At 46.2% G+C, this 288358-nt stretch overlaps 1 protein-coding gene and 1 long non-coding RNA gene across 2 annotated transcripts; both read left to right on the plus strand.

Moving 5' to 3' along the window:
• The first annotated feature begins 35800 nt into the window (after positions 1-35800).
• On the plus strand, positions 35801-224006 carry LOC112547737 (uncharacterized). Its single transcript, XR_003091548.3, has 3 exons — positions 35801-36368; positions 156666-156819; positions 222339-224006. It is a non-coding gene; the product is annotated as an uncharacterized LOC112547737 (long non-coding RNA).
• LOC149520691 (uncharacterized) lies at positions 204979-209022 on the plus strand. The gene is made up of 2 exons (XM_089775228.1): positions 204979-207792; positions 208044-209022. The coding sequence occupies exons 1-2, from the start codon at positions 207322-207324 to the stop codon at positions 208353-208355; spliced, it is 783 nt and encodes a 260-aa protein (XP_089631354.1). The 5' UTR covers positions 204979-207321; the 3' UTR covers positions 208356-209022.
• Positions 224007-288358: the final 64352 nt, after the last annotated feature.

Consider the following 288358-nt stretch of genomic DNA (forward strand, 5'->3'; position numbering starts at 1 on the left):
GATATGGGAGCATGAGCAAGGAGGAGCCCATCCAGCTGCCCTGTTTAATGCCCATTCACTTTGTCTTCATAAGGATTGCAGGACTGGGCCTCAAGAATGAGGCAGATTTCATTAGTTGCAAGCAATGCTCCACCTCTGGCACCCCAGCAGTCGGAGCCTGTACTTTGCTCCACTTCTAAAGGGTGGGGTTTTAATAACTGCACAAGGATCTTTGTTCCAGGTCGAGAGGTGAAACATGCCTGAGTGGGGCAGACCAAGCTGCCCAGAGGCCTGTGCTGTGTCTGGGAAGAGGAGCACAGGTTGCAGTAAATATGTCCTGTGCATCACAAGTCTCACGTCGGGGGTTAGTGTGTGTGTGCGCTCTGGGTCAATGTCTGCATCTGCTTCTGCCCCTAGAGTACGGGTTGCTGGTCTGTTCTCGGGAATGGGGCACACTGTATCCCTCCCCCTCTGGTACACTCATTGATGACTTTTCTTAATGACGCCAGAAAAACTGACCTGAGAGACCATTTCAATGTGCCCAGCCTGTCTAACGCTTAGGCTGGTTTGCTGAGACTACCAGCTATGTCCAGGTTTGTGAGGGTTGCTTTTTTTAATCTGTCTTCATCCATCACAGACTGAACTGAGATCACTGAATTCATTCCACCTGACAGCCATAATCTCTAGTCAAACTTTCTGGATGCTACCAACATGGGCTTTCATTGACGGAGAATCCACCACATCCATGTGAATAATATCTTCCCTGTGAAAAGATACCTTGTACTTTGTTTCTAGTTCAAATGTGTGTCGCTTCAATGGCCAGCAATTAAGTCTCATTATGCTTTGGTATGCTACATTAAAGAACTATCTAGTATCAGAAATCTTCTGTGGCCCAATGTGTGAGGAGCAGTACACTCATACCAGGAGAGAGGAGCCGCAAATGGTTTTCCAATCTCATGAGAGTTTTCAAGATTATGAACATGTTTTCTGGGCTGAATCTAAGTAGAACTCTTGAATATTTCCACAAACCGAAAATCCAAACTTTTTGGAAGGATCATCAGATCAATTGCAATTTTTTTGGATCATTTACATTTTTTTCATTTGGATCTTATTTTTAACACTTTAGATTTAGAACAATGAATTAACTTACATTTTGAAACACAATTTGCATCAACCAGAAAAATGAAGCATTTTAGTTTGGAAAATGTCAAAGCAGGACTCCCCTCCTCCCTCCCCAAATTTTTTTTCAAAATGGGAAATTTGTCAACACTGACCTCTTCCCACAGACAGATTTGGTTCTGATGAACTGCCATTTTCTGAAAATAAATGCTTTGTTGAAAAACTTCCAGTTGGCCATACATGTCATATAATAAAAAGTCCTCATTCCAAAGAGCAGGGAACAGTCTATGCATAAGATGAGACACCAGCAGGTGGCTGGAACAACTTCGGGAAGGAGAAGTCAATAGTGAAATAACCCTGATTAGATGAGTAAACAGAAGTACCAGCACCCCATTGCTGGCCATGTGTAGGCATCATAGCACAGGCGAGTGACAGTACCACATTGGAGTTATGTCCCTGCCACATTTAGATCCCCCAGAGGAGCTCTGTCTGGCCTAAGTCAGGGGCATTTTGTGGTTGTTCCCTTCTCCTTAGTAAGGGCGTCATTTAAGTGCCATAGCAGGAACAGTGACAACCTGGGCTGCTGCCCTGGAAAGCAAAGGCCTCTTGTCACTCAGCCACTGGGGACTTGTTTACTGTAGGGGTATCCAGGAGTCTCCTGGAAGCACTCCCAGTGCTCCGGGAGGTGTTGAGTTCCACATGTCGACACCTCGAGTGTCCACGGCCCAGCTGCATCTCTCTCGTTTCAAAGGAAACGTCAGCTGGGGAGGGAGCATCTCCCCAGCCAGGAAGCAGCTTGAATGCACATCAAACAGGCACGTCCCTCTGGGATGGGAGAATGGGGCAGATCAGAGAGTGACAAGAATCCACTCATACCTCCTCACCCAATGCTGGGGCAGACAGTCTGGGACAGGGGGAGCCAAACCGAGTCTATGAAGAGGAGAGCCATGTCTGGCCCCAGGGCTGAATGCCCAGTTCTCCCAGCCCCAGGGGAATCTTGTGGGGTGAGCCTGTCTGGGGTGGGAAGGTGAAGTCTCACTGAACTGAGCTGACTTGGGATAACAGTCTCTCTCTTGTGGTGGAACAATGCCTGGGGACGTTTGTAACCGATACTGAATGAGAATCAGCTCCAAGTGGAGACGTCACTGCTCAGACTAACAAGAACATCAAGTGGAATGGTCACTGTAGATCAGGCTCACTCTTGCTGCTATAGGGGTGAAGGCCTGGGCTGCTTTTGAGAAGAGCTACCAGGAAATTGCCTGAGCTAAAAGCCATGCAGTGGGTGCCATTAAAAGCTGGGCCCTGCCCACCCATATTGGGTCCCTCACCCAGGGCATATGCGCTATTTCCTCATCTTAGCAAGTACTCAGGGGAACAGGGAATCGTATGATCTTTGCTGTCTACTCTTGCCAGCTGCTTCCCCTTGCTGCTGCCTTTGTGCTGAATCCCTTAGTGCCAGATTTCATTCACCTGGTTGATCAGTACACAATTATCTACCTTGGTTTGTGCTGTTGCAGAGTTTAGGCTGTGGCTGTAGCACAACAGTCATACCTGGCCGATGAAAGGGTGCGAGGGCAGGGAACACCGAGTTAGTTAAACCCATAGGCTATCCTAAAGTGGGGAATGGTTCAGTCATTCTTTTCCCTTTTCTGGTGGGTAGGAAGGGTTTGTCTACAGTCAGAACCAGCAGAATGGTACAAACACAACAGACCCTGACATTGGATCAAATTCTGCATGCTGGCTGGGTTTGATCCTGTTTGGATCTGCTGTTAGTTACTCTTGCACAGGAGATTTTATTTGGCAAGAATGTTTGCTGAGCGACAATGCACAGAGACCCAGAGTCAGGTAATTCTGGAACAAGAGCATTCACTGGTTGCTGTTCAGCAACTATTAGTTGTTCTGCTGTTTGGAAAAGGTTCTATCACCCAATTAAAGAGCAGAAACAGTACCACATGACCGGTGTGTCCAATCCCACACCTCCAACAGTCAACACACACAGACATTTCTTCACAGGCTTTTGAGGAGTGGCCTTCCTGATAAGGGTAAAAGCTGTTAGCTTGACTTGAAGGGGAAGATCAGGATGCTCCTATCTCCACTGATCCTCATTCACCTCTCTGGATAAAACTAAACCAGGGCTGATAACCCAGGGAGGTAACCTATGTCCACACTGCAATTGCGTTCTTTCAACAGACAGCTGTGTGGGCCCTGACTGCGTGGAGCTGCGGGGCCCTGAATGTGTGGGTCCCAAAGTGACCACCTTGCTCGCCTTGCTCAAAGGCCGGCCCCGTGGAGAGAGGCTGTTCATTGGTGACAGATGGCAGAACAAGGAACAATGGTCTTAAGTTGCAGTGGGGGAAGTCTAGGTTGGATATTAGGAAAAACTATTTCCCTAGGAGGGTGGTGAAGCACTGGAATGGGTTACCTACGGAGGTGATGGATTCTCCATCCCTAGAGGTTTTTAAGTCCTGGCTTGACAAAGCCCTGGCTGGGATGATTGAGTTGGGGTTGGTCCTGCCTTGGGCAGGGGGCTGGACTCGATGACCTCCAGTGGTCTCTTTCAACTCTGGGATTCTATGATTCTTGGCCTTGTGGGACAGGTTGGGAACTTTGCACAGCAATGCAAGGCACCTCTGTCGAGTCACACTCAACTTAGATGCTGGAAGCCCATGTAAAGATGTGGAGTAATTTCTATTGGCAGGTGGATCTTGTTAGCCCCAGTCAGAACCAAAACCCAGTCAGAACCAAAACAGGGCTCCTTGTCATTGGCAACAAACTGGACCAAATTCTACAGCAAGGGCCCTGGATTCTGGAGCAGCAGGCTGGAGATTCACAGACAACTTCATTTCAATTTTAAAAAGATGGTTTTCAGTTAAATAGGAAAACAGGTAATGAAATCAGATCACAAACCCCATGTTGTAACAGATTATTATAAATCCCATTTCCTTTACATCGTTACCAGATTATGGAGTTTTGGTATCCCAAGGAGTTTTGTTTTGACCACACATAAGGGTTGTCTGTGGCTCAGTTGAAAATTTAGGAAATTAGATGTAGACACCTGGGCTGTGTCTAGATGGCATGATTTTGCGGAAATACTTTTAACGGAAAAATTTTTCCGTTAAAAGTATTTCCACAAAAGTGCATCTAGATTGGCATGGATGCTTTTGCGCAAAAAGTGCTTTTGTGCAAAAGCATCCGTGGCCAGTCTAGACGCGATTTTATCCAAGAAAGCCCTGATCGCCATGTTAGCCATCAGGGCTTTTTTCTGCAAAACAGTTCTTCCCTGTCTACACTGGCCCTCTTGCGCAAGTATTCTTGCATAAGAGAGCTTTTTCCCGAGTGGGAGTGTGAAAGTATTTGCGCAAGAAGCACTGATTTTGTACATTACAAAGTCAGTGCTCTTGAGCAAATTCAGGTGGCCAGTGTAGAGAGCTAGCAAGTTTTTACGCAAAAGCAGGTGCTTTTGCGCAAAATCTCGCGAGTCTAGATGCACCCCTACTGAAGTAAGGATGGTTGCTTAGAATTGTGAGAGAGCGCATCAGCTAAGATGTTTCTGTTTAAAAGATCAGTTATGAAACAGTGAACTGTGTTGATCTTTACACTGTCATCATTAAGTTTTAGTGTTAACAGACCAATTGTTGGGAAGCATGGAGGCAATTCAGATTTATCAGAACTGTTACTTTAGGCAGTTTGCAGACTTGAGAAAGCAACACTTTTGATTTACACTTGTGTCACATTTTCCAGGTTATTTTCACAACCACAAGGGCCAGAACTAGATGTGTAAGCTTTTAAAATGAAAATTTTGTTCCTGGAGCAAAATTTGCAGCAAGGAAAGAGGAGGAGAGAAAGAGACAAATTCTATGGCAATTGGTTTCTAACAGCCTTGGTTCTAAGAGACATCAGAGTTTCTAGAGGCAGAGGGAATTCTAGACAGGGACAGAGCAGATCCTGCACAGAAGCCCTGGGATTTACTGAATTTGAGGGGAAAGCTGAGGTGAAATTTGTTTTATTGTTATCTGAATTACCAGCCAAGCCAGCTTCAGGAATGAACTTAAGTTTGGACTCGGTGTTTTGAGATCCATGGCTGAAATGCACCGTGGAAGAACTCAGTGTGTGGACAATTGTGTATAGACTGTTCAAAGCCGGAGATAGAAGGGGAAGGCCACCTGCTCATATGAAGATACTTGAAGATACTTCTGAAGCATGATTTCTTGGCTTTAAATGGCAGGCTAGTCTCAAAGTGTGTTCCTGGGGCTAGCTGCAGATGTCTGGCCTTTATTTCTTCTCCCTTGCTCTCCCTACTATTCAACTGTAACCCTGCATATGGTGCTTAAATTGTTTTACTCTAGTATCTCCTCAGACTGATATTTATCTTACTCTATGAGGCAAGGAATCATTGACAAGTTTTATTCTCTACCACCTCTCCCTTTCATTACACACAGGGTTCCCATATTAGAGTTGCACACATTCATTAGCCTGCTTTTCTTTACAGCTTGCTACAGGGATGTGGGAATCTGTATGAGGAAGGTGCTGGGCTGGCTGAGCTGCTACTATCTGCGTGCATTACCTACCTAGCATAGGATAACCCTGCTGTTTAAGAGAACCAGGCAGGGTTTACAAAGAACAAGATCATTATCCCTACTTTACAAGTGGAGAAACTGAGGTACAGAGAAGGGAAGTGGCTTGTCCCAGATCAGCCAGGAATAGCACTCAGGTGGTCTCCTGAGTCACGTTGCAGTGCTCTACCCATTAGTCCACCATTCCTTCAATACGAGGCATTGGCTGGAAGTGTGCCTTGATAAGTCACTGAGCTGTTGCAGTAAGTAGGGGAGCATGGACTCTGAGATTAGGGCCTGAACATTGTGCCTGCTCCCAAAGCAGCACTGGAGCAAGGACCAGGAGGCTGGCACTCCCAGCAGACAACAGAACTAGCATGGGAGAAAATCTGTCACAAGTTCTCCAAGAGGAGGTGGGCTGCATTCAAGCTATCAGAGAACAAAGAGCCCATCCTCGTGCTCTGCCACTGGACCCCAGTGCAGTGTAACCCAATGGTCTCCATTACTTCTCCGCAACCTGCTTGACACTGTGGAGGAGAGCAACTGCTAGGAGGATCCGGCTTCAGGGCTCCATTCGAGATCTCTCAGGCATTTTTCATTCCCTGGATCCAGGGCTGGTCCTAACCAATTGGCAGCCCTGGGCAACCACCCAGCTCACCTATAGGGTTGCTAGATGATTTAAAAAAAATACAGAACAAAAATTTGTCTAAAAAAAAAAAAAAAAAAAGCCGGGGACTTACCGGGGAACATGGGGATAGGATGGGTGCAGTCACGGCCCACTCCTAAGACCGGCTCTGTTGGTGCCCGCTTGAAAATGGTGGCCCCGGGTGAACACCCGGCTTGTCCACCCCTAAGACTGGCTCTGCGTGGATCCTTTCTGCTCTCACTGTCTCCCTTCTTTTCTCTTATCCTCTGCCCTCCTCTGCTTGGCTGTTGGCCATGGGGTTCTTTGTGCCTCACTCCCCTGGCCTTCTCTGTTCCCCACCCTGGAGGTTGGACAGGCAAGGTATTTCCAGCGTAGCAGGAGAGCAGGTTTGTCAGGGCATCTTTTTGCCTAGCGACACCATTCTGCACTTACTCTTGGGCTGCAGCTGCATTTTTCTCTCTCGTCTGTGCCGTTCTCTCTCGGAAGGATGCTGCGCCGCCTCTCATGAGCTGCTGACTTGTTCTCACGATCCTCGCAGAGGGCCGTGACACAAGCCTAGCCAAATTTTTCACATGTGTTTGCAAGAAGGACCTTTGCTCCTGTGGTTTGCCTACCCCTCTCCCCAAGCACAGCGGCTGAAGCTGAGATTTTTCCTGCCCTCAGCTGCCAGACTTAATTAGCCTCCTGCTAGTGCCTGGCCATTCTTTATGGGAGACTAGATCCATTCCACAGGACACATTGTTTTTCTGGTGCCTCGTGTCTGTACAGGACAAACCCAGCTCTTCCTCTATGTCTCTGTATGGTGGCATTGGAAGCTGCAGGGAGAAGATGGGGAGAATTGAGTTCCACCAGTGCCCTCACCCCTGCATGGCCACAGGGGCCTTAGAGCTGGAGGACAGGCTAACTGGACACTGCAGAGAAAAGAGAGCCTCCCAGCATGAACTTGTACGATCTGTTCTGCAGGAGTATTTCTTCTGGCCTCACTCCTGATGGCTGCTGGGAGCCAGACTCACCATAATTATCTCAGCACAATGATCATTTTGAGGGTCATATTCCAACAAGGTGGAGGCCCTGATGAACTTTGTGGAGGCATTTGGGGCCTGCAAGGTATGTGCTACCAGCTGACGTGCTTTGTCCTTTCTGATTCCCTCTCCTGCTCCTATCTTGCAAACTTGACTCACTGAGCTTGGTTTGCATTGTAAGGGCCAGGAGCTCCTCGCATTCGGGCTCTTTTGGCACAAATACAGACACTGCCTCAATATGACTCCTGGCAGCAGGGGTGGAAGGCACTACCCTGTGTCTTCATGAAAGGCAGCAGTCCTCTCCCACCCATAGCTGCTTAGGGAACAGTTGTGTGTAACCTATCAGAGCACTGACCAGAGATGTTGGCCTTCAGTGGGAGACTGAGGAGTAGGTTTTCCTCTTGGCTCAGTTAGGTTATCACAGCATTGCTGGCCAGAAGCTCAGAGAGAATATTTTCCATGGGATTCCTCTTCTTTAAGAGCAGAGTCCTATCTCCTTTCATGTTCTTGCAGGTGTCAGAGGTCTCACAAGGCTCACCTGGACTCCCTGCCTGGGGAACAGCTGAGGACTATCATGTTTATTCACACAATATCTCATACATCTGAACTATCAGCCTGGCCCAAATATCTCCTCCCATGGAGAGAGAACTGATTCCTCCCATCACCCTTTCTAATCTAGTTTTTAAAACGTGATTTCTTAAATTGCTCCCAGCCTGGTGCATTCTCATACTCACAGGTTAGTGAAAGTGGATCCCTCATGCTAGGGCTATGCTACTAGCTTTTGCTGACTCTTTGGGGCTGGAGCACTGAATTCTGGAGGGACACAAGTGCTGGATTGTTCCAGTCCAGACATGTACATCCCCAATTCCTCTCAAGGGATGCAGATCTCTTTGTATATGCAGGGCCATGCATCTCATCTACTGGGGGAGGTCACTCCTTTCCAAAAGACCCTTGCGAGGCAGAAGCGGTACCATTAACTGAGCACCTCTCTTCATGCAAAGAAAAATCCAGTTGTTCTGGTTACTCAAACTAATGATTAAAAAACATGGGCCTGCATGAAAACGCAAAACACTCTGGAGAAATAGACAGGGACCTTTTTGATTACAGCCTTCCACCTCCCTGCTCCAGTGTTTGCTTGACATGAGAAAAGCCAGAGTTTACCTGGATGGCCAAAGCTGCGGGGAGAGAGAGAATTCAGCAGCCTCAATCCATCCAGGGCTGTGACTGAGTTGCAATAAATCAGGACAAGTTCAGCTTTTTTTCCTTAAAAAAAGGCCTTGGTTGTCCAGCCGTTTTTTTCCCCTGGTGCCGCTTCACGCTACTTCTGACTTTGATTAATAGGCCTCTGAATAAAATGTTAATCTAAATGGAGCTCGTTGGCCCAGCTGCCCCTACCCTCCTTGCCTTGCTCCAGGAATATTCGAGAAAACACACCAAGGTTTTGTCTCCCTGCAGAGTGCTTGTAGGTTTTGATTAATAGGTGGAAGGGCCCAGCTCCAGCTTCGTGGCATCTCTCCCGACTGCAGAAAAATAAGCAAAAAGGTCACCAAACAGGACACAGAGAAGGAAAGTCACAGGAGCTGTAATGAGAAAAATGAAGAGAGAGCCATTTATAACTTGAGATGGGCCCCAAAGAAAGTGTTGGATCCAAATTTCCCGGAGATTAGGGGGATCCACAAATCTGAATTTGAAACTGAATTCCTTCTCTGCACAGGGCCCCTTCTTTTATAATGAGCTTAAGCAAGAAACTTCAGCTCCAGCCAGTCCCAACATGACAGAGCATCAAAAATCCTGATCCAAAATTCTGCATGTTGAGCCCCATCTCCATATAATCTAATACATACAGCTTTTTTTCACACAGGGATGGTGAGAGGGAGAGTCGGCTCTTGTTTTACATGAGCCAGACTTCAAACAGGGCATGTCCCTCTGAACTGCCACTCTTCCTCACAATGGAAAGATTTTGAAATGCTCAGCTTTGTGGGTTTTCATGTCTGCTTTCTGGCCAGTATTTGATCAGAAAGATGCTTCCTGCAGCATTTTCATCCAGAAACCAAACCCACTGGAAAGGCTCATGCTCCCGCAAGATTGACTTGAATGGGGCTCCACCTCAGAATAAAGAATACTCATGCAAGTAAGGGTTTGTAAGTTGATCTCATCACTGCAGTTAAGGAGGTATTGACTTAGGTGTCTGACCCCATTTCCAATTGCTCCCCCTTAGAATGGTTTTGTGGAAGGAAATACCCCCTTGCTCACATGTATGACTTGGAACATCGTGCAATAAGTGGCTAGTGCACTTCTTCCAGGTGTCATAGTCAGAGGGTATGTCTAGGCTACAGGTTTTTTTAGAAAAAAGTCGCCTTTTTTCAAAAAAACTTCACTTGCATCTAGACTGCTGTTGCGTTCTTTCCAAATTAAATCAAAAGAACATGGCGGTTTTTTCGAAATCGGTAAACCTACTTTTGCCAGGAAGAAAGCCTTTTTTGAAAGAGCTCTTTCTAAAAAAGGCATTCTTGATTGCAAACAGGGCTTTTTCAAAAGAGAGCAACCACATTGCCTAGGTGCTCTCTTTGAAAAAGCGGACCACTTTTTTTAAAAAAGTTGTAGCTGTCTAGATGATCTCTTTCGAAAAATCTTCTTTTGAAAGAAGCATGTAGCCTAGACATACCCAGAGTGTGGAAAATGAAGCTGTGCACAGGCTGGGAATACAAAGGTGGGTTGCCTATGGCTGGTTGTCTGAACATGCACAGCAGCAATGGGCAACCTGGGCTAGTGAGTGGCCTGCATGAGTGGCCCTTCTTTATCTCTGTGGGCTGCAAGATTGTTGAGGCCAAGATGGTCTCGTGCGTTACGGTAATTTTGCTGACTGCACTAATGTGTGCCTAGAATTTTCAGGGTGTGCTTAATAAACAAGCAGTGCTTTGAGTAAATGCAGAGTGAGTGCATGGCTCTCACAGTCAGTGTTGTATGCAACCAGCATGTATCTCATGTCATGTGCCCTTGTTTTACATGAAACATTAGTAACCAGTTGGAAAAAACACAACATGGGTAGAAACCAATAGACTCTGGCAACCCTGTGTGAGGACAATGGTAATCACAATGTCTTGTGGGCCACACATAGGACCCCGATGAGTTGCAGATTGCCCCCCACTGGTGCAGACTAATCAAGCTACAGCTCTGAGAAAGGATCACTTCTTATAAAAAGAAGAGGAAAAATCCAGCTCTGTTCTTCCTCATATTTTCTGATCCTGACCTTTTAGTCCAACTCTGCCAATTCACTTAGCAGTGGCACACTCTTGGGCTAATCCAAACTCTTGCCTACATGCAAGGCCAAGGCAGAAAGTCATATTAACACCCCCCTCCCCCATTAAAAGGCATTTAAGTTTCCATTACCCAAAACCTGAGGAGCAGGTTGGCCCTTCTGTGGGTGGATTTGCAGCACTCCGTCAGCTGTGGCTTTTCCTTCTTCTCTCGAGAGTGCGTCTTCCTTGAGGCTTCCTCAGCCCTCTACTGGCTTGTCATCAAACTCACTCCCCAGCTGACATGCCTGGAGGATGCAGCCGTCCCAGCTGACAACTGCTTTGTTCCCACATGATGAATGGCTTTCTGGCCTGAGCCCTGCCATTGTCCACTTGGCCTGTGGCCCTCACTTTGGACGATCCTTATCTCCATGCTGGAGATGCCCTCCCTTTAGCAAAGGTGACCACGGGCTGAGAATCCATTACCTGCAGCCTATTGTGGTTGTTCCAGAGAAGAACTCCCAGCCCAGAGGGGGTTGGGGGAAGGAGGGCTGGCATCCACTCAAGACAAGTGAGGCTGAGCTGCCTTGTTTACCCAGGACTGTGTGGCATTCTGCTCTTATCTAGTAGAGGAAGGCAGATGGGAAGGCTTCTTTTCCTTTGCCAAACACTTGGCTGTATAGGCAGCGTGGAAGCACTCATGTAATTACTATTCTTTGGCTATCACAGGCCTATCTTGTAAATCAACAATCCATCACAGTCAGTTGGGCCTTGCATTGTTCTGTAATTAACTGGGCAAACAGAAGAGCATTGTGATAGTGCCCCTTCTATGCAGGGCAGACAAAGACTTAGAGGAAGATCATTTCTCCCTTTCCTTTCCACCAACCTTTTTCTATGTGTTTCAATGCCTCCAGTGAGCCTTAGCTTCTGAAATGAGCATTCATTTGCAAACCTGCAATGGGGAGGTGGGGAGAGAGCATTCAAAGAGGGTTTTAACCCCTCACAAACCCCCGCTCACCCACCCCTGCTGGAAGACAGAGGCTTACAATGTCCTAAGTGTCAGCTCTTTGGCTGATGTAAATGGATGGAACTCCGGTACTGTGAAGCTTATTTACACCAGCTGAGGATCTCAGGGAGAGTAGGGAGGCAACATTCTTCTCTTCTAAGATTTTGATCCCCTTGGTCCGTGGCCTTTCTGTAACCACTCTGTCTCCCTCTACTAGTGGCTGGGCCACGAGCCTTGGTTAGCCCCTCCGCACCCTTTAGCTTGGAATAGAAGTTCACAGTGTGAGACCTAAAGGTTGTATGTGTGGTGCCTGCTGCTGACAGCCTAGCCAGGAACACAGTATTATACTTCCAGAGTCTGCCCCAGGCTTCAGGGGGAAATACTTCATTTCCTCAGAACCTCCAGGGTATTTAGTAACCAGCAGATCTGAGACAGCATTATGTATTTTCTTTAACTTTGTCTTTTGTTATCACAAAGTGACTCCCAGGCCTCCAGTGGTCTGGAGGTGACCACATATGGCATCATATGTACAATGTCTGGAGTTATGGTAGGAGTTAGGAGAAAAAAAAGGCAGGGATATTGTATCACCTAGTTGGCAGAACCAGGAGGAAATATCTGTTCTCCAGTGAGGAGAGACAGGGAGAGGGAAAAATGCATCTGCCATTCCAGGAATCTAGGGAGTAGTGGGAAGTGTCCAAAGCTAACAGAGACCTCAAAAACTTCAAGGGAAGTTTTGTATTGTTTTCAGGGAGCCAGCAATGATTTCTGAGAATGAAGATGGTGTCTCCCTGTCTCTGAGTGTGCTGAGAGAAGTTTAGCTATCACAATCTAAAGAGTGGAGACTTAGATTTAAGGAGAACACAGAGGGAAAATAATAGGTTCCATAATTAGTGGAAATAGAAGTGAACAAAGGACTTGCAGATTTGAATATAATCTGCACTGAAATGAAATACCGTTGTGTTCACAAATGTGACAGAAGAGAAAAGAAAAGAAAAGAAAAGAAAAGAAAAGAAAAGAAAAGAAAAGAAAAGAAAAGAAAAGAAAAGAAAAGGGGTCAACATATGGTACCTTGGGAGTCACCAGAAGATGATGGGGGAAGGGGTTTAGTCTAGGGAGTCATGATTTCTAGTCAACAAAAATGAGGCATTTCGCCATTCCATTTTCACTGTATCTAACTTGAGATTCATCAGAGCTGTGCCGGGAAACTAAGAGGACTGACAAGGGGGATAGTCACAAATAAGTAGTACTGAGGTCAAAGTTGAAGAGAACCTAAAGGAGTCGTGATCAGATGAAAGGAGATCTGTGACCACAAGTAGATGGGCTGTTGTAGTGTTGTGAAAGGGGACCAAAGATACACTAGAAATGGTCACAGAGGTGATTCTGAAGGGAGATAAGAGACCTGTGTTTTTTAGGAGATGGAAAATTGGAGATGAGGTGTTGAGACGGTGCTCTTGGGAAGAATGGAAAGCAACTTGAGACTAGGCAAGATGGGAGTAGGACTGAGGCCTAAAATGTTGTCTTTTGTGGGAAGGATGATCTCAGTGAGGATGCCAGAAGTGAGTGGAGGAAGGGAATAAGAATAACCCAGTCATAATGACAGGAGGTGGTAGATTGGCATGACGTATACTACTGGAGTTTCGGACAAATGGAGACTAGACTAGGCGACAGGCTGAGAAGCAGCATCTGCCTAGGCTGGGTTAAGATCTGACTCAGAATGTTGTTGACTATGCAGTCAGTTGCATTGACATTCCATGTCAATGGAGCCACAGTTCCACCACACTGATGAGGCAGCGAGAAGATAAGTGTCCACCTCCCAGTGCTGCAGCTGAGTTCCAGTGGGGGTATTTCACTCTTGGGGCCCTTTCAGTGTATCCCTGGAGTCTCATGAAGTTTGATTATCCTCTTGCTTACCCCAGTGTCAGTTAGGCATAAGCTAGTACATGAAAAGCCAATAGCAGATAGAGGGTACTCTGGCCCAGGTCTGTTTGACACATCTTCACTTAAATGAAGCAGCAGTTTCATTTAGGGATACCATGCCAGAGGTACCAAGTAGTTCAAATGTCCCTTCTCTGAGCCTATCTCACATTTTATCACTTGTCCGACAATATGCTACCAAGGGATCAATTTTTGCTTGTCTAAACACCCAGACAGAAAACAAGCAAAAATTTGTCCTCTGGTAAGAAAGAGCTTCAGCAGTGCAGTTTGGGATTACTGTTAATTGGAGAGGTTGTTAATACAGGGGTGCCTGTGGAAGGCATGGAAATACTGTGTACATGTCGCTGTATGTGACTTCCTTTTAGGGAAGATGAAGCTGGATAGATAGTGCCTGCCATGTAGGTGGGTACAACTGGCCACCCTGTCACCTGCTGCATGGCCAACTGGATTGGGCTCTGGTCTGGGAGACTTTGAACACTAACCTTGGATAGATCACTTCCTTGCTCTTGCCTCTGTTTTCCCTTCCAACCTTTGTCTCACCTGTGTAAATCAGGGGATTTTCAATCTTTTTTCATTTGCAAACTCCTAAAAATTTTGCATGGAAGTGTGGGTCCATTTAGGAACCTTAGACATAATCTGTGACACCCCCCACCAGGAACCCAGGTTGAAAACCTCTGATGTAGACTGTAAATGACTCACCCACTAAGATGACTTGCTCACTGGGTGTCTGTACAGCACTTGGCACAATGGAGCCCTGTATTACACTCCTGTCTAGCCACTCCTGTATTACAAAGAACAATGCTTGGTGCACACCTGCCATCTTCTTCCCCAGCTCTGGAAAAAAAACACAACTCTCATAGCTTCATTTAATTTTAAGGGCAAAACACCAGACTGAGCTGCCAGGGACACCCCAGAGCAGAATTTGTCTTGGAAGCCACAGAGTTGCTGTCCCCACTCTGTTAAAATGAGAAACTTGGCTAATTCAGATGCAATTTATGCCTTTTACTTTGGTAGGCCAAACCACACAGTAAAAAATGACATTGCTTAGCTAACTCCTGGCTCTTAAACCCGCTTTGTGGCTCAGTCTTGGAGTTTCATCTCATGAGCTGTAAACTACACCTGCTTGCTTCAAGCAAATGGCAGGAGTGACCTTGCAATGACCTCGGAGCCACAGCATGCTCTCGACCTGGTCACCAGTATTAATATCCGAGCACCGTGGATCCCCTCTCCGGAGGTCAGTGAAGCAGGAGGTCTCTATGCTGTGCAGAGAAGGGACTTTACCACTTCACTACATCTGAATGGAAAGGGGAAGGCCCGTTAGTGTTTATTTTACAGACTCTTTTATTGACTTGATTTATAGCCTGAGGCCAGGAGTTAATTGAGGTCTAGTCAAGAAGAGGGCACCTGGGGAGAGAAGGCGCTGATAATGCCACCAAAGAGAAAGCACATCTCTGGAGCGTGCTTTTAGGGAGGGCTATTAGTTACAAACACCAGCCGCTGCTTAGCAGTCTCAGCTGGGTGACCCTGGGCATGGACACCTTGAGTTAGCTATTCTTCCTTAAGGACTGGCTGCAGCTTGCTAGGTATGGGGGAATGACTGGAGGTCAGAGTTTAATAAAGAAAAGCTTATTTTCCTGGACATATCCTACATTAAATCATCTCTTCACCCGCCCCTGCCTTTACAGGGAAACCTAGTCACCAGTATGTCTGCTACTGTCATCACCCTCTCTAATGCAGGCCTGCTAAAGTCATTCCCAGAGCCTAAAAACATCTCACCTGTCAGCACAGGTATTGGCCTGCCCTCCAAAGCAAGAACTCACACTCTTCTCATCTCCAGTGCCTGAGAGTCCTGGGAAACATCCATGTTCATCTCCATCCAAGGGAGTTTGTTTGGCAGCAGAGCAGGTGTTTTTTCCCAGCCTGGCCCTACAGCAGTGAGGGCCTCTCTGGGCATGGGGAAGAACTGACTTAATGCTGGGTGTCCAGGATGCTCACTCCCCCATAGTGCCTCCCTGGGAGTTACGGGGTAGGGTGCAGGATCCCATGGCTTGATCCAGCTCATGGGCTAGGCAGAGCTACTTTAGTTCACTGTTGCAGGGGCTGCTCTTGTCCAGGTGCCAGTGCCCGGGAGAAAGAAGAGTCAGCCCTCTCCTTGTCCCCTTGGCCGCTCCTGCCTTGCTGGCAGTCGAAGGCCTACACCTCATGTCCCCAGAGCACACAGCAGACCCGAGCCAGGGCCACAGCCACTCCTCTTCCTGCAGTGCCAGGCTTCTGGGGAGCACACGTTGCTCCCAGTCACGAGGTTTCACAGCACCCCTTGTACACAAGGTCCTCAGCACCCAGCTGCTGGGGAAGATCAGTAACTCATGCATACACTTGGCTTCAGGTTCCTGTGGCTCCGGCAGGGAAATGTGACGTCTGTGGCTTCCCGCCATGCTCTGGCAGGCTTTTGCCTTCTCCTCGTCCTGCACAGATCTTCAGGGAAAGCACTGTGCATTGGGAAAGAACACCATGTGGTCAGTGCTCCCTTCCTCCAGTCTTCCGGTGACCTCCACACATTCAGTATGACCCTCCGGGGGTGCCCTGGACCAGTACAATTAAAAATAAATTGGAGGGAGTACATAAGAATGGCCATACCGGATCAGACCAAAGGTCCTTCTAGCCCAGCAGTCTGTCTTCCAACATTGGCCAGCGCAAGGTGCCCCTGGGGAAGTGAACAGAACAGGTAATCATCAAGTGATCCTTCTCTTGTCATTCATATCCAGCCTCTGAGAGACAGAGGCTAGGGACACCATTCCTACACATCCTGGTTAACCCTGTTAAAGTCCTGGTCTTCACACCATCACCTGGTATGGAGTTCCACAGGCTGACTATGTGCTCCATGAAGAAATACTTAATTTTGTTTGTTTTAAACATGCTACCTGTTAATTTAATTTGGTTATCCCTAGTTCTTATGTTATGGGAACAAGTAAATAACTTTTCCTTATTCACTTTCCTCATATCTGTCATGATTTTACAGATCGCTATCATATCCCCTATTAGTTTCCTTTCATATTAGCTGAAAAGTTTTTTTAATTTCTCTACCTATGGGACCCTAATATTTTTTTGTTGCCCTTTTGTTATCTTGTAGATAAAAGACAAAGATTTATGAGGTGCTTGAAGGGGCTTAACAAAGTGGGGAGTGAGAAGAGTTAAATCAGGCTAAATTCCCTGCTGGTGTCAATTGGCTCAACACTATGCGAGCTGCGCCAGCTATGCCAGGAGAGAATTTGGTCTAGTATGTGTAGCTTGAGCTAATGAGAGATGTGGTAGCCACCTCCAAAGAAGGCGACATAGAGTGGCATTCTGCATGGCTTCCAAAAAACAGGGCAGCAGCCGCCATAAAAATGCTGTGTTCACTGCAGATGGGGGCAGCAGTGAGAAAGGGGAGTTGGTTACAGGGGCGCAAGGTTTGTATAATTTTTGGTGGTGCCCAGAATGAGTCCAAGCAGAGCTGTCCCATCTGTAGGGTGAACTGGGACTACTGCCCTAGGCCTCACACTTTGGAGGGTCCCCAAGCCTCAGGGGAGATGTGGGGTCCAGGGCAACCTGGAGAGCTAGCAGGGGCCTGGCACTGGATGCAGCCAGCAACTTGGCCCCAGCTTGCTTCACCACACTGGCTCCCTGTGTTGCTTGGGGGAGGAGGTGGAAGCCAGAAAGGGGTGCAAGGCTGGACTAAGACATCCTGGGGCCCTAAAATATGTCAAGTTTAAGAAGCCCCATAGCATTACCAAAAATGTGTATTATTCTATCAGAAAGGACAATGAAAATAGAAATAATAAAGTTTTATATTTGCAAATATACCAGTACATAAGTGAGGATGCAACTAAAAACCAGTAATTGTTTTGTATTTAGAGGTCCCTCATACTCTGAGACCCTAAATTGTAACTTACTTAGCTTGTGCATAAATCCAGCACTGAAGAAGTAGGTCATGAGCTTGGGGAAAGAGGTGGAATGGGGAGGGTCAGACCAAGTGTGGGAAGAAGCGGGGTGAAGCAGGGGTGGGAAGTAGGGGGGTTTGGGGGAGGAACAGAGTGGGGATGGAATGGGACAAGTTGGAGTCAGGTTGCTCACTGCTGCTGGTGCCAAGCCCCCCGCTAAGCCCTCAGGCCATCCTGGCCCCTATGTTGCCCTGAAGTTCAGGGCTCCCCAAAGTGATGGGCCTGGGACATTGTTCCATTGTGTCCTATGGATGGGACAGCTCTGAAAACATTAGCCCAAGTATTTATGGAGCCCGGTGCACATTCCTGAATATTGCTGCATCATGGCTGCCATGAGCCAATATAACTTGTTAGGGGGCGATCGGCAGCTGGCATGGCTTTCACTGTGGCACCACTCTCTGTAAGTCCCAGACATGGCAGCCAGAGGAGGGAGAAGAATTGTTTAAGGGGGACCAGAACCAGCTTGTTTTCAGCAAGGTGAACATGAGGAAGTAGGGTTGCCAGATGGTTGAAATAAAAATACCGAACACCTCCCTCCAAAAAAAAAAAACCACCTGGAAAAAATTATGTTGAAGGAAAAAAGGAGGGGGGAGACCAAAGTTGTTGTTGAGCAAATCAAAAAACCAACCAAACAAAGAAAGGACTCCAAGACTTATTAAGCAAAAAATAAAAAAATAAAAATAAAACAGCATTAAAACAGCATGTCCCTTTTAAGAGTGCGTGCAGGGATAGGAACAGGGGTGGGGGCGGCTCAGCACTAAGACCCAGGGGAAGCATTGCTTCCCCTTGGTCGGCAGACATTTTGTGCCAGCAGCCTTGCGGAACTAGGTAAGCATGGAGTCTGGGGGTGTTGAGGGTTTGGGGGGAAAGGCCGGGCGCTGATTGTTTGTAGGGTTGCCAGGTGCTCGGCTTTTTCACCTCCTGGCTGGGGAAAATTTCAGAAAATACCAGACATTTTAGGTGTCCGGTATTCTCTGAATTTTTTTTTACTGGAGAGGAGGCGAAAATACTGGACTGCCCAGATGAATACTGGACACCTGGCAATCCTATGAGGAAGAGAAGACTAGACATAACAACCAATTTACTAGCACTCAGTTCAGTTAGTCTGCCAAAGGGAGTCACGACTGTTGCTGGAGTTGTTCTGACTTGGCTAGATGAAGTGCTAGACATGTGCTGTAGGGAGCAAGCGGAGGCTCTAACAATTATCTTTCTCCTCAGCTCTGCATAGTTTGAAGAAAGAAAGATCCTTCACCATAAGCCAAGGAAAATACAGAAAACATGGGAGCAGGGCTGGCTTGTTTCCTAGTGTAACTGTGTCCCAGCAGGTGTAGATGAGTGCAATGATGAGTATCCTTCCTGCCCACTGAATATGACGTGGACTGAGGATGTTAAGAACCTTACAGAGTCTGGCAACAGCACCAACACCTTGGAGGCAGGGATGGGCAGAAGGGGGTAAGTAAACCCACCCTTTTGCAATGAACAAAGCTGAGACAAAGCTGTGCATTCCAGCTTTTTTCTGAGTTCTGAGATTTGCCCTCCCAGTGGACTAGGTATCCCCGTCCTTCTGTGTACTGCTTCTCAGAGATGAGTAGCCTGGAGGTTATTTAGCCAGCCAGATGTGTTGCAGGTAGAGGATCCTCATAAGGAATGATTGCTGCGTTACTTTCCTTGTCCCACATGGGCTCTGTATTGAACTGTTCACACTGAATCCCTTTTGGCTTCTGTAGACTTGGTCCTGATTTCAGGCAGACTTTTGTATGCCAAGTGCCTTGTTCTTATTTACACTCATGGGCTCTGGCCGCGCGCGAGGGTGTTCTAACGTATCTTCCCACCCACTGCAGCCAGAGTTGTGGAAAGGGGCCTCGGTACAAAGGAGAATTAGGCTCTTGCAGGAAGCGCAAAGCGCTGGGCATGGCAGTAGGCTCCCACAGCTCTTTCCCCTGTAGAAAGGCCAGTTGGTGGCAAGCAGAATTATCTTTTGTAAAGTGTTTTCTTCCTCTTCCTCCCCATTCAGTTTGTCAATGGGCAGGGAAACAACCCTGCCAGTTCGGGTGACATTTCCCACCCTGTCTGACAGCTGATGGCACCAGTCCCGCCTTGCTTCCTCTTCCCCCCAGGGCTAAAAATATAGCACGGTCAGAAAGGGTGGTGAACTGCTGCTGTTGTATGACGGTTCCCAATGGATCTGAGTCCTCTCAAATTCTCACCTCACTGACGGATTCATTGGAGAGACTTGATTATTTATTGATTCTTTATATTACCATTCCCTCGTGCCCTGAGAGGCTTTTTAGCTGTAGCCCTTTGGCTGTGAGATGTATTCCTTGCTGGGGCAGCCCTAATTCATCATCAGCTGACACAAGCAGGAAATAAAAGTGTGATTTGCCCTTCGTTTCTCTTTGTGCAATGAGCTTTTTACTCTAACCAGCCCAGGTCCTTTATTTCACTCCATCAAGGTGGCCTCAGTACTGCTTGTTTTCACCTGGGCCTGAACATTGCTTGAACTTTTGGGACATTTACTTTGGCCTCCTAATCAGATAATCCCTTTTCTTCTCTGTCCGAACAAATCAAAGGTTGTGCTGCTTTGCCCTCAGGCTCCTAGTCCATTGTAGAGCATGAATAAAAGGGGACGGATACACTGCAGCATGTGCTGACCCCACTAGCAACAGACCCACAGATGCTGGTTGCTGGCTCAGAGCCTCAGGCTGTGCTGCCTGCCTTATGCCTTCCTTGTCTCTAAAGGGGCGTATGGTGGCAAAGCTGGAGCTACAATAGGAAGTATAAAGGGCTTCCTGGTATTTTCAGTCTGCTGCTGGGAACACATGCTGTATATTTGGTACAGGGGTTGCATGTGGTGATGCTGAGTGTGGCCCTGTGGAGCACAATCGGGGCAGTTGATGAAGAGATACAAAGGGAGCTGCCAGTCACGTGACATCCTCCACCTGGGGAAGGACCCTTTCTGCCTTAGGCACTACCCTTGCTCTGCCCTCTCCCCACCTGTGTTCTCCCATCTCCCTTCCTCTTTCCCACCCTTGCTCCATCCCTGGCCCGTTTCCCCATCCTTCTACCCCAAACTGCATGGCTCAGGGGACTAGTGGGGCCAAGGCTCCAGCCTCCCAGCACTCATGGGCAGCATCTGGGGAAGTGGAGCTCACTCTCCTCTCCCAGCTGCATTGTTCCACTTCCTGCCAGTGACTGAGGGGACAGTCCTGCCCATGCCCCAAGCAACATGGCAGGAGGAGCAGAGTGAGCTGGGGATGAATTGCTTTGCTGACTGACTGTGGAGGGTGAGTGAACTCTTGCTATGGGTGCCAAGTCCCCCTACTAGTCACCCTGACTGCTAGTCAGCCTCTTGCCCCTGCCTCCCTGGTTTTTGAGGGGCGCATGCCCCTTCATGCCCTCCATGCATCGCCCCTGAACACAAGGCACTAGACAAGTGGCTCTGAACATTTCCAGACTGCAGTACCCCTTTCAGGAGTCAGCCCTCTCCTTGTCCCCATGGCCGCTCCTGCCTTGCTGGCAGTCGAAGGCCTACACCTCATGTCCCCAGAGCACACAGCAGACCCGAGCCAGGGCCACAGCCACTCCTCTTCCTGCAGTGCCAGGCTTCTGGGGAGCACACGTTGCTCCCAGTCACGAGGTTTCACAGCACCCCTTGACTCATGTACCCCATGTTTCACCTCATTTAAAAACGACTGGCTTACAAAACCAGGCATAAATATATCTCTGCAGCTGGGACTGAGCCATAAGTCTGGATCTGAACCCCCTGAGAACTCCCAAGCAGCTTGGACTCCAATTCTGACTATATTGAATAAACTGCTGGGGGCCCAAATACCCTCAAGCTTTGGGAAGACTAGCTTGGACCCTCCCATCTCTGTCAGAGAGCCTAGTAATTTTCACTGCTGGGAATTTCACTTGGTCACGCATCCTTCCACTGTCCAGCAGAGGGCACCATTATCCCTAAAATGAATTAATTTGAAAAATATTTCTTTTTGCTATTGTCTGGGAGGGAACTGTTCTGCTCTCAGGGTACCTTCAGCACCTGAAACCAGATCCTTCTCCATGCTGAATCTTTCCCTTCATCCACCTGAGTCATATCAAAGTTTTGGTGGCTTAGTCCAGCAGCTGTTTAATAACCCCAGTGTGAATTAAATTCGTGCATCTCAATCAGGCGTGGCCTTTGGGCAAGGAGAGCCAGACAGTCACCTTGGGCCCCGTGCATTCAGGGCCCCGCAGCTCTGAGCATTCATGGCCCCAGAGTGCCCAGTCCTCGGCCCCGGCCCCCCCGGTTGGAAGCTGCATGACTGTGCGGCTCAATGTGCTTCTTTGGGCCCTGCACACTCTTTGGCCAGGCTTGATCTCAGTTTGCCTGAAGTGTATTCAAACTCCTACATTCCAGATACTTGTTGGGACACTGCACAGGCCACAGAAAGTGCGTGCAAAGACACTGAATGATCCATTTCAGTGGGTGATCCTGTTGGCTCCTGGTAAAGTTGCATGGGAAGAGCATTACTTGGAAAGATTACATAGTTACTGATTGTAGATAAAGAGAGAATTTTACGTTGTCTAATTTTAAATATCAGATCTTCACATAAATACTTACCTGCCTAACACTGCATGCATTGTCACTCACCTCCTCCAAATTCCAACCAGGAAACTCACCTACTGCAACTGGTTTCCTGCCACTCTTCTCTGCCTCAGCATCTGCTGTTGCTTTATGCCCACGCTGACAGCTAAACAACTAGTATGATTCTCTTTCTCTGAATGCTTGTGCTATCTAACAGGAATCTTTCCTTTCTCCTTGTTTTCTGCTTCCATGCTCAGCCCTACGTTTCCCTAGGGTTGCCAGGTGTCCGGTATTGACCCGGATAGTCCAGTATTTATTTTCACCTCCTGTCTGGTTAAAAAAACATCAGAAAATACTGGACACCTAAGATGTCTGGTATTTTCTGATTTTTTTTCCTGGCCAGGAGGCGAAAATCCTGGGTGCTTACCTGGCTCCACAGGGGAGCTGTCTGGCCTGGAGCAGGAAGACAAGATGGCGGACGGTCGCTGGCAGCCTGTTAGGGCTAAAAAGCCTCAAAATAATTTCTTAAAGGGGCCAGACTGTTTTTTTTTATTTTTAATTTTTTTTGGCTTAATAACTCATGCGGTCTTTTTTTTCCCTCAACAACTTCGGTATCCCTCTTTTTTTTTCACAACAGAATTTTTTCCTTGGTGGGGGGGAGAGGGGATGTTCGGTATTTTTGGTTAAACCATCTGGCAACCCTACTCTTCCCTGTCTTGTGACAGGTCAGTCCTATTTTCTGTCTATCATTGATATAAAAACTTCCTGATGGAATGGAACTTGCTTTCTTTTTTATCTGTGAAGCTCCAAGCATGCCAATGAAGTGTTAGAAATAACTTGGTTCTGCAGCATTACAGATGGGTCCAAAATAGCCCAACATTTGTGGTTCAGGATAGGGATGTTAAATATTGGTTAATTGAAAAGTTGAGTAATCTCAAGAATTCTTATTAGTTAGTTGACTATTCTATAATCCCCGGGAATGGGACTGGCAGCACTTTGCACAGGCCAGGATGGTAGCAGTGTAGCAGAGGCAGCAGGCAGAGTGTCAGGCAAGTACTGGTCTGCAAGGGGAACCAGTCCACCTGTCACCCTGTGCTGCTACCTCTGATACAGAAGCAGCAGCGCGGGGGGGGGGGGAACAGGTGGGGCAGCAGCCCCTGTCTAGGGGGGAACTGAGGTCCCAGACTTGGCACAAGTCAGAACTGAATCAGGCTACCTGCTCACCCAGCTTCTAATACAGTTTAAATGCAGAACCACAGCAGGAGCAGGTCCCAGCCCCATTGCAAACCAGGAATGAGCTGGGCTGCTGGCTAGTCTGCTAAACAATTTACTGGCAAGGGGAGAGGGGAAATGTGTATAGTCTATAGCATTAACCTATAAGCTTTTGCATATCAGTTAATCGGTAATTGACTATACTATTACATCCCTAGTTCAGGAGCCTTTTATCACTTGGGCCCATTCCTGATGAGGCTTATACCAGCTTGGATACAACTAGTGAGCTTGGATACAACAAGTATCTGTGTGACTCTGGAACAACTCTACTGATTCCAGTAATTATTCCAGGTGACACTGAGTACCTGAACTCAGGATCAGAGCCTAGTGGGTGTCTTATCTTTTGTTCTTTCGAGCTTTAGCTCTCACTTTTCACTCCACCTATTGTTTTTCTAATCCCAATTGGTCAGGGATGAGCAATCACTCAGTGTTTCCCAATTTTATTTGGCCACGGAACCCCTAGAGTTGCCTTAAAAAAAAAGGCCCTGCCGCGTTTAATTGAGCAAAAACAAAAAACCCCAAAACAAACAAAAGAACCCCAAAAAACCCCTCACCATGGCTCTGTCTCTTTAACAGGGGGCAGGGGAGTGCCAGCTCTTCGCGGAACCCTTGCTTTCGCTTCGCGGATCCCCAGGGTTCTCCGGAGCACCAATTGGGAAACACTGACTCAGACATAAGAATATCTTCCTTGCTAGCACTGGCTCACATGGACCCTTCACCCACAATCTGCACCTAAGCTGCTGTGTTCATTTTGAGCTGCTTTGTTGTTGTTGTTGTTTTTGTTCGTTGTTGTTATTGTTCAGTGCATAATGGCATTTCCTAATCACAATCAGCAAAAACAAGAATGGTGGGAAGGCATGAAAGAGGCATGTCATGTGTCTTTGTGGTCCAAGCTGGAAATGCAGAGAAGTGAGTTCTGTTTAGGTGATAAATTTTGCCATCTCTCTTCAGTCCTTGACACCATCCATATGCCTGGAACCTCCCAAAGTGGTACTTATGCTATATAATTGGCTTTATTTGAGACCAGTAGGCTGAGTTCAATAAGCAGGATGTAGCTTGTTACTGGAAAGAACACACACATTTGATACTATATTTAAGATGTTACAGTATTGGTCAGTTTTCAGATGTAAATTAGTTGTGTGTGACAATCTTTCATCAATATATGATCTCTCAGTATTGTCGCGAGAATCACAGGTTCAATGATGCATACCCGGGAGGGGGGGTTGGACAGAACCAGGTGGACCGTTTTAGCAAATAAAAGATATTTATTTATGACAGTGATGAATTAATAGTATTTATTCTAAGATTTTTAATAGACCGTGTTAATAATGAATTTACAGTATTTATTATATTTATTCTACGATTTCTAGTTAAACGTGTCAGAGATATAAGGATGGGAACGGCAAGGGGAATAGACTCTACTCTAAAAATATCCAGCTACACTAATTAAATAACAGTGATAACTACAAACTCTATGTACTATCCAAAACAACTACAACACTAAGCTTATACGACAAGAAAAAATCAAATCATACATACCAACTTACACAGCACACGGAACATTTCAAAGATATCAGTTCAGTTGCGAAGGCCTTGGTTACGCCCGAGAATCGGGGGAGGTGGCTGGTAGGTTGATCAGGCCGGCAGTGCTTTGAAGTATACGGGAAGGCACACGTGTGTTGCAAAGACCTCCTCGAGCAAACGGTGCGACGGGTATTTATCCCCAAATCTGAACATCGCTTTCCCAGGCTTGCATATTACCATATATGGCCCAACGGTCACCAAGTGGGGGGTCTGTGTCCCAAGGGTTGGGCCAAAACTGTGCAGGTTTCAGGCAACCAGGTAAGCCCTGCAGTTCTCACGCCAAGGTGACTGGTGGGAGAGTCTGAGGCTATTTTCCCCTTTTCACACCTTCCCTTTTTCTAAAGGCAATGGTATGCAGGAAGGGTGCGGCCGGTTTCTCCCAAGGAGTACTGCAGCCCACCATAACAAAAGCGGCCTGACCAAACTTTTTACTGGGGGGGGGCAGTTTTTTCTCTAACAAGTATCTGTGGAGCACTTTGCACAGGCTAGGATGGTAGCACTGTTTTGAATTCATAGTTTTCCAGATATACTTGACTTAAAATGTCCAACATTTATATTTAATTTCTGGATAAATCACCTCCTGGTGGTGGTTCTATCTCAGGAAAGCAGCAGTGTTTCTGGATATAAGAAAGAGCCAGTGAGTTGGAATTTGTAGTTTTGTAATGCCATTATTAATAGTTCCAAGAAGCCAATCAAACCGGGTGTGAGGTTAGGAATCAGCTGTGCATGATTTAGGTTCTGGCAAGGTGTACCCAACCTTCAGGGTATGTTACTAAAAATACTTTTTTTTGGGGGGGGGAAGGAGGGAGAGGTCAGAAGATGCTGGTAGAGATGCTCAGATCTTCAAGAAGGCACCTGAGTCAAATCTTTGTACACCTCTCTTTATCTATCAGGTTGTCCTTTTCTTCTTTGGAGGACCCGCTCTTCCAGACAAACCTTGATCCTTGGTTGTTTCTTTGTTGATTACACAGTTACTCCACAGAAGTGTCTTTAAAAGCATCCTATGAGTGGTGGAAAAGTAACAAATGACGTGGCATAAAGTTCCGTGCCTTGGATTTGGCTCAGAGAACAGCAGGTAAGCTAAGAGCAGATTTCTTCTCTTGTCATCTGCTATTCATAACCACTTGGTCTATTGCTAGAACTGTTACAGACAGAAATGTTTTTCCTTTCCTGTGCAGGAATCAATACTTATATCAGGGTATTGCTTCTTTAAGAAATATCTTTGCATAGGAAAAGAGTGCTAAGAAACTGCATCTTCTCAAGTGGATCCCATTCCTCAGAGAAGCCAATGACATGAACATCAATGAGCCATCTCAATGGTGTTCCTGAATTATTTAAATGATATTAATGTGGATCTCTACCATAGTAGGGATATCTCCTGGGGTAGAAATATCCCCCTAAAGACATAAGCTCTGAACCTTTCTGTACGTCAGGATCAAGCCAAATGATCTTTACCTTCTGTGGAAACACAGTTTGACTCAAGGTCATATGGAAAGGCCAAAGGGCACTCTGATTTGACCTCTGTCATTTTAAATGCCAAAAGGTTATCTTGCTCTCATTACAGTTCCAAAAATTTGGTGCGTGGTTACCACTTTAACTTAGGGAGCTCAGAGGAATGCCAAGGGAATGCAGCTGGAATGCTCTTGTTGGTGTCCCAATATTGTACAGTTTTGACAATAGAATATATTACTAGGCAAAAATTTCTGCGAGGGAGTGAAGGCAAGAATTTGGCTGTTGAGAGGCTTGCAGAATTCAGGACTCAAGAAGGCCACATTCCAAGTCACTATGTACTCAATGGGTTTTCTTTCGAGAGCTCCAAAGTTTCATGGAGAGCTCAATCTTACAATGGATGTAGAAATTTTTATGAGTTGACCCTCTGATGTAAATGAGAACTTTTCTCAGGACTACCTTTTTCTCCTTGTTGTCTATGAGTGAATTCCCTGCCTGGTACTATCTTCTTCCAAGTTTTGCAGACCATAGGCACCAAGCAGGTTCTAAACACCTCCATTATAAGGCAGGATGGCAGCTTTCCTGGTCACACTCACTGGGCTCTTGGGGGATCTTTATGGCTACCATCCCCCTCCCCACTCCATGTTATTACTGGAATCTCCAGTTCAGGTGATGCTATGGGCCCATAAGTTTGTATGTCTGTAAAGGCTTTCTCAGCTCTATGCCCCTACTCAGGGGGCTGTGTGCCCAGCCTCACATCACTGAATGTGTGCCACATTTGCTATTAATGGCACTACTAATATATCAACAGCTACGGACTCTGTGTTGCCTGGATGAGACTTCGGATCTAGCGTGTCACTGGCTGCAGGCTCAGTGGGAGGAGCAAGAGTCAGAGGGACAGATGTGGCCAGGATAAAGAGACAGGGAGATCCGGCTGCTAATTGAAAGAGTATCCTCCTGTCAGTCCTGGGCTTGCCTATCAGTCGTTGTGGCACCACCAGGATCTGGCCTCCGTAGGGAGTTGAATAAACTCCCTCTCTTTAGGGATCTGCTGATGGAAGCTGGTGGGGGGCAGGAAGAAGGAAAACAAGCTGAGTGGCCCTTTGTGCTCAGTCTGTGTCCTTCCCTTTTCTCACACAGTGGTGCCGGATGCCAGCAATCCATGTCCAAGGGCTTTCTGTTTCAATCAGAACCCCAGTCTCTGTGCTCAGTCCTAAGAAAAGCCACTTCAAGGTTGGCTGGACACATTTGACAACAACCTCCTCCAGGAGCAGCTCCTTGTGCTCCAGTGATGCTCAGCCAGGTCTATGGCCCTCATGTCCCAGGGTCACACTGAGGAAACAGAGGGGAATTTGGCTTGTTGTCTTTTGGGCTGCTACAGCAGAGTACTGGGAAGGGGGTATCTTCTAGGGAGTAGAGCGGGATTCCTGGGTTCTAGTCCAGTTCAAGCCTCTCTCTAAAATAAATGAGAAAGCGCCATTACAAAGAATGGAGCCTGCTCAGCTAAACTAGGGGAAATCAGATGGCAAACTAGACCCCCATCTCTCCCTAGCAGTATTAGCACCACAAGTGCTTGGAGCTGAAGCAGTGACCAGCTGGCATCTTTTCTGAGCTTTGACAAGCCCCCAGATGGAGTGGCTTTGGTATCAGGAAGCCCAAGGGAGCCTGTTGCTAATTAGACACACAACTAATGAAGGAGAAGGAAACAAAGAGACGGAGCTTGTGTTTTGAGAAAGCTCAGCTTTGGTAGCCCGGGATGGCTGCTCCTCCCTCTCGAACCTTTTAGAAAACAAACAAAAGGGGGAGCCTTGCATTTCAAAGCAATCCAAACTCTACCAACCCCAGAAAGACACCCAGGAGAGCTCCTGCAGTGGGATTTAGTTGTGAAAGGAAAAAGGGAGCTCCAGGTTTAATGAGACCTTCCCCGCTCATGCCAGGATCCCTCTCAATCCCCAGTGTGTGTCTGCTTATCCATTAGCTTTTCATTTTTTCTTTCTCCAAATAAACATTCTTGTTAAACTTTTCTGTCGGGGGCAGCAGGTGCAGAAATATGAGCTGCCATCTTCTGCTCCCATACTCCCTGGGACTTACAAAGATGTTTATTTCACTTTAAAGGACATGGTAAAGGGAATCTTCATCTTTTGAAACATCTTTCTTTTTTGGGTAGGGAGGGATTAAAAACTGGATGTTTGTAACTAAAATCTCTTTTTTCTTTCTATGTCATTTTGTTTTGTGCTCTGTCATGCTTTGTATTGCTCACAGGGATTGGGCAGGAAAATAAATAAAGAAATAAACGCACAAAACCAAAATTACATGAACTTTGCAATCAGATAGTCTAGTGGACATGTCGATTTTGGGAACTGTCCCTTTAATGATAAATGGGTGGTCTGAAGACAGGACTGGGAATAGGAACTCATGTGTATTAATTCCAGCTCTGACTCTCTTTGTGACCTTGAACCATTTCACTCAGTCCCTGATCCTGCAATGACTCTGCATATGCAGAGTTCTCTCTGGACAGGGCTTATTGCGAGACACAGGCCTTAATTGCTTTCCTTATCTGTAAAGTAAAGCATATTCTTGCTTGTCTTACTGGAGTGCTTAGAGGAAAGAAAGAACTTAGAGAAGAGACGGCTAGCCCAGGACATAACAGTCTTAAAATATGTAAAAAGGGTGCTATTAAGAGACTAGTGATCACCTGGTTCATGTCCATGGAGGGCAGGGTTGACTAAAGGTATGTATACACTGCATGCTTGTTTTGAAATAAGGTATTTCAGAATAGCTTATTCCAAAATAGCTTATTTCAAAATAGCACTTCTACATTGCAGGGAAACACAAAATTTGTCTGAGGCAGGCTTCCCTAATGCAGACATGTTATCTTGATTTAGAGCCTCAGGAGGCACTGGGGAGGAATTACTTAGAATGGCTCTGTTGAGGAGCTATTTTGAAATAGCAGCAGTGGAGTGTCTACACATGCCTTATTTCAAAATAGCTGTTTTGGAATAGGTCTTATACCTCATATAATGAGGTTTGCAGATTTCAGAATAAGCCGTCCGTTATTTCAAAATTATTTTGAAATAACGGAATGACTGTGTAGACGCTCACCTTGTTATTTTGAAATAATGCTACTTAGCTTGAAACAACAGTGCAGTGTAGACACACCCTCATAGACTTAATCTGCAGCAGCAAAAGGTTTAGGTATTAGAAAAACTGGTTATCTAGGGAGGTAGAGAAACTCCTGTTATTGGAGGTTTTTAGTACAGGTTAGCCAAACGTCTGTCAGGGATGGTCTTGTTTATTTACTCCTGCCTCAGCCCTGGTCTATACTAGGGAGTTATTTAGAAATAACCACCCTTATTTTGAAATAATAACTGGAGTGCCCGCACTACCAAGGCCATTATTTTGAAATAAGGGGCTGGTTATTTCAAAATCTGTACTCTTGCTTTCTCCCGGAATAATGCTTATTTCAAAATAGTTATATCGAAATGGTATTAGTGTGGATGCCCCACTGCTGCTATTTTGAAATAACTACTCCTCAGAATAATTCAAAGTAATTACTCCTCAGTGCTTCCAGGGGCTCTAAGTCGAGGTAGCACATCCACAGTAATGGAGCCTGCCTCAGACTACAGGCAGTCCCCGGGTTACGTACAAGATAGGGAGTGTAGGTTTGTTCTTAAGTTGAATCTGTATGTAAGTCGGAACTGGCATCCAGATTCAGCCGCTGCTGAAACTGACCAGCGCTGACTACAGGAAGCCGGAGGCAGAGTTGCTCTGCCCCGGGCTTCCTGGAATCAGCCGCTGATCAGTTTCAACAGGCTGAATCTGGACGCCAGTTCTTACATACAGATTCAACTTAAGAACCCCAGGCGTCCCCAAGTCAGCTGCTGCTGAAACTGATCAGCGGCTGATTCCAGGAAGCCCGGGGCAGAGCAACTCTGCCTCCGGCTTCCTGTAGTCAGCGCTGGTCAGTTTCAGCAGCGGCTGACTTGGGGACGCCTGGGGCAGAGGCTTCCTGTAGTCAGCGCTGGTCAGTTTCAGCAGCGGCTGACTTGGGGACGCCTAGGGCAGAGGCTTCCTGTAGTCAGCGCTGGTCAGTTTCAGCAGTGGCTGACTTGGGGACGCCTGGGGCAGAGCAGCTGGGGTGCTGCTGGGTTGCTCCAGTAGCACGGCTCCTCGCTCCTTGGCGCTACTGGACCAACCCAGCAGCACCCCAGCTGCTCTGCCCCAGGCGTCCTGATTCAGCCACTGCTGAAAGTGATCAGCAGCGGCTGAATCAGGACCTGGGGCAGAGCAGCTGGGGTGCTGCCGGGTTGGTCCAGTAGTGCCCAGAGCGGCGCTGCAGGACCAATCGGCAGCGCCCCAGCTGCTCTGCCCCAGGGTCCACAACAAAAGCCTGGTCTGCTGGGGGGGGGGCACACTAGCTGCGCCCCTCCCCCAGCAGACCAGGGACACGGGGAGCAGAGCCGCAGCGGCAGCGGGGTGCCGCGCCTCTGAGGCTTTGCTCTGGCAAAGCCTCAGAAGCGTGGGAACCCGCCGCTGCTGCGGCTTCAGTCCCGGTGCCCCTGGTCTGCTGGAGACGGTCTCCAGCAGACCAGGGGCACCGGGAGCAGCTTTTGAACGGGGCTTTCTCGCCCCGGAGCTCGCAGGCAGCAATCCGCCACCTCGACCTCCGGGGCGAGAAAGGCCCGTTTGTAAGTGCGGATCCAACATAAGTCGGATCCGCGTAAGTCGGGGACTGCCCGTAATTTCAAAGCTCCCCTATAGTAGGGACACACTATTTCAATTTTGTTATTTCAGGAGTTATTATTCTGAATTTAATTACTTTGAATCATTTCCTAGTGCAGGACCATAGACTAGATGAGTTCTCAGAATTCCATCCAATCTGACCTTTCTAGGACTGTATGATTAGCTAAGGTTTGCAAAGTGCAAGATGGTGATGATGCCAAGTCTTGCAATAGTTGGTTGTTTTTTTTCTTTTTTGTAGTGCGCCAACTCCAATAATCATGTATAAAGAGATTAGACTCCCAACTTTTATTTAAAAAAGGAACATTTCTGACCCTCATGACTGCAAAGAAAAGCTGGAAAACCAAGACCCTCTAGGAGCTTAAAACACCAACAGGCAATAATGTGCCTATGCAGGAAACATTATTTTTGTCAGTGAACCCTGCTGCCTGATGGGAAACTTTGCAATCTAATTTGGTTTATTTTTGAAATCTGCTGGTGGTGTCTATTTTCTGCCTTCCTTTTGGAGTGCAGATGGTCTGGAGCTGGGACTTGACTTCTGTTATTGCTCTGCCAACGACTTCCTGAAAAAACCTCCTTGTCACCCTTATTGGAGTCTGTAGCAAAATTGTCTCTGAATTTCCAGGGGGCAGAAACTGCTGTGTGCCAGCTAGGGTTGCCAGGTGTCCAGTTTTGAACCGGACAGTCCAGTATTTGAGCTTCCTGTTCGGGAAACAAACTGAGAAAATATAAATGTCCGATATTTTCTAAATAAGACAATGTAAATTGTGATGTAATGTGAAGTGTGTCCAGTTTTTTGTTGAAACCATCTGGCAACCCTAGTGCCAGCTAAAAATAAAATGGTTACTTCTCTGTTTCCCTGGCCTGAGACTTTTTATTTTGCTAATAGTTGCTCCTCTCCCTTAACTCTCCCCATGTGAGTGTGCGGGGGAGGGGGAGGGAGGAGGAGGGGAGGAGAAAGACCTGAGGAGAAAGAGGGTGAGCAGTGGGTGGGACTTTGGGGGGAAGAGGATGAACATGGGTGGGGCTTTGGAGGGAAGAGAATTAGCAGGGCAAAAGTCTCAAGGCAGAGTGCTGAAAGAGCAGGGGATGGACCACAGTTCAGGCACCAGGCCCACAAAAGATTAATCTGGCCTAGGGTTGCCAGATGGTTGAAACAAAAATACCGAACACCCCCGCCCCCGCAAACAAACAAACAAACAAACAAACAAACAAACAAACAAACAAAACCACCGGGAAAAAATTCTGTTGAAATAAAAAAAGGGGGGGGGGGGGGGAAGAGAGGACTCCAAGACTTATTAAGCAATAGATATATATATACTAGCCAATTAGCCCATCATAAAACGGGATTTTTAGGCCTTCTCTTCTGAGCTCTTTTGCGCTGTCTTTCTCTCTTCCTACGGCCTCCCCCCCCCTCAGCTCTCCTCCGCCTCCTGCCTCTCTCTCCGTCTCTTTCTTTCTCTTCTCCCCCTCCTGCCTCTCACTCTCCCTTTCTCTTCTCCTCCTCCTCCTCCTGCCTCTCTCTCCCCTCCGTCTCTCCCCGCCCCTCTTCCTCTTCCCCTTCCCCTCTGCCGTGGCACTTGGCAGAGTGCTGCCTGCTCAGCCGGGCTGCTGCGAGGGAGGGAGCCGTGTACATCATCACCCTGCCCCCCTTCCTGTCCCACTGGGCCCACCTGAGCGGCGCTCAGCTGGGCCCCGGCAGGGGAGCAAGCGGCGGCAAGCAGCCTGTGGCTGTACGGGCCCCCCCCCTTGCCAGGTCTGTTTCCCACCCCCTCCTCCCATCCAGCCCCATAGCCCCCGATCCCCCCCAGCTCTGCTTCCCACCCCCTCTTCCTGCCGGCCAGCCCCACGGCCCCCCACACACTCCTCCGCTGGCTCTGCTTCCCACCCCCCTTCCAGCCAGCCCCGCCCCCTTTCCCTCCCTGCGTGGCGCCCCGCCCCACCCCGCTTCCCCTCAGTGACACACTGCGCCGCTCCCAGCTGAGCAGCGCTCCTGCCGGGCCCTGGCGGGGAAGCAAGCGGTGGCAAGCGGCCCTTTGGGGTCCGCGTTTCCCGCACGTGGGGAGCGTGGACCCCAAATGGCTGCTTGCCACCCCGGGCCCAGCTGAGCGGCTATCAATCATCCACCATAGTGGTTGTTGAAGTGTTACTGTGGCAAAGTAGTGGCAGGGTGTGGGGGAGGAGGGGTCAGAGCAGGCATTGCTAGGGAAGCTACTTTGAGTGGGGGTTATTTTTAGGAAGCTGGGGAGCTTCAGGTGCCATTGTGTTTGGGGGACCTTACTGTGAGGTAAGGCAGTGGGATGTCACAAGAGTGTACATGTGTGCACTGTGGAGCCGGCCTCTGAGCTGGCCGGGGTGCTGTGTGGGCAAGGCTTATGTGGTCGTTCGTGGGCTGGAGCTGCCTTGCGGGCCCAGGGCCCTGGTTCAGAGAGCGAGGGGGGCAGTGACTCACCAGGATCCTCAACTCTTTCTCTGCTACGGGCAGTGTGCTGGTGTGGTCCCTCCCATGGCTTTATTTTTCCACTGCAAGCTCCCACGCGGCACTTGCCCCCCTTCCTCCGGGCCCTCCCATCCTCTGCTCCAGCCCCACAGCCCCCGATCTCCCCCCAGCTCTGCTTCCCGCCCCTCTTCCGGCCAGTCCCGTCCCCCTTCCCCTCCCTCCCTGGTGCGCTCAGCTGGGAGCACTCAGCTGGGTCCCGGCAGGGGAGCAAGCGGCGGCAAGCGGCCCTTTGGCCCCCGGTGAGAGCGCCGCTCAGCGGGACCCGGGGCGGCATGTGGCCCTTTGGGGTCTGCACTCCCCACATGTGGGAAGTGCGGACCCCAAAGGGCTGCTTGCCGCTGCTTGCTCCCCTGCCGGGACCCAGCTGAGCGTAGCCGTGTACATCTGCATCAGCGTCAGCATTACAGACGCACAGACACTGGGCTACTATAGATCTATAGCTATACACACACACACCCACACACCCACCCACACACACACACACATATATTAAAATAAAACAGCATTAAAACAGCATGTCCCCTTTAAGAGTGAGTGCAGGGATAGGAACAGGGGAGTGGTTGAGCACTAAGACTCAGGGGAGTCATTGCTTTCCCTTGGTCTTTTTGCTGGCAGCCATTTTATGCTGGCAGCCTTGCAGAACCAGGTAAGCATGGGGTTTGGGGTGAGGGGTTGGGGATGTTGGGAGACTGGGGGGGGGGTCTCGGCGAGGGGGGAAGCCAGGCGCTGAGTGTTTGTAGGGTTGCCAGGTGCCTGGCATTTTCGCCTCCTGGACGGGGAAAAAAAATCAGAAAATACCGGACATCTTAGGTGAATTTTTTTACCAGACAGGAGGCAAAAATACCGGACTATCCAGGTGAATACTGGACACTTGGCAACCCTAATCTGGCCCTGTGTGTGTTTTTTTCAGTGGGAACTTGAGCTCTGGTGGACCCACGGAGTTGGCTTCTATGCTGGGAGCATTGTAAGGCTTAGTTCATGCAGGTTTTGAAAGTACTTAGAACTTCTTGGCTAGAAGGACCAATCAAAGGGCAGGGTATTCATGCCACACTCATTTGCCCCACACAGGATCTTAGTTTCTCAAGAGTTCATCTGGTTTGGCTTCTTTCATCCCTGTTTGAAACTCCCTAATGCCCTGCTTTTGTCACTGGAATTTGTTGTTGTCAAAGAACTAGTTCCTGGGGTGATTGAAACCAAAGAAAGATTCCCACCAATTTCCTTGGGCTTTGAGTCAGGTCTCAAGTATGTGCAACTTATGAGGATGTAAAAACTAAATGAAACAAGGTTGCAGTGGCTGCAAGCAAGGGACAAGTAGTGGAAGCAGATACATTCTTTAAGAAGCTAATACCATGAGTGCCTTTGAAAAAAATTAGGAGAGACAAATACGTGGTCCATGGCAAAAACAGCATATCTTCCATGAAGCTTCAGTTCCTCCTTATGAGACCCTGGTAATCAAATTGCAGCAAGGGAAGTTTAGGTTGGACATTAGGAAAAAACTTCCCAGCTGCCGGGGTGGTGAAACACTGGAATAAATTGCCTTGGGAGGTTGTGGAATCTCCATCACTGGAGATATTTAGGAGCAGGTTAGACAGACATCAATCAATCAGGAACAATCTAGATGGTGGTTGGTCCTGCCATGAGGGCAGGGGACTGGACTTGATGACCTCTTGAGGTCCTTTCCAGTTCTAGTGTTCTATGATTTTGCTGATGAGTTATTGCAGAAAACCCAGCATCCCACAAAGCTGTATTTAAGGCTGATAGCTAATGAAAATATACTGTCCAGTTGGCCCGCTTGGGCTGAGGGCCATTGCTGATGGCATCAGTTTTCTTTATCCTACTCAGAGATTGAAAATATGTCCTTGATTTCAGTCCCCAAGAACGTGGGCCTGTACTGCTTTGCTCTCTAATGGATCTTTTATTTGATCTGCTCATCCAAACATGCTGGGCATGTGCTTGGGTCACTTAGAGAAAGCTGAACCCCACTCATGTTCTTACAGGGTAATCCCTTCATATTGATGTCTATATTGCAGCAGGTAACAGAATCCATGCAGATTCATGCCAGCAGCTGATCACCCTGCATAAGCACAGTTCAGCTGGTGAGCTCTTTCCAGCATTAGGACTGCTTTGCCTAATCGCTTACTGCTGAAGTATGAAATGCATAAATATGTCAGAATATAAATACTCCCTTGCAGCAGTTGTTCGCACACGGTGAACAGATGCAGCCGGAGATAGCAGTGTGGTTGTATCTCTGTAGGTTTGACTCATGAATCAAAATCCTCAGGGACAACTTTGCTGGCATGGGTCAAACAGGGTGCAGGTTACTTTTCAAGCCAGTCGCTGAGCAACGGTGTTTAGGAAAATGCAGGTAGGTAAATCATTGCACATTTAGATTATGGTTGGATGGTTCCAAACCAATGCTTGCTTGCAAAGTATAAAGACCCTGATCAGACTTCTATTGAAATTAATGGGGAGTCTTTCCACTGGTTGAAATGAGTCTTGGAATTGGGCCCTGAATGCAATTAAGTTTATTTCACAGGTTGACTTGTCTTTGCCAAAACTTTCTGGGACAAAGGCTGTCTCGTTAGCCATGTTTGTACAACACCCACATGATGGAGAACCAGTCCTTATGGGAGCTGTTGGACATAAACATCTGTGCATATTGAATAGTGGCTTTGGATAATGGCAACTTGTGTTCCAGGCTTCACCCTAAAAGGAACAAGGAGATGTTAATCCCAGGAAAAAAGGATTTTCTAGTGGAAACCCTCGTGGATCCTTCAATCAAGGTGAGTGCCTGGGAGGTGATATGTTCTAGTAAATGGCGCTTGCCAGACTGTAAACAACTGCAGTTTCTAGGGAGGCATTTGCGATTGACTTGCTAAACCATGCCCACAATTTTAGCAAGTGCAGATGTTTGCCCTTCCAAAATGGTTACAGTTTCCCCTGAACTCTGCACACATGACAGATGTGCAACGAAGTATGATGAGATAACTGACCACAGTACAGTTGTGAAAATGTGTCTTCTAAGGTCCCTGAATCTTGCTACTCTTGATTAAGAATGTGGCGAGACATCGTCAGGTTCTTTTTACTTGAATCCCAAATCAAGCAGTTCTTCTAATTATGCTCAGCATGGGTCTGATAATAATGGGACATGTTTGATGGGGCATCTCTGATGCAAGGCCTCCTTATGCCAAGGCCTGAGATTTATAAAGATCGAGCTCCCACCTAATTGCATGCCAGAGGATTTTGGTAACAACCAAAATGCTGAAAGCCATTGAACAAAACTGTAAACCCTGCATATGATGGAAACTGCTTTAAGCCAAGGGACACTACAGCACCTTCCAGATGGGATTTTTTATGGGGTTTTAGTCCAGGGTTGCTGTGACCTAAACTGCAAACCTGAAATACATCTCAGGATATTTCAGACATCTGACCCCAGAGGCATCTTCATACCGCCTCCAAAATGACCAGAGAATACCCGTGCTGTTTGCTCAGTTATAATGCAGAGGTTGGGGTGTGCTTGTAGGAGTAGATCACAAAAAATCCCTTAGCAAAACACTGACTGAGCTGTGTGTAATGTCAGCTGTTGTCCAGAACTGGGACAGGCTGGACTGGGGGGGCGAGTTATGAGTCTAGCCAAAAGGATCAAAATCTAGTATGTGCTAGAAAAGCCTCCATCAGCAGCACTCTCTTTTAAGATTTTAAAATTTAGTTATTAGCAGGTTAATGTGCCACATCTTTCTCATAATATTATGGGGGCCTTTTGCAAAGGTTGGATCTTGGTTCCAATTTTACATCTTTCCAAAGTTTTGGGGGATGGTTTTAAAATCTGCGTTTAGGTGGTTTTAAAATCTGCATTTAAAATCCGCATCTCTGGGGATTATTAACCTCTAAAAGTATTCCTTCTTTTCAAAGAGTCTGGGAACAGGAATCATGATTTTTAAGGTCTGATGATCATGTAGTCTGATTTTCTGTATACACCAGCTTTCAAATTTCACTGAATGATTCTTCCATTGAGCCCCGTCTTGATTTGCTGACTCCGGGTGAGAGAGAATCCACCACATCCCTTGGCAAATGGAGATTATTATTCCAGCTTTATAGATGCCACTTCTTACTTCTCCTGGAAAACACTAAAGCAGCAATCAGTTTCTTTTATCTATTTAGACCAGTGTCTAAATTTGCATCAGTTACTTTGCTGTGCAGATTTTGCATACGATCCTCTCCCACTGAAGTCTGGGGGAAGCTAGAGATCTAACATTCTAAGACATGACTGGTTTACATGTGTACAGCCACATCTTAGAGACTTCAAATCTCATACTCATAAAATCACAGGCATAATTTAGACGCTGCTTTTCAACATTTGTCTGGCCTGCCCTCAGCTGTTTTTTCCTAATGTATTCTAGCATCAATAATAGATACTACACAGATCACTGTGTTTTAAACTTCCAATGTATAAAGTGTCCTGATTTTTTTTAATGAGATGCTTCTAACAGGAATGTGTCAGAGTTGACTAGAAACAAAATTCACTTGGTGGATTTTATCCCTAATAAAGGTCAAAACCAAGTACAGTTGGGTTGGTTTTGGCTGCCACATTCCTTTGCCCTAGAAATCTCCACTGGAAACAGTTGTAAGCTTAAACTTCAGAAGGCTTTTGCTTTGGTTGGGAGGAGAGTGCATTTCACATCTTGTTTGCACTCTTGAGAATTAATTATGACTGAAGCTTCTCGGCATGACATGCCACCTGGGCACAGAGGGTATTGAAATGTGCCACTGTGTGAAAGACTTGGCTTGGAATCCCAGACTTGGTTTCTTAGCTCCCCCAGGCAGATATAGGTCAGAAATTGCAGGGAGAAGATGGCTCATTCCAGGGGAGCTTTGGGAGTGGCTCTCAGAAGCTCTGCAACACCACACTGTGAATGACCCTGGCTACGTCTGGATGACATGTAAAATAGTTTATTCGGCATAGTCAAAGAAGTGGGGATTTAAATAACGAGGCATACTGGAGTGATCGACAAAGGCTTCCCTTGTCGACTGTGCCGAGTCTAGACTGCCACGCTGTGCCGGATCAGCTGATTGTCAGCACTGCGCGGCGGCCATGTTTATTTTAATGAAGTGGGGATTATTTAAATCCCTGCTTCTTTGACTATGCCGAATGAACTATTTTACATAGCTCAGATGATGGAGCCATGTAGTCTAGACGTAGCTGCTCTTGCGTGATGGTATAATGTCTCCTGCAGCAAGCCAAGCATCTTCTGAAGATGATCACCATTCATATATCCTTTTATGGGACCAGTGAGGCAGCAACCAAGCAAAGTTCATGTTACCAGGACAATCTGGGTAGAAAGAATAGCAAAGACTCCAAAGCCCAGTGCTCACTGGTTGGGTGACCAAAAACCAGGAACAGCTTTGAGGTGTTTTTGAGGGGGCAAAAGGAAGGTGGCGGCATGCAAGAATTTTATGTCTATAGGATATAGACTACCGGTAATTCTGCTCATTTATCTCTGCAATCCCTTTTTTGTATAATGCGTTCCTTTTTGCTGCAGGAAAAGCTCAACAGGTTTCTAGATGGTTACTCTTTGCATCCTTGTTCTGCTGGGTGGAGCTTCAAAGATGCCCTGCAGCTAACCCTCAGTGTGCAGCAGGCCTTGCGCTGGCACGAGCTCTCTTCACACTCCCTGCCTGCTAAAAGAGATGAGAATAGGACATGAACATTGATTGCCTGCAGGCTTGTGCTTTTGCCCTGCCAGGGATCATGGTCATTGGCCACAGCCAAAGAGCAGTTCTCTATCAGCAGTACCTGTGGGACAAGCCAACTGGACATCCTCTGTTGGTGAGTCAAAGGCCTGCTCCGGTCATATCTTCTTTAGCAATTGAAAATTATCTAAAGAGAGAGCAATCACTGAGACACACCAACCAAAAAGGGGCCGCACAGAAAGGTAGGCTCTTTCACTGCTGCCAGCGCGGTGTGAGTCAATACCATCAGGTTCCACTGTATTGATGCATTGACCCTAGTTTAGTCAATGAAACAGGACGGGAAGTCTTAGGTACCATGAGCTAGCGAAGGAGCTGGTGTCCGCGTGTCAGGGAGTTAAGGCTTTCCTGCCAGTGGCTGGTGCTGACATGTAGTTAACTAGGCTCTCAGAAGTGCTTAAGATAAATGCAGTAATTTAGATAAAGGGAGTAGGTTTGGTATAAATTTCAGGGATCACATGTTTGGAGCTCAGTGTCTCCTAAGGAGCACTGGGGGCATTGGGGAGACACAAACTGTTTTCCTAATGGAGACTAGCAATTGCAAGATGCTTCTCAGTGTCTTTTTAACAATCCCTGTGATAGTTTTTGGAGTCAGTATGGAGGGACATGGGAAATGTGTTACTGTAGGAGCAAGAAAGGAAATTGACTGACTGACTTCTTACATGAAAGTTCCTTTTATAAATTAACAGAATACCCTGCATCAGCCTGGTGTTTACCCTGCCGATTTTATTTTGCTAATTGCACCCGGGACATTTTTTTTACATTAGAGTCTCGGAGAACAAGGGATGAAGGAAGATGGCTAGGATAGAGAATCAGGCAGTGGCAGACCTTGATGATTATCTTGCTTTTCCCACTAACCTTGTATGTGACAGTGAAGTCAATGGGAGATGCGGGAAGCTCAGCTCCTCTGAAAGTCAGGCCTGAGCTGTTTCAAACTCAGCACCCAAAAGGAGATGCAAAATCAGAGGCACTTTTGAAAAATGAGTGCCTCATCTTCCAGTCTACAACGTTTTACTCCTGGGGCTGGTGGACAGGACATGAATGGAGCATCCCTCCATCCTCCCTGCCTGTGTAGTCCTAGCAGTCAGGACATAGCTAATGGAACTGGGGCTATGTCTAGCCCCCAGACATGGCCTTACCCTGAACAAGGGGATGGGGGTGGGATGCACCAGACATGAGGGCTCCTTGACTCTTTCAAGCTGCTGCCAGCACTATGGGAGGAAGAACTCCTTTCCATTCCCATATGCCCAGGGTCAGCCCTGTATCTTGGCAAAGAGAATAGAAGTTTGATAAATGGCTATCATGGCCTGCCCCAAAGCCCACTGGAATCAGTGGGAACCTTGTCTATACAACTGTCCACTCCTATTCAGCACTGCACTTGTACACTGACTTCAGTGGGTGGGACATAGTCATGTATTTAGGTACTTTGCTGAAATGTGACCTAAACATGGAAGCTCTTATGATACTGTGTGTGATTACACATCCTATAAACCCACTTGGTTGTGGGGGACAAAGAAGCATGTGCTTTGAATCAAATCCATCGTAAAGAGGGAAAAGGGATTTAAAATGTCATTTTTACTTACTAGCAACACTGGCTAACAACTCAAATGGCATCCCACCCTAGTGGGCTCTCTGCTGGGTCTCTCACATCTGCCCACGCTGCCTGTCCGGTGGCACTTGCTATCACAAAAAGGAAGTCAGGTTTGACTTAATATTCCTGGAATAAAGTAGACTTTGGTACTGAGCATTTATTAAATAAATATTCCTGGCAAACAACACTGATGTGCAGGGGAGACCAAAGCGCCTGGGATTTACAATGCTCTGGGGACTTTCTTATGAAGAGAAGACAAGAATGAGGACATCTGGTATCTTCTTGCTATCAAATTGCTTCCTACTGTGTATAAAACGTGAATAACTCTCCCAGTTGTAACTCATTTATCTTCCTACCCAGGGCAAAGTCTTTTCTCACAAAGCAAGTAACCCAGGCTCTCTGAAGGGGAAAAAATGCCCTCCCATGAGCATGCAAAGATGGGAGGGCAAAGGAGTCATTCTTGCATATCCATGTGTCTTTGTGGCCCTGTGATGGATAGGAGGCGAACTAGTGCACTTGGTGATTAAAGGGTTAAAACTCAGGTAGCTAGCAGGTGTTGGCTGGGAGCTACAAGAACCAATGGAACTCTTGTGGTAAAAGAGCTTGAGGGTACCCTTTGGGAAGAAGTTCAAGTGCTTCTTCCTGATTTTCAGGGTTTTAATTCATTTGATGGTGGTAGTCTACCTCTCAGTGCCAGTGAATCTGCAACTCTGGGGAGTTTTTGTATGCAGAGCCTATAAAGGCAAGGTATTTAAGGTCTCTTGCAGGCCACCACCTTCTACAATAAGAGTGGGGAACAGCCCTGACGCCCCATCTAAGGACAGGCACAATTGCAGTCTCTTCTCTCACCTGAGTGCAGACACTGCTTCCAGCCATCTGCCTCGCTCTTCACAAATGCCCTTGTTCCCCATAACACTGCCCCCCCCAGGGCAATATGTGCTGTACAGACCCAACAAGTGGTGTAGCGCCTACATTTGCAGTGCAAGCTGGGCATATCTTGGAAGCTCTGTCCTCCCGTTAGGACACCACTATATCACTGCACTTCCTGGATCTTGTACTCAGTTCTGCTGCTCACCTGGTGAGTCATTTCAAATGTCTATGACTCTGCTCCCATGTCAATCCTTTGAGGCCTCTAGGTGCTACTGTCATACAAGGCCTAGATGATTATCATATAAAAGTCCTTACTGTGGCCCCAGCAACATTCTGTTTAAAACACTCCACTTCTTCCCTGCCTGTTACTTATGCTAGAGCAGGGTCCCCAACCTTTTGGGGCTGCGGGGCACCTGGGAGCGGGGCTGCACATGTGCCATGCACCCGGGGGCAGGAGCTGCCCATGCACCGCACACCTGGGGCCGGCAGCGCGCATGTGCCATGTGCCCAGGGGTGGGGCCGCCCTTGCGCCATGTGCCTGGGGCCAGTACCGCGCATGTGCCACGCTCCCGGGGCAGGGCCGGCCCAGATTGTTTGGTGGGCGTTATGGCGCCCGTGGGCACCACATTGGGGACCACTATGCTAGAGATTTTACAGGCCATTTCTAGGTCCATTGAACATTAGAAGGAATCCTTCATATCTGGTCCTAAACCTTTGCAAAATATTCCTGTGCATTGTTAAAGAGCTGCCACATTCCACCCCAAAGTGGCTGTGCAGTAATGGTGAAAAGCATCCCAGAAGCTGTCGCTGCTTTCCTCAGTCCTATAATTTGTAAATGACAGAAAAACACTCTTCCAATTAAAAAACCACAACAAATTAATCTTACAAAACCCCACTGAGAAGTGGAGTGCCAGTCAATTCATGGCCAGTACAAGCTATGAGAGGCAATGACTGAACAGTAGAGTGTCATTGTTAAAGACAGCCCTTCAGAATGGTACGTGGTTGTTTGTATTTATTTTACCTAGAAGTCCTACACCTGGACTAGGAGTTCATTGTGCTAGCTGCTTTACAAACAAAGAACAAAAAGACAGTCCCTGCCTCAAACAGCTCCATTCTTCCTCCACCTGATGCAACCCAACTAGGGTGGCCTGCAGATTTCATCAGGCCCTCTGCAAGATTTGGGGAGCACTCCAGGCCCCAAATAGGGGCAGGATCTTGGGTGGAAGGGGGGGATGGGAACTAGCCTCCCCCAGCCAGAGCTTCAGTGCTGCCTATTACTGTGTTACTGGCAGTGGTGGCCTGGAGCGCCAGGCCCTTTTAAATCACCAGACCCAGGGCAGCTGCCCATTTTACCCCCCTCCATTGGTGGGTCTGAATCCAGCTGTCTAATCAATGGCATTTCTAAGGCACCTGTTACCTTGCTATGTACTAGCTAGCTACTTAGGGACCCTTTTGAGAAGTCATCTTTTCTAAGGTCTTAAGCCTGTCCCTAATGGGAGATTTGCCTTTCCTCAGGGGAAGATGAAGCTCCGAGGAAAGTTCTTTCAACACAGTCTGTGGCAGTGAGCCTTCCAGCTCCGGCTGACTGACTTGGGCCAGTGTTCTCAGAAGTAGCTGTGTAGATAGCCCTTTGAAGGTGTGACCAGGAGCTGAACCCAGCTCCCTGCCTCTACTTCAGAGGCATATCCCAAAGCATGTGCTACACAGCTTTTCTTTAAAGCCCTTAAGAATTTTTTTTTTGCAGCGGTTTGGTGACAAAAGGCCCTTGATTGTTTCAGTATTTCCCAGGACCAAGAGCAATGGGTCCAAGGCAAATCAGATTTATTCTCATCATTATAGCATTCCAAGATGGGCGTTGGTGATACCACGCTTGCCTGAGTGTAGCGACAGGCTCTGTGTCTCCTGTCATAATGGGCATTGCATTATTCAGCTGATCGAGAGTGCAATTAGCTGAATTTTTGCTTACCTGTGTTCTCTGCAGTCATGGTCTTAGACAGAATCCACAAGCCAACTATATTGTTTATTCTGCTGAGTATTTTTTAGAAGCTTGGATTCTGGTCACCTTCCATGCCCCTGTGGTCAGGAGTCAGCCCAGCATCCAGGCAAATGAATGAGGTCAGCTGGGTTGGATTGGACCACTGGATTGACCAGCCTGCCTGCTTGGATGTGGGGAGTTGCCAGGCCTGCTTTTAAGCTCAGTCTCCTCAATGCTTTAGCTCAAGGCCCAAGGCCCAAAGCTGCAATTTCTTTTGCTCCTGTCCTGCCCAGCCCCCTTCCTGATTCCAGCTCTGCCCCTTGGCTCTGGTCCCTGTCTCTGTCCCTGACCACTGGCTTCAGTTTCCAGCTCCCTAGGCAAGGCAAACAGGAAGGAATGTTGTTCCTATTAACAGAGACTGAGCCACTGAGGCTCAGACAGATTAGGTGACATTGCACAGAAAGCTGGTGACCATGCTGAGAACTGAATCCAGTAGGTGCCTTCACCCCCAGACCATGCTGCCTCAAACACTTTATGTAGATGGGGACAGGGAAGGTAAAATGACCTGCCCAAAGTCACATGGTAGTTCAGTGGCAGAGCCTAGAATCCAATGCAAGTTTCCCGAGTCCATCTAGTCTTCTATGCACTGAGCACTATAGACTTTCAATAAACAGCATTGGCTGCCATGGTGAAGCAGCCAAAGTGTTCCCCTTGCAGGCCTCAAATCCTGGGTAAATATTTGGCCATGTGCATGTGAACCTGGTAATCTTCTGACAGCACAAAACAATTGGGCAGCCTTGGCTCTTATGGGGAAATAGACATTGCTTGGGATAGGGATCTGGGGATGTAAAGACTCTATCCCAGTGGAGCAGGCAAGCTAGTGCTGAGTGCTGGAACATGGTCTGGGAACTTGCCAGGAGACAGCTTGAGACTTGCTAACATCTTAAAATTTTCCTGGCATGCCAAGTATCCGTGTAGCAGGATGTACCCATTGAAGGCACTGCTAACAGATATGGCTCATGGCGCTATGCACCTGTAATTCACGTCTGTGAGCAGGACGTGTTGTCATAATCTGGATCACAGGGTCAGGAAGTTTTGTTCCTTCTCCAGTGCCAAGGCCCTGCCTTTTCCTCTCTTGCCTAGGGGAGGAAAGCTGCTCAGTGGGGACACAGCAAGATGGAACTGGAAGTGTGGCAGACCCAGCAGTGGGGGCTGAATTGGAAGAACATAGAAGCAGCGGAAGGGAGATGAGGGTGCATTGCCTCCAGGTAGATGTAATGAAGATAATGTGCAAATCCCCAACCCTTCCAGCCCAGCCCAGAGTAGGCTAGACAGGTGTATTGATTAGCTGGCATTTGTCCCATGGATGCTGACAAAGAAGGCATGCTGGGCCAGATTCTGTGCTGAACTAGAACTTGTGCACTGACGCCAGCTTGGCACGTGGCCCCATGAGAACTCCCCAGCCTCTCCCTTGTTATCGTCCTGTCTTCTAAGCACCCGTGCCAATGGGATCTGGTTCCCTCACCTGTTCAGGCAGAGCATTCTGGGCCCAGATCATCAGAGGCAGTTTGGCACCTAAATACCGCTGAGACTTGGACCCCAGCCACCTCCTCTCCAGTCATTGCACAGGGCATGCCTGCCTGCCTCATCACAATTCTACCTGCTGTCACAGCACAGCCCCCTGTCAGTCTTTCCCCACCTCAGTAACTGAGCACCACAGCTCTGGGTGTCAGCCACCAGTACGCTTTCCCTATCGCTTTAGCAAGCCACGGCCCAGAATGTTAGTTATGTGCTATTTACAGTCACGAGCTAGTTTCCCTACCTGTAACACAGCCAAGGCACAGAATTAGCAATGGCTACTGCTACCTTCTTTCAGACTGCCTACTCTTTTCCCTACCACTTCCTTTCAGTCTGTGTTGGTATAGCCAGTTGCTGAGTGTGTGCGCGTGTGTGTGTGAGGAATGGGGAGGGAGAGATTGCTTTTGCATAAGTGGTCCCTCAGCTTTCTCTCTCTTCAGTTAAGTGGCACACTCAGCCCAACTGCTTTTCAGTCAGCTCCCAGTTGAAGTACCTGGGTGGGAATGGGAGTGACTGGGTGCTGAGCCAGCCCCTGACTGAGCACACTTCATTCCAACTACTAATCAGCCTTCTGAAAGAAGCTACCCTCACTCCCTTCTCTGCTGTGCTTGCGAATAATTGTCTGTCCTTCAGAGCTGCACCTGCCTCAGCTGCTACTCCCATTGACACTCAAAACAAGGGTGATAAAACAACAGGAAGGCTCCAACATGATCAGATACATTACCCATCAGTACGGATAGCAAATTGCTTAGTCAATAAAAACCCTTTCTGCATTGCTCACCTCTTTGGCAGGTGGAAAATGGATTGGCTGCTGTGGGTGAGGGTTTAAACCAGTTGCATTCTGCTGGGTGAGAAGTGCCCCATGGACATTTTCTGTTTGCTGACTGCCTCCCTGATTTTTCTTTAAAGATTTATCTATTGCCGTCTCATCCATGAATAGTTCATCAAGTGCATGATGGCCTCCAAGGTATAATTCTCAGGTTGTGGAGATACACCCATGCTAGCTCGGCTTCAGCTTACATGCTAGCCATAGGGTGTCTAGACTACAGGGATTTTTTTTTTAAAAGTGGTCTTTTTTCAAAAAAACTTCACCTGCATCTAGACTGCAGCCACATTCTTTTGAAAGTAAATTGAAAGAACGTGGCAGTTTTTTCGATCGCGATAAACCTCCATTCTATTTGACTTGAGTACTCTTTCGAAAAAAGGCTCTATTGAATGCAAACTGTGCTTTTTCAAAAGAGAGTGTCTAGACTCTCTTTTGAAAAAGCGGCTTCCTTTTTTGAAAAATCTACTTGTAGTCTAAACACTGTCTTTCGAAAGAGGCTTGTAGTCCAGACGTAGCCATAGAATGGCATCTGCAGTAGTACTTGTGGCAAGTGGGACTCAGGCCTGTTGATGGAGGGCAAAAGGGGCAGTTGCTCCAGGGTCCGGTGATTCAAAGCAGCCCAGAGCTCCCAGCCAGACAGCGGTGGCAGCTGAAGCCCTCAGCCCTTTGGGTGTGTGTGTTGGGGTGGGGGAGGGAGGGAATAGCATGCTCCCACTGGCACAGAGGGCTAGCTGCCCTTGCCCCAGCCTCTGCTCCTTCAAATTGAGGCCCCACTACTTCCAGGAGTGTTGCCCTCCCCTTCTTGCCCAGGGGCCCACGAAGGCTGTCACACCCCAGAAGGGGCTAACTGCCCTAGAGCTATCTGAGATGCTGGGCACCTCCTCTGCTCATGTTGCTGTGGCTGAGTGAGCTCTATGTGTAGCTAGTGCCTCAGTTTGGGAATTCCTCCCCCCAGCTCAAAATGTAGATGTGCCCTGTGATAGAAGACAGAGAAGCCCATTAGAGGGCTCCCAAGCTACTGAGAGGGACAACATCCAGTTGTATTTGCTTCAGGCATCTTCTGCAATCCTGATTGAACCAAATTCCCATGGACGTCAGAGGGCGGTTTGGTACGTTAAGGCTATCATCTAAGTGGCTAGCACAGCCCTGACTTGAGGCAGACTGTCTTCCTGTTTACCACTTTAGCGAATCATAGAATCCTAGGGTTGGAAGAGACCTCAGGAGATCATCTAGTCCTACTCCCCACCCAAAACAGGACCAACCGCAACTAAATCATCCCAGGGCTGTGTCAGACCAGGCCTTAAAAACATCTAGGGATGGAGATTCCACCACCTCCCTAGGCAACCCAGCCCAGTGCTTCACCACCCTCTTAGTGAAATAGTTTTTCCTAATATCCAGCCTAGACCATAGGTGGTGGGTGAACTGGCAGTTAGGAGAGGCTAGACCCCTTCCTCTCCCTCCCCCTTCCTCCCAGGGCCCCATCCCTCCAACTCCCCTTCTTCCCCCTGCTGGAGCCCAGAGGACCTCCTGCTGCTGCTAGCTTCTGCTCCAAGCTGGTACTACCCCCGTGCAACCTCAGCCCCAGATCCCAAGGTGGGCTTCACCTCTGAAATGACTCAGTCCTGGAGCACCAGGCTGGTGGTGCTGCCCCAGCACTGCTGACTGGAGTGCCAGGCAGGGCACCAGCCTTAGGCTCCCCAAGTGCTTCCTTCAGGCTGTCCAGCCCCAGCTTACACCTGCCCTGCTGAGGCACAAAAGAGTGAGAAGGGAACTCAACTCAGGGAACTTCTGAGAGTGGAGCATGGGCAAGGCCAGCCTAGGCTGTTTGTGGAGACTCAGCCACTTTCTACCTAAAATAACTGCTGCCCATAACTTAGACTTTCCCCACTGCAACTTGAGACCAGGGCTCCTTGTTCTGCCACCACTGAGAACAGCTTCGCTCTATCCTATTTGAAACCCCTGTTCAGGTAGTTGAAGGCTGCTATCAAATCCTCCTCACTGTTCTGTTCTGCAACTAAATAAGCTCCCTCAGCCTTTCCTCATAAGTCATATGTCCCAGCACCCAGAAGATTGAGGGGGGACATGACAGCCATTTTCAGGTATCTATAAGGGTGTTGTAAGGAGGAGGGAGGAAACGTGTTCATCTTGGCCTCTGAGGATAGAACAAGAAGCAATGGGCTTAAACTGCAGCAAGGAAGGTTTAGGTTGGACATTAGGAAAAAGTTCCTAACTGTCAGGGTAGTCAAACACTGGAATAAATTGCCTAGGGAGGTTGTGGAATCCCCATCTCTGGAGATATTTAAGAGTAGGTTAGATAAATGTCTATCAGGGACAGTCTAGACAGTATTTGGTCCTGCCATGAGGGCAGGGACTGGACTCGATGACCTCTCGAGGTCCCTTCCAGTCCGAGTATTCTATGATTCTATGATTCCATTGGACTATCTCCAATCTGTTCTCACCTTTTCTGTAGTGGGGGCTCAAAACCGACACAATACTCCATATGTGGCCTCATTAGCATAGAATACAGGGAAATAATCACTTCCCTTGATCTTCTAGCAGTGCTCCTACTAATGCACCCTAATATGCCATTAGCCTTCTTGACTCCCAGGGCAAACTGTTGACTCATATCCAGCTTCTCATCCATTGTAATCCTTTTTCTGCTGAACTGTTGCTTAGCCAGTTAGTCCCCTCCCTATAACAATGCTTGGGATTCTCCTGTTCTAAGTGAAGGACTCTGCACTTGTCCTTATTGAACCGCATCAGATTTCTTTTGGCCCAATCCTCCAATTTGTCTAGGTCACTCTGGACCCTATCCCTACTCTCCAGTGTATCTCCCCACCCCTCACTGAGCTTAATGTCATCGACCAGAGTATTAATGAAGATGTTGAACAAAACGGGCCCCAAGGCCAACTCCTGGGGAACTCTGCTTGATTCTGGCTGCCAACTAGTTTTCAAGCCATTGATCACTACTTATGGAGCCCAATGATCTATCCAGCTTTTTATCCACTTTATAGTCCATTCATCTAAGTCCTACTATTTTAACTTGTTGGCAAGTATAATATGGGAGAACATATCAAGAACTTTGCTACCGTCAAGGTATATCACATCCACCACTTTCCCTGTATCCAGAGAACCAGTTAAGGCATTGTAGAAGGCAATCAATCAGGTTGGTCAAGCATGATTTGCCCTTGGTAAACTCATGTTAACTGTTCCTGATCACCTTCCTCTACTCCACATGCTTGAAAATGGATTCCTTGTGGACCTGTTCCATGATTTTTCTGGGGAATCATGTCTGGGGAAACTGACTGATCTGTATTTTCTGGATTCTCTTTCTTTCCCCTTTTAAAACACGGGAGTTACATTTGCCTTTTTCTCATTGTCCAGGGACACTCTCCAGACTGCAACATATTTTTAAAGATAGTGGCCAATTGCCCTGCAATCATTAAGCCCTCTCACCCTGATGTGTTGCATCTGACCCTGTGTGCCTGTGCATGTCCACTTTTTCTAAATAGTTCTTAACCTGTTCTTTCACCACTGAGGCCACTCACCTTCCCATACTGTGCTGCCCAGTGTAGTTGTCTATGTTCTGTCCTTGTCTATGAAAACCGAGTAAAAAAAAAAGGATTGAGTACTTCAGCTTTTCCCACATCATCTGTCACTAGGTTGCCTCCCCTATTCAGTAAGAGTCCCAGACTTCTCCTGACCTTCTTGTTCCTAACATACCTGTAGAAACCCTTCTTGTTACCATTCACATCCTTTGCATGTTGCAATTCCAATTGCACTTTGGCTTTCCTGACTATACTCCTGCACACTCAAGCTGTATTTTTATACTTCTTCATATTTTGTTGTAGGATCTGATCTCAATCCCATTGAAGTCAATGCATGTCTTTCAGCAATGTTTGGCTCAGACCTGCGTCCTTATTAGAAGCTTTGCTGACTTTGCTCATCTTCTCCCTTTCTCTCTTGTGATATTGTATAGACCTGGTTGTGATGACAATTGCATAGAAAAAAAAGTTTCTCATGTGAAGTGCAGAAGAATTAGCTGGGGCTGGGCACTGGTTTCTGGAATTTTTTAAAGGCAAAATACGTGTTAATTAACAAAGAAAAAAGCCCAGCTAAACCTGGGCATGGATTATAGCCAGTGTCAGATTTCAGTGTGTAGCATTTTGCATTCAGTCTGGACAACCTGTGGCTTTCTTTAAATGGCATTTGAACAAGAGTAAATACAAAAAGAAAGAAACCAGGAGAACAAGAGCCTGCAGGAAATTCCTCTACTGTAAACAAAATCACCTTATGATTGATGCTAATGTACAGCCCCTTGTAAACACGTCTGTTTACTTGCAGGAAGCCAGAAAGAAACAACACTGGGCCCTGCAGATTTTATCTAGCTTTGCTTAAACGCTTCTGGCTTCCAGTAGTCACTCTAGATAGAGCACAGGACTGATGACGGTTCATTGGAAAACTCCCATTTACTATACTTAATATCTGTGCCAAATACTGCAGACGGGCAAAGTTGCATGGGAATAATTGATAATAGTATTTTGTGGCAAGCCTGAACCTCAGTGGTAACAGCTTATTAATGATGGCTGTGAGGCATTAATGCTTTGCAAAGGGGCTCTAGTTCTCAACACATCTAATGAGGGAATGTTATGCCTATAAAAAATGCAGTAATAACAGTGATCCAACACTGTTAAGTTCCAATAGGCTTCCACTGAGAATTCGCTGCTGTACCAAACGCGACGGCTGCTGCTGATGTTGATGGATATTGCGTTGATGGAAAATTGTATAATCGCTTTGGCGCTCTCAAAGAAAAATCAATCCAAATCTGGGAGCTTGAGGGTGAAATCCTAGCCCTGGTAAAGTCCAGAGGAGTTTTGCCATTGACTTTAGCAAGGCCAGAATTTCACCCTGAGAGGGGATCTGAATAAAACTGAGATGTCTGGATATTTTAAATTAAATATTAAAGAGAAACTATAATGGATGCTTCATCTCTCTCCGGTAGATGTTTACACAGTGATGGGAGGGCTAAATACTAAGCTAGTAACGAATAAGGTAATATTAGAGATGCGCCCAACTTGGGGATGTTTTTGTTTTAGATGTACACAGTCTTGTGAATTTGCATTTGTTTTACTGGTTGTTTATTACCCTTCTTCCAGGAGGTAAAGGAATTCAGTGCTTGACTATATGTGTTTAGGGCCATTCCTATGGAGTTTATTCTGACCCTACAGGACAGTCAGACAGAGTGAGCCGGACAATTTGATAATCTGAGTTCATTCAAATAAAAGGTGTTTTAATGAAGCCAAATGCAAAATATCTACCTCCAGGAACATGGAATACAGGCCATAGGTACATAATGGGGGATTGTATTCTGGCAAGCAGTGACTTTGAAAAGGGATTAGGGACCAAGGAATTGAAATGAGCTCCCAATGTGGTGATATGACAAAAAGAGCTAATAGAATCCTTGGCTGTATTAACAAGGGAATAGCAAGTAGCAAAAGAGTGGTGATTTTACCTCTGTTTGTGGCATTGGTGGTACTGATACTAGGACACTGTATGTAGTTCTGGTATCCATATTTTATAAAGAATGGTGGAAAATCAGAGAGGATGCAGAAAAGAGCTATGGAAATGATTCAAGGACTGCAGGAAATACTGTTTTTCAGTGAGAGACTAAAAGAGCTCAAGCAGGTTAGCTTATCAAAAAGAAAGAGAGGTGACTTAAGTATGGTATCTAAGAACCTTCATGGGGAAAAAGTATTGAGAATCAAGGTACTCTTTAAACTGATAAGGAGAGGGTTGATGAAACTGAAAGACAGTCAAATTCAAATTGGAAACAGGGCAAAACATTTTTTAACAGGAAAGGTTAAAAATCGCTGGAACAAACGAGCTAAGGAAGAGGTGGATTGTCTTCAGATCAGATTGGATGTCTTTCTGGAAAATAAGCTTCAGGCAAACACAAGTTATTGGGCGCAATACAGAAATAATGGTGGAATGTAATGGTCTGTGATATACAGGAGGTCAGACAAGATGATCTAATGGTCCCTTCTGGCTTTGAACTCTATGAATCTATTAAAAGTATCATTGACGACAAAGGAGTTTTGCCTGAATAAGAGTTGCAGGGCTGGTCCCTCTGGGACCAGTCCTGCAAATAATTAGTACTGGACAGAGTGGGTCTGCTAATAATGGAAAGGGTTATGCCAGGTATGGTTTGCAGGATCAGGCCCATAGTTTGTAAACTGCTTTGGCATGAAATGAATAATATAAATATGAATATAGCATGAGTGGGTTTTGTCTGTGTGCACACACATATTCTGGGTTTTAAAGGGATGTTGTTAGGTAGTTACGGTAAAAAACTGAGTTTTAAAATAGGCGGTTTTACAAAATATTAGAATATAAATGTTTGCTTTCAATTAAAACTGTTTATATAGATGGAAACACTCTCAGGCAGTGTTGGCAGCACGGTGCTAGAACACACGAACCAGAAAACGCAACCGTCATTGGTTTCACTTGCCCAAGCTGAGTGAAATGAGGGAAGGGAGGAAGAGGATGGGCTCAATCCTGCCATGTGCTGAACACTCTGACACCAGTCAACCGAGGCACTCAAGCACATGTGTAACTTTCAGCATATGAGTAATCTGATTGGCTTCAGTGGGATCACTCACATGCATAAAGTTAAGCACGCATATCAGAGTTTGCAGATTCAGAATCTGGGATATTTATATTCCACTGACAGCTCATGTGGTACCATAATCCTGATAGAATCATGTCTGCTTGAGAGAGAGAGGTCATTACCCTGGCTTGATTCTTTTCCCACTCACTTTAGTGCTCTGTAAGACACCCTGATATTCTACACAAATAAAAGGCACTGGAAATATTAGTGAGAGAGGTCACTTCATCCCTTCTGTGCTGTTATGGTAGCTATGAATTGCACTTATTATTGCAGCTAGTCAGAATGGATTCAAATTTGGAAAAAATGGATGAAAAGCAGTGTCTAGAGCTGGCGGATTTATTTCAAAATTGCAGGAGTTCAGTATCAAATGGTCAGCAGCTTTTATCCAGCTTTTTTTTTATAGGACTACATTGTCTAGCTACCTCAATCAGGCATCAAGGCCCCATTGCGCTAGGAGCTGCACACACGTCATAAAAGGATTGTCCCCCCAAAAACATTTCTGTCTACAGGATTGATTGTGTAAAGCTGGAGTGTTGAGCAGTCTAGCCCTGATCCAGCAAAGCTTCTAAGCACATGTTTAATGTTAAATGCCTAAGCGGTCCCCATGGACTCCAGTAGCTCTAATCATGTGCTTAAAGTGAAGTTAAGCGCATGTTTAATTTATTTGCCGGGTTGAGGCCAGAGTGCTTCGCACCTTGCAGGATAAAGCTATATGCAGTTTCTTGCTAACAGACACAAGTGAATGGTCTGGGTGCTGAGTGTGATGCTTTTTCCTCAAGCAAAGTAGGATAAGGAGGTGGTAGGACATAGCTCTGGTTTAACCACACTAGGAATAGCATGTTCATTTCTGGACACATTTATAATCTACTATAAAATTTGAGAGAGTTTATCTATTTGTTTGTTTGCCTGTTTATTCAAGAACTCCTAAGCAGTAAGAGCTAGGACCCCACCAAATTCAGTATACAGCTTCCTCCCATCACAACTTAAAACAAGGAAAGGGTTTGGTTGTGCCAGGAAAATGGGCTGTGCCTAGAATGGGATTGCTTCTCATAACACCATACAGAAAAGAGACCATCTGGGTGCACACCCCTACATCCAGGACTGACCCAGGCCTGAGCCTTCCATTCCCTAGGCACCCTTTGGAGAGGATGTGGGAGATGAAGTTTCCAATTCGTATGGGGACATTGCTTCCCCCCCTTCAGCAAGGGTCAGACAAACCTGGATCTGCCCCAGCCAGGGACATGCATGATGCCTCAGCTGTGCTCACCACCCCTGCAGCAGCCTTGGAAAGGCACTTTTCACTTGGCCCCAAGCTGTGGTGGTGAGAGAGGGCTAAGGCTGTCCTTTCTCCCTAAGGCAGCCTGCATACTGAGCCTCTCATCCCCAACCGCACCCCAGAGCCATGATTTAAATGAAGCATGTACCTTTTAATTGTATTTTCCAAAAAGCCAAAAATTAATTGAATTAAGGACCTGAGCAACACTGGGTACATCTTCTAGTGTTTTATAAAGAATAACCTACCTGCAGCCTGAAGGGAGTTCAGAGAAGAAGGGCAAAACTGGTTGGAAGCATTGGCTGATAAAAAAGGAGTGAGGGCAAACTGTGACGGGCCTGTAATAGTCCTCTCCAGTTATCCACAGGGTAATAGCATGGATGGAAGTCTGACCCAGCTGAAATCAATGGGAGTTTTGATAAAGGCTACAGTGTTGTCTGGGGGTATCTGGCATTGGCCACTGTTGGCAGACAGGACACTGGGCTGTATGGACCTTTGGTCTGACACAGAATGGCTGTTCTTGTGTATGATTTTATTTGAAGGGAGAGGACTTCAGAACAATTAAGAGGGATAGTGTGATGAAATGGGACAATTTAGTATGACTATTAGGGAAAACATTGGGTTTCACACCCTTACTAGAGTGATGGACATATTTTAAAAGTACCTACAAAGATAGCTCTGTTAGCTGGTGGGGTAATTATCCACAAGGCAGAGGAGAAGGCCCATTGCTTCCCATAGTTCAACTTAGACTGAAGGAAACATTGATAAAGGCATTGAAGGGAAGCATCCTGCCAGCAGGGGGTACACTAGAGTTACTAACAATAACATTTAACTCCAAGGCAGTGCTTTTCCTCTAAGCACAGTGCTTTTTGATCTCAAAGCACTTGAGAAAGAAGGTATCACACATTTTTTAGATTCAAAGTCAGCTACATCCTTCCCAGTGCAAAATGGAGAGTTTTCTGTCTCTAGTATCAAAGTAACCTTCTTTCTCATTTGATCCTTCATTCTTATGGTGTGTCAGGATGCAGAGGTGGGAACAGGCACATAATTTATACCAGACTGAGAACAAACATTGCCTCCTGTGGGTGGTTTTATGCCTGGGGGCCAATACCTCAACTTAGTAACTTGCTTGCCATCCTCTTTTTTTTATGGGAAAACAAGCAAGGGGCTATAAATCATGCCAGTAGTCTCTCTACCCCTTATAGGAGCTAGAAGCCTGGGCATATGCATGCAGGGAGAGAGAGGAAGACAACAGAATTATTTGCTCAATACATTTGACATAGAGTCTGGGAGTGTATTTAGAAAGCCCTAACAAAGTAGAGGATAATTTGTATCTTTGTTTTTTTAAAGTGCAAAATCAGGACTGGTTTATTGGACCCACGGGATTGAATGCTGTGTAGAAGGCCACCCATCTGGAAACCAGCTGATCATTTCTGAAACTTTCTTCCCAGGCTCCAGCCCTTTTTTGACAGGGTGCTGGGGTTTTATGAGAGGCTGACAGCAGGCCTTTTACAGACCATAACTCCTTGTCTCAACAAATGTTGCTATAAATTAGCAGGAGAAAGGACCAGAGGGGATTGTCCCAAACTGTCTTGTGGACCCAAGCACAAAGTCAGCAATTTTAACAGAATGATCCACAGTTTCTCAAACCATTTCTATTTGTGCCTGCAAACAGGTTTTTTGGGAGTATGAGAGGGTGGGAGGATGAATGGGGAGAAAGGTAAAGGGTGGGGATTAATTTTAGGTGGTGAACATGTAGTATCTGCATGTCTCTTGTTCCTACGAAATGTGCAGGGTTTATGAAGAAAAGGTAATACGCTCATGGTTCTTCCAGTTTTCTCCTTTACCATACTGCCAAAATTTTAGATGGACCTGCAATCAAACCCTGGATCTAAGCATCTACAACCCTTGGGAGTATCCAAAATCTGGATCTGGATCTTCATTTTGCAAATAGCCTGTTTGTTTATCATTCAAAAATCAAATGAACCAAAATCAATGAATATTCTAGAGTTCAAATCCAGTCAAAAATGTATGACTTGAGTCTATCTAATTAGCCAGTGTCTCAGAGGGATACAGAAAATAAGTGGGTGAAAATTGTCTGGGAGAAAAGAGGTTGTTCCCAATGAACTGTAACCAACATTTTAGAGAATTTGGGTCTTACTCAGCTCTTGTTTACACAGGGGAAAGTCAGGGGTAAATCTACTGAAGTCAATGGAGTCACAAGACTGTAAGCTTGAAGACCTTTTGGTCCCAGGAAGCTATACCGTACGTTAAGCATTTTGTTTGTTTATAGAATTTCCTTTTAACACATACCATTAAACAAAGCTGGATGAAAAAGTGAAGGAACTATTCATGTGGATTTTCCCTATTGCTTTGTGTTGCTGAAATATTAACAAAAAATGCCACTGGGATTTTTTCTCTCTTTCAGTGTAGGCTCTGGTCTCGGGCAGAGTATTGGGTTGCAGGAAGGGATGCAGGCTCTTGGACAATGTTTGGGGATGTCGGGAGGTGGGGGGAGAGGATGTAGGCTCTGGGGGTATGTCTAAATTACAGAGCTTTTTTGAATAAATGGCTGTTTTTCTGAAAAAAACCTCAATTACATCCACACTGCAATCGTGTTCTTTTGAAAGAAAATTGAAAGAACAGAGGGGGTTTTCCGACATTGGTAAACCTCTTTCTACGAAGAAGAAGCCTTTTTGTGAAAGAGTCCTTTTGGAAAAAGGAGTGTGTGGACTCACAAGAAGAGGAAAGAGGAAAAAGGAAAGGTGCCCTGTGGCCACTCCGTCCATAGTAATCACAACTTACATGTGAGATAGTGTCCGTTCAGTGCGGACGCTCTCTTCTGAAAAAGCAGATCGCTTTTTTGATGTGCTTTTGTGTGTGGACACTCTCTTTCGGAAGAAGTTTTTTTTGGAAGATCTTTTCTGGAAAAGCTTCTTTCTAAAGAAGCCTGCAGTTTAGACATAGCCTGGAAGGGAGTGATGTGTGTGAAGGAGTGCGGGGAGCTGCAGTTAACCATGGCATCCACCTCTGGTAGTGGCTCTGGGAGGCAGGGGTTTCTATATGTTCCCCGTACCATAGTTCAACTGGCCCATACATGCTCCCTTCCCATGTCCCCTGGCCCCACCTGCCACTTCTGGGTGATTTAAAATGCCTTGGGAACAGAGCTCCCTGTAAGCTGAGTGTTTGGGATGTCACCCAGGAGAAATTCCGGTGCCATCCAGCTGATTAGCAGAGTGCCCATAGCTGCCCACAGCCAGTAGCATGTGCGTCTATTAGTGCTGCACATCTGCACATGCCTCAGTGCACATCATAACATTTATTCCACACACAGATGGAAAATCAGCAAAATCAGCAGCACAGAAGGGCTAGGGCAACTTCTGGTTGCCAGCTCCATGCTTTTGCCCGCACATCCCTGTGGCCAGGAAGAGGTGTGTGTCTCCATATGTTGCTCCCAGCAGCTAGAGTGGTGCATAGTCACCTTCCTCTCTGGGCCAGAGGGATTCATGTGCCAGCAGCCGCACAGGCCTGATTAAATAACTTTTTAAAAATATTTCATGGGCCACAATGTGGAACTGTTTGGGCCATAGATTGCCCATTGGCAGTGAGTTTGAGATCCCTGAGGTAGGTGAATGTCACAATTCCCAAACTACCGAGGCACATATTACAGGGATATTGGCACTTTTGGCTCACCACAAATTTTGTGTTTATACAAATAGTTATTTTTTTCAGAATAAATATCTCAGAGCATGCCTTTTTACTGGGAGAAGGGTGCAAATTCAAATATACAATCAATAGTTCAGCACTAATAAAACTTGTGCATGTGTATATTCATGATGGATGGTTAAAAACATAGGGAAGAAAGAGACTTAAGTTTCAGACTTCTGAGGAGTTACTGTAGCTGGTAGAAGGGTATGAATGGATTTTAAATACCCTTTAAACTGACCTTTAATAGTAAATGGACCTTTGGTAACTGCAAGTTATTGGATTTTGTTTGTTTGCTTTTTGTTTTTTTGTTTAGCTTTGATTAAGAGCAGGCCTACATTTTATAGAAATAATATAGATGTGACCTGCAAAGGTAGTCAGTATTATTCCTCTATTTTGTAGGCAAGAGTTGCAACCCCACGGAATAGTCAAGCAGTGTTTTGAGGAGAGCAGGGTGATCAACTTTCAGTGAAATTATTTTTGTCCAACTTTGCTTATTTTGCAATCCTTCAAAATAATCATGAAACAGAAATGATTTTAGTCATATCTTTAGCCTTTTCTCTGCAAAGGGGGATGTAAAATGTGTTTGAGGTGACTATGAAAACTGGTTATACTCAATTTTAATGGTTAGCTTTCACATTTGCTAAGAGGTTCACTGTTTGTGACATGTCACTATCACTGAATGGCTGGGGCTACTTCATGGAGTCAGGAGGGTTAACAGAGCCATTATGACTTCTTCTCATGATGGCTTTGTCTACACTGCAGGTTTTTTGTGCAAGAAGCTTTTTGCAGAAAAGATCTTCCGCAAAAACTTCTTGAACAAAAGCATGTCCACACTTCAAAAGTCCATCGCAAAAGTGATGTGCTTTTGTGCAAGAGAGCATTCACACTGCATGGACGCTCTTTTACAAGAAAGTTCTGATGATTTTTCTGATAGGCTCTTCTTGTGCAAGAAACCCCTGCAAAGCATCCATGCAAGGCCTATAGCACAAAAAGGAGTTATTCCTCTTGGGCAGAGGAATAACTCTACCGCAAAAAGCCCTCTGTTCTGCTGTTTTACTGTAAAATTTCTTGTGCAGAAATGTACTTGAGGTGTGGATGCTCCACTGTTGTTTGTGCAAAATGGCCAGTTTTGTGCAAAAACCTTATAGTGTAGACATACCCTTGGAGGTAATGGTCACATTTTAGGTGTGGTCTCTGAATCAGCTGGATAAACCACCAGTGGCAGCCTCAGGAAACAGATAGCTATATGGGTCTGTGTGGGGGAGGGCTTTGCACCTTTTGCACCTGACCACATACTAGAGTTTAGAGAATATTGGCTCTACTTGGAAACTCCCTATGAGGATACTAGAAGAAAGAAAAAAAACAGCCTTCAAAGATGTCAGAAGTGGATAAGAGTCCTTCCGTGCTAGCAGGTAACACCAGGTAGGGCTGGGCAAGGGATTCCTTGTGATGAGCAAAGAACATAAGCATGGCCATACTGTGACAGACCAATAGTCCATCTAGCTCAGTATCCTGACTGCCGACAGTGGCTAATACCAGATGCGCCAAAGGGAGGGAACACAACAGGTAATTCTCATGTGATCCCTCTCCTGTCATCCATTTCCAGACAAACAAAGACTTGGGACACCATTCCTACCCACTCCTTTTTGAACCCTGTTAAAGTCCTAGCCTTCACCACATCCTTTGGCAAGGAGTTCCAAAGGTTGACTGTGCACTGAATGAAGAAAAACTTCCTTTTGTTTGTTTTAAACTGGCGGCCTATTAATTTCATTCGGTGACCCCTAGTTCTTATGTTATGGGAACAAGTAAATAACTTTTTTTATTCACTTTTTCCGTACCAGTCATGATTTTATAGACCTTGGTCATATTCACCCTGCCCGCCTTAGTCTCCTCTTTTTTGCTTATTTCGGCTTTAGTCCTGCGGTATAGATGTACCCTAACTGTGTTGCACCACAGCTCTCGTTCTCTCCTCTTCACAGGTGCAGTCAGCAAAAGGGTCAAGCAAAGTAGCTTGGTGCAAATGCAGAATTCATGGAAAAAGGCAGGATTTTGGATTAAAAGTAAATAGCTCGTGTTATGCCTGGGAATTTTTTGGCCTCTCAGTATGTCACAGAAAATGGAAAAAGTGAGCAGGTGAAAAACTTAGCACAAAATTCCAGAAAAAAAAATCTTTCCTCGACTTCCCCCAGCCTTTGTATTTACAGTAGCTGCCAATCCCCTGAGAGCAGAAGTTGCCTACTTCTCTTTGCCCTACAGGACTGGAAAGGAAAGTAAAAAGAAGGGGAACTGTTTGAGATCCCAGATCGCACTGTATGGAAACATTTAAAAATGTAAAACAAAATAGCCAAGAGAATAATTTTCTCCACTATTTACCTTATGTGCCAAGACTCTGGTTTTCTCCCCTGTAATCATTAATCACACCTCAAATATGACTGAGGCTGCTCCATCTCCTATTACAATCAGAGGAAAGTTTGCCTATTATCATCTATGAAAAAACTGCCAATGGGAGTTGGACTATGCTCATTGAAATCAGTGATGAACCTTCCATTGGGCACAACTTGCAGGATCAGGGCTGTAAACTGTAAACTCCTTGGGGCAGGGACTGTCTATTTATATACAGTGGAGAGCATTGACTGCATTTGTCAACACCTCACAAATAATGAATAAGACCAGTGTAAGGGGAAATCTCTCCACTCAGCCTTACGTGTTTCTGATCTCAAGTGCTGAAAGAAACACAGAGCCCTGAGCTCTCAGGACTTGGCAGGTGAGTGGAAGGAAAAATCATTTTATTTCTCCTTTTAATTCAGGCATAATCTGCATTTTTTTGGGCTGGATGAAGTATGTGAGCTCTTTATTTCACTTTATTATTTTTGGGAAACCTTCTTGGAATGTGTGGTGTGAAAACACTTTAGATATGTGCTAAGGGTTTGACTGAATTTCTCCTTTCAATCAGTCTAATTGCAATGAGATTCTGTATGGCCAAAGTCATAATAGTAATTAATACTGCAGGGGAAGAATAATACCTTGGAAAGTCAGAGTTTGGAAGGTTTCTCTCTTTGTAGTAACTGTAAAAGCAGGCAGTGAACAGTTTTTTATAATTATATATTATAGGAGGTAGTCAAGCTTAGAAATTGTCCTGGTAACAGGATTAACTAATACTATCCAGTATTTTAAGCTCCCAAATTTGATCTGATTTTTGGGGCCTGATTCTCATTGACATAAAGGTTCCTTTAAACCATAGACACTTACTTTATGGCTCTGTGATGTGGCCCCGCAACCCCGCACTAAAACCCCCACGGCAAAAGCCCTATTCGGGCGGCAGGGGAGCACGCACCGGCATTGTGCCGGGTGTACTCGCGCCGCGGACCAGCTGACTGCCTCAGGGGCGGTGGCGGCGCAGACGCTGCAGGAGAGGCAGAGCCAGCTGGTGACGTCAGGAGGATGTCACCCTCCGGCGCCGGGCGCGGCGGGAGCTTTAAACGCCGCCCCGGGCTGAGGGACGGGGGGAAGAGTGTGGAGGAAGGCAAACAGCGGGGGAATTGGAGCCTTCATCCCGAAGAGGATGGGCAAGGGTAAGCCCCCCCTTTGCTGTGGAAAGCAGGACTTCGTGGACCTCCGCGGAGCAACGGGGTCCGGAAGGTCATCCTGAGTGAAGAGCGGCTGACCCATGGAGGGCCGAGTAAACCAACAGCAGGGAAGGGGGGACTGCACGGAGAGGAAGTAGCCCAGGGGAGGGCCATATAAAAGCCCCTCACTTGGACAGGTTTCGGGAAGACACCCCTGTCAACCGGACCCGGACCGAAGTCGGTCCGTGTCCTTTAGGGCCCTCTACCCTGCACCCCCTCTTGGAATAACTGAGAAAGAACGCAATTCCCGGAAGGGGTAAAGCCTGAATCGAATAGTAGCGCCGTCAGCGGAGCCAATTCCCCAGAGTTGATGACGGGCGATGCTGTGGGGGCCATCGGAACCCCTACAGGCTCCTTTTTACTTCCAGGGTAGTGCAAAGTTACTCTTCTGTTCTGAGAGCCCCATGCAAAGGTCTTAGTATGATTTTTTTTTTAATTATTGAAACAAACTCCCCCTATTTTTTTAAAGAAAAATGACTGATTGCTGTACTACTGGAACAGGCCTGCTGACCATGCAGACAGAGGGGATAGTTGTCCTGGGTCCTAGCATTTCAAAGGAGCCCGGGGCTCACAGCCACCAGAGTTGCTGCTGCTATTGTGATAGCCACAGCCCTGGACCTGTTAAATTGCTGCTGCATCATCACTCTGCATGCTCCCAGCTCTGGAGGCTGGGAGTGGGGGGTAGTGCTATAGTCCAAGCCAGCTGGCTACTTGGCCCTGCCTCTTCCACCAGAGGCTCTGCCCCTTCTGGGCATGGTGCTGAGTTCCCCCCATGCACCTTGCCCAGGAGTTAGCACTGTGCTTATAGCAGTATTTGGGGCTGGAGGAAGCTATACCTGTGTAGTTCCAGATCAACCAAAGCCCTTATACATATTCTTAATTTAAGGAAGGGAGCAGTCCCACAGAAGCACATCAACAGCTAAAAGTTTGACATATGCAGGGCTGGCTCGAGCCATTCCCGCACCCCGGGCAGCTGGTGTGCGATGCATGCGCAGCTCCATCCCAAGGCGCACGGTGCATGCGCGCTCCTACGCCTTGGCGCGCTGCGCTCCTTACAGCTGCAATCAGGCGCACGGCACCTAATGGCAGCTCTAAGGGGTACCACGTGGCTCCCGGCCCCGGGTACATGGCACCTGATGGCAGCTCTAAGGGGCACCCCAGGCAGCTGCCCGACTAGTTCACCCCATCCCTTAATCCAGCCCTGGACATATGTGTAAGGTTTTGCAGCTCTGGAACCTTAGGAAACAATCCCCTAGGTATGATTTTTAGTCTGTATGCCCAATAAGGGGTTTCTTCTTTTTGCCACCCTTGCTCATCTCTCCCTTTCTGTAATTGTCAGGACAGGGTTGGTGGAGTTAAGTTTCCCTGTGCATGATTATCATGAGTGAGGCCCAGTGAAGTCCTTTCCCATACACAGAATATGCAACTAAGTAGGATATCCAAAAATGTGGGGCACCACTGGGTCTTAATGCCCACTCATCTACCTTATCTTATCCCTGTTCTCTGGCTCTGCTTCCTCTAGAGAGGAGCTAGTTAACGTAAAAGTGAAAAAGCTTGGAGACCAGCAGACACTGAATCTATGAAAGAGCCATTCAAGTGGTAATGAAACCATTTAGCAGGCATTTGCGAACCCCAAGCATATACTGTTACTTTCTGAATTTACTGTGTGAGCCTACGGGACTTTAGTTTAAAATTTACTTTAAAATATTTCATTAGGGTGTTGCTGAAGGTTATAAAATCACATCCCTAAAAAATCATCATCCCTCCCCTTCCCCCAGCTACATTGGGCATAGGGGCAACAGTTTAATAATACTGCATAGGGCCCCTTAAATCTTAAGGACATCCCTGTGAGCCCAATGTCTGTCATGTACAGCTGTATCACTGCAGAGCATCTGGTGAAGATGGGAGAGAGCTCTACCATCAGCTTAAAATAATCATCTCCACAAGTGGCATAAGTTATGTTGGTGGGAGAAATTCTCCTGCCAACATAGTGTTGCACACACAATTGTTTATGGCTACGTAACTTAAAGTCATGTAGGAAAATGGAATATTTACATGAGCAACGTAAGTTTTGCTGATATAGGCTGTAGTGTCGACATATGTTTGCTAGGATAAATAAAAATAAGACTATTATCTTACTCCTACAACTTTGATTTAAGTACTCAATCAACCAAAACAGAAAAGAAACACATTGTGTCTCTCCCAGCTTTTGCACCCACAACAACAGAAAAAGGGACTTGGGTTTAAAAAAATAATTTTGATTAGATCTGAGGGTTTCCTTTTCTATGTCTACAGAGATAAAGGTGAAGGAAATAAAAACCCAACATGATAGTTTGGATATTTTGATTCTAGGAACATGATATTTTGCTATGATCTATCCCATGATTAATGAGTTGGAAAATGCTTGTAACATAGAGATAAGCTATCATAATGCACAGCTTGTGTAGTATATGCATGTGTGAAACTTGTGCATGGAATGTAAACACCACATTCTGTATATGTTTGTATCAATGACATGAAACAGGCATTGATCCTTCTGCCACTCACAGAGCTCCTGCTTCACACTGAAGTCTAAAACTCCTATTGACTTCAAGGGGGCCAGAGTAGGCCCAGAGATTTGTATTTGCTTATTTTTCCAGAGAGACCGAAGCAACTTATTAGAGTTTCTTTGTTATAAGATTTAGCTGAGCTGTTTCTAAGCCTTCCAGCACAGAAGTCGCTAAGAAATGTATAGCAATTATTGTTGACCATGACCCAAATGGCAATATTCTAACTGTCTCCCTTGTTCCCAGTGTAAATATGTGAGTATTTATGGTTTTGTTTCCTCCTCTTTTTAAAAGTTGCCTGTGGATGTAGATTCTTTAGTGTTTTGTGCTCATCTGTTATTGACACAACTGTTCTCATACATGTGTTGACATCAGTGTGTAGCTATTGAGTGAAGCAGGAAGGAAATTGAAAGGGCATGTTAATTTCAAAGTCCTTTATCAGCATGCAGGAAGGGGATCAAGTATGCCAAATGAAAAGGGATAGAATTAGCAGGGACAGATCTCCTAATTTAGAACTTATAAGATACCAAATAAGAAACAAACAAGCAATTTTTCAAAAGTGTAAGAAGTTCTTAAATAGCATCTCTTTAATACAAATGTCTGTACTGTATTTTCTGTTTTTTGAGAAATGTAATGTTATCACTGCTCTCCTTAGACTAAATTAAAATAAATGTCTCATTCTTTCCCATATGAGGAGTAGTTGTATTTTTTATCCTTTTCATGTTGTATCTACCAAACATGCCTCTTCTCTGACTGGTAGATGGGCCTGAACTACAGTGTTTGTATTTAGATAGGAATGCTTCCAATGTTCAGGATTCTTTGGATCTGTGTTTTTTGTTTGGACCTGCCTCTGACTTTATCAGAAACAAAAACTCCCTACTATAAAATTCCATTCCAACTTTTCCACACAAGATGCCAAGAGCATGAAAGCTCTACAAGTGGACCTATAACAAGAGCATCATAGCAAGCGGAACCCTAAACATTATGACATCAGTGTTCACAGGTGTTTTTATGTTTGGACTCCACTCCTCTTTGTATAGATTTCTACCAGGTTCTGTGTCCAAATAGGTGGGTCATCTCCTGCCTGACAGTTGCACTTTTCCTTTTAATAAAAGTACTAATCAGTGAATGATATGAAATCATTTTTCATTGGCAGGAACCTGGGCTAGATGATCTAACTTGTCCTTCTTGTATCTCGTTGCTCTGAATCTGTGATGCTGCTAGATTGGAATGTATGGAAAAAGCCCAGAACCAGTTATGGGAGAATAAAATTGCTTTGTTTGTTCTGGAGAAATGCTGAAGTATGAAACATTTACAAAGTCATCAATGATCTATGTAGTGTAAAACGAATTCATTTAGTGACTTGATACATTTGACTACATTCAGAATCCTTTCTGACCTGTTCCATTTGTGTTCCCTTTTCCACCCTCATTGTTGACCTTGGCTGCTTTTTTAGCTCAGCAGATTAGGATAAATTTAGGAATGGGTTGTTTGGTTTTCATCCCTTTCTCAGAAAAGAGCTGATTAATTGACAGTCTTTTGCACAGCTCTCTGAAGACAGCAGATAGTGTCTTCTTGGGCATGTGTGAAGTCACAGGAATTCCAGAGATGCACCAGTGCCACATGAGGTGCAGGTGCACAAATCCATCTGTGCGCTGGGAAAGGGAACTTCTGCTGAGCAGCAGGGTTTCCATTTTCTGGAAGAGAGATGATCGTGGGTATGTCTACACTACCCCGCTAGTTCGAACTAGCGGGGTAATGTATGCATACCGCACTTGCTAATGAAGCCCGGGATTTGAATTTCCCGGGCTTCATTAGCATAAGCGGGGAGCCGCCATTTTTAAATCCCCGCTGCTTCGAACCCCGTGCAGCGCGGCTACACGGGGCTCGAACTAGGTAGTTCGGACTAGGGTCCTATTCCGAACTACCGTTACTCCTCGTGAAACGAGGAGTACCGGTAGTTCGGAATAGGCACCCTAGTCCGAACTACCTAGTTCGAGCCCCGTGTAGCCGCGCTGCACGGGGTTCGAAGCAGCGGGGATTTAAAAATGGCGGCTCCCCGCTTATGCTAATGAAGCCCGGGAAATTCAAATCCCGGGCTTCATTAGCAAGTGCGGTATGCATACATTACCCTCCTAGTTCGAACTAGGAGGGTAGTGTAGACATACCCCAAGAAATGTAACCGCACTCTGCACAAATAGCTGTGGGAAGGATGTTTAGTGCAAGTGAACTTCCCCATCCACTGTTTGTGGATTTTTGCCTTGATTTCAAACTCTGGATGGCAAATTTATTAGCCTGAAAATATGGCAAGTGCTCTCCCCCTCAACCCCTTCCCGCCCCAGACATGCAGGTTTTGCAGTCTATCTAGCTATCTAGATGTAGGTGAATGACGGCAGCATATGTGGTAATGACAGGGGAGCTGACAGCCTGGCCAGGCTTCTGGGCAAGATGTGTGTATGGGTGTGTGTGTGGGGAGGGGGGTGCCAGTGCTCCATGCTTCTGGAAGGGGTGAGGTCTTAGGCAGAAGAGGTGGGACCAGAGGCAGACAGCCCTTAGTGCTGCCCAGAGCTCACTGCCATGGCACTCCAGGGGCGATTTAAAGGGCCCAGTGCTCTGGGCGCCACCACTGTTGCAGTAGCATCAGTTGCTTTGTCACCCTCTGCCCCTCCTCACCATTGCTGCTCATATGCATCTGTGTCATGACAACCTGACAAACTGCAGCACATGCCAATAAAAATCTAATGGCCAGGGACCTCTGGCAGGCTGAGCTTCTGAAACAGATCGCTGCATTGTACGCTGTATGACATCAGACATTCAAATAAAAGCAGAAAGTCACTGACTGGCCCAGTGTCAATTCCCCTTTTTTTATTCTGACGAGTCTCCACTTCAGCTGCCGCAAATACCAAACGGTGATCATGAGAATCTTCATTATGAGAAACATTAGCTCTCAGGTGATGTGCCGGAAAAGGCCAGAGAAAACAGCCCGAGGCTTGGTGCAAACTGGGATATCAGTTACTGGATTGTCTGTGCTAGAGGAGAACCTGGGGGCAGACCCAGAATAGTTTGTACTGGTGCAATTTGCCTGGGTTTCAAGCAGGGCAAAGTGGCCTGATGCAGATTACACTCTCCTGGGATCAGTTGTGTATGTACCAGTGCAGGCTCCCATCATGTTTGATAGCCCGGCAGCCGGCAGGCCTGGATTCTAAAAGGAACCTCCGTGTGAGATGGCAGGGTGCCACTCCTGTCGGAAATGCAATGGAGAAGCCAGACTGACTTAACACTCTCCTTGTTTATCTTCATGGCTGTCTGGTAGGTGAAGTGCAATTACAGAGGGTACTTCTCTCTGCAGGGCTTTCCTTCGGGGCTGAAAGAACATCAGTCTTCAGCAGCAGAGCCTGACTCCTTCCCCTCCTGCTGGCAGCTTGATAAGAAGGGAATTTCTTCCTATGCAGCTAAGTGCTGCCCTGATTTACTGCAGCTCCTTCTTAAGCACTTCCGGAGGTCAAAGGGCTTCAGACATTAGTCCATAATGGCAGACCCGAGGTCATTTATAAGCAATATGAATAAGTATAAGGCCCTGCTGTAAAGCCACAAGCAAATAAACCTCTCCCTCTCCCTGCTCGCTTTGTAAAAACCTTCAAGTGTGATGCAGAGCTGAGCAGAAGATGGAAGAATGACTGATGGGTCCCATTGAATAAACTATATCACCAGCTTGTGAGATAAATGTGTTATCTCACATTGTTCTTATTGTATAGGACCACGTAATTCAAGGCCAGAATTCTTTGAGGTCATGACTATGATGAGCATGGAGAGGGACCTTTGCAATGTCATAGTAGCCAGATGGATTTCCTGGGCTCTCATTGTTAAGGTTTGGCTACTATTTACAATAGAAGATTAGAATTTTACTAGCTACATACTTTGGTTTCAAGGATGGATTTACAAAGGCAGCATGTTGTGATTGCACTCATGTGGCTGTATAGTGTCACCGTAGTTGTGACTACACTTTTTTGTGTTGGCTCTGGTCACTTTCAGAAACAGTAAATTATGCCAGCTTCATAGTGATCACGCTTAGGTCCCACTACGCCTGCAGTTCTTGGACAGGAGGATTGAACCCCATCAGCAGTGAAGGAAACGTACATCTTACATTGCCATGTGTGTATGAAGGGGTTCACTGTGGCTCTAATGAAATCAATAGCAGAACTCCCAAGTGAAAGAGGTAACTCTTAGGGGCAGCAGCTGCACAGTAGCAATCAAACATGGCACAAAGACCCCAAAATGAGGGCTGTGCAAACTAACAGACTTTATAGAAATGACACTAAACTCTTCAAAAGTGTCAGAAGGAATAACAGCCTTTGTTTGTTTATTGATATTATCTCTATGCTACATGAAACACCCAAGGGCGTGTGTAGGGGCAGATGTCCCTGGCAACCACCTGGGATGCTGGATTTGGGGGTGCTGGGCTCAGAGTGTTGTAGGTATTCAAAAGTTTAACAAATGGAGGGGTGGACACCAAAGACATGCTTCACCTGGGGCACAATTTGGTTTAGTGCCAGCCCTGAATTCTATAGCATTCTGTAGATGGTATATGTGTGCATGTAATGTTCTATTAAATTCAGCATTACGGTCCAAACAGCCTATATAAGTGTATCTTCTATTCAATTCAATAGGACTTTTCTATCCAGGGAGCTAGGGGGACAGTCTTGTTGCGACCTATGTTTGAAAACTGTATCTGTGGGTAGGATCTGTATTTGCCTGACAATCCTACAACAGGAGCTGTCATCAGACAATACACAGGACCCAGATGATTTTTCTTGCAGCTTAATTATTGGAAATTTGGTCTATTTGTCCTGTTCTGAATGCTCAATGCAATTACAGTCCTGTAGAGACAGGCAAGGTCAATAGCACGAATAGTGTTTGTTTGCCTGGTTTTTCACTATCAAAAGTGGAAACAATTTCAACAAACAGCAGGGGAAATAAAGCCCCGTCCACTCAGGTTTTTCATAGGGTGCCATGGCTCAAGCTGCAACATCCCATTGGCTGCTTTGCACCTGAAACCTGCCTGAGAAGTGCTGAGGTGATGACAACAGGTCTTTAAGATAAATAAAATAACTGAATAAAAAGTGCTGAAAGACAGCAGCAGGTGACCTGTTGTTAATAAAACCTGCCATCCCTGGTTATACAGCCAGGGCTGAACAGCGGCTGGGGTAAGCTTATCATTGAGTTGGGTGAATACACATAGGTTTTCCCCCAACTTTTCAACAATTGTTTGATTTTTCCTGTGATGTAGCTAGAGAGGTAAAAATGATTCCCCTTCTCCCTGAAAAAGAAAGAAAAAAAGAAGCAACTCTGCATAGCCTTTGTAAAGCTGCTGCCGCATGGCCAGGTGCTGTAGGGATGATAGCCACCCGTTGTTTAAGGAAAGTAAATATTGGGCTAGAAATGATTACAGTTTCTAGACAGAGGAGCACCCTATGAAGTGTGGCTTTTCATCAAGGATTGTTTGCCAAAGAAACTCAACGCTTCAGCGTGTGTGTTTTGTGTGTGTCAGAGCCTGCGCTTGTTGAGTTGATGGAAAGGCTCCAGTTGACATTGGTGAGAATTGTATCAAGCCCAGAGTGTGTGTCTGGCTTCCCTGGGTAGAGGTGGTGCATTTCTGCAACTCTTGATGGAATGACAGTGTGAGGAATGGAGGATATCTAACTGAGATGGTGGGTCTGATCCAGTGTCCATTGTAGTCAATAGGAATCTCTCCATCGACATCAACTGCTTTTGGATCAGGTCTTTTGTCAGAAGATTTCTTGGCTCCTCTTAGGGTGTGTCTAGACTACAGGGTTTTTTCGAAAAAATGTCCCCTGCATCTAGACAGCTGCCATGTTCTTTCAAAAGTAAATCGAAAAGACATGACAGTTTTTTCGACTGCGGAAAACCTCATTTTACAAGGAAGAATGCCATTTTTCGAAAGTGCTCTTTTGAAAAAAGGCGCTATGTAATGCAAACTGTGCTTTTTGGAAAGAGAGCATCCAGACTGCCTGGGGGCTCTCTTTTGAAAAAGCAGCTTACTTTTTTGAAAGTACAGATTGTAGTCTAGAGGCTCTTTTTTGAAAGAGGCTTTTTCGAAAGTATCTTTCAAAAAAGCCTCTTTCAGAAGAGGTTTGCAGTTTAGATGTAGCCTTAGAAACTCCAAGAAGGGAAGTAGAAGCAGAGCAATATTAGTGACACATAAACTAAACAAAACTTCACCTTCCACTCAACTGTGCTGCTTTGCCAGACTAGCAAGACTGAATCTGTCAGAACTCAGTTTAGCTATAACGTCAGCATATTGGACCATGACATACACAAGGGGCAGATCTGCGACTGCCTGACCCCTTTCCCTTTTCAGAGCAAAACTGTATTTTAAAGTGTGAGATGAATCAATTATAGTTGAAGGCTGCTGCTCATCTGTACCCCCGATCTCCTGAAGAGGAATAAGATATTAGAGGCAGCACCCCACTGCTGATATAGGGCAAGCCCAAGAAGAGGAAAAAGGCTTTTATGGGACTGCTCTGTAAAGCCCACAGAGCCAGGCGGATTCTCCCCCGTCTTTCCTCTACCCCTTTGGGCAGCTAACACGTGTCAGAGCACCTTACAAACAATTCTAACCTGGGGACTCTGCAGCTTCCTGCCTCTCTCCCATCCCAGGCCTGCCACAGTCTCCCTGTTGGTTCCCCAAAGCCAGCCAGCAATCCCCCTCCCACCTGCAGTACTCCCTAGGCCCGTACATACCCAAAAGGAGGAACAGCTCGCCCACCCTCTCTCTCCTTCTCTGCCCTGATAACCCAAGAAATGAACCCCATGTTGCCTCCTGCAGGGTTCCAACTGCAGTGCAGGAAATGCCTGGAGGTGGCTGGGGCTAGCATGGTGGTGATGCAAGACAGGGCTGGCCCGAGCCATTCTGGTGCCCCAGGTGTGCGGTGCCACCACCTCGGCACGCGGTGCATGCATGGCCCCGCTCCCGCCCAACCTGGCAGCTCCGTATGGCGCCCATCACAATCGGGCGCCCCAGGCTGTCGCCCGGTCAGACCGTAGCTTGCTCCAGCTCTGATGCCTGGGGATGGTGAGACCTGGCCCCTTACCCACTCCAAAGCAAAGGTGGAGGAGTCCCCACTAGTAACTCAGCTGTGTCTTGTTGAGGAGCCTGTTCCATCTGGCAGGTTTCTGCAGCTTTAGGACAAGATCTGAAATGCTTCCCTTGCCCTTGAAGTGAAAGACCTGTATCTTGAACAGGGATCAAATGACTCATTGGTAGGACCGGTCTGCAATGCATTGTCTATTTCACAGGGGCGGCCCATGAGCCTAGGTGCTCTAGGCAGCTGCCTAGGGCGCTGCTGGCCCGGGCACCCGATGATGACATAACGGGACGCCGGGGTGCCCCGTGATAACATCATGGTCATTGACGGCCGTTCAGGCAGGGGCGCCGATTGCACCGCCCTGCCTAGGGCGCCAGCTGCTGCAGCTGGCCTCAGGCCGCTCCTGTATGTTCACATGGAGCTCACTGAATATGTCTAGACTGCATTCCTCTGTCAGCAGAGGGATGCAGATTAGGCAGGTTGACATTGTAAATGAGGCAGGGATTTAAATATCCCGTGCCTAATTTGCATAAAAATGGCCACCGCGTTTTGCCAACTCAGCACTTTGTCGGCAAAAAGTGGCAGTCTAGAGGGGGATCTGTTGGGAAAGAAAGCCTTTTTTGACAGATCTTATAAACCTCCTTGCAGGGGACATGGGTGTGAGGTACTCTGAGACACGGCGAGGGCTCCACTGGACTATGTGACACTCTGTTTCACAGGCACTATGGCTATACCACTTCTGAATCATTAACACCCCATTAGGTAGGACAGTGCTGTTACCTCCATTTTATGGACAAAGCGACTAAGGGCCAGATTTTAAAGTTATTTAGGCTTTGCTGCACTCTGCCTTGCACTGCCTACTGATTTAGGAACCTAAATCTTATTTTCAGAAGGCATTCACGTATTTAGAAGCCAAAATCCCAGAGACAGTCAGTACCCAATCCATGAGGCTAACCAGAATTTTGCCTAAATTGTATAAAGTTCTTTGGGATGAAAGTTGCCCCACACAATTAAAAAAAAAAACCCAACAACAACAACAACAAAAAATCCCTATCACTAGCCAAAAAAAGAAAAAGAAAAAGAAAAAGGACAGTTCTGCTCCCCTGTAAAATGGTATAAATAGGGAATAGTTGCACTGATGTCAGTGGAGTTATTTCATAATTACACCAATTTAGTTGAGAATAGAATCTGTCTTCTCCATGAATATAGGAGTGGGTATGTATATAATCAGACTCCCTGAAGACAAGTCACTGAAACAATTTTTGAGCAGGAAAAAAAAACCCAAAAATCTAACATGGCAAGAAAGACATCACAGGACTCTTCAGAACTCCCAACCTCAAAAGGATCCAGAAAGATAAGAGAAAAATGTCACCTGGAAAAGAGGCAGCAAGTTTTGTTCATATTAATATAATCCAGATAAACAAGTGGTTGAGTTGCTCTGTGCCAGCCAGTCCTAGTTGGAAAGACTGAATTTGCTGCAAAAAGTGGTTGTTAGTATACTAGGGTGCTGGTTAGTATACTTAGCGAACTAAGCAAATTCGAATTAGCGCATCTAGACTTAAAAACTAGTTTGAATTAGCGTTTTGCTAACTCAAACTAGCATGTCCACATTGAGTGGACCCTGAACCGGGGCTAAGGATTGCCGGAAGCAGTGCCGGCAAGGCATCAGATTAGGACTTAGAGCGTGGAGCTGCTGTCTCAGGCTAGCCGAGGGCTGTGCTTAAAGGGACCCGACCACCACCCTGGACAGACAGTTCTCAGGGGTTCCCCGCTTGCAAAGCAGTCCTGGCTTGGAGTGCCCTGAGTGCCCACACTCGGCACATCACAGCACTTGGCCATCAGACCGGCTGCACTTGCCGTAGGCTGCCATCCGGGGGGGGGGGGTCAATCAAGGGGCTTCAGGAGAGCTTCCACCCCGAGGAGCCGGCAGAGCCAGCCCAGTCCTCCCCATCGGGGGCTCATACCCCATTCCTCCCTCACCTCCTTCCACTTACCCCTCCCTAGCCCCCCTTCCTGATGTGCAAAATAAAGGACACGTGTGTTCAAAAATAGAATCTCTCTTTATTGAACAAAACTCGGGGAGACTGGGAAAGGGAGGTGGGAGAGGGGAAGAGAGACGGTGGGAGAGGGGAGGGCAACTAAAATGATCAGGGGTTTGGAACAAGTCCCATATGAAGAGAGGCTAAAGAGACTGGGACTTTTCAGCTTAGAAAAGAGGAGACTGAGGGGGGATATGATAGAGGTCCATAAAAGCATGAGTGGTGTGGAGAGGGTGCATAAAGAACAGTTCTTCATTAGTTCCCATAATAGAAGGTCTAGAGGACACCAAATGAAATGAATGGGTAGCAGGCTTCAAACTAACAAAAGAAAGTTGTTCTTCACAAAGCAAATAGTCAACCTGTGGAACTCCTTGCTGCAGGAGGCTGTGAAGGCTAGAACTAGAGCAGAGTTTAAAGAAAAGTGAGATAAAGTCATGGAGGGTGGGTCCATGGAGTGCTATTAGCCAGGGGGTAGAAATGGTGTCCCTGGCCTCTGTTTGTGGAAGGCTGGAGATGGATGGCACAAGACAAATGGCTTGGTCATTGTCTTCGGTCCATCCCCTCCAGGGTACCTACTGTTGGCCGCTATTGACAGACAGGCTACTGAGCTAGATGGACCTTTGGTCTGACCCAGTGCGGCCATTCTAAGCTCAGGGCTCAGGGTCGGGGGTCTCAGTGGGCCACTTTGATTTTCATGCAAACCTGCTCCTGGGTGGCCAGGCTGGCAGCTCTCCTGCTCTAGATGGCCACTTTCCTGTGCCTAGTGCGGAGGTTGTGGGTGAGGTCCACTATGTCTGCACTAGACCAGGCAGGCGCCCGCCTCTTGCGGACCTGGGCAGGCTCCCGGGAGCCACCAGCCTGGTCCCAGGAAGAGGCAGAGGGCTGGGTGGCAGCGGGTGGCTGGCTCGAGCTGTGCCAGGTGCACAGTCTGCTGGCTGGGTGCTGGCAGGCTTGCACCTGGCACGGGCACCGTAGCCAGCCTGTGCCCCTTTAAGGGCTCCAGGGCCGGGAGGGGGGCAGACGAGTTTCCCTGGTGGTGCCCAGAGTGGCCACCAGGGAAACCTGGGGAGGGCTAGCCTCCCACTAGTTCTAATTAAGTGGCTACACAGCCCTTAATTCGAACTAGTTAATTCGAACTAGGCGTTAGTCCTTGTGGAATGAGGTTTACCTAGTTCGAATTAAGCGCTCCGCTAGTTCGAATTAAGTTTGAACTAGCGGTTCGCGTGTGCAGCGCCTATTAAAGTTCATTCTAACTAACGTCTGTTAGTTCGAATTAACTTTGTCGTGTAGACATACCCCCACAACTGGAAGCCCTAACCCACATACTGTATGCATAGTAACCTAGTCCCTGTTTTGAAGAGTGTGCAGTCTAAATACCCAAGATGAGCAATGTAGCGGAAGGGGAAACAGAGAAAAGGGAAGTGAGCTTCTCAAGGCATAGAGCAGGTAGGAGCTGAGACCAGAACTCACCTCTTTGGAGTGCTAGGCCACCACTTGATCCTCTGGGCCACACAAAATCCTGTCTAGAGCAAATGCTTGAACCATCTGTACCAACAGCTGTAGACTTTGCAGCGGATGGATTCAAATTCTGCAATCACCACTTTTCTCCAGCTTCTCCATGGGAAAAATGAGGTAAGTAGAAATATAGAATATCCTGGAGCAGTTTGGGCTGGGGATACAGGACCATCTTTACTTTCAGTGACTCTGCTCATGCAGGATAGACTTCCCCAAAGGCCCAGCAGTACCACAGCATTCCAGATTGTAACTTCAGCAGCAGGCAAGTAGACATCGGAGCTATAGTTCCTTTAAGTGGACTAATCATTTTAAAAGGATTTCCAAGGCTGGGAAAACTTTTCATACTCCCTCCCAAGTGGACCTCTGATGTAGATGTAGAAAACAGCATGGGAATCTATTATCAACTTTTCTGTTTTTTCTTTGATTTATTCTTCTTCTAAAAACACTTAAAAATTAATTTAGCACCAGGGAAAGTGACAGATTAACAGCCCTTGAGACCTCTGTTTATCTGCTGAACAGAGAGTTGTTGTGCAAAATTCTCCACCCTGCCCTCTTAATGTGCCCCCACCCTGACCTAGAGGTCTACCACCTGCAGGGCTGAGGAGATATTCAGTCACCACAGCCCATCATGACTCTTCCGAGAATTACCAGTTAGTGTCACTTTCAGCTTCGGTTTCATGACCTGGAAACAGAGATCTGGATGAAGATCCACCCATTCATTTCACATGGGCCATTCAGCAGCCATAGGTAATAACTTGTCTCTCCGGAGATATTGAGAGAGTCTGGGGTTTGTCCCAACAGCAAAAGTAAAGTTCTGCATAGCTTGATCCCAGGGGCTATTCTAAGTCCACCTTCCTTTCCTATGTATTTTAATTAATGTCATGAGTCCTGATCCACTTCTCACTGTTCCCTTTCCCACCTTCCTCCCCCAGAGATAAAAAATGTTAAATATAATGAGATCAGAATGCAAGAGGCAATAATATCTATGGGTACGTCTACACTACAACGTTAATTCGAACTAACTTAGTTCGAATTAGTTAATTCGAACTAAGCTAATTCGAACTAACAGATCCAGACTAAAAAATTAGTTCGAATTAGCGTTTTGCTAATTCGAACTAGCATGTCCACATTAAGTGGACCCTGAACCGGGGTTAAGGATGGCCGGAAGCAGTGCCGGCAGGGCATCAGAGGAGGACTTAGAGCGTGGAGATGCTGTCTCAGGCTAGCTGAGGGCTGTGCTTAAAGGGTCCCGACCCCCACCCCGGACAGACAGTTTTCAGGGGTGCCCTGCTTGTAAAGCAGTCCTGTCTTGGAGTGCCCTGAGTGCCCACACTGGGCACATCACAGCACTCGGCTGCACTTGCCGCAGGCTGCCATCTGGGGAGAGGGGGCAATTGGGGGGCTGCAGGAGAGCTTCCACCCCCAGAAGCCCGCAGAGCCAGCCCAGTCCTCCCCATCGGGGGCTCGTGCCCCATTCCTTCCTCACCTTCTTCCACTTACCCTTCCTTAGCCCCTCTTCTTGATGTACAAAATAAAGATAACGTGTCTTCCAAAATGGAATCTGTCTTTATTGAACAAAACTGGGGGAGACTGGGAAAAGGAGGTGGGAGAGGGGAAGAGAGAGGCTGGGAGAGGGGAGGGCAACTAAAATGATCAGGGGTTGGGAACAGGTCCCATATGAAGAGAGGCTAAAGAGACTGGGACTTTTCAGCTTAGAAAAGAGGAGACGGAGGGGGGACAGGATAGAGGTCTCTAAAAGCAGGAGTTGGGTGGAGAGGGTGCATACAGAAAAGTTCTTCATTAGTTCCCATAAAGAAGGACTAGAGGACACCAAAGGAAAGGAATGGGTAGCAGGCTTCAAACTAGTAACAGAAAGTTGTTCTTCACAAAGCAAAGAGTCAAGCTGTGGAACTCCTTGCTGCAGGAGGCTTTGAAGGCTAGAACTAGAACAGAGTTTAAAAGGGAAGTGAGATCAAGTCATGGAGGCTGGGTCCATGGAGTGCTATTAGCCAGGGGGTAGGAGTGGTGTCCCTGCCCAAGGTTTGTGGAAGGCTGGAGAGGGATGGCACGAGACAAATGGCTTGGTCACTGTCTTCGGTCCATCCCCTCCAGGATCCCTAGGGTTGGCCACTGTCAGCAGACAGGCTACTGGACTAGATGGACCTTTGGTCTGACCCAGGACGGCCATTGTAAACTCAGGGCTCAGGATCGGGGGTCTCAGTGGACCCCCTTGATTCTCTTGCACACCTACTCCTGGGTGGCCAGGATGGCAGCTCTCCTGCCCTAGCCGGCCACTTTTCTGTGCCTAGTGCGGAGATCGTGCATGAGGTCCACGATGTCCGCACTAGCCAAGGTGGGTGCCCGCCTGTTGCGGTCCCAGGCAAGCTCCCGGGAGCCGCCAGCCTGGTCCCGGGAAGAGGGGAAGGGCTGGGGGGCATCGGGTGGGTGTCTCGAGCCATGCCAGGTGTAGAGTCTGCTGGCTGGGTGCTGGCAGGCTTGCACCTGGCACGGGCACCGTTGCCAGCCCATGCCCCTTTAAGAGGTCTGGGGCCGGGAGGGGGTCAGACAAGTTTCCCTGGTGTTGGCCAGAGTGGCCACCAGGGAAACCTGGGGAGGGCTAGCCTCCTACTAGTTTGAACTAGCTAGTTCGAATTAGGCTTAATCCTCGTGGAATGAGGATTACCTAGTTCGAACTAAGCGCTCCGTTAGTTCGAATTAAATTCGAACTAACGGAGCGCTAGTGTAGCGCCTATGAAAGTTAGTTCGAACTAACGTCCGTTAGTTTGAACTAACTTTGTAGTGTAGACATACCCTGAGAGGTTATCTTCAGTGCAAGAGGCCCGTGTCCACATGCTTGGCTACCTACAGTTAGGCAGTTAAATCTGTGTAATTGTAGTCTGGTTGTCAAAGATGCTGAACAGCTGGAGCTCCCATTGACTTGTGCAGATTTGTGAATTCTCAGAGCCTCTGCAGATCAGGACACTTTTATTTATGGGCCTTAAACACAAATTGAGTAGCCTAAATTTAGGCATCCAGGTTTGCAAAACTTGATCTCTGGTAGAGAAATTAGCCTTCTGTCCTCCGAGAGTTCTAGAATTCCCCACACCGCTTCCCCACTAATTACTTTTCGGATCCCACATTTTAAAAAGCTTATGTTTTGCCTTCATCCTGGACACATTGTTAGAATCATCCATACACGTTCTAGGTCTCTAGCCTTGTGGCAGGACAAACATTTTAAAGAGGGTCATAGTGTTGGGTTTTTTTTGGCAGGGTGTATGTGGAACTCTCAGACTTCCAACCCCTTTTTGCTCAATATTTTGTGTCAGGTTGCCAGAAACAAACTAATAAGACCAGATTTCAATTATTAATGCTACCACAGATTCTCTCTGCTAACTTAGGATGTGACTTTCCTAGACATTTATTTTGTTTTTGAACTACCTCCTCTCTGAGACCGTGGGGACAGGAGCTGGGATAACTAGCTGGGAGGCCATGGTGTTGAATCCATTTGGCTGGTGTGCCCAAGGGGCCTTCCATCATCATGGGCTTCACGTGGAGTAAAGGCATCTCCATTCATTACACCTGGTGGCACTGAGGAATTTTACCAGGCATGAGTTACTTGGAACGCCCCATCTCTCGTCTCTGTCTGAGACAGCGTAGGGTATGATCTTCCCTCTCCCCTTTGCTCCAGAAGGGCCTCTGGGCCAGAAATTCAAGTACGTCCATAATTATGTTTGAAAGGTAAAGAACTCGAGAGAAGTGTCACATCTGCCTCCAACATTCCCTTAATTACCTGCAATGGACACTACAGCTTCAAAGGCCACCCAGATATTGTGTGTGTTTACTATAAACACAGCAGTTGTTATGGGTTATAGGGGTGGCCATTTAGCTGGATGTTGATGAACCCTGACATCCTTGCCTGAGAGCAGATCACTCACTTTGTGGGAAAATTTGTTCAAGGGCTTGTGCAGAAAACTCAATGAAGGAATATCATGGCATCTTCCCCAGATCCCTGCCCCTCCATTCCCAGAGGCTGCAGATTCCTTAAGCTGTGCATGAATCCTGAGGGATCTGCAGGAAGCCTGCAGAACGAATTAAGCTAATTCGAAATAACGCATCTATACACAAAAATTATTTCAAAATAGCGTTTTGCTATTTCGAAATAGCACATCCACACTGAGTGGACCCTGAACCGAAGTTAAGGCTGGTCGGAACTAGTGCCGGCAGGGCATCAGGTTAGGACTTAGTGTGTGGGGCTGCTGCCTGAGGCTAACTGAGCTCCGTGCTTTAAGGGACCCTACCCCCACCCCAGACAGACAGTTCTCAGGGTTCCCTGCTTGACTGTCTACCTCAATGAGGGACAGCAAAGCAGTTCTGTCTTGTAGTGCCCTGAGTTCCCGCACTCAGGACACCACAGCACTCAGCCACATGGAGCCAGAGCTGTCCCTGGGCACACCGGTGCCTCTCGTGGGGTTGTTACCATCAGTCTGGCTGTACTTGCTGCAGGCTGCCATCTGTGGGGGTCCATCGGGGGGCTGTCAGGAGGCCCTGCGGGAGAGCGTCCACCCTGAGGAGCCCTCAGAGCCTACCCGGTCCTCCCCACCGGGAGCTTGTAACCAATTTTTCCCTCATGTCCTTCCACTTACCCCTCCCTAGCCTCCCTTCCTGATGTCAAATAAAAGACATGTATGTTCAAAAATAGAAACTGGCTTTATTGAACAAAACTGGGGGGAGGGATGAACTTCTGGGGAGACTGGGAAAAGGAGGTGGGAGAGGGGTAGAGAGAGGGTAGGATAGAGGAGGAGGACCCTGGGAGGAGGGAGCTGGAAGGGGGAAGCAAGGGGAAGAAGGGGGAGGGAAAGCTCAGGTCTCGGGGTTGGGGGGGTCTTGCCGGACAACTTGACTTTCATGCAAACCTGCTCCTGGGTTTGCATGTGGCCTTTGGTGGCCAGGCTGGCAGCTATCCTGCCATAGACGGTTGCGTTCCTCCATCTAGTGCAGAGATCATGGACGTTGGGGGCATCCCCCCAAACCTGAATAAGGTCCATGATCTCAACCCTGGACCAGAAAGGCCCCCACCTTCTCCAGCTCCAGGAAGACTCCTGGGAGCTGGCAGACTGCTACTGGGGAGCAGTGGAGGGCTGGCTGCCAGTGGCTTGCTGGCTAATGTTTTGGGGCCACTGGGTTAGGGGCCCTGGTGGCCACTGCTGGCTCTGGGCTGGTAGGCTTGGAACTGGCACAGGCACAGTGGGCAGGGTCTACCCCTTTAATAGCTCTGGTGCTGGGGGAGAGGAGAGGAAGTTTTCCTGGTTGTGCCCAGAGTGGCCACCAGGGCTCCCTGGCAAGGGCTGGAGAACCCCTATTTCGAATTAAGTGTCTATACGGCACTTAATTCGAAATAGCTATTTTGAATTTGGTGTTACTCCTCGTAGAATGAGGTTTACCAAATTTGAAATAAGGGCTCCACTATTTCGAATTTATTTCGAAATAGCGGTTTGCCTGTGTAGACGCTATTAACGTTAATTCGAAATAACTGCTGTTATTTCAGATTAACTTTGTAGTGTAGACATACCCTAAGAGCTAATCTTTGAAAAGCCTGCCAACCAAACATCTACAGTACTTGCTAGATTGTTTTTCTCAAAGACTTGCTAATACTTCTGGAAACACTAACTGACATTGTCTCAACACAAGATGTACTATTTCTATACAATGTAAATGTTCATATACTGCCAGTATCTGTGAGCATAGTTATAACATGTCTTGATATAATAATATTGCACAAACGTAACACAGGATCTGTTCTTCTGCTCTGTAGGATATGTCTACACTTCAAGCTAGCTATATGCCCATTGAAAGCATACTCAGGACAATAGTTGCTCACTCCACTGTGACTACACTTCTGTTTTTAGTTTGCTAGCACAATCAGATCTAGTGCAGGTATGTCTCTCAGAGCTCAAAACTATACCTTCCAGCCTGAAGTGTAGACAGCCTTTATTACACATTAGAGCCAAGAACAATAATTCTGAAAAGAGACCTGGACATGGTTCTGTAGGAGAAAAAGGAGGAGGTGTTGTAATAATTTTCATAGAAGATAAAATACTAAATTGTCTGTGTAATAATTAAGGGTCTGGACAGACTGATTTGCTGGAGGGGCAAGAGATATTTGAAAACCTAGGCCTAGCAACAATGAAAATCTAAAGAAACAAATAATTAGATTTCAAATACCAAGGAGGAAAATAATTGTTTAGGGTGATACTGTGGACTATGATGAGGAATAATTTGATAAAATGAAGGCAATGAAAATGTAGGCTGAACAGAGGGAGAATCTCAAAACAGTATGCTTTATCAGACTGTTGATTGCTTCCCAAAGAAAGTGACATTAGAAGAAATTAGAAGTAATCGAGTGGATGCTAGCAAAGACGTGGCCGGGAGAGGGGAGTAGAAATTGTCCTTGGCACTAGGAGATAGCCGATGTGAGCTTGTTCTTTTCATTTTCCAGATTCTCCAGCAACCACAGAAAAGTTCGGATCAGAACAGTTAAATGCTTCTGCTCCCTTGTAATCTAACCCATTTCCTGCATGGCCAATAGTTCTGCTGCCCTGTCAAGTTGCAATGGGCCAGCTGGAGCAGGTGTCAGCTGTGATGTATCAGTGCAGATTTCTGTGAGCAAGCACGAGAGCCTCTTTAATCACACTGAGCCTTCTCTTGTCAGTTTCCTACTCTGGAGACCTCCGATCTGCTTCTGTGTGTCCAACGAAGTCTGGAAGCCATGTTACTGTCTTTGTTAAGGCCAGAAGGGAGCACTGTATCATCTAGTCTGGCTTCCTGAAGCACACAGGGCATTATATTTCACCCAGTTACCCCTGCTCTGCTAAGCCCAATAACTGGCGTTTGACTAAAGCAGATCTTCTAGAAAAGTGTCTCATTTTGATATGAAGACATCAACAGATGGAGAATCCACTGTCCTGTTGTTCATGTATTTCAATTGCTAATTATTCTCACTATCAAAAATGTGCACCTAATTTCTCATTTGAATTTGTCTGGCGTCAGTATCCAGACACTGGTTCTTGTTATGACTTTTTCCACTAGAGATGAAAGAGGTCTTTAGTAACTGGTACTTTCTCCCTGTATTTATACATGGGAATCAAGCCATCTCTCAGTCTTGTTGTGCATACTCTAAACAGGCTGAGCTCTTTGTTTCTCACTGTAAGGCATTTTCTAAAGCCCCTGAGTCATTTGTGTGGTTCTTTTCCTGCACCCTCTCCAAGTGTTCAACATCTGTAAGTTTGCAGATGATACCAAACTGGGTGGGGTTGCAACTTCTTTGGAGGATAGGGACATAATTCAAAATGACCTTAGCAAGTTAGAGAAATGGTCAGAGGAAAACAGGATGAGGTTTAATAAAGAGAAATGCAAAGTGCTCCACTTAGGAAGGATTAATCAGTTCCATACATACAAGATGGGAAGCGACTGTCTAGGAAGGAGCATGGCGGAAAGGGATCTAGGGGTCATAGTGGACCACAAGTTGAATATGAGTCAACAGTGTGATGCTGTTGCAAAAAAAGCAAATATGATTCTAGGTTGTATCAACAGGTGTGTTGTAAGCAAAACTCGTGAAGTCATTCTGCCGCTCTACTCTGCACTAGTTAGGCCTCAGCTGGAGTACTGTGTCCAGTTCTGGGCGCCACATTTCAAGAAAGATGTGGAGAAATTGGAAAGGGTACAGAGAAGAGTGACAAGAATGATTAAAGGCCTAGAGAACATGACCTATGAAGCCAGGCTTCATGAACTGGGCTTGTTTAGTTTGGAAAAAAGAAGATTAAGGGGGGACATGATAGCGGTTTTCAAATATCTAAAAGGGTGTCACAAGGAGGAAGGAGAAAATTTGTTCCTCTTGGTTTCTGAGGACAGGACAAGGAGTAATGGGCTTAAAGTGCAGCAGGGGAGGTTTAGATTGGACATTAGGGAAAAATTCCTAACTGTCAGGGTGGTCAAATATTGGAATAAATTGCCAAGGGAGGTGGTGGAATCTCCCTCTCTGGAGATATTTAAGAACAGGTTAGATAGACATCTGTCAGGGATGGTGTAGTCGGAGCTTGGTCCTGCCTTGAGGGCGGGGGGCTGGACTCGATGACCTCTCGAGGTCCCTTCCAGTCCTATTATTCTATGATTCTATGATCCTTTTAAAAATGTGGATGCCAGAACTGGACACAATATTCTAATATCAGTCTCACCAGTGCCACATATAGAGAATCACTCCGCGGCTCCTATTCATGATGAGTCCTCTAATACTTAGTTCTGCCATGAGTGCAGGGGATGAGATTAGATGATCTCTCAAGGTCCTCTCCAGTCCTACAATTCTATGATTCCCCTGTTACACATCCCAGGATCACATTAGCTGTTTTGCCACAGCATCATGCCAGGAGCTCATGCTCAGTTGCTTGTCCTAAATTCTTTTTTGTGTTACTGCTTTCCAATATACAGTCCTCCAATCAGTGTATTCCTTGTTTCTTGAGGTAAAACTTTGCTTTTGGTTGTTTAAAAATGCCCTTTGTTTGTATGGGCCCAGCTTACAAAGTGATGCATGTCACTCTATATCACTGCCTTGGCATTGTCATTAACACCTTCTCTGCCAATCCTTGTTTCAGCCACAAATTTTATCAGCTGTGCTGTTAAATTTCCATTCAGATCATTCACAAAAATGTTGAATAGCATCGAGACTAATACCTATCCTTGTGGAACACCATTAGAAATGTCCCCATTCAATGATGATTCTCCATTGACAACTACTCTTTGAGATCTGTCAGTTAGCTAGTTCTTAATCCATTTAATGTATGCTACACTGATATTTTATATTGTTTGGATTTTGAATCAGAATGCTGTGAGAATGTTACTATGAGAAATGCTGGACAAAAAGTCTAAGTACATTACAGTTATCTTTATCAACCAAAGTGATCATCTCATCAAAAAGTGAAATCAGGTTTCTTTGCCAAGACCTATTTTTCAATAAAACCAGACTGACTGACATTACAGCTGGTTCCCGGGTTGTGAATGGTTGACTTATGACCGTTCGCATTTACGACCAAAGCTGTTGTAAATGGTGGACCCCGAGTTACGAACAGCACAGTCATGTGTAACTCTATGGGGACCAACTTACAAACAAACTGAGTTATGACCAATTTCTTGGTCTGTAACTGGTTTGTAAGTTGGGGAGAGGATGTAATATATATTTTCTATCCTTTAATTCTTTATCACTTGAAATCCGTGTAAGTTTTTCCAGAATTCTGCCCAGAAAGATATCAGGCTAACTAGCCAATCATTAAATGGGTCATCCTGTTCACCACTTATAAAAACTGGCACAACATATCTTCTGGAACTTCACTGGTATTCCAAAATTTATAAAACATCTAAACCCCTCAGCCTAATCTTTTAGGACTCTTGAGTGCAAATTATCTAGGCCTGGTGATTTTAAAGTGCTTATTCCTACTAGATATTGTAGTTACTGATGGATGGGAAAATGTTTCATCTTCCTTCTGTGATATGAGTACTTCATCCTACATCTTTCCAAATACTAGACAAAAATGGATTTTGGACAAGTCTGCATTTCCTGCATCATTATTACCAATGTTAGTTACATTTGAGAAAGTGAGGGAAGGGAATGGGAAGCAAACTGCACTATGAAATAAGTTGCAATGGTGCATTGGTCTGAGAATGTTTATTAGCCTGTATAATGAGGGGAGGGATAGCTCAGTGGTTTGAGCATTGACCTGCTAAACTCAGGCTTGTGAATTCAGTCCTTGAGGGGATCCATTTAGGGATCTAGGGCAAATCTGTCAGGGATTGTATTTGGTCCTGCCCTGAGGACAGGGGACTGGACTCAATGATCTCTCAAGGTCCCTTTCAGCTCTATGGGTGTGTCTAGACTACATGCCTCCATTGACGGAGGCATGTAGATTAGCCAGATCGGCAGAGGGAAATGAAGCCGTGATTAAAATAATCGCGGCTTCATTTAAATTTAAATGGCTGCCGCGCTCTGCCGATCAGCTGTTTGTCGTCAGATCGGGGCAGTCTGGACGCGACGCGCCAACAAAGAAGCCTTTCTTGATCGGCACAGGTATGCCTCGTGAAACCAGGTTTACCTGTGCCGATCAAGAAAGGCTTCTTTGTTGGCGCGGCGCGTCCAGACTGCCCCGATCTGCCGACAAACAGCTGATCGGCAGAGCGGGGCAGCCATTTAAATTTAAATGAAGCCGCGATTATTTTAATCGCGGCTTCATTTCCCTCTGCCGATCTGGCTAATCTACATGCCTCCGTCGACGGAGGCATGTAGTTTAGACGTACCCTATGAGATTGGTATATCTCCATATATTATTATACAAATCCAGTTGTGATTGACATCAGTGAGCACGTTCATGGGTGCTATCGAACTTATGTTTCTGTTCATTTGGGATTAGGTGAATTGTCTGGCTGCTGGCTGAAAGATCATTATTTTGGATGTTCTGTCCTGCGGGTGGGTTTTGTTTTTTTTCTGACAAAGAGCAGTTGGGTTATGTTTTGTCTTCCCCTTCTCCCAAGCCCTTTTTTTTGGGAAGAAATAGCATTCTCTCTGGTTGTTAAGCAATTCTCTCTAGCCCCATTTTTTTCATTTCCTAAGGGGGAATGATGTATTTGGTCATGTCTAAAGAGCTTTCCAGCTGTTTTTAACATGAAGACAAAAAGAGTTTGGAGACAGAGTCATTGATAATGTGGGAGATGAGACTGAGGCTTTGGGGACTTTTAAAACAAACAAATAAAATTGGCTCTTTATTGGCGTGCATTGCTGAAACATTCATAATATGGAGCCAACTGGTCATCCATTGGCATGGAATCAATGAAAGCACTGAGAGGGCAGGTTCTCAGTGTGTATAAATCAGCATCACCCATTAACTACAGTTGGAGCTGTGCTGATTTACACTTGCGTAGAATCTGGCCCAGCTTCTTACTATTAAATATATTGAGATCTATTTATCTGTATCAAATACACAAAAAATTCTCGTCTAATAAATTCTAAAAAAGTTACATGGACGATTTAGTATCTTACATTTAATTTCTGTAAAGAGCTGAGATTCGGTAACAAAGTCCACAAGTGGCCTCCTTTCCACCCTTTGCTCTTTGAGAGTTGAGCTCCCAGCTTGGCAGCTAATTGGTTGCATTTGTTTTGCTTTCCTTTATTTCTCCCCTTCCTTCTGAATTCCCCCCAAGCAAACCAGCTCAAACTCTCCCAGCAGCACTCAGTCTATGGTTTTAGGGCATAGCTGTCATTCCATTAGGCTTGGCTGGGCCTGCGTTAAAGCGTGTCATACAAATTGAGGGGATCCAGTCTATTGACAGACAGATATTTAGCATGTAATTGCACTGAAAGTGCAATACAAAAGCTCTGGGAGGTAAAGGAATGGGGGATTTAGATTGCATGAGACCTAATTGGAGTGAGGTTTGGACTCTTTTTCTAAAGCTCATTTGAGCTCCATAACAACAGGTGTCATGGAAAGGCACAAATACATCATACTGGAGCTACTGGCCTCGTCCATTATTCCTCCTCCATACTCTGCTTGTGCCCCTGCAGAAACATTGTTTGGTGTGATATCTATTACAGAGCAAGAGAAAGTGCTCTATAGGCTGATGTATGGTTCTCAGCCATTCTGTCACACACTGCTTCTATTGGAGACAGTTCTCAGAGGAAGCAAAACTACAAGTATTCTGCTTGTCCAAACATGGCCTCTTGCCCCGTAAGTAGCCTTGCCCAGGCAGAGATGCATCCCAGTTTTGCCATGTGGGCTATACACATTTTTGCTTATAAGGGATGGAATGTAAATGTACAGGCGAATTAATTGGCAGTAAAGAAAATAATGGGCCTGATCAATTACTGCTCTGTCTGCCAGCAGTCAGTCACTAAGGAGGAATTCCATCTCTGTGGGGAAACTCCAGCCACTTCCTTCAAGGGCAAAGGAGCCATTTGATACTGAAGCCAGTCTCCCCCTCTCTTGAGCCATGCCAGAGTTTGCAGCTGCCTCATTTACTCTGAGTCATTCTCCCAGTGTCTCTAGGAAGCAGGGGAAGAAGACTGAGCCCCATTTAGAGAGGGGGAGAGAGAGGAAACAAAAAGTTATGGCTGAAATTTCTTCCCAGTGACCTCTGCTGATGGGAGTGTCTATTTTTTGTGCCAACGTGAGGCACCTAGTGCTTTGAAAAGTGTTAAGCTCTGGCAGCTCCCCTGGATTTCAAATGGCCTTGAACCCATTGGAAGTGAGGCACCTAGGTGCTTCTGAAGGTCCCACCTGGTACCGAGGTACATCTTGAGATGTAAACATTTCTGAAAATCTGCTTTAGAGCCTAAGAACTTGTCCACAAGGGAAGCTAGGGTGCAGTAACTATTGCACTTGTACCTATTCTGCACTAGATACTCCAGGCCTTTCCTCTATGTAGACCATCCTGAAGTCTAACTGAAAGTCAATGGGACTTAGATTCCTGAGACCCAGATCCTCTAAGGCAGTGTTTCTCAATAATGATCACCCTATGGATCAGTGCCAGTTCCTGAGATCTCTCTGACATGGTTTAGGAAGGCAACAAGCCAGTCCTCGTCATCAGAAAGGTCCAGAAACCCTGTTCTAAGGTATAGAAATGCCTAACTTCCATTGGTTTCAGTGGAAGTTTGGCCTGGATCCTCAAAGGGAGTTATGTGCCTAAAGCACTTTTTTAAATAATGGGGCTTAGGCTCCTAAGTCAGGGCAGCACCATGAGTTAGTGGCAGAGATGCAAAACAGAATTCCATATTCCTAATAGCCCATGCCTTGCTATAACCCACTACATGGTATTCCCTAAAGGAATGTTACTGAATATCTATGTCTGAGGCCCCTTAATTATCTTAGGGTGTAATGGTTAGTTGTGTGAAAAAGCACAGAGGGGCTTAGAAAAACAATCTGTACTGGAACCAACCAAGTGATCTCCTAAAACAGGGATGGCCAGCCGGTTAGAGATGAAGAGCCAAAATAGTGGTGGATAGAGTGCGAAGAGCCACATATTATATATTTATTTTTAGATAGATAGATAGATAGATAGATAGATAGATAGATAGATAGATAGATAGATAGATAGATAGATAGATAGATAGATAGATAGATAGATTACACAAAATATAGTGATAAAAATTACATTACAGGACATTCCAGACAAGAGCCCTTCCTCAGCTGTGTTAACTAAGTTGACAAACAAGTTGTTATTTCAAATTTATTCCAGAAGATTCCAAAGGGTTCCGAAGTTCCAAGGCTGGGGTACAATGGAGAGAATGACAAACTAAATTTGTTGAGATCTATGTGAGAGCAAGTTACAACTCCAAAAATGTTGTCAATATACCTCTGGAAGAGATTGGGTTTGCTTCCAGAAAACTGTTGAAAAAACATCTTCTCAACAAATCCCACAAATAGACAGGTATAAAAAAGTTCCATTTTAGTGCCCATACTAACACCTCTTACTTGAGAACAGAAGTTTGAATTAAAAGTGAAGCAATTCAATGTAAGCACAAGTGCAGCCAGTCTTAAAAGAATGTCAGTAGATGGGTTCTTAACAGTTTGATCAGTGAGGAAAGATAAACCACAATGTTATTTCTTGCCTTGCATGTTACAGTTTTTGACTCAGTGGGACTTTTGGCAATCCTTGTTTTCAACAATCCTCTTCGAGTCGGGCTTGTATTTGGTTGAGGCCACTCAAAGTAATTCCCTCACGTGTGTGTCAGTTAGAATAGATCAATGCTTCAATTTCACTTGTTTCAATGTAGAAAAAGCATACTCAAAACAGTGGTGGCCCATCAATACAGGTGAACTAGGCAGTTGCCTTGGGTGCCAAGATAAACGGCCGTTGAGGGCTTTGGAGTTGGGGATGCCGATTGCGCATTTCGGCTAGGGCACCAGTTGCCAGCAGCTCGTCTAGGGCCACTCCTGCTCACAAAGATACAAACATTGACAATAGTCTGAGCACAATCCATTTAATATTGGGGTATTTTTCCATCGGTACAATTTTCCAGAACTCAAGAGTGCTTTCCTTTAGAAAAGACTTCAATCTATTGTCCCCTGACAGTTCAGCTGCTTCAGCTGTGACTAACGGGGCTTTCAGACAGTCAGCCTCCGCAGTGAAAGGGTCAACCAGGAATGTAATCTGTGGCCTTTTCAATTGTAGATCATAGAATCTTTCCACAAAACTATCCTGAAGTGTTGCATACTGTGCTGTGCTTTTTTTTTTTCTCTCTCCAAGGCTTCAGCTGCTTGTAGACCTGCATTTAACAATGAGGAAAAGTGTGTTATTTCTCACCTTTGAAGTTGTGCCTTGAACAGCTTGAGTTTGTTAACAAATAAATGCAAATACACTTTGCACCAGGTCAGGCAGCATCTTCAGTTTTCCAGGATAAGTCTGTCCAGATGACACAGCATGTCCACCAGAAAGGCCAAATTTAAAACCCAATGTGAAGCTGAGAGCTTGGTATATTCCTTATGCTTCTCTTCCATGAACAGTTTCACAAAGTCCAAAAGTTTTAAAAAAAGAAGCAGCGCTTTGCCTTTTGAAAGTCACTTTATAGTACAGTACAGTGGCAAGTATCCTGGAAGATCTTGGTCAAGCTCAGCAATGATATTCTTAAATTGTTTGTGGTAAAGAGCATATGTGCAAATATAATTGACAATTTCTAGCACAGGTTTCATTACGTGGTCTAAATTCAGGTTTTTAGACACCAGTTGCTCCTGATGGATGATGTAGTGAAATGTCCAGAACTCAGGGAACTTGTTGTCAGCTCTACATAGACCCATAAGTTTATTCACAGATCCCATCATAGACGGCACCCCGTCAGTTGCTATTGCTGCAAGTTTCAATAAGGGAAGATTTTTTTTTTGCAAACACCTCCATCACTGTTTCTTTCACGTCAATGCCAATGGTTCTGACTTTTAATGGTATGATATCCAGGAGTTCTTCACTGATTACAGAATCCTCTGACACAGTCTGTACAAATATTGCCAATTGAGGTTCGTCCTGTACATCACAAGACTCGTCCAGTGAGATACTGAGGTACTTGCATTTCTGAAGATCTGAATACAAATGTGATTCAAGTGCATCAATTATGTCAGATATTCTGTGTTCAATTGGATGGCGTAAGAGTTGAAGGTCTGAAACCATTCTTTTCAGATTGTATTTTTTGGAGACAAGGGAGAAACAACATCTAAAAGGCATTTTTTAACAAACTCGCCTTCATTGTAAGGTTTTTTAGCGCGGGCAATATTCCAAGCAACTTGACATGAGGCAAGTGTAACTGGCTGAGAGTGCTTGGAAAATTTACAGAACATTCCAGTCTGTTTTTCTGTTTGACTTTTCAAAGTTTTTAGTTTGTGAGTGTGTAGTTCAGTACCTTTTGGAAATTCCCGATCGATGTTAGCATGGTGTGTTATGAAATGGCGCTGGAGATTTGAACACTTGAAATGTGCTAATGAAGTCTGGCATATCACACAGAGTGGTTTGCCATTATGTTCAATGAAAAAAATATGAACTTTACCACTCCGTTAAGAATGTTCTGTGTTCTTCATATTTGCGCTTATTTTTACATTTTACTTCCATATTGAAAGAGGATTACCACAAGCTGCAAATTAAAAAGAAAATATCGGACACTGCTAAACATCTCACCAACAAAATGTGTTCCCCTCTCTATTCCCCTCCTCTCCATCATTTGCTGTCCCCAGCCCTTACTCACTCTCACTGGGTTGAGATAGGAGGTGCAAGCTCTGGGGTGGGAATGAGGGATTTGGTTGTGGGAAGGGGTGAGAGGTGCAAATTCTAAGAGATGATTTGGGTGCAGGAGGAGGTGGAGAAGGGGATGCTGGCTCAGGGTATGTCTACACTATCCTCCTAGTTCGAACTAGGAGGGTAATGTATGCATACCGCACTTGCAAATGAAGCCTGGGATTTGAATTTCCCGGGCTTCATTTGCATAAGCAGGGAGCCACCATTTTTAAAACCCCGCTGGTTCGAACCCCGTGCAGCGCAGCTACACGGGGCTCGAACTAGGTAGTTCGGACTAGGATTCCTATTCTGAACTACCGGTACACCTAGTTCGTGCCCTGTGTAGCCGCGCTGCACGGGGTTCGAACCAGTGGGGTTTTAAAAATGGCGGCTCCCCGCTTATGCAAATGAAGCCCGGGAAATTCAAATCCCAGGCTTCATTTGCAAGTGCGGTATGCCTACATTACCCTCCTAGTTCGAACTAGCGGGGTAGTGTAGACATACCCTCAGGGAGGGGACTTCAGGCTGGAGAGCACTGGGCTCAGATGGATGGTTGGGATACTGTGGATAGGGGGAAGCAGGAGTTTGGGTTGGGGCGTGTGAGGGGCTCAGGGCAGGGTGGTTGGGAGTATGATGGGCTCAGGACTAAGATTTGCAGCGTGTGGATGGTGCAGGAGTGTTGTGGCAGAAGACTGGGGATGTGGGGGTGCAGGAGTTTGGAGATGTGAGAAGCTCAGAACAGGGTGTTCCAGTGTATGACAGGCTCAGGTTTGGAGCCTGGGGTGGTGCAGGAGTGTTATGATGCTGCAGACAGATGGGGGCTTGGCCCCAACTGGGGGCTTGTTGGCCAGGCTTCATTTTTAAATAAAATATATCAAACACAAAATGTTTCAGCTTTGTCTTTATTTATAAGAAGGGCAGAGAACCTGTTTTGAGTCAAGGGTCACTGACCCACAGAAAAGTCAGTTGGGTCCACACAAGTGAGATGCAAAAAAAACAACCCCTCCAAAACCCTTCAAGCCTCACTAATGTGGCCCCAGCTGAAACACCTCACTCCCATGGCATTCAAGTCCCAGGCCAGATTAACTCTGAGGTGGGGCCAAAAATGAGGGATCCAGTGTGTGGGACAGGGCTGACAGTGAGTGGGATAGGGATGGGGGTGCAGAATCTGGATGGAAGATAGGGTACAGGAGCAAGCTGGGAGTAGATGTCTGGCCAGGAGGGAGGGGGAAGGAGCAGGGTGCTGGTGGGAGTCTGGCCAGGGGGAGGGGACAGGGATAGCTTAGCTGGTACCTGGGGATCCTGGGTCTCAGGAAGCGTGTGGGCTGCTCTTCGCCTCTCCTCTCCTTCCCTCAATAGCCAGCACACTTCCTGAAAATGCTGGGTCTGCTGTCTGGTCTGCCTGCGCAGTGTGTGTGTGTGTGTGTGTGTGTAAAGAGCCAATTTGTTCTACCCTGGATAGCCAGTGTGGTCTTATGGTTAGAGCAAGGACTGGATGTCAGGAGGTCTACGTTTCATCCCTAGCTCCTTAATGTCTTTTATTGGGGAAGTCACTTTGGGTATGTCAACACTACAGCGCTATTTCGAATGAACTTATTTCGAATTACCGTATATTCCGGCGTACAAGACGACCTCTGAAGTTAAAAAACATCCCCCAAAAATCGGGGGTCGTCTTGTACGCCGGATGCCCCGCCGCCGGAGCCCCTCCGCGGCTTTGAAAGCCTCGGGGGAAGCCGGCGGGGGGGCATCCCATGCGCGCCTGGGATGCCCCCCCCACCGGCTTCCCCCGAGGCTTTCAAAGCCGCGCAGGAGCTCCGGTGGGGGGGGGTGGCAGCCCAGGCGCTCCTGGCGGCTTTGCTCCCGGTGCCTCTAGTCTGCTGGGGACCATCTCCAGCAGACCAGGGACACCGGGAGCAAAGGAGGCGGGGGGGCGCTGGGGTATAAGATGAAACCCTATCTTTTAATTAAAAAGATAGGGGGTCGTCTTATACGCCCAGTCGCCCTATACGCCAGAAAATACGGTAGTTAATTTGTAATAAACTAAATCGAAATAATGCATCTAGACACAAAAACTAATTCAAAATAGCATTTTTCTAATTTGAAATAGCTCATCCACATTGAGTGGACCCTGAATTGAAGGTAAGGCTGGCCAGAACCAGTGCCAAAAGGGCATCAGGGTCGGACTTAGTGTGTGGGGCTGCTGCCTCAGGCTAGCCGAGGTCTGTGTTTAAAGGGACCCGACCCCCCATCCCGGACAGACAGTTCTCAGGTTTCTCTGCTTGCTGGTCTACCTTGCTGAGGGACAGCAAAGCATTTGTGTCTCGGAGTGCTCTGCTTGCCCTCACTCGGGACACCACGGCACTCTGCAACATGGAACCAAACCTGCCCCTGGGGACTCTGCTGCGTCTCGTGGACATGTTGCCGGCAGCCTGGCTGCACTGTCTGCAGGCTGCCATCCGGGAGCACCATCGAGGGGCTGTCAGGATCCAGGGGGCCCTGCGGGAGAGCTTCCACCCTGAGGAGCGCTAACAGTCTCCCCGGTCTGCCCCACTGGGGGCTTGTGCCCCATTCCTCCCTCTCGTCTTTCTACTTACCCTTCCCTCGCCCCCCCTTCCTGATGTCAAATAAAAGACACACATTTTCAAAAATATAAACTTTCTTTATTTAACACACCTGGGGAGGGGGAATGAAACTCTGGGGAGACGGGGGAAAGGAGGCGGGAGAGGGCAGGAGAGAGGGTCGGAGAGGGGAGGGGGAACACTGGGAGGAAGTAGCTGGAAGTGGGAAGCAAGGGGAAGAAGGAGGAGGGGAAGCTCAGCTCTCAGGGCTGGGGGTCTTGCCAGGTCAACCGCCTCCCAGCATGGTGTGGGAGGGGGCCTCGGTGTCCCCGAGGGCATGGGAAGGAGGGTGCGGAGGTTGAGGTGGGGGCTGTGGAGGTTGAGGAGGAAGAGGTGGGAGGGGGGCAGGAGTGGGAGGAGGAACAGTAGTTGAAGGGCAGCAGGCGCAGGACCGGCATGGGGCAGCATGCTCTGCAGCAGGGCCTGCAGGTTTGTGTTCATGGCTCAGTCCTGAGCAAGCTGCTCCCGGCGGAGCTGCAGGTCCTCCTGCAGCCAGGCCTGGATGGTGCGGTGCAGGGCTCGCAGGGCCCCCAGTTGCTAGTCCTGGTACCCCTGCCGCGTGGTGATGGTCCTGCTGAGGCCACAGGTGCAGGAGCATGTCCCAGGTGGGGTGGTGCACCCTGCTTGAGCAGCTAGTGCAGCTGTAGAGAAAGAAGAGAAGTGGTCAGTTCTCCCTGGGGACACAGTGAATGATGCCCAGCCTCTCCGTGATGTGAGGACAACCATGCCCTGCACTGTCAGAGCCAATGTGCTTGCACAGAGGCAATGGTCAGGATGTCTGGCTCTCCCCGGGATCAGGAGCTGCCCCAAGACCGCACCCATGCCCCTGTGCCATGTATAGTGAGGCCAGGGCGAGGTGTGTGTGTGGGGGAGATATCCCCTGCCTTTGTGTAGAGGAGGCATGTGAAGGGAGAGCATCCTGATGGATCCCGCCCTGGGGTCGGGAGCATGTCAGGTCTCTTCACACACGCATGTGCCTACGGGGCCATGGCCCCTGAGTGTCACGCAGCTGGAGCCACCTGCCCAAGGGTGTCATGGCACGTGCTCACACATGCACAGGTGGCTGCGTGACCCATGGGAGGCATGGCCCACGCGTGGGGTCCCTGGTCTCCCTCTTCACCTCCCCCCTGGGAACGGGACAGTGCTGGCACTTACCTGGTATGGCCTCCCTGGACGACCCTGCTGACTCCAGTGCCAGCTGATGGTGGCTCCTCTGGTGCGCCCGGATCAGGGCCTTTCAGTCCCGGCTTGCTGCCTCCTGGGCTGGCGTGGACTGCCCTGCCCCACAGGAGTCGGTCAAGGGCGGGGAAGTAGGGGCAGGTGTCAGCCCCTGCTGTGGCACCGCCCCTGGTGGCCCTGGCGTATGCCTGCTGCAGCTCCCTCACTTTCAGGTGCACCTGCTCTTGGGTGCGCCTGTGGCCTTTCCTGGCTATGGTGGCTGCTATGCGGCTGTAGACAACCACGTTCCTCCTCCTAGTGTGGAGATCATGGCTGTTGGGGGCCTCCCCCCAAACCTCAATGAGGTCCATGATCGCCGCACTAGTCCATGAGGGTGTGCGCCGTCTACAGCCCCTGACTGGCCCTTGGGTGCTGGGGGACTGGGTGGGGGACAGCTGGCTGCCACTGGCTGCCATCGTGTGGCCACTGGCTAAGGGTCTGCGGCTGCTGGCAGGTCTGGCTCTTGCACATGCCCAGTGTCTGCCCCTTTAAGGGCTCCGGGGCTCGGGGGGGGGGCGAGGGAGGAGGGAGCAGACACGTTTTCCTGGTTGTGCCCAGAGTGGCCACCAGGAGGAACTGGGAAGGGCTGGAGGCCCCCTATTTCGAATTAAGTGTCTACACAGTGCTTATATCGAATTAGCTATTTTGAATTTGGTGTTATTCCTCGTAGAATGAGGTTTACCAAATTTGAAATAAGGGCTCCACTATTTCAAATTTATTTATAATGGCTGTTATTTCAAATTAACTTTGTAGTGTAGACATACCCTGTGCTGCAGCTTCCTGCATTGTCAAATGCGCTGCCATATAGAAATACCAGCACTGCATCAGCTGTTTGGGAAGAGGTGTTTGCATTTTACAATCTCAGTAAAGATTAATGTAAGGAAGCAGGTGGGAGTGCGACAAAAAGCAGCTCGATTGACAAGAGCTTATTACCACTGGTCACGTTCCTTCAAGGATTGGAATTGTTTCAAAGGTTTAGTTCCCCTGTTCCCCCAGCTCTGGTGGCAGCAGGGACTTGATGCCATGCCCACAGTTTTGCAATGTGCTCAGTAATTCGGGTTGCCTCAGTTTGTGGGTGTCTAACTTGAAAAGCCTCCAAAGAATCTGATTTCCAGAGCTCTTTTGAACAACTTGGCCCATGCCCCTCCCAGAGGTAGAGTGTGGCCTAAGCAGGAGAGGGTGCAAGGGAAGGAGGGAGTATCAGGTCGAGGTGATCAGCCTGGCATCTCACAATAAGTGCAGGAAGCTTTGTCACTGGGGAGCTGGGAACAACACATCCTAATCTCTGTTTAAAGCATGTGAAATCAGAGCAGGAGGGGTGACAAGATTGCTGGGCCCTTAGGCAATATGTGTGTGTGGAGCTGGCTCTGTACTTGTGGAAGGGGTAGGGCTGGGGCAGCCAGTCCTCAGGACCACCCAAACTCTGCAGCGCCTCTCCCAGCCCACTGGCACTCAGAGCTGCCTGGAGTGCACAGTGTGGGGCTCTGGAGCGAGCCAGCGAGCACTCAGGCGTGGATTCTAAAGGGCTCTGGTTGCCAATGCTGCCACTACTGCGACAGCCAAAGCCCCGGGCCAACTGTCTCCTTTGCCCTCTGATCAGCGGGCTTGAGTCAGAGTCATTTCATTAGCTGAGTTGGGGTGACTCTGGACTGATGCCAGTTCCACTACGCATCTGCAACTAGGATTCCATCTCCCTATGCCACATCTCTCTCTGGTTTTGTTTTCTCTGCTCTGCAGCTCAGGGCAGCTCATAAATCTTGAAGCTGACTGTGCTTTTTTTTCTTTCCCCTCTCCTGTGATTGAGGGTGTCAATTCATATGTGGTACTTTCCTCCTCTTCCTTACTGTGAGGCAGAAGGCAGGCAAATTTCTATAGGAGGTGGTACACGGCTGTGAATATTTCCCACTGTACACCCAGTCCCAGGGACGGCTGTTTGTAGAAGATAATGTCACTGAGTCTTAAGTTGGGAGCTCCAGATATGTGTACATATTGTTACTTGCTAAGTTTTGCTGTGTCAACCACTATTCAGGCTATGTCTACACCGCAATCTTTTTCTGGAAAAAGATATGCAAACCGCAAACTGCAATTGGTGTACCTTTTTCCGCTTTTTTTCAGAAGAGGCTTTTCTGACATTTGGTCCATCGACATGGGGCCAAATGTGGGGAAAACCATCTCTTTTGGAAGAGCCTTAATCCCTCGTAAAATGAGGACTGCCGAGCTTCCAAAAGAATGTGTCTGCCTTTTTGGAAACTGTTCCGAAAAAGTGGACGCATTCCTTGGACACAGCAGAGTTTTTCTGGGATACCTCTGGTATCCCAGAGAAACTCTGTAGTGTAGACATAGCCTCGGTGACTTTGCTTTGTGCCCTCCCCGCCCATTGTGAGCTCCAGCATCTGTGGCCCAGATGCCAGCAGAGCCTGCTAAATATTGAGTGAAAGGACATCTTCCCTCCAGGATGGTATCCTGGCCCAGAAAAGGGGAGAATCTTGAGGTGGTGGATTAAAATGAGAGAAGGTCTTGAATGAGAACCTTGGGTCTAGCAGTCCCTTTCACTGAACTTTGGGAAAGTTCTGTTTCAGATCCCAATTGCACAATCAAAATTTGACCCAATTTTTTAAAAAGGATTCAGCAGCAATCCTGGGAATTACAGGCCAGTAAATCTAACTTCAGTAACAGGCATATTGTTGAAAACTATAGTAAAGAACTGAATTGTCAGATAAATAGATCAACAAGATTTGTTGGGAAAGAGTCACCATGGCTTTTGTAAAACCTCTAAGGAGTATTCTCTGAGGAAGTCAACGGATATGTGGACAAGGATGATACAATGGATATAGTGTTCTTTGCCTTTCAGAAATCATTTGACAAGGGCCCTCACCAAAGGCTCTTAAGCAAAATAAGCAGTCATGGTATAAGTGGGCAGGTCCTCTCTGTAACTGGTTAGAAGACAGAAAACACAGGGAGGGAATAAATGGTCAGTTTTCAGGATGGGGAGAGATAAATAGCAGTCTCTCCCAAGGATATGTACTGGGGCTAGTTCTGTTCAGCTTATGCATAAATGATCTGGAAAAAGAGATAAATAGTGAGGTGCCAAAGTTTGTGGATGATACAAAATTACTCAAGATAGTTAATCAAAAGCCGACTGCAAAGAATTAAAAGTATCTCACAAAACTGGGTGACTGGGTGACACAATGGCAAATGAAGTTCAGTATTGATAGATTTAACGTAATGAAAAACATAATTGCAACTACTGTACAAAATGAGATTTAGATTAGCTGTTAATTCTCAAGAAAGATCTTGGGGTCACTGTGTGCACCGTGCAGCAGCAGTCAAAAAAGCTAACAGAATGTTAGGCACCAATAGGAAAGGGGCAGATAATGAGACAGTCAATATAATCATGTCACTACATAAATCCAAGGTATATCCATTTCTTGAACACTGCATGCAGTTATTTTGCCCCATTTAAAAAAAAGATTTATTAGAAATGAAAAAGATACACAAAATGGAAACAAAAATGATCAGGGGTATAGAAGAGCTTCCACAGAAAGAGAGAGATAGCAGGCATGAGCTATGGGTTAAAGTCGACAACTTCTGTTATGCAAATAATGACTACCTGCAGTGCCCACACCATGCTGGATTGATGGGAGAAACTCCTCCACTGATTTACCTTACATGTCTCATTCCAGGGGAGTACCAGAATTGATGGGAGCATATATGGTGCTTGATTTAGTAGGTCTTCCCTAAACTTGCTAAATTGCCCCACAGGGAATTGATCACTGCAGTGCCTATCCTGGTAGTGGAGAAAAGCCCTGAGACTTTTCTGTTTGAAAAAGAGATGACTAAGGGGGATATGATAGAGGTCAATACAATTAAGACAGGTGTGGAGATGGTAGATAAATAAGTGTTATTTGCACCATCTCATAACACAAGAGCTAGAGGTCACCAAATGTAATTAATAGACAGTAGATTTAAAACAAACAAAAGGGAATCATTTCTTCACACCATGTAAGCTCATTACCAGCAGATGTTGTGAGGGCCAAGACTAAAACAGGGCCAAGACTAAAAGAGCATCCAGGCTAAAAAACTAGTTTGAATTAGCGTTTTGCTAATTCGAACTAGCATGTCCACACAGAGTGGACCCTGAACCGGGGCTAAGGATTGCTGGAAGCAGTGCCGGCAGGGCATCAGATGAGGACTTAGAGCGTGGAGCTGCTGTCTCAGGCTAGCCGAGGGCTGTGCTTAAAGGGACCCGACCCCCACCCCGGACAAACAGTTCTCAGGGGTGCCCCGTTTGAAAAGCAGTCCTGGCTTGGATTGCCCGGAGTACCTACACTGGGCACATCACAGCACTCGGCCATCAGACCGGCTACACTTGCCACAGGCTGCCATCTGGGGAGAGGGGGCAATTGGGGGGCTGCAGGAGAGGTTCCACCCCCAGAAGCCCGCAGAGCCAGCCCAGTCCTCCCCATCGGGGGCTCGTACCCCATTCCACCCTCACCTCCTTCCACTTACCCCTCCCTAGGCCCCCTTCCTGATGTACAAAATAAAGGACACGTTTCTACAAAATAGAAACTCTCTTTATTGAACAAAACTGGGGGAGACTGGGAAAAGGAGGTGGGAAAGGGGAAGAGAGAGGGTGCGAGAGGGGAGGGCAACTACAATGATGAGGGTTTTGGAACAGGTCCCATATGAAGAGAGGCTAAAGAGACTGGGACTTTTCAGCTTAGAAAAGAGGAGATGGAGGGGGGGATATGATAGAGGTCTATAAAAGCATGAGTGGGGTGGAGAGGGTGCATACAGAAAAGTTCTTCATTAGTTCCCATAATAGAAGGACTAGAGGACACCAAAGGAAATGAATGGGTAGCAGGCTTCAAACTAATAACAGAAAGTTGTTCTTCACAAAGCAAATAGTGAACCTGTGGAACTCCTTGCTGCAGGAGTCTGTGAAGGCTAGAACTAGAACAGAGTTTAAAGAGAAGTGAGATAAAGTGATGGAGGTTGGGTCCATGGAGTGGTATTAGCCAGGGGGTAGGAGTGGTGTCCCTGCCTGAAGTTTGTGGAAGGCTGGAGAGGGATGGCACGAGACAAATGGCTTGGTCTTTGATCCATCCCCTCCAGGATACAGACAGACAGGCTACTGGGCTAGATGGACCTTTGGTCTGACCCAGTACGGCCATTGTAAGGTCAGGGCTCAGGGTCGGGGGTCTCAGTGGACCATCTTGATTTTCATGCAAACCTGCTCCTGGGTGGCCAGGCTGGCAGCTATCCTGCCCTAGACGGCCACTTTCCTGTGCCTAGTGCAGAGGTCGTGGATGAGGTCCACGATGTCTGCACTGGACCAGGCAGGTGCCCGCCTCTTGCGGTCCCGGGCAAGCTCCCGGGAGTTGCCAGCCTGGTCCCGGGAAGAGGGGGAGGGCTGGGGGGCATCGGGTGGGTGGCTCGATCCGTGCCAGGTGCAGGGTCTGCTGGCTGGGTGCTGGCAGGCTTGCACCTGGCACGGGCATCGTAGCCAGCCTGTGCCCCTTTAAGGAGTCCGGGGCCGAGAGGGGTGCAGACGAGTTTCCCTGGTGTTGGCCAGAGTGTCCACCAGGGAAACCTGGGGAGGGCTAGCCTCCCACTAGTTCGAATTAAGGGGCTACACAGCCCTTAATTCGAACTAGTAAGTTCGAACTAGGCTTAATCCTCGTGGAATGAGGTTTACCTAGTTCGAACTAAGTGCTCCGCTAGTTCGAATTAAGTTCGAACTAGCGGAGCGCTAGTGTAGCGCCTATCAAAGTTAATTCGAACTAACGTCCATTAGTTCGAATTAACTTTGTAGTGTAGACATACCCTAAGATACTCAGGGGTAGAACCCCATGGTCTGGGTATTTCTAAGCCTTTGACTACCAGAAGCTGGCCTTAAAAGACAAGGGATGGATGACTTGATAATTGCCTTGTTCTGTTTAGTCCTTTTGAAGCACCTGCCTTTGGCCACTGTTTGGATATAGGATACTGGGATAATTGAACCACTGGTCTGACCCAGCCTGGCTGTTCTTCTGTTCTTATATTCAAGATGCATCACGTGTCCTTTGCATTTTCCCATCTGTAAAATGGGGATATTGATTCTGTCCTCTTTTGGTAAACACTTTGAGATCTCTGTCTGGAAGTGCGGTTCAGAGAGATATTATGGTTATTATTTTTTACCTCCTGTAACTAATCAAGTGAAAAGCGTTTCACTGATAAATTAGAGCAGGGGTCAGCAACCTTTTCAAACCAAAGAGCCAAACTACACCGAAATTCAGAACAAGAGGTCAAAGAGCCGTATAAGAATGCTCATTTGCATGACTGAAAATATATAACTTAACATTATTGATAATTGACATAATGATTAATAAGAGTATAAATGAAACATTGTACTCACAGGCTATGTCTACACTGGTGGCTTCTTGCGCAAGAACATCTTGCACAAGGGTTCTTGTGCAAGAAGTCTTGCACAAAAAAAGTCCACACTGCCATGTGCAAGCTATGCTTTTGCACAGGAGCACCCATGGCAGTGTGGATGCTCTCTTGTTCAAGAAAGCTCCGATGGCCATTTTAGCGATAGGTTTTTCTTGCGCAAGAAACCCCTGCAGAGCATCCACACTGCCCTCTTGTGCAAGAGCTCCTGCGCAAGAGGGCTTACATCTGTTGAAAAAGGAAGCCCTCTCTTACCATGCCATACTGTAAATCTTATTCCGCAAGAGAGGATGTGGGAATTTGGATGCTCTGCATATTCTTGTGCAAGAACGCAAAATGTGGGGGTGCAGAAGGCTGGGTTGGAATGTATTAGGGGCTCAGGGAAGGGGATTTGGGTGTATGAAGGACTCAGCACAAGGCTCAGATGTCGGGGTGCAGAAGTGTTATGACTGGAGATGTGGGGGTGCAGGAGTTTGGGGATGTGAAAGTATGAGGGGCTCAGGGCAGGGGGCTCAGGTGTATGATGGGCTCAGAGTTGGGATTTGTGTGGGTATGCAAGAATGCTATGATGCTGTGGACAGATGGAGGTTGGACTCCAACTGGGGCTTGTTGGGCCAGGCTTCATTTTTAAATCAAGTAAAATATGTCCAACTCAAAAGGTTTCAATGTTGTCTTTATTTATGACAGGGGTAGGGAACACTTTTTGTGTCAGGGGCCATTGACCCACCTTAAAATCAGTCAGGGACCACACAAGAGGGAAGTAAAAAAGAAATCCTCCAGAAAACCCAACCCTCAATTATGTGCCCCCCAAATGAAACACCTCACTCCCCTGGTGCTCCAAAGTTAGTAGATTTTGTGGGCCTACTCCTCCTATGAAGCTTAATTCTTTCTAAACTTCTTCATGATCCTCCAATGAAATATGTTGTACAAAATCAGTGGGTGGCCTTCTTTCCGTTACATTGCCCAGCCTCTTAGAATTTTGCAGTGACCATGGTGATAAAATGTTCATCCTCCTGCTATTAAAGAAAAACACTAATCACTTGAGCTAAATGAGAGTCTGCAGGATCTGTTAGAGTTTAAGAAATATAGTGGATTCCACATGCAGTTGTAATTCCATCTAGTAGGGGACAGTCCTACACGTACAAACCAGCTAGTTCATTCCAGTATTATTTTAAGGATAAGGCCTAAATGTCAATGGAAAAAAAACAGCCTGGCTGTTCTGTATGGGAGACAGAGGTGTCCACTTCATATGTGCAAATAGCTCTCTCATATTTTGGAAAGGGCATATGAGTGTCACACTGTACTTGGCCAAAGAAATAAAGGGAGGGGGAGGGAAGGGGAATGCTGATTGAAATTAAACAAGTCAAGTGATCAACACAATTCTGGAGGCCTGTCAGACATCACTTAGAAAACAGCTCGTGTTTGACCATTAAGAAAAAAAATCTTAAGTGAGACTGGCATCAAAGAGAATCGCATTACAGTGTGGTTTGGGGCTCACTTTACTCTCACCCCACTGCAGCATTTGAGCGGCTGACCTCAGCCACTTATTTCTTACACGATCCACTTCATGCCAATAACGCAAGCACTTTTCCACACATGGTCTTGTTGCTGGCTGTTTTGTACCTCTCTGACTGCCCAGCATTTGCCTCTCCCTCCCCCTGAGCAGCCATCAATTCCAACAGCCTTTGCTGGGCAGAGGGATTTCTGTTTCAGCCTCAGAATTTTAGATGAACTCTTTAAATTAAGTTGCCCAAACATGCCTTTAATTTAGATTTAATAATGCAAAAATTAAATGCATTCCAGCAGATTATCTAAACCAGATTTAGATTATAAGATTTAGATGATTAAAGGCATAATTTCTGACTCTGTAATACGTCAGGACCTATCTGTGACTGACCTGCTAAACCTGAAAATATGTTTTTAACAATCAATTTGTATTTTATTAATATACAATAAATATGTTATTAAATCTAAATTGAAAGCATGTTTTGGAGCCTGAATTTACAAGGTTACCGCATTTCATTTTTAGTGCTTTCAATAAGCATACAGATGTATTGTTACAGCATGACTCACAATTCAGGTTTAATATGCATGCTATAATTTGGAGAAAACCATATATAAGTTTCGTGCAACTCCAGTTCATAAGACATGCCATAAATAAAGGATCTGTTCTGTGACTTTAACAGGGACAGAGAGCAGGTGTTTTGTAAGAAACAATATATTACCACTGTAGTGAACAAAAGGACTCTACTTGGCCCCATCTTGCCCTCTTCTGGATGCATGGGGTTGGTAAAGGGCCTGCTGCAGTACTGAATTTGCTTAGGATGTCCATAAACACAGGACTCCTATTCTGGCTACTGAGCAGGCCTACTCCATCATTAGCTCACAAGTGAACCCAAAACTGACTGCCAGAATTGCAGGCCACAGGGCAGAGGTTAATGTAGTTTGCATGTACAGTGTTCTTCATGGGGAATGCACAGCTAAGTGTGGAAGGCTCTGCCCAGATGTCTGTGCCCCTCATTCACACAGAGCTCCAAAGGCAGATAATTCCCTTGAACCTTCTGGAGCCTCTGCACTGAGGGACTTTGTGTGTTGCATAGCTGTTCTCTTGCCATACCCATGTGGACCTCTTCTCGGTGTGCTTATTGTATATTCACTCCCCGTGTGTTGTGGACAGGAGCATCACGTTCTATGACTAAATTCAACTTTTCCTTCACTTCACCTGATCCAGAATTGGCAATGGAACAACGAGTGCGAAATCTGTCTACCTACCAAAGCGGCTGGCACTTAGATGTAGGGATGGAAAGGCTTGATTCATTTCACCCCAGAAGTGGCTGCTGTTAGGTGGTGGAGAACGTGTTCTTTCTACAGTATGTGACGTGTTCTGGGAGCCATAAAGGCTATGAGATCCCATATAAATGCAATGGGTATTATTATGGTTATTATAAAAACAGGTGGAACCCACCCCATGGTAAGACCAGACCCTCTAGGTGTGGAGTTAGACCAGGACTTGGCAAAATATTGTCCATAGGCCAAGTCTAGCCTGCTAAGCTGCCTGATACAGCTTGCAAATGCCTCTGCTAGCTCCCAGCCTGCCCCGCCCCCACTCAGCACTCAGGGCCATGTATGCATCTCTGAATGTTGAGAGCCCACGGGAGGAGAGAGGCTTCTCACACTGCTTCCACCCTCAGTAACTCCCTTTGGCTGGTTTCCAGCCAATAGCAGCTGCTTGTTTGCAGGACAGGCAACATGTGAAGTGCCCCTCCCCTCTCATCCCCTGGGTTCACAGCATTCAGTTCACAGCAGCAAATATGACCCCTGAAGCTGCTCTGAGCAGGTACTGGGGCATAGAAGGCAGGGACCCTGGCTAAGGAACCTGCTGGACTGCTGGCTGGGAGCCACCCAGGTAAAGTCTCCCAGCCAGAGCTTGCTTCTGGCACTCCAGTCCCTCTCTCCCCCAGCCGTCTGCCCCCCTCCTGTGCCTCTACCCCATGTAACCCAAACTTTCTGCACCCCTGGTCCAGTCCCCATACACCTTTCCAGATACTGCATCCCATCCTACACTTCTACTGCATTTTGTCCCTGGTCACAACCCAATTTCCTGCACTCCCTCCTGCACTCCTGCCCCAGGTTACAACCCCCTCCCACACTCTGCACCTCCTCCTGCATTCCTGCTCCAGGTCACAACTCCCTCCCAATCCCTGAATCCCAGTCCTCTGCCCCAGGTCACAATCCCCTACTTCACTCAAACTCCCTCCCAGATCCCACACCTCAATCCCTTACCCCAAGCTCCCTTCTGCATCCAGCCTTCATCCCAGACCCCTGCACCTTCTCCATTAATATAATAGAAAAGTGTGGCCCACCTCCATGAAAAATTATTGCCCATTCCTGAGTTAGGTTCTTGCTTCGGATGGAGTGGTGGAGCTTCTCTGTATGGGGAGTGACTTGTAAAGAACTACTGAAACTTGGCAGGCATGGGCACCTTTTCAGATTTTAGGTGGGGGCGGCAACTTTAACCATGATTCCAGGAGCTACTTAGGCATTTGACAACTGTTTTTGGCAGCTAATTTAGCAGTTAGCTGACAGGCACCCAGTATCTAATTCTTATATAAAAGAAAGACAAATAAATATTAGACTCACTCAGCTCTAATAATAACAAGTTCTGACATTTTGTGGCAAATCACTTAAGGGACACAGACTTTAGTAAATTCCCTGGTAGATAAGGTCCCATGGGAAGCAGGACTAAGAGGAAAAACAACTGACGACAGCTGGCAGTTTTTCAAAGGGACATTATGAAGGACCCAAGAGCAAACTATTCCGCTGCGTAGGAAAGATAGGAAGTATGGCAGGAGACTACCTTAGCTTAACCAGGAGATCTTAAACAATCTAAAAATAAAAAATAGAAACTTTAGGTCATATTACAAAGGATGAATATGAGCAAATAACACAAGTATGGAGGGGCAAGATTAGAAAGGCGAAGGCACAGAACAAGCTCAATCTAATTAGAGACCTAAAAGATAATAAGAAATATAAGAAATAAGAAATATATTAGAAGCAAGAAGACAACCAAGCAAAGGGTGGACCCATTGTTCAAGGAAGAGGGAGAAACAATAACAGAAAACTGGAAATGGCAAAGGTGTTTAAGGACTCTGTTTCTATTGTTTCTTTGGTTTGGTTTTCACCAAGAAAGGTTGGTGGTGAGTGGATGCTTAACATAGTGAATGCTAGTGGCAATGGGGTAGGTTTAGAAGTCAAAATAGAAAAAGAACAAGTTAAAAATTACTTTAGAGAAATTAGATGTCTTTAAGTCACCAGGACCTGATTAAATGCTTCCTAGAATATTTGAAGAGCTGATAGAGGAGGTATCTGAGCCATTAGTCATCATGTTTGAAAAATCATGGAAGTTGTGAGAGAAGCCAAAAGACTGGAAAAGGTAAAATATAGTGCCCATCTATAAAATGGAAAATAGGAACAACTTAGGAAACTACACTAGAGTCAGCTTAACTTCTGTGCCAGGAAAGATAATGGAGGAAATAATTAAGGAATTCATCTGGTAGATAATAAGGTGATAGATATCAGTCAGCATGGATTTGTAAAGAACAAATCGTGTCAGACAAATCTGATATAATTCTTTAATAGGCTAACTAGCATTGTGGATAAGGGAGAAGTGGTGGATGTGGTATGCTTAAACTTTAGTAAAACATTTGATATGGTCTCATACGACCTGCTTATTAATAAACTAGGGAAATGCAACCTAGATGGGCTACTATAAGGTAGATGCAAAACTGGCTGGATAACCGTTCTCATAGAATAGTTATTAATAGTTCAGAGTTACGCTGGAAGGGCATAACAAGTGGAGTTCCACGGTGGTCAATTTTGGGACCAGTTCTGTTCAATATCTTCATCAATGATTTAGTCATTGGCATAGAGAGCACTATTATTAAGTTTGGAGATTATACAAGCTGGGAGGGGTTGTGAGTGCTCTGGAGGATAGGGTCATAATTCAAAATGATCTGGACAAACTAAAGAAATGGTCTGAGGTAAATAGAATGAAGTTTAATAAGGACAAATACAAAGTACCCCACTTAGGAAGGAACAATCAGTTTCACACATACAGAAAGGGAAGTGACTGTCTAGGAAGGAGCTCTGCAAAAAGGGATCTAGGGTTCATAGTGGACCACAAGCTAAATATGAGTCAACAGTGTGACATTGCTGGAAAATAAACAAATATGATTCTGGAATGCATTAACAGGAGTGTTGTAAGCAATACATGAGAAATCATTCTTCTGCTCTACTCTACACTGATTAGGCCTCAACTGGATTATTGTGTCCAGTTCTGGGCACCACATTTAAAAAAAGACGTGGAGAAATTATAAAGGGTCTAGAGAAGAGCAACGACATGATTAAAGGTCTAGAAAACATGAGCTATGAGGGAAGACTGAAAGATCTGGGTTTGTTTACTATGGAAAAGAGAAGACTGAGAGGGGACATATTAGCGGTTTTCAAGTACTTAAAGGGGTGCTACAAGGAAGACGGGGAAAAATTGTTTTGCTTGGCTTCTGATGATGGGACAAGAAGCAATGGGCTTAAATTGCATCAAGGGAGATTTAGGTTGGACATTAGGAAAAACGTCTGAATTGTCAAGGTGGTTAAACACTGGAATAAATTGCTCAGGGAGGTTATGTAATCTCCGTCATTGGAGATATTTAAGAGCAAGTTAGACATATGTCAGGGATGGTTCTTGGTCCTGCCATGAGGGCAGGAGACTGGACTTGATGACCTTTTGAGGTCCCTTCCAGTTCGAGTATTCTATGTCAATGATGGGCTTACATTTTAAATATATATTCTTACTTTGTTACTAAGGTGCATCTAGACTGCAATCTTCTTTCAAAAGAAGCCTTTTCTAAAGAGGCCTTTCAAAAAAGCTTCTTTTGAAAGAGAGCACCCACACCTCAAAACTGGGTCGAAAAAGCAATCTGCAGGGAGCATCAAAACTGCATGGATGCTCTCTCGAAAGAAAGCCCTGATTGCTATTCACCGAATGGCCACCAGGGCACCTCTGAGTTTTCGATTGCCTCTTGTTTAAAAAAATGTCCCTGTTCTGCATCCACACATGCCATTTTTCCAAAAGAGCTCTTTTGAGAAAGGCGTTCTTCCTCGTAATTTGGGGTACGTCTAGACTACAAGCTGCTTTCGAAAAAGATAGTCTAGACTGCCACAAGACTTTCAAAAAAGCAGTCTGCTGTTTCGAAAGAGAGCACCCAGGCAATCTGGATGCGTTCAAGAATGTCTTTTTTCGAAAGAGCACTTTTGAAAAAAGGTGTTCTTCCTCATAAAACCAGATTTACCGCTGTCGAAAAAACTGCCACGTTCTTTCGATTTAATTTTAAAAGAACGCAATTGCAGTGTGGACTCAGGTGAAGTTTTTTCGAAAATAGGGCAGGTTTTTTTTGAAAAAACAATGTAATCTAGACATACTGTGCAGTGAAAGAAAGAGACCCCATCAGAATATTTGGGCACAAGGGTGGAACCTGGAGGGATGTCCTGGCTGCCACGATGCCCAGGTAGAAGCTAGTCTCTCCTGCCAACAGGAGCACCATTTAGAAGGGGAGGCTCTAGATGCCCCCCAAAAAATTGCACCAGGAGTCTACTCACCTAGCTCTCATACAGAGTTCTTAATTGCAACACAGCCTGAGTGTAATATGTGATGATTCAGAAGCTGGGAGCAACACAGCCTTATTAACAGGAGCAGAATGACTGAGATAACAGAAGGCTTGTCATTAAAGTAAGCTGAGTATCATTAGATGATCTGGAAAGTATTGTCAGCCACTCCAGTTAAGATAGGAAACAAAGGTGGGAATAAATGCTGAGAATGGAGAGAAATAAACAGTGGTGTCTCCCTCTGGCCTGAAGGGGGACTAGTGCTGTTCAACATATTTATACATTGTTTGGAAAAAGGGTAAAGAGTGAGGTGGCCATATTTATAGATGACAGAAAATTACTCCAGATATTTAAGTCCAAAGCAGACTGCAAAGAGTTACAAAGAGATTTCACAAAACTGGGTGACTGGTCAACACAATGCCAGGGGAAATTCTATGCTGATCAATGCAGAGTAACGCACATATAATCCCAACTATACATACAAAGTGATGAGGTTTAAATTAGCTGAACCCATCAATAAAGAGATCTTGGAGTCATTGTGGATACTTGTCTGTAAATATATGCTCCATGTCTAAAAGGCAAGCACAAAAGCCAACTGATTATTGGGACTCATTAGGAAAGGCACAGATGAGAAGATAGAAAATATTATATTGCCTCTATATAAAGCCATGATACACCCACACACTGAATCCTGTGCATGGATTTAGTCCTCCCATCTCAAAAGAGGGTTTGGAAAAGACACAGAGAAGGCCAACAGAAATTATTAGGAGTATTGAGCACATTTTATATGAGAAAAAGACGGGACTTTTCAGTTTGGAAAAGAGACGAGTAAGGGGGAATACGACAAAGGTCTATAAAATCATGAATGGTGAGCAGAAATTGAAGAAGGAAGAATTATTTACTTCTTCAGATAACACAAGAACTAGGAGTCAGTCCATGGAATTAACAGAGAGTGGATTTAAAATAAACTAAAGAAATTATGTTTCTTTTCTTCCCCACTGCCCGGTGCACGTGCACTTTTTAGGGAGAATGACATAAAGGGGTGGAAATTTAGCAGCCATTGTGGGTGCTAGCCCCTCCCACAACTCAGTTGTGAGGCTAGTTATGGATTACTTGTATGTGATCCCCGCAACTTCATCCTGAGGGACCCTAGGGTTATTCCAGGACAGCCTCTCCCTGGGGGCTCCCAATGCTGTTCAAGGAGCCTCGGCCTAAGCCCATGTCTCCACTCTGGACCCCCATTTACACCTTGCTTCCCACTCCTGCCCCTTGTCGCCAACACTTGGTCCCATTGTGCCATACTATAATCATCCTGCATGTGATCGTGCAGATGTTCAGAACAGACTACCCATGCATGGCCTTTGCTCCCAGACCTCACAGACAAGTGCTCTAGTCAAAGTCACACGTCTCTGCCTGTGGTAGTTAGGGAAGGGACTTACCACCTGCCCAGGCAGTGTGGGACACAGCTGAGCCACTCCTCAGAACTCAACACCAGCCTTATCATTTTGTTTTCTGTTGCTGCTTGGCAACCCAGCATGTTTAGATTTTTTTTTCTGTTGCGGTTCAGAGCACTGCATCATCAATGGATTTTAAATGTACCCTCCAAAAATTGGTTCTGAGATGGATGGTGATTCAGCCAAAAAAGCCCCCATACACAGGTGGGCTGCAATAAATATACACATGTAGGGTAGTGGCAGGCAAGGAAATGAATGGATGGATGTAAGCAGTCCTGGGGTGGCATGGAGAACAATGGTTCTGCATGCTGGCTCCATTGGTTCTTTCCTTCCTCTGACTTTATCCAGGTTTGGATTGTAGATTCGAGTCCAAGTGCTCAGCGCAAATAGTTGTTGAAGTCCTTACATTGTAGGCAGGACTGGGGTACTGAGAGCTTCAGCTCTGTGTTTTCTAATTGGTTAAATACTTTGGTGATATGGCTCACAGTACACATGTCTTTGCAAGCAGAGTAACTCTTTCTCTTCTGAAGCAAAATGCAGGACAATGTAGCACTTTAAAGACTAACAAGATAGTTTATTAGATGATGAGCTTTCGTGGGCCAGACCCACTTCCTCAGATCATCTCTTTCTCTTCTGGAATCTCTTTCTCTTCTGGAATTCGCTCTGAGTAGAGGAGGCCAAAAAGGAACAGATATCCCAGTGAAGGAATAAAATATATATTTAATTTGCAACATGTGATGTCCCATGATCTGGTTGTTCAAACATTACAGAAAAGGTTTTGCCAATTGGTTTACAATGTATTAGAACTGACTGGGCTGTAGCTAAAGCTATGTCTTCATTCAGAGTATTATACAATTTTTTTACTACTCTAGACAGATGTGCAGACAAGCATAAAAACACACACCATGTTCCCCATCAGTACCATGTACATCTAGTGTGCACATATGTAAATATACTGGAACCTCCAAGATCTGGGTGTCCCTGATCTGGGAACACCAGGCGCACTGCTGTGGGGAGAGGGGAAAGGGAGCAACTGCTCTGGGGGCCAGCAATGCAAAAGGGCCCAGAGTCCCAGGCCCTTTAAATCATTGCTGGAGTGCTGGGCAGTGCACGCTGGGCAGCCCTGAAGATTGCCTGGGAGAGGTGTGCTGCTTTCTGTGTGGCACTGAGGGCTCTCTAGCCCCAGCCCTGCTCCTTCTGCCTGAGGCCCAGTACCTTCCAGGGCATGGAGCAGGTGCCCCCCTCCCAACCTTGCCCAAGGGCGTGGCGAGGCTGTTGGCTCCACTGGGAGGCACCCATGGTTAGGACCCTGCTGGAGAAGGAAGAAGTAGCTCTGTGCATTGCTGTGCTCCCTGCCCCCCAGCTGGGGGAATGGCAGTGCAGAAAAGCTTTAGTCCAGAGGCTTTTCTCCTGTTGCTTCCATAGTGGGGATGTGGAGCCGCATGTGCCCCCGTGAGCCGGGGGCCAGGTAAGACCCATCTCTTCATGCCCAGACCCCACAGCACACTCCATGGCCTGGAAAAGTCCATTATCCGGCATACCCTGTTTCCTAGGGTTGCTGGATTAAAGAGGTTCAAATGTATATGTGTTTGACTAACATCATGTATTTTTCCTATTCGTGCCTTAAATTCCATAAAGGTTTGGGATTGTCCACTGTTAGTGGTATTCATCAAAAACAACATGCTCCCCTGCATGCAAGTTGTTTGTGCTGATTTGGAAGTGGCACTGATTCAGGGCCAGATTCTACCACTTCTATGCCCATTGGCTAGTGCCTTGCTTGGCAAATCGTCTTGCCATGTTAGGGCAAGCAAGGCGACAGGATAGTGCTGTGAAATCACGAGCACTTTATTGTAATGATGATGCGTTCACATGCTGGATTGTGCCCCAGGCTCGAGGAGTGTGCTCACTGAAAGACAAAAGCATCATTCTTACAGTTAAAAATCAAGAACTGACATGAGAGAAAATACTGACAGAGTTCAAGTTTGCAAAGAGAAGATATTTTTAAGGTGACTGAGCATGGCAGGGGCTGTGTAAGTAACTTGAGCAGATTGAATTCATGCACATGTAAGGCATTGCTGATGTAATAAATAACTTTCAGAATAATTGATGAGCCCCTGAAATGGCTCCCAAGGGAAGTTCTCTAAATAAGTGTGGGGTTAAGATCAAACCATAAAGATCTTGGTCCCCAAGTTCCTGGAGGATGGGAGAGTGCTGGATGGGAGATTTAATAAAAGCCTAACCCAGAAAAGTGCTTAAGCATGAGTGTGAATTTAACCAAGTGAGGAACTGGATTACACATGGACCTGATCCAGAGAGTAATTGGCAATCTTTCCATGAACTTCAGTGGACTTTGGATCAGGCTCCATGTGCTTCAAGCAGGCCTGCTGAAGGAACAAAGGGAACAACTGCCCCAGGGCCCTGGAATTAAAAAAGGCTTGGACTCCAAGCAGCAGTGCCTTGTGCCCCAGCCCCTTTAAATCACCACTGGAGCGCCACATTTCCCCAACCTTTGATATTCACATTTTCATATCAATAGCTATGAATGGGACACATCCAGCCTACTTAATTAGCTTCATCAATGTGGGGGCTACAATTGACAGGTAACTGCTTTTGCTGTTATATATACGGTGGACTCTGTATTTTCCACTCCAGCTCATCTGATAAACTGGGTTTTACCCATGAAAGCTTAGAATCTAATATATATTTGTTAGTTTCTAAGGTGCCACAGGACCACACATTGTTTTTAAAGATACAGACTAACATGGCTACCCTCTGAGACATTGTATCACTTCCTGGGAGGAGTGAGAGAAGGAGAATCAAGATTTGTTACAAAACCTTCACCTTTTCCGCAGCATGGAACAGAATGCTTTCTGGGTGTATCTGGGATGCCTTTTGCTTTGTTCTGGAGAGACAGCAGTGCAATGGAGTTCCTTCCTGGTCATTGAAGTCAGTGGGGAGTTTTGCAGCTGACCTACAGTAGGAACTTCCCACTAGAGCCTAAAAATTCACCATGATCTGGGCAGGAGTTGATACCATCCTGCATTCTACAGTCTTAGCAGAATTAAAACAGCCAAATGGACTGGAAGGATGTGTAGGTTAGCTGTCGGGGGAGGTGTTTGTGTACAAGACTCACAGGCATTCTGAGGATGACACTGAAGGAGTCATGGTTCTGTCTCTTATCTCAAAGAAACCTTGATAGTTAAAATTTTAACTTCTGAATGAGCATCTGGAGAAGCAAATGTAAGGTATCCTGGATGCTGAACTGCCCCCACCTCCTTTGAATAAGGAAAGCCCAGTCTGCACTTAGCAAGCAGACCGGCATTAAGCCAGTTAAAGACAGCTTTTACTCTTAATGCCTGAGCACAGCTTTTCAGGGCATGTATGTACTACACAGCTTTTAGTGACAAAGCTGTGTTGACACAGCACTGTTGCAAAAAGTCAGTGTGTGTGAATTTTGTTGGCTCTTTTTTTCAAACAAATATTTCAAACAAGGGGATTTTGCTTTGTCTGCCACAGAGTACTCCTGATGACAAAGCAGCATTCACACTATCACTTGCTGTGACAAAAATTATCTGCTTCATGTGCAGACTACTGGAGTGGGGATGGAGAAACCAGTGGCATGGAAGATCTTCCTGTTCAAGAGGCTCTGAAAACATATAGACACGGGAGTCCTAGCCACAGCCATGCTGCTGTCATCACAGCCCTACTGGCATTTGGATTATTTAACTAATTCCCATCCAGAAGCAGCCTTCTCTTGTGTAATTCAGGACCTCCTCATGCTACTACAGGAATGAGCCAGTCACACTTTGGTTTTTCAATGACTTCCCCCAGCCCCAAGGATCCCATGACAAGGGCTAGTAAAATGTGATAGGTCTGCTGACTCTGGTCATGGCCTGTATTGTGTATGAAACCCAGGTTCACAGACCCTACCGAGCAAACACACCACTCAACACCCAGTCCGTGTATGTCTCCTTGAGAAACATGAAGCCTGTCAAGCTTCATCAAATGCTTTCGATCTAGCCACAGCACACAAGGGATCCCATTACCACACATCTCCTTCCATTAGTAAATCTCACATCTCATCTGAAAAGCGCAGAAAATGCTAATGAATTCTCTTCTGTCCATTCCTGAGCATGTGCTCCCATCCTATGCCTTGTACTTCTCTGTCAGCACTAGGACATGCATTGAAATTGATTTAAACAAACATTACATTTTATAACAACATCCCAGTGGGCAAATCAGAATTATGACTACTGAAGTCTCTGACTGATATGCCAGTATATGTAGGTCCAGCAGGATATTATGGCCCACTATGGACAATGTGGCTTCTAGTCCTGGCTCTGCCCATAGGCTATCTGATCTTGGTCAGAGCAATTAAGTCTTCTGGCTGAGATTTTTAAAGCCACCTAGGATTTTGAAAATTGCTATTAATTTGGATGCCTGGTTCCCATTAAAAACATTGGGGATCAGGCCTCCAAGTCCCCTAGGCAATCCCAGACCTGCTTCTAATACTTCAAGCTCCCTCTGCATTAGCTGGTTAAAGTTCAGGGGATCTGTGAGCTTTTCCTTTTGAAAAGATGGGTAAAGCAAGAGAGAGAGTGTTGCCTCCTGAACAATCAGGGAAGCAAGTCTCATAACAAAAAGTAAATTGAATTTCTCTCCAGAAATATGAGAGATTTAAAACAATACAGTTAATACTTAGTGGAATAGTTGCCTGACATGCAGCTAGTCTGGTGTGATGTTCCATCACTATATAAAAATACATTATCAGGCGTCTTCATCCAAGCAGGCCTGCTCTTGGCTTTGGGACTGTTCAGATTCAGCAGTGGTTTGCTTTAAACCTGCCCTCACTGACAGTTGTCCAGAGACAAGCCAGATGGGGGTCTCCAAAAGGACCTGGCTCGGTGGGTCACGAGGCATCCAGCCATACACAATAGCTGGCTGGATAGACATAGGCTACATCTAAACTGCAGGCTTATTTCAGAAGAAGCTTCTCCTAGAAGAGATTTTCAAGAAAAACTTTTTTCGAAAGAGAGCGTCTACACAGCAAAAGCACAACGAAAAAGTGATCTGCTTTTTCTAAAGGTAGTGTCCACATTCATTGGATGCTATCTCACATTTCAGCTGTGATTACTATGGATGGAGTGGCCACCAGAGTACCAATGCTTTTTCCTGGGGGTATGTCTACACTAGCTCATTAATTCAAGCGAGGTAGACAAATCAGGCAACCGGAGTTGCAAATGAAGCCCAGGATTTAAATATCCTGGGCTTTATTTGCATGTTCCCATCCGGCCACCATTTTTAAAGCCCCTTAGTTCAAACAAAATGCCCGCGGCTACACGCGGCAGTTTAAAGTTAATCCTAACTAAATCCTTAGTTCAGATTAACTGTTACACCTCATTCCACGAGGAGTAACAGTTAATCCAAACGAAGGACTTAGTTCGGATTAACTTTAAACTGCTGTGTGTAGCCGCGGGCAGTTCATTCGAACTAAGGGGCTTTAAAAATGGAGGCCGGACAGGAACATGCAAATGAAGCCCGGGATATTTAAATCCCGGGCTTCATTTGCAAGTTTGAATGCCTACATTAGCCACCCTAGTTCGAACTAGGGGGCTAGTGTAGACATACCCAGGGAAAGCAAAGAAAATATTGAGAGGTCTCTTTGCTTGACAGCTTAAATCCCACAATACATTAACCAGATAGAATTAGGATCAAACATGTAATTGTAGCCATTGGAATCGATGGCTAATGACCCCTGCCATGTGACACAGGTAGACCCTTTTGTAACAGTGACCTATGTTATGTGATGGGCCATAAAATAAAGAGCTGTCTCTTGCCAGCATGCCTATGTGTGTCTCTCCTTTATTACACGGTATTGGGAGACAACTGGATTTTTGGCAAACATGGAGTAAATGAATCCACCTGGAAGGGAGCCTGGTGTAAAAGAAGGAGGGCTGGTTGTAGCATTCCTACTTTTTTCAGAAAGAGCAGGTGGCATTACAGAGAAATCAGAGAGGGTAAAATCTGCCACACTGCTACCTGTGGCAGGGCCAGACACTAGAAAGCTACAATATATCCTGGGAGCATGAGGTGGGACTGGGAACTGCTAAACCTTTCAAAACTTGTAAGAATGTTTTGTTACAGATTGTGATAGAATGTCTACTCACACAACGCCTGAAGAAGTAAAATAGGCCAATTATCCTTAGGCTCATGTGTTAGGGCATAATTGCAGATGAAGTCCATCTTGAGGGGAGAAGGGGAGGGGGGTTCGTTGGGCAGAAGCTGCAAAGAGAAGAAGTTGGCAGAGTGAGGAAAACCTTCATTTGCACTCTCTGATGCAAGCTATAAAGGAAAAGTAGGAAGCAGTCCAGGAAAGGAGCAGAAAGGGCTGGGAGAGTAAAAGCCCAGAGCTGCTGGGTTGTGGGTCCCTAGACCAGAACTTGATGTAGTGCGTGGGCGTGTATTGCTTTACAGGAGGCAAGTGGCAGAGATCAAGTAGTGGGGAGGAAACTGTCTCAGTCTCGGGGATTCAGCCCCACAGGATACATCTGCTGAGGCACAGCTCTTGAATTTTTGGAGATTGTCTTATGTGTCTCAGAGGGTCAGTAAGTTTCAGTTTACTGCTCTAGAGCATGGTCATGTAAAGATAAACAGTTAACAGACAAATGACAGCCTGAATTATTGGAGGTGTAACTGATAGCCATGTCAATACACATTTATTGAGAGAAAATTATTTGATATTGTAAAGAACAGTGCAGGCTGATGTTTTGCAGCTGCCAGTCATTTTAGGCTTTATGAGGGCTGGCTGCCTATGTCCCAACTGCCTACTTGTTCAGTGGGAATTATCCACTGGGTTAAAACTGAAAGGCAAGTGTAATCTGGTGCCGGGAGCATTCTCTGGCACTCTAGGACAAACGTCGTTTTGGAAGTGAGTGATGCTATTCTGCAGTTCCCATTGTTCCTAGAAAAATGTTTTTGATGGAGCTTAAGCCAAATGAGATTGTCAGACCCTTAGTGCCAGGACTGTCTCTTGCTAGGTAGCTGCACAGCCCCTAGCACAATGAGGTCAGAGTCTCATTATAACTGAATTGTTTATTAATTTGATGGTGCACATCCATACTGTTTCAGGACAAAACTTTAATTGGAAAAGTTTAAAATATCTCATTATCTATTCCAAGGTGCTTTGATACTAGATCTTTTTCTGAGGGCTCTCCCCTTTGTTTACATCCTACTGGACATCAGTTCCATGCTCTGCTGTGCCATGTAGTATTTAACGTGTTTCTTCCTCTGATTGGAACATTGTAGGCTGTCAGGTTTGTGAAGGCAAGAATGAAAACCTCTCTGTCTGGCTGGTGAACAGCACTGATTTGAAAGCAGCACCTGTGTGCTGGCTGCTACTGTGGTAGAGCCAAAAATGTAGCAATGTCAGAAAAGACGTGATTTCAAGCTTCCTTGCCCCTTGCAGCAATGCTAGTGTTGCCTTCTGTAGATGGAATGCATATGCAGTCAGTGATCAGGTTCTTAAGGACAATGGTGAAAGACATACCAGTCAAGGAGGATTAAGGGAAATGTTCTCACTGAATGAACAGAGTTCTCCAATAACTAGCACTGTTTAGCATTGTTTTCACTTTGCAATTGAGTCTTTGTCTACTCCATAGTCCTGTAATTCGGAGGCTCATGTCTCTCCAGCACTATAGTGAACATGGAACAATAATGAAAGCTTAGCTAGGATTCAGGAAAGTGCTTAAGCACATGCTTAACTCTTTAAACAAACATTTAACCTTCCTTCTGGAGTGGGGATGTTTTATTGAATTAGAACCTTAAAATGTGCTTGTTTTTATTAGAACCAGCCATCCCTTCCAAGTGGTTCCTTTTTCTGGAGTCTCTCTCTAAAAAAGGGTGAGTTCTAACATGAATCTAAGAAAGAGTCATGCATTTTTGGTCATTAACCTTTTCTTTTCTTCCAGCCCTGTCTAGACTCACTTGATGTGATCTTTCTTTTATAGCTTATTTGACATTCAGTTATTTTTTTCTTTCAGGAGCAATGATACTTTGAACTTCTTCCATCCAAGTGACTTTCAGGTATTCTTTAAATAAGATTCTCATCACCCCAGATGTAAGCGATATTATCTCTTTAATAAAAAATTGGGGTAGAAGGAGGTTAAATAACTTGCCCAAAGTCACTGTGGAGGCAGGAAAAGGGAATAAGGGAATTTGTGTGCAGCCATCTTGGTCTTGTTAACAAGAGAGCAAGAGTCAGGCTAAGTCTGTGGCCTGACAACGCGAGAGCTGTAATTAGACGCTGCCTTTGCCTCTCTCCTCCATACAGAGATAAGGATAGAATGCTGACTCTGGCAGGGACCTTGAGATAAGGAGCATCTGGGTGGAACTAAATAACTGTTAGCCACTGGTGTTTGTAATGGGAAGGAGACTAATTGTTATTGTTATTATATCTAATAGACAGTATATAAACTGCTTCATAATTGCTTGTATTCGAAGATCTGCCTCGGAGGGGGGGCTCCTCCCCTGTCCGAACCAGTTTTTCCCTTGCTGCAGCTCGTAATAAAACTGCTTCTGGCTACTTGTTGCTTACACACAACGCAGAGTGAAGGCTTGTTTTCTTCCACATCACTAAGCAAGTCAGCAAGAGAGCCAGAAACAGAGGCCATAAATCATAGAATCAAAGAATACTAGAAATGGAAGGGACCTTGAAAGGTCATTGAGTCTAGTCCCCTGCCGTCCCAGCAGAAACAAGTACCATCTACATCAACCCTGATAGATGTCTGTTTAAACTGCTCTTAAATATCTCCAGTGATGAAGACTCCACAACCACCTTAGGCAATTTATTTCAGTGTTTAACCACCCTGATAGTTAGGAACTTTTTCCTAATGTCCAACTGAAACCTCCCTTGCTGCAGTTTAAATCCATTGCTTCTTGTCCTGTCCTAAGAGGTTAAGGAGATTAATTTTTCTCCTGACTTCCCAGATTATCCTTTAATTGTCATCCCATAATGCTTTCCTGCAATGTAGTCATTCATACATGTGTTGATTTGGTTGCCCACCCCTGGTAACTTAGTTACAATACTTAATGCAAAGTACGTGTATGGGACCACATTACCCAGAAGCCTGAACTAGAGGCTGGGTGTGACAAGTTTGAGAAAAATGGAAGGGTTGGAGAGAGGCAGGGTGTTGTTTGCAGCACATCTCATTTATCCTTACCAAAGAAAGAAAACATAAAGAAGGGAGCCCCCTCCCATCTATTGTGTTATGCCTTTTCTTTCTTCTCTGACTCTGCTTCAGTTTGGGAGATGACTCACACATCGAGGAGCTGTTTTGTGGTTTGGCACAGTCCACCAAACCACATTTGCAGCCCTTGGCCTTAAATCAAAAAGCAGATCCGGATTCTAAAGGAGTGAAACCTACTTTATGGGTGTGTTCCGCCCATAATGACTCAGTGCTTTCAGCTTCGCCATCTAGGATCAAGTCTGAAAGATCAGCACTTGTCATATAATCCCAGCAGCATCTCCCCCCCAGGAGCACTAACTGTGCTGAAAAGGGTTAAAGGGTAATCACCGAAGGTTGAAAACAGAAATACAATAAGGAGCTGATCATACTGATTGTAAACAGTCTAATGTTTTTAATCATCTTTTTTTTTAAAGCCAGTCCAGTGAAGTGTATCTGATACTAACACCTTTGCTAATGTGCATGATTTGATTGTAAGTCCTGTAATATTTGAGGTTTTATTTAAAGTCTCAACCATTGGTCTCTGGGAGTTATGGGCTAATTTCAGCTTGCTTGCTTCCTTGAGCTTCTAGCCCACAGTGTTGCTTGCAGAAGAAAGCCGGACAATGTGATCAAGTATACCAAAAGGCAAATAAAGGGAACATAGCTTTTATTTATTTGTTTGCCAAATTATTTCTGAATGTGTATTTATTTGCTAGGGGATACAGAGATCATGCCACATAGAGCAGATGCAGCCCAGCTCTTCCTCCCTCGGGCAATTATGACCCCATTCTCCCAAACCTGCTGGGCAATAAACATGTGGTGACACTGTGGATTGGATCCTGGGCACTCTGTTCTGTTTCTTTAGCAAGTTTAACCCTTGTTTGCTTCCCTCCATTCAGCAATGGGCAGGATCCAGTGCTAGGTAATGAACTTGGGTCACTGCTGTAGTTACAGCCTAGACCAAGCTGCAATAGCCACAGCCCCTCTGTAACCCTAATGCCCATCTCCTCGTTGTTTCCCCTGCTTTGCCAGTCTCTCTCCTCTGCAGAGCACATGAAATGGAATATAGCAATGGAGGTTTGCAATTGAAAACAAACAAGGATCTGTGGGAATAGCAGCAGCTTCCCTTTCCCGGCAGCCTCATGAAGGGAACTGACCATGCACATGCTGGAAGTTAACACTGTGATCAGGCACGTCCTTGTCCAGCCACTCCCAGGTGCTGCATTTCCATCTGAAAAAGATCAGGAAGTTGGGGCAGGAGCAGCATTACCGGATGACCTTTAATTCTATGAAGAATGGAACTTGCAACCCGGCCCTAGAGATTAACATCCACCCAGTTTCTGATGGGGAATTTCTTCATGGCCAGATTTTTTATTTTATTTTTCAAGTAGATTAAAAGGTTAAATACAGATACTGTGACAGAACCACCAACGAGCAAATTTGGAGCTGGGCTGCCAGGAGAGTGTTAATGCAAAATGTTGTTTTGTTATGCTATGAGCTTTGCAAGCAGTTCCTGCATGCAAAGGCCGTAAGCTTTCCAAAATAAAAAATCCAACAGCCTTACAAAAACACAAAGTCCAGCTTTCCTCTCACTGTCGGTAGCATGGCCCCAGCAACATTATTGATACTTCACACCAGTGAAAAGGAAGGTAGTATCAGGCCCCAGACTAGCAAGGGCTCCTGCTACACATTTGTCACTCTATTGTGTCTTGCCCCATTGGGTTGCCTTCTCTGCCGTTGGAATAGCAGGGATTTTGGAGAGAAGGCATTTTCATTACTCTGTGTTCTTGGTTACTGTGGCCTTGCTCTGTTAATTCCTAGATCTTTATCCTTGAAGTAAAATATCTTTATCTCCTTTTTACATTTGGGGAAACTGAGGCATGCCACCATTAAAGTGACTTGCCTGTGGTTACTCAAGAGGTCAGAACGAGAAATAAAACCCGGGTTTCTTTCATACCATGCCTGTTCCCCAGCTACTGGACCACAGCTTTACTATGGCTGTTAGAAGATAAAATCTGTTCTCCTCTGCGTTGGAACCTGCCCCCAATTGGGACACCGAGTGGGAGGACGGTTCTGAGGATAACGCTTGTTTCCCTCAAGGAACTACTGGAAGTTCTGGCAGAAGTTGTATTCTGTGTTCAAGCAATCCTCTGCCACTCTCCTCCTGTGTCATATTCATTTGACCCCTGTGTAGCTACATAAAGAAAAGGACCTGCATCTGGTCCCATGCAGCTCTGCAGACAAAGTCTTCCCTTGGTGTTAGATGATCTCTGACAGATTATCCTGGTGCAGAGGAACAAGGTCAGACTTGTCTACCCAAACTCTTCATAAATGTCAACCTGTCTGAAAGTTCTTAGCTAAAATATCTATTGCCAGCAGGCTATTGAACTGAGTCAGATGAAAATCTGCTGCTGAGGAAACCTGCTGGTGAGGAAACAAAGATGACAGGGTTCCTATTTATGGGATGAATATATCACTGGTATAACTCTAAAGACTTTGTAACCTCCTTGTAGTGCATTGAGGATTGTAGGGAAGTGTGCAATCAAGGTCAGCTTTTCTAGGAGTCAGCCCACAGGAGGATAGATTGAGTTGTGTTTCACTGCCTTAGGAAGCAGCCTGCTTTGTCTCGCTCTCTGTTAGGGAATTCTTGTGTTAGGGTTCTGAATTCTAGGACAGAACCTTGTTACATTGCAGTCTTCCAGCAAGATTTCTTTTAAAAAAACTTTTTAAAATCTCTTCTCTGTGTATGTGTGCTTGGAATATATCACTCCTGTTTAATGGACTTCTAAATCAACCCAGCCTCATAGACTAAACTCTTTCTATATCATATTGGTATTAACTGTCCCCCAATCACTTTTGGCCTGTTCTCTCATAGGTAGGAAAAATTACAAGACTCAGCCATATTCTTCCCTCACTTATACCCATGTAAATCAAGAGTGCATCCATCAGCTTTTGTGAAAATACTTTGGATTGACACCTGTCTAGATGCGGGCAAAATTTAGCCCTTGGTCTAATTTCATAGGTTCATAGATGAAGGCCCGATGAGACCATTATCATCATCTGAGATATATAACACAGGTCAAAGAGCTTGGCCCAGTAATTTCTGCTTTAAGACCATAACTTCTGTTTGAGCTCTAGCATATCTTTTAGAAAGATCTCTAGTCTTGCTTTAGGGACTACAAATGATGGAGGAGTCACCATGTGATTCAAGGATGTCAGTAACTCAACCAGAGATTAGGGGGTTGTTACAGAAGCAGGTAGGTGTGGTGCTGTGACTGATAGGGTTGTCCCTAGGGCTCTGCCCTTGCTACTACTCCACCCTACTCCATCTCCTGCACCCAAGTCCTGCCCCTACTCTGCCCCTTCTTGCCCCCATTGCACTCCCTGTCTGAAACCACCTTCCCGAGCTATGTGACCTGAAGGATTATCAGGGGGCCTGGTGAGGGATGACAGCAGGGGTCCCCCCATGCACTCACTGGTGGTGGGAGCTAGAACAATGTAGCAGACCTCTCTACTCTGCTGTCCTCTTCCAGCCCGGTTGCTTTGCTTTACCACAACAATGGGAAGTGGAGTCTGGCCCCAACCTGTTCCCTTTTCTTCCCCCAAGCCCAGCATCACTCAGAGGAGTGGAGAAGGCTGTCTGCTGCAATGAAACTGAATGTCCCACTTGATTCAGGCTGAATGGTATTCATTATGCTACTATTATTTCATTGTTTACTGATTCCACCCCAGGTCAGATAATTAGCTGTTGTGCATAAAACATGAAAAATACGTTAATTTTTATTTACAAATAAAAATTTGCCATGTGTTTGCCAAAACTGGGTGAAAAACTGAATACAGTTTGGACAGAAAATATTTGCAACAAAAAGCTAAGCAAATTGGAGCTGAGTCAAATGAAAAAGAAGTCTACCATTTAGAAAAAGCCACCAACTAAACATTATGTGCCAGCCTACTGCACAGCTATGTGATTTGTCAATAATGCCTTTGCCTTTTAAATAACAAAAATGTGTGCAAGAATCAGAATGTATAAATGGGCTGGGACAGGTGCCATAGGAAATTATTAGGAGCAAATATTACTTTGAATGAACTACAGTGTCCTGGTATATCAAGGGTAGTAATGGGAATATTAAACAGCCTCAATGCACTTCATTGAGCTTTGGCAGTAAATCTGCATAGATAATGGATACTGTGCTTTAATTGTCTTATACATAGTGTTTGTGCTAGAGGAGACAACGTATATAGCATTGAGCCTTGAAGATTCTTCTCTCAATATAATCTAATCCACAGTTTTGTACTGGCACTCTTCACTTTACTACTGAATATCTCACAGGTTGATAGATTGAGATAGTAAAGTCCGATGTGACTTTCTCTCACTCTGGATTTTGTGAAGTTCTGGTGGCGCTCTGGCTGGGTAAAATGAATGAGCTGAGTGAGAAACAGTTGTAGTTAACTGTAGTCCTCAGTATGGCTGGGGTTTTGGAGAGAGCTGAAAAAATTCTTCCCATTATGATGAAGGGGGAAGAAAGGAGTCATTGTCAGAGGAGTGGACAGCATTCTGGGCCTCTGGGCAAGGTCTGGAGGGGCCCAGCTCTGTGCTCCTGGAAAGGGCGTGGCCTCAGGCAGAAGGGGCGGGACCAGTCCTCGGTGCCACCTGAATCGTGCCATGCCTCCTCCAACCCTAAGTGCCATCCTGAGTGTGCTGCCTGGAACTCTGGTGCATGGAACTCAGGTAGTGATTTAAAGTGCCTGGGGCTCTGGGTGTCACCGCAGTGAATTGCTGGACCCTGCGGACTCCTCCCCATTAATGGGCCTGGTCATTGTTGGTGTCTGGGTGGCTGAGTTCCTGTTGAAATTATTAGTTTAGTGCTGCTGGGGCCTCATTGTATTTATTGGAGGAGTCGCCATGTGTTTGGGCACCTAGAGCCAGGGTTAGGAATCTTTATGATTTTAAATCTAAACAAATTAAAATAATTACAAAAGCGCACCAGTGTCAATCGCCACTCCAGGGTAGCAAGTGCAATAGGCACTTATCACTGGCCCAGCAGTTCCATCTAGTACTTTGGAGTAGTCACCATTTGTACAGACTGATTTCTCAAGATTTTTGCTTCAGGTTTCTTTTCTGCCTGCAGCAGCTGTGTCAACATTTTATTTCCTTCTTATAGTGTGTAAATCATCCATCGCTTTGAATAGCAAGGGGGCCAAGCCCAACCCCTGTTTCCCAAAACCCCCAAAAGATGAGGTTGTTCATCTGTAGATGTGAACTTTGTCCCTTGCTCTATTTGTTGTTTTTAGCTTAGGGCTTTTGGGAACTGCAGCAATTGGGGATCACCATAGTGCTGTGTGAGCATGTAGGACAGTACCTGCCCCAAAGAGCTTACACACCTGGGTAAAGTTTAGAAACCACTTTGCTAGATTGAGCCAGAACAGCCCTAAACATGGGTATGGTTCAGATCTGAACTTGGCAGCTTAAGCCAAGCAATCTTGTCAAGATGTGCTGCATTATAAAGAGTTTCTGCAGTACCGGCAGTGCCGAAAGGGGGTTGGGATGTGATGCACTTTCTGAATGAGATGACAATGATTAATTATTACTATTACAGAATGAGGGATTATAACAGGATTTGCGGCTAAATACTACAGCACTTAGCACTTACACACCACAGCACTTTGCATGTTCAAAGTGCTGTACAAACGTTTTAACTAAATTACCAATATGAAGGGATTATTCAACAGCTTCTGACCTTGCATTTCTCAGGAAAGGGTGGGGAACATTTAGAAGCTTAACCTTACACTCCACAGCTTAATTAGCTTCCAAGACTGTGTCGCATGGTGCCAGGAATTTTGGTGTGTGTTTTTGGTTTGGTTTTTAAATTTGGAAGAATTTAGTAGTTATGAAAATAAAATTTAGAGGCCTGGTTTAGCTAACAAGAGCAGGTGCTATGCAAGTTTCTCCCATTCAGCTCCCCCATGCATGGGCTTGATATATAAATTACTGGACTAAATGATCCCAGAGATCCTTTTTGGCCAAGGGAGTTGATAGCTTTGGGTCTTTGGGCAAAGTGTGTGTGGGGGTGGAATTGGCTTCTCACTCATGAAAGCGACAGAGCCTTGGCAGAAGAGGCAGGGCCAGAGAAAGCAAGCCCTCTACACCCCCCAGACTGCGGTATGCTTCCCCCCAGCCCTCAGAGCGTCTCTGAGTGTGCCACATGGTGCTCTGGCAGGGAGTTAAAGGTCCTGGAGCTCCGGGCACTACTGCTGTTGCAATAGCGGCAGCAATGGTGCAATTGGGAGCCCTACTCCCCTCTGGAATCACTGGGCTCTGAAGCAATTGCTCTCCTTGTCTCCCATTTTGGTGGGCCTGCTTCTCGTCTTACAATTCACGAATCTATGAATGTACTTCAATCTTAATCTGCCACTCACCCTATTTGTTCCAGGTTTATGTCTTGAAGAAACTCCTAACACTATCATTGCATCAAATTATCTTCAATGATAAATGGATTGATCATGAATTCCCTGCCCTTCCACCTCTGGGCATTCCTGAAACAGGCTATTCCACAACACAGGGTGCCTTCATTTTTATAACTTGTAATATTTAGTGCTGTTCACTTTGTCCTGTGGTGCCTGGCTCATTCGGCAACTCTTTTGACAAAATGCCTTGTTGGTATTTAACAGCTCCCATGCTGTGAGGCCAATCAGCCATTGAAAATTCACCATAGGATCATGGTAGATTCTTTATCAATGGCAATTTTAAATTAAGACTGGATTATTTTTATTAAAAGAACTTCTCTAGTTCAAAAGGAATTATTTGGGGGAAGTTCTCTGGTATCTGTGATACAGGAGGTCAGACTAGATGATCACAATGGTCTCTTCTGGTTTGCAATCTATGAATTTACAGGATCTTCCAAGATCCTTTGCTTACATATTCCTCAATAGGGAAGAGAAACTTTAAGGGCCTCTATAACATAACACTCTATGCAGGCAGTAGATAAAATCGTCAAAGTAGCTAGTGCAGGTGCTAATATTTCTGCTGCTTAAGTGAACTGGGCAATGAATGCTTCATACCCTCAGAATAGGCTTCTAGGATGCTCTCCATAATGCTAGACAGTGGCGCAGAAGTAGTTATGCTGGGGATTTGGCCATTGGCTGTGCTAATATGATGTTTTCTCTATTCCTTAATGTAGTTGGCTCATGGCCAGATACATGCATTTAGGTAGAAATTTCTTCCCACAGCCCTTCTGGTCTTCAGAGAATTTAAATCATTTATATTTTGGATGGAAGAGAGACTTGCTTATCTATCGTGTAGAGTTGACCAGATGTCCCAGTTTATAAGGACAGTCCTGATATTTGTGGCTTTGTCTTATATAGGCACTGTTACGGGGTCCACAGGCTCACCCCGCCCTGGGCAGCCCCGCTACCCCGGTTGCCGTCCCAGATGCTCCCGGTCTTCATAAAGGGGTGCCCGGTCAACCCTCCCTTCGGTCGCCCAGACAATCCCTCGAGCGAGGAGGTGAGGGGGGGTCTAGGCCCTCCCTCTCCCCAGACCCCAGCCCAGGGCCCTAAGGCGAGGGAGACGCTCCTCTCTCCCCCAACCTGCCTGATGGGGCATGGAGCCTCAACACATCAGCCCATGGGCTCCAGTACACCCTCCCTGGGCTGCTTCCTCACGCCCTCACTCGTCCGCTCATCAGCTGGCTTGTCCCGCTGCCTCCTCGTGCCTCTCAGTCCCTTCCTCCGACGTCCTCCTCCTCGCCTCCCCCTCTTCTTCTGACTCTGCTGGTTTTATACCTGGGGAGGGTGCCGTCCCCGCCCCTCCAGAACACCTGCCCCTGCGTTCACCCGCGGCTCCACCTTCTCCTCCCCAGTTGTCTCTACTCACCCCCGGCAGCAGTGGGGAATAGGGCTGACTGGGGGCGTCTGCGGGGCCGCCCGCCCTGAGGCTGGTGGGGTGGCGTACCTCCCCCATTGCCCCTGCTGACCCCAGCGCGGGGGGTCCTTCCCCCGTGGTGCTCGGGACCGCGTTCGTGAAGCCGCCTGCCGGGCGGCGCGTCCTGGTTGCCCCGCCGACCGCCTCCTCAGCGGTGGCGGGAAAAGCCGCGGCACTTCTTTCTGCCCTGCTGGGGGGGGCACCCTTGGTGCGGGGTTGCCTCACTCCGTCACCCCCCACGTTGCTCGGGGCCGTGCCGGCTAAGCCGCCTGCCGAGCGGTGCATCTCGGCTACCCCGCCGACTGCGTCCTCGGCAGCGGCGAGAAAAGCCGCGCCACTTCTACCTGCCTCGCTGCGGGGGGCCCCTTTAGTGCGGGGTTGCCTCACCCCATCACAGGCACCTATTACCTTCCATCCCTTGTCCTGATTTTTCACTCTTGCTGTCTGGTCACCCTAATAGTTTTAGAGTCCATGGTGCTCCACAATTACCAGAGAGGAACAGGATGTGTTGCTGTAGGGAGCTGAATAAGTGTAGGAACTTCCTGTTTAGGGACTTCTCTGTTTGCTGCTTAAAGGATGGCTCTGTACCTATATGTCCTCAAACTACATGGTGGAAGGAGTGATGAAACCCCTCTCTTTAAACAAGGAGTAACAGAGGTGAAGGGGAAAAGAGGCCTCCTCCCCATCCTCTCTGCTGGAGTGGTAAATGAATGGGAGCAATGGACAATCGGGCAGGAAACCTATGAAAATGCAGCAGGAAGGAGGAAGAGCCCTGTGTCAGTGCAGCAATGGAAGTCATACCCCAAACAGCTCTGTTAGAGGAATTTGATATCTCAAGCAGCTAACCTTGCTGGATCTGTAAATTGGCGTGATTCCTGGTTTAATAGAGAAAGGAGAGGAGTACTAGGTAAATGACCTTGTATTTGCCACGGGTGATGCTTCTATTGCTGATATCCTATGTGCTCTACCCTTTACTATGAAGAAAAAAAGGATATTTCAAAGTGGAAAAGCTTTTGATGAAATATGGAATGCTAAAAGAAGAGCTAATAAGTGACAAGATGGTTGCTGGTAATCGAAACACCAGTTTATTTTTGCAGCTTCACTTAGACCCATATCTCATACCAGGCAAAGCTATAGCAGAAATTAGAATGCAAGAAACCATTACAAAAATGCACCCAACAACATGACCTACATGCAAGCAGCATAGGGGAAACTGCATCAGACAATAGTGACACAGTAAAAAGAAAAGATCCAAATGTGAAAGGAGCACAGACAACATAATTTACAATGTAAGAAGAGTGCATAGTTAGAGAGTGGGAGATCAAAGAACCTTGAAAAAAGGGAATCTTGGAAAATGAAGTAAAACACCAATCCACAGCTGATAGAAATGTCCAGCTAAGGAGGCACAATGTAGGAGATGCCATAAAAGGGGGCATTTTTCACTAGCATGCTGCTCACTAAAAACAGTGGAAACAATCCAAGAGGGGATATGTTACCTGATGACAATGAGTCCATACTTCTAGGGACTATATCCTCAGCAGAACAGTTAACACCTTGGTACACAAGTATGAATCTAAAAGATCAATACCTTAAATTGAAGTTTAAAGCTGGGGCAACAGTTAAGTGTAGTTCCAAAAAAAGATCACACATAGGCCCAGTAACACTACATTGGATGCTTGCAGTCAGTTCCTTGAGAAATTGGAGAGAGGATGGAAAGTTCTTCAAAACAATATATGTAATCCAGGGACTAACAACTCCCCTACTAGGCTTGGCAGCAATACAAAGACGACACTTAGAAAAATAACTGGAATGCATTAATGACAAAATGCAAACTGTACAGGAGATGTAGCTGCATGTCTTCACAGAGCTATGAAAGCTGTCAGAAGAATATACAATAAAACTGGTGTCCTCAGGGACTTTATTTGCTCTTACATCCCCATGCCATATCCCTATACCTTTTCTAAGGGAAGTAAAAGGAGGATTAAAGAAAGACATTTTGAGAGTTATTTCCCAGATAGAAGAACCTTCTGACTGGCATGGGAGTGTTGGTTGTAGTACCAAAGCCCAGTGGCAAAATTTCGATTTGTGTGGACTTTTTATACAACTAAATAAAAACATATGCAGAGAAAGACAAGTTTCCTGCAATTGATCAAACATTAGCTCAGTTATCAAAAGCCAAAGTCTTTTCAAAATCAGATGCTACAGCAGGCTTCTGGCAAGTCCCCTCAGTAAAGAAACTATACTATTGACTACATTTATCACCCCCTTTGGAATATACTGTTTAAAGCATTTCCATTTGCATATCTCCAGCGCGAGAACACTCTAAAAGTGAGGCTATGTCTACACCTTAGGGCTTTATCGGAAAAAGGAATGCAATCTGATAGTTTTTTCGGAAGAGACTTTTCCAAATTTTGGCCCATTTATACTGGGCCAAATTTTGGAAAGGCCTTTTCTTTCAGAAGAGCCATTCTTCCTTATGGGAGGAGGAAGACAGTGCTTCTGAAAGTGTCTGCTCTTCCACAAAAAAAAGCAGAAGAGCATTCCCTGGATGAGGCGGAGTTTTTCCAGGAAACCCTGTAGTCTAGACATAGTCTCTTGGATCATGGCAGATTTACAAGACATCCTTTGCCATGCATACAATGTGTTGGTGTAGGGTAGAGATAGAAGTGAACGTGATGAGTGACTGCATGCAGTTTTGAGATACTTAAAATAAGCCAGCCTTACTCCAAATGAGAAATTTAAATTTGGAAAGGCAAAGATAAAATTTATAGCAAACAGGGAATTCAAATGGAGTCAAAGAAACTGAAAGTATTTTTCCTTGAACACAAAGATGTTTCTACTATAAGATTTCTGGGCATGACAAATCATTTTGAAAATTCTTAACTAATTTAGCTCAACCAACAAAATTCTGAATTAATGGCCTGAGTATGTGGATCTGGGGAGCACACAAGAAAATATATTTAATAAAATAAAAACTATTGATATCTCCTCCTGCTGTGGCACAATATCTAGTAACTATCCAATGGTGAGCACAGTGGATATGTCGTTGTCATCATCATGGTTTAGGAGTAGTACTCAGGCATTGACCTTGTTCTGGCAGCAGATGCAGAACCTGCCAGCCAACTTCAGCAAATTAGAGATGAACAACTAAATGAGGAGACTTGCCAGAGACTGACTCAACTTTGCCAAAGAGATGGGAGTGAAAAAGTCAACTTCCAACAGACTAGCTGCCCTATTGCAGGACTGAAGTTGCCCTTCCCATGGCCAAAACTGGCTTTCGAGACAGAAACTGCACATTCCTATACCTCCATGTACTTCAGAGACAAATGCTCTCCAAAATCCATGGGTGACACCAAGAAATAAATAAGGGCAGTTCATGAGCATAAAAATCAGTACATTGCCCTAATCTGAGTAGGCAAATTCTAAATGTAATAGAGGGCAGACTCATTATTCTCTACAAAGCTACCTGACAGACTTTGGCAGTGGGTAGCCACAGCTTTGCTTTTTCTGGAAAGGCCATCCTTTCATTAGTGTAGTTGATTACTTCTCCAGATATATTGACGTGGCTATACTTACACAGACTTCATTGGCACAGGTCATCCAGAAACTAAAGTCAATATCTGCAAGACCTGGAGTTCCTGAAGTTCTTACATATGATAATGGGCCTCAATTTACTTTGGAAACATTCACAGTATTTGTACAGGACTTTAATTTTGACCTTTGTATTCATAGCCCACATTCATTTCAGAACAACGGAGAGGTGAACTGAGTGGTGCCGACTATAAAAAAGGGCTTCAGCTAAAATAGTGGACCCATATAAAGCACTCTTGGCATACTGGTCTACACTGCTTGCATCTGGGCTATCACAAGCAGAACTTCTGATGGGAAGATGACTAAGGATTCCTTCTTCTGTTGCTTAAATCTAACTGGCCTGATCTGAAGCAATTTCAAAAACAGAATTCTGAACTAAAAATGTGGCAGAAACAAAACTTTTGTGTTTGTCACAGAGCAAAAGCACCCCCTGAACTAAGATCAGGGAACAGAGTTTGACTTAAGAACTCCGACCTAGACCCTTAGAACTGTAACTTTGCAGAACCTCCCAGCTCCTACCTAGTGGAAGCTCAAAAAGGACTTCTCTAGAGGAATTGGATTCATTGATCAATATTTCCCTCATTAACAACAACAACAACAACAACAAATTGAGACCTGCTGGTACTCTGTCAAAAAGTGAGCTCCATCCACAAGGAACTCCATGTGGATATTCAGCAGAAATGAACATAGTCAGAAGGATTAATCTGACCCCCTCAAGTCTTGATCTTTAGATACCTCTTGGGATTATTTAAATACAATTGTAAGGGAATATAGCAGTGTAAATAGTTGTAAGGAATTTGAAGTTTATTTTAAACTAGTGTACGTGTGTGTAAATAGAAAGAGAGAGAGAATTTTTTTAACTTAAAGTTGGAATCCTTTTAGAGAGATGAAATGTGTAATTATTCAGAGTTACCAGAGAGAACTGGTCTGCATTGCAGCAGAACGCTTAATAAATTTAGGAAATATTCTAGTTGCTATGTAAATCTGACCTCATAATGAATATAGTTCTTTATTTCTAACTCTATAGGTAAACAAACTAGAAAGCTTCTACCATCTCATCTCCCTTGCTCTAAATATTTAAGGCCAATTCATCCATCTCTTATTCTTGGCCAGATCATGTAAAAGAGGCTTGTGTTGGGCCAGGAAACTTCCAGAGTCTGGATTCATAAAGTTTCCTCTGAGTCATTTACATAGGGATTAAAGTTCAATCTACAGAGTGAGAGGCAGGAGATGAGGTTTCAGAAGTCCTTTGTGGAGATAACTAGAGAATAAGGCTAAGGAAGAAGAGGAAAGACAGGACTGTATCTGAATTTATTCAAAACTCACCTTCAGAGGAGGCACATCCTGGATGGGGACTCCATACCATATAATGCTGACATGTCAATCTCCATTCCCTCCCCTCTTGACCAAACCTCTTCTAAAATCAAGTTGTCTTTAATCAATGAGCTCCCATAGAGTTAAACGGCATATTGCCATATTGGCTCAACCCCTTATTTTACACCAGTTTGCCCCATTTGTGTGGTTTCCCACACTTTTCCCGTGGTCCATTGTCTGCTTTGAGAGGTCTTGTTCTGCTCATTAGTCCTTAGGCAAAATGCCTGCTGAGGAGAAATAAGAATGTATTGATTAGGATTCTGACCAGGGATTGTACTTGTCTAATTTGGATTGAGGGTGAAATTCAGCCCTGTGCAGCTAACCCACATGAGGCCTATGCCTTATAAACTAGGTCCAGATTCTCAAATGCATTTAGGTGCCTCACTCCCATTGGTTTCAATGGAAGACAAGCACCTTTGTGGATCGGGTCTATTACCCTTGCTACCTGATGTACAATCATTTTGCTGGCCCTGTGCACAGTGGTGAATTTCAGACTTTTCCATCTTCCTAGGACTCCTAAATAGATCACATGTTAATAAGTCTTCTTTATCCAAACTGCATCAGTCTATAGATTATATTTCTTGACATTGGGGATCTTCAGCTAAAGAAATAAAATCAAATGATTGAGCTTTCTTAATAAAATTGTCATGTTTAAAAACAGCAAGGATTCATCAGAAACTGGTTAATGTAGTGTCCCTTTCCACTGGAGTTTAATAGCAATTTTGAGCAGTATTTTTCTCTTGCAAGAAATGATGCAGTTAAGTGCCTGTCATATTACTCATCAGACTTAATACTGTCAGGTTCATGAGAATTTTTCCAATGGGGAATTTATCTTAAAACGAACCCTAAGGATTAACTGAACTTGGCAGATAAATAAAGGACTTAATTGCCTACTAATAAACCTAATTGCTCTTAGGAGAATGCAAAAAGCCACAGCTCCTGTCAGAATATTAGATGATACTACCTGCCCCAGAAAGCTGTGAGAAGTTATGCTAGCCTTTCAAGAAAAGGCCTGTCTGTGTATTGCTTGGTAGAGTCCCCTAAATTAATTTCAGTTGGTTTGAATGCAGCTAAAGAATACATCTTTGGCCAAGATCTGCACCCCGCTCAGGGACCAAAAGAGCTAGCTTACATCTCTTTGATTCTGTTGGGTTTCTGAGTGCTGGCTAAAATAGCTCTGAGTTGTGTTCCAAACTATTGTGGACTTGGAATTGTAAGTCCCAGCCATGCCTTCTCATCTCACCTGAATGCTTTCTGTGCATGATACTTCTACAAGGACAATAATGAGGTAGTGGAGCTACCTTTTATATGTGTTAGCTTGCACAAGGGTAGAGGGCAAGGATGAATCAGGCTCATCTGCACACAGGTCCACCAATAGGGCCTATTTTACCCTGATTTATTCCTCATGACTTTCTGTGAAAATCAATGGAAATCAGGGCACAGTATGGCCCCTATTATCCCAACTGTTCCCTGCCTTCTTCTCTCATACTCACTTTCTTCATTTAAAGGCTGGAAGAGAAATTCTCATGTAGCCAGTGGTGCTCTGTGAACCACTGAGGACTAATTGAGAAGAGCCCTGGACATGTAAATCAAAGCCAAGCAGGAGGAAATTGTGAAAGGAAATAATCTTGATTTCATGTCACTTGTTGATTGGGGCTTGCCAGGACTGTTCCCCACTCTGACACTATTTTTTGGGGGGAAGAGGGGGAGGGATGGAGCTAGCTACCACCACCAAGTGAAATAAAAGAAAACCCCCTTTCTTCTTGAATCCAGGAAGGAAGCACTTGGACTTCTTCCAGAGGAGTACCCCCAAGCTCCTTTACCACAACAGAGCTTGAAAAACAAAGTGCAGTCTCTGGTAGCTGACCTTTTAGTCTGAAGCATGCATACACACACACACACACACACACACACACACACACACACACACACACACACACACACACACACACACACACACACACACACACAGACCTTCTGTTTCTTTCCAGGACACCACACTCAAATCATTGTCTTAAAAAGATGATTTTATTAACAAAACAAAAAAATATACTTGATAAAGCATACTTGGTTGCTAGGTGTTACAGAGCAACTGAGTAAAACAAAACATAGACAACATTTGTGGGTACATTCTTAGGGTACATCTAGACTACAGGTTTTTGTCGACAGAAGTTTTGTCAACAGATACTGTCGACAAAGCTTCTGTCGACAAAGAGCATCTAGACTACATCCAGTTCTGTCGACAAAGCAAGCCGCTTTGTTGACATGACAGTGTAGACGCAAAGGACAGTGTAGATGCAATAATGTCTTCTGTTAACAGAACTCTGTCAACAGAAGGCATTATTCCTTGTAGAATGAGGTTTACAGCCGTCGACAAAACTGCTGAGTTATGTCAACATTATGTCAACAGAACTCAGCCGCAGTGTAGACGCAGGTATAGTTTTGTTGACAAAAGTCCACTTTTGTCAACAAAACGCTGTAGTCTAGACATACCCTTAGATAGTGAATGGGAGAGGGAAGGCATAGAGTCACACAGAGAAGTTTAACAATAACCAAAACAGAGAAAAATACCCTGATTGTGACTGAATACACCTTTCCCTTTTACTCACGATACGTGCTAATCCATACTCCAAAGCCCCATTTACTCCCATATCCAATATTTCTTATTGGGATGGTAATTCTGAGTACTGCATTTGCTCTCTCCAGTCCTTAACTTAGAATTATTCTTTTGCAAAGAGAGCAGGCAAGGTATCTAAATACAATTCAAATTTCAGCACTATATCCCCATTGATTCTTCTGGCCCCTTGCCAGTACCCTTGCCAGCTACCTGAATTTAACCCCTTAGTCACCAGGTCCTGGCCAGCATTCCTCCTGTCCATCACACACACCGCCAAAATTACAGGTGGTGCTGGACAGGCTGAACCACACTGGCTGTGATTTCTTCTTGGAGGTCTAGAGTAAAACATAGTTAATAATGTACATGCACGTTCTATATTTACTACTGAATACACCAAGAATTAAACATAATTCCCCACATGCATGGAATACAATGACTTGGATACAGAGAGAGTTTAACTGGCTTAATCTAGGAAACCTTCATAGGAGAGTGCATCCACCACTATGTTAGAAGCTCCTGGGATGTGTTGTTATGTCAAAGTCTTGGAGACCCAAACATTACCGAAGGAATTTCGTTAGTCTCTTTGACTGTGTGAAGTCACTGCAGAGTAGAATGGTCAGTCTGCAGATGAAAGGGTCGTCCCCAAATGTAGCTCTAGAGCGTATACAATGGCATAGCATTCCTCCTCAGAGACAGAGCAATGGCTTTCCCTCTCAGAGAGGTTTTTACTGAGGAACACGACAGGGTGGAATTGTTGACCTGGCCCTGTTTGCGTCAAAACTGCCCCCACACCACACTCTGATGCATCCGTAGTGACAAAGAAAGGTTTGTCATAGTCTGGGGCCCTTAACACAGGGTCAGACATAACAGCAGTCTTACGCTGCTTAAAAGCTTCCTGACACTGCTCAGTCCACTTACCTGCGTTCAGCTGCTTTTTTCTGGTCAGGTCTATCAGTGGTACAGCGATCTGACTGTAGAGTGGTATAAATCACCTGTAATATCCTGCCAAGCCTAAGAAGGATTGAACCTGCTTTTTTTTTTTTTTTTTTACTTAGGGACAGGCCAGTTTTGGATAGCCTTGACTTTAACCAGTAGGGGGTTAATAGTCCCTTGACCCCCCTGATGGCTCAGGTAAGTTAACCTGTTTAGGACTATTTGGCACTTCCCAACCTGATCAGTCAGCCTTGCCTTTCTTATACGCTGGAAGACAGAGAAGCTTGGAGGTCTTCTATGAGTTCTGCCCATGAATCAGAGAATACAGCCACATTGTCCAGATAGGCTACTGCAAATTCGCCAAAACCCACTATCCGATTATCTATAAGTCTCTGGAAAGTTGCAGGTGCATTGCACAGCCCGAAAGGGAGAACATTAAATTCATAAAGCCTCAAATGTGTAATGAAGGCTGATATTGCATTGGCTGACTCGTCCAGAGGTACTTTCCAACCTGGACTCAAGGGATTCTGGCGAGGAACTGGGCTCTCAGTTTCTCCAATAGCTCATCTGTGCGGGGCATTGGATAGTTGTCTGAGCGAGTTACAGCATTTAACATATGATATATCCTTGCAAAAGCAGATTTCTCCATCCACCGGAGAAGCCCATGAACTTTCAGAGGGGCAAATTACACCCATCTCTAGCATGTGTCTGATCTCCTCTATAGCAGCTTTGGCTTAAGAAACCATTTGGTAGGACTGGGCTTTGATTGGGGAAGCTTCACCTGTGTTAATGGAGTGGGAAGACCATTCAGTTCATCCAGGGGTGGCTGAAAACATTGGTATGAAGCTGTTGCAGTTCCTGGATCTGCTGTTGCTGCTCACGGTCAAGGTTCATGGAAAGGATTACCTCTTTGATGCCACCCTTACCTTTCCCGTCATAATAGGCTCCTTCAAGCCACTCAGCATTGTCTTTCTCGTGGGCTGTGAACTGAAGAACCTTGAATCCTCAGGAATAAAGGGGCCTCACATATGTTTTTCTATATTCCCCCTCTCCATTTTTTGTTGAGGACTTTAGCCCTGGATGCCAGGGGTTTGAGATTGGGGATCTCAAATTTTACTGCATGGTGACCTCTTTCTGACAACAAAAATTACTACATGACTTGGAAGGAGTCAAACCTTGAGTCCTCCTGAACTAGGGATGTAAAATTCCATTTAATAGGTTAACTGATTAAACATTAAGTTTAACCTGTAAACTGACTAAGCAGGATCCCAGGCAGAGGATGGCTCCAGCCAGGCTAGCACGGCCCCCAGCCTGTGGGGCTGCCACCTCTTCTGGCCCCACAGGGCTCTTGGCCTGGTAGGGCTCCCCGGTACTTAATCGTTAGCTGGTAAGCATTACCAGGTAGGGGTGATGCTTCCTGGGAAACCAGTTACCCTGTTATCCATTCACATCCCAAACCTGAACCCTGCTGACCTGGGTGGGGAAGCCAAAGCCTGAACTCCACTGCCACAAGTGTGGGGTGTGGGCTTGTAACTCCTGCCATCAAGGGTTAAAGTCCATGGTTTCAGCTTTGGCCCAGAACAGTGAAGACTTGAGCTTTAGCCCCAATCCCTAGCAAGTCTACAAAAGCCCGACACCTCCCTTAAAATGGCATTGTGATCCACTTTGGGGGCCCGACCTAAAGAACTGTTTCAGAACTGCTGCTCTAGCTGAACTAGCCCCAAATCCAAATGACATTTTTTAACCCATCAAAGAGCTATTGAGAGGTGGTGTGGCCTAATGGTTAGCACAAACCTATGTGTAGGGTTAAAGACTATTTCTGGTTTTGCCACTAATTGACTGTGTGAGCCTTGGGGAAGTCATTTAACCATCTGTGCCGCAATTTCTCTACTGATGGGGATTATGGTAGTTCACACAGATTTATCAATCACTTTGAGATCCTAAGAAGAAAAACGCTTTATACATGCTTATTATTTGTGCAATGAAACCAGAATAGGGCCCAAAGAGCCTTTTGTTTCTAGAATTGCACCATGGTTAGCTGCAAGCAAATTTTGGAGTGCTCTGGCATTGCTGTGGTGAAGCCCCAAGTAGACATGGTGAGCTTGGACTTCCCAAAGTGTTTCAGAGTTTGGGATTACCAGTTTATCAATACCTTTTTGAGAACCTGGGATTTCTGCTCTTGGGTTGGCTTGATAAGCTAGGAGAAAGTAGGAAAAAAATTCTGAAGTGTAGGTGTGCTCCTTTGGCTGGTGGTGATTATTATTTCGATTTAATTTATTGTTCATAGGAATTTTGTTATGAGATCCTTGCAGGCATAATGCTGTCATTTTTGTGCATATTTTATTTCCCACCAAAACTGCAAGGAGATGGGCTATTTTGCAGAATAACTTTGATGGATGGGTGGGGAGCAGATAAGATTTGATCTTGGGCCAAATGAAGGGAATACAAAGGAATGAAAAGAATCCAGTTTATTGCCACACTATATTACTTTTTATGTTTGAGAAAGCACTTTGCCTGAAGTGAGGTAGTAGAGCCAGCCCTGGACTTGATATAGAAGGCTCCCCAAAAGGCTGTGTGGTTACTACACAATTTGATTTACATTATGAAACAAAACTAGATTTTCAAAACTACTCAGCTCCTATCTGCAGCATTGGAAACCCCGAGTGTTTAAAAATAATTAACTGAGCCAAAAATTGTGATGGGCTTAAAACATAATACATTTGGAGCTCTTTTTTGTTTCTTGTTTTCAAGTTTTTTCCTAGCAACCAAGAGTGCTAAAAATGGACCTTTTTCTTCTTAATGAAAGCTGCAAGCAGGGCTGGCTCACAACATTTTGGCACCTGAGGCGGGGAGCTCAAATGACGCCCCCATGTCCCCTCGCTTGGGCCAAAACTTTGAAAGGTCTCAATTCTGTCTTCTTCCTGTTCTTTGTGCCCTCCTTCCTCCAGCACAGCACTCCACCATCTCTGTGCATCTAGAGCAGAGAGAATACATGTGCACCAGCAGCAAACACAATTTTCTACACTCCGGGTCCTAGTGGAGCCCCCCCATAGTCTGGCACCTGAAGTAGCCACCTCAGTTCACCTCATGGTAAGGCCAGCCCTGGCTGCGAGTCTCATGCAGTGTCTTCATTCCAGCAGGTGGGGCTTTAAGAAAAACAGCAAATGTCATGATGCTCATAATAAAATTGTAAGTCATGAATTGAGAGCACTGCATTTAGGCACAACAAATGACCACAGTTTCAAAAAGTTTAAAAAGAAGGAAATTAAAATAGAGAAACAAAAAAGCCATTAAAATGACTTCTGTGCAGTTCTGCTTATTTATTTGTTTGGTGTGAAGACTTTAATTCACCTAACTTTGATATGTAGCCAACAAAAACATTGGGCAGGGGGGAGCATAGAAAAGGTGATCTATGCTAAAAGTGATACAGGAATAGCATTAGGGTGGTGCTTTTATTCCTGACAAATTATGCTGGCAAAACCTAACTCACCTACATAAGACCTAATTTCTGGTGGTGATTTATGTAATCTAAAGAAGCTTCAGGAAGCTTTCTTCCCACAGTTAGGTAGCTGTAACTGCAATGGCGATGTTGCATGGAGGGTTTTCTTTAACTCTATGGTGCATCTACACTGCACCCGTAGCTCAAAATAAGCTGTGCAATTTGAGCTATGCAAATTGCATAGATTATTTTAAGTGTATTTTGAAATAGTGCACTATTCCAAAATGTCTCTTAATCCTTGTGGAACAAGGTTTACTGGGACGTCAGAATAGCACATCCATTATTTTGAAAGATATTTTGAAATAACAGGCATGCTGTCAAGACACGGAAAACTCTATTTCGGGATACTGGAGGTATCCCAAATAGTGCTGCTGTCTAGATCAGCGATGCGCAACTAAGGGGTCCTGACCCTCTTGGGGGTCGTGGCTGTCTTTCTGGGGGTCACAGTGCCGGGCCAGATATCATTTTGTTTTCCTGGCTTGGCGCCTGACATACTCACGGCAGGGGTGGGGGGAGTGGCAGGAGAGTGGAACGGCACTTTAAATTAAAGGGGCTGCAACAAAATGTTCCTGGTACCTTTTTTTCTTTTCTCAACCAAAATTTTCCTGGCCCCAGGGTTCACACCACTCAGAGCACACCATGCATCCCCCCCCCCTTCTCAGTCACTCTTAGCACTGCATGGAACATGCCGTACAGCATTATGTTGGCGATTTAAGGACCTGGAGCTCCAGCCGCTGCCCCTGCTGCAGTAGCAGCAGCCAGGAGGCTCCGACTCCTTTGAATCAGTGAGTCTCCAGGCAATTGCTCTCTTTGCCCCACTTCAGTGGGCCTGGCCACCCTGTTGGTCTTCTACAAAGACTTCTCACTTGCTAATGTTATTCTCCACATGGGAACACTTTCCCCTGTCTCACAGGCCAATATTGCTCACAGTGGCTCTAATCCCACTGGCATTATCACCTGTCTTGCCTCCTTGGTCATCAGCATGTGATGTCTATAGGCTGTGGGCCAGACTTCCATTAGTGCTCATCATCCATAGGTGGGTCCAGAGTTCCCAAGGTGTTCAACTCCCACCAAGACCCCTACAACTCAAGTGTGGGAAGTGGGGGTGGGAGGACTGCATCCTGGAAAGCAGTGAGTCTACAAAGGATTTAGTGGTCACAGTGGACAAGCCACTGAACACAGCTTCCCGGTGTGATGCTGTAACAAAAAGGACCTACACAGTCCTTGGCTCTTTAAACAGCAGTAGTGCATAGGAGTAAGGTGATTTTTACTCTGTATATGATATTGGTGAGACTGACACTGGAATATTGCATCCAGTTCTGGTATTAAAATTTTAAAAAGATGGTTTGAGAGAGGAGAAAATGCCTTGCAGTGAGAGACTTCAAGCTCTCAATGTGTTTTAGTTTATCAAAAGCAGATTGAGAGGTGACTTGCTTACAGTGGATAAGAGCATTTTATGGCAGTGGTGAGCAATCTACAGTCCATGGCTCATCACATTAAGCAGCTGGTGGACTGCGAGACAGGTTGCTTACCTTCCATCTACAGGTGTGGTTAACCGCAGCTCCCGTTGGCTGCAGTTTGCCATTCCTGGCCAATGGGAGCTATGGGAAATGGCAAGGGCTGCAGGGACTTGCTGGCCACCATTTCCTGTAGCTCCCATTAAGCGGGAACAGCAAACTGTGGCCAATGAGATTGGCGGGCAGCTATATCTGCAAACGCAAGGTAAACAATCTGTCTGGCTGCTCACCCATGACTTACCCTGATGAGCCACATGTGGCCTGTGGGCCTCAGGTGGCCCACCACTGCTTTACGGGGAGAAAATACTGGGTACTAAAGAACTCTTTAATCTAGCAGAGAAAGACATAACAAGAAACAAAGGCTGGCAGCTGAAGCCAGACAAATTCAAATTAGAAACTGGACAAACCTATTTTTAACGGTGAGGGTCATTAATCACTGGAACAAAGTACCAAGGGAAGCAGTGGATTTTTCATCTCTCTCTGTCTTTATATACAGACAGGATGCCTTTCTGGTAGATCTACTTTAACCAAACACGAATTATTGGGCTTGATGCAGGGGTAACTAGGCAAAATGTAATGGCCTATGCTATACAGGAGCTCAGAGCAGTTGATCTAATGCTCCCTTTGGCCTTCTGAAACTATGAATCACAAACAGCTCAGTACCCACCAACTCCTACTTGTATCAGAAATTTTATTTCCAAGTACCAGGCATAGATTTCAGGTGGCAAAAAATGTTGCTCAGCACCATGTGCAAGTTCATAGCAGTGGCACAGCTCTGCCGGGATGAGCCATCAGGGCATTTGCACAGCTGTATGACTTCAGACATTCTCGGTGATTCTGGAAAGGTCAGTCCTTCACTCAGAAATGTGTTTCTGATTACATTCTGCCCCTTGTAGATAACAATGCAGTCAGTGACAAATTTAGGGGAAGATAGGCTTTCAGAGCAGCTCCCATGCATTTGCCTTCCACTGCCTGACACAGCTCATCTGGTTTAACTTCTGCATGGCAACTGAATGCCAATCAACCCTGTCGCTACTTCCCTCAGTGAGTGCAATTCCCTTTAAAAACAGGATGACCACTCAGCCCGTGGAAGAGTTGGCTCCTTTCTCAGTAACACAACAATTAGTTACAGGGACGGATGTCGAGGTTGGACACATGGGAAAACTCTAGAAATAAGCAACCCTTTTCTTTCCAGCCAAATCATGCACTGTGCAGGGAATTGCAGGATGGCACTGCCCTGTGAGAAGACAAAGCACGGCTTTAGCTTGGAGATCTGAGCCTCACATAAAGTGTAATTCACACATCTGCTGTACTGTCCTACCTAGTGGCACAGAGACCATTTGTGGAGAGAATAATGAGTTGGCTGTACAGCCTCAACTACTATGCAGTTGCCTTTTAGTTCCTGTTGTAGATCTCATGTACTAAGCTCCAGATGATCCAGGTTCGATTTCACCCACAGACAACCAGGATCTGTTGCTGTTACAAAAGGGGCCATCACAAATAGGAAAGGAAGCCCTGGCAATCTTATAAAGTCTTACATTGTTTTTTCTGAAACAGAAGTGAACACAGATACAGAATTGTAGAATCTTAGAACTGGAAGGGACCTCTAGAGGTCATCAAGTCCAGTCCCCTGCTCTCATGGCAGGACCAAGCACTGTCTAGATCATCCCTGACAGGTGTCTGTCTAACCTGCTCTTAAAAATCTCCAGTGATGGAGATTCCACAACCTCCCTAGGCAATTTATCCCAGGCTGCGTCTAGATTGGCATGATTTTCCGGAAATGCTTTTAATGGAAAAGTTTTTCCGTTAAAAGCATTTTCGGAACAAAGCGTCTAGATTGGCATGGATACTTTTCCACAAAAGCACTTTTTGCGGAAAAGCAACCGTGCCAATCTAGACGTGCTTTTCCACAAAAAAGCCCCGATCGCCATTTTTGCAATCGGGGCTTTTTTGCGGAAAACAAATCTGAGCTGTCTACACTGGCCCTTTTGCACAAAAGCTTTGCACAAATGGGACTTTCGCCTGAACGGGAGCAGAATAGTATTTCTGCAAGAAGCACTGATTTCTTACAGTAGGAAGTCAGTGCTTTTGTGGAAATTCAAGTAGCCAGTGTAGACAGCTTGCAAGTTTTTCCGGAAAAGCAGCTGATTTTCCGGAAAAGCTGGCCAGTCTAGACACAGCCCCAGTGTTTAACTACCCAGACAGGATGTTCTTCCTAATGTCCAACCTAAACCTCCCTTGCTGCAGTTTAAGCCCATTGCTTCTTGTCCTATCATCAGAGACCAAGGAGAACAACTTTCTCCTTCCTCTTTATAACACCCTTTTAGATACTTGAAAACTGTTATCATGTCCCCACGTAGTCTTCGCCTTCTAAACAAAACAAGCCCAATTCTTCAGTCTTACCTCATAGATCATGTTTTCTAGACCTTGAATCATTTTTGTTGCTCTTCTCTGGACCGTCCCCAATTTCTCCACATCTTTCTTGAAATATGGTGCCCAGAACTGGACACAATACTTCAGCTGAGGCCTAATCAGTGCAGAGTAGAATGGAAGAATGATTTCTTGTGCCTAATCATAGAAGATTAGGGTTGGATGGTCATCTAGTCCGATCCCTGCTCAAAGAATGACCAATCCCAACTAAATCTGATACCTTTCTGTTTTAAACAGCCATCTACAGAAGGATGGATAGTCCAGTTCTATCATAGGTTTCCTATATGAGCTCAGACAGTTATTTGGTTTTTGTGTGCCTTGGATCCCCATCTGTAAAAGAAGGATCATAGCAGCAAGCCAACCTCACAGTGGTTTTAGGAGAAGTGTATTAATTGTGAGAAGCTCAAAACTGTGCTAATGGGGACTGTGCAAATACCTTAAACAGACACAGGGGAGTTTGGGAAAGGCCCTGAAAGTTGCCTTCCAGGTGGGCTGAGAGGAAGCAGAAAGCTTTCACTCAGGATCGTTTGCCTCAGAATGAGGGCTCCATTTCTCACACAATTTCTACATTTGTGGGTTTCAGTCCAAATGGGAATGGAGCCAAATTTTGAAATATCAAACTTCTCCACAAAACGGAATGGCCCCTCTTTGCACAACTCTCCTGCTCTTTATGAGGGTCTCACACACGTCATTTCCTGGCTTTTGATAGTGGTTTGTTTCAGTGCATAATCGTTTTCTGTTTGCAGCTTTAACCTTGGAAAGCTGCTAATTTCCTGTTAATTCCAGATGGGCCTGAACGGAAAGCCCAGATATAGATGTGTATGGGGAGAAGGGGGGAGGAGGATCAGCATCCTGAATGGCATGCACATTTTGTTGGTTCAGTCTGTCTCCAAAGGATAGGGCAATGGGGCAGGGATCAGGAGACCGGATTTGCTGGCTTGATTCTGCCACTGACCTGCTTCGGTAACGCTTTGGGTCAGAAACTCCACCTTATTTTTGAAGCCTCAGTTTGGATGCCTTCACATGCTTAGATTCTTTCTGTTATAGGCCCTGGACAGGTCAATGGGAAACAAGGGTATTCTGCACTTAATCATGCCATATTGCCATGAGAGGTGCTTAATTGTGCACTCAGAAGTTAGTGGACCCCAAATTAATAGGTCTTTTGGTCATAACCTGTCTTGTGCCACATTTTCTCATCTCTAACCTGGAGACCGTGATACTTGCCTGGGACTTCCATCCTGACCAACCTGGCTCCCAAGTGCTTATTAAGTATTACATGACTAGTGAGATGAATTGGTGACATTATTTTCCACAAAGCATAACCCATATGTCAATTCCAGATGAGCCTGAACCCTGGATCCAAACACCTTCTCACTTGGATACTGATGGAGTTGAACATCCCAGTTGGGGCTCGTCTTTTGTTCCAATGGTCACTTTCCCCTGTACAATCATCATCTGGTTGCTCTTTTTTGATTAGCTGGACAGTATAATGTGGGCTCTAGCCTGCCAGTTACCCAGCAGCCATTGCTGCTATTCTCTTGCTCAGTCCCTGAGCAAGAGTAAGTCTCTGGTTAATATGAGGGAGTGGGGTCTGTATCTCAAGTATTTTTTCCCCTTGAAGATCATTTTTTATCCCCTTCCGCCAGGGATGCTGACCAAGCTCTCTGAGCCGTGAGCTCCCCTCTCGCCTCCCGGCAAGATGACAAAAGAAGCTGTCTAAGAGCGCCAGGATGGCTGACACAGCCCTGGTCAGGAAGAAAGAAAGAAAAAGAAATCCCAGAAATGCATGCAGCGTGTCTGCGAGGGTGACTAATGGCTATTAGCCCTTATTGCTGTCAGGTGAACTGGTAGCCAAGCCTCAGACATGTGGTCATTGTCAAGAGGAATTTTTGACTCGCCTCTGAGGAGCGCCTCCTCCACCCCTTCCCAATCATTAATTACTTCCACCATCCTTCCAAACTGCCAAGGAGTGAGGAGCAGCAGAACTGGAGATGAAAGGAAGCAGCGGCTGCCCCGGTTTCCAGGTCTTTCAAATAACCAGTCTGTAATAACTTCCACAGCCAAGGGAAATGGCCACGCAGTGGGAGGAAGGTCAGCTCTGAGGGGAGGAAGGCTCTTGCGCAGCAATGATGTAGTGGCTCCTAATGGAAGAAACCTGTGGAATTAATCAAGCCCCGTGCCTCATTTGTTAATGACAGCAGGTTTGAAAAAACAGCAGCCGTTTGTCTTGGTCAGGAGATGGGATCCCAGAACTCCAGCCAAGGGCTGTCGGGCCAGTAGAGTTAGGGATCAAGACATGTATTCCCTGCATCTACAGAGCAGATGCACAGGTTCCATGGAGGTGGATAGCAAAGGTGATTGGGTTTGTGGGGTTAGCTCACACAGTCCATGTGTCTCCTTTCTCTAAGCTGCTGGGAAGCTATAGACTAGGCCAATGCTGACCTCCCATGCTTGGCTTCCTGGCTGTCATGCATGAAGTCCGTCATGCTCAGTTTCACCCAGATGAGCCTGTGGTATTGAAATGACATTGTTCTGGCATGCTTGCTTCAGAAAGCAACAGCTCCGTGGAACCTGTTACGGCAGTCTGGGCCTAGCTCCCGGCCCTGCAGATGGGAGCCTTCTCCCTCCTCTTTTCTTCCTCTGTGAAGTGTGACCTTGATTTCATGGGCCAGGGAAGAGCAAGAATCAAAGTGGAATAATTACTGCTAAGGGTCTGATGCAACCCTCCTCCTCCACTCCCTACCAGCCATCACTGCTGAAGCCTGCAATCAGTTATAGAACCATGCAAGTCTGACCAGTGAATAAGTGGGGAATACTGGCACCAGTATTTGATGTTCCAAGGAGTGGTGTAAGCCCAAGGAACCTTGGCTTTCTGAGGCAGGGAAGAAACTCCACACATAGATCAAAATTCTGTGCGACATATAAACGTTGAGGCTAAGGCTAACCCTAACCCTGTCTGTTTACTGCGCTGCGACTTTCTGACTCAGTGCTCCCTGTAAGCTGTGTGCTTGTGCAGCCATTCAGAAAATATTCCAATGCCGCCCCGCTGATTATTAGTGTCCACAGATAGGTTTTTGGTTCCTACTGGTAGTGCACAGTTACACATGCCTCAGTGTGCATAAAAATATATTCTGCACATGGATGGAGAAGATTAGAGTGAATGATGCTTAGGGATGTCAAAAAACACACCCATGAGTACAGCAAGTTACAGCACCAATGTAAAGCACCACCGTAAACCAGGCTACTAGCTACACCCCTCTTGACAGTGGTTTACCTAGAGCACTAGGAGACCTCTCTCTCAGCACTCCTGCCATGGCCACATTGTTGTGTTAAAGAACTGCCAGAGCAGAGCTTTAAACTGGCTGGTCTTTCTCTATTCCCTTCTTATTCCTGACTGTTGTTTTAGCCTTAAGGAACTATTAGCTAAAACTCTGTGTTAGGGCATTGCTGAAAATGCTCTAATTAATGAAAAGAGACTGCCTTTGTCAATAGCAATCTCAGGCTCTGAAAAATGGAGAGATGAGCTTTATAGTGCCTTTGCATGCATTTAGCTTGTGGTGTCTGCTCCTTGAAAATACATGAGGTTCTGGTCCTATTTAACTGTAATTCATTTTACATATTAGGCTTGTAGGAGTCTATGTAGGATCACAGAGACGAACTGATATGTATGGGATAGGAAGGAGGTCTTTTCATATAACACAGTCCACATACAGATAAAAAATGAATTACAGTCTCATTATAAGAAACATATGTGTCCTTTCTGCATAGGTTGGGCAGATTTCTATTTGAAGAGATGATAATCTAACAAAATTGCCAAGCTGTAAATAGTATCAGGTTACACCCAAGAGAATGACAATATTTTCTAAATCGAAGACTCTTTTTAAGTTCCAATCCCTTTTGCAGGAGAGCAGCTGGACTCTGCCTTTTCGGGCACGATGGTAAAAAATTGTGCAAGGTCACTATATGACCCTTAACATGTTAACTTCACCATGCCTCAGTTTCTCCCATGGCAAAATTGTCATACTACTTATCCACCATTTGTAGAGATTTTTGGTGCCAACAGGTGAAAGTGCTTTATAATGTAAATGTAAAGAACAATTGTACTTTATTATAAAATGATAAATTAAATTAACTTCTATTGATAAACAGCTCCCAACTCTTTAAGTCTAGACTAAAGACTGGCAAAATCTACAGTTTGCCTTTCTAACAAATGGAAAGACTAGTGTATTGGGGTTATTTGTTTGTTTAGCAAAACTGTGGATAGGACTCTGTAGCTTCTATATATTTGTGACTCACCCTTATACAGCATCAGAAACAGACAGTGAAATTGCTTATCCTGTTTCTGGAGTTGCTACAGTGCAATGCAAAAAACTAGGAAAACATCTTGCCTGTTAAAAATGGGATGTGCTGGGCCATGAGCTCTTTTGAAAAACTGGCCCTAAATACAGAGGAAACTATTTGTAACAGTTTTCAGTTGTAATAAACGAGGGGATGGTAGAAATACAGAGGACTGGTTTTTTAGAAAGGGATTATTGTAGCAGGGGAGTTTTTCTTTTGAATCTGAAGATTTCAAGTTACCAGGCAGGTGCCATCCAAACAACCTTCCCTTCCCTCTTGAATATGGGATGGTTTGGGTTTAGAACCTGATACTTTCAGATTTTTTTATAATTGGCTCTCATGTTCTCTGTGTTAAACACAGCACAAATGTGCTCGTTTTTGCAGTCCAATGATTAATTAAAGTCTTTAGTCCCATTAAAGTATTAAATTTTCACTAAACCCTTAACTAACCCTTCTTGCTTTAATTAAGGCATTAAGCTTTAATTAAAGTTAACACATTGACAAAGTCTCATTTCTGCTCTGCCTTAACCGGACCACGCTAGTTTGTAGCCCCAGCTGTCAGTGGATACTATAAAATCAGGAAGCACATTTTTTTGAAGCTCTTCCCCTCCCCCATGTGTGAAAGAGCAGATGGAGCCACAAGTCAGAACTTGTGAGCTGAGCACTGAGCCCTACCCGTGTGTTTGAAATCACCTAAAAAAATGCACTAAGACAAACACTGATGTAGGACCTGTCATCCTGGTTCCTTTCCCTTGGTACAGATGGCAAGACCTCCATCACAACAGGAGCCTGGGTTGGCTACCTCAGCAGCAGAGAGGGATGTTCATGGAGAATTACTATGCATGGTCTGTCAGGAAGAGGCTCATTAGAAAGGCCATGTGAGGCTGGTTTTATTGCCTGTGCTGGACATGGTCTTTGCCCTAGCCAGTATCCTCTGTCCCCAACGCTGTCAGCCAGGTGTGCTCTACAAGCATTTGAGGCTCTGTTAAAGTTGATGGGAGTTTTGAAATTTTATTTCTTTGGGGCCAGGGTTCCATTCTAGAATCTCAACAGAGCTCTCATTCAGGCTTCAGAATTAGTGGCCCAATTTTTCAGAAAAGCTCAGCATTTAAGGGCCTGATGATGCTTTGTGATACAAACCTGCATACTCATTGCCTTCTGGCTGCATCTGGAGTTTTGAAAAGCTGGCTCTTTCCTACGGGCAGAATTGGGAGCCTCGCTCGTCTGAAAATCCAAACCTGGAATTTCAAGTTAAAAACAAACCCAGCCACATTTTCAAAATGCAAATGGAATTGAGTAGTTTAGAAGTTAAGGGCCAGATTCAGGGCCAGATTAGGGGGCTTGGGGCTAGCAGATTTTGTGGGACCCCCTACACTCCAAGATAAGTAAAAAATGAGGGGTTCAGTGTGTGGAAGTGTACTGTCTGGGAGGGGAATGGGAATGTGAGGTCTAGGCAGATGACAGGATGTAGAAGCAGGCTCATGGTAGGGACTGAGCAGGAGGTATCTTGCAGAAAAGGGCTGGAGGTTTGGAATCTGGGAGGTAGGAAGGGTACAGCAGGGGGCTGCTCTCGGGGGAGGGAGGGAGACATGTGGCTCCACTCCTATTGGCTGTAATTCCCAGCCTGTTGGAGCAGTGGAGATGGAGTCTGCAGGTGAGCACTGCTAGTGGCAGTTTATATGGCTCCAGTATTGGGGGAGGGGAAAAGGCAGCATGCAGAGCCACTTTCTCCCAGCCTGCAAGCAAAGCTGCAGCACACAGGGGCTTTAATTGCTGCATCCCAGGGTCCTGTGCCGAAGCCTCTAAAGCCCTTTCATAATCCAGCCCTGGGTAGATTCTGAGCCCATGTAAATCCATCAGCACCTGCTGACAAGCTGGCCCTAGATAGCCCAGGTTTGGCAGGGAGGTGGGAGGTGCAGATTTTTTTCGCCATAGCAGCTTGGGGCTGCTGCATCCCAGCAACGTTTTGCCTTACAGGGGAGAGCTGGGTGACAGGAATCTACTCAAACAAGTATATGCTGCTCTGCTTTCCTGGAATTGTTTGTTTTGTTGCTGAAAAACAAAATAAGTTTCTTGATGGCTTAGTGCAATATTCAATTGTCCTGTTGGGTGTAAAGGGTCTCTTGTTCATCTGAGATTTTTAAAATACATTACGCCTAAATTTTAAGGTACCCAGAGATATCAAAGTTGGACAAACACTAGTTAGGCCCCATCATGCCCCTGTGAGTCATGTAAATACTATTTCTGCATTTGCTATTTGAGGAAACTGAGGCACACAGCAGTTAAATCATTTACTTGCAGGAAAGTCAGCAGCAGAAGTCCTGACGCCTGACTGTTTTTAGAGGAAATGGCATTTTCAGGGCAGACAGGACCTGGGGATCTTTTCACAAACAAGAGCATATCAGCAGTTGCCTGGCTGGGCCTTTAACACCCCGGTCTAGAAAAGGGCATTCCTCTCAGATGTACTATAACATCCAATGGTGTCTCTGTTCTCAAACACTGAAAAGGAGAACAACTTTTGCAACACATTCTGAGAAGGCGAGTAGAGCAGGGCACTGGCTAAGGGCCACCCACGTTATGGCCCCTTGCAGCCTCACCAGCTTCTCAAATAGCAGTGCAGCAGCATCTCCTTTTCTCTAGCAGACCTTCCAAACTCCAGCATGCCCTTTGGCCTTCTCCCTGGCATGATCTCCTAAGAGAGCTGCTCCAGAGGACAGGCTATGGAGTACTCATATTCCTGAGAAGAAACATGTGTTCTAATCACATGGTCCTTTTTCTCATTTGCATGGAGGAGATTAGAAATGCTCAGTTTTTTAAGCTCTAAGATAATGGATCCAGTACTCCTCTTCGTTATGCTTTGACACTGGCTCTTAGGGCCAAGGGCTTTGCTCTGGGAAAAGGATATGGCACACCAGATGTGTGTGGCTGCCAAATTGTTTCTCAATAGAGCGCCTCTTAAAATTGCTCTGTGCTCTTTGCTTTATTTTCCTATTTAATTTCATGAAAGTTCTGACAAATGATTCTGTGGTATGTGAACCAGTACAATGTGGTAAGGGACCTGACGTGAGATTTACAATGTAAATTTTTCTGTTTAAAAAAATCACTACCAGCAAGCCCACAATAATAAACCAGCATGTTCATGCATTGTAACAATAACTAGCCAGCATGTGTAATCCAGAATTCGTGAGTGACCTCCAATATACCCCCAATGCCACTAGCACGCTGACAGCCTAATCTAAAGTATATCAAAGTCAAACAGAATCTGCAATGATGTGTTTACTTACAATATGTTGTTCAGCCACTAGATGTCTCTGTGTGCTGTAGAGTTCTGGATAGGGTGTGAAATCTGGTAAACATGGGGGCCAAAGCTGGAATTCAAGCTGTGTAGAAGTCTGGTTTGATAGTTTGTAGCTATCATTGTTTTGTTTAATAAAGAAGGACCATAATTCCATATATCACAAGTGGCACAACTTTGGGTCCTCTCTGGTGCTACATGAGAACTTGCCTAGCTAGGATAGAGTGTGACCAGGGCCCACTCCTGCCCCTTGTACACCTGCTAGTTCCCTGGTGAAGTTACAGGAAAAGTATACACTACATTGTTGCAAGTATCAATATCATTGTTTAGTGCATACCTCTGTATGCCTTTTAGGCCTTCTGCTTGGTGCTGCTCCGATGCAACAGCTCAAAAAAACCTCTCTCTGTAGAGCAGTGTTTCCCAACGTATGGGCCAGGACCCAAATATGGGTCACCATTACATTTTAAAAGGGTTGCTAAGTGTCTCTCCAGGTGGCTCTATCCCCCTTCCTTCTTCCCTCCCCCCATTTTTGAATTACCTTGGGTCACCAAGTCTTCCTGAATTATCAAAATGGGTCCCCATCTGGAAAAGGTTGGGAACCGCTGCACTAGAGTTCCTCAGAGGAACAAGGAGAACAGTACAGCCCACCACGTGCACAATTTGAGATCAAAGGTCTATAAATATGAAATACTGTAGTGATGTTTATTGGTATTGTCATTTCTTTCTCCACATGTAGCTAGCCACTCATTAGCAGCATGGAGATGGGTATGTAAAAGTGGACAGGTTTCATGTTACATATCCTGTGAATATCTGGACAGCCAATGTGATGAGCCTGGAATAAATCATTGGACTGCCTGACCACAAACAGTAAGCTTCAAGCCTTGTCATGAACTTACCTTTTTATCATATCCGTCTGTGTTCACTTATCACAGCCGGATCTTGGGTTCACTCAGCCCACCAGTAGAAACAACTTGCCAACTCCTTTTCTTTTTCTTGGGAAGGGAAACGTTGGTCCATTGGTGAGAGCTGGACAACTCTCTCAGGAGTCTTTTTATTGTGTGTGTGCGGTAATCTCTCGCCCTCTCAGCCATGGGAAGCCAGGACTGCATCTTTCTTAAGTAAACTGGAATCTGTAATGAAATGTTTGTAGGTGCTGACAGCCCCCCAGTAGCTCCAGAGATGTGAGCAAGTGAAGGGAGATGTGAAAACAAACTGACAGCAATTGGGGAGAGATTTGAATCAAAGCAGCACCTTGACTCTCAGCGTTTCATAACCATCCTGACAGCATGTGTACAACTTGTACCCACATCCACACTTCAGGAACTGGTAAATATATTGTAGACAGGCCCTAAGGGATCTATTCTTCAACTGCTGCTCACACGTGTCCGGATCATCCCCTCCTGCAGAGAAACCCATAACTGAGGGAGGGAATGTCTACCAGATCCCTCCTTCTCCCCTCCCCCGACCTCATTCTGTCTGGGGAGGAGAAAAAGGTGCCTGCATCTTTTTCTTTTGAAAAGACTGTGAGGCTAGATCCTCAGAAATTTCCAGGAGACCTGGGCAATCTTGGCTGAGGCCCAAGGCCTGCACAAGAACTCTAGCTCCCAGTTCTGTGGCTCCAGATACCCGTATCCACAGAAAAGAACGCAAAGCTCTGGGAGAGCTCCGCAGGGCTAGGGGCAGTGATATATACACAGTGGGTAGAAAATGCTGGCATGGCAGATTGGTTGGATCTAACCCCACTGTGCACTGGTGGACAAGGCAACCCAAGAGGACAGCAGTGAATGGAGCCCAGCACATGTAGGCATGAGATGAACTCCTCTTAAGGCACAGCGTTAAGAAGGGAAGCCTGGTGGTTCAGGAAGTAGGGCCTCCTGATTTCAGTACTGTTACTAACCATGTTGAGCCTAAGCCAGAAAGGTGCTGAGTGGCTCTGACTCTCCCGACTTCCGTAGGGTTTGGAGTGCTCAGCACCTCCCCAGAGGCACTCAACATCTTGGAGGATCAGAGCCTTCTAAATTCCTTTAGCAGAGTCTTTGTTTATTTAACCTAATAGATTTTCAGCCATCACCAGTGCTGATGGATCAAATGTAAAATAAACAGGGCCTGATCCTGACTGGTGCTGAGCCAACTTGATAGGCATTAATGGCACTTTTGCAGGACTCTGTCCTGTATTTTGCTGCGTCTGGTATAAAATGGCCCCAAATGACTCCACAACCATCCTACACTACTGCTCAAGCCTGGCAAAGGGAAGACTAGATTTTCAAAGCCCCAGTGTGCCAGCACGAGGTGCCAGTAATTAGCCAGCAACAGAAGAGTTTTTCAGCAAACTCTGGCTCGCTGCATTGGGTCTGTGTGATGAAAGCAATTGGAAGAATTGCCAAGATATAAAAACATGCCATCCAGGAGCATATAGATCCCTGCAGTGACGTTCCTGAGGTGTGGGTGACAGGCAACTGGGAAGCAGCTGAGGAATATGGTGCCTGTGCATGTCAAGGAAATGTAACACCAATGATGGCTCAAAGGGAAGGACTGGCTGGAATGCTCTTTGGAGGTTCATTTGGGGAGAAATTATGAGACAGGGACTAACTGGATTTGGATGGATCCCTTCATCAAGAACTTAACTCTCTCTCCTCCTCCCCACTTCCCACACACATGCACTTGCCCAGTGCCCATGAAAGAAGAGCAGTTATGTCTACACAACAAAGTTAGTTCGAACTAACGGACATTAGTTCAAACTAACTTTCATAGGCGCTACACTAGCGCTCCGCTAGTTCAAACTTAATTCGAACTAGCGGAGCGCTTAGTTCGAACTAGGTAAACCTCATTTTATGAGGATTAAGCCTAGTTCGAACTTACTAGTTCGAATTAAGGGCTGTGTAGCCCCTTAATTCGAACTAGTGGGAGGCTAGCCCTTCCCAGCTTGCCCTGGTGGCCACTCTGGCCAGCACCAAGGAAACTCTACTGCCCTCCTCCCAGCCCCGGAGCCCTTAAAGGGCCACGGGCTGGCTACACAGTTTGTGCCAGTTGCAAGGCTGCCAGCACCCATGCCAGCACACCCAGCAGCTGACATCCCATGAGCCAGCCACCCAATGCTACCCAGCCCTCCCCCTCTTCCCGGGACCAGCCTGGCAGCTCCCAGGACCCTGCCCGGGGCCGGAAGAGGCGGGCGCCCGCGTGGTCTAGTGCGGAGATCGTGGACCTCATCGAGGTTTGGGGGGAAGCCTCCAATGTCCACGATCTCCACACTAGCCACAGGAACGCGGCAGTCTATGGCCGCATGGCTGCCAGCCTGGCCGCCAGGGGCCACCAGCGCAGCTGGGAGCAGGTGCGCTGGAAAATCAAGGACCTGCTGCAGTCCTACTCCCAGGCCTGCCTGCCAGGGGCCAACCCGGAGGCCTGCCCCCACTTCCACGCCCTGGACCACCTCCTGGGGGCTCATGCCGTCCCTGCCCCCCCGGGACGTGATAGACCCCGGGGCAGAGGGACCGCTCCCAGAGATGGAGGAGGAGGAGAAGGAGGAGGGCTCCGAGAGCCAGGAGCCTGCCGGCAGCCTTCCCAGGAGCCGGGACCCCCGAAGCACCGCACAGAGCCGCTCGCCTGTGTCATCCGAGGCCGGGGAGGCATCCACATGTGAGTACCATCGTGCTCCCCTTATGTGTACGGGGGGCTGGGGTGAGAGGGAGCCCAGGGCCCGTGTGCCTGGGCCTTGCCCACCACGGAGCAGCAGCTGGGGATCCTGCAGGGGCCCTGGCCTTGCAGAGCGGAGCTGGGTTTCACACACCTGGGCTCCAGGGGTAATTGACCGCTGTTCTTGTTTCACCACAGCCGCAGCACCTGGGACTGCAGGGCGCACCACCCCGCCTGCAGCAGCCACCCACGCCCGGGCCAGCAGGAGAGCCAGGAACGAGGAGGAGTACCAGCGGCGGCACCTCCGGTTCCTGGAGCACCAGCTCCGCATCCAGGACCACTGGGTCCAGGAGGACCTGAGGCTGCGCCGGAGGAGCTTGGAGGCGCTGGAGGAGCAGGGCCGTGCCCTGCGAGGCCACCTCCAGAGCCTGCTCGACCACTTCCCAATTCCTCCTGCTCCCCCTGCTCCCCCTGCTTCCCCTCCTCCTCCCCCTGCTCCCCCTGCTCCCCCTCCTGCTCCCACTCCTGCTTCCTCCACACCCCCCGTCACTCCTGCCCCACCCTCCACAACCATTCCCCACCAACGCCCCCGGACCCGCAGTGTTGCGAGACAGGAGAGGCAGCCGGACCCCCACCCCTGAGCTTTCCTTTCCCTTCCTCCCTCCCCTCCCCTTCCAGCTCCCTCATCCCAGGTTTCCCCCTCCCCTCTCCCACCCTCCTTCCTCCCTCCCCCCACTCCAGTTATGTTAAATAAAAAGACGTTTTTGTTTGAAAAACAGGTGTCTTTATTTGACAGTAGGTAGGGAGGGGAAAGCGGAAGGGGGTAGGGTGGAAGAAGGCCCCAGTGGGGCATGCAGGGAGAGGTCAGTCCTCCTCCTCCACCAGGAAGCTCTCCCGCAGGGATTCCCGGATCCGGACGGCCCCCCGCTGGGCTTCCCGGATGGCGGCGGTGCAGGGCTGACCGTAGTGGCCAGCCATGCGGTCAGCCTCAGCCATTCAGGCTGGCAGGAAAGCCTCCCCCTTTCTCTCACATAAATTGTGGAGCACACAACATGCTGCCACCACGGGAGGGATGTTGTGCTCGGCCAGGTCCAGACGGGTGAGGAGGCATCGAAAGCGGGCTTTCAGTCGCCCGAAGGCCCCCTCCACCACGATGCAGGCCCTGGTCAGCCTGGCATTGAAGGCCTGGCGGGAGGGATTGAGGTGCCCCGTGTAGGGCTTCATCAGCCACGGCTGCAGTGGGTAGGCGGCATCCCCCACCAGGCACACGGGCACGTCCCCAACCCTGATGTGGCGGTCGGGGAAGAAGGTCCCGTCCTGCAGCCGCTGGCACACGGAGGAGTTGCGGTACACCCGGGCGTCGTGTGCTTTGCCGAACCAGCCCACATTAATGTCCGTGAACTGTCCCTGGTGGTCACACACGGCCTGCAGGAGGATGGAGAAGTACCCCTTGCGATTCACATAACGGGATGCCTGGTGTTCCGGGGCACGGATGGGGATGTGCATTGATGCCCCCCCCCCCCCCGCAGTTGGGGAAGCCGAGGGCGCTGAATCCCCGGATGATGGTGTCCGGGTCGGCGAGATGGACCACCCTGCGGAGCAGCACCCGGTTGATGGCCTTGACCACCTGCGGAGAGACACAGCAAAGCGCCAATCAGTGGGGCGCCCAGGTGGCTGGGAACATTCGTGCCCTGGCAGTGCCCCGCACCCCACTCCCGGAAGCAACCCCCCTGACGGCGTGTAGTACGGCCGGGACAGACCGACCCCTCCAGTGCGGGGCGCTTTCGCCTCCTCCCGCCCCCTCTTTGTCCCTGGGGCGGCCCATCCCCTCCTTGCAGCCCCCCTCTGCTCCCGGCGTAGTGGCCAACGAGTGCCATAGCTGCATGAGCACCGCTCCAACGGTGGATCTCCCCACGCTGAACTGGTTCCCGACGGATTGGTAGCTGTCTGGCGTGGAGAGCTTCCAGAGGGCGATGGCCACCCGCTTCTGGAGGGGGATGGCGGGCCTCATGCGAGTGTCCCTTCTGCGCAGAGCAGGGGCGAGCCACTCGCAGAGCTCCAGGAAGGTGTCCCTCCTCATCCTGAAGTTCTGGGTCCACTGTCGGTCGTCCCAGCACTCCAGGACGATGCGGTCCCACCAGTCGCTGCTGGTGTCCAGACGCCAGATGCGGCGGGGCACGCCGGTGCCGGGGCGCAGCTGCGGCTCCTCCACGGCCCCCAGTGCGGCCAGGCGGAGAGGCAGGGGGCTGACGTGCACCAGGAGGTGCCAGGCAGCCTCGAGCCATTGCTGGCAGGCTTGCAGCAGCAAGTCCAGAAAGTGCACCAGAAGGTGCAGGGCGAGCTCTGGCTCCATGTTGCCACCTGCGGCAGCCCCCCCGAAGGGAAGCACCGACACAGACGGGCACAGAGACCAACGCTTTGCTGTCCCTCGGTGAGGTTGGCAAGCAAGCAGGAAAAGCTGAGAACCGGCTGTCCGGGGGGGTCCCTTTAAGCACGAGCCTCAGACAGCAGCCACACAAAGCAACTACTGACCTGATGCCCTGCCAGAACCAGTTTCAGCTGCCCTTAAATGCGCCCCTGCATCCAATCAGTGTGGACGTGCTAGTTCGAATTAGCAAAACGCTAATTCGAACTAGTTTTTAGTTCTAGATGCGTTAGTTCGAATTAGCGCTGTAGTGTAGACATACCCTTAGTCACCAGGTGCTGGTCAGCACTCCTGATTATGACATTACCACTTATCTTTTCCATTCATGCATGGACTTTTACATCCATGTGCAGAATAATTTTTTTCTATGTGCATTGAGGAATGAATGTGCACCATCAAGAGAAACAAAAACGTAGGTGGACACTCTGCTAATCAGCAGAGTGGTGTTGGAATCTCTCCTGCACTGTCACTCAAGTGCAGGGCTTATAGAAAATACTGCCCACTGGTACGGGCCAATAATTTTTCATGATTATTTTTTCCTTACAGGAATTTGTTTGAGATGGCTAGCACCCAGCACCAGCCCAAAGCAGCAGTGTCAAGAAAGCACAGTCCATCCAGAGAAAGTGAGGCTCCATTGATGGGAATGCAGTTGTCCACATGCATCTGCCAAGGAGGAAAGCAAAGTCAGCAAAAAGAACAAGTCAGTGGGAACTTGTGTAGTGCCTGATACTTGACATACTGCTTGGTTGCTTTATGCTTACAGTAATAATATTTATTTGCATCACCTTAGTGTCTAGGAACCCTAGTCATGGCCTGGTAGCCCCTTGTGTTCGGTGCTGTACAAAGACAGAACAAAAAGATGGACCCTGGCCCGAAGAGCCAGTAGTTGTAAGTATAAGACAAGAGACAACAGATGAATACAGACAGCCAGACAGGGGAATATGAGGAAACAATGGGGGCAGTGGTATCATAGTGAGCAGTGGTATCAGTTCCTAACAATTCTCAGGTTTTGTGAAGGTGACAGGGCAGAGGAGAGTGGGAAGGAGGGAGAAAGCTGTAAAGGTGATTTAAGCCACATTTGGAACACAACTTGCCAGCTGTGCTTAGCAAGCAGCCTTGCAGCAGGGGATCTTTCCCTTCAGGACTTGCATGGTATTTATAAATCTATTATCATGGGTGCCTAGGAGGGGCCAAAAAATATGTCCATGTAACTGGTACCACAGCATGGTGACTGCCTGGCAGTTCTTACATGTGCTACAACAGTTTGATGGTGAACTGCAGTGTGGATTCATGGATGGGTAAATTGGTTGTTTGGTTAGATTTGGGCAAGAGGAAGAGGGGATGTGGGGGGAGGTGAGTCTGAGTAAGAAAGTGAGAGAGTTAAAATAAATACAGGTTAGAGTTTGCTGGACCCAAAGAATTGCATGTAAGAGCTCCCAGGCTGTTTTGAGACTGCATGAAATAGAGAAGGGCTCACACCTGTTACTAGACTTGAATGTGTTTAGCAAAGAAATATTTGCGCTTTCTGCCTTGTAGCGCTCAGTGAATTGTTCCAGCGTCCCCTCCCATTTGATTTAGTGACCGTCTGCACTATTGTCTCGCTGCTGAGACTATTTGACAGTATCAGTGTTTGGGATATCATAGCCTGATTAAATTCGCAGGGGAAGGACTGGGGCGATTCATGTGTCAGGTTGACTATGGGGATGGATGGGGAAGGGGCTCCTTGGTATGTGGAGAAAGGAGGAGGACTACCACATTGGAAGAGAGATCCGGGAGGGAACTCTGGCTATTTCCTTTGTTATGAATTAATACATCCAGTCCTACCCCTGCCTCTTGGAAGCCTTTGAAGTCATCGTTGACTTCCAGAGCAAATTCCTGGGGTCCCTGGAGATCAGTGTGATGCAAGCATTTTAAAAAGAAGATTGGGGAGAGGGATTGGTCTCAAAGAGCCGAAGTCTCTCTCTCTTGTGTATGGAGTATTTAATACCCAGCCAGAATACTGGGCAGCTGGATGCAGAGTCCCTCCCTCTGGGATTTGTGCCATGGACTATTATTGTTTTCCAAATGGGGCAGCGTGTCTGGCTAGTAAACAACCTGGTGCACAGGTGGAGTTTGACTCAGAGGGCTTCATGAGACATTGGATTACATGGCACCAGATGTTCTCCAACCACAGATACCGGATTGTAACACGCACACACGTCAATAGAAATTCCTGCTCGTTGGCTTTCCAATTAATTTGTGCTCATTTCAAAGCCTGCCCATGGAAACTGAGAGGTATGATGCTCTGGGAGCAGAGAGAAAGAGATTAAGAAAGTTGGGCTCTGGGAACAGAGCAAGAGAGACTAACCCCTGGGAACCGCATGTGAGAGAGAGAGAGAGAGAGAGAGAGAGAGAGAGAGAAGCCCTGGGATCACAGTGAAGTGATAAAGGCAGACAGGCTTTGGAAACGCAAGAAGACACAGTTACTGAGTGGGAAAGAGAGAGAGGACGACAGATTTTAGAAAATGTGGACATATTAAGGTGGATCACAAACCATGGGGCTGCTGTTGGTAACCCCTGTGTGTTACTTGAATCTTCGATTGTAAATTCTTTACTCTATTTGTGTACAGCATCTAGGGCAACAAGGTCTGAATTCCATTGTGAACCTGTAGACAAGACAATCATCTTTCTCTATATATAAAAAAGTTTTTCCTGCTGGGGGACAGAATGACGCCATCTCACACACTTTGGCTGCGAAAGTGAAAGCAGCCAGAGAGAGGGGGATTGGCAAATGTAGCAAGCATAGGGCACATCTTGCCAGTAATTATTAAGAATAGATTCCGATTCACATAGCATATGGTGTAAACTGAGTGAAAAGGACATGTCTACTGGCATCCATCCCAGGGACAGATCAGTGACAGACAGCTGGCTGCGGAGAGCTGTAGGTCCAGAATTCTATTTCTCTGTGCTGCCAGCAGGCAGTCTAGCCAGTGGTCATGAGGTCTGTTCACTCCTGTACTGCCACAGATCCATCACAGCATGTCAAAGAACTTCCCCAGTCATGGGTTAATGGCTGGCAGTGAACATGCCAGCCATTGAGTGCTCAGCGATATCACACAAAGAATCCCGGACATTGGACTCTGTTTAACTCAGGATGTAGAGCAGAAAAGTAAGTGGGCACAGACCTCACGAACTTGAGTGAGAGGTGAGTCTGCTTACTACAGGGCTGAATTTGTCCCTGAACTTCTGTCCAGGGTGTATGGTTAATTCTTCTCTTTTTAAGAAATGCACATGAGAGGTCAAGACATAGGCTGGAGGGACCTTATTATAACTTCAGACCAAAGCAAAGTACTTCTGGCAAAATCCATTTGACATCTACACAGCTTTCAGAATGAAACCAAGACATGAGTGGAATTTGAATCCACAGTCTTTTGACTCAGAGGTAAGATTGCTAACAACTAAGCTAGAGTGAGACCTCTGGAACCTGATTAACAATGCTCCTCTGTATCAAAGGATTATTCTTACATAGCTCTTAGAAAGGGCTTTCCATTTCAAGGGCTTTAGCAAGGAGGTCAGTATTATTATTCCCATTTTACAGGGTGGGGTAAGTGGAGGCATGAGAAAATGAAGTGACTTGCCCAAGATAATCCATCAGGTCAGTGGTAGAGCTAGGGCAAGAAGTTCGAGCCAGTGTTCTGTCCACTAGGCCACACTGCCCCCACTGCACAATATATTTCTATAGGATATTAAATTAGTTCTAACTACTCCCATGTGTTTGTTGACTTAGACTGATGAGTTTATCTGATAGGTAGGTGCCTCATTATCAGCTTCAAAGCCTCCTTTGATAAGTAGAAAATGTATGAAACAGAAGTTTTAGTGTATGCATTATAATGAATCTACAATTTATGCCCAGATGAGCTGATTGCTTATCCCACTAAGTCTTCAAAGAAGAGTGTCTAACAAACCTAAAGGTCCAACTGGACGAATGTGACCTCTAGTCAACATTGCTAATTCAAAGACAAAAATTCTTTGAGTCACAGCCATCTTCGTGTGTGTGGAACAAACCTTTCCCAATTCTTGTACAGTATGGGAAGGAGAGGACAGAGGTTGAGCGGGAAAAGCCCGTGTTTGTTAGTTTTATTTGGACGGCATTTTAACGATAATTCTCCCCTCTGTTCTTTCACAGCACGATAAGAATCTCTTTTCTTCTTAGCTTTTGGAGGGCACTGGAAGGCATCATGGGTCAACTAGGCTGCCCTTTATCCTTGCTCATCCATCATGGTCCTGGCTGGTGATGGGTTCAAGGTGTTGCTGTTCTGAGATCCTAAGCAGCTACTAATGCCTCTTCCTCAGACTGAAGCCTGCCTTGTTTTTTCAGTAACCCAACCTTTTCCCCTTCATCTGAGGGAGAATTTAAAGCATCTGCTGCCACAGCTTTCCAAAGAAGATGACGGGGAAACCAATGACGATTTTCATTGTGCTTTTGATTTTCAGGAGAAAATTTCATCATTCTAATACATGTTTGTTAATGACTCCTCCTCTCCCTTTATTTTCAAGTGGTTTTGTGGTGGCAGAACTTAGCTGGGATCAGAAGCAAAATACACCACAGGAAGAATTGTGCTTGGCAGAGCTACTGGCCTGGCTGGCAGAAGGGAACACTGGAAATCACAAGAAAATCCCTTTTTCTCCCAACTGATATCAATAGGATAAAGGCCAGTGAGAGTGAAACCAGAAACAAACCCCCAAAGATTTTACTTCTCAAGAAGACCAAGATGAGCCATGGAAGCTAAATTCTACCTTTTGTAGCCAGTTGACAGGAATTATTTCTGAATCTTGACATCAGGGTGGTTGCATGTGATATCAGTAAAGGCAGAATGTAGCCCCAGGGGGTTGGTAGTTTTCTAGGGATGGAGAAGCTATTGAAAATTAAGTTGACCACTCACCAACATCTTAAGTTGAGATGCAAGTATAGTTCATTGTGACAGGTCAATGTTCTATTTTTTGCTTCTCCATTGCACCTTAGTATGATTCAGGAATATCATACAGTGATTATCATCCTAAGCACGCTAGGGAAAGTGGAGGATGGAACATTAGTCCTAATTCTGTCCTTCCTTTTTTTATTACAGCCTTAACACTGTTGAACTTTGACTAATGCTAGGCAGGATTGTATTTTTATAGCTGGGAAACAGGAGCCACAGGAAAATGGCATTTATAATATAGTCCTGGGCCCAATCTGAATGATGGATGTTCTTGATGCTGTGCTGCTGTGCCCCTGATGGAAGTTTGGGATGACTGTTGTTTTCTCTGATCAGAAGGGTGTTAGCTGTGGAGCCTCTGGAATTGGTGCCATGATTCTGACACAACAGAAATGTGTGTGGAAGCCAGACAGTGACAAATCAACCAAGCAGATTCTTGCCATTTCTGCCAATCTCTCCAACTAAATTACACCAAGACTGCACATTTTTCTGGGGACAATCATATTACATCAGGGATTAATCTGGCCCCCAGTCTCCAGAAGTTAGTGGTGAAGGTAAGATTAAAGATTTCAAGTATAAGCCATCTCAGGATGGAGACGCAAAAAGCCCTCCCAACCCTTAGAGCCCAGAATCCTGCTGATTCAAAGGGGCCTGAATCATGTGTCTGGAATGGGTCCGTAAAGCTCACATCCACTTTTGGAGTTCTCATCACAGTCTCAGACTGGAAAGGGGACTTTTTCTAAGATCTCCTTGTACAGGACAATGAAATTTTATCTTGGTTTTCATTAATTATTATTGCACCAGTTGTCCTGGATCAGATCATAAACTTGTCCTCACTGGTTATGTGGTTTTTTAGGGACTAGGGGGGCAGTTAAATTTAATTCACCTACTAGCATGAAATTATTCATGGTTCAAAACTTGTAATTACCAGGCCTAGATTTAGGAAGCCCATACTTAGGAGGAATTTGATATTTTAAGACTTAAAACAAATGTTCCACAAACTTTATCCTTTGTCCACTAAGGAATACATTAGGCTCTGGCGTCTGTATCATCCCCATCCATTCGCATCAGCTGATTGCACCTGTAAGTCATTTATCACAGAGCCCTCAGTACTGACCCATTAGTTAATAAAATTCAATTGGGGAAGAGATGCAACAGCCCAGCCAGGATTGCTTACCATTGTGCTAATTCTATAAGTGAAATATTGTGACTCCTGCTGGCCAACTGATACTGCATAAAGTTCAAAGCTTTTTTAAAAAAGTAATAAGACCAGCTCAGTTAGGGCCTGTCTACACTATAAAGACAATTGTGGAAGCTCTAGGAACTACTGTAATACAAAAATCAGTGTTGTCTTCAAGTCGTCATTGTCAAGTCCAAGTCAAGTCTCAAGTCACTACAGTTCAAGTCTCAAGTCGAGTCGCGAGTCCCTAAAGTCACTTTCAAATCAAGTCCCGAGTCAAGTCTCAAGTCTTAATTTAAAAAAATGTCAAGTCACTTTTGTACAAGCCATCAATATTGGCAGGTTTTGGACATTTTTTTCACCAAGTCAATTTAACAAAATGAGCAAGTCTCAAGTTGAGTCTCAAGTCACAAACAATGAACCCGATTTGAGTCTCAAATTGAGTGACCTTAAGTTGGACTCGAGTTCAAATAGTGGGACTCGAGTCAACAACTCTGACAAAAATAATAATATTTTTATCTTCCTGACTTATTTTGGTACCATTTCATCTTAATTAATCCCCAAAGTCTCCAAATTCTGTAATTCTCAACATAGGAATATACAGATTGGCTAGTGGCTGTATTTAGTTTTTTGAAGATACTGTAATATCCTCCATGGGATAATGTGAAGAATAATTCAAAACCATGGTGGCTCATCTGCTCTGAGATGCCTGGCAACTCATTTTTAGAGCCCTGAAAATTTGTGGATATCCGTGAGTATCTGCATCTGTGGATATGGATGCAGATATTCAGGACTCATTTTTGTGGATACAGATGCAGGTGTGAGCATAAAATTTTGTATCCACACAGAGCTCTATTCATTTTCCAGGGGCCCCAGTTGGATCTCATCTCTGGATTTAATATTACTGTATTAGAAAAGTGCAGGGACCAGGCAGGGATTTTTCTCACCAATGTATTATGTGCTTTCTTTCCTCTAGTGCATCAGAGATAGCCACGGGGTGCGGGGTGGGGGAAGGGGGGCATAGGCCACTGGACAGTATGGCCAGAGGTATGAGGTCATACTGAGAATTCTGTCTCTTATGGCTGGTGGGGTCTTGCTGGCATGTTTAGGATTAAATTGTTCACTTTATGAGGATCAGATTGACAGTGACATTGGGTGAGTTCATCTGCCTTATGATCCTAGCCCTTATGGGGCAGTAGTAGGGGTCCCTTCCTGCCCCTGGCTCTCACTGTGGTGGCAGGAGCTGAAGTGGCCCAGCAGCCTGCTGTGCTTTGGCCCACCCATCATCTTTTCCTGGCCTGCTGCACTTGGCTTCCCTGAAACAGCACTAAGCATGCCCTGGTCCCAGGGTGCTCCACTTCTTGCTGCCACATAGGTAGGGCTGCCAGATGGTTTCAACAAAAATACAGAACACACTTCACATTACATCACAATCAACATTGCATCTTCTTTAGAAAATACTGGACATTTCTATTTTCTCAATTTGTTTCCTGGACAGAAAGCTCAAATACTGGACTGTCCGGTTCAAAACTGGACACCTGGCAACCCTACACGTAGAGGCCGAGCGCAGTGGGTCGGTAGAGGGTGGCAAGGTAGAGCAGGCTGCTTGACCACTCCAGCTCTCTCTGCTGTTGTAAGTGGGGTGGTAGAGTGGGGGAGTAATGTGGGGCAGTTGGGTGGACAACCCCTACTGCTGCCCCACACCAGGCCTCCTGTAATCCCCTGGTACGTGTCAGGTGGGAGAGGGAGCAAGGGAGTGGAGCGATGGTGGGAAGGGGCAAGATGGGTATTGCCCCAGACCCTATGCCCCTTCTACAGATAGCCATGCCAATCCCAGCCCCTAACTGAAGGCTAACTGCTACTGTGATTGGGTTTAGGGATGGCAGGCTGCTGACCCAGGATATTTGCTCTCACTACATTCTCTTTAAGGTTGTATTTATTCCATGTGACTTTGTAAATATGGACCTTTGCCACATTCCAGCTCAGTTCCAAGTGACTAGCTCCCATAGAAGTTAGGTACCTGAACCCTTTGAGGATCTGTGCCTATCTGTATGTTTCTCCAGAGGCATTAGTTGGCCTTCATTTTGGGAGTCTAGGCCAAGAGACCACAGATTGGATGATTTTCACACCTTAGAGCAGGTGGCCAACCAATTAGAGACAAAGAGCCAAAATAGCTGTGGATAGAGTGCAAAGAGCTACATATTCTATCTATCTATCTATCTATCTATCTATCTATCTATCTATCTATCTATCTATCTATCTATCTATCTATCTATCTATCTATCTAGATTATACAAAATGCAGTAATAAAAATAACATTACAGGACAATAACCAATAAAAAAGTCTCTAGTCACTTAAAAAATTCACAGCCAGTCTATAGCTCTTCAGAGAACTTGAAAAGGAACAAACATCAAATTAAAAAAAAAAACCTTTAAAAATACTGTAATATTCTCACACTAAAAAAGTATCCCCACCATGTATTTTAAATTTAACACTACTGCCCAATTATGTCCTGTGAGGTTTTTTTTTTAATTAAACTGAACTGAGAACTAAGTTAGCACAATTTGAAGTGCCTGTTTCACTTCAGTTTGTTGATCTCTGGTATGCTTTCTTCATTTTTTTTTTAACTTTTTTATAGTTCTAAAAATTCAGGTCTGTCCCAGACTGCAAATGTGAGAGGTTAAAAAACAGTAAGGGAGAGTCTCAGATCTCAGAATAATTGCTTTAGCCTGGCAAACAGCCTTTGAATTTTCTTTAAAGAAACACAGTGTAAACCCAGGTACATGCTGATTCTTTTTTTGTCCTGAAAATTAAATATGACATCTGTGTTGTGACAGGCACCCCCAGCAGCCTCTCGCTCTAACCCAATCCCCCTTTCCACACCCAGCCCAAGCTCCTGATCTCCACGCTAACCTAATTTCTGGTTCTCACTGGAGCCGCCTCCACTGCCACTGCCATGCGCTTCTCCCTCCAGGTGCTGGGGCATGTGCACAGAACAAGAGCAGCATTTCTCTTAGAAAAGAGCTGCAGGTTGGCCACCTCTGCCTTAGAGATATTGGCTTCAGGCAGGCTGAAAGCACTTTGTCGCTGCTGCAGCTGCATTCCTGAGATGGGCCTGAGTCATAGCTGGGCTTGGATCCTAATTCAAATTTCCTCCAATGGGGAACATTCCAAAATGGCATTGTAGTTTGCCTTGTTATACAGGCCTAAGAGGCAAAATTGGGGTTTGTATCTGAACCCAGAGCTGATCTTACTCATAGGTCAGTAGGCTCTGGGTGTATTGTCATAAGCACAGAACCTGTTCATATTCTGCTCTGAGTATCCAGATGAGCCCATCTGTCTACCCATGCTGCTCCCCTTACTGGCTCTCACTGCTATCAGTTCTTTGTTATTGTTTCTAATAGCCATCTTGCTGTCCTACTCTTGCATAGGAGAGGACCTGATACCCTTGTGTTGCCCTATCATGCTCTTACAGCTTTTATAGCAGTGTCGTGTGGGGTGCCAACAAGGGGCAGGGGCGGGGAGTTTATAACAGTAAATTGAGATGATTGGAAAGGAATATAAATCCTAATCCAAAGCTTGCTGAGGTGAATGGAAGGATTTCAGTGGACTTTGGGTTGGGTTTACAGCACAGCAAACATTCCTGGCCAACTAGTAGCACAATGATTCTGGAGTAATTTACTACAAAAATGATTAAACTTATCTTCAAAGTGTCATTTATAAGAGCCATTTTGAATGATGGCCCACTGTCATATCTGCAGAGCTATATGTGTGACATAATTCTCTTCCAGACAGTGTGTCTCAATCATGAACACAAGGAACTCAAGAATAAGGCCTGGAAAAGTCCTTTGTTCACTCTATAGACACACGCACACACACATATAGCATAGAGGGTATGCTGCTGCCTTCTGAGGGTATGTCTACATTACAGAGTTTTTGTTGTTGGAAAAACGGTCATTTTTCCAACAAAACCTGAGTAACGTTCACACTGCAATCATGTTCTTTCAACAGTAAATTGAAAGAAAAGGGGTTTTTCCAACGTTGGTAATCCTCTTTCTATGAAGAAGAAGCCTTTTTCTGAAAGAGCTCTTCCAGGAAAAGCCGTGTGTGGACAGGGAAGAGGGAGTTCTTTCAGAAGAAGAGGAAAGAGAAAAAAGCACAGGAGTCCTGGTGGTCATTCCGCAGAGTGCAAAGGATTCTTATTGCTGCTGTTATGGATGTAAAAGCCAATTAGTCCAGCATCTCCTTTTAAGATAAAATGACAGTTCAGAAGGGGAAAAAACCTTCAACAATAATGAAAAGTTTTACAGCACCTTAGAAACTAACAAAAAAATGTAGATGGTATCATCTATATTTTAGTTAATCTCTAAGGGTATGTCTACACTACAAAGTTAGTTTGAACTAACGGACGTTAGTTCGAACTAACTTTCATAGGCGCTACACTAGCGCTCCGTTAGTTCGAACTTAATTTGAACTAACGGAGCGCTTAGTTCGAACTAGATAAACCTCATTGCACGAGGATTAAGCCTAGTTCGAACTTACTAGTTCGAATTAAGGGCTGTGTAGCCCCTTAATTCGAACTAGTGGGAGGCTAGCCCTCCCCAGGTTTCCCTGGTGGCCACTCTGGCCAACACCAGGGAAACTCTATGCCCCCCTCCCAGCCCCGGACCCCTTAAAGGGGCACGGGCTGGCTACGGTGCCCGTGCCAGGTGCAAGCCTGCCAGCACCCAGCCAGCAGACCCTGCACCTGGCACGGATCGAGCCACCCACCCGATGCCCCCCAGCCATCCCCCTCTTCCCGGGACCAGGCTGGTGGCTCCCGGGAGCTTGCCCGGGACTGCAAGAGGTGGGCACTCGCCTGGGCTAGTGCGGACATCGTGGACCTCGTCCACGACCTCCGCACTAGGCACAGGAAAGTGGCTGGCTAGGGCAGGAGAGCTGCCAGCCTGGCCACCCAGGAGTAGGTGTGCAAGAGAATCAAGGGGGTCCACTGAGACACCCGACCCTGAGCCCTGACCTTACAATGGCCGTCCTGGGTCAGACCAAAGGTCCATCTAGTCCAGTAGCCTGTCTGCCGACAGCGGCCAGCCCTAGAGACCCTGGAGGGGATGGACCGAAGACAGTGACTAAGCCATTTGTCTCGTGCCATCCCTCTCCAGCCTTCCACAAACCTTGGGCAGGGACACCACTCCTCCCCCCTGGCTAATACCACTCCATGGACCCAGCCTCCATGACTTGATCTCACTTCCCTTTAAACTCTGTTCCAGTTCTAGCCTTCACAGCCCCCTGCAGCAAGGAGTTCCACAGGTTGACTCTTTGCTTTGTGAAGAACAACTTTCTGTTACTAGTTTGAAGCCTGCTACCCATTCCTTTCCTTTGGTGTCCTCTAGTCCTTCTTTATGGGAACTAATGAAGAACTTTTCTGGATGCACCCTCTCCACCCAACTCCTGCTTTTAGAGACCTTTATCCTGTCCCCCCTCCGTCTCCTCTTTTCTAAGCTGAAAAGTCCCAGTCTCTTTAGCTTCTCTTCATATGGGACCTGTTCCCAACCCCTGATCATTTTAGTTGCCCTCCCCTCTCCCACCCTCTTTATTCCCCTTTCCCACCTCCTTTTTCCAGTCTCCCCCAGTTTTGTTCAATAAAGACAGATTCCATTTTTGAACACAATTGTCCTTTATTTTGTACATCAAGAAGAGGGGCTAGGGAAGGGCAAGTGGAAGGAGGTGAAGGAGGAATGGGGTACGCGCCCCCGATGGGGAGGACTGGGCTGGCTCTACGGGCTTCTCGGGGTGGAAGCTCTCCTGCAGCCCCCCAATTACCCCCTCTCCCCAGATGGCAGCCTGCGGCAAGTGCAGCCGGTCTGATGGCCAAGTGCTGTGATGTGCCCAGTGTGGGTACTCCGGGCAATCCAAGCCAGGACTGCTTTGCAAGTGGGGCACACTGAGAACTGTCTGTCCGGGGTGGGGGTCGGGACCCTTTAAGCGCAGCCCTCGGCTAGCCTGAGATAGCAGCTCTACGCTCTAAGTCCTCCTCAGATGCCCTGCCGGCACTGCTTCCGGCCATCCTTAACCCTGCTTCAGGGTCCATTTAATGTGGACGCGCTAGTTCGAATTAGCAAAACGCTAATTTGAACTAGTTTTTAGTTCTAGATGCGTTAGTTCGAATTAATGTTGTAGTGTAGACGTACCCTAAAGTGTTGCAGCCCACTTTATTTGTTTATTTGTTATTTTTAAAGTTTTTTTCAGTTACAGACTAACATGGCTACCCATCTGAAAGTTCAAAAGGGGACTGTAAAAAACAAGCCCTCAAGAGAATATCAGGGTAAAGTGGATTTTAAAAGAAAATTAAAATACAGTAACAAAAATAGAGGGAGAAGCCACTCAGTGGAAAAGGGGAAAAAAGACCTGTTAAGTATAGGGTTGGTGAAAAGAAGCCAAATCCAATAGTGTAAGAAAGATAAAATGTTATCAGTTCTGTTTATAATATTATCAGAAAATTATAGCAACACCAGGGGAGCCATTATAAAGGAGCTGATAAGATAAGCGGCATATCTATTCAACTATCTGGCTGGAGCTATGTTACTGCTAATAACTTTATCTCTTGTGGTCTAACGTTTCTGATAAGAGAGAAAGCAAATGCTGAGTTTTCTCCAGTTACGTTTGCAGTGAGCAAGCAGCTTGCTTTGCTCCTCCCTAATCTTCTAAGGGCTGCAGGAAGGGGAGTCTCTTAATGAGGAGCTACCTGAGGGCACGTCTACACTAGGAAATTATTTCGAAATAACTTATTTTGAAATAATAACTCCTGAAATAATAATTGCAACATAATGTGTCCACACTATGAGGAAGCCTTGAAATTAGTTCGAGGCAGGCTTTGTTAATGTAGATGCACTACCTCAACTTAGAGCCACAGGAAGCACTGAGGAGTAATTAGTTTGAATTACTCTGGGAAGTATTTATTTTAAAATAGCGTCATTAGCCACACTACTGCTCAGGGCCAGCTTTAGGCCGATTCCCCTGATTCTTCCGAATCGGTCACTGCGTCTAAGAGGGAGGCCCTGCATCTAAAAGTGGGACCCCGTGCCTAAGAAGACCCCGCTCCCGGGCATGCGGTGCATGCGCAGTGCCCCAGGCCTCGGGCGCATGGCGCATGCGCAGTGCCGCCCCGGGTGCTTGGCGCATGCACAGCCCTGCCCCCACAAATCGGGCCCTGCAGTTCCTAAAGCCAGCCCTGCTACTGCTATTTTGAAATAACTGTTATTCCTCATGGAAAGAAGGAGTTATTTCAAAATAACCAACCTCTTATTTTGAAATAACAGGGTTGGTAGTGTAGATGCTCTGCTTTTTATTTCAAAATAAGGGGAGTTATATCAAAATAACTCCCTGGTATAGACCAGCGCTGAGATGAGAAAGGTAGATGGCTCTTCAGGAGCAGTGTTGCGAGCACCTGGATTCTAGCCCTGGTTCTGCCACTAACCTGCTGTGTAACATGGGGTATGTCCCCTCCTCCCCCCACACCGCCATGCCCTTTGGTTTTCTCTATATGGTTGGTAAGCACTTTGGGCAAGGCCCTGTTTATCACTATATATTTGTACAGTGCCCTCATCTTGGTTGGGGCCTATAAGGGTGTGTTTACACAATCATTAAATAGCCATGGCTGGCCTGGTTCAGCTAACTGTGGCACAGACTATAAAACTGCCGTGCAGACATTCAGGCTTGGGCTGGAACATGAACTCCAGGGCCCTGTGAAGGGGTCCCAGACCTGAGGCACCAACACATACTTGAACATCTACACTGCAGTTTTCAGCTTCACAGCTTGAGTTCTGTGATCATGGGTCAACTAAGACGGGCCAGCCATGACCCTGCCACAGGTTCTTGATTCTACTGTAGATCTACCCTTACAGATTATAAAAAGTACATTTTGTGCCCATGTATTCCTGAGTGCTGGGCTCAGTGGACTAAAGAGGCCACAGACCCATGACAGTTCTGCTGGGTATATGTAATATCAACAGACCCCAATCATCTGTGGGCAGGATTGAACTTGGGACCTTTGGAGTTTGGTACATGAGCCTCTACAGCATGAGCTAAAACCCAATGGGCTGTAGAGCAGCCTCCTTGTTATTTCTGTAAGTGATCTCGGTGCACTGAGACAGTGCACGATGCATAGAAGGTGTGTGGATTGTACAGGTACAATCCAGCATTGAGTGACTAGTCCAGGGCATGCCAGCTGATAGCAAGGGCAAGAGGGAAATGTCCCTAGGGTCTGGCGATTCTAAGGGGCCTGGAGATCCTGGCAGTTGCCACTCCTGCAACAGTTGTAGTGGACCAAGTCCCAGTCCCTTTAGAATCGCCACTGGAGTGCTGGGTGGAGTGCTCCAGAGCCCTACACCACACACTCCGGCGGGCTCTGAGGGTTGCTCCAGCAGTCTTTTCCACCCAACCCTTCACCACCCCCTCACTTCTGGAAGTACAGAGTCAGCCACTTTCCAACATTGCCCAGGGGCTCAGTGATCCTGTCAGCTCCCTGGTCCCAGGGTCACAGAGCAGAGCTACTTTCACAGCTAGGAAGAGAATCTAAGTGGCCTAACTCCCAGTCCAGCACTCTAACCAGCAGAACACACTGGTATATTTTGCTTTTAACCGTGTTCATTAAAACTTTGCTAGCAGACACTCCAAATACTGAAAACTGATACCTGTCAGCACTAAACATTTTTCCTCAGAGAAACTATTAATTCAGCATACATACACTAAAACCCAGCCTGCAAATGTTTTGTCCCCAGGGCTTTTCCTGATGCTACATTAAAAAAATGTCAGCTCAAGTTAATCCTCCTCCTAACAGTTGGTAGTTATGTTTTATCTGATCAAAAAGACAGGACAAAAGGGTTTACTGGGTTTATTTTCATTATCGTTAAAGTAAATGTTTTTGCATCTCTGGGAAAAAAAGGTCTTGAGAAATTATCTTGTGCCATGGAATAGAAATTACCCTTTTATGCAAATCTTAATTCAATATTATTGTATTCTATGGTAAACAGTACTTTTGATGCAGAGACATCAATGTGAATGTATATTTCAGTTAGTCAATTCATTTGTTTCCAGTTCCTGTTAGGTTTGAATTCCATCTGCTGGCTTTCTTGGTTACATTACCATTTCTCTAAGCTTGCAAACTTTAAGGTCAAGTACGGCTGTCTGGGACATTCCATAGTTTTATGGCTGCTTTCTCCTGCCCCATGGTTTTTAATCCTGTTTCCTCCTCCTGGTGCAATTGTAGGTGCAGAACAATGAGAAGTTGAAACTAATCCACTGCATTTGCAATGGACTGATTGTGCAGCCAGTCAGAGGGACAGAGTTAAACAGGCCCTGCTCAGGATGGAAAATGTCACAGACAGAACAGAAAGACAGTCAAATAATTCCAATCCTGAGAGCACTACAGATTCACTGTGCTCAACTCCCAGGGGGAAAGCGGACTTTGTGTAGCTTTCCAGCAGTGCCTCCTGATGGATGATTACAATAGTGTTGAAAGGCTCGTCCCTATTTTGCAACAAAGAAGGTGGCAACTATTCAGGGCTTTAAGGATGGAGCCAAAACCAGGCAGCTTTGAGAGAACCATGTGCAGGCCTGCTAATGGGGGGACAAGGGAGGGACGGGGACAAAGGGAGCAACTGTCCCTCAACCCAGTGATTCAAAAGGACCCAGGGCTCCTGGCCATCACTGCTACTACTGTGGCCACAGCAGTGCTAGAGACCTGGACCCTTTAAATCACAGCTGGAGCACCATGTGGCACACTTCTAAAGGGCTCGGGGGGGGGTGTCTCAGTCTGGGCAGAACTGTGGGCTGACTGCCCCCACCTCTTCCATCTGAGGCCACATCCCTTCTGGTAGCATGGAGCTGCCTCTCCCCACCTTGCCCCAGGGCCAAGAGAGGCTGTCAGCCCTCCTGACCATATGGAGGAATTTTTTGAGCATTGGGACCTACATGTTAAAGCAAGGTGTATAACCCCTCCTAGGCCTTGTTTTCCATAGAGAGAAGGAGTGTTCTTAACTCCATAAGAACATAAGAACGGCCGTACTGGGTCAGACCAAAGGTCCATCTAGCCTAATATCCTGTCTGCCGACAGTGGCCAGCACCAGGTGCCCCAGAGAGGATGGACCGAAGACAATGATCAAGCGATTTGTCTCCTGCCACCCCTCTCCAGCCTCTGACAAACAAAGGCTAAGGACACCATTTTATCCCCTGGCTAATAGCCTTTTATGGACCTAACCTCCATGAAATTATCTAGCTTATCTTTAAACTCTGTTATAGTCCTAGCCTTCACTGCCTCCTCTGGCAAGGAGTTCCACAGGTTGACTACACGCTATGTGAAGAAGAACTTTCTTTTATTAGTTTTAAACCTGCTACCCATTAATTTCATTTTGTGCCCTCTAGTTCTTCTAGAGGACAAAAGGTAGAAGCTGAGTGAAGACTAAGCAGTTTGTAGTTTTCACACAAGTTGGCAAGTCAATTTAAGGACTATAGGGATGCCTATTCTTTAAGTTGGCCTGCTAACTCATGCAAAAACTATACCCTTCTCAGCCTTGGCTCAGATTTTACCTTAAGCTAGCTAGCTGGTGTAAAGAACATGCCTTTTTCCTTAGTGAACACACCAGGAGTAGGTCTACAGTTAAAATATTACAACAGCCACCGCTGTTCTACAGTAGCACTTCAGTTTAGACACTATCTACTCCATTGGAAGTGCTCTCCCATTGCTGTAGTTAACTCACCTCCCTCAGGGGAGGTATATTCTTATGTCAACCTTGCAGTGTCTACAGCAGGGCATAGGTCACCTAGCTACATCACTCGTGGCCAGGGGATTTTATCCCCCTGAGAGAGATAGCTGTGCAGCTGTAAAATCCCAGGATAGACCAGTCCCAAACCTGAAAAAAAATGCCTGCATATACCTCTGCAAAACACATACATCAAGGGGAAATTCTACCCTTATGAACCCCAGACTTCCCTTCCCTAGCCCCACCACTTGGCTCCATATAAAAGGATCATTGGGTAAAGTCCCCAGAGTACATCAGTTTATCTTGCTCTAATAACAGAAATGAGATACAGCAAGTTGTGAAGATTCAGATTCCTTAATCATTCATGGTGGCAGAATGTCACCACATGGGGATCCAGCACATAAGCCCCAAAGATGGGAAAATACAGGGGGCTTTCGGTTGCTAAGGAATAAATGAGGAAAAACCATGGGCTTATCCTTTCCTGCAGCAGTGCCTGTCTTGTGGGATTGAGCAGCCCTGTGCTGTCCCTGCACTGGTTTGGCGACTCTCAAAACATCTGGATGTCAAGATAGGGATCAGATCTCTAAGTGCCACTCTGGGCTTTATTTGTTGCAAAGCCCTGCCCCCTGCCAGAATTTTCAGGGGGGTTCCATCCTCCTCTTGGTTTGAGTGATTTATTTCAAGACAGCTTCCCACCTGTAAACAGTGACAATTGATAGGAACCATTCTGCTGCATTGTGCTGTAATAGTCCAACTAGACTCATCATTCCCCATTCCACTTTATGCTGGCACTAGAGAAGGATAATATTTTCCCTCCCAGGTAGGAGATAGAATTTCCTGATTCTCCGCATAAGTATAGTTTGACGTCTATATTTGTGAAGGCGGGAGGCAGAGGGGTTTAATACTGTAAATAATAGGTATGAGTCAAGTGTCTGGATTTATCAATTGCCTGTTGTCCTTAAATTACAGTGTAGTTACTGAATAACTCAGGGTACATTTACACTACAGCGTTTTGTGGGGAAAATGGCCGTTTTTCTGACAAAATCTGCATTATGTCCACACTGCAATTGCTTCTTCTGAACGTAAATTGAAAGAACAGAGGGGTTTTTCTGGCATTGATAATCCTCTTTCTACGGGTACATCTAGACTACATGCCTCTGGTGACAGAGGCATGTAGATTAGGCTACCCGACAGAGTAAAATGAAGCGGCGATTTAAATAATCGCTGCTTCATTTAAATTTACATGGCTGCCGCGTTGAGCCGACAAACAGCTGATCAGCTGTTTGTCGGCTCAGCGCGATAGTCTGGACGCTCCCCTGCCGACATCAAAGGGAGTTGTCGACAACCCAGGTATGCCTCCTGGGATAAGGCATACCTGGATTGTCGACAACTCCCTTTGATGTCGGCAGGGGAGCGTCCAGACTATCGCGCTGAGCCGACAAACAGCTGATCAGCTGTTTGTCGGCTCAACGGGGCAGCCATGTAAATTTAAATGAAGCGGCGATTATTTAAATCGCCGCTTCATTTTACTCTGTCGGGTAGCCTAATCTACATGCCTCTGTCGCCAGAGGCATGTAGTCTAGACGTACCCTACGAGAAAGAAGCCTTTTTCTGAAAGAGCTCATTCGCAAAAAGGCGTCTGTGGACAGGGAAGAGGGAGTTCTTTCGAAAGAAGAGGAAAGAGGAAAAAGCACAGGTGCTCTGGTGGCTACTCTGTCCATAGTAATTACAGATTAAATGAGAGATAGCATCCATTCTGTGTGGACGTTCGCTTTCAAAAGATCAGATTGCTTTTTTGATGCGCTTTTGTGTGTGGACACTCTTTCGGAAGAAGTTTTTTGGAAGATCTCTCTTCCAAAAAAAGGTTCTTCCAAAAGAAGCCTGCAGCCCAAGTTGCCTGGTGTCACTGCTCACCCTACTGAATGTTCCTCCATGCCCCCCAAGGAAGGTGCAGCCCGCAGTTTGGAAACATGTAGATTCAGAAGCAATGTGCAGGATGGTCACAACCCTCCCTCCTCTCACCATCAACAATTATTTGTTACCTCTAGGTAACGGGTAGTGTCTGGGGGTGGGGAGGCATTGTGACTCAAGCTCTTCAGGGGTTGCCTTTAAATTATGTTTACCAGTATCAACATATACAGTTGGGGGAGGTGCCCTCCATGTACTTCCACTCTCTGCCCATGATTCTCAGGCCTATGGCCTAGCTCTCTGGTTTCTAGCACTGCTATGAAGGTGATCCCCCTCTGCATTCCCTCACTAACCCGTCATCAGATGCTCTTGTTCTTTTTGTGAGCAGAACCATGTGCCTAAGGCTGAGATTTTCAAATCTGCCTAGAGGATTTAGAGTTCATAGGGCTTCCACTCCCCACTTCCACCTCCAGCAGATTTCAGCAGAAGTCCTGTTCTGAGAACAGGTTATGCCTTCCTCGGGGCTTCTCATTATTTCCTTTCTGATCTCTGGTTTCTTACGTTGCAAAAGGATTTTCTCATTTCTTGTATAGTGCCAAACACACAGGGATTGCCATGTGACCACAGACTAGTGATTCATCTTCCCAGTGCATGAAGCAGTCTGTCATGACCATCCCACTTTTCCTGTGAGGTAGGGCAGGGAACTGATACACAGAGGGAAGAAGTCTGGGAACTGATACACAGAGGGAAGAAGTGACTTGCCCTAGTTATGCAGAAAGTCTGTCGCAGAGCAGGAAATTGAACTTGGGTCTCAAAGTCTAGGTTAAGACCTGAGCCACAGGACTGACTGTCCTCTAATGCAGTCAAGTATCTGCTCTCTGTCAGTAGTCAGTTACATGCTTCAGAGAAAGATACGAGAAACCTCATTAAGACCAACTATGGAATAATTTGCTGCTAGGAAGAAATTTCCCTTCACTTCCATTAAGGTGTGTCTACACTATCTCGTTAGTTCGAGCTAGGTAGGGAAATTAGGGCAAGTGGAGTTGCAAAAGAAGCCCGGGATTTAAATATCCCGGGCTTCATTTGCTTGTTCCTGGGCACCGCCATTTTTAAATCTCCCTTAGTCCGAACTCCGTGCCCGTGGCTACACACGGCATGGAGTAGGTAGTTCGAATTAAAGATCCTAATTCGAACTACCGTTACTCCTCGTGGAATGAGGAGTAACGGTAGTTCGAATTAGGATGTGTAATTCAAACTACCTACTCGGTGCGGCGTGTAGCTGTGGGCACGGAGTTCGGACTAAGGGAGATTTAAAAATGGCGGTGCCCAGGAACAAGCAAATGAAGCCCGGGATATTTAAATCCCAGGCTTTTTTTACAACTCCGCTTGCCCTAATTACCCTACCTAGCTCGAACTAACGAGTTAGTGTAGACATACCCTAGGTTAGCAGCTGCTAGAGCAGAGAAGCTGTGGTAAAAGGTGTGGGTAGGTTTTTGTTAGTGTATGCTATGAGTGCTCACAAAGTCCTCCTTATCTGTGAATGTACATTTAGATTAAACATAGTTTTATTTTTAAAGTGGCTGTGGTACATACAAAACATTTCAGCTGCGCAATATATGCATGCCTGGGTATCTCCTGACTGGTAAATTCTGCCCATTTGCCAGAACAAAGGCAAAAATATTTTCAGTATCACAAAAGCCGATGAAATGAATGGCCATTTCTTGGAGATGTGTGAATATTCACAAAATGACCTGGAGCTAAGTGAAGCTTTATACAGAAGACCTTTTCAAAAGCATCTTTGGGTTTGGTTTCACCAAGAGCATTTCACAGAGAGGAAACATAATTCAAGGTGTAACTTTGGGTGATGCTTTCAGGTGTTTAACCAATTTAATTTTGTTCTTGCCCTTTTATTCCTGTTAGAAACCTGTTAGGTTGCAATTGGAAAAGGAGACAGACATGCACTTAAAGAAAATGAAAACTCTCAGTATAAAAGGGGAGTTTATTGTATCTTACATAAAACAAGCAAGAGCAAAAAGCCTCTAAAGGAGAGCAGTGGGTGTGTCTCTTCTCATCTAGAGATGCTCGTGGGTCATCTCTTCATATAGACTATGTCTACATTACAAGGTTTTTGCGGCAGAGAATATGCCAATGATGGACTTATTACCATGAGTCGTGATGTCATTAGCATGTTTTCTGCCAACACTTTTTACATAAGGGGTTTTTGTGCAAAAAGAAGCAGTGTAGCCGCTTCCGTTTTGCGCAAAAATCCTTTATGCACAAGGTCCTTATGCCCGAGAAGCATAAGGACCTTGTGCAAAATGGGTTTTTTGGCTCAAAACGGAAGCGGCTACACTGCTTCTTTTTGCTCAAAAACCCCTTATATAAAAAGCATTGGCAGAAAATATGCTAATGACATCATGACTCATACTAATGAGTCCTTTATTAGCATACTCTCTGACACAAAAATCTTGTAGTGTAGACAAAGCCTATACAGTGAGCCAAGAACAAGATGGCTATTAAACTGCACAAACTAGAGTTCTTAAATATTATAAGGTGCAGTATACAAAAGACCTGACATTTTCATAGCTACCTACATCACAGAAATGTTACAAAATACCAACAATTGTTTGGTGGCTATAGGAGGAACAAACAAGGAATGCTTCCATTTAAAAATGTTACCAAGTGTGTTTGTGGATGGGGCAGAATAACCAAACTCAGAAGAACTGGTATAGACATCACACTGTGATGGCATATTCTCCATGCATTGGTCTGGACTATGGCATTTTAAAATGTCTGTGGGATTGTGATTTGAGTTAGTACCAAAGTCTTTTCTTTATAATTATGGTATTTGACAATGTCTTCAATACTGGGGGCTCTTCAGTTTTGCTTGTGTTTTCATATAAATAGTTGAGACTGTAATGAGAAGGCAGGCAGTATTATTTCATAGACTAAGAATATATATATCATATGGAAAGACTGAAGGGGTAGTGCTGGTTTCTGTGTGTTGTCATACAAGAAGTATATTAAATGATGGTAAGGTAGAATCCTTAGCTAATCTCATTGTGCTCAAGGGCCTGATGGCAATAACATATGAGACTATATGTGAAAATTTAGCCCTGTATATAGTCTTTGATCTAAAAGAAGGAACATGGTTTACAGACCACATTGATGTGCATATATACTAATATATGCACACCAATGTGGTCTGTAAACCATGTTCCTTTTTTTAGATCAAAGACTATACAGGGCTAAATTTTCCCCATATAGTCTCATATTTTATTTTATATATATAAATTCATCTGAAATCTGGCTCTACACTTTAATTTAAGCCTCTGTTTTAGGTGAGAGAGAGAAAAATGTAGCATCCCCTGTAACCAAACTTTAAAGTAGCAAGAGGTTCATGAAGTAGAAGAAAAAGCAGCTTTCGAAATAGAGAATAAATTATTCACTCTAAACCATGGGAAGAAGAAGAGTTACTCTGGGTTCAGCTGTAACAACCAGAGTTGGGATTTTACCAAGTGCTAAGGTGCTTTAGTGTCTTCAACAATCACAGATCGTCAGGACTCTCAGGATCACATCTCATCTGAAAGACAACACCTTCAGCAGCCAGTTGGCTCCAGCCCATGCTGGGGCATTAGCTCAGGAATGATTCAAAGGAAACACTTTCACATGGTGAGTCACCGCCATGGATTTTCTGTGGCTATTTCCTATCGGTGTACAGATCAGAACTTGCTTATCTGCCAAGATCATGGCCCAGTGTGGCATGACTGCAGGCAATGTGAAAAATAAACAGGGGATTCTAGCAGGATTATTTCACTCCGACTAGACACCATGCTATAGAATAGTTGCCAAATTAGGTCACCTTAAGCAATTACTTTGAATGGGTTTAAGAGACAGCTGGACATTTTTATGAGGAGAAAGTTGATTTGCAGAAGCAAAGACAATGCAAGTAGTTGGGCTTGAGATAAACTTAAGGGGCTACACTTACTGGGCCAAGTGGCAACTTCCTGTTCTGTAATTCTTGGTTTCCTTAAAGCTATTTATAAAATAGATCCTACTACGCACTGAGTGTGTATACACAGCGTGTTAGTTGATCAGTGACATCCAATGCAGAGCGTACAGGGACCATAATCACCTCTCCCTAACAAGGTAGATACAAATGAGGCAGTAAGATTCTTAATCAGAACAGAATGGCCTTCTATGATGATGAGATTTGAACACTCCCCTTTCACATTTATCTCATCCCTTGCTCTGGAGCATGGCATATGGGACTATAGACATAGACTAGACATCCAACCACTGTATAACAACAAGAGCTGCTCTTCATAGGTGGTGCACTGCTAACACTATGGATGCAGTATTGCTAGGAAGGGTAACAGAGTTGTGATGTAATTAGACATACTTCTGCAGGCTGGCATGAAATACACAGTACAGGAATGCTGTAAGCCAATCCTATCACCAACTAGCTAGATGGCAGGAACTGAAGTCACTTTTGCCAAGGCTGGTGGCTGAGATTCCACCTGTTTCTCCCTTCAGGTTGGCCCAGGAAAATGATAGAAGATGACATCATATTGTCAGTGACCCAAAATTCACAACAGGAAAGAGGTCTTGTTTATGCCCCCATTCAGACACTGGGAAAGGAATCCCCTCCTCCCACTTTTCAGACTCCTAGCAGGAGAGGAACTAATCCAGATAAAATGAGACAGCCGAATCTCCACCCAGACTTTAAACAGCGGGGACCTATGAGAATGTGAGACTTCTCCCCGCTCCTTTGTTTTCACATTCCTGTGCACTTCCTAGCTCCACCCAGAAGCTCTACCCAGCGCAGGGGCTGTGAAATCTCACAGATGGGATGATTTTCTCATGGAATTCAGATGCTCTCAGGAGAAACTGCTTTTGGGATTGTCTCCAGACTTGAATTCGGAATCTTTGCAGCTCCCCCAGCAGTAATAACATAGTAACCTATAACATTTACAGCAACTCTCATCTACAGTTCAACTCCCTTTATAAGCATCAATTAAGCCTAATACAACACTAGTGCCATGACTGGTCACACGATTACCCCTGTGCTGCCAATGGAAACAGGGACTAACATAGGGGTGGCCCCATTTAGTTCTGCTTACCACTCTCCCCTTACATCTGTGCAGCCATCCTGACTGTGCCCAACATGAAGCCTCACACTCCCACTTCACATTCCTCCTCTGAACTTACCATTCTCCGTCAGCCACCATGAACCGACACAATCTACAGCTCTTGTGTGGAACCAGCTCTCCCCCACACTCCCATGAGGTGAAAACAATGTAACGTGATGCTGTACTACATAACATAACAAACGACAGAATCCTTATTTATTGTAACACTCACCTTTGACCTACTTCATTGTCTATTGTCTTCCCTCACTGTGCTGCATCTGTTAGTTTGGGGCAAACAGCTGTCATCTAATTCTAATATCTAACAAAGCACTATGACACCTATGACACTGTTTAATTAATAATTATTGTCTTCTAGTCAAACCAGACTATTTTCCTATCATTTCTTCTACTGTATTGGGAAACAGGATCCATTTACCATGGTTTTACCTTGCTTTGTCCTCTGTTCACAGCAACAGCACTTCTAATAAATCCAGAACTTCGCTTTAGCAATACTTAACTGGATGTTCACGATAATGCTTGCTGAGCCAGGCTGTAAAAGTCTTACTTCCTTGCCTCAAACAAAAGGAAGATTTTCTTCATTAAGTGCACAGTCAACCAGTGGAACTCCTTGCCAGAGGATATGGTGAAGGCTAAAACTTTAACAGGGTTCAAAAAAGAGCTAGATAGATTCCTGGAGGTTAGGTCCATCAATGGCTATTAGCCAGGATGGGTAGAAATGTTGTCCCTAGCCTCTGTTTGCCTGGAGGTGGGTGATAGGGGAAGGATCACATGAGGATTACTTGTTGTGATCCCTCTCTCTGGGGCATTTGGTATTGTCCACTGTTGGCAGACAGGATACTGGGCTAGATGGGCCTTTGGTCTGACCCAGTATGGCCGTTCTTATGTTCTTATGTTCTAAATGGAATCAGAACCAAATCCATTTTGGAGTCTGAAAAAATGCAGCTCCTTTCTCTTCTTCCTTTAGTTAGTTTTCATCTTGGTGGAATTGGAAGTAGGATTTCCAAGGGCTGTTCTCAGGGTCATTCTGTCCTGAGCAGGGGGACGTTAGAAAGTCTTGGGGATCACAGGATAGACTCTATTCCTAAAGGAATTTCCAGCCCAGATTTGCAGATTTAAAGCATCCAAAGTTGTAGGTATCTGATCAGCTAAAACTCTGAAAGGTTGCCTTATTGCTAGTTAGTTATGGGAGAATAATTCAAAGGCCTTGCTTTCCTTAGTCAGCTGAACCAGCTAGGTGGTCTGGGCATGTTGACATCATTACAGGTTCTGTTGTCCATTTTCAAGAAAAATTGTTTCTTTTTCCCTTTGAAAACAATGAAAAATCTCATCTCAGGTCAAAGTGGAGATCACATCTTGGAGCAGTTCATCCAGTTCTAACAGCAAAGGACACACACACGCACACTTCAGACCAAAGCAATTAATTATACGGTTTCCTTGAACTTTAAAACTTTAAACTACTCTATCTTCTGAGTGTGTGTATCCATGGCAATGCCCTACTCACCCTAAATTTTAAAACACACTGCATTTCACACCTTTCATCTTCATTTTCTAAATTTGAGCTTAGAACCTAGGCTAATCATCTCGTATCTTCTAAACAGAAGTTCAGATACAATTCTTTAACCAAGTGACACTGATTTATATGTGACAATAATAAATCAAGTCAGTCTTCTTTATCTTAACTGTCTGTCATCAATTAGTGATGGGTGAACATCAAAAGGTTTCGACGTTCTTGCATAAGCTCTATCCTGTTCTACTATACTCAGGCCTGCAGACAGAGAGGGATGGCTGCACAAAAAGGACAGCTATCCCGGGGCCCAAGGATTCACAAAGGGCCCAGGGCTCCCAGCCACTGCTGCTGCCACTACTGTAGCAGCTGGTGTCCCAGATCCTTTAAATCACTGCCAGAACCTCCATGTGGTGAGTAGCTGGTGGCATTGAGGGCTGCCTGAGGGAGGCTATCCCTATCCCTGTCCTTTCCACCCACTGCCTTTGCCCCCCCTTTCCCCTCCCACACACACACTTTGCCCAAGGACTCAGCAACTCGACCAGCCCTTCTGACTACAGGCAGTCCCCGGGTTACGTACAAGATAGGGACTGTAGGTTTGTTCTTAAGTTGAATCTGTATGTAAGTCGGAACTGGCGTCCAGATTCAGCCGCTGCTGAAACTGACCAGCGCTGACTACAGGAAGCCCGAGGCAGAGTTGCTCTGCCCCAGGCTTCCTGGAAACAGCCGCTGATCAGTTTCAACAGGCTGAATCTGGACGCCCGTTCTTACATACAGATTCAACTTAAGAACCCCAGGCGTCCCCAAGTCAGCTGCTGCTGAAACTGATCAGCAGCTGATTCCAGGAAGCCCGGGGCAGAGCAACTCTGCCTCAGGCTTCCTGTAGTCAGCGCTGGTCAGTTTCAGCAGCGGCTGACTTGGGGACGCCTGGGGCAGAGCAGCTGGGGTGCTGCTGGGTTGGTCCAGTAGCGCCGCTCCTTGGCGCTACTGGACCAACCCAGCAGCACCAAAGCTGCTCTGCCCCGGGCGTCCTGATTCAGCCGCTGCTGAAACTGACCAGCAGCGGCTGAATCAGGACGCCTGGGGCAGAGGAGCTGGGGTGCTGCCGGGTTGGTCCAGTAGCGCCCAGAGCGGCGCTACAGGACCAACCAGCAGCGCCCCAGCTGCTCTACCACAGGCGTCCGGAGAAAATCCTGGTCTGCTGGGGGGGGGGGTGGGTCGCACTAGCTGCACCCTCCCCCCAGCAGACCAGGGAGACGCGGGCGGCGGACCAAGACGCACCGCGGTCCCACCGCCCATGTCCTCCGCGGCTTTGCTCCCCGTCTCCCTGGTCTGCTGGTCTCCAGCAGACGAGCAGATCAGGGAGACGGGGAGCAAAGCCTCGGAGGACGCCGGCAGCGGGACAGCCGCAGCGCTTCTGGGCTGTCCCGCTGCCTGCATGCAGCCGCAGCGCTTCTGGGCTGTCCCGCTGCCTGCATGCTTTGCTCAGCGTCTCCCTGGTCTCCTGGGGGGGGCTCCCTGTCAGGAGACCAGGGAGACACGGAGCAGCTTTTCTCGCCCCGGAGGACACGGGCGGCGGGACCGCAGCGCATCTGGGCATCCTGCCGCTCCCGTCCTCCGGAGTGAGAAAAATCCCGTTTGTAACTGCGGATCCGACGTAAGTCAGATCTGCGTAACTCAGGGATTGCCTGTATACTCCTTGGTTCTTCAAAACTGGGCAATTAAACTCATAAGAACAGAGATTTCCTAAGATTTATGTTACCTCTTGCTTCTGATTGATCCATAAATGCCAGAAGATCAATTGTCTTGCTATGCTTAGCCCTTGTGCTTTTGGCATCTCTTCTCTGCCTTCACACTCCATGTCCTGTTGCCGAGAATCCTCACAAACATCGGGGCTTAAGAACAATTCCTCACTGCCTAGCGTGCTGGGTGCCACTGAAATGAGCCCCACCTCCTCATCCACTTCCATCTGTTCATCAATAGCTTCTGTCTCCAGAACAACTCCTGTTTCTGACTCTGTGCTATGGGAAGTATCCCATTGTCCTTGGGTGTGAATGTCGGTTTACATCCAGCTCTGTATGAAAATGGCATGTTGTGGGTGCTGCAACAGACCGTCTGTTTGCCTCTTTCATTTTCTGGTACACCTGCTGGAGTTCCTTTGTCTTGGCGCAGCATTATAGGGTGTCTTGCTCAGATCCATTCACACAATGGGCTCAAGAAAAGTGACTGTATGTGTCCCAGTTGCTACAGGTCACTCGTAGCTGTGGTTGCACCGAGCCTTCACTTCACACACTGATAAGATCCAAAAGCTCTTGGATGATCCAAGCAGGCGAGCATTTTGAAAAATAGCCCCCCTTGTTTTCCTGAGAAGAAGCCCTGAGGACCATAATGAACCAGGCAGCAAGAAATGGATTTTAAAGTTCCCAGGGTTGCAGGTGGGAGGGATGAATCTCTTTACCTATTTATGTGGTTGTAGAGCAGTGGAGTTCAAAGCACTGGCTAGAGTGGCTAATTGGGCATTGTGGGAAACATGCTGGAGTTCAATAAACTCAACAAAAAACCTACTGTTGTACATGCTACATGATTGTCAACAGTAAAGGGAGGGAGAGAGACAAAATCCCTCACGGAGGTAGAAAATTTTTGTTATCTAAAATACTGTGCACTTGTCACGATTTTTGTTGTGTTGCAATGTGAATGCTCTTTGGGTTTTGTTGTCAAAAAGGGATTTTGGTGACAAAACTTGCCTGTGTAGGCAGGGCCTGAGATAAGAACATTAGTTGCCTCTTTCTGCTAAAAAGATCAAACAATGCTTTGGTTGTTACTTCACTTTAAAAAGGGTAAGCCACATCCTTCCAAAATCTGGAAACAGCAGCCTTGTGCTGTTAAAAAAAAATGCAAAAAATATTCCCAGAATAATTTCCAAAATACATGTATTCCAAAAAATTGTGGATCTGCTCATTTAGGAGCAAAAAATTGCAAACAAATTTGACAAATAAATAATTTGGCAGCAATTATTCCCTCCAGTCTATTAGTGGCTATTTGTTTTTAATGTATTGACAATAATACATTTTTTAAAGTATTGTGGAAATTAAATGGCAGAAAAGAACAGTCACAGGGAATTCATAGCTGCAACTCTTGTGACTAGATTTTACAAGCAGCTGGTTATGGGAGTGTGTATTCTGGTGGAGAGAACTGGGTAAAGACAAAGTTTCCTTTTTATCATGAAATCTCCTTGCTTTGGGGTAGCCCAGCTAGTCCCCTGCCCTGAACGTTCCAGAACGTATAGGTCTTTTTCAATGTGTGTGTGTGGTAAATATAAACTTTATGTTCTGTAACTAAGTGTTTAACCTCTACAGCCCCAAGTACCGGGAGACTCATTTCACATTGTATGCATGAAATGAAGGACTTAGGCAACTGGTTTTCTAGTTTTCTGAGCTTTTCTGTACAGACTCATATGTCCACCAAGAGCTAATAGACACATACATACCTTCATTAGACTCCCCAAAGGCAGAAATGGCTTTTCAGAGGAAGACTGGTACAAATCTAATAAACTTGCACGTTACAGGAATCTGTTACTTTTGTAATCGTTGGATAGACCAATACTAAATCATCATTCACTATCCAAAGCACGTAGACTCTTTCTTTAGTTCAACCTCCTAAAGTGTACAAATGGATGATCCCAAAGAAATTTCATGATAGAGAAGTCAAGGTGTAATACTAATGTATCACCCCTTCTTTTCCCCCCCATGTTCTTACCCCCATCCCATCCCAACTCCTCCAGCTCTCTTGAACATTTTGTTCTTGTGAGCCAGTCATGGACAGCATCCACTAGTGGAAATCAATAGCTGTGTTGTTAATGATACAAACAGAATGTTGACCCCTGAAAATATATGGAATGGAGTGATTTATCTGCAGACCCTGTTGGTGTTTTAGTGGAAGATGAAGGATGATAATCCCCACCTTCACTGGTTAGTCATCTGATTTTGAGCTATTGATGGTGATTAGAGGAGATGGTGTAATGGCATGCACAGGAAAGGGTGCAGTATTTAGCATAATTGGGAATAACTTGAGAGGGAACTTACTGCTCTGTGCAAACTTTGGCCACATATAGGGTGTGTGGGATGATTTCTGCCAGTGTGAACCCAGGTGCAGGAAGTCCATGAAGGCCACACAGAATGTGAAACCTTCACCTTTGCTAGGTCTTTCATAGAAGTCCCTCACTGCCCACAAAGTGGGTGTTTCTGTCTGGGGAAAGACTGAGGCCAAACAGGCCAAGGAATAGTCATCTCTTCCACAACCTCTGACAACTGAAAGGTAGTATCCTTTTCCCACAGCACGGCCTGAGGGAGGGATGATGGCAGGATCCTCCCCAGCAGCCTCTTAGGCTGAATCTTCCTGGGACACAAGAGGTAAATTGTTACAGGGATATGTACTCTCCAGTCTCCTTGTGCCAGGCTCGTTGCGTACATAAATAGGCATCAAGCACTAAACATGTTTTGGGCCAGGAAGTGAAGTAGAACACTCTGAATCAAATCAAACCTGCAAAGGGAATTCCCTCAAAGTGAAACATGGCTGATACCCTAGATAGAGCCCCTCTATTGTCAGGGAAAATGCCATGAGATCTCTAATGGCCAGAAAAGGCACAGGCTTCAATTTTACACTGCATTCAAATACTGGTACCTCCCATAGTGCATGCTTCATGTCAGGCATTGATTTAGTCCTGTCTCAGGCCAAAGAGTGCTACCTGCAGTCACCACCCCCTCACACTCTTAGGGCATTTCTACACTGGAGAGTTATTTCAAAATAATTCCCCTTATTTCAAAATAACAAGGTGAACATCCACATTACCAAGCCTATTATTTTGAAATATTGGGCTTGTTATTTCAAAATAATAACTCCTGCTTGTAAAGAGGAATATGCTTATTTCAAAATAGTTATTTTGGAAGTTATTATTTTGAAATAACTTATTAGTGTAGACATAAGCTGAGTGTTTTTTGGAGGTCTTTGGGGGAAACTTGAGATCTAGGCTGCTGCTCTCACAGTCAGTGGTGGAATCATATTCTAATTGCAGCTGGTTAATAAGTGACTCTGTATGTCTAAAGAACCAGCACAGCAAGGGCATAGCAGGCTGGAACAAAGAGACAGTAGGCAGGACCCTTGCAGAGTTTGTCTGGCCTGTGCCTATGGCCTCCTCATCCTCACTTTCATAAGCATTAAGACTTACTAGTTGGAGAGCAGGGCATGAAGTTCATGGTGTCTGCAGTGGACATGGTGTTGTATAGAGCATAGTGCCTATTGTGCTACAGAAACACAGCTAGTCAGATTGCAGGGAGCCTTAATTCTCTCCAGATGCTAGCAAGCAACTCTCTCATGGCGTGCATGCGTAATTAACTAACAAAACTGGTGGATATGTTCCTGACTGGAGAGCCAGAGCTCTCATCATCAGTGAATGCCTCAGCACAGTGCACAAAAGAGCCTGTCCGCCAACTTTAGCCAGCCGCGTCTGAGGAGCATTTAAACCAGATTCCTTTACAAATGGCAGAAGTCATAAAATCTAATATGAAACCTTAGTCCCCGCTTCAGCTGTTAGTGACTCTAACTGGAACAGAGCACTGTCTTAATTATAGCAGACCTAAGGCCCCATGCCATTGTCTAACTCTCCAGAGAAATGAGAACAGACTGATCCCACAGTAGCACTCAGACTAGTAGCGAAGCAATAAAAAAAAAAGAAAAAATACTAGCCACCATGTGTGAAATAGCCCAGCTCTGCTTCTGGCTTTCAGAGCAGGCAGGTGCTTGTGTAACTTTACAGTTCCCTTTATGTGAGCCCAGTAATGGTCTTTCTGGGAAACTCAGCCAAAGTGAGACCTGCTTCTACCTGTAGAAAGGAAATTGATTCTGACTTCTTAGTGCTAAGCCAACATTCTGCAGCCACATGCAACAGTAACTAACAACCCAGTCCTATTAACATCAATAGATTCTAGGGACAAATTGAGCAAATTAACACCTTTTGGAGCTATAGCCTGATGCCAAAGTTAAAAACCAAAGCAGGTAACAATAAAATAAAATGGCCTCAATTGAGTTTCAGTCTGAAGCTCAAACTCTAGCTAGAAAATGGTCACATGAATATGTCCAAAGTTTCATCAAGCCAAAATATCAGGCATTACATATATTCTGAGCAGATCAGTGGTGATCTTTGGTCCAATGTCAATATCCCAAGGGAGGGGAGAGAAATCCAGAAAAAGAAATGAAAGAGGCTGGCAGATGGGAGTCGATAAAAGTTGATGTATACAGCACAAAGAGAGAGGCAGAGCTGGCTTGAGGCTTACGCAGCAGGGACTGCATGGAATTGCAAGGCAGAAAGGGCTTTTAGAGGTGCCAGTACCCGTCCTTCCATCTCTCACTGTAATCTATGCTGCTTTGAGATGCTGGGAGCTCTAGGTCAGGGCTGTCAGCCATATGTCTGCAGCCACAGTCCAGATCCATCCCATGTGGTGTGCATATTTCAGTGGCTCACACGGTAGGTAATGAGTCTGGCATATAAATATTTAGTCAATTTCATGGCAAAGGGTAGGAAGAAAACAATAGGAGGTGGAAGGTTGGAGAGCAAGCCCATCCTGCACTCAGCTGTACATGACAGCTGGGTCTGACTCCCATTCTAGGCATTGCAAGCTGCCACACAAGCTCACAGCCTTACCCAGGTTTGGTCCATTGAGTCCTTCATGGATGGAGATGGAGTAGCAGATGGGCCAAACCTGACTGACTCTGTGACCATATTTGCTAGGTCATAATACTTAGTTTGGTGGCCTAATCCAGTGTATTTTTAGCCACTTCCTAGATTTCAGAGACATCATTCAAAGTCTCAGTTTCTGTGACTTCCATGGCCTTCCCCAGGTGACATAATCAGATTCTTCAGAATCTTAGCTTTCATTTAACAAAGTAGATTTTTAGCCATTATGGTTGCAAAGAAAAGTCTCCCCATGAGCCAAGTGTAAATCTAGATGACTGGCTGAGTCTGCATAGAGATTTGTACAGTAATGCTGAAAGGTGTGAACTGCTTAGCTCCCTGTTTATCTCTGTAGAACAACTACTGTAAATTCCAGCAATGGCATTTCCATGCCAGCATTGCTAAGCTAGTCTTCCTAGAGTATGGAATGAGGGTGGAGGGAAGCCCCTGTGGCAGAGGCAGTTTTTACAGAGATGGCAGTGTAAAGGAAGAACAGAAGATACTCAAAGTTAGGGGAACAGGGAAGGGAGCCTCAGGGACAGGAGAATGGGTGTGGGGGAGAGAGGGCAGAAGTAGCCATGGCTTAGAGGGGAGCAGATTTGCTTACAGTGGGACTGGCTCTGACAATTAAAACTTTATTACTCCCTAAAGGTTGTATTCCCCCCTTCACCTTGGCAAACCTCCCACTGACACCAGTGGGGGATCAAGTGTGGGCTACATGAGCCATAAGCAAACCAGAAATCTGACCCTCTCCGCCGTCTTGGCCCCACTAGACCTGAGAGAGGCCTTTTGGGAGCTGTGATTATTGCTAATGGCAGGAAAAGAAAGAAAAAGATTAGGGTATGTCTACACTACCACCGTAGTCCGAACTACCTAGTCCGTGCCGCGTGTAGCCGCGTAGCACGGAGTCCGCACTAGCGGACATTTAAAAATGGCGGCGCCCGGCTTTATGCAAATGAAGCCCGGGAAATTCAAATCCCGGGCTTCATTTGCAACTCCGGTTGCCTACATTACCACCCTAGTTCAAACTAGGGTGGTAGTGTAGACATACCCTTAGGGATTTAAAATCCCATGTCATTGGTTAACTGGTTAAACATGATGTTTTCTTCATGTTTAACCAGGTAACCAATTAAGAGAGGCTGGATCACCCGTTCCTTAACACAGGAGCTAGGCTGGAGTGACCCACCAAGACAGGAAGGGGCTGCTCCAGTCCAGCTGGAGTAGCCCCTGCCTGTGCCCCCTCCGGGTCCATTGCAGGTCGGAGCTGCTCTGCCCATTAAGGGTGATATTTACCAGTTAACTAATTAACCTTTCACATCCCTACAAGAAACTGAGAGAGTGAGCAAAGGGCAGGCAGGCCTGGGGTATACTGAGGCTACATCTAGACTACATCCCTCTGTTGGCAGAGGGATGTAAATGAAGCACTTTGAAAGTGCAAATGAATTTAAATATCCCACACTTCATTTACATAATCACGTAATGGCGCTCTTTTGAAAAAGCGCTATTTTGAAATGGAAACCGCAGTCTAGACACGATTCTTTTGAAAACGGGACGCTTCTTTGAAAATCCTGCAAGCCTTTGCCAGCCACCAGTTACGAGTGCTGCTGAGGCTTTTGCCCTAAGATCAGTCATTCCCATGCTTAGCTGATGTTCTCCTTGTCTTTTTGCTACATGCACTCACTGGTACTCATTGTAGTCTCAGACTCTGAGCTTTTCAAGGCAGGGTCTGTCTCACTCAACATTTGCATAGCTCCGAACACTGCAGGCCTCAACTCGCTGGGCTCGAGCATCACCTACATGATGATCACAAGAGCATCTTGGCCTGACAGTGGTGCTTCTGCCAACAATGGGGCAGCAGCGCCATGCCGTGGGGCTGCCAGGCTGATGCTGGCACATCCAGAATGAATTGGCATGCCTGGGTGTTTGTTGGGCACAGCAGTCAGGAAACATACCAAGCCCATCTATCAGCAGGATGGGCTGCTTCGGATACCTTCCCCAGCTTCCAGTCCCAGCAGAGCTGTTGTCACTCGGCGCATGTGCCTAGAGAAGGAGCCAATTAAGTATTGTGCCGGGAACAGTTCTGCAGCCGCAGGGTGTGAGAATGTGCAGGAGGAGCGAAGGTGTCAGGGTGCTGAAGGCTGGGGGTGACTGACTGACCTGTTGACAGGGGCTTTGAGGAGATGGATGGAGCTTGTGAACTGCAGCCTGCTAGAAGCTGACAGGCGGAGAAGAGGAAAACTTTCCAAATTCTGGCTCTAGCAGGGCTCAGGTGAGAGGCCTGGCAGCTCCTACCTCATGCAGCAGGTTTAGCAATAGAGAAGCTGATCCTAACTGCTAGTCTTCTGTCTCTGCTTGCTCCAGTTCTGCCCTTTTGTTCCTGGGGAAGCCCCACAGCATTGCACAGGCTGCAGTAAAGGGCAAACTTTAGCCCTTAAACAGCAGAAGCGCCCAGTATAACTTTAAGTGTCTGCCTCCCACAGGTCTCAATACCTGGGGATTGATCCTGAGGCCTGCTCATGTCTCTGCATCACTAGAGCGGTGCCAAGTGACCTCCAAGGTGCTTTAAAAAGGCAGCTGTGGATTCCCCAGGGCAAGCCATTCTGGGGTGAAGATGGGGTATGATGGGGGCTGATGGAGGCAAGGCTGGAATCCAATGAACTGTGTCAGTCCTCAGGTGGTGAAGCCTCTAGGAAGCCCTTGACTTACACCAATGGCCAATTCCACCTCTTTCCCAGAATCCAAGGAGGCATAAAGGTGGTCTGGAGCTGAATTCTAGAGGTGACCTTCCTCCTTGCATTCCTGAGGTGACCCACACCTTAGTGATTGCCTCCTTGAGGCAGCACCCCCAACCCTGCTGTCCTTCCCACTTGAATGACTATGCAGTTCTGAGCCAGGGCTACTCAACACATGGCCCATGGGCTGCATGCAGCCCATGGCCTATTTGTTTGCGGCCCGCAATGCAGTTTGGGTTTACGTGGGGTTCAACACATGGCTCACGGGTAAGATCCGAAACAAAAAAGGAGTCAATATAATGGCCTTGCGTGGATATCCATATAATGGCTATGCACTTTAGTAGTCACATTCCTAGACTGTCATTGCTCATTAAAAGTGCTGTCATATGGGTGGAAATCGGGTAAATATTGCATCATATATAAAGTAGCCCAATGTCTGTAACTCTGAAATGCCGGCTGTTCCCTCTGGGCGGCCCGTGCTGCATGGGGAATGCGGGGACCAAACGACCGCTTGCACCGCTTGCTTCCCCACTGCGGCCCGGCTGAGCAGCGTGAAAGTCAACCGAGCACCACGGTGGGAGGCGAAGGGGGACTGGGCAGTGACATGCGGCATGACAGCAGCTCCAGGCCCTGACCCCTGGCCATGAACATCACCACCCCACCCCCCTTCGCCTCCCGCGGTGCTTGGCTGACTTCTGCACCGCTAAGCCAGGCCGCCACATGGGAGCAAGTGGTGCAAGCGACCATTTGGGCTCCACATCCCCCATGCAGCACGGGGAGTGCAGTGCCCAAATGGCCATTTGGGCTCCGCGGTCCCCCGAGGGAGAGGCAGGAGGGAGAGGAGAAGAGAAAAAGAGAGATGGAGAGAGAGGCAGGAGGTGGAGGAGAGCTGAGAGAGAGAGGGGGGAGACAGTAGGAGGAGGAGAGAGAGAGAGAAAGAGAGGTGGAGCGAGAGATCGGCGGCTCAGGAGAGAAGACTGACATGGAGGAGAGACCTGAAAATCCCATCTTATTACGGGCTAATTGGCTAGTTTTATTAATATCAGCAGAACTGACTTAAATGGGGCCTACATGTTGTGTAGTCTTGCCTTAATCTTTGTATTCATGCTCGTCAGTGTGAAAGAAGCTATTTGCATATATTTGCATATATCGTTGCATGTATATGCAACCACACTTAAGTTGTGGCCCTCAGCATGTGCTGTGAGTATCATTGTGGCCCCTGGGGCTTCCAAAGTTGAGTAGCGCTGGACTAAGCAGTAGTGTGCAAAGCAGCTTGGAATCATTTCTTTTCTCAGCCTTGGCTGCCCTTCTGTGCATGTCCCATCCCACATGTCAGGGCTGTCTTTACAATGTGTGGGGCCCTATGCATCTGAGGCCCTTACCCATGCAGCTGCTGCCAGCACTTGGGGCTTCCTTTCTCCTCCTCCTCCTGCCCCACGTGGCTTCCGCCTGGGGCTCAGGGCTTCTCTGGGACCAGAGTGGAGGCACACAGCCTGAGGGCTCCTCTTTGCCCCCAGTCTAGCAGGAGGGAGCTCTAAATGGCTGGCTGCAGGCTGAGAGGAGCACATCAGGGATGACGGGACAGGAAGAAGCCCTATCATTGGCAGGAGAGAGCAGCTGGGGGAGGTGCTGGAGAGGAGCAAGGCAGTAAACATGACAGGGAGGGCTGAAACATACGTGGCTGCAAAAGGGCACCCAAAAATTTAATGCCCAAATTTACAAGTGTCTTATGCAGCTGTATCTTTTGTGTATGCCAAGGGAGGGCCCTGCCACAACTGTTCTGAATGAGAGAGCCAGTGGCATGGCTCACATGGGACCAATCTTGGTAGAGAGCTGCCCCTTTTTTGCAAATGCTCCTTTCAGTCTACTGTCAATCAGAGCCCACAGGTCGTAAATCGCTCCCTGCCCTGTGACTCCGATCACATGCTCCTACCTCTGTGATCATGTTAATGGACATGAGGGCTGGGTGGCTTGTTGTGTTTTAAATCCAGGGCCAGGTGTAATATTTTATTGTCCCGCTTCCCCACCCTCCATCCTGGATTGCTTGGCATGCATGCTCTCCCCTCTGCACTAAGCCGAGAGGAGCGTGAGCCCTTCCCGGGCGGAGAAAATCATTTCATGGCTCATGAAAAAGCAGAATGTTAATGAGGTAAAATGTTATGTGGTTTTTTTTTTTCTGCCTAAGCTCTGTGCAAGTCCCATGGCCAGGGGCCATCAGCTCCTGAGGGATCGAGGTACCTCCTCTAGATCTCTGCCCGTCCATTGTCTTGCCTTTAAAAATATTTCTCAACAAGCTCCAGAATTGACTGAATCAGCTTTCATGTGCAAAGCGTAACATTATGGATTATAGCTGAGACCATCGCAAGATTAATCTGCTGCCTCAGTAGGGGAAGAGGAATGGGCCCATTCCAAAGGGAGGTGTTTATATAGCTCCAGCCTTACACAGTTCAAAATGAATGTAAATAGAGACAGGTTGAACAGGTTTGGGGAAACCTTTGATAGTATGGGCATGGGAGGGTGGTTCATGGTCACAGCAGCCTCTCTATATTCCTTCTGAGCTGTGCTGAGAAGACATCTGGCTTGTCCTAGACTGGCATTGCTATTGTGGAAATGGGGTAAGTCTCTTCTCATGTTCACAAGGTGTAAATTTCTCTGAAGCCAATGGAGTTTGGCCTGTGTAAATGAAGTGGAAGTGAGAAGATTCAGACTTGCTGAGCTAGATTGCAACCTACATGTTCATGTCATTGGGCTGAGTTCGGGGAGATGCTCTGTATTTACCCCAGAAGAATGGGAGTAGACACTTTGGGGCCAGCCTTCAGCTTTGGGTCAATTGGAATCCATGGGGTTTATGCCGGATGAGGATCTGGCTTTTTGGGGCTGGGCTGAAATGTTCAAGATGTTTGGTGGCATTTCAAGTTGCAAGTAAAATCCAATACCCCTCCACCCTGGTCTCCCTGCCTGGGAGGCATTGGAGCAATTTTAGCCATGGCTATGGTGTAAATTACACAGAGAAGTGTAAATTAGGGTACATCTACACAGCAGGGCTATGGTTGAATTAAGCTATGCAACTTGAGCTACGTCATTTGTGTAGCTTATGTCGAAATAGCTTACTTTGGCTGTTGGCACTGTCTACATAGCAGGAAGCTGATGGAAAAGCACTCTTCCTCTGATTTCCCTTACTCCTTGTGAAATGAGGGTTACAGGAGTCAGAGTCAGAAGTCCTCCAGCTCGACATTATTTTGAAATAATGGCTTGCAGTGTAGACATGCTCTTTGTTATTTCCGAATAACATTAGTTATTCTGAAAAAACGGTGCTGTATAGACGTACCTTTCATCAGGAAACATATGCCAAGAGGTAAAGTAGGATAACTTGGCATTCAAGGTGTGTGCAAAGTCAATCTGACACACATGCCTAAGGAGCAGAAATGACATGTTTCAAGGAGAGCGATAAATAAAAGGTGTAATACACAGCAGCACTCACCCATCCCTGTTCTCATGGCCATCTTATCTGCACCGTCTGCTCCCACAAAATGCCAAAACCCGGTGATGCATGGTGTTGTACATCCAATGAATGCTCGATCCATGTATATTGCCCTGCCTGGACACTTACACTTACTTTTGACCAGCTTATACCCTGTGTGTAGTTCACACCGTGATTTACACCACCTCCGAATTTGGCCCCATAGTGTGAAATGCACAGCATCCTGTTGCTTTCAATTTATCACACTGTCTCATAAAAGCGAAGGAGAAGGAAATCCACAGCCTGCAGGCCAAACAAGAAGTGGGTCTGCCAGTAGCTGAGGAATCTGTTACAGAGAAGCTAGAAAGGCAAGACTTATGGGCCAGTTTTTATGCCACTGAAGTCAATGGAATTACACTGGGGTAAGTGAGTGGCACCACAGAACTCAGTGAGGCAAAGGACGTGAGGGCCGAACCAGTACTACTTGCTGCTCGGTTTTGATCGAGCCATGAAAAACCCATTTCCATGAGAAAATTCTGCATCACAAAATGAATCAGTTCAAACTTCTCCAGCATGCATGTGGAGACACAGCCCTTGCCCCCAACGGTGGGCAACCTGCATCTCCAGTCCCCTGCCACAGTGTGTGGGGATGAGAGAGCACCTTTCTGACCAGCTGATGAAACTAGATTATGGCTGCATTGAGCATGCTTAGCCCACTGGGCTGTCAAATGGCATGGCAAAAATGTCTAACTTGGTGACAGCCTCCTCACAGTCCTCTCTGTATTACCTCCTGGTGGCAATATGCGTACCAGTACTGCTGCAGAATTGGCCAGCTTACCTCAGGCAAAGTGATCATGTCAGGCAGAAGCATACTGGCAGGAGTGGGGATGGGAAATGATATTTTGGGGACCAGAATTGCTAACTTTGCCTTGCCATGATCCATGGGGTTGTGTTATCAATTCTTTGAAGAATCAGCTGTCCTTTGGGGCCTCTGTGAATCCTGAGCATTTCACCAAGTGCAGCACCAGTGATTCAATATTCAGGAATTTGTCCCAGAAAGTACGTTATTCCTTATTTGTCATTTGTCAGTCGTCCAGTTACTATGGTCATTGTAACATTACTATGTGACAGAGCTGACCAATCACACTACAAGAATAACAATATCAAACTATTCAAGTGACCATCTTTCAAAATGACCTGAAAAGTCTCCATCCAGGTCATTTGGAGCCAGATGCTGAGTTGTTTCTGCAGGCTGGGTCCTGGTGAGCTAATCCCATTGGCTCCAGTGGGAGTCGGGTGCCATTTGCTAGGCAGCAGAGTCTTAGAGTCTGATGTTGGGTGAAGACTTAAGAAAAATAAATCAGGCTCAGACTGCAAACAAATTACTCATCAGCCCCTTGCTGGACAGCCCCCTGTGACCATGTAGCCTTCTCCTGCCATTTCTGTGGTTGTTTTGCAGGTGCAGGGTACTGTCCACACACAACCACTTGCAAGTCAGGGCCCTCAAGGTGTCATTTCTATTTTGGATTGAGGACTGAGCCTGGCAGAGAAGAAAGCACCTGATTGCATCAATGCCAAAAGAAGGAAAAATATTAAAATGGTTGTCAGCCATTATACACATTTTCAGCATGGATAGTGACCATGTTATGAACCACCAAACTTACCTAGAGGGGGAATGGTTTTTCTCTTCCCCAGCCCTTGCATTTCCACTTCTACTTGTGCAAGGCTGCCAGCAGATCAGAGCAGCAGTGTTTCATGCTCTTTTCTAGAGACGCTCCCAGGTGTAGGAGACTAAAGAGTGAGGCTTCAGTTGGTTACAAGCAGATCTGTATGAATTCAGCACTGGTGAAAGCTGGAATCTTTTATTTATCCACAGAGCAAAGCCATCAGCCTTCACACTTTGCAGAACAACTCTCTGCCAAGGCAGTCTGATCATGCCTAGGGTGAGGGGAGCCCCACAGGACAATGGGGGTGGGTCAGCTCAACAGCTCGTTTGATCCAAGGCTTTCTTGGGGAGGGAAGATTTTGTTTAAGTTGAAATATCAGCATTGCAGAAGAGCAGCTAACTCAGTGGGATGGCATGATGACAGCCAGCAAACTCTATCCTCCAGCATGGTATGAGACCTTAATCTTCATTGCTTTGTGTGACTTCCTCCCCCTCACTCGTTTGCTTCCCTGGTGTGCCTTTACCTTCTGTCTGAACAAATAGCAAAGAGGAGACTTTTGCAAACAGGGCGACCTCATGTTTTTACAAGCCGAGGTTTCAGAATACATGTTTCGCTGTTTGCTTTGGAAGCCATACAATGCTAGACAAACACTCAGTCCAGGAACCTTTCCTCTCCGTGGGGCCCAAGTTCCTTCCATCCTGGAGACTGTTGCTTGGGAAGATGTAGGGTCACTGGAGATGTGATGCTGCTGTAGACCCTTCTGCTTTCCAGTAGGCAAATGATGGAGTAAATCACTCTGTGACCACACCAGGTTTTGTTCCGGGAAGTCTCTGTAACTAAGTTATTTGTCAAATGCAGACAAACTAATTAGTATACCCAGCCTTCACTCACCTATTTATTTTTCTGGCCAGACAAATTCCTTACTCCTGGGCTGTTGCTGAAAGTCAAATTGTGGAGCTGGACCTATGAGACTATGCAGCACTAAATGGGTGCTCCTCTCAACTGGTAGGGGTGATGTACTGATGAGAAAATATAACTAGCAGCCATTTCCTATCCTATCATAGACTAGTAGTGTCTTTTGGATAAGTCGCTTGACTTTGCTTTTCTTTAGTTTAGCCAGAATGTAACTAGCAATGCTTCCTTCTCAGAGGGGCGGGGAAGGGTTAATAATGAGTAATTGTAATGAGTAATTGTAAAGCACTTTGATAACTTAGGACCCATGGCTGTATATAAACACAGAGTAGCATTCATTAAAATGAAAGCATTTTAGCCCTACTCCTTGATATCACAGTCTCCTTGACAACTTGTGTTTGCAAATGATAGAATATAATATTAACTGAGATTAAAACCCTGGTTCAAGGTCATCATGAAAGAGGTCCATCATGAGTCATTCCAACCCACCTGGTCAGCATGCCAGGCTGTGATCTGTGTATTGCTTGAAGAAGTGACACTTCCAAGAGGGGATGATGAGCGTACCTTCTAGGAACTCTAGCAAGCCAAAGGGCTACTTCACAGCATCATGTAGCAGGAGCTAGAGGAGGAATGAAACATCTGGAGCTGCCACTAAGCATGTCTGAAAATGTGGTTTGACACCAATTTCACAGAGCAGCCCCCCCACCTCTTCCCCTTGGAGCACTTCAGTCACTGGGCACTTAGTTAACGCAATGCCCTTAGAGATCCTGCTCACAAGTCTAAGATGGGCACATGAGCAGTGTTCCTCTAAAGCTGTGTCTACATTGGCAAAATCTTGCCACCTGTCTACACTGGCCGCAAGTACTTGCCCAAGAACACTGACTTTCTATTGTAGGAAATCAGTGCTTCTTGCGCAAATACTCTGACGCTCCCGCTCAGGGATAAGCCCTCTTGCACAACTGTTCTTGTGCAAAAGGCCAGTGTAGACAGGCAGTTAATTTCTTGTGCAAAAAAGCCCGGTGGCTAAAATGGCCATCGGAGCTTTCTTGCGCAAGAGAGCATCTACACTGGCATGGATGCTTTTGCGCAAAAGCACATCTCTTGCGCAAAGGCACATGACAGTGTAGACGCTCTCTTGCGCAAATACTTAAACGCAAAAACTCTTGCATTAAAAGTATTTGCGCAAAATCATGCCAGTGAAGACGTAGCCTAAGATTTTCCATCCATGAGCAGTGAGTTTTGTCTTCTGCGACAGTATTGATGTCGCGTGCACTTGTTTGGATGTGTGCAACCGTGACACTCATAAGTTGCCCCACTTACTGTGCAGATGCATTAGCTCCTACCACATCTTCTGCCCTACTACACAGCTAGCACCTCTGTCTCCCCCTCCAAACCCCATAACACCCCCTGCTAGCTCCACAGCCCCAGCTTCTTGCTGCAGCAGTCACTCGCCAGCCCCATAGTCCCATAGCCCCAACTCCTCGTGGCAGCAGCTGAGCAGCCGCCTCCCCATGTGGTCGTGTCCCTGTCCTGCTCCTGCTCCTGCTCCTGCTCCCACCCACCACATGTCCCCAGCCATGGGAGCAGCCTCACCACTCAGCTTCCAGACCCAGGAAGGTGAGTGCTGCTGTGCAGCTCTGCAAGGGAGGTGGGCGGGCTCAGAATTTTTTGTGCTTGGCCGTGCAGGTGCACACCTTAGAGGGAACATTGCACCTGAATGGCTATTCCCACTGCCCAAGCCTCTGAGAAGGAGATTGGTCTTAGCCTCCCCCATCTTTCCATTGGGGACAACACTCTTTCTGCTGGCAGAGCAGGGCTGTGTGGTATAATCCATTATTGTCTGTAAAGTCCTGGAAGAGCCATTGAGACCAGGTGCTTTTACAGTGGTGAATGATTAGCATCCTTGAGGCAAAGGCAGCATGGACTAGGGACTCGGATACTTATCAGAAGGTGAGGGTTCTTGTAGCACAACAGGGCCCTGCACACTTGGCTGGGGACTCTAGATATTACCATAATAATTGTGTTTGGTTTGTTCTTTATTGTCCTGTTCTGTAAAACAATTGGGTAGTGTTGGCTGCTTCTCCCATGTGTTCAGACTAAGTAAATACTCACTGCCTTGCTGCTGCCAGCCCAGCTCCTGTCATGCGTTAGCTCCCTTAGCGAGTACCTTCAGCAGGATTTGTCAGAGAATCCACTCCTTTGTCACCAGTGTCATAACTCAGCACCGTTGATTTATTGCTTCCTGATTGCCTTTCTCCAGCTCCTCAGTGTTATCGTAAGCCAGCTCTGCAGTGTGCTCCCCAGCGGGGTGACTTAAACCAGGAATGGTTCCTGTCATCTGCGTCAAAACGAGCGAGATCAGGTTTTATTAGAAACAGCATGTGGACAGTCTGAGTGAAGCCAGCATGATGAGCATGCCTCACACAGCTCCAACAATCCCAACAGGCCAGCCTGGCATACACTGAGGCTCTAGCTTAGGGGTGGGGAACCTATGTCCAGGGGCTGGATATGACCCCCCAGCTTGCATGGATCTAGCCCCTGAAGCTTGAGGTTTTTCTGTTCTGTGGCACTCCAGCCCCACGTACCATTTCTCCCCTGGGGCTGGAGCACATGAAATTTACTACCCTGGGCTCCCCTACCCAGGCTCTGGTGGGTGAGGGGAATGTGGAGAATGTCTTTCTCCTTCTCAGTCAGGGGCTTGTCAGGAGATTTTGTTTTTGGTTTTAGTGCTTCTCAATTGTGTGCAGCCCCAAACTGATTTTTCAGTGGATCAGCAGCCCCCAATCCAAAAAAAGCTCCTTACCCCTACTCTAACTAAATGGCACTGGACCTGGCAGCGGGGCCAAGCCGGCATTAGGGAATCACAAGGGTGTCCAGGGAGAGACAGAGCAGTCGACTCCAAAGTAGAGCAGTGTGTTGAGGGGTTGTTTGTTTATTTGCTTGGTTGTTTGGTTTTGTTTGTTTATTTTGGTAGAAAATGGATTTTTCTCTCTGAGTGGAAATTTCCAGGGGAAATGTCCATCTTAAACCACATTTCTGAGAGACTTGGCAAAGGTTCCTCCCCCCACAATCGAACGATGACTGAAAACCCTATAAACACATTTCTAGCTTGTAAACACATTTGACACATTTTTACAAATATGGAATTCCTTTCCCAACCAGTTCTTAACCAAATTATTGTGACTCACTGAATTTCTGCCCTGAATTACTACTAAGAAATATCTCTGTCATGATACTGGCCAAACTCCCCAGTAAGAAATGGGGCCTCCTGGTGCTGGGGAGCTGATCATTGGACAAACCCATCCCTGCCATGGATTTCGGGCAGCGTGGCCAATAATATTGATTGATCACTCATCAGAGTTTGGCTTTGCCTCTTGCCCCATTAGAATACGAGAGTTCCCATACTGGGTCAGAACATTATCTATCTTGCCTAGTATCCAGTCTCCAGCCATGCCTGTGCCAGAGCATCAGGGGGAGTATAATTATGGAGTGATCTGCTCCTGGCTTCTGGTACACCAAAGTTTGGGATCACCTTGAGAGAGGGGTTGTCTGGCTAAATAGCTATTGATGAACATATTTTCCTTCAATTTATCTAGCTCTTTTTTTAACTCAGTTACGCTTTTGACCATCACAACATCCTCTGGCAATGAGTTCCACAAGTTAATTATGCATAAGGAGAAAAAATATTTCCTCTTGTTTGCATTATACCAACAGCCTATTAATTTCATCAGATGATTCCTCGATTTTCTATTGTGTTAAAAGATAAATAACATGTCTCTCTTCACTTGTTCCACACCACTCATGACTGTGACCTGCTCAGTCAACCCTTTCCTAAGATGAAAAGTCCTAATGTTTTTAGTCTCTCCTGGTACAGAAGCTGTTCCATATCATGGATCATCCTTTTGCCCTTCTCTGAACCTTTTCCTGTTCCTTTCTGAGGGTATGTCTACACTACCCCCCTAGTTCGAACTAGGGGGGTAATGTATGCATACCGCACTTGCTAATGAAGCCCGGGATTTGAATTTCCCGGGCTTCATTAGCATAAAGCCGGCTCCGCCATTTTTAAAAGCCGGCTTGTTCGAACCCCGTGCCGCGCGGCTACACGCGGCACGGGCTAGATAGTTCGAACTATGTAGTTATTCCGAACTATCTGTACGCCTAGTGGAACGAGGTGTACAGATAGATCGGAATGGCTACATAGTTCGAACTATCTAGCCCGTGCCGCGTGTAGCCGCGCGGCACGGGGTTCGAACAAGCCGGCTTTTAAAAATGGCGGAGCCGGCTTTATGCTAATGAAGCCCGGGAAATTCAAATCCCGGGCTTCATTAGCAAGTGCGGTATGCATACATTACCCCCCTAGTTCGAACTAGGGGGGTAGTGTAGACATACCCTGAGACGGCCGACTGGAACTGGACACAGTATTCAAGATGTGGGAACATCAGGGATTTATATAATGGTATTATTGTCTTATCTTGTCTTATGATACTGTTTTATAGTTGTATTATCTTTTTCCCTTTCTTAACATACTATTAGCTCTGACTGCTGCTGCATGGTGAGAGGAAGTGTTCAGACTATCCACAGTGATTCCAAGATCTTTCTTGAATAGCAGCAATGAATTTAGACCCGTTGGTTGTATCATTAATCCTCTTAGATTATTTTTTTCCAATGATTTGTATTTATCAATCTTGTATTTCACTTGCCCAGTTTTGTGAGATTCCCTCCGGACTCCTTGAAATCTGCTTTGGACTTACTATCTTGGATAATTTTGTATTGTCTGCAAAATTTGCCACTTTTACTGTTCACCCCTTTTTCTGGTTTGTACAGCACATGGAATGATATTGCTGTGGTTCAACTGGTCTGGGGGCCGTTGCCAGGGATTCACATCAATTTGTTTTAAAATCAGTTTAGTCAAAGCAATGTAAATCCCTGTGTAGATGCTATCATTTCCATTTAAGAGCAGTTTATTTCACTTTAGCTTAAACCTGTTCCCAGTTGATTTAAGTTAAATGGAAAGGCAATTTAACTCACATTTGGTTATACCAATGCAACCTTCCCAACTAGACAAGCCTTAAGAAAATGATACCATTTGCCATCCAGATGTTCATACATCTCTCCCATTCAATCTAAGCAGTTTAAGGAGGAGTGATTGTATGGGCAGACCCTTCTCATCCTGGTTTGACATCTCTTGCCTTGCTGGACTTTCTCTTTCTCTGCATGATTATTTTTAGGGCAGATATTGTGAATTTCAAAATCTCTCCTCTCTGCTCCTTGTTATCTCCCTAAATCATACATTGTAGCAGCTAGTTGGCTCTCCTGTGACCTCTCATTCCAATGGGAAAGAAACATTTGCTTGAAAAGTGAATCCTTTTCTTCCTTTGTGTCTGGGAAAGGCCTGCAGTCCTGTCCTGCAGTGGGAATTCCACTGAATAACACTGAGTTCCTGTTAAATTGAGACTCCCCTAGGACTGCAGACAACACAGGGTAACTCTCGCACAAAGATGGGTAACAGTTTGCTCTCCTCTGTTCCGGTGCTGTTCACTGACATCTCCAGTGCTCTCAGATGAATACAAGTCAGGGCTTAAATCTGGGTCTGACTGCCAGTAACTCAGTATAGCATGTTTTTTTCTCTGGAAAAACTTAAAAAACAACTAATAGTCTAGCAGCACCTTAAAGACTAACAAAACATGTGGATAGTATCATGAGCTTTCATGGGTTGTGCCCACAAAAGCTCATGATGCCATCTACATTTTTAGTTAGTCTTTAAGGTGTTGCTAGACAATTTGTTGTTTTTTAAGTTTTTCCAGTTACAGAATAACTTGGCTACCCCTCTAATGTTTTTTCTATTACTTGTTGAGCTTCAGAACAAATGTCATAGCAAAGCCCATCTGGTAAAGATGGCTGAATCATTCAGCCACTAATCATTCAATTAGTATCCAGGATGCTCGGGTGTTTGGAACACCTTGACTAGTTACTTTCACTCTGAAATTATTTATGATTAATATGTTGCCACAATATCATTTCCTGTTTGAAAGCTGCAATTGCAACCCAGCTTGTCCTTGGCAAAAGCAATTGGCTAAGTGCCCAGCTGGCTTTCTTCCTTCCACCAGAAAATTACCCAGCTAACCTCTGAATCAGATTCTCTACACAAACTTTACACAGCCACCGTTTCTTCTGCACCATCTTCACATGGTTGTCTGCTAGAGGCCACTGAGGGTATGTCTACATTACAGAGTTTTGTTGGAAAAACAGCCATTTTTCTGACAAAACTTGAGTTACGTCCACATTGCAATCACGTTCTTCCGAAAGTAAATCGAAAGAACAGAGGGTTTTTTTCTGGCATCTCCCTTTTGACAAGGAAGAAGCCTTTTTCTAAAAGAGCTCTTTCAGGGTATGTCTACACTACAAAGTTAATTCGAACTAACAGCCGTTAGTTCAAGTTAACTTTAATAGCGTCTATACATACAAACCGCAAGTTTGAATTTAATTTGAACTAGCGGAGCGCTTAATTCGACCTAGGTAAACCTCATTCTACGAGGAGTAATGCCTAGTTTGAATTAAGTAGTTCAAATTAAGGGCTGTGTAGCCACTTAATTCAAACTAGTTGGAGGCTAGCCCTTCCCAGGTTGCCCTGGTGGCCACTCTGGGCCATACCAGGGAAACTCTTCTGCCCCCCTCCCGGTCTAAGAGCCCTTAAAGGGCCACGGTCTGGCTACTGTGCTTGTGCCAGTTGCAAGGCTGCCAGCACCCAGCCAGCAGACCCTGCATCTGGTACAAGATGAGCCAGCCACCCGCTGCCACCCAGCCCTCTGCCTCTTCCCAGGACCAGGTTGGCGGCTTCCAGGAGCCTGCCCGGGGACACAAGGGATGGGTACCCGCCTGGTCTAGTGCAGAGATCGTGGACCTCATCGAGGTTTGGGGGGAGGCCTCCAACGTCCACGATCTCCGCACTAGGCACAGGAAAGTGGCCGACTAGGGCAGGAGAGCTGCCAGCCTAGCCACCAAAGGACACATGCGAACCAAGGAGCAGGTTCGCATGAAAATCAAGTTGGTCCAGTGAGACCCCCAACCCTGAGCCCTGAGCTTAGAACATAAGAACATAAGAACGGCCGTACTAGGTCAGACCGAAGGTCCATCTAGCCCAGTAGCCTGTCTGCCGACAGCAGCCAGCACCAGGTACCCCAGAGGGGATGGACCGAAGACAATGACCAAGCCATTTGTCTCATGCCATCCATCTCCAGCCTTCCACAAACAGAGGCCAAGGACACCATTCGTACCTCCTGGCTAATAGCACTCCATGGACCCAACCTCCATGACTTTATCTAACTTCTCTTTAAATTTTGTTCTAGTTCTAGCCTTCACAGCCTCCTGTGGCAAGGAGTTCCACAGGTTGACTATGTTCTGTGTGAAGAAGAACTTTCACTTATTAGTTTTAAACCTGTTCGCCATTCATTTCATTTGGTGTCCTCTAGTCCCTCTATTATGGGAACTTATGAAGAACTTTTCTTTATTCACCCTTTCCACACCACTCATGCTTTTATATACCTCTATCAGATCCCCCCTCAGTCTCCTCTTTTCTAAGCTGAAAAGTCCCAGTCTCTTTATCCTCTCTTCATATGGGACCTCTTCCAAACCCCTAATCATTGTAGTTGCCCTCTTCTGAACCCTTTCCAAGGCCAAAATATCTTTTTTGAGGTGAGAAAACCACATCTGTACACAGTACTGAAGATATGGCGTACCATAGTTTTATACTTCCCCTCCTCCTTCTTCCCCTGACTTCCCCCTTCCAGCTCCCTCCTGCCTGGTTTCCACCTCCCCTCTCCCCTCTCCCACCCTCTCTCTTCCCCTCTCCCACCTCCTTTTCCCAGTCTCCCCAGAGGCTAATCACCTTCCCTCTCCAGTTTTGTTAAATAAAGAGAGTTTCTATTTTTGAACACGTGTGCCCTATATTTTTTACATAAGGAAGGGGGGCTAGGGAGGGGTCAGTGGAAGGAGGTGAGGGAGGAATGGGGTACGAGCCCCCGATGGGGAGGACTGGGGTGGCTCTGCGGGCTCCTCGGAGTGGAAGCTCTCCTGCAGGGCCTCCTGGATCCTGACAGCCTCCCTAATGACTCCCCCGGATGGCAGCCTGCGACAAGTGCAGCCGGGCTGATGACCGAGTGCTGTGATGTGCCGAGTGTGGGCACTCAGGGCACTCCAAGACAGGACTGCTTTGCTGTCCCTCATCAAGTTAGACAAGCAAGCGGGGAACCCTGAGAACTGTCTGTCTGGGGTGGGGGTCGGGTCCCTTTAAGCACAGCCCTCGGCTAGCCTGAAGCAGCAGCTCCACACTCTAAGCCCTAATCTGATGCCCTGACAGCACTGGTTCCGGCCAGCCTTAACTTCAGTTCAGGGTCCACTCAATGTGGACATGCTATTTCGAATTAGCAAAATGCTAATTCGAACTAGTTTTTAGATCTAGATGCATTAATTTGAATTAGCTTAGTTCGAATTAGTGCTGTAGTGTAGACATACCCTCAGAAAAAGACATGTGTGGCTGAGGAAGAGGGAGTTCTTTCAGAAGAAGAGGAAAGAAGAAAAAGCACAGGTGCCCTGGTGGCCACTCCATCCTTAGTAATCACAGCTTAAATGCAAGATGGTGTCCATTCAGCATGGACACTCTCTTTAAAAAAAGCAGATCTTTTTTGTTGCACTTTTGTGTGTGGACACTCCCTTTTGGAAGGTTTTTTTTTGGAAAATCTCTTTTGAAAAATTGTTCTTCCAAAAGAAGCCTGCAGTCTAGACATGGCTTGAGAGAGCTGACTCCATTTTCATTGACATTAGTGACTTGCCAGTGCAACTCCTTTGGCTTTGGCAGACTATAGTGTGAATTACAATGGGGTGAGAGGAGAAGAGACACAGGGCCCCTTAGTATTTTTATGTGTGCTGTTTAGTAGGCTGCCCATGCTTGTGAACATGTGCGTGTGTATATATGCACTAGCTTTGTGCTTAGGAGGGTGTGTATGTGTGTGTCTGTGTATGTGTGTGTGCAGGCACATTTGTACACATGTACTAGCTTTGTATTTAAAGTGTGTTTGTGTGTGCACATGGACTAGCTTTGTGATTAGGGTGTGTCTATGTGTGTATATGTGTAAGTACCTTGCTGCCGCTCCTGCAACTGCTGTTTGTTCAGCTAACAAAGCTGCTCTCATTCTGAAGCAAAATCACAAATGAGTAATTTGCAAATAGCAACTGTATGTTAAATACTAATTTGTATGTACATGTTTGGGTTGCCTTCCAAAGCCTATTTATCATTTTGCTTCCTCTGCATCTGCTTCTAGAAGGCATTTTTGCCAACTCTGCAGAACAGGAGCTCCCACTAACCATGTTCACACTTGTCTTGTTTGCAGCGCCTCTGGATGGAAAGTCATGATGGTTGTGACTGCCTTGTGGTTTCTCCTTCAGTGAGAAGTGCCAAGGCTCGGAGCCTGTTAGGGTTTCGATATGATAACAAATGCGGAACACTGAAAGTAATAAGCACTGGCATCTTATGTTTCCACCCATCTCCGGTTGTAGCTATTTATACAACTTGGAAAATCACTCAAGAAAACAAGAAGTGTAAACTGCCCCAGGCCTTGTTGTTACTTGGGACTCAGCCACCAATGATCAGTAACTGGTTTAGCTGCATTGGCACAAACCCTAAACGTGGACAAGGAAAGCAATGCTTTGCACCAATGCAGTTTACTCCTGCATGAAACCAGGGCACATTTCAGCTTCCTTGTGTCTAGCTAGAGTTTAACCCGGTGCAATGCTGCTAGCCACCAGCTATTTCATTGAGGCTCAACCTGGGGCTACATCTAGACTGCACGCCTTTTTTGACAGAGGCTTTGTCGACAGTATCTTTCAAAAAAGCCTCTGTTGAAAAAGAGCATCTAGATTACATTACACGGATCGAAAAATCGATCCGCTTTTTCGAAAAAGAGCATCCAGACTGCTGGACACTCTGTCAAAAAAAGAAGGCACCTGGAAGTGCTTCTGGCAGGGCATGGGGGCAGCCTTTATTTCCAGGTGCTACTTCATATCCTTTGCAGAGACGCGTGCTTAAAGGGATCCTCTTGGACAGCCGTTGCTCTGGTCCTGCTTCTGGCTTGTCTACCTCCTAGAGGGAAAGCAAAGCTGCTGCAGTGCTTGCTCTGGTTGCCCTGCTTCCTCGGACACCACAGCAGTTTATTTGCAGGGGGGTTTTCTGCTTTTCACTGTGTTTTTGGCCATGGAGCCTGAGCTGCCCCAGGGTAGGTTATGGCCCCACGCTGTCATACTGCAGCTTCTGCTGCATCTGCATGACTCTGTCATGAATCTCCTGCCCCATGTGGACCTGGATCACACCCAGGAGACCCTCCTCCAGGATGCAGGAGCTCTGCCCTTGCCCCAAAACTTTTTTGAGGACAGGCAGATTTGGAGGCATACGACGAGTTCGGACTGGTGGGACCAGCTCATCATGCAACTCTGGGACGACAACCACTGGTTCCTCAACTTCCAGATGCAGAAGGCCACATTCCTGGAGCTGTGTGCCTGGCTCGTCCCTGCTCTGGAACACCAGGACACACACCTGCAGCCCGCCATTCCCCTGCCAAAGTGGGTCACAATCGTCCTGTGGAAGCTGGCCACCCCCGACAGCTACCTCTCCGTGGGACATCAGTTTGGCGGGGGGAGGTCTACCATTGGGGCTGTTTTGATGGAGGTAAGTCACTGTCTGGGGACAGGCCCTGTTGAGTGGGCAGGTTGTGAAAGGGGGACTGCCAGGCAAGGGCAAGAGGGAGTGGGGGATGGAGTGGCTCTTGAAGACTGCTTCTCGGCCACCCCTGCACTGATACGGGGGAGGGGAGTATCCTGACAAGAGGAAGGGTGGGTTGTGGGGGGGACGGTTCTCCTCCCAAGTGCTTAGGCAACCTGTCTAACTCTCTGGTTTCTGTCTGTCTATTTGTGCTGCAGGTGGTGAGGGCCATCAATGCGAAGCTGCTGAAGAGGCTCGTCCATCTCAGGGACCTGGACGACATCACTGCCGGGTTTGCTGCCCTTGGCTTTCCAAACTGCGGAGGAGCCCTCCATGGGACACACATTGCAATCTGCGCACCGCCCCATCGAGCAGCCCAGTTTGTAAACAGGAAGGGCTACTATTCCATGGTGCTGCAGGTCCTCGTCAACCACTGGACATTTATGGACATTTGTGTCGGGTGGTCGGGGCGGGCACATGATGCCCACATATTCTGGAACTCCTATCTGTACTGCAGTTTGGAGGCATAAACATTTTTCTCCCAGCGGCACCTTGTGCTCAGGGACGGGCAGATGCCGGTGCGCATAGTGGCCGACGCGGCCTACCCCTTGATGCTGTGGCTCATGAATCCCTACACCGGCCACCTGGATGTGAGCAAGGAGCTTTTCAACATGCATCTTAGCCAGGCTCGCATCCTGGTGGAATGAGCCTTGGTCCGACTGAAAGGGAGGTTCCGTTGCCTCCTCACATGCCTGGAGATGGGAGAACGTAACAACATCCCGGACGTTGTTGCAGCATGTTGTGCCTTTCATAAGCTGGTGGAGAGGAAAGAGGAGGCCTTCCTGTCAGGGTGGGGGGACAGGTGCTGATGGTGAGGAGAAGTAATTTCAGCAGCCCCGGAGGGCTGCCATCCGCCAGGCTCACCAGGCTGGTGTCCAAATCCAAGAGGCCCTGAGGGAGGGATTCTCAGAAGGAGCCCGCTGACTCTCCCCAGGGCCTCCCCCATGGTGGGTTTGGCCTGGCCCACCCCTACCTTTCCCTCCACAACCCTCACTCTCTTCCCATTAAGAACACATATAAGACCCAGTTTTCTTTGTAAACAGAAATTTGTTTTATTAGAAACACTAGCAGTAAAGAAAATGTGTGAACTGTTTAACAAAACTTTATCTTTTTACTATTCAACTGTTTATAAACAAAGTAAATCTGTCAGTCAAAAATAAAGATTTTGTAACATAACTGAAATGTCCTTTAACTGGGGTGGTAGGAGACTGAAAACCTGGAGGGGGAGGGAGCTCGAATAGGCCACTGCTTCCCCAATCGCAGGGTCCTGCCACCTTCCTGCAGCCTGGCATCGCCATGGCCTTGGGATTGGGTGGAGCGAGAGCCAGGTCTGGCCTGGGTTGGGGGGAGGGCACTGTTGGGCCTGTGAGGGCTCAGGAGCAGGAGGGGCTGGGGGGAAGGGAGGCTGGAGGAGCAGGGGCCTGGTGTTCTGGAGGAGCGGTGCCCATGACAGGGGCAGGCAAGGTGAAGACCTCCTGCATTGTGGCAAAGATGGTAGTGCGCTGCTGGACCAGCTCTTTCAGCAGCCTGGTGCGCCACTCGGCCTCTGCCTCCGTCCTCTGCTGGAAGAGGAGACCATCACTGTCTGTGTGCACCCCCGCTGTCCCCAAGGGCATGCCGTGGCTGTCAGGGGCTCTCCTTTGGACAGGAGACTCAGGGTGTTAAACGTGACGCTGCGTGTGAGTTGGGCAGTGGACTGAAAGCCTCACAAGGGCCCCACAATAGCAATGGGACTAGATGGCCCCTCACACTGTGCTGTGACACCTTGAAGCACTCACCTGATGATCCCTCCCTGATGTCCATGGATGCCTGGGAGGCCTGTGGGGTCTGAAGGACTGGCTCCTGGGAGAGGGTCCCTGCTGCTTCTTCTTCCTCCTCCTCCTCTTCCTGGAGCAGCTCTCCTGCCTTTCCTGCCTGGTCGTCTTCCCTCGGGGTCAGTCCATGGACTCCACCACACACAGTAGAGTCTGGGCTCCCCCACTGCCCAGGATCTGCTCCAGATCCTCGTAGTAAGGGCAGCTCTGTGGGGCTGCCCGGAACAGGAGCCCTGGTCCTGAGCCTTGGTATATCTCTGCTGCAGCTCTTTGACCTTGGCCCTCACTTGTGCCATGGTGCAGGGGTGATGCCCTTTGGTGGTCAGTCCCTGGGCCAGGTGCTTGTAGATGTCTGCATTCCTGCGGCGTGTCTCAGGGCCTGCAGGGCTTCTTCCTGGGACCAGAGCTTCAGCAGGTTTTTTATTTCTGGCCCTGACCAGGCTGGTGCCCACATTTTGGTGCCCCTGGGTGGGTCCTCCTCTTTGTCCCAAGAAGGGCCAGGGGGGCCTTGAGGCTGGGACATGGCTAGCATGGCTGGCATGGGTGCTCTGGTTAGCTGCCAGACAGCAATGCCTGTCTAGGTGTCTCTGCCTTTAAGAGGCTGCAGCCAGGAACCACAGAGGTGCTCTACATGTAAAGGCTAGACTGTCCACCAGGGCTTCTTCCTGGAGGCCTTTTTTTCAGCAGAACTGGCTCCCTGCATTCACACACACCTTTTGTCGACAGATCTCTGTCGACAAAGGCGTTCTTCCTCATAAAACAAGGTTTACCGCTGTCAACAAAACCGCCATGTTCTGTCGAATTACTGTTGACAGAATGTGCCGGTAGTCTAGTCACAGGTATCGTTTTTTCGAAAAAAGGCCACTGGGATCTATAGACCCTCATGTGTATCCATTTCCAGCTCTCTATCATAACTGCCCAGTTAGCTTGATGGCAAGATGATATTTTGGTTTATTACTGTTACTTTATGGCTAGGAGCAGCATTCACTGTGAGCTGTGCATTTGTGCAGCTGCTTAGGAGAGATTCAAATGCTGCTTAGCTGATTAGCAGAGTGCCCACAGCTAGGTTTTATTTCTACTAGTGGTGCACATTCACTTATGCCTGCATGCACATAAAAATCTATTTCTTACATGCATGAAAAAAAGCCACATAGATTAAAAAGATGGATGAGGCCCATGTTCTTAGGTATTGTATCAGCCCAGACACGACCATCAAGAGTTTACAATCTAAGTGAGATTTGGGCTCATCTTTAATTTGGGCAGGCCACCTGAAATCTGACTAAGAAATAAAATCCTAATGAGGAAATAGAAGGTGGTAAGTTTGCTATAATTTCCTATAGCCCATTTCAGAGGGAATCAAAACAGAATCCTCACAGCCAACGGGAGTGAGAGTGATGAAATTGCAGCTCCCGCGGTTTGCACAAAGAAGATCAATGCAGATCTCTCTGGAGCCCAGATTCTGGAGTGGTTGGCATTGTATGTGAACTGGAATTTCCTGTAAACCAAGTGCCCTTGCCATAAAAAAGAAATGACCAGGAAACAGCTGCGCACATGCAAAGCACTTTTACTACTTGCCTGGTGTTTTCCTCAGCATCACATTTTAATTTCTTTTTTCCCAAAATGCTTAAGTCCTGTGCAAACAATTTTATTTTCCCCCAGCTTCCTGCCAAAAGAAACAGCTCCATTTTGGGTGACCAGCTTAGCACACACCCCATATTGTCTGGAAGTCAGAGGATGGGGATTATTAACTGGAGGTAGAAAAATGCTGATATTTTATCAGCCATAGAGTAAACAGATAAAGCGGAAACCGCTCAATATTTTTCTGAAACCTTAATAATGGGTTGATAATCTCATAAGCCTACATACTTCCTGTGATTCAAAAAGAACTGAATGTACTGAACATTCACAGCACAAGTTACTCACTCTTCCAAAGGCTAGATACCAACAGTCTATATGGAGACAGGGCATAGGAGATGCAAGTCACTTTCCAGTCTTCTGATTCATAATGAAGAGCCAAATGGAGCAACAGAATTTGTTCCAGGACCTGATAAATTTCTCAGATATGGTGATGGTCAATTCTATGTATGTATGTATGTATGTATGATATAATACATACACCCAAATAATGCATGACCCACTGAATTTTGTGGGCTCTACATTTCTTAGCCATAAGTAGCTAAAAACCTAGACAGAGACAAGTGGTTTGGCCTCTGAAGTTATTTTCTGCACAACAACTAGACTCCACGGCTGGCCCATACCATATGATTTCGGCTCATGGATTTGGGCTATGAGGTAGTTTCATTGCTGTGTAGACTTTAGGTTCAGGCTAGAGATTGGACTCTGGATCTGTACTCAGGATCCAGCCAGCTGAAGCCTAGAAGGCTACACAGCTATAAAACAGTCCCACAACCCAAGTCAGCTGGCATGGGTCTGCCAGGATTTTACTTTACTATGTAGACATGCAAGAGTATAATTGTTTCAGGTTCTAAATTAGCATGTATTACAGATCAAGGCAAGACCCATGTGTGTGGCGGGAGGATGATGTCATACCTGTCTACTGCCAGGTTCTTATACTTTCCTCTTAAGCATCTGGTACTAGCAACTCTCAGAAGCAGAATACTGGACTAGACAGACCTTTGGTCTGATCCAGTCTGGTTGTTCCCATGTTCCTATGAGCCTGAACCAAACAGGCTTTCCTTAGTGATGGTGGAGCTTGTGTCCTAAGCTGTGTCTAAATGTTATGACTAGCTGCATTCACTAGAAACTGTCAAATCCTACTCAAACACTGTCTTGATTAGGACCAGATAAATACCTAAATAGAAAGACAGATGCACACCCCAGTTCTAGACTGTCCTGTGCTTTGAAGAAGTTTAGATCCTTATTGTGGCTTCATTCCACTTCTGTTTGAGAGCTTACAGGAACAGGATACCATACTCCAAGAGGCTCTGGGAGACAGACCTATAGTCTCCTATAGACAACCACCTAACCTCAAGATGATTCTTACCAACAACCACAGGACATACCACACTAATACCAACCCTGGTACCTTCCCTTGCAACAAACCCCGTTGCCAGCTTTGTCCACATATTCATTCTGCTGATACCATTATTGGACCTAACCAAGTGAGTTATAAGATCAAGAACACATATTCCTGTGCATCCAGAAATATAATTTATGCTATCATGTGCCGAAAGTGTCCGTCTGCTATGTACATTGGACAAATGTCTCAGACACTTTGCCAAAGGATTAATGCCCACAAAACAGATATCAGACAAGATCACAAAGAAAAAACTATTTCTTGCCATTTCAACCAGAAAGGACACTGTCTCAACGACTTCACCACCTGCGTTCTTCTACAAAGACCTTTTACATCTGCACTTGAAAGGGAATCCTCTGAACTGTCATTCATGTTAAAATTCGACACTCTCCGGGGGGGGGGCGAATTGAACAAAGACCCCAACTACCTTACCCATTACCAGGATAGCTTCCCCAATTATCACCTCTAATACCACTAGCTCACAGACATCTAACTTTCCCCACCTCTAATATCATTAACTCACAGACACTTACCTTCCTTCCTTCCCGCCCCCCCCCCCCCCGCATCCCCCTTCTGTTCTGAAATGTGATTTGTCCTTTTCATATGTGTTCATTTTTTTAATTGTATCCTTTGGTATATATAGCTGTGACTATTTTCTTCCACTATTTGATTTGAGGAAGTGGGTCTGGCCCACGAAAGCTCATCATCTAATAAACCATCTTGTTAGTCTTTAAAGTGCTACATAGTCCTGCATTTTGCTTCTGAAACCAATGGTTCTTTTAGTCTAAACATAACATTACACTAGCTTAGTCTTCGATAGTCCTTGTGTCTCTGGAAGAAATTCAAACTTTCTGTCCTCTGCAGCCCTGTAAAGAGATCAGCACTGCAGGGCTTCCCTGCTGCCCACATGACTTCATTTTCATTTTGTAATCAGAAAGCAATGTGGTGCATAAACACCACTGCCAAAGCCTGGGGTAGTACTGCAGTCTTCTCTTCCTATAAATTGTCATCAGGAATCTGCCCTTCTGGCAGAGGGCTAATTTCATACTAATAAGCTATAGCACTATGTATTATGAGACTAACCCTAAAGTCCATACTCAAAATGTAAATACTCCCATTTGTTTCAGTGGGACAATTCATGAGTCGGGGCTTCAGGATTGGACTCTATAAGACCTCGGCATGCACATCATTATTCAGTTGGCTCCTTCTGTTTGTTTAATGCAACTGCTAATAATTAACCTTCACTGTGGTTATTAATGGACTTTCTCTAAATCAGAACCAGATACATACCTCATCTGTTTAAAAATATGAACAAAGACAAAGTGACCTCTCCCTAACTCACTGGTATATGGGTAGTAAGAGTCCTTGGAGGGAAACACAGGGAATTTTGATTTTTGAACTGAGTATAACTCATTAAATGAAAAGCCCAAAGGGATTTTCCGTGTTTTTTCTTAAAGGTGTATTTCCCCACATTACTCTGCTTCCGTTGTACAGCAAATGGCAAATGGTTGGTATCACTTTAAATGAAGGCACTGCTGATACATTTTAGATGTTCTTTTAATATGTATTTGATCGTTGTCAATGCAACCTAGTTTGGTCTCTACCAATGTTTCATAAGGCATGTTAGGGAATGTCTACACAGCAGAGTTAAAGCTGAAATAAGTTATGCAAGTTGAGCTACATCAATTGCGTAGCTTAAATTGAAATAGTTTAACTCTGCTTTTGGTGCTGTCTACACAGTGGGAAGTCCGAGAAAGAGCACTCTTCCTCCAACTTCCCTTACTCCTCATGAAATGAGTGTTACAGGAATTGGAACAAGAAATCCTCCAGCTCGACGTTATTTCAACATCATGCCAAAATAACTGCTTGCTGTGTAGATGCAGACTATGTTATTTTAGAATAATGTCAGTTATTCAAAAAAAATGCTGCTGTGTAGACATAGCCTTCAAAAATATAGTATGGGAAATATAGCTTAAAATAATAATTACTACCGTTTCATGGCATGTTGTGAGTGAACATGAAGGACTGGATCCTCTAAGACAGCTTTGTGGCTTCCCTGACCCTGGGTCAAATCAGCCTCTTGTTCAGGTTACAGCAGCCTAAACAGCCCCTTAGAATCTGTTCTGACAGCTCAGGATCACTGGAGCATCTTGCACTCTAGCTCCCCCTTCCTTGCTCCCGGCATTTTATGATGGAGGGTGATGGGACTCACTGATTAAAATGGAGTAAGAGGAGAATGCAGATCCATGTGACTCACACCTAGCCTAGGGATAGAGATGGATCCTAGCTATTTCTGCTTGCAAGAGTGTGGGTAGAAGGAAAGCAGGAGGATAAGTGGCATATAAATGGGACCACACTTAGCCCCCCACCCCCAATAATGACTTTTCTAGTTGATTAACATGTAACACTGAAGACCTTCAAAATCTCATGCAGCACCTCTGAGCTTAGAAGAGGATTCTGGCGCAGGATCTTTGGGGTATGGTGGTATAGAACAGAGGAGAATGGGAGACTCACAATTTCAGCATGGACTCCTTTGGTCATTTCATAAACCCTGATAAGAAAGAGTTGAAAAAACAGCAGCACTGCAGATCCAGTGGGTCTGGGCAGCTCTTCTCAAGTGCTGCTGATGGGTTTCCCAGGAGATCTGGCTCCCATTCTCTAGGGATTCATGCCATTTCCCTTTATGAATTCCTGTTTTCCGTCCATGCAAAAGCAAAATGGAAAGCCAATAAATGAGTGAAGGGTGCCAGTAAGGCCAAGTAGGATAAGCCTTGAAATAATGTTTTCTCCTATTCTTTTCCTCTTTCTGTTTTCGTGGTTCCCGCAGTAATAACTAAATATTGACATGCAATGTTCACCAAACCAGAAAAATGAGCACATGAATAAACAGGGTTTTCTGACTACAATCCTCGTTTGTACTCTGTGGGTCAAACCATGGACAGACTCAGCCTGCTCCCACCTGCCATGGCATTGACTTCAATTCAATACCCACGGGACTGCACGGGTTATAAACCACCAAAGGGTCTGGCCCTTTGCAGAAGTCCTGGAAAAGCCTGATGCCACACTAAAATTACTGGCTGGTGAGAGCACTGGGGCTTGGCCACTGTGAGAGTCTGTTCTGGTCACCCTCAGGATAGATCAAACATTAAGGAAGAGAGACCTCCCAGACCCTAGGGATTTGCATGGAAAGAGTGTGAATTTATAGGATACACAAATGTCTCTATCCACCCACAAGCCTGGATTCCCCAGCAGGTGTTTCATCGAGCTGGGTTTGGGAAATGTATATTTATCCAGCAAAGCTCAGCTCAGATGTAACATCTGTTTTTCAGCAAGGTCCTGCTTTTTACATAGTTTTACAGCTGGGCTGATTGAGGAACAAGGGGGTCCAGTGACTTGCTCAGGTTCAAAATGTTAGGCAGCAGCTTAAATGGGATTAGAACCCAGGATGCTCTTGGTTTAGTCCTTTGCTTTCTTTCACCGCTGTTAGTTCACATGGCCTAGTAAGGGTTCAAGGTGAAACTATTAATGATATTGGTACTGGCTGAGTAGCTCCATCTCTGAAGAAACATCCAGTAATTTGCCTACAAGAAAGGGAGTCGGTTGCCAATTAAATTTCAGCTGCACACCAGTCTGGGTTTAGCATGCATAGACTCAAGCCCTGACGAGACCAGCAAGAGTAGAGCTGTGTTAGAGGTGGGAAGTTCCATTTCTCAGAGGATTTATCAGATTTCAAAAATCTGAAGTTGAAATTTGTTCTAAATACAGATGAAAATGGAAATTTTTAACATTCTCCACTAAGGGGAAAAATTCAGGTCATTTGACACTTTATTTTGGTAAAAATTTTATTTTGATTTTGACTTTTTTTATTCTGCAATATAATATAAAATGTACAAGAAAATAAAAGCATTTTGAAGTGGAAAGTCATTTCAAAAAACAAAAAACGAAAATATTTCATTCCAAAAAATGTCAAAAGAGGGCATTTTTACATTGCCAGAAATGTATTTTGTTTTGTTTTGTTTTCTTAAACAAAATTCAGGGGGAGCTGAACTGATTTTGTGACATATTTAAATTTTGACAGAGTTATATATTTCAGTAGATTATGGTTCTCTCAAATGTCTTCAACCAGCTGTAATTATGACAGTTTATTCTGACTTCCTACATAACACAAATATTAGAACTTCAACCAGTAATTTCTTCATCACACCCATAACTTCTGTTGGAGTGATAGTGGAGCTTTTAGAAAAATATCCAGATTTAATTACAAGAACACCAGGGATGGAGAATCCATCACATCTTTAGGTAGGTAGTTCCAATAGTTAATTTTCTGCAACTAGTTTCTAATCTGTATTTGTTTAGTTTCAGATGCCAATCATTGGGTTTCATTAGACCTTTTCCTGGTAGGTTAAATATCTATCTGCTTTCAGAAATCTATTTCTCCTGAAGGTATTTTGAAAACTGTGATGAAGGCACCAAAAGCTTTTCTTGAATAAACAAAATAGATTGAACTTAACTCTCTCAGCATAAGACATATTTTCAAAGCCTTGAATCATTCTTGTAGCTCTTTTCAGTGTCTTTCTTGAAGTGTGGACACCAAAACTGTATTTGAACCAGTGTTTGAACAGTGAACTCAGTAATGCCATAAACAGAAATATCTCCTCTCTCAACTCTTATTTATTGTTCGTATGTGTACATGCCTAAGGATCACATTTGCCTTCTTAGCAACAACATTGTGTTGGGAGCTCATATTCAACTGATTATCTACCATGATCCTTATGACCATCTCACTGCTTTCCAGAATAACAGCTCCCATCTTGTAAAGATGACCTACATTCTTTGTTCCTACATGTCTGACTTTACATTTGGCTTTACAAAAATGCATGTTGTTCAACTCCACTCACAGTTCCAGTCCAGATTGCTCTATATAATTGACTTATTTTCATCATTATTTACCACAGCACCAGGTTTTACGTTATCTGCAAATTTTACCTGCAATGATTTTAGGTTTGCTGCCAGTGCACTTTTAGAGATAGTGAAGAGCAGAGGGTCAAAAACAGATTTCCTGTGGGCCCACTTAGAAACACCCTAACTAGCTGATAATTCCCTTTTTATAATCACTTTTTGATCATTATGAGTTAATAAATTTTTAATCCATTTAAAATAGTAGTATTTATTTTTTATAGTAGTTATTTTTTATTACAGTGTTCTGCAGGACTAAATCAAAAGTCTTACAGTACTCTACATATATTATGTAAACACAATGATTGTTTTTCAGCAAAATTTGTAATCCCATAAAGCATCAATATCAAGTTGGTTTGACTGATTTTTAATAAAAACATACTGATTCATATTAATTATGTTGCTATTTTTAATGTTTAATTTTATTCTTTATTATTTTAATTTTTTGTTTTATTAATTATTTATATCAGAGTTTCTATTATTTTTCCTGGGATCAGTATCTGCTACCTAGCCTGTAATCACTCAGATCAGTGTTTCTGAAAGTGTTCCCTGGAATCACTTTGAGAAACACATGAATTGGCTGTCCCGGTTTGCTTATTTACCAGCGCTGTGGCAACCTCACGGCTCCCATTGACTCCATTTCGCTGACTCAGAGTAGTCTTGTGGTACCTAAGCCCTGGCTTGCACTAGGACTTCATTTTTATAATAGTCCCCCCTTTCCCCGGTTGAATTTATAAGGGGAGTGTCCACACTACCAAATCCATTATTTCAAAATAACAGGCCGCAGAATTTTGAAATCTGTACTCCTGCTTTTCATCAGGAGTAACGCTAATTCTGAAATACTTATTTAGAAATAACAGTAGTGAGGATGCTCCAGTGCTGCTATTTTGAAATCATTACTCCCCAAAGTAATTTGAACGAATTACTCCCCAGTGCTTCCTGGGACTCTAAGTCTGAGGTAATGCATCAACATTAACAGAGCCTGCCTTGGACTAATTTTGAGGCTTCCCTGCAGTGTGGACACTATAGTTTGAATTTGTTAAATCTGGACTTATTAAGTCGAATTTACTAATTTTGAAATAGTTTCCCAGTGTAGACATGACCTTAGAGACTAACAAAATTATATAGGATTATGAGTTTTCATGGGTAAACCCCTTCATCAGATGAGTTGAAGTGGAAATAATATAGAGTAATAGAAGAGAGGTGCTAGGGGACGGGAGCTGAGGAAAGATTGATCGAGGTCAGCCATAAAAATGTTGGCATATTGTGGGCTTGTGTGGGTATCCGTAGCAGTGCTGCAGAATTGAAGGGGTAAATTGTCCTCAAATTGGAAATAGTTGTGGGTGAGGACAAAGCCACATAGTTCAGTCACCCAGTGTGCTGTGGTATCTTTGGGGATACTGTTCCTGACTGCTTATAGTCCATCCCCATGTGGAATGTTGATGTAAAGAGCTTCTACATCCATGGTGGCTAGGATGATGTTTTCAGGAAAAGTTTTGATAGGCTGTAGTTTCTACAGAGATGCGGTAGTTTCCAAAGACAGCTAGGAGTGATGGTAGCATGGAGTCTGAGGAAAAAGTCAACATAGTCAGATAATCCTGCAGTAAGGGGCCAATGCCTGAGATGATGAGACATCTGGGATTTCCAGGTTTATGGATCTTAGGTAGCAGATGGAATACTCCTGACCAGGGATCTGGAGGTTCATTTGTGTACATTTGTTCTCAAGTTGTAGCAGGGAGTTTCTTGAGCAGATGGTGTAGTTTCTCTTGGTATTCCTCAGTGGAATCAGAGGACAGAGGCCTGTAGAATATGATGTTGGTTAGTTGTCTGGCAGCCTCCTGTTCACAATCTGACCTATTCGTGATGACTATTCTGGATATTCTTTAGCATTTCAAAATCTGTTGAAATAAGCATTATTGGTTCAGAAAGCTTCCAATTCTGCTGATTTAAAATATTTAATTTTAATAGCTATTTAATATTCTCTGTAGGTTGAATAGAAAGTATTTCCTTGTCACATTAAATATTAATACATTATTCTGATTTTTCACAGTACAAAACAAAAATAGACTATTGCTGCCTTTTCTGCATCACGATTGACAATTTTACCATCCTTATATATATATATGTATATGTTCCTGATATAGTTAAATAATTCCTTCTTATTGTCCTTATTCCTACAGACGGCATCTTTAGCTTCCTCTAGTAGTTGTCTACATTTCTTAACTGCTGATTTGTAGTCACAGCTATCTATGTTCCCATTTTTCTCTCTTACATAATTTTATTTATTTTCAATTGCTATTTTCATTTCCCCTCTTTACTAGGAGTTTAGGTTGAAGTGGTTATTATAACAACATAAAGGTATTTTGGCCCCACTTCAGGTAAGCACTTAAGATCCATTGAAGTTGACATACTTAGGTCCTGTTGAAGTTAAACTTGTGCTTTTGTACTTAAACCTTAGATGAATCAGGATCTCAAGGAGCTCTGAACTCTGCAGAGGAAGCACAAAGGGCCTCTCTTTACCGTACTGACTTTCAGGATTGGTCATTTTCTTCTCCAAAATCTTACAATAATACCTAGCATTTATACAGAAGCATAATGGGTGCATGGGCAGCACTTGGTCCCTAATGTACATGTCTCTCTCCTTGATGTCAGTAGAACCTGGGTTTCATTCTCAAACTCTGAATTTGTCTGACTTCTGCTTCCAATCATTAGATTTTATTTTTAGTCTTCTCACTTTTTATTTTCTAACAGTCTCCCACTCTGTACTCCCAGTTGTGGAGTGCAAATACCTGTGGTCACAATTGTCCTCTATATGTCTCATTATCTTATCTGTAGGTGCAGTCAAGCAAGGACTCCTGTGCCTGGCATCAGTGGGATGCACAAAGATTTGCACTCACAAAATTACTAGTGCAACACAAGAAGCCAATTTCCAAAATCACAAAGAGAAATCTCATATTGGCCAAGCCAATAGGAGCTGTCCTAAACTTTCCTGAGCAGCAACCAGTTTTCAGGATAGCAGGATTTGAGCATTTGAGATACATTCAACTTTTCAAATGTATCATGAAATCATTCACAAGTTATGTAGTTTATAGCCTGCCTTCATTGTCCCTGCCTTCCTATGTCTGTCTATAAAGCAAGAAAAACTATGCATCTCTGCTGTATACCCCCTATAATTTTGTATTTGTCATGAATCTTCAGGATACCATGTGGCCAAGGTAGATAAAAGTGAGCACCACAGGTTTAAAGCTAGAGTTGGAATTAAAAACAGTGGGTCTGATTCTTCATTGCATTGCAGCTTATGTCATGATTTAAATATGCTGGCTACGTCTCGATTGGCATGATTTTCCGCAAATGCTTTTAACGGAAAAGTTTTTCTGTTAAAAGCATTTGCAGAAAAGAGTGTCTAGATTGGCACGGATGCTTTTGCACAAAAGCACTTTTTGCGGAAAAGCGTCCGTGCCAATCTAGACGCGGTTTTGCGCAAGAAAGCCCCGATCACCATTTTCACCATCTTCACCAAATACATTTGCGCAAGAGGGCTTTTTCCCAAACGGGAGCAGCATAGTATTTGCGCAAGAACACTGACAATCTTACATTAGATTGTCAGTGTTCTTGCGCAAATTCAAGCGGCCAGTGTAGACAGCTGGCAAGTTTTTCCGCAAAAGCAGGGTATGCCTTAGGGTATGTCAACACTGCGGGGTTAGACACAGCCTTAGGGTATGTCTACACTGCAGGGTTTTTCCAGAAAAATGGCTGTTTTTCTGGAAAAACTACACTTATGTCCACACTGCTATTGTGTTCTTTCAACAGAAAATTGAAAGAAGGGAGGGGTTTTTCCGACAGCAGTAAACCTCTTTCTATGAGGAAGAAACCTTTTTCTGAAAGAGCTTTTTCGGAAAAAGGCATGTGTGGATCTGGAAGAGAGTTTTTCGAAAGAAGAGGCCTCCAGGAAATAGCACAGGTGCCATGGTGGCCACTCCATCCAAAGTAATCAGAACTCTATAGTTCCTGTCTCCTGCCAGCTCTTAAAGCTGCAGGCATCCAGGACAAACCTTGTGGCAGGTAGCTGGCCCTGGGAGCTGCACTGGATCACACAGCTCTCCCTGCCACACAAATTCAGAATGATGGCCCTGCCACAAACACCTTGAGGCCCCCTTGACCCTTACATTGAGCAACACCAGGCCTCCAGGACCCATCCTGGGGCACCCAACGCTGTGCACCCTTCTGGTCTGGAGCAGAGATTCTATCCCTCCTCGAGCTGTGTGGGGGAGGAGGAGACCCTGCAGGATCTCTGCTCCTGGTGTAGAAACACCAACATCTATGGACAGATGGCTGAGGCCCTGGCAGAAAGAGGACGCCCCACCCCCCCCACTCCCTGACATTAGAACAGGTCCAGAGTAAAGCTAAGGAGCTCTGCCAGGGCTCCGCCAGGGGCAGAACTCCACTCCTGCTCCCATTTCCAGGAACTCCACCAGATCCTGAGGGGTGGGGAAGCTCTTTTCCCACTTGCGCTGATGGACTCGTAGCTTGAGACACAAATGACCTTGCCCCCCGGACTGTTGGTTGCTTCTCACAATGGAGGGCAAGGCTTCGGGGACACTGTGTGCATGGATGACTAACCCCCTCTCCCTCTTTATTCTACACAGCGAGAACAGCTGATGCTGAGGGGCGATCCATCCAGTAGAGGCAGCCACCGGACCTCGGGGGAGCCACAAGAGCACGAGGGTCCATGAGGACCTCCTGTGGCAGCAGTGGGCATCCTGCGCAACAGGCAGCAAACCTCGGCACAGAAGGTCTGGGAGGATGCTGAATGGCAGAGCCGCATGTAGGACCAACTTGTGCGGCAGGGCAACAACATGTGTGACATTATGCAGGAAATGATGACACACCCAGCTGTGCTCTCTGCTCCTGTTTTCTTCCCGCCTGCTCCCCCTACTATGCCCAGGCCCCCACTCCCTGGCCTCCAAGCGATGCCTAGGCTCCCTCCCCCTGTTATGCCTATGCCCAGCCCACTGCTATTCCCGTGTCTCCTCTCCCTGCCATCCTGCCATCCCTGTCCTTGCTTCAGGCCCCCTCCTGCCCACAACCAATTGTTGTTGCAGGCCCCACTCATCCCCAAGTTCGCTGAGGTCCCCAGACCCAAGTGTTGCTTCCAGCAACATTCCCAGGCCTGAGCCCCCCTTCTTCCTCCCCCACCCAGGTTCTCAGCCTCCCTCCCTCCCTCCCAGTTTATTGTATTATAAAAAATACAAAGTTTGTTCTGTTCAAATCAAAACAAGTGTGTTTACTGAGAGTTCAGGGAAGGGGAGAAGGGAGGGGCTGTGGTGGGAAAGGCATGGGGGGCAAGGCATGGACCCCTAGTGGGGAGGCCCTGAGGAGAGTTACTGGGGTCCTTGAGAGAAACTCTCACTTGGGGCCTCCCAGATGTGCACCCCCACCTCATGGGCCTGGAAGATGGCAGCTGTCCATGGCTGCTCAAAGGCCCTCCCTTCATGGCCAGACTTTGCCCCCTACCCAGTAGGAAGGCCTCCCCCTTCTTCTGCACAATGTTGTAGAGGACACAACACGCTGACACCACCTCAGGGATGTTGTGGTCCTCCACGTTGTGGCGAGTCAGGAGGCACCTGAACTGTGACTTGAGGCACACTCCACCTGGATTCAGGCCCGGATGAGGTGGATACTGAATTGGTCCTGCTGGGGTCCAGATGGCCAATGTATGGCTTTATGAGCCACGGCATGAGGGGTTAGGCTGCATTCCCCATGATGCACAATGGCCTCTGTACATCCCCAACCCCAAAGTCACACTGGGGGAAGAATGTGCCTGCCTCCAGCTTCCTGTAGAGGCTTGAGTTTCTAAATACATGGGCATCATGCACCCTGCCCAACCACTTAAAAATGTCAGTAGGTCAACTAGGGCATGCAGCACCATGGAGAAGTAGTCCTTGTGGTTTATGTATTGGGCCACTCAAGGAGTTGGTACATGGATTGGGATGTGAGTTCCATTGATCACTCATTCACAGTTAGGAATCCCAGGGCAACGATCAGGTCCAGGTCTCCCTGGTGGATGAACCTGTGCAGCAGGATGGAGTGCAGGTCTCACAACCTGCAGAAGGAGACAAACAAACACATAAAACAGAGCATGAGAGAGAGTGCCTGAGCCCTTGGGAGATACCTGCCTCCCTCCTCCCTTCAACCCAGAAGTCACCCCCTATGAGGATACCACCCCCCAACAGCAGGGCCGTGTGAGGACGGGATGGCACAACCCCCCCCAGGGATGGGGATTTCTACAGCCCCACCTCACCCCCACACTCCTCCAATCCTGTTTCCATAGGGTCCCTGTGACAGGGTGAGGCAACCCCGCCACTATCCCCAGCAAGCAGGTCGGGTTGGTGCTGGGGTGTATGAGTGGCTGACTGGAGCAATGGGGGAACCGGCGCCACCAGACGCTCGTGGGGAGAGGGTGAGCCAGTGCATCGCGGAAACACGGCAGCCGGGGGCTACCAGGGGAACGGGAGAGCACCCACGGCCGGCGACGTTATATGATGGCACCGGAGCGACGGATGGAGAGGGGAGGGTGATGTCACACGCCGAGCAGGAGATCGGGGAAAGGATAAAAAATGGGAGGGGGACACAGGCAGGGGAGACAGTGGGGAACGGAGTAAGGTATGGGGGCCAGAACTTGGGGAGGAGTGACAGGGGAGGATAACTCCAACAGGGGTTCTGGTGGCAGGGTTGACAAAGGCCCAGAGTAAGGTTGTGGAGCCTGAGAGTGGGCGCATTTAGGGGTAAGCCCCTGCCTGCTACCACTGGGGATGAGATTCCCAGTGTTAGGGCCCTGGGCCGGGGTCTGGGAGCCTTGGTGGGCCCGGACTCCCTTCCCTGCCACTAGTAGTCGAACGGCACGTCACACCATGAGGCAAAAGTTTGGCCCTGCTACGTCCACATGACTGTGGGGGACGAGGGTAGTACGTGTAACCTGAGGTAATCAGGGCATGATAAACATGTAAAATAATGGGACCCAGAACCCGAATTAACATAGATTCGTGACAGTCCCCCTTTCCAGGACTCCTTCCCTCCCCCCAGGAACTGCAGTCCAAGAGTGCCTCACCTCCATGAGGAGGGTCCCGACGGTGGACTTTCCCATGCTGAACTGGTTGCCCACCGACTGGTAACTGTCTGGGGTGGTGAGCTTCCAGACGGCAATGGCAACCCACTTCTCCAGGGGGATGACAGGTCGAAGGCGAGTGTCATGTTGTTGGAGGGCAGGGGCAAGCCAGGAACACAGCTCCATAAAGGTGGCCTTCTTCATGCAGAAGTTTTGTAGCCACTGCTGGTCATCCCACTGCTCCATGACCAGCTAGTTCCACCACTTGGAACTGGTGTCCAGCTTCCAAAATTGTCTCTTCACTGTGGGGTGTGGTTGTAAGGCTCTTGCTCCCGCACACAGGGTGAGGATCTCAAAGATGAGCTCAGTGTCAAGCTTATGGAGGACTATGAAGGCAGCTTCCACAAACTGCTGCAGAAACTGCAGCATGGCCGTGTGGGGACATTGTATGCCCAGAGGCACCATGTCAAGAAGAACACTGTGGCGACCAAAAGGTGGCAACCAGAGCAGCAGAAGCAGAGAAACGGCTGTCCTGTGGAGTCCCTTTAAGCATGTCTCTCAGCTAGCCTTAGGCAACAGCACTTTGGAGCAACTGCTGACTTAATGCCCTGCCTGAATGGTCCACGGTGGCCTTATTTGTGAGATAGCGTCCAATCAATATGGACCTTATCTTTGGAAAAAGCAGATCACTTTTTCGTGGCACTGCTGCGTAGCCACTGTCTTTCGAAAAAAAATTCCAGAGGATCTCTTCCAGAAAAGCTTCTTACAAAAGAAGCTTGCACTCTAAACATAGCCATACACAAAGCATGTGAAATGTTACCACCATTGTGAATGGAGAATTCTGATTAAGTACTATTTTACTCCCTCTTTGTGCAAGTTTAATGAGGCCATGCAAAGTGTGAGACATTGGAGAATCAGGCCCAGTGTTTGTTAGAAGTTTAATCTGTTAGCACGTTTGCAGACAGACCTTGTGTTCTTTTTTCATGAAGCTAATCAAGAAGTTTATCCAAGGAAATTTCAGCCTATGAATTATTTATTAACTGTTTGTGTTGGGTTGTTTGTCATTTATGATGTGCTCATTGGTCACCTAAATCACATGACAGTACTTTTGTTCACTGATTGGTGATGTTTCAAAGATTAGTAGAACCAGTAATGAATTACTGATGCAAATTTACAGATGATAATTTGTACTAAATTAATGAAATTCTTGGGATCTGCCCACATTTTCACATTAAATCAGTAGCTGTCCAAATATTAGTAGACAACAAATCACATGATCTATCTACCCTGAAACAATGGGGGGTGGGGAAATGTTACATTCATTAACAAAAATATTCACAAATTACCTTTTGTATTAGTCAACCTGCTGTCATCAGAATCCATTTAGGAGGACACAAAAATCCAGTCAGTGAGTTAGGTAGGAGCGTATTAGCTTCAGGTAAAGCAAGTTTGCTCTCAGATCTACTGGATTCTCCAATAGGATCAGTTTCCTCAATTTGGGGGAGAGTTGGAATAGGTGGGAATGGAACAAGAAGCAGCAGGAAAACCTGAACTGGATTTGTTCATGGACTACACAAAAGTGGGCAATTCTTTTGTTTGCATACTGGCATGAACACCCCGCCCCTTTGCTGGGCAATTAACTTCTGCCTCAAACTCCCAAAGTCCTCTGGGCAATTTTATATTCAAACAAAGCAAACGGCTTGTTTCTCCCCATGAAACAGATTGTCATAATAAAACCTTAGCAAGAATATTAATGTCATCAGCTAAAAGAAAAATGTAGTCTAAATGATTATTTTCCTGGAGCGTTTTAACAGTAGTTTTAGTTGAGTGTGGAGGGCAGCTTTGCCTATTTGTACAGGAATTGGCAGGAGGAGGTAATATTTTAGTTTATGTGTAATCTATCATGAATCTATTGCTTTTTTATTGTTTGTCAGAAAGGGCCTAGGGGTAAACATTATTTCTTTGTCTGTTTGGGCCTTGGCTTGGTGCCAGGATCAAATTTCCCACACCAAGCATGTTGCTGCATACTGATGGGAAAGACTGGGGGAGGCCAAATTACAGGCTCTCTTCACAGGTGTTTCAGGTGCCATTTATACTTCTCCAGAGAGGTCTTGAGAAACATAAGGCATGCCTAGAGGATGTCAACATCCGGACCCATACAGGTAGGCACAGAAAGCCAGTTAGTGCCTTAGCTGTGATGTGCTGGCTCAGGTGTTTTCAGTCAAAAAATGGGACTGTTGACTTTCATTCTCAAGAAAGACATTGAGCTTTGCATGTAGGGGAACTTGTTAGAGCTGCAGTTATTCCTGGAAGCCCACCAAGCAGCTGCTGTCAAAAGTATTTTTTATCAATCTTGAAAAGAAGATTGCTACCTTCTCCATCCAATATAGCTCTTGCTGCAGGCATCTGGGTTTCTGTCAACTCCCCATGGATTTACTTTGAAGCCAGTTGTGAAACTCAGATCCTGAGCTGAGCTTCCCTAATTTAGTGCCTTCGAGGATTTGGACAGGGCAGTCACCAAATTTCTGATCTGAACACGCAAAGGACAAGTTTCAGATCCAGGGTTTCGATTCCCCCTCATGTCTACTATTATGATCCAGCCCCATTCTCTTCTCTCTTTACTCCTTGCAGTGTATGTGTGTGTGTGTGCATGCGTGTGCATGCACACACAGATTCCTTGGCCTCATTACACAAATGACCTGGGTAATTTCTTACTGGCACTCTAGTAGAGAATAAGAGGAATAAGAGAATATGCAGCATTGTAGATGTGTATCTTACTCAAAACTTTCTGGTTCTTCAAAGAGTCCCCCAAAGTCCTTTTGTAGACCTGAAAAAGAGCTCAGTGTAGCTCATTCCTCTCACCAACAGAAGCTGCTCCAATAAAAGGTATTACCTCATCTACCTTGGCTCTCTGGTGCTTCCAGCATAAGGCTAGTATATACCACATTTGGGGATGGGCAAACAAACCTGTTCTGAAACAATGAGAATAGACACAATACTTTGCTCCAGTTTCTAACTGAGCCTTTCTGAGGTTCACAAATCTGGGGACCATCTCCATTAATACTTTTTTTTCTACATCTGGCCAGGACATGTTCGCTGAAGACTAAAGGTCATCAAAGCTTGGCCTCACTCAAATCCATGGCAGCTTTGACATTGACTTCACTGGAACAAAGATGATATCCCTGGCTCCTAGATTTCAAGGGAGTCAAACGTGAGGGAAACCTGAAGTGAATGGACCAATGAAGTTTCAACTCTGTTGATTTGAACAGAGTCCCAGTCCCTTACACCAGGTCAGAATTGGTCCTATATCTCAGCAATCTCTGTGAGTGTCATCTCCTGGCAACAAGCATCTGTGTTCAATAAGCTCAACACAAGTTGAAGTAGAGCCAGACTTGCTGGAGGAAAACCTGGCTGGCGACACACTCTTGTTTTAAAAATGAAAATAAGGTCTCCTGTTAAGACTTGTGAGACAAATATGAAGTGTCAGTGGGGAAGAAGAAACAGAAACACTTCCAGGTGCTAGAGCTCTTGCCAAGCAGGGACCTGTCAGAATCTGAAGAGCTCATCTCATTTGGTGTGGTTTGTTCTCCTCACTCTATTCCCATCAACCAACCATCCCCCTGCTCCTCTCTGGCACCCTAGTAAAGACCAGAGCGTTTAGAAGTAGCTCATGACTTTGGGGTCAGGTGTCTCTACTCTCTTCAAATAAGCCATTTGGGTGACTCTGATCCATTAGCCTCCTGTCTGTCTGCAGGGAAGCCTGGACTACCTTGCCTTGGCAATAAATGGTGATATCTTCCTTGTCCAAAGTGCAGCCTTCTGGCCTGTCTCAAGTCTGGAGCGCTAAAGCACGCAGGCAGGGCCTGAGAGTCAGGAATTGTTTTGCATAACAATGCAGATTAAGCCTGATACGTGAGACCACGTCAAGAACACAGGACAAGCGGCCTTGTACTGGTACTTGTTTCTAATAAGCAAAATATACAGATGCAGCCACAAAACTGTCAACTAGGCACATAGCAGCAACATTTTGAGTAGCAAGATGTACCCCAAAGAGGGTCGTTGGGCATTTTACGCATCCTACACAATACATAAACAATTGGTAAATAATATTAGATAAACCAAGTCTCTCTTTGCTATAAATTGGGCTTAGTAAGAACAATCGATGAGAGGGAATGGACAGAATTGACCCACACATCCTGCTCGATGTAACTAGAAGTGATTAGGCCAGTGGCCCAGTGCGTGGCGTTCCAATGCGTGGGAAGAAAAGGAACCATGACCTCCTGCCTGGCACTGCAGGTAGCATACAGGTGAAGTGTAAATGAATTAGGCTTTATCATTGTATATAGTAGATCTTTTAGTAATTTCTTTTGTATTGCTTTGCGCTGTATTAATTGCTTTAGAGTTTATAGTATTTAAGGTTTAAATTTGATAGTAATTGGTCTTAAGGCTTGTAAAACTTAAACAACTGTATTAACTGCTTAAAGCTTGCAATAAATAAGAAAGTGGTTAAGAAGCCCTGAAGTGTACTGGTTTCCCTTGAATCTAAAATAAATCGAACCACATGACACTGTCATGCTAGGTTTATCTGGTACCTTTTGAGAATACAAAGAATTTTAAAGTGCTACTTTTAAAGGTATTAATTGAAAAAGCAATTGGTAATAGGCTCTTGGATCGAATGCAGGTTAGACTCCTCCTTTACCCTCTTTTCTTTCACACTGATTATATTGGTCTCAAGCCAGTCAAACCTATATTTGTGTCAAGGAGAGAACATACTCATGGCACATGCCACATTTTAAGATATTTGCATTTCTTTGCTATCGTTTCCAGTGTTTATTTCCCTGTGCCCTTTCCTCAAAAATGAGCCTTTCTCTGAGCATTGATTGCCCCATGGTGCCAGGAGCTGCCCCCTTTCAAATCAGGAGCACTACTGCCAGGCTCTCTCCCTGCTCAGGGCACCACCTGGCTCCTGTCCTGCCCACTGCTTATATATGGGGGAGGGAGTCGGAGGGGAACTAGGGAATGCAACAGTGTTAATGCTGAGAGGAAAGAGTGGGAAAAGAGAGCCTGAAATTGAGAAGCCCTTTAGTGTTAGTAAACAAGCTCCAGGGGAGCAGTAATCTCTGCCCAACTCTGCTCCATTTGGGATCATGAGTGTCTCAAGACACATCAACCCATTTATTTCAGGGAATACAATTAGCAGCATTCAGACTGTCTCTGTATGCAGATGGACAAGAGGAGAAGAACTCTGGATTTCCTCTCTTCTCTCTCCTCTCCCCAACCTCTGCAAGAGCAATCACAACGGCTTTGTGAGGAAATGACAGCTCAGCCACCATTCGATTCCCCAGTCTGAAGCAACATTATTTAAAGTGAGAGAGCTTTCTCTTCCATTTTTTTGCTGTTTTTCTTTTCCATTAGGCTATATCTACACAGCAGCATTATTTCGGAATAACTGATGTTATTCTGAAATAACAAAAACTGTGTCTACACAACAAGCCTATATTTCAAAATAATGTCAAGCTGGATGACTTCTTACTCTGTCTCCTGTAACCCTCATTTTACGAGGAGTAAGGGAAATCGAAGGAAGAGTGTTCTTCCTGCTACTTCCTACTGTGTAGACAGCACCAAAAAACAAATTAAGCCATTTCAGCTTAAGCTATGCAACCTGAACTATATTAACTATTAACTCTCTCTTCCATGGTTATATCAATAAACCCCAGAGACCAGCACTGGTGGGGAGATGCTGGGCTTTGAAATTCTTTTTTATTAAGGGCTCTTTCACAAGTTGAATGTGCAAAATAAAGATGTACAAGTCAGAGATGATCCCTTGGGTGCAGAAAATGATCCTTCTTCACCAGCTTGGAGGGTCTTGATCACTGTGACTATTATTTTAATGGCCAGGTCTGAGTCTGTAAATAACATGGGGCTTTATATCTACTTGGGGCTGTTTGCACAACAAGCTATTGTTTCAGCAAAAATATTGAGTGGCTGAGCAGCCAAAGACTAAAGCAAAACTGTAAAACAACAGACTCCTTATGTAATAATGTTTTACTGCAAGACATTTCCCAGGTCTCAAAAGGTGTGTGGGGTACAGCAGAGGGAAAGTTGGTCTTAAATTAAAGGAATTGTCGTCTCCTTCTAGGCCAGCGGACTCCAACATTTTTAAGCATGAGATCACTTTTTGAATGTAAGTGCAACCCAAGATCTACCTCAAACCCAAACACCCTACCCCCACCTCCTTCCCGCCCCTTTCCCAAGACCCCATCTTGCTCACTCCATCCTCTCTCCCCCATCCTCACTCCCTTTTATCAGGCTGGGGGCAGGAGTTTTGGGGGTAGGAGAGGTTCAGGACTGGGGCCAGAGTTTGGAATGCAGGCTCCAGCTGGGCACTGCTTACCACAGGTGGCTTCTGGATGGTGGCAGTGCAGGGAGCTAAGGCAGGCTCACCCCTCCCCCTCTTCCTCTTCCTCCCATGCCCTGCAGAGCAATCAGGAGGCTCCCATGGGTGGGAAGCAGCTCCAAGGCAGAGGGCAGAGCTGCACAGCAGTGCTTTAGAGGGGTAAATGAAGTGCCCACCCTTGACAGCCTCCCAGCCAAACCTCTCAGGATCACCTGTCAAAGGCTCCAAGATCTACCACTGTTCTAGGCTAAGCATTTCTCTTCAGACACATGCAGCCATATCTGCAAAAGGAGCAGTTGATTTTGGATTGTTTCAGTTATTTGATGCCCAGTTTTAGCCATATCACCTTCAGGCAACAGTGGTAGTATCTCAACTTTGGGCACCCAAAATCAGAAGCCACTTTTGAAATTTAGCTCTTGAACATCCCTCCTGGAAGCACTGTCAAAGGAGAGAGGAACTGGTCTTGTCAGAAAAATTGCTAATTAGCATTGCTGTTTGGGAAATTCTGAGCTAGACTCTAAAGATCTGGCTTAGGTTATTTTCCCTCAACTTAAAATTGCATCTTTATATATCTGGAAATAGATATAATATAGCCATAGATAATAATAAAACAAAAAAGGACCACTCCATTTAAAAGACAAAGAATCTGGAAATGGATTGGAGCTGTCTTTTCTTTTTTTTTAAGTTCAAACAAAATCTTACAGAACAGCAATAATAATATGATCCCTTTTAAATATGCATGGACTCCTTCCATCTATTTATTCAGCATCACACACCATTCATAAAGGAGTAAAGAATGCTTCCTATTTCTGAGCTGCATTATAAGCTTTGCACCTTAGCAACAAATGTTTACTATTTCTGTTTGTGTATATATTTTCATATGATTATTATAGGTAAACTTTCTGAACTTATGCCATGTAGGTCTCTGACAGATACGGCAATTTCAGGCAATATCCTGGATAAACCTTATTAAATTAAGTTTGAATATATTAGGTGTTCATTGTCTTAAAAATGTAAATGTTCATGGATAATTGTGGGATTGGGTGTGGTGTCTTTGGAGTGGAAGGGATGACATAACAGATATAAACTCTGGAAAGAGTTGTAAGCTTTAAAAGACTATTGGAAAGAATGGACCAAGACAAGAATGAACTTTTTAAAGTTAAGGGGATTTCCCAGGAAATCTCTAGGAGGAAATTAATGTAAATGCATTCCTCCAGTCATAAGAATTCAGCCTTTTTAAGCTTTGCTTTGAGAAAGAAGTCTGCTGATCACATGTTGTATGAGAACAAGAGTGGAGGCTCAACCTGTATGAAGGAAGGACTGTACAAATCCCAGGTGTTCTTGCTCTGAGCAAAAAGTGTTATGAACTTGTAAGCCTAGAAAAAACTCCCATTGCGGGGCTTGAAAAATTGCTCTTACCAGAGTCCGCATTGGAGTTGGGGTGATCTCTGTTAAGCATGTGTGTGGTTTCTTTTATTGCTTTAATATGTTTTATCCAAAAATGCTTTTACTTAAGAATGTGTGCTTGCTTAGGAATAGCTGTGTGGGATCCCAAAACTGAGGGTAGTGATGCTGTTTAGGGCTTCTCAGGAGAAAAGCAAAGCAGGCCTGTTTGCTGGGGAACTCACAGAGTATGCAGAGAACTATTCAGCCTGGAAAACCCCCACACCGGAAGGAGAGAGACATGAATCTCAACCCAAGACAGGTAACTGCTCAGGAGAAGGGTTCTTAAAGTGGTTGCTGTGGCTGGACTATCAATTGGCAATATGGGTGCTGTTGCACAGTGACAAGGTCTATCAATATTCACATGGGAGACAGATCCTGCACCCATTCATATCTGGGTTTGATTCCTGTCTCTACCACAGAGCTTCCCATGTCACCTTGGATAGATCATTTAATCTCCTCTATAAGCAGTTTTTCTACTTGTACATTATATGCTATTCTCTCACTCTTTCTGTCCTGTCCATTTAGGCTATGAGCTTTACAGGGCATGAGATGCCTTTATATGTATATGTAGTATGCTGAGCTCAACAGCACCTCAACCTCAGTTACTACATTAATAGCAACAATTTTCTTTGGAGCTGTCTTATTTCAAGAGAAGTTCCTCTTTGTCATTTGATGTCCTACTTCCTTCCACAAAGATTTTAGTCTCTTTTGCAGTAGCAATCTACCAGAGGAGAGTTAACCTATTAATTGAAAGAACCAGAAGCATGAAGTGGGGAGAGTTCATAGGAAACAGATTTTGGATTTAATTGTAATTATATTTCTTTTAATTTATCAATAATGCTATAATCTTTTCCCGTGTATTTCACACAGGAGCTTGCTAGTCCTTAAAAATCAGAAGTTATTTTTAAAAATGAAATTGTTTGCAAAAAAACTCCTCCCGAGTTTATAGCAGTGAAAGCAAGGGGGATTAAAGGTAAGCAGTTTTTGGAATACTTGTGCTTTCTGGGATGAGGTGGGAGTGCCGGACTGTTGTTTTGGTTAAAAGCTCTTGGGGAGGTAGGTGGGTGGGGGGGGAGGGTTTTCTCAATGTTTTACAAGTCTCTGGATGATGGTTTGAAACAGCAGCAAGAAATGTGATTCCTGGCTTAGCAGACAGGTTCTGCAAGTCAAGCATTCTGTTTATTTTAATATTTCAGGGATCCTTCAGAATATGTCACATGGACCAATAAAAAAAGAAAAGAAAAAAGCTTGAATATAACCACAGTAGTTTCTTAAAGGAGCTGCTATCTTGAGTGTCTTATGCCAATACGCACTGTTTACTCCCTCATGTGACTTATCCAGCAGAGCTTTCTAGTTGGACTAACCTAGCTCCATTTATAAACCTAACCCTAAACTTAAGCATGTAGCCCTTATTTTGAATTGAATTGATTGGAATTCAGCTCCTGTTTGAGGGGCCAGCATTTCTGAGATCATCGGGGTGAAAGTTACCTTTTATGGTTCTCTTACACTGGAAGACACTGACCCCTGATCTACACAAGGGGATAAGTTTGAATTAAGATATGAAACTTCATCTATGTTAATTGTGTAGTTTAAGTTTAAGTATCTTAACTCAAATTTTGGCACCATCAACACTGTGGGAAGTTGAAGGGAGAACACTCTCCCTTCAACTTCCCTTAATTCTCGTGGAAGCAGGACTCCCAGCATCAACAGGGGAACCCTCTCAGTTCAAATTAGAATGTCTTCAATAGACCCCCTAATTTGAACCCCCAAAAGATCAACTGTGGCTGCTTCAATCTTATCTGTATTGTAAACATGGCCCGAACAGCACACAAAGAATGAATACAGTGACCACAAACACAATTACAATTGAACAGTCTTCAGAGTTTTTTTGTATTATAACTTATGCATTACACTCACATAGAGATCTACACTGCCTGAGAGAGCCCAAGCAACAGTCAATGGCATATTCACATACTTATATCCCCCAAAATAGGAGTCTGGTGATTCTCTCAACAGGTGGGCATCTAGAAAGCAGTGGAGAGGGTCCTACTGGGTTCTCCCCTGCATGTTTACCCAACTAGGGAACCTCTTTAAATTGTTGTTCTGACCACACCAAACATCTTATCCATTTACATGAAAATACCAAACATTTTTTATTTATCGGAACTTCCACGATCCATAAATTTTGGGATGCTCCACTTTGTATGGGTTGTTTTCTGGGTAAGCTAGAGACAGAACTTTCTTTGATGTTACAATCAGGTGTCTTGAAGTCTACTAAGGTCTATTTTTCCTTAACAACACCTATTGGCACATCTTTTATAGCCGTTTAATGGTCTTATTGGCACAGCATCAGTCTGAGGCCAGGCACTTATGTCAAGTCTCCTTAAGCCTGCGGCCTAGTGTGGCTAAGATAAAATCTTACAGGTCTGAGCCTGTAGACCTTGCATTACTGCCTTATTTCCTTAATACACACTTGTCACGCCTAAATACTTGTCAGTCTTATACTCCTATAATCCCGTCCTACTTACTTATTCATCACACATTGATTATATATGAAATAACATGAGAGTTAAATATAACACTAACAGAAAAGATAAAATGAACTAACAGGCTACCAAATAATACAAGAAATATACTAAAAAATAAATAATAAATAAAATAATAAACAAAACCTAAAGCAAGTCTGGCTGCCAAGGTTGCAAGATTTATTTCCAAAGGAAGCAGGGAAAAGCCATTGGCTTGAGCCATTGAAAGCCAGATTGAAAAAGAACTGAAAAATACATACTGGAATGTGAGGAGCAATCCCACATTCAGAGGAAGTAGAACTTTTCTATCTCTAACTTCTGTGGTCCTGAGTCATTTAGTTATGGCTTCCAAAACAGCCTATAGGAAATTTAAAAAATCTTATATAACATCTATCGTCGTGAGTTTCTATCTGTTTTTAATAATTATTATTTACAGCTCCTAGGAAATAATCACATTAAGGATCCTCTACAGGAAACATCAAGTATTTCATTTTTCCCTCACACTGGAGTTTCACTAAACCTGATTTCTCTGACTGGGATATGTTAGGTTATGTGTATTGCAACCTAATCCAGAAAGTGAGGAGTTTATTATCACAGGCTATGGATTAATAAGTAGAATATCATGTACCTTACATATGGCTATGGCAAGAAGTATCTGAAAATAATCAAAAGATATTACATTGTTGCAACTGATGTTCTAGCATGCATCTGTATCTAGCCAAGTGTAGAGACTGTATTTAGAAAGATATATGATTCAGTAGTGTGCTTTCTTAAAAGCTCACTGTTCTTCATGTCTAGCTGGTTGGAATACTTTCAGGGTTTAATAACAGTAACACAATTTGTGAAGCACCTCACCAAGTTTTGTAATTAATCAATGTGCCATATTAATTGGTTAAATTGAGTGATTTCAAAGGCACAAATGGCAGTTACGCACCTGACTATTGACTGTTAGGGTTAAAAAGTTATGACAGAAGTGGGAGGGTCCAATGCAGTGGTTCTTAACCGGGGAAATGTGTACCCTTGATGGTATTCAGAGGTCTTCCAGGGGTTACATGAACTCATCTAGATATTTGCCAAGTTTTACAACAGGCAACATAAAAAGCACTAATGAAATCAGTAAAAACTAAAATTTCATACAGACAATGACTTGTTTGTACTGCTGTATTTACTATACTCTGAAATGTAAGCACACTATTTATATTCCAGTTGATTTATTTCATAATTATATGGTGAAAATGAGAAAGTCAGCATTCTTTCTGTATAAATGTGCTGTGACACTCTTACAGTTTTATGTCTGAGATTGTAAGAAAACAGTTTTTAAGTTTTTAACTTGGGATAGGCAAGACAAATCGGACTTCTGAAAGGGGTACAGTTGTCTAAAAAGATTGAAAGCCACTTCTCTAATGGAATCATTAGTTTTTTAAAAGGATTTTTATCCTAGTAATTCTAAGAGTAAAGTTAGAATTTTGATTCATCCAGGTTTCCTGGCCAACTCCCAGAGATCCAGAGGATGAATCCAAAGCTCTGGTTCTTTCCTATATGCAGAATAGGCAGCTGCATAGAACACCGGGGGCACCACTGGGTCTTAATGTCCACACACCTGCTTCTTCCTATCCCTGTTCTGTGGCTCTGCTTCCTCTGGAAAGGATCTAGTTAACTTAAAAGTGAAAAAGCCTGCCAGAGCTATTAGCAGAACTTGTGAAAGAGCCATTCAAGTGGTAATAAAGCCATTTCACAGGCATTTGCCAACTTCTGTCAGTTTCTGAATTTACTGTGTTCATCTACAGGGCCTTACTTTAAAATTTGTTTAAAAAATATGTCATTAGTGTGTTATTGAAGATTATAAAACCACATCTCTAAAAAATCATTCCCCTCCCTTGCTGCCATTGGGCATAGGGGCACTGGTTTACTAGTACTGTACCTAGGGCCCCATAAATCCTAAGGATGGCCCTGATGCATCCCTTTCTCCAGTGTTTGCTCCTTTCCTTCCTTGGCCTGGTGCTCATAGCTGTTTCTATTGCCTTCTCTGTTGAACCTAAAAGATGTTTTTCTCAAAATGCAAATAATTGGCTGTGGTTTTGTAACATACTCTGTGTCTTTGAAACAAACCCATTATTTTGAAATATAACAGGCTTGCTATCTCATCATCCCTGTAAACCACATTCCACAAGGAATAAGGGATGTTTTGGAATAGCAGTTTATTTTGAAATTTGGTGCTGCCTAGACAAAGCCAAATTACAAAATAAGATATTTCAAATGTAACTCGAAATAAGCTCCACAATTTGCTCTAATTCGAACTACCTACTCCATGCCATGTGTAGCTGCAGGCACATAGTACGGACTTAGGGGGATTTAAAAATGGCGGCGCCCAGGAACATGCAAATGAAGCCCGGGATATTTAAATCCCGGGCTTCATTTGCAACTCTGGTTGCCCTCATTTGCCTACCTAGCTCGAACTAACGAGCTAGTATAGACATACCCCGATTGAGTAATGCCACAATAAGGATAAAGGGGTATGTCTACACTACAAAGTTAATTCGAACTAACGGACGTTAGTTCGAATTAACTTTGATAGGCGCTACACGAGCGCTCCATTAGTTCGAACTTAATTTGAACTAGTGGAGCGCTTAGTTCGAACTAGGTAATCCTCATTCCACGAGGACTACGCCTAGTTCGAACTTACTAGTTCGAATTAAGGGCTGTGTAGCCCCTTAATTCGAACTAGTGGGAGGCTAGCCCTCCCCAGGTTCCCCCTGGTGGCCTCTCTGGGCACAACCAGGAAAACTCCTCTCCTCTCCTCTCCCCCAGCCCCGGGGCCCTTAAAGGGGTAGACTGTGGCCAGACGGCACTTGAGAAAGCCAGCCCTGCCAGCAGTCTCTGCCCCTAACCCAGTGGCTGCATGATGAGCCAGGCAGCCAGTGAGAGCGAGCCGACCCCTGCCCAGTCCCCCAGCACCCAGGGGCCATCCAGGGGCCGTAGACGGCGTGCGGCCTCCTGGACTAGTGCGGAGGTCATGGACCTCATTGAGGTTTGGGGGCAGGCCCCCAACCTCCCATGATCTCTGCACTAGGAGGAGGAACGCGGCCGTCTACGACCGCATAGCAGCCACCATGGACCGAAAGGGCCACAGGCGCACCCAGGAGCAGGTGCGCCTGAAAATAAAGCAGCTGCGGCAGGCATACGCCAGGGCCACCAGGGGCGGCACCGCAGCAGGGGCTGCCACCTGCCCCTTCTTCCCCACCCTCGACAGACTCTTGGGGGACAGGGCGGTCCGTGCCAGCCCGGGGGACAGCGAGCCGGGACCGGAGGGCCCTGACCCGGGCGCACCAGAGGGCCACTGCAGGATGTCCCAGCATCCAGGGAGACCGTACTGGGTAAGTAGTTCAAATTAAGTAGTTTGGGGGGGCGGGCGGGAGGGAGACCAGAGACCACACGCGTGGGCCATGCCTTCCACGGATCACGCAGACACCTGTGCACGTGCGAGCACGTGCCATGCCACCCTTGGGCAGGTGGCTCCAGCTGTGTGACACCCAGGGGCCATGGCCCAATAGGCACATGCTTGTGCGAAGAGACCTGACATGCTCCCGACCCCGGGGCGGGACCCAGCAGGGTGCTTTCTCTTCACATGTCCCCTCTACATGGAGGCAGGGGACATCTCCCCCTCCCCCCCGCCGCCCCGGCCACACTATACATGGCACAGGGACATGGGTGCGGTCTTGGGGCAGCTCCCAGTCCCGGGGATAGCCAGACATCCTGACCATGGCCTCTGTACAAGCACAGCGGCTCTGACGATGCAGGACATGGTCACCCTCACATTGCGGGGTGGGGGAGAGGGCTGGGCATCCTTCTCTGCGTCCCCAGGGAGAACTGACCACTTCTCTTCTTTCTCTACAGCTGCACCAGCTGCTTGTGCAGGGTGCACCACTCCACCCAGGACATGCTCCCGCACCCGCGGCCTGCTCCGGACTGCCAGCACGGAGCAGGAGTACTGGGACCAGCACCTGGGGTCCTTGCGAGCCGTGCACCGCACACTGGAGGCCTCGATGCGGGCAGACCTCCAGCTCCGCCATGAGCTGCTGGCTGATGTCCGAGGACTGATCACAAACCTGCAGGTCCTGCTACAGAGCATGGTGCCCCGTGCCGGTCCTGCGCCTGCTGCCCCCACAACTGCTGTCCCTCCTCCCACTCCTGCCCCCCTTCCACCTCTTCCTCCTCAACCCCCACACCCTCTTCCTCAATGTCCACACCCCCCACCTCAACCTCCGCACCCTCCACCCCATCCCCCCGGGGTCGCCGAGGCCCCCTCCCTCGCCATGCTGGGAGGCGGTTGGCCCAGCGAGACCCCCACCCCTGATCCTTGAGTTTCCTCACCCCCTCCTTTCCCTGGCTTCCCCCTTCCAGCTCCCTCCTCCCAGTTTTCTCCCTCCCCTCTCCCACCCTCTCTCTTCCCCTCTCCCACCTTCTTTTCCCAGTCTCCCTGAGTTCTGTTCAATAAAAAGAGTTTCTGTTTTTGAACACGTGTCCTTTATTTTGTACATCAGGAAGGGGGGCTAGGGAGGGGTAAGTGGAAGGAGGTGAGGGAGGAATGGGGTACGAGCCCCCGATGGAGAGGACTGGGCTGGCTCTGTGGGCTTCTCGGGGTGGAAGCTCTCCTGCAGCCCCCCGATTGACACCCCCCCCCCCCCCGGATGGCAGCCTGCGGCAAGTGCAGCCGGTCTGATGGCCGAGTGCTGTGATGTGCCCAGTGTGGGCATTCAGGGCACTCCAAGACAGGGCTGCTTTGCAAGCGGGGCACCCCTGAGAACTGTCTGTCCGGGGTGGGGGTCTGGTCCCTTTAAGCACAGCCCTCGGCTAGCCTAATCTGATGCCCTGCCGGCACTGCTTCCAGCCATCCTTAACCTCGGTTTGCGGACATGCTAGTTCGAATTAGCAAAATGCTAATTCGAACTAGTTTTTAGTCTAGATGCATTAGTTCGAATTAGCTTAGTTCGAACTAAGTTAGTTCAAATTAGCGCTGTAGTGTAGACGTACCCAAGGAGAGTAGCTGTATTTTGAATAGTGAGCAGAAATACCTTGTGCCTTGATTAATCAGGTTAAGTTCTCACTTTGGGAGGGAATTAGAAGGCAGATCTGGGAATTTCAGCCAAAGCTGGGAAACTTGAGTTCTTGTTTGTAATCCCATTGGGCAATTAATTTAACTTTACAGGAATGTTGATCCATAATGCCACCAGTGCTCCTTAACTGCCCATAAAAACTTCCCTGATACACATATCCTTTACTCTTAATAAAAGGGGCAAGAAAGAAATAAAAGGGGAGGAAGAATGTGGCCCATATGGCTAGAATAAGCCTCTTGAATGAAGAGAATTGTATGACAATAGAGTAGAAATCTGTTAAGCCCGTAGTCCATAACCACAAAACATGTATTAAGTTAACAGAGCCCTTCCTCTAACAGCTCCTTTCCCCATTGTCTTTTACATCTCTGTACATGGATGTTCATCTTACAGGGAAATGCTACTTTCATTGGGTCCTGAGTTTGGGGTTGGTGCAATGGTTCTGACAATGTGGTTATAGGATGTGTTCAGATCTGTGCTTCTTAATAGCCAATGAAACCTGAGTGATGTGGACCAGAATTAAGCAAGCCAGGCTCTGTTCAAGTAAAAGTGGTTCTGCGTTCTTCATAAAGGAAAGAACGGGCTTGACTCAAATGGACTTGACTCAAAGCCCAGAAACTCCCTTTGATCAGACCCATAATGAACTAACAAACCCCACTCTGACCTTCCCAGTACCTCGCAGGTATTTAGACATCTCCTGCTGATTCCAACGGGAATTAGGAACCTTTGAGGGTTTGGGCCTAACAGGAATTTGCATATCTTCTTTCAATCGCACTTTTGAAAGCAGAGCTTTCTAAAGTGAAAGTAATTAAGATGCGGCTTTTTCAGAGATCCTCCCCCTTCATCGAAAAGCCATTCTTCCTCAAAAAAGGAGATTTACTCCTTTCTTCTCCAGACCTTTTCAGCTAAGTTATTTGGAAGGAAGAAAAACCCTTCGGCTGTGTCTACACTGCACCCCTTTTCAGGAAAAGGGATGTAGATGAGACAAGTCAGAATTGCAAATGAAGCGGGGGATTTAAATATCCCCCGCTTCATTTGTATAAACATGGCTGCCGCTTTTTTCCGGCTCGGGGCTTTGCCGGAAAAAAGCACAAGTCTAGACGGGGATCTTTCGGAAAATAAAGCCTTTTCCCTTTTTAAAATCAGGAATAAGGGACCTTTTGGAAAAGGCTTTATTTTCCAAAAGATCCTCGTCCAGACTGGAGCTTTTTTCCGGCAAAGCCCCGAGCTGGAAAAAAGCGGCAGCCATGTTTATACAAATGAAGCGGGGGGATATTTAAATCCCCCGCTTCATTTGCAATTCCAACTTGTCTCATCTACATCCCTTTTCCGGAAAAGGGGTGCAGTGTAGACACAGCCTTCCTCTTTTATTCCACACGCAGAAAACATAGCTAATTCCAAGTTGGTACATATTAGATTGCAGGCCAAGTCTCTAACAAAGGCCTCTTAAGGGCATCTTTTCATTGATCAAAGGAAAGAGACATAATACATAAACATATTTTTTGCACAGTGCACGGATGCTTGTATAACACTACTGCAAGATATTGTTGCACTCAAGTGCTTGTGAGGATTTCCAAAAGAATCCTTCCTCTATATCAATAATATGAAACACATTTGTTTGATGGAGTAAACATACCTGTGCATTAAAAGCCTCATGTTCAAAGATAGTAAGATAACCACTAAATGTGAGATAAAGAAGAAACTTCCCCTATTATTCTATAATTTCATTTCAATTCTGCTGTGAGGACCCTTCCTTTGATGTCTCTGATATTGTCTTGTGTTAGAGACATGATATTAGATTAGATGGTTCATTGGTCTGATCCAGCTGAGCAGTCCAATATTCATCTGGAACAAAATTTGAAAATAATCTGCTGGTTCCTTAAAATAAGGGACAGGTCATTTCACATTTGTAGGCAGCTCCTCTTTCCCTCAGCCCAGGCAATTCCACATGAAATGCACTGATATACAGAGAACTGTTTGCTGACTTCAAAGAAAGAATCTATCATGCTCCAGCTTGTGGAAAAGGCTGAGAAAAAGAATGCTCTAGCTCCAGAATTTACATAAATATCAGTTTATTATACAAATACACACTCCTATGTGTACTCATGCTATGTGTGTGTGTAAATTATAGAACACTAGAACTGGAAGGAACTTCAAGGGGTCATCGAGTTCAATCCCCTGCCTTCGCGGCAAGACCCTGTATCGTCTAGACCATCCCTAACAGATATCTATCTAACCTGCTCTTAAATATCTCCAGAGATGCAGATTCCACAACTTCCCTAGGCAATTTATTCCAGTGTTTAACCACCCTGACAGTTACGAAGTTTATCCTAATGTCCAGCCTAAATCTCCCTTGCTGAAGTTTAAACCCATTGCTTCTTGTCCTAGCCTCAGAGATCAAGGAGAACAATTTTTCTCCCTCCTCCTTGTAACACCCTTTTAGATACCTGAAAGCCACTATCATGTCCCCTCTCAGTCTTCTCCTTTCCAAACTAAACAAGCCCAGTTCTTTCAGTCTTCCTTCATAGGTCATGTTCTCTAGACCTTTAATCATTCTTGTTGCTCTTCTCCTGACCTTCTCCAATTTTTCCACATCCTTCTTGAAATGTGGTGCTCAGAATTGGACACAATACTCCAACTGAGGCCTGATTAGCGCAAAGTAGAGAAGAAGAATGACTTCTCATGTCTTGCTCACAACATTCCTTTTAATGCATCCCAGAATCATATTTGCCTATTTCCAACGGTGTCACACTGTTGACTCATGTTTAACTTGTAATCCACTATGACCTCTAGATCCCTTTCTGCCGTACTCCTTCCTAGACAGTGGCTTCCCATTCTGTATGTGTGAAACTCATTGTTCCTTCCTAAGTGAAGCACTTTCCATTTGTTCTTATTAAACTTCATCCTGTTTAACCTCAGACTATTTCTCCAGTTTGTCCCTATCTTTTTGAATTATGACCCTATCCTCCAAAGCACTTGCAACCCCTCCACTCCTTCCATCTCCAGACTTAATAAGCATACTCTCTATGCCAATATTTAAATCACTGATGAAGATATTGAACAGAACCGGTGCCAAAACAAACCCCTATGGAACCCCGCTTGTTATGCCCTTCCAGCAAGATTGTGAACCGTTAATTACTACTCCCTGAGAATGGTCATCCAGACAGTTATGCACCCACCTTATAGTAGCCCCATTTAAGTTATATTTGCCTAATTTATTGATAAACAGATCACGCGAGACCGTATCAAATGCCTTACTAAAGTCTAGGTATACCATGTCTACCACTTCTCCCTTATCCACAAGACTCGTTATCCTATCAAAGAAGCTATCAGATTGGTTTGACATGGTTTGTTCTTTACAAATCCATGCTGGCTGTTACCTATTACCTTATTATCTTACATGTCTTTGCAGATAATTCCTTAATTACTTGCTACATTATCTTTCCTGGCACAAAAGTTAAACTGACTGGTCTGTAGTTACTGGGATTGTTCTTATTTCCCTCTTTATAGATGGGCACTATACTTGACCTTTTCTAGTCTTCTGGAATCTCTCCTGACTCCCATGATTTTTCAAAAATGATAGCTAAAGGCTCAGATACCTCCTCTCTCAGCTCCTTGAGTATTCTAGGAGGCATTTCATCAGGCCCTGGTGACTTGCAGACATCTAACTTTTCGAAGTGATTTTTAACTTGTTCTTTTTTTCTTTTATCTTATAAACCTACCTCATCCCCACTAGTATTCACTATGTTAGGCGTTCCTTCATCATTAGACTTCTTGGTGAAGATCGAAACAAAGAAGTCATTAAGCACCTCTGCCATTTCCAAGTTTCCTGTTACTGTTTCTCCCTCCGCACTGAGCAATGGGCCTATCCTGTCCTTGGTCTTCCTCTTGCTTTTAATACATTTATAGAAAGTCTTCGTGTTTCCCTTTATTCTTGTAGCTAGTTTGAGCTCATTTTGTGCCTTTGCCTTTCTAATCTTGCCCCTGCATAGTTGTATTGTTTGCTTATATTCATACTTTGTAATTTGTCCTAGTTTCCACTTTTTATTACTCCTTTTTTATTTTTAGATCATGCAAGAGCTCCTGATTAAGCCAAGGCAGTCTTTTGCCATAATTTCTATCTTTCCTACACATCGGAATAGCTTGTTTTTGGACCCTTAATAATGTCCCTTTAAAAAACTGCCCTCTCTCTTCAGTTTTTTCCCCTTAGTCTTGCTTCCCATGGGACCTTACCTACCAGCTCTCTGAGCTTACCAAAATCTACCTTCCTGAAATCCATTGTCTCTATTTTGCTGTTCTCCCTTCTACCATTCCTTAGACTCATGAACTCTATGATTTCATGATCACTTTCACCCAAGTTGCCTTCCGATTTCAAATTCTCAACAGCTCTTCCCTATTTGTTAAGATTAAGTCTAGAACAGCTTCCCCCAGTTGCTTTTTCAACCTTCTGAAATAAAAAGTTGACTCCAGTGCAGTCTAAGAACTTATTGAACTAGTTCAAGAACTAGTCTGTGCCCCGTTGTGTTAGTTTCCCAACAGATGTCTGGGTAGTTGAAGTCTCCCATCAGCACCAAATCCTGCACTTTGGATGATTTTGTTAGTTGTTTAAAAAAAGCCTCATCCACCTCTTCTGCCTGGGCGGGTGGTCTGTAGTAGACCCTTAGCATAACATCACTCCTGTTTTTTACCCCTTTTAACCTCATCCAGAGACTCTCAACACATCTGGTTCCTATGTCCATCTCTACCTCAATCTAAGTGTGTACATTTTTAATATATAAGGCAACACCTCCTCCCTTTTTTCCCTGCCTATTCTTCCTGAGTAAGCCGTACTTTTCTATACAGTGGGGTGTATTATCCCACCAAGTCTCTCTGGGTATGTCTACACTAGCCCCCTGTTTCGAACTAGGGAGGCTAATGTAGGCATTCGAAATTGCAAATCAAGCCCGGGATTTAAATATCCTGCGCTTCATTTGCATCTTCCCGGCCGGTCGCCATTTTTGAAATTTACAAGTCTAGACTAACTGCCTGCGTCTAAATGTGGCAGGGACCCGGTAGTTCGAAATAAAGCCCTAAATTGAACTACCTGTTAAATCTCATTCCAGGAGGAATAACAGGTAGTTTGATTTAGGGCTTTATTTCAAACTACCGGGTCCCTGTTGCGTGTAGATGCGGGCAGTTAGTCCGGACTTGTAAATTTCAAAAATGTCAACCAGCTGGGAAGATGCAAATGAAGTGCATAATATTTAAATCCCGGGCTTGATTTGCAATTTCGAATGCCTACATTAGCCTCCCTAGTTTGAACTAGGGGGCTAGCGTAGACATACCCTGTGATACCAACTATGTCATAGTTGTCTTTATTTATTAGCACTTCCAATTCTTCCTGCTTATTTCCCATGCTTCTTGCATTTGTATACAGGCATCTAAGATACTGATTTGATCTTGCCTCCCCATTCTGCCTTGTCCCTCTTTTTTCTCTGCTATTATAGCCCACTCTTCCTCCCCATTTCTGACCCATTTCCCAGGTCTCCATGTTCTTCACTTACCTGTGGGCTTTGGTCACCTGTCCCCATCTAACCTAGTTTAAAGCCCTCCTCACTAGTCTGCATCCAAATACAGTCTTCCTCTTCCTCAAAAGGTGAACCCCATCCCTGCTTAGCAGTCCTCGAACAGCATCCTGTAGTCAAGAAACCCAAAGCCCTCCTGAAGACACCATCTTTGCAACCAGGCATTCACCTGCAGGATGCACCTGTCTCTGCCAGGGCCCCTACCTTTGACAGGAAGGACTGAAGATAATACCACCTGCACGCCAAACTCCTTCACCCGTACTCCCAGAGCCCTGTAGTCACTCTTGATCCGCTCAGTGTCACACCTCGCAGTATCATTCATGCCCACATGGATGAGTAGTATGGGGTAGTAGTCAGAGGGCCGGATAATCCTCGACAATGTCTCCGTAACATCTTGGATACAGGCCCCTGCCAGGCAGCATACCTCTCGAGATGACATGTCAGGGCGACAGATGGGTGCCTCCATCCCCCTCAGAAGAGAGTCTCCGACCACCACTACCCTACGTTTCCTCCTCACAGTGGTGGCAGCAGACCTCCCAGCCTTGGGGGTACGAGGCTTCTCCTCCTCAGCTACAAGGGGGCTCCTGTATCAAGAAGAGCATAACGATTCCTCAGAACCATGCCAGAAGTAACCAGCTGCCCGTGTCCCCACTGAGCCATCTCCTCCTCCACCAGTGGTATGTCAGCAGTCTTGTGTAGTGGGACAGCTACCTCAGGTGTCTCCACATGAATACTGTCCAGGAACTGCTCGTGGATTCGGATGCTCCTCAGCCTAGCTACCTTCCTCCAGCAGCTCTCCCACCTGCTTCCTGAGAGATTCCACTAGTAACCACCTTTCATATTGGATGGTCTCCCCAGCAAGGAATTCAGTAAGTAGGAATTGCAAGCCATAGATACTGCAAGACCACACCAGGATCTGGATAGAGACACCCATGGTCAGGTGGTCTGTCTGGCTACAGATGCAGGTGGAGGAGACAGAAGCAGTGCTGGCACAGGTGTTGCGGGTCTTCCAGACCATAGTAGGCCTCCCTCTTTCAAACTCCCTGTTAAAATCCCCAGACTGTAGTCCCCTGGTCACTCTGCTTCTGGCTTTTAAAGCCTGTTCACTTAGGTCAGGTCTATCCCCTCATGTTAGTCACACAGGGGGAGGCTGATCCTGAGGCTGATCAAAGTCAATCAAGGGAACAAAGGATCAAACACTCCCAGACACACAATCCCAACTGCCACAGTAACTGAAACTGAAATCACCTGAAATCAAAATCAAAATTCAAAATTCGAACAGGTATAAATATATACCTACAGCTTAGATAAAGACTCAGTGTACATACGGGGTAAGATGAAAGTCCCCAACCCATTTGTTTTGTGCCACTCTGATGGTGGCTTGGACAGACAGCTGGTGATTCCCCTTGTGCTACAGCCGCTGGTCCTGGCATGTTGAAGATTCTGCACTGACAGATGGCACATGCAAAGTATGCCATACTCCAGTGGACTTGGATTGGTGAAACAGACCCTAGAGGTTAGCAGCATCATTGCTGGTATTATTTGTGTTGGGGGTGAACTGGCTCGTGGCTTTCTACAGCAGCAGGGAAATGCAAAGATGCTGTAGCTTCCTTTATACCTCCTGCTCCTTTGATTCTAAGCCAAGCACAGGTCAATGGAACTGGAGGTCCAAGAGCCATGATGAATATTCTGAATGTGAGGGCTCAAAAGTTTGCTTTGTCTTGAAAGTCAGGGGAAAGATTTTCAAGAAGCAATATTTTTTCTTCATTGATCAAGTAACAATTACTCGGTATTGGGCTGTCCCCCTGGGGCAGCCGAATTCCTATTGCCAGAGTAGCCTGGTAGCTTCAATGCAATTCTGGCAGCATATGGGAGCTTGGTTTGTTGCACAGCTCCATGTAACACTGTAACCACAGCATGTCATTCAGCACATTACCCCATGTGTAATTACAATGGTTTTCACCACCCTTGCCACTCTTTGTCATGTGTTTATAATCACCGTCATTATTCTAGAGTTACAGTGCAAAGTGGTCTATGCAAATCTGGGATGGTGGGGTCAGCTAATGAATTGGTTACACTGTTTTCTTCAAAAACTCCTCATAGCGCTATGCAGAATGTACCATGGAAAAGAAAATTCAGTGGAACGCTGTGGGAGTGGAGTTGTTTTTTTAACAGATCAACTTCACCCTAACCAGCTAAATTAGAGAATAACAGAATTACAGTTCACACAGAGTGGGGGGGATGCATTAAAACAATTTGGGAAGTATTGATCTGTCTGGTGGTTAAGACATTTGACTCTTACTCATGAGACCTGGGTAAAGGTCCTAGCTGTACCATAAACCTCCAGTGGACCAGTTGTATGTGCCTCACTTTCTCATTTGTGACCTTAGGTGCTAATATATCCTTGGCTTCTCTTTATATCATTGGTTTTTGGGAATAGAAACTGTACACACAGCACCTAGCAATAGTTGGCCCCAAACTTTGCTGTAACCTCTAAGTGCAACCATTACACAAATGCTAAGCATTACTGCAATGGACTGGATTGGGTCTGGGCACTGCTGAGGGCATCCATTCAGGGTGAATTGCTCAAAACCTGGGCTGCTTACAGCCCCAGACTGGAGACTTTTCCCAAACAGGTCACAAACCAATCACACAGAGTTCTTCAGCTGCCATTCTGGCCAGCTGGAAGCCTTACAAGCAAAACCTCTCTGGCACCCCAGCTCTCCCTGCGTCACAATCAGCCCCAGGGCTTACACACAAGTGAGGGGTTATAGAACCCAAACTCACCTACCCCAAACAGGTTCTCCCAATCCCAAAGAACCAGCCACAGACCCCCCGGTCAATTTACACGTTAGATCTTACCCACAAGATCACGCTGGGCCAATCCTTTAGAATCTATAAGCTAAAGGTTTATTAATAAAAGAAAGAAAAGGTTGAGAGTAAGGCTGTTAAGAAGAATACATTGCATGCACCAATCACCAAGTTCTTGATGTAGGCTCTCAGAAAAGCTGTTACAAACTGCCATCTTAAAAGTCTCTGGTGTACATCCAATGTCAGGATGGATCAACAATCCGTCCCAGCTCTCTGTCCCTCGCAAGGCTGCATCTGGGATCAGTAGCAGAATTGAAGACAAGATGGAGTCAGCCTCATGGCACTTATATATCTCTCCTGGCATCTCCCACCTAGCCAAATCAGGTCATATGGTCAAGTGATCTGTCAGTGTTTCACATGCTGGCAGCCATTATGCCCTGACTGGTTGCAGGTTTCCAGTTGCATTCCTCAGGTGTGAATTGGACACCTTGAGAGTCATTGTCCTTGGGGTGGAGGTAGTTAGCATAGTCACTGACTGAAGAATCCTTCTTTACAACAAGCAGCCCAGGCCCATTGCTCTGTCTCAGAGGGTATGTCTACACTACCCTCCTAGTTCGAATTAGGAGGGTAATGTAGGCATACCGCACTTGCAAATGAAGCCCGGGATTTGAATTTCCCAGGCTTCATTTGCATAAACTGGGCGCCGCCATTTTTAAATCCCTGCTCGTTCGAATCCCGTGCCGCGTGTAGCTGCGCAGCATGGGATTCGAACAAGCAGGGATTTTAAAATGGCGGCGCCCAGTTTATGCAAATGAAGCCCGGGAAATTCAAATTCCGGGCTTCATTTGCAAGTGCGGTATGTCTACATTACCTTCCTAATTCGAACTAGCGGGGTAGTGTAGACATACCCAGACAGAGAACATTCACAGTATAAGCACAGAGTCCATATTCATAACTCTACATACAGATATCACACAAGTAGATGAGTAGCATATATAGAATCAGTAGAACATAAGCTTTCATTTGACACCTCACATGTCCCACTTTGTACAGACTTTGGGGCAAACACTCCCTCCCCCCCCCAGGCATAACAGTGATCTGGCTGCTCCCCTTAAAATCCAATAATGGGACAGTTACACATTACACCAGTGGTCCCCAACGCGGTGCCCGCGGGCACCATGGCGCCTGCCGGGGCATTTATGTGTGCCTGCTGAAACATCTGGGCTGGCCCCATCCCCGGTTCGGTGCCGGCCCCGAGCGCATGGCACTTGGGCAGCCCATGTCCCAAGTGAGCATCACATGTGTGGTGCTGGCCCTGGGCTCAGGGCGCATGGGTGGCCCCTGCCCTGGGCATGTGGCACATGCACGGTGCTGGCCCTGGGCTCAGAGCGCGTGGGCGGGCCCTACCCCCAGCGCAGCATGGCCCCACCCCCGGAAGCGCGGCACGTGAGCAGCCCCACCCCTAGACACCCAGCACATGAGTGGCCCCGCCCCTGGACGACCGGCAGCCACGAAAGGTTGGGGACCACTGCATTACAGTCTGGAAGGACACTTTTTTCTTTTCAGAGCTATGGGAAAGAAGCTGTTCTAGAAAGGCAATTAAGATGGTAATTTATTCTAATTTTTGTTGTATTGCCATTTTATATCATCTAGTATTCTTGAGTCCCATTAACTGAGCAGTAACTCTGGTTGTACAGTCAGGCTATGTCTATACTGGCGGGTTGTTGCACCAGCTATATGCAAATGAGGCTAAGCGTGGAATATTGCCGAGTCTCATTTGCATACCTAATGAGCCGCCATCTTTGCGGAAGAGGCTCTTGAGCTAGAAGGAGCTGTCTACACTGCCCCTTTTTGCACAAGAAAAACCCTCTTGCGCAATGCAGCTACGCTGATTATTTTCAGGAATAACGGCATTGCACAAGAGGGTTTTTCTTGCGCAAGAAGGGACAGGGTAGACAGCTCCTTCTGGCGCAAGAGCCTCTTCTGCAAAAATGGCAGCTCATTAGGTATGCAAATGAGGCTCGGCAATATTCCACGCTTAGCCTCATTTGCATACTTCTGGCGCAACAACCCGCCAGTGTAGACATAGCCTCAGAGATATGTATCTAGACAGAGCACTTAGAGATAGAAGCCTAGGACTTTTTTATGACAAACATTGCCTTTGATCCAGCAAAGATAGTAGGTGCATTTAAAAGACTGGAGAGCAATTGTTCTGCCAGGTAATTAGAGAAATTGCGGAACTGGCCTTCGTATGTGTGATAGGGTGTATCTGTCCCACACTGAGGAGCAGGGGTTGTTGCGGGCCAGCTGGCAGAGGAGGCTCCCCCTGCACAGCCCTGCTGGGCATGCTTGAGAGAGAGGCTGGGTATAAAAGCCCAGGGAGTCACACAGTCAGGGCTGACCACCGGAGGGGAAGGAGCTTAGGCTGGAGCCCCTGATCAGCCCCTCCAGCAGCAGCAGCATCTGTCGCCCCAAGAGCACCAACCCCGGGAGCAGCCGCTGCAGCCCCAGCCGCAGCCAAAGCAACTTCAGCAGCAACAGCCCCAGCCAGGGAGGCCGTTGGGAGGGGGCCGACCCGCCGAGCAATGCCCTGAGAATGGAGCAGAGCACGAGGAGCGGTAGGAAGTAGCCCAGGGCGGCGGATTGCCCTCCAGGAGCCCGGCGTGTTCCGGCCAGCATGCCCGCTGAGCAGGCAGCGGAATCGGCCACTGCCAGCAGGGCCCTAGGCTGGGACCCAGTGCAGTGGGAGGGCCCAGGTCCCCCTACCTCACCACAATCCAGCTCCCTAGCATTCAGGGAAGCTTACAGGCCGCTAGGCCATTGTGACCTTGAGAGAGGGGAGTGGGTATCTGGTCATGCCTGCAAGGCTGTATTCACCCTGTTAGAGGGGACTGTCCTTTGGGACCAGGCTGTCAGGGCCGTATTCACCCTAATAGCAGGAACTGTGCTTTTGGGACTAGACCAGCAGGGCCACATTCACCCAAATAGCAGGGACAGTACTTCTGGAACTAGGCAAACAGGGCTGTATTCTCCCTGCTAGAAGGGACTGTCCTTTGAGGATTAGGCCTACAGAGCCATATTCACCCTAATAGAGGGAACTATACCCTTGGACTGAACCAGCAGGGTCATATTTACCCGGTGGAAAGCAAACACGGACCCTGACTTTGGGGACTTTCAGACTGTTGGGGAGGATGGCCCATCAACAATATGCAAATTTGATATGTTTAGCCAGGGACTGAACAAAGTCATCTCTTGGGCTATGTCTACACAGTAGCATTATTTTGGAATAACTTGATATTATTCTGAAATAACAAAGAGTGTGTCTACATAACAAGCCATTATTTCAAAATAACATCAAGCTGGAGGACATCTTACTCCAACTCCTGTAACTGTTATTTCATGAGGGATAAGAGGAGTCAAAGGAAGAGTGCCCTTCCTTCAGCTTCCTGCTGTGTAGACAGCACCAACAGCCAGATTAAACTATTTTGATTTAAGCTACATGATTGACATAGCTCAAGTTGCATAGCTCAGTTCGACTTTTGCCCTGCTGTGTAGATATGCTCTTGGATGGCCCATTATATTCAACACCCAAAACAAAAGTTAAGTATCAGACACTTACAGTGCACTCTATTAGCCTCATTTAACATGGACACTTTAATTGCCGGGGTTTTCTCCTCCCCTTTTCTGCTCTTTTTCTGCTTTATATTTGATCCTCTGTGCCTCTTGCTCCATATTTGACATCTGAAGAAGTGGGTGTTGCCCATGAAAGCTCATGATAATACTATTTACATTTTTTTGTTCATCTCTAAGGTGCTACAGGACCACCCGTTTTTTAAGGTCTTTTGTGGGGAGGGTTGTGTTTTGTTTTGTCTTTTTTAGCAATGTAGTTCTCCTTTCAGCAGAGTAAAGCTTGAAATCCTTTGAAATGCAGCTTATGAAGTTGATCTCTAGTTGGGGAAAATATGCAGCAATTGGATTGGTGGGACTATGAGGCTGAGCTGTGGCTAAGGATCTGTACTGTTGCAGTCAGTGTTTCTCTGGATCTTTCCCATCGGGTATCTCCTCACCCATCCTGCTTCCCCCACAAGCTGCAGGATGCACTCTGTGATCCTTTGTGACAAAGAGCAAGGCTCCATTTGTTACCCTGTCTCTCCCTTTGTCCAGGAGCTCAAGGAAAGAGTGTCTGGAGAGACATAAAGATTGGTCCTTATTATGGGAGTGTTTTGATTTGTTACCTGGCTCTGACTGGGTTATATAGATTCACTCCCACTGAACTGACCTGAGCTGTGCATTATATCTTGCTGGACATCCCATGCATCTCAGCCAATCAGCAGACCTGAGATGTGTAGCATGTCATACTAATCTCAGGGGGTACGTCTACACTACAATGTTAATTCGAACTAACTTAGTTCGAATTAGTTAATTCGAACTAAGCTAATTCGAACTAACGGATCTAGACTAAAAAACTAGTTCGAATTAGCGTTTTGCTAATTCGAACTAGCATGTCCACACATAGTGGACCCTGAACTGGGCTTAAGGATGGCCGGAAGCAGTGCCGGCAGGGCATCAGAGGAGGACTTAGAGCGTGGAGATGCTGCCTCAGGCTAGCCCAGGGCTGCGCTTAAAGGGACCCGACCCCCACCCTGGACAGACAGTTCTCAGGGGTGCCCCGCTTGCAAAGCAGTCCTGGCTTGGAGTGCCCGGACTACCCACACTGGGCACATCACAGCACTTGGCCATCAGCCCGGATGCACGTGCCGCAGGCTGCCATCTGGGGAGAGGAGGCAATTGGGGGGCTGCAGGAGAGCTTCCACCCCCAGAAGCCCACAGAGCCAGCCCAGTCCTCCCCATCGGGGGCTCGTGCCCCAGTCCTCCCTCACCTCCTTCCACTTACCCTTCCTTAGCCCCTCTTCTTGATGTACAAAATAAAGGACACGTGTGTTCAAAAATAGAAACTCTGTTTATTTAACAAAACTCGGGGAAACTGGGAAAAGGAGGTGGGAGAGGGGAAGAGAGAGGCTGGGAGAGGGGAGGGGGAAAACTGGGAGGAGGGAGCTGAAAGGGGGAAGCAAGGGAAAGGAGGGGGTGGGGAAACTGAAGGATCAGGGGTAGGGGTCTCGCCGGGCCAACCGCCTCCCAGCACGGCGAGGGAGGGGGCCTCGGCGTCCCCGGGGGGATGGGGTGGAGGGTGCGGAGGTTGAGGTGGGGGGTGTGGACATTGAGGAAGAGGTTGTGGGGGTTGAGGAGGGAGAGGTGGGAGGGGGAGCAGGAGTGGGAGGAGGGACAGCAGTTGGGGGAGCAGCAGGTGCAGGACCAGCACGGGGCACCATGCTCTGCAGCAGGAGCTGCAGGTTGGTGCTCAGCCCTCGGAGCTCAGCCAGCAGCTCGTGGCGGACCTGCAGGTCTTCCCTCATCCAGGCCTGTAGTGTGCGGTGCACGGCTCGCAAGGCCCCAAGGTGCTGCTCCCTGTACTCCTGCTCCGTGCTGGCGGTCCGGAGCAGGCCGCGGGTGCGGGAGCATGTCCCGGGCGGGGTGGTGCGCCCTGCACAAGGAGCTGGTGCAGCTGTAGAGAAAGAAGAGAAGGGGTCAGTTCTCCCTGGGGACGCAGAGGATGATGCCCAGCCCCCTCCCCAACTCCGCAACGTGAGGGTGACCATGTCCTGCACCGTCACAGCCGCTGTGCTTGTACAGAGGGCATGGTCAGGATGTCTGGCTCTCCCCGGGACTGGGAGCTGCCCCAAGACCGCACCCATGTCCCTGTGCCATGTATAGTGTGGCCGGGGCGGTGGGGGGGAAGGGGAGATGTCCCCTGCCTCCGTTTAGAGGGGACATGTGAAGGGAAATCATCCTGCTGGGTCCCGCCCCGGGGTCGGGAGCATGTCACGTCTCTTTGCACAAGCATGTGCCTATTGGGCAATGGCCCCTGGGTGTCACGCAGCTGGAGCCACCTGCCCAAGGGTGGCATGGCACGTGCTCGCACGTGCACAGGTGTCTGTGTGATCCGTGGAAGGCATGGCCCACGCGCGCGGTCTCTGGTCTCCCTCCCACCTCCCCCCCCCAAACTACTTAATTCAAACTACTTACCCAGTACGGTCTCCCTGGACGACCCTGCTGGAACTGCTGGCGGTGGCCCTTCTGGTGCGCCCAGGTCAGGGCCCTCTGGTCCTGGCTCGATGTCCCCTGGGCTGGCACGGACCGCCCTGCCCCCCAATAGTTGGTGGAGGGCAGCGAAGTAGGGGCAGGTGGCAGCCCCTGCAGCGGCGCCGGCCCTTGTGGCCCTGGCGTACCCCTGCCGCAGCTGTTTCACCTTAATGCGCACCTGCTCCTGGGTGCGCCTGTGTCCCCTGCTGGCCATGGCGGCTGCTATGCGGCCATAGACGGCTGCATTCCTCCTCCTAGTGCGGAGATCATGGACGTTGGGGGCCTGCCCCCAAACCTCAATGAGGTCCATGACCTCCTCACTAGACCAGGAGGCCGCACGCCGTCTATGGCCCCTGGCTGGCCCCTGGGTGCTTGGGGACTGGGCAGGGGACGTCTCGCTGCCACTGGCTGCCTGGCTCATCATGCAGCCACTGGCTCAGGGGCAGAGACTGCTGGCAGGGCTGGCTGACTCTAGTGCCGTCTGGCCAGAGTCTACCCCTTTAAGGGCCCGGGGCTGGGGGAGAGGAGAAGAGTTTTCCTGGTTGTGCCCAGAGAGGCCACCAGGGGGAACCTGGGAAGGGCTAGCCTCCCACTAGTTCGAACTAAAGGGCTACACAGCCCTTAGTTCGAACTAGCTAGTTCGAACTAGACTTAATCCTCGTAAAATGAGGTTTATCTATTTCGAACTAAGCGCTCCGTTAGTTCGAATTAAGTTCGAACTAACAGAGCGCTAGTGTAGCGCCTAGGAAAGTTAGTTCGAACTAACATCCATTAGTTCGAACTAACTTTGTAGTGTAGACATACCCAGGGAAAGTAGCTTTCTAGCACTCATTTCCTGCCAGACTGGTTAGGTAGTGATAACTTGATCATTAAAAACTATGAAGAGACCTGAGGCACCTTAAAGACTAACAGATTACAACAAAATAAATTGAATCAGAGGATACTAGAACTGGAATGGCTCTCCAGTCCCCAGCATTCACAGCAGGACCAAGCACCATCTACATCAGGGGTGGCCAACCCATGGCTCGCAAGCTGCATGTGGCTCTTCACCCCTGAAAGTGCAGCTTGCTAAGCCAACCCCTGTAGCTCGCAAAGCCACCCTATGCGTCCCTACAAATGGCCCCTGGCTCCCTGTGCTCACCAGGTACAGAGGAGCCATCCGGCTGGTTGCCCCGATCTAAGATCATTCCTTACAAAGTGTTTGTCTAAACTGCTCTTAAATATCTCCAGTAATGGAGATTCCACAACCCCCATAGGCAATTTATTCCAGTGCTCAGCCATCCTGACAATGTTTTTCTAATGTTCAACTTTAACCTCCCATGTAGCAATTTAAGCCCATTGCCTCTTGTCCTATCCTCAGAGGGTAAGGAGAATAATCCTCCCATCCTCCTCCTTATATCAACCTTTAGGTACTTGAAAGCTGTAATTGAGTGCCTTCCATTGTGACAAGTATCAGAGGGGTAGTCATGTTAGTCTAATAGGGCTACCCCTCTGATACTTAGCCATCAAGTGGCTTGCTAGAGCTAGCCAACTAAGAAGAACTTTCATGGAACACTGGCATAGCCAGATGGTTGGCAGGTAACGTTCCATAGTGATGCAGAAGCCTGGAACAAACTGGAAATGCAGACAATTCTGTGGAGCCCTGTGGCTTATGCCAAGGTCCTTTCTTGACAAGACATTTGGAAACGAATCAACACTGTCCTTTCCTTCCCCTCACCCTGTCCAGCAGTACTCTCTCTGTGCTCTGGCCCCAGCCACTGGACACCTAACCAAACATGACCTTTACCAATGAAAATTCCTGGGGGGTGAGAGAGAAATCCATCTCTCAGGTGAGATCAAGGGATTTTTATTCCTATGAACATTTAGCAAATGGAATCACTTCTGAGAGGACTGTTGTGTTACATTGGAAGGTAAAAGAAGCAGCTCGGGACACGTTCAACACACGCTCTGGTTAATACATATGACCTGGCACTCTGGAAATGAATAACACCAGCTTATGCTTCCACTTGCACATGATTAATGAGAGTGCACTCCATCATCCATTGCAGCCCATGCCCGAGCTAGGACAAAAATATACAGATTAGGGGAGAAATGTGGAATTAACAAAACATCTGTTAACTCGGCTAGAAATACTTGACCACAGTTATGTACCATAAATCAGAAAATAGACTTTCAGCAGTTCTGCTTTGCTCTCAATATCTTGGGCCCAGTCACAAAGCTATGGATAGATAAGAGAAGTTGCAGACTAAAGGATCCTTTAAGATGGATTGATAATTGGTTTTGTGGTAGTGTGTAGAGGCACAGCCAAAACTGAAGCCCCACTGTGCTCAGTGCGGAATATGCATACACATCATGAGAGAACCTTCCTTCCCTGAAGAGTTTACTATCTCATTATTAGACAGAGCAAGTAAAGAGGCACAGAGAGAATGAGTGGCTGGTCTGAGTCTTATAGTGAGTCAGGAACACTGCTTAAAAACAGTACTCAGGTCTCCTGATCTAAGGGGCCTGGAGAATCCCTATTGGAAGGTGATTGGTTAGCAGCCTGTGCCTAAGATGGACTAGGCGTTGTCCAGATATAAGGAAGAGAAGTTTTCAGAAGCTCACAGAATAAGGGCAGGCAGAAGAGGTCTGGAAAGGCAAATGACAAAAGGCGTTTTTAAATTCAAACCAGTAACATTCATTAGTGACAGAAATAGTGGCAGGGCAGGGGGAGACTACCTCTCTTCCATAAATAAGACCCTTTTCCCCTCATTCCACCTTCAGGTGTATGTGCAGCAACTTTTCTAGTCAATCAGTATAAGTAACGGTGGCACCACCTGTCCTCTCCTCCCCAGCTCTACTTGTGCTCAAAACCTGGCTCTTCTACTGAGCAGAAGTGGGTTTTCAAAGAGGGTAGCAGTTATCTGGAACTGCTTTTGGATCAAACCCGCAAGACACACGTGACTGTGTATTCTGCTCATGCCTTGTCTTTGGCAAACATTCCTATTGTTTGTCCAGAGTAAGGCAGATTTGTGCCAGCCTTGTTGTTCTCACTCGCTGTGGACAGCATGATAAAAACCTGCCTTCCTGTCCCTTTCCAAATAGGCCGATTTCCTGACAGAGGCAACCTCGGTGGTACTTCTAGTAAAAACACTAGTCAGCTGGGACATCCTTCTAATGACTCTCCAAGGGAAAGAGGCAGACCTTGTCCAGCAGGATGTGGGGAAGCAGGGCACTGTCTGATTGATCGTCAGCCACCCGCAAAACAAAGAAAGATGCGCCACAATTGTGCAAAATAAAATAAAGAGTAATGAGGGTACTTATGTCATTTCCTGATGGGTGATCATATAGCATGATAACAGGATGGGGTCCCTTTGTCATTTCCTGGATAGTTCAGTCTATTTCCCATAACCCCAGTGACTAAATAATACAGTCATGTGATCTGAAAACCTCTGATGCATCCTGCTTCCCAGTGCGGATTTCCCCAGATGCTGTGACTGACACCTGGCATTCATACAGGAAGTGAACATACCTCACAGACATACCATGTGAGCCTTTGGAAACTCACAGGCCACCAAAATAAATCCTCTGAAACCACCTAGGCTATGTCTAGACTCCATCCCTTTTTCGTAAAAGGGATGCAAATTAGACGTATTGCAATTGCTAATGAAGCGGGGATTTAAATCTCCCCTGCTTCATTAGCATAAAAATGGCTGCCGCTTTTTTCGGCTCGGAGCTTTGCCGGAAAAAAGCGCCAGTCTAGAAGCTGATCTTTCGGAAAATAAAGCCTTTTCTGAAAGATCCCTTATCCCTCTTAAAATCAGGAATAAGGGATCTTTCAGAAAAGGCTTTATTTTCCGAAAGATCCCCGTCTAGACTGGCGCTTTTCTCCGGCAAAGCTCCGAGCCGAAAAAAAGCGGCAGCCATTTTTATGCTAATGAAGTGGGGGAGATTTAAATCCCCGCTTCATTAGCAATTGCGATACGTCTAATGTGCATCCCTTTTACGAAACAGGGATGCAATCTAGACGTAGCCCATATGTATTTGCCTGGAGTCCTGTGTACAGGGCCTGATTGGGTGAAGTGCTGGCTCCCAGTGACTTCCATGACTTTCAAAGGTATCAGGTGCCTGTAAGGTGCACAGGGGCTAGAGAGATACTCTTTGTCCCACTTGCAGACTGGAGCCCCGCTGTGCTACACCTAATAAAGCTGTGTGCCTAGCTTGGTTGAGAGCTAAGGGTATGTCTACACTACAAAGTTAGTTTGAACTAACGGACGTTAGTTCGAACTAACTTTCCTAGGCGCTACACTAGCGCTCCGTTAGTTCGAACTTAATTAGAACTAACGGAGCGCTTAGTTCGAACTAGGTAATCCTCATTCCATGAGGATTAAGCCTAGTTCGAACTAACTTTCCTAGGCGCTACACTAGCGCTCCGCTAGTTCGAACTTAATTAGAACTAACGGAGCGCTTAGTTCGAACTAGGTAAACCTCATTTTACGAGGATTAAGCCTAGTTCGAACTAGCTAGTTCGAATTAAGGGCTGTCTAGACCCTTAATTCGAACTAGTGGGAGGCTAAGGCTTCCCAGGTTTCCCTGGTGGTCACTCTGGCCAACACCAGGGAAACTCTATTGCCCCCCTCCCGGCCCCGGAGCCCTTAAAGGGCCACAGGCTGGCTACACAGTTTGTGCCAGTTGCAAGGCTGCCAGCACCCGTGCCAGCACAGCCTGCACCTGCCACACCATGAGCCAGCTACCCGAGGACACCCAGCCCTCCACTGCTCCACAGGACCAGCCTGGTGGCTCCCAGGAGCCTGCCCAGGGGCGCAAAAGGCGGGCGCCCACTTGGTCAAGTGCGGAGATCGTGGACTTCATCGAGGTTTGGGGGGAAGCCTCCAATGTCCACGATCTCCGCACTAGCCACAGGAACGCGGCCGTCTACGGCCTCATGGCTGCCAGCCTGGCTGCCAGGGGCCACCAGCACAGCCGGGAGCAGTTGCGCTGCAAAATCAAGGACCTGCGGCAGTCCTACTCCCAGGCCTGCCAGCCAGGGGCCGACTCCGAGGCCTGCCCCCACTTCCATGCCCTGGACCACCTCCTGGGGGCTCATGCCCTCCCTGCCCCCCGGGACGTCATAGACCCCGGAGCAGAGGGACCGCTCCAGGAGACGGAGGAGGAGGAGGAGGGCTCTGAAAGCCAGGAGCCTGCCGCCAGCCTGCCCAGGACCCGGGACCCCGAGGCACCCCACAGAGCCGCTCACCTGTGTCGTCCAAGGCCGGGGAGGTGTCCACCTGTGAGTACCATCGTGTTCCCCTTATGTGTACGGGGGGCTGGGGCGAGAGGGAGCCCCGGGACCGAGCGCCTGGGCCTTGCCCACCAAGGAGCAGCAGCTGGGGATCCTGCAGGGGCCCTGCCCTTGCAGAGGGTAGCTGGGTTTCACACACCTGGGCCCCTGGGGTAATTGACCGCTGGTCTTGTTGCACCACAGCTGCAGCACCTGGGCCTGCAGAACGCACCACACCACCTGCAGCAGCTGCCCGTGCCCGGGCAAGCAGGAGAGCCAGGAACGAGGAGGAGTACCAAAGGCGGCACCTCCGGTTCATGGAGCACCAGCTCCGCACCCAGGACCACTGGGTCCAGGAGGACCTGAGGCTGCGCCGGAGGAGTCTGGAGGCCCTGGAGGAGCAGGGCCGTGCCCTGCAAGGCCACCTCCAGAGCCTGCTCGACCGCTTCCCATTTCCTCCTCCCCCTGCTCCTTCTGCTCCTTCTGCTCCCCCTGCTCCCCCTGCTCCCCCTCCTGCTTCCCCTCCTGCTTCCCCTCCTGCTCCCGCTCCTGCTTCCTCCACACCCCCCGTCCCTCCTGCCCCCCCCTCTACAACCATTTCCCACCGACGCCCCCAGACCCGCAGTGTGGTGAGATGGGAGAGGCAGCCGGACTCCCACCCCTGAGCTTTCCTTTCCCTTCCTCCCTTCCCTCCCCTTCCAGCTCCCTCGTCCCAGGTTTCCCCCTCCCCTCTCCCACCCTCCCCCCTCCCACGCCCACCCCACTTATGTTAAATAAACGTACGTTTTTGTTTGAAAAACAGGTGTCTTTATTTGACAGTAGGTAGGGAGGGGAAAGGGGAAGGGGGGTAGGGTGGAAGAAGGCCCCAGTGGAGCATGCAGGGAGAGTTCAGTCCTCCCCCTCCACCTGGAAGCTCTCCCGCAGGGCTTCCCGGATCCAGACGGCCCCCCACTGGGCTTCCCGGATAGCGGCGGTGCGGGGCTGACCGTAGTGGCCAGCCATGCGGTCAGCCTCAGCCATCCAGGCTGGCAGGAAAGCCTCCCCCTTTCGCTCACACAAATTGTGGAGCACACAACATGCTGCCACCATGGGAGGGATGTTGTGCTCGGCCAGGTCCAGACGGGTGAGGAGGCATCGAAAGCGGGCTTTCAGTCGCCCGAAGGCCCCCTTCACCACGATGCGGGCCCTGGTCAGCCTGGCATTGAAGGCCTGGCGGGAGGGATTGAGGTGCCCCGTGTAGGGCTTCATCAGCCACGGCTGCAGTGGGTAGGCGGCATCCCCCACCAGGCACACGGGCATGTCCACGTCCCCGACCCTGATGTGGCGGTCGGGGAAGAAGGTCCCGTCCTGCAGCCACTGGCACACGGAGGAGTTGCGGTACACTCGGGCGTCATGTGCTTTGCCGGACCAGCCCACATTAATGTCCGTGAACTGTCCTCAGTGGTCACACACAGCCTGCAGGAGGATGGAGAAGTACCCCTTGTGGTTGACGTACCGGGACGCCTGGTGTTCCGGGGCACAGATAGGGATGTGCATCCCGTCGATGGCCCCCCCACAGTTGGGGAAGCCGAGGGCGCCGAACCCCCGGATGACGGCGTCCGGGTCGGCGAGGTGGACCACCCTGCGGAGCAGCACCCATTTGATGGCCTTGACCACCTGCGGAGAGAGACACAGCAAAGCGCCAATCAGTGGGGCTCCCGGGTGGCTGGGAGTGTTCGTGCCCTGGCAGTGCCCCGCACCCCACTCCCGGTAGCAACCCCCCTGGCGGCGTGTAGTACGGCCGGGACATACCGACCCCTCCGGTGCGGGGCACGTTCGCTTCCTCCCGCCCCCCCTTTGTCCCTGGGGCGGCCCATCCCCTCCTCGCAGCCCCCCTCCCTCCCGGCTCGGTGGCCGACGAGCACCGTACCTGCATGAGCACCGCTCCGACGGTGGATCTCCCCACGCCGAACTGGTTCCCGACGGATCGGTAGCTGTCCGGCATGGAGAGCTTCCAGAGGGCGATGGCCACCCGCCTCTGGAGGGGGATGGCGGGTCTCATGCGAGTGTCCCTTCTGCGCAGGGCAGGGGCGAGCCACTCGCAGAGCTCCAGGAAGGTGTCCCTCCTCATCCTGAAGTTCTGGGTCCACTGTTGGTCCTCCCAGTGCTCCAGGACGATGCGGTTCCACCAGTCGGTGCTGGTGTCCAGACCCCAGACGCGGCGGGGCACGCCGGTGCCGGGGCACCGCCGCGGCTCCTCCACGGCCCCCAGGGTGGCCAGGCGGAGAGGCAGGGGGCTGACGTGCACCAGGTGGTGCCAGGCAGCCTCGATCCATTGCTGGCAGGCTTGCAGCAGCAAGTCCAGAAGATGCACCAGAAGGTGCAGGGCGAGCTGTGGCTCCATGTTGCCACCTGCGGCGGCCCCCCCCGAAGGGAAGCACCGACACAGACGGGCACAGAGACCAACGCTTTGCTGTCCCTCGGCGAGGCTGGCAAGCAAGCAGGAAAAGCTGAGAACCGGCTGTCCAGGGGGGTCCCTTTAAGCTCGAGCCTCAGATAGCCTCAGACAGCAGCCACACAAAGCAACTACTGACCTGATGCCCTGCCAGAACCTGTTTCAGCTGCCCTTAAATGCCCCCCTGCGTCCAATCAGTGTGGACGTGCTAGTTCGAATTAGCAGAACGCTAATTCGAACTAGTTTTTAGTTCTAGATGCGCTAGTTCGAATTAGCTTAGTTCGAATGAACTAATTTGAACTAAGTTAGTTCGAACAAGCGCTGTAGTGTAGACATACCCTAAGTGAGCAGTAAAAAGATGCTGCCTAAGGCCCAGATCCTGAAAGTGTATTTTGGAAGGGAACAGTCACATGTTCCAAGCAACAATGTACAATTCCAGCTGAAGAGAGAATCAAGCTACCCGATACAGAGCGTAGCCCAGAACACTGCAGATTTCAGCACTGTTCAAATGTAGTGTTTCAGCTTGAGCTCCTCTCTACATTTCATTTCACAGGGATTTGTTAACTCTGCTATACCCTGTGTATTAACCAGGGTTAGTTATTTTTTCCATTGGTGGAGCCACTGACTCTTTGATTACAGTGATTAGTGGATCAATTATTCTCCAAAATGTTCTCAGCTTTTATTTTGACATCAAGAATAATAAAAAGCATTTTGTCTACAGGGAGAGAGGGCAGGAAACATTCACTGAGCTAGAGACTAGTTGGGAAGACCATGAAGCTTGTATGTTCTCTACTACAACAATATGGCCTGACCCTCACTTGCACTGGTGTGAATTAGGTGGAACTCCACTAAAGTCATCAGCATAAGTAAGAACCAATCCTTCTAAGGGCTTGATGCAATCAAAGTTGGACCTAAAACAATTGGTGTCCTAAGTGAGGAGCATCTTTTGTAGCCCCCACCTCCTATTTGTTAAACTTTTGAAGATCTTAGTATTATGACATGTTTAGTCCCTTCCACAACTTTGATGCATGATTTGCATGCATGATTTGTTCCTGTCATATCAGATGATAAATTTACATGTCAGAATAGAATATGTATTTATTCATGTCACGTGTAAGCAAATATTGAATACCTGAAACATGATACTTCAAATATTCTACTTTCTCTTTTGTCACTAACAACAAAAACAGCACCCCAATACCAGCACCCCGGCCCCCTCCACACACACACACACACACACACACACACACACGGTACCACAGGTGGTCATCTGGCTTACCTTCCCCTAAATCTGGCCCTGGATGCAGTGCCCAATGGGAGTCTGCCCCTGCAGGGCACAAGTCACCCCTACTTTCCATTGACATAAGAACATAAAAAAGACCATATTGGATCAGACTAAAGGTCCATTTAGCCCAGTTACCTGCCTCCTAACAGTGGTCAATGCCAGGTATTCAGAGGGGATGTACAAGAGAGGTTCATCAGGTTCTTTATATATCTTCTCTATCATGGTGTGATTCCATTTTTAAATTCTCGCTTTTTCTGCTCTTTCAGATATTGGATCTGCTTTAAGTCACTTATGAGAAGATTCTCAAAGGGTGTAAATTGTCAGGGCCATAAAAGGCTCTGCCCTGGTATGTCTTAATTGTCTGAATTGAGGTACTGTGCTTAAACATATATATTGAGAAATTATTCTGATTCAGCTCTTACCTCGAAAATGGCACACAAAGTGCACCGCCATCACTGTGATGAGAATGATAGGAATGTGGTGTCAAGGGAAGAAAACATAAGTGATCAGAAAGGTGCAAGTGGACATTTCATTCCCGCCCTGCTGCCTCCAGTTTAATACACTGTGCAGCTTGTGAACCAGAGTCTGCATCAGTGGCCAGTATCTATTGGAAAAGCACAGGTGATAGCTCTGAATCTACTACACTCAGAGAATGAGCCTGATCCTACAGGCACTATTTATCCTTCAAAGACAGAACCTACTTTGATGTCCATTGAACCATGTGTCAGAGTCAGACTGGTTCTCATTGAGGTCAATGGGAAGTGAAAAGCACATGTGCAAGGATAGCACTGTGAGATGGCACAATGAGAATAGCACAGTGCAAATTACAATAGTGCACACTCTGCACCCTATGCTATTCTCATTGAGTTGAAGATCCAAACACCCATTGACTTTGGTGGCTCACAATTACACCCCTCAAGAGAAATAACTGGGCAATGTTTGTACCTGTTCTACAGAAAAGAGTTTATTAAAAACAAAGTGTCAGTTCACAGCAGAGGTGTATGGAAAATTGTCATTTCTGGGCAAAGATGGCACTCCCAGATCACATTTTCATCAGGTTTTTTATGTCCTTTTTGTTATATGCTTACATTTTAATTATTTTTTACAAATAAACCAAAATACCAGATGTATCATAATACACAAAGTCAATAAAGAGGGTTAGGATAAAGGAAGAGGAGGGAAAGTACAAATCTATCTTCGGGGTCTATGTTAAACATAGACCTCTAAAAAGGAAACCCAAATGCCTTTGATTTTTTGGGCCAATTCCCTTTCTGTGAAATTCCAGTCATCCATTAGTCAGGCATCCGTATTTGGTGGAAATCAACTTTTCCATATTTGAAGGATTAATTTTTTTAATGACCAGAGGTGCCCATTGGAACCATGCTGCCTTGCCACTAGGTAATCTCCAAGTATCAGGAATAGGATGAAGCTAAAAATGGAGGGATCCACCAAAGCACCCAAAATCAAATTGGTTCTTTGAATCACCTCAGACCAGATGTTCTTGATACAGGGAGTCGCAAAACATATGGGCTAATGTAGCACCAAAGTTATATTTCCAACTGTGGTCAGTATTTATGAGCCCTGTTACCATTAGCCTATGAGCCTATTTGAAAAGGTGTCTTTGGGGGAATAGTCTTGGATCTATAGTTGTTTTTTAAATGTTAGATACAACTGTGTTCCATTGGGGCAGAAATAGTTGTGTATCTTAATCTCTGTACCAAGCAGCTGTCTAATTATCAGTCTTTGGCAGAAGTTTCTGGGATGGAAAATGCTGACCAAGAAAATCCAGGAAGTTTCTTCCAAAATAATAAAAGTTCTAGATGTTCTGGGGCTCTCATGCATGTGGTCCAAATCCATTTCTAAGTAAGTGGTCTTAATGGAGATATTTCCTTGCTCTGGAGCAAGGCAAGGCAAACTATCGCTGAAGATCAACAATGTTTAGAATTATCATTGTCAGTTAGCTACAAGAGTCATAATTCCTCTGTTCTTTCAATCCCTCCACATCAAGGCTTTATCACTGATATTTAAAGATAGGATGTCGCCATAGAGCTACCTCTGAGTGAAGAGGATAGAAGCGGAACTTTCTAACCATGTTTGACCAAGTTTGCCTTACATCTGTTATTGTGGGAGGTCTGTAACCATCACATCTACAATACTTTGATCCTACAGTACATGAAAGGGGAAAAAGGGTGACCCAATTCTGGTTCACTCTGAACCCAAAGTGGGGTCTGTGGTCATATCTAGCAGCCACTAAGATGCTTGATTTAACAAAAAGGAGGTAGAATAATTTTCCACCTTGGGAAAATGAAATCCTCCCTAAGATAGGGGCGCTGTAATTTGCTCATAGCCCATCTGGGTTTCTTACCAGGGCCCCAAATGAGCATTCTGAAAATATTTTTGCAATTCTTAAAATAAGTTTAAAAACTAGAAGGAAGGAGACCACTCAGGACATACAAAATTCTGGTCAGGATGTTTATTTTCTGTACGTCAACTTTCCCCATGGAGGGTTAAAGAACTGCATTTCATCAAAGCATTAGCCTCTTGGACAGTAATTGCTTTTGTATTTATCTTAGAGGTGCTCTGAATATTTTGTGGGATCCGTATTCCTAAATATTCATATAAGAGAATTGCCAGTGAAAGTCCCAGTGTGCGACAAGACCTTTGTGGGCATGTGGGTTAAGGCCTAAAATTTCTGACTTGCTCCACTGAATTTTATATTCTGAGAGGAATCCAAATTTAATAATGGTTGGAAGATTAGGAATAGATACAAATACAAGTGCATCACCACACAAAGCATAACTCTGTACTCTGTGTGGTCCACTCTGGTACCACAAACATGTTTATTTGCTTGATGAAAGGTTCAGAACTAAATCAAATAGTTGAAGTTAAAGGGGCAGCTTTGTACTTCTCTATAATGGAAATGGACAGAAATAATACCATTTATAACTGCCTTGGGAGCTGATTTAGAGTATAAAAGCTTAATCTAAGCAATAAATTGGTTATCAAATCCAAATTTTGCTAACCCATGAAAACAGACACTCCCAGCTAAAGTTTTGTTATGTCTTGATTTGGGACCTCTTCAATCTTCATTTTTTGAACAAAGAAAAGGCAGGCATTTGCTAGCTTTAAAGATATGCTGTCTGTGTCGGTAATATGTGTGGAACAGTTGACTTGATCAGCCATTAACATTTCAGCATGAAATCTCATTATTTTGTGTGAAATTTCCATGTGGGGTCAATTTCATGATTTTAGCAGCAGTAGACTTTAGTTGCTATTGTGGAAAAAAACCCTAACGGTTACTTGGGAAAATGGAGACATTTCTCTTTAGCTCAAAGTCATGTATTTCCAGATATCTTGAAAATTAACAACCCCCTTATAGTCCCTTATCAGTGACACAAGACCTCTACCAGCAGTTTTTGACATGTTAATAGCTACCAAGATTCTAGTAAAAAAACAAAACAAAACAAAACAAAAAACAGCTACTAAAGCATTATTTTTAAAGTTGAATTAATTGTTTTCTTAAAACACCATTTTTCTAAGAGAGCTGCAAATGCTTTATGACTAACATGATATAATAATTCTGCAATTAATGTAATTTGGAGTTACAGGAATTATTTTTTTCTTTATTAATTACCATGCATCTGTAATAGACATGCTAAAACAATAATTGCAGGTCAAATTCAGAGGTGAAGGGGATAGTGTGACCAAATGTCAAAGACAGTGTTGAGCAACCAAGACTAGTGAGTGGACTGCATGTGTGGCCCTCCGTCTCAGTGGGCCACATGATTATCAGTGGTGGGCAACCTGTGGCCTATTCGGGTTCCACACATGGCTCACACACACCATCTCTGCCCCCTCTCCACACGCCTCCAGTGCACTGGGGCACTGCAGCCCTGCCCTTCCTATTCCTCCCTTTCCATCCCAGAACTTTCGGAATACCATGAATGGCTGATTCCCCCTCTGTCTCTGCTCCTCCTCTTCTACTTTTGGAATGCTGTGAATCAGCTGATTTGTGACAGGTTGGGGAAGAAACAGGGACAGAGTGCAAATCAGTGGATTCATGGGCTCAGAAAGTGCAGGGAGGGAGGGGTTGCACAAGAGGTGCATAGAGGGGCAGACAGGAATACTCAGGCTGCAGGTGGAGCTCCAGTGTGCCGCATGTGGCTGCTGGGCCACAGTATGCCAATCACTGGCCTAAGAGCTGGGCTACATGGGAGAGAAATTTAGTGGTGTAGCTACAGGTAGTGCTAAGCCAATGCAAGGTGCCCTACCCCCTCATATAGGTGTACTTTATCGGTGTACTGTAGAGCTTGCACAAGAGTGGCTTTGATTGAAACTGAATAGCACCAGTATAGAGAGGAACTAAAAGAGTCAAAGAGGCCATCAGAAAGTGTAAATAACAGCTGTTTAGGTTCCTTTACACTCAGACTCACTTACCAATCTATATCTTATACCCCCTTTTACACATCGCTGCTGAATTTAGCCAAACATCATCTTCTGAGGACAGCTCCCTCTAAATATGTTGAAAATGTGGGCCTGTAGCATGGACAAGTGAGGTCTGAAGAAAGCTGTCAAAATCCTAGTCTGGGGACTTGTGATTTTCTTAGTGTCTCCTGAGTCATCAATCACTCCGCACTCATCTGACATTCCTGAGAGGCAGGCACAGGCTGTCCTTTAGCTATGACTAATAAGAGAGGTGAGAGGACTCATTGAAGTCCCTGACCCTTCTTACACACCACACCTGGCTTTTGTAACATCACTGGAGTCACGTCAGGCTTCAGATTCTTGGAGTCACACATTGTCCAGTTAAGAATGCACCTGAATCCAGGCAGTAACTCATCAAAGAGTCTGTTTCGTAGCAACATGCATTTAATACTGTACCTAGTTTTGGTTTTAAGTAGGTGACATCAATACCAATGGATTACATTATTCCTCCACCAAACCCACGGAGAGCCCACACTTTGAGTCCCAAAGGTATGGGGAGTGTCTGGTCTAGATCATGGGTGAACAGCTAAGTGCACTGATTCAGCAATTTCCATTACATCTCCACCTCTGCCCCTTCCAGACCATTCACCAAAGGTTGCACAGAGCTCTGCTGTTACACATAATATCAGCTCAGGTTATGGCAGCTTTTGCAGTAGGTAAATATATCTAATTTTAAAGCATTTAAAAGCATGACTGGAAAGAATTATGCCAACCTGGTTCATATCCCTTGTCTAGCTAGTCCAGTATCTTGTCACTGACACTAGCCAGCATCAGTTGCTTAAGAAGAAGTCTCAAGAAGCCCCGTAATGGGCAGATATGGGATAAGCTGCTTCCATGGAAAGTCCCCTCCCAGTCCCCATTCAGGAGAGGCTGACTCTGGCCAGAAAGCCTGAGGGTTTGTATCCCTTCCAAAAGTCTTGGGTATTTTAAAAATAATATTTACTACAATAATAAACCTAGCTAGACCATTGCTATGTGTGACTATTTCTGTTAACCATCTAAATGGCCAGTCCTCTGTTGTGTCAATGAGTTCCACAGACTAAACATGTGTGCAGCATTTTAAAGCACTGCATTCCAGAGTGATGCTTCAGAACCAACCTCGAAGAGATCAAGCTATTACTGGGTTTTGATCACATCCTTTCGCTCTTGTTCTATCTTTCAAAAGTCAGCAAAGTCTTAATTAGAAAATTTTAAAATTTAACCAACAAAATGGAAAACCATGAATATTTTCAGAGTCACAGGATAAAGAAACCTAGAGTACTACTGCAGCAGTCACCACGTGATTGTTTACCAGAAAGACCCAGTATCAATCATTCGTTTATACACCTCATACTGGCGTTAAGTCATTGCACTGAGAAAACACTCTGCTAGAAGAGGTTTACCCTGAGTGCTGAGTCCACCATGTATGCATGATGCTGGCACTGCTTAAGGGTCTCAAGTCTTTTGGGAGACAGATATTTTTGACTAGTATATGATGTAAAATCAGTTTCATAATACAGGGAAAATCCATCATAATCTCTTCATGCTTGGTGGTTATTTAAGAGTCAGCTGCAGCTGTCACCATTTAATACTCTGTGCTCAGAATTCTTGTGTGCACAGCTGGTTTGAGCTGGTGCACCTGCATTCTTGATAGGCCCTTGTCCCTCAGAAGTGCACGGAGATCCCCTATTTAGACTGAACTCTGGTACTTCACCCGAGTTTTTATTTTGAAAGCATTTGCAAAAAATGCACCAAATGGAGTGCAGCCTATTCAGAAGCAACCTGGCTGGATTATGGGGGCTTTGAGAGCAAAGTATAAGAGTTGTGTTTAATGAATATAGCCATCAATCTTCCTGGCTGCTCAAGTAATAATTACCTTGAAGGATACCAGTCAGCAGGTAAAGTGCTTGGCTCAAAAGAGCAGGTGTTATTAGAACTCCTTCTGTCATACTCACTGCGATTATCATTTGCCTCCACTGTCTGTGCATTGTGAGAGACAGTTTATTTTCTCCGTCGCTGAGACTGTTTTGACAGGTATGTTAAATTCCTGCAGTACTGCAAGCCATAGGGTGGAAATGCACAGGACAAGAGCAAAAGCATGCTGATAGCCCAAACAATAAATTAAGGGCCAAAGACACAGAAGTACAAAATCAGCAATGAGTCCAAATAAGGCTGAAGGGAATTGATGGTGTGGTCTCTTTGGTGTTAATGTTACACTCGCTTAATTCTTTCATGCTCACATAAACCTTGGGGAGTGGAAGAATAGAACCATATCGAAGGGAATCCAAAGAAGGGCAGGAGAGATCATTCAAACTGATTTTAAAGACAACAACAGGAGAGTTAAGGGGAATTGGAACAAGCTGATCCCTGGTGAAAGTGCACTGAAGTTAAGAGAGTTGCACCACAGATGAGTTTTGGTCACTATATCTGTTAGATCACTGTAATGAGGTCGTTTATAAGGACATCATTATCACGAATGGCAGAAGCAGAGGGCTTTACAGGACTTTACAAGTTCCATTTACAAGCGCTATAAAATTACAAAATTCTACCCCCCATGGCCACAGGGCCCCATAAAAAACATTTGATTTTGTTTCGATAGGTCTAAAGGGCCCAGGCAGAAACAGTGAGGCAGTGTTCAAGATGCAGCTAGCAATGGCGTGGAGTGAGCCTGCTGTGTGGTGCTTGGAAGGAGAGCTGTTGAAGAAACTGTAATGAAAGTGTGTCCAAGGCTGGACAGGCAGGTTTATGTATATAGTAGCATGAGGCATTGTGGGTAAACATGGAAAATAAAGAATTTTGGCTGAGGCTATGCAGCTCTCTTGGCAAGTTAATTCACCTGGGAAAGCCCAAGATCTAGTTCCGCCTTTTATTTCTCTCTGCCAGTTCAGATGTTGTTTGGCTTATACCAATATCCCTGTTAATTTAAGCAAAGGTGTGGCAACCTCCGGAAGTATCGCAGCAAATGCCAAATGTCAGCTTGGTCCCTGAACAAACTTTATGTGAGCACATAAAAATCAACTCTGGGCCAGCCCCTGCGCTGGTGTTAGTTGACTTGGTACCTTTGTCTTTGGTGGAGCTATGCTGATTTACACCCACTGAGGATCTGGCCCTCTACCTTGACGTGGAGAGGAATGTAAAAGATATGTGTTCCTAGGAATAGGCACTTCCCGGCTGCAGAGGTTTTGCTTGGCTAGAAGACTATTCACCTTCAAAGACTGCAAACTCCTATTTCTCACTATTAATTGCATGCTAGAGGGCCACTGAGATATGATTTATCTTTCTGTGATTTGATCTGGGCTGCCTGGAACATCATAGGAGTGGCATTGAGAGGAATGAAAACAAACTGCACAAGCAGAAGAGGTGTATAAAATCCTTTAACATGTTTCACACATGTATTCCATGAGGAATTTGGCAGCGGGCTAAGCACAGTGAATCATAACTCACCTTCTCATTGAAGATGGAAAAAGGATTCTGGGTTTTTTGCCAGTGTCAGCAGCATCACTGGTATTTTGAATGCCAAGGGAAAGTGTTAGCCCAGGGAGAAAGAAAATAAGGTCCTTCCCTACACTGACTAAACAACTGCCAGCAAAGGATGGAAAGAAAAATGTTGGCCTCTGCTGTTGCACAGTGCCAATTAATCAAGTCCTAAAAAACATTGTGACACATAGAAATAGCAGGGCTCTGCCAACATGCTGTGCCAGTCAATCAGAGCAAGCAAGAATGATCAGCAAATATGCTCCACGATCTGCAGCAAACAAAAATGTTGACTGGCTGCATCAGTCCTCAGAGCAAAAAGACTACTCACTGAGTGACCTCATTCTTTCTGAAAAGCTGCCATTTTGTCAGATTTATACCAGACTACTCAGAAGAAGGCCCATCTCTGGGCAACCGCTTAGAAACATTTCTCACAATAAACAAACTTTCAGCAATTAGCCAGAGATAATGCAACGTCAGCAGCACCCTATGTAAAATAAACCCCATCAGCAGGAGTTCTCTTCTTGCCACTACACCTCTTCAACATCTCACAGTGCCCCCCAGGTCGGAGAGAAAAGATAGGCCTCATGGCCCTCCAGGCTAAGAACTTCAAGCCAGTGCAGCCTGAGGCCACTCCCTGCCAGCAGCTTCCTCTCTTTTATGCCCCTGGATCTCCAGCTTAGGAACCTCTGCTGATCACTGCTTCCTCAGTACAAACCAGGCAGAGAGGTGATCTGTAGTGGGATGTCTATGCGGCAATTAAACAACTGCACTGGCCAGTATAAGCTGACTCAGACTCATGGGTCTTGGGCTATGGAGCATGAGATTGGGATCCTGCACAGGTAGGGCTGGATTACCCAATAGGTAGACTAAGCATGTGCTTAGGTCACCAGCAAAACAGGGGCACCAAAAAAAGAAGAGATTTTACAGTATAGTATTGTTTTTATTTTGAATTACATATGGGGGGGGAGGGGGGAGCACCATACTCTTTTCAGTGCTTAGGGCCTCTAAAAGTCTTAATCCGGCCCTGGGCACAGGCTAGGAATCCCAAAACCTAGGCCTCGGCCAAACCTTAGACTTTGTCAGTGGGGCCAACAAATTTGCCAGGCCCATGGGAAAAGCTGGAAGGGGCCCAGCTCTGCCCAGCTCTGCGCCCTGAGGAGGGTTGAGGCCTTGGATGGAAGGGGCAAGGCTACCTCCAGGCAGCCTCAGTACCACTTGGAGCGTGCCATGCCTACCCCAGGCAGCTCTCAGTGGGGATCCTGTGGCTATTTAAAGGGCCTGGGGCTCCAGCTGCCATTGCAGCAGGCCTTTGTTTTGTCTGCACTTACCAGGTAAAGCTGTGCACCAGCACTACGAGAGAAGTCTCCCAGTGCTTTAAAAAAAGAACTGCAATGAGGGGCATAGCTCCCAGTGCTGGGAGTCTGTCTACACTGGCAGCTGAAACTTGCTGTGCTTGGAGAGGGGGTGACTTTATGCAAGAACCTTTTGTTACAGTAATTTGCCAGTGTAGACGAGCCCCAAGTATCTACACTGTGTTTAATAGCTGTGTAAACATACCCTGAGATAGGTAGCCTGCCAGCCATTGAGGGCTTATTTAACTTAAAACTCAACAGGAAAACTAATCAGCATCCAGAGCATTAAGGGTAGGTGGAATGAAAATCCCCTCTCTGTCTTCCTTCTTAACAACTGTTAAGAGTTAACAACCCTTTTTATAGTAAACCAACCTTCCAAGCAAGCTCCCTATTGTGGGGGAGGGGAAATACGTAGCCAGTCACTTGAGCGAGGGCTGAACTCATGGGGAAAATGCAGGTGTCAGCTCTATATCTGGCCTTACCCACATTCAAGGATGTTTGACTCCAGAACTTTGGTTCAAGCCATGTTTAATCTCAGTCTCTGGCCTTACTCTGCAGATTCTCAAAAGTGCTTTGCACCCATCAGTTCCCAAGATGGCCAGAATTGCTTCAGCTTGCTCTGCGTGGACACCCACTCCCCTGCTTCCACAGACTAGTAAGGACCTCAACCTATGGGAAAGAATTTCATACAGTGACTTTGCAGGAATGATGGTTATGGGTCAAAGCTAATAGAATGCTGGGAATCATTAGGAAAAGGATAGAAAATAAGACTGAAAACACCATATTGTCTGTATATAAATCCATGGTACACTCACATCTTAAAAGCATGCAGGAAAAGGGTGAGTTTGGAAAAGAGATGATTAAGGGGGATATGACAGAGGTCTATAAAATCAAGACTGGTGCAAAGAAAGTAAATAAGGAGGTGTTTACTCTTTCTCATAACACAAGAAGCATGGCTCAGCCAAGGAAGTAAATAGGCAGTAGGTTTACAACAAACAAAAGAAGTACTTCCTCACACTACCCATAGAACTCTTTGTCAGAGGATGTCATGAAGGCCAAGACTATAACAGGGTTTTTAAAAGAACTAGATAAATTAATGGAGGAAAGATCCACCAATGGCTATGAGCCAGGACCGGCAGAAATGGTGTTCTTAGATTCTGTTTGCCAGAAACTGGGAATGAGTGACGGGATGGATTACTCAATGTTTATCTGTTCTGTTCATTCTCTTGGAAGCACCTGGCACTGAGCACTGACAGAAGACAGGATACTGGGCTTGATGGACCTTTGGTGTGACCCAGGGGTGACAAAAGAGGATGGACACATAAGGGAGGGCACCAGCCACATGACACTCCTCCTGCTGCCATGTGGCCCCATCCTTAGATTGGGGCAGGGCCATGGCAACGCCCCTTCTACCTCAGGCCCCACCTCTTCCTGCCTCTCCTTCATCCCTGCCCTACGCCTACTCCGTTCCCACCCCTCCTCTTCCAGTTTGGAGGGCTAGCAGAGAACTGGATCAGCAGCAGAGGTTGGGCTCCCCTGCACTCACCAGTGGCAGAAGAGGAAGTGGAGCAATGCGGCCTTCATTTACTCTGCTCCTGCCCGGCTCCTAGCTGTGTCATTTTACTTCCTTCTGCCAATGAGTACAGTGGACAGTCCTCTTCCACAGCATTGCTCCACTTCCCCTTGCCAATACTGGTGAGTGGGGGAGGGGGCAATCTCTGTTGAAGGCTCCAGATTCCCTCTAGTCCCCCAATTGTTCAGAGGCTCTGGCCCCTTACCTCTCATACCCATGGCTTTTGAGGGTCATGTGACCCCTTGCTCTCCCCCCCCCCCCACTCATCACCCCTAGTCTGATCCAGCATTGCTGCTCTTATGTCAGACCTGTCACTCAGTAGTGCTGGTACTATGTCACAATATGTGTTACTTGTCTTCCAAGGAGTTACTAATGCTTGAAATCCAGTGGATGTGCTCCAGTGGATGTTCTCAAACTTCCCCTCAGAGTACTCCCAGAGATATTCTGAGAATTGTCCATTACTCAGTATTCAGACATCTGTCCACTCTAGTCTTCATTCTCTGCAGAGTATAAGGAGATTTAAGGCTCTGGGGCAGAGGCAGCCAGCAACTGGCACTCTAGGTGAACCATGCAATCAGTGCCCCCACCTCCAAAACCCTCAACGATATTGCACCACCATTTGGCGCCCCATTTAACTTGGTGCCCTAGGCGACCGCCTAGTTCACCCATATGGATGGGCCACCCCTGCTTTGGGGATAATATTGAAGCATGTAGCAGTGCCCAGTTATCCTCCCAAAACTTGAGTTACTCCACAAGCAGAGCTGCCATGTATTTCTTCTCCAACTGCAAGTGACGTGCCCTGAGATATAGTTTGCACTAGTGCTAGTTAACTTTGACAGTCATTAGGTCCCACTCCTGGCTACTTTTTGGGTAGCGTTGACTCGCTAAAGCCACCAACTTCACCAGTGTCTGGATTGATGAAAGTTGGCATAGGCTCTGGGGTAAATCTAACCCCTATATCTTATCTAAGGAAAATTTCTTTATATATAGCTTCCAGTAACCTCCTCTGGTTAACAGGGAATAACTCTAGACACAGCCTGGCTATAGGATACAATTGCTCCAGACAAGGGCTTGCATTTTGTTATGCTTCCCCTACTGAGATGTGTGGTTTAAAGACTATTCTCAGGCATGCACATGTGTCTTTTAACACTGGAGTGTGCCTGTCTGCTAGTGGTCTGTTGGCTAGGTCAGCTGATTTTTTAATCCACAAGGAAAGTGTCAATGTATTTGCAACATTTTTAAGATGTGCAAGAGGGTAGAAGTTGATAAATGATTCTTCTGCTCACTCACATGCTAATTTTAGATTTGTGGTGTTTACAAACTGCTGTTGAAACATCCCCAATGCCTGAAGAAAAATTATCATAGAGAAAGCGAGAACTTACATGGAATATGTGCGGGAATTTAACAAAGAGAGTCAAGACCTCATTCAGATGGTTCCTGTCTAGGGACTAGGTTATAGGATCTGGGGAGATGAGCGAGTCTGTCATTTGTAACATCTGTGACCATTACAGAGGCGGGTAACTTACATCTCTACTGTTAAGAGCATCAGATGGGCTTCCAGACCTCAACACTGTGGCTACGTCTAGATTGCAAGCCTCTTTCGAAAGAGTCTTTTTTGAAAGATACTTTCGAAAAAGCCTCTTTTGAAAAAGAGCATCTAGACTATAACCAGTATTTTTTAAAAAGCAAGCTGCTTTTTTGAAAGAAAGCAGCCAGGCAGTCTGGATGCTCTCTTTCCAAAAAAATGTAGTTTTTATTTCATAACACCTTTTTTCGAAAGAGCACTTTTGAAAAAAGGTATTCTTCCTCGTAAAACAAGGTTTTCCACGGTCAAAAAAACTGCCATGTTCTTTTTATTTACTTTTGAAAGAACGTGGCAGCAGTCTAGACGCAGGGAAAGTTTTTTCGAAAAAAGGCCACTTTTTTTCAAAAAAACCCTGTAGTCTAGATACACCCCATGATAGTAGCAACAACCTTTTTTGTATGAGCTGGATATCATTTCGACATGACCCTTAGAGCCAGGGGGACAGCAATTAAAGCAAAGTGTTCTGCTTAGACTGCAAACTCTTTCTTAATGGATTCAGATCTAAACAGCTTCTGGCTTCATGAAATGGCTGTGCACACCACGCAGGGGTCCTTAATGTTCACTTGCTCTTCTCTTCCTGGTATTTTGAGTTCTGCGAAGTGGTCATGGACACAGCTGACTTGATGGTCAGTTTCCTGACACTCATGAGTGCTGTGTACTCCCATGCTGATCCGGTCACTTGCTAAATTCAGGAAACTGGCTATGTGGGCAGAAATGAAAGCTGTGTCATCACTCACATGGTGCCACAATCCCTGATTTGATGCTGCTTACCAAAGGGTGGGAGGAAGGAAAGCTATTGATCTTACCAAAGGAGGAAGATCATGATGCTAAAGAGAGATTAGTCAGGCAATGAAGCACTAGTAAAATGTGCCACTGTCGCTGCTCCTGCCATATGGGTGGCATCAGCTGCAAAATAAATAGAGCAACACAAAGCCAAATGATGGCTTTAGAAGGAAAGGAGCATTAAAGCCCAAAGGCTTGATGACTGCCACATGCCTATGTTCACTGGAACTGCTGTGGAATGAAGTGAAGATGTTAGACAAGACCATATGACTGAGCCATTTGAAACCCAACCTCCCCAGCTATGGTCACATGCACATATGCCGATTGTCACTCAGCTGCCCCCTTTGTGATCTCAGCTGTCCATCAAATACACATTGCTGGGCTTGATGCGTGCACCATCGGAGGCAATTTGGAGACGGCTGAATCCACTGGCTTTTTTTAAAATGGAATTTGATCCAGATGTGAGCTGTTCTGTATTTGTAGCTATTTCCTGGTTCCATGCACTGGCGACAATCAGCAGGAAAAGACAAAGACTACAAAAGGAGGCATCATGATCTAGCAGACAAAGCTCTGTGTTGGGGGCTATTTCTAGCTCTGTTCCTGATCAGCTGGATGACCCTAGCAACTCTCTGTGCCTGTTTTCTGCCACACCCTTCATCCATTGTATCTTTTTAGGTTAATCCTCTTTAAAGCAAGGAATGTCCTTACTGTGCGTTTGTTTGCCACCGAGCACAATAGAGCTTTGCTCATCTTCAGGGCCTCCACACACATGCTACTGAAATACAAATGAGGATAAATCAGCCTGCATTAGCTGGGCAGTGTGGCCCAGTGGCCTGATAGCAGAGCTCATAGGTCCCACTCCTTATTCTGACAGTTATTAATTTTGTGACATTGGGCCCAAATATGTAATACTGCTCATGATTTTTGAGTGGCTGATTGGAGACACAGCCTGATTTTCAGAAGTTCAGAAAGCCACAGCTCTTGCTGATTTCAACTGCACCGACCGAAAAACCCTTCCATGATTGGACAAGCAGCTCCACTTCGGTGGCCAAGCTACAGAACTGCAGTTGCGCCACTGGAACACATGCAGCCAAGTTGTTAGGCTCCTCAGTCCCATGGGTGGCTCTGAAAATTTCATCTTTTGGCTTGACGGCCAAATGCTACAAACTTGAGTGCTTCAAAGAGAGGCACCTACATCAAATAAATTTGAGTGTCATGGTTCTGAGCACCTGTGAACATCAAGCCACTTTTATTTAAAAACCCAAATACAGATTGGGACATGACCAAGGTCACACAGCAAGTCAACAATAAAATCAGAAATCAGACCCAGGAAACCTAATGCTCTCCTCCCCAACTCACACCACTAGGCAATAATGTTAAAGGATTCCCAGTAATGCATGCTGCTACAGCCACTGCATATTACTAGCCACGATATCTGTAGGGTTGTGTAAGCTGCATCATTTCAATATTTTAGTTCCACCTTTGTTTTGTTAACTGATCCTTTATTCCTTGTAGTGAAAAATAATAATAATAAATATAATAGATAATCATTTCCCCTTTATTCTGAGGTTCTTCCATATTCTCGAGCTCCTTTCTCAATACCTGAACTCCTTTAGGTTTGCTTTCTGCTGGCAGTAGCCATGCAGGGTTGCTTTTTCATCGTTTCATCATCAGCTCCACGGTCATCTAAAAAAACCCTAGCAAACAGTAGCAACCAAAACCGTCAATTTAAAGCAAAAATTTCCTTTAAAGAGAAGCCCTTTTCTTGAAACAGTTTATTGCTTTTCTAATTGATATTTTTCTGGGAAGAGAATGAGCTCACTGTTCTTAAGATATTAAACCCTTTAAAGATGCTTTAACTAACAAAGCAAAGATTAGAGAGCCCATATCAGATGTTTTTCCTATCAAAGCCTTTTCTTTTCTATTTTTTTTTTAAACATGGATATTTTGAGTCTCCAATGGGCTGGGCTTCATTAAAGCTGTTAACATCCTAGCACTGATGTCTCTTTGCCCAGCTCACAGTTTGGGTGGCCTGAACTAAAATCTCCCAGAGGGCTCATTACAGGTGGTAGGCAGACAGGCCTGGAGCCTAGGCCATACCACATATCCCTGAGAGAAATGTGTTTCCCTGGCCAAAAAAGCACAATATTATATTCTTAAAACATTCCAGTCCTGTCTGGGTGTTCTCTGCATGCATTCCTGTACGTGGGATTATTATTGTAGAGAATTTATAAAGTCATTCATTTCTCTGGAAGTGTATGACATGGGTTTTGGTTGAATGGGCCTAGTGCAAACTCAGAGCCATGTGGTCCTATAAAAACACAACAGTAAATAAATCAGCAGGGAGAATTTACACTTCACCCTTCTGATTGTTTTTACTCGCGGCGGCTCAGCCCAGAGCCAGAGTGTAAAATAAATACCTGTAGCACAGAAAATGCAGCATCATAATCTAGCCTGTTTGCCGTTGAGGATAAAGAAACAGATATGTATGGGTCAAATAGGCTTGTGAAGAGCTTGGATTTTTCCCTCCCTCTTCACTTTTCTGTAACACATCTGAGTTTTATTATGGCATTGTCATTCCTAATGCTCCCGTCACTGACAGTTGCATCAGGACTTCATGTTTTTAAGCACTTGATTTTTTTCCCCTGGGGGGTTATTTTTATCACAGCTATTGAAAAGAAAAATCTTCTCCAGCCTGAAACTTGCTAAATGAAGTGTCAAGAACGAGTTGTTCTTCTCATCTTTGAGGAACATGTGGGAAAGACAGGGTGGCCTGGTGCAGTGGCTCTCAACCTTTCCAGATTATTGGACCCCTTTCAGGAGTCTTGCGTACCCCCAAGTTTCATCTCACTTAACAAATTAGTTGCTTATAAAATCAGACATAAAAATAGAGAAATGGCGCAGCACACTGTTTCTGAAAAATTGCTTACTTTCTAATTTTTTTACCATATAAGTATAAAATAAATTGATTGGAATATAAATATTGTACTTACATTTCAGTGCACAGCAGGTAGAGCAGTCAGTATAATATAAACCAGCCATTGTCTGTATGAAATTTTAGTTTGTACTGACTTTGCTAGTGCATTTTGTATAACCAGTTAAATATCTAGTTGAGTTGATGCGCCCTCTAGTACACCTCTGCATAACCCTTGGGATACGTGTGCCTCAGGCTCAGAATCACTAGCAGACTGGGCACAGCTGGGAGCCCTTGGGTCTATACCCATCTCTGCACTAAACATAAAGGAAGCATATCATTTACATATCCCTCATTTGTAAAATGGCATTAATGATACTAACTTGGCATTGTAAAGTGAGATCGGGGGAGGAGGGGAGCTAAGCATTATTGAGGAATGGTTTGATAAGGCCTCCATTTAAAAATGAAAAAACAAACAGCAGTCCTTCCCTTCTGTTCTAGCAGTACGTTCCTGTGACTGAGTTCGTGGGAATTTCTATGGTGTTTGTCACTGCAGCATCTGGGAATGTCACCTGGCTGCAGTTTCACTCTTTTAAGATGCCAAAGCTGAAATAATCTTTAGGGCTACTGAATTTTGGGGGTGGGAGGAAACTAAAGATTAAAAATCTCTGAAACGTTAGATTTTAAATGGTGTGAAAACTTCTTATACTGAAATCAACTTTTTCAGCAGGACAGTGCAATACCACAGCCATTATAGAATCACAGACTGTAGGGCTGGAAAAGCTTGAGAAGACATCAAATCTAGTCCCCTGCAGACAGGCAGGACCAGGTTAACCTTGCTCATCCCTGACAGGTGTTTGTACAACTCGTTCTTAAAAACCTCAAAAGAAAGGGATTCCACAGCCTCCCTGGGAACATAACTACTTCCCAGACCATAACTATCCTTAGGTAGAAAGTTTTTCCTAATAGCTTACCTAAATCTCCCTTACTGCAGATTAAGCAAATTATTTCTTGCCCTAGCTTCAGTGGACATGGAGAGCAATAGATCACTGAAATCTTTATAATAGCTCTTAATGTACTTAAAGACTATTTTCAGATTTTCTTTTCCCAAGTTTAAATATACACAGATTTTTTAAAACATTTGTTCATTGCTCAGCTTATCTAAACCTTTGATCATGTCGGTTACCCTCCTCTGGACTCTCTCCAGTTTAACCACTTCTACCCTAAAGTGTGGCACCCAGAATTTGGATACAGTACTTCAACTAGGCTTCCTAAATGCCAAGTGAGACAATTACTTCCTATGACATTTCTGTCTATACACCCAGAATATTAGCCATTTTTGTAATTACATCATGCTGTTGAAAATTTGTGATCACTGTAACCCCCTCATGTTTTTCAGCAGTAGGATCACCTAGCCAGTTATTCCCCATTTTGTAGTCATGTGTTTGATTTTTCCTTCCTAAGTGAAGTACTTTGCATTTGTCTTTATTGAATTTCATCTCACTGATTTCGCACCAATTCTCTGATTCATCAAGTCCTTTTGAATTCCAATTCTGTCCTCCAAAGTGCTCACAATTCCTTCCAGATTGGTCAGCCACAAATTTTATAAGCATCCTCCCCAACCCATTATCCAAGTCAGGAATAAAAATATTGAGTAGTACTATACCAGGACTGACCACTGTGAAACCCATTAGCTATACCTTTTTAACCAAACAGTGAACCATTGACTCTTTGAGTACAGTCTTTCAACCATTGTGAACTCACCTTATAGTCATTTTATCTAGGCCAGGTTTTCCTAGTTTGTTTATGAGAATGTCATGTGTGACTGTGTCAAAAGCCTTACTAAGATCGAGATATATCACATCTACGGCTTCCCCCCACCAATCCACTAGGCCAATAACCCCCTCAAAAAAGGATCACAAAAGAACAGTTAAATGAATAGGCTAGCATGGTGAATGCCCACTTCATAATGAGACTTAAAACTGCAGGCAAAGGAAGCAGTGGTAGCTGCTTTGAAATTAGGATTGCCACTGAGTTTCTATTAGAAAACTAGTTTTGAACACCAGTATAAACCCTCAAAATATCATAGCCTCAAAATTGCATTAGATCTGGGCCCAAGGTAGATTTTTTCCTAAAATATTTAGTGACTCAGAATTTGTTGTGATTTATAGACTTCTAAAAATAGAAGAGTTCAACTCACTTCCAAAAATATAATTTTTATGGCCACTTTGTGTAACAAAACCCCCAGAAAGAGATAAAAACCTCCTTTATTGGACTCCTGCAGATGTGTGTCCAAGACACACATCGTAGGGCAATAAAACAAGCCAGCAGCTACCCTTCTACTGCTGGGGCTTTCACTGTATCTGAGGTTATTCCAAATGCATTTTGTGGCACCAAACCAAACTGTATTTTATTGTTTTTTTTTTTAAAAAGCCTTTGGATTGTTTAGCTTACAAGAGCTTCGTACACCTTCTGAACAAGTGCCCAGCCAGACTTGCTCAGGAGTCATTAGGATCTCACTAGACATTAAACTGTGGTCTAAGAAGAATTTGCAGATGCAACTGGTATTGTCGGCTAGGCCTATATTCACCTACCTCCACACACACACAAAAAGCACAAGTAAATGGCAGTTGGGGGACAGACTCCATCTGCCACAGCCAAGGTATGGCAGTGCAGTCCTGGCCTTTTGCAGCCATGGTCACAGCCTGGGGCCTGGATTAGCATGGGATGTCTCCCTATACTGCCACTGAGGGAGTCTGGGCCAATGAATCCATGCAAATAATGCTGCATTTGTCCCTCCCTGAGTACAACCTGGGTTCTCTGTTCTAAAGGGCATGGTATACTCTGTGTTCTGTTTCCTCCAGGGACTGTGGAAATGGACACCGTTAACAGGACTGCCCTATTGATTATTTGTGTGGTTTGTATTTTCATAACAAAACAAAATCAAACATAGCTGAACGATGACATGACTGTGATAGGAGGCTCCTTGCCATTGTCTGTCAGCTGGACCATCACACCTACTCTCTCCCTGAGCGGATGCTAAGTTCCAAATAGTGTCCGGCTCAATTTCCAGACCAATTCTGACCTGGCTGTTGTTTTTGCAAGGGAAATCAGGCAGAAGGACAGGGGCTCACCTCTATTCCAGTGAGTCAAATGCATGACCACACATTGCACTCACAAAAGAGGAATCTCCACCTCCCTTTTGACAGCCTGGCCCTTCATATCTCTCTCAAGCTGTACAAGATATGGAGATCTGAAGCTAAGTATTTGGGCGCAATCCTGAAGTCTTTACATTGGCCAGACTTCTGCGCTCTTCACAAAGAGATCTCTCCTAGTAGGGAATGAGCACAAAATGCAGGAGTTGGCCCAGGATCAATCAAATAAGGGCACTTCTGAAGCTATAGCCAACCTCTCTGATGTCCTTTCAAGTGGTATATTCCATAGCTCTGGGAAACCTTCCCCAGTTCCTCCTTCACGGCGCACACATTTTGTGGCAGCAACAGGATTTTGTGCGGGAAATGGGCCCTCCTTGCTCATTTGATCTCTATTTTGATTGCTAAGGAGCTGGGTTGGGAAGCAGCACACAGTGCCAGTCTCTTGGGAAAGGTATTTCTTGCATTTTTGTTAAAGCATATTTTACAGACAGATGTCAATTGACAGTTTAGCTCAGAGGAGAGAAGAGAATGCCGGATCTCCTCCATCGTCACAGTGCTGTGTCTTTGGGTAATAACTTGTTTATTTAACAAGCTCCCTTATTAAACTAGACCTTGGATTTCCAGTGGAAACTAAGCAGCCACGTGTATGCTTTGATCTTGTTTAAAGACAGAATTAGTCAAGAGGTTTTGCACTTACCAAGGATATGGGGTTAGGGGAGGAGAATTTTAAAAACTTTTGGGGCATGTAGGGCATTGCTCCAATTCATTATAAACTCCTATTTTGTCTAATTTGCAAAATTGGACAGCCTGAGTTTGTAGCATGTGTCAGGAATCCATTGGAGAGCCCATCTATTTCAGGCAAAGGCACCAGTCTTCACTGTGCTTCAGTTTCCACCTCGCAGAAGGCCTGAGATTCAGCCATATGAAACATCCCTGTTAAATTTTGCTGGGTGGTCAGTAAGGGTTTGATCCTGAAAGTGCTGAACACTGGCCCTGGAGCAGCAAAACACTGAATGCACTTATATAGTCCATGAACTTTATTTATGCACTCAACCATATATGCTTTGCTAGACTGGGGCCAAAATGCTCAACACCTTACAGCATCGAACCATAAATAAAAGTCAGAGCCCTATGCACACTTATAAAGCTGCTCTTTTGTATCTATTGTAAATACTAATTAACACTTACATGACAATGCCTGTCATCTCAAAGTGTCCGAAGTACTTTACAAAACAGTTACAGGAATTCTTTCACTCACCACTGAAAGGCAGCTACTTCTGAAGTGGAACACAGATACTGTTTGGTAGCCTACAGTAACATTTCACAGCAGTTTCAGACAACAAGAAAAGAACATCTTTCCCACTTAACACTGTCAGGACAATTTCAGCAGGTGAAATGTAATTACCCAGATGTGAAGTTGGCCTATGGATTGGGTCAAGCTCTCCCGTTTTTTAAACAATTGCCATTGGATTATTAATAATAACAATAATCAATAATAAATTCTGATTGTGTCATCATGCCAGTTACTTTATAGGGTTGCTGTGAAACCTCAGTCATGAATGTAGAGTGTTTGGTTCCCTTTGGAAGGAATTTGTTAGATCACTCCTGCAAATGAATGTTAGTTTTACTAATATTCATCATCATGGACAGCGAGAAAGCACATTCCTTTTTAAGGTATCAAAGCTCTTTCCACACATCCATGAATGAAGTTTCATCCCCACAACCCAGGTTACATATATATGTGTGTGTGTGTGTGTGTGTGTGTGTGTGTGTGTGTGTGTGTGTGTGTGTGAGAGAGAGAGAGAGAGAGAGAGAGAGAGAGAGAGAGAGAGAGAGAGAAAACTGATAGAAATGTAGCCGTGTTAGCCTGGTGTAGCTGAAACAAAAACCAGGACTATGTAACACTTTAAAGACTAACAAGATGGTTTATTAGGTGATGAGCTTTTGTGGGCCAGACCCAATTCCTCAGATCAAATAGTGGAAGAAAATTGTCACAACCATCTGCCCAAAGTAATTCTGGAAATCTCTGTGAGAGAAAGGAGTAGCATCCTGACACTCGTTGGCCATTGGTCCATTGCAATTTAATCCGCAAAATTATGCTCTACCCTAAACCCATTTAGCTTGTATGATACACGGAGGTCTAAGCTCAGGGTAATACATCAGGAGTCAGCAGTTTCCTTTCTCCCTCCCTCCCTCTCAGCAGGCCTTTGAAGCAAAGCACCTCCCTAACCTGAGAAATGTCAAGAACAAAGCCATTAGGTCATAGGTGTGTTTGCCATAGCAGTTGAGCATGTGTGCAATTTCTTACAAGCTACCACCCAGGTAGAGGATGGGTTGGGTTGGAATGAGATAGTTGATCTCCATCCCTTCTTTTTCATACCAGGATGAAAAAGCCCTGAGACTAGCCCATAACATGATATGACTTTAGAGTATGGAGGTTGTTTTTATAAAGTCTTCCAGAGCGTGCTGTAAACAGAGCATTGATTTACCATGAGCAGTTCCACCACTAGATAAAAGCACACGTGTGTCTGTGAAAGACACAGAGATCTGAGGAGGGAGAAGGGAGGGTTTGTGCATTATAGAAAAGGATAGAAAATAAGGGGCTATTAAATATGAATAGGACCATGCATTCTTCAGACAGTCAAAGCACTTGAGATTAAGGATCAGTAATACAAATATGCTGCAGGGACTGCACTGATAATTGAATAAAAGGGAGGGACCCCAATAAGTATTTGTTTACAAGAGGACTTCCAGAAATAGGCTTAATTTTGCACCTTTTCTATCAAAGCTAGAGAGGAAACCAAAGAGGGGTGGTTGGGTGTAATCATTAGGAGAAAGGGGCCAAGCTGTGCTGTAACATGCCTTGTTCAGACCATGAATTTTATCTTCTGCAGCTGTATCTCCATTTTCAGGGTGGCTTGAGATTTAACTCCATAATTTAAATTCACTAAAAACTTATCTCTTGGCAGACTTGAAAAACTGAGGGTTGATTCAAGGTTACTAAATGAATTCAGGCAAAATTTCCTAGTGCCTGATTTTGCCTCATTGATGTCATGATTTCAGGAGGATTATCCTGGATCAATGTAAATAAATGAGGCAGAATTTGGCCCTGTAAAATTTCCGAAGTAGGGTTTCCTTTTACCATTGCTCATGTAAACAGGGCCAGACTAAGGGGTGGACGAGCTGGGCAGCTGCCTAGGGCACCAACCGATGGGGGGTGCCTGATGGCAGCTATAAGGGGCTCATGGCGTAACTTATAGCTGTCATCAGGCGCCATGCACTTGGCTCCCGCAGCGCCGCCCCCCCCCATCTCCGCAGCACCAGTAAGCAGTGCCCTTCCCCCCACGGCCTTAGGGCCCTGCATGGCTAGACGCTACACACCAGCAGCGCTGGCTGGGCCGGCATGCGCAGTGCATGCGCTGTGCGCCCCAGGGGCAGGCTCCAGGCTGCGCGCCAGCAGCTGGACCAGGCAGCGCATGTGCCGTGCGCACTGAAGGTAAGCCTGCGCATGCGCCGTGTGCCCTGGGGGCGGGCCTGTGCTTCCTGGGGGGCAGACCCCTACCCCAGGGGCAGGCCCACGCATGCACTGTGTGCCCAGGGGCGGCGCTGGGCGCCTGGGCCCAGGGTTGCCAAAATGGCTCGGGCCGGTCCTGCATGTATACAAGAGGATATAGTACAGGACCTTTTTGTTATGCATGGAAATAGTGTTTGAGTTTAGATTCCTCCTAGCTCAGGGGTGAAGAATCCTTTTAGGGTCAAGGGGCTATTGACCCATAGAAAAATGAGTCAGGGGCCGCACACAAGTGAAAAGAAAACCAAACCAAACAACAAACAAAAAACCAAAAAACCCTCACTTACTTGGTCTCTGGCTGAGAAAGAGAAAGACACTTCCCACATTCCCCTCACACACCAGAGGCTAGGGAGGCTAGAAGATTTTGTGTGTTCCTGCTTCGTGCGTAATGGCAGGGTAGGGACTGGAGCACCAGAATGGGCTTCCCATTGTATGAGGGGCTGAGCCTCAAGTCTGGATCCAGGCAAGCCAGGGGCCACATTTGGCCCCTGGGCCTTAGATTCTCAACTCTGTCATAGATTTTCAAAAAAATAGAGACAGATACTGTACATAAAAATATTCCTGTCAAAACCACCATGCCAAATTGTTCCTGAAGTTACAGCGGTGACCAGTACAGCCCCCACTTTCCTTTGCAGGAAGAGATTGTGAAATGCCAAGAAAAGGAAATTAACTTTGCAGAGTTCATTTAACAAAATGCTTAAGCACCTGCTTAACTCCCATTAGCTTTGATTGATGAGGAAAACCAATGGGAGTAGGGCCCCAGATGCATCCGAGCCTTTGATAGATTCCCCCTAAATTGCTGAGCATCACTATTTCTTCATAGGCTTTTTTCAGACTGATGATTCAGTGTTTTAAAGGGCTGCACTTTATCTGTGGTTCTTCCATCAGTTTATAGCCATTGGCCCCCCTATCCCTCCTTTGGCTTTTGTGTACCATGGGGGTGATTTTGACCCTTTGAAGTCACCCACTGACTTCAGTGGGGCCAGGATGTCACCCTGAGTCATTAAATAATAGTGCACAAACAGGCCTGGTGTTTCTATTCATGCTCCCAAATCCAAACAGTGCAAGGGAAGCTTTGCAGCAAACCGCTGCCGACTTGGAGATTGTGCTAGGAGCATTTGCTAGCCTGGTCTGCACTGTCTGAACTCAGTGCGAGAGCTGAAGTGCCAAAATACACAGGGACTATGATGTAATGTGTCGAGGCTGGCTCAGCCCTGGGATGAGGTGCCAGAATAGCAGAGAATGGAGAAGCAGAAGCTGTCTGTGATTAGGTTTCCTCAGCCAACTGGAGCTGGAAAAGGTTCTTGGTGTAGAACTCATTGCCCAGATATCAGTGCTCTGTGCTGCTGCGCAGGAAAGCTGGGCTTGATTGCTCTTCTCTGGAATCCCAGGGCCTGGAAGGCAATTTGTTCAGTCTCTGGTTAGAGTGAGGAGCTCCTACTCTGCTCTGCTCCCAGAGCTTTGGACAAGGAAGGAGCAACATTGAGTACCTAGTGGCCCTGGCTCTACCCAGCTAATGGCTATAACTCCAGGCATGGCTTTGAGGCAACGGGGGGTGGGAGTGCGGTAAAATGATGTAAGAGCAAAGATGCAGCCTGATCTGTGAACAAGGAGGGAAATGCATGATACAAAATGATGGGAGACATGAAACTACTTGGACTTGCAAAGAGGTTCAATGTCTGTGTTCAAATGACATAGCCATAAGAGGCAACT

This window comes from Pelodiscus sinensis, chromosome Z, assembly GCF_052426305.1.
Source record: "Pelodiscus sinensis isolate ZL-2025 chromosome Z, ASM5242630v1, whole genome shotgun sequence".
In the NCBI taxonomy this organism is placed as follows: Eukaryota; Metazoa; Chordata; order Testudines; family Trionychidae; genus Pelodiscus; species Pelodiscus sinensis.

Bases quoted from the DNA above. Each gene is read 5' to 3' on its own strand.
- LOC149520691 (XM_089775228.1), top strand. From the start codon at position 207,322: ATGGAGCCTGAGCTGCCCCAGGGTAGGTTATGGCCCCACGCTGTCATA. The intron at 207,793-208,043 runs GTAAGTCACTGT...TTTGTGCTGCAG, and splicing joins TTGGGGCTGTTTTGATGGAG to GTGGTGAGGGCCATCAATGC.